Raw genomic sequence first — 262,630 nt, forward strand, 5'->3', positions numbered from 1 at the left:
CCCTGACCGGTGTGTTCCTGCTTCTTTGCCCCAATCTCTCCTACTAGGTAGAGGGAGGAAGGGGGAATAAAACTTTGGAGAAGAAAAAGGATAAGAGAATGGGGGAAAGAAAAGAGAATGGAAGGAGAGAGAGAGGTTTGGGAGTAGGAAAAAGGACTGAAAGGAGAGGAAGAAAATGGAGATATGAGAGTAAAGACCTAGGATGGAGGATGGATAATGGAGGGGAATAGAGACCTGGGAATTGTGAGCAAGAGATGAGTGGAGGATCTGGGTGAAGAGAAGTCTGGGGTGGGTGACAAGGAGGAGAGAGATTCTAGGATGGTGGGCAGACTAAAGGTAGATAGGAGAGGGCCAGGGATGGGGCACAAAAGGAAGAATAAAGTTCCATGATGGGGGGGGGGGGGGGCAGTGAAGAGGGCCAGAGCAGTCCAAGGAAATGTGACAGAGAAAGGGAGGAGAGAGGACCAGGAGTGGGAATAGAGAAGGGGAGAATGGGAGAGGAGATATCTGGGAGAGGGAAGAAGGGATAAAAGATTGCTGCATGAGAGGAAAGGGAGGAGGTTAAACTGGGAGATACTGGAAGGAGGAAATACTGTAGAACAGATAGGGAAGAAGCCTGGGATGAAGGGAGAAAAAATAGAGCAATAGAGGCAGGTAAGAGAAAAGTCACCTTTTGGAGGAAAAAAGGCTGTAGCATGAGAAGATGTGAGAAGAGAAATAAAGACAGAATAATGGGGAAAGAAAGGAATGAAAAGTCAAAGACTGAAATGGCAAAAGGAATGAATGAAAATCCAAAAAGTAAACATAAAACAACCAGACATAAGAAATGATGCAAACTACTTTAGTTCTATTATTTCTTATTTCTTTAAGTGATGCAAATACTATGCTAATTTATGCAAATATGTGGCACAATTTTGTGGAAATTGTGAAGGAAGTGGATCCTTGGACCAAGGTGAGGTTGGTCTACCTGCAGGGAGGAGCTCTCACCATCAGCAGTTGGAGTTGGCTAGAGCAGAAGCCCAACAGGAATTTGCTAATACCAACCCTCGTTGCCCTTAGGTTGAGCCCTCAAGTACCGGGGCTGACTGGACTTAGGTGTGGGCCTCTGTGAAGAGATAAATCAATTGCAGAAGATGTTATTGGCCAGCGGGAATACAATGAATTCAGTTTAAGCAATGGTTGGTGCAGGCAGCAGACAGCAGAGATGAGAGCAGGCCGAGGTCAGGAGCAGGTGGAGTTCAGCAAGACGAGAAGCAAGCAGTGGTCACAAGGCAGACAGAAGTCAAACGTGGTTGAGAGGCAATCTGAAGTCAAGCCAGGAATCCAAATGAAGACAAAGCTGGAGATCTGAACCAAGATCAAGCTGGAAAGTCAATCCAGGGGGAAGGAGTCAATGTGGAACAGCAGGAAGTCACTGAAGATGGTCGAGGAATCACATATCAGGAACACAGAAACTCCGAAGATGCAAGAAAGAACCAGGAATACGAAGACTAGGCATGTGCAGCAGGGACGGATTCGTCCCATTCGGTATTCAGATTCGTCGTGACCCAAATCCGTTGCATCCGTTTTTGGGGGACTCCGATCCGTTCATTAGTTACATATGTATTTGTTTCCCAAAAAAACCCCCATCCCAACCCTTTAAATTTAATTTACTACAAACCACCACCCTCCTGACCCCCCCAAGACTTGCCAAAGGTCTCTGGTGGTCCAGTGGGGGTCCTGGAGCGATCTCCTGCACTCGGGCTGTCGGCTGCCAGTATTCAAAATGGCGCCAATAGCCTTTGCCCTTACTATGTCACAGGGGTTACCGGTGTCATTGGTCGGCCCCTGTCACATGGTAGGAGCAATGGACGGCCGGCATGAAGGGGCTGCTGAGCTGCTCCAGCTCAGGGTGTGGTACCTCAGGCTGGTACCATGGTATGCTGGCTTGAGTTTGTGCTGCATCAATGGCTCCCAGTCGAGGCTGGGTTCCTCCATGAAGCCAGAGATGCTGAGGGACACGCTGAGTGAACCCAGGGGTTGAAGCATCTGCAATGCCTCCTGAGGCAGTTGCTGCTGCTGCTTCTCCTCCTCACTTACCTGGATCTGGGCATCCATAATGAATGCCCTCTGCAAAAGGGCTGCTGCGCTACTCGTCCCTGGGGCTTGCTGGCTGGGACTGGCAGCTTTGTGGGCAAGAACTATGGAAACAAAACATATGACATAAGTAGCAATGGAGCAAGTATCCATTTTGCATTTGGCATCAGAGGCGCACATTTCCTCTTAAGCACTGTGAGTATCTTATGCTAAATGATGCGTCCACCTGTTGCAGCCTGGCCATTTATAGGTGAGGTAAACTTACCAGTTGAGGTTTGAGTGAGTGTCCAGCCGCTCAGTCAAGCCCTTGAAGACATCCAGTCCCAGATTTTCAGCGAGGCACTCCTCCATGGGCTTGAGGATGATGGGACAAGGGGCTCTTCCTCCAGTTCAGTGTATGTATTTATTTCTGCTTGCCACCTTTGCCTTCAACTGCGCCTTGATGTCCCGGTACCTGTGGACCACCTGCTCCCTGCTGCGTTAGATTCCACTGAGCCTGGAAATGGACTGGGCTATGTTGTGCCAGATCTGGCCCTTGGATGCCTTTGAGGTCTTGGTCACACGATTTTTGAACAGCAAGGCATAATGCTCCAGGACCCTTGTAATCACCATCTTGTTGTCCTGCACACTGAAATTGACAGCCCTGCGATGAGGGCATCCTGCTGCCTGGCTGCGAGAAGGGGGTGCCATTTCTGCTTCCTAAGAGGTATCCTCCCTTTCCTCACTCTCCTCCCACCCCTCTCCCCTCCCTTCCTCCCCCCTCCTTCCTCTGCCCTGCTAGCTCCCTTCCCCTCTGCCCTCTCTCTCTATTCCTGGCCTGTCATTCTCCTCCCTCCGTCCTCGCCTGCCTATTTCCTCCCCCCCCCCCCTGTCTCCTCTTATCCCTTCTCTCCTGCCTATCTCTGCTCCTGTCCCTACTCCTACTCCTCTTCCTAGCACTCCTGCCTTTGTCCTCTCACCTCTTCTCATGCCTCTCCTCTCTCTTCATGCCTCTCATGCTCAATCCTCCTCCTCACCACAACCACCACTCTACCCCACTCCTCCACTCCATCACCATTACTCCTCCACGCCTCCTCACTCCTCCACTCTTCCACCACCACTTCTCCACACCAAAAGACATATTTCCTTGTAAAATGTTTGGTTTCTTTTGCTACTCAGAAATATTTCTTTGAACCTTCGTAACTGTTTCTTTTTAGATTCTCGGGCTTTAGGTAGAGGAGAAATTTTTTCTTCTCTCTCATAATGTTGGGATGGTATGGTGTTTACTAGTAAAATGAGCTTATAGTCCTCTCGAAAGAATTTGTTTTTTTACATTTTTCATCAACATGCACACCCTTCTTTTTCTAATTCCCCCTTCCATAATGTTGGTCTATATTAACAAGGACATCTTTTTGTTTTTCTTATCCTATTTGATCTATTTGCATTCTTTTTTTCTCTTATGTATTATGCTTAATTTCTTTTACAAGTAGTGATCGTATATCACTATGAAAAACAAAACAAAACATAAATTGTAAGTAAGGGTCTGTGCGCTAATATCCATGGGTAAAAAGGCATGGTCAGTGGCATTTTGGGGTAGGGCCAATATATACACATGTAAATTGCTATTTTAAAAGAGAGTTACACATGTAGTTTGGCAACTTACATGAGTAATTTAACGCCAGCTAATTATTTTGTGTAAATGATAACAAATGTTTTGTGCCATATTATTGGCTGGGAGAACTGAAGGGAGTTCAGGCTGAAGAACCAGAAGAGTAGATTATCTGGAGATGAACTGGATGAGCTGGTGGAGGAATTGGAAAACAAGTCAATTTCCTTTGCGCATGAGTAGTCTATGGGCACACTACCACTCAAAATTGACATCAGCCAATCAGTATTCACTTCTGGTCTAAGCCCCACCCACTCTACCCCAAACTTGGTCCACACCCCCCACCCGCCCATTCCCATCCTAAACTCTACCCATGCCCTTTCTAAACCCTGCTCTTCCCACCCCAAACCCCACCTCCTGCTGGCCCTGGCCACCCCCCACATCTCCCCAAACTCTTCCCCAAATCCCAGCCATGCCCCACCCACCCCATAAAATTGAATGGAGTGGCCCCTCCCATGCCCTGCCGCAAAACGCACATCCCTATGATATCACTGGTATAACATCACCAGAAGTCCAACCCTCAACCCCAAAAGATATGCTGCCCCCCAGAGTGTCATTTGAAATGGCCCTGTTGCTTTTAAATGTTGACAGAATTAATGGACTCTGTTTGCTTTTTGATGACTTCATCAGAAGTCCAACCCAACCACAGCCTTCCAAAAAATACACTCCCTAGAACATCATCAGATATGTCCCTGATATTTTTAGTGATGACAGAGCCAGAAACTGGTTTTTCTAACCACTATGTTTTAAAAGTTACTAGCTGTGACATAGCAGAAAGATCTCTCTCATTCTGTGTATTGTGACAGGGAGAATGTCCCCCTTCCCTCCTCCCCTCACTGTAGATATGCATACCCAATGACCCTGCCAGGCAGATATGCAAAGTGAAATGTGAACAGAGCCTTTTGTAGTTAACTAAAAGGATAATTAATAGCAGGGTGTTAGTTGTTGGGGGTTGTGGGGACTGTAAAATGAATTAAATACATGTATTTTAAATACAGATCTCTGTGTTTATGGCCAAACAAAACAACCATGAACAAGCAGCTATTAAATAAAATGTATTATGACCCAGGTGCAGTAGGAAGTTTTGGTGGATTAAATCCTCTTTTTCAGGCTGCTAAAGCATATATTGAAACAGTGACCAGAAAACAAGTAACTGAAAGGCTTACAGATCAAGATTCTTATTTGTTACACAGACCTGCTAGTAGTCAATCTCTATCCTACACACCTCTGTGATTCCTCCTCAATTGTCACACAGCAGCTGATATGGTCTTCTAGCAGGCTGCAAGTAGATGACATCTTTTTTAAACTGTCAGACCTAAAAACGTTTTTTTTTATTGAGCACCTTTTAAGTAGAGTGAGGACACAAGTAAGGGGCCCTAAGTCATCTATTGTATGGTGATTAATGTCACTTCACCTAACACCACACAAGAATTACATACCTACTCTCTGGGCCTGACACCTGCAGCTGCATTTTTGCTCTCTAGAAATGAACAAGACCTAGTGCTTTATGTACTTTTCTAGTAGGCTAATGACTAAAGACTTATGTGATGATAGCATTCAGCGTAGATCTGGATAGAAGATACATTGTTTGGTCAGAGGTGATATATTTTCACAATGGAAGAGGCCAATGGTTTGTTATAACTGCACTATGACATTAGCATAGCAATACAAACTATTGGTCACCAACAGAGTGAAGACATTGTATATTACCTCTAGCCATGCATTTCTACATCTAATCCACCAGACAGCATATGGAGGTAAACATTAGCTAGATAGTGGCCATTTCACATGCATGCCCATATACCCAAGGGTTAGCTAAAAGTATGCTCTCTGGAGAAGGCAACATGAGCCACTTGTGAAGCTCCAAAGTAAGGAGTTTCCATTTGTGCTCTTGCTTTCAACCTTGGGAGCATACAATAAGCTTTCTGTTTTATGGTCTAGGCCATATGGTCTTGCATGTGAGATATGTACCTAGTTGAAATACATTTCCCACAAGCAAGATAATATGGGGCCTAAACCTTTTGACCTAGTGAATGCTTAAGACAAAAAACACACAATGAAAAGACATAACCAGAAAGTGAAGTTTCAAAGTATGTGACCACTTTATTATATAACATGTGTGGTCACCAGAATCAAAGCAAATCAACATCTTTGGTAATCACATTCTGCAAGGACAAGATATCGAATAGCACATGACATTGTAACCGAAATGACCAACAAATTTAGTGGAGATGTGTATATGCATTGTTACAATAGGCAACATGAGGTATACAGTATTACAATCTCCTTTTGCAAAATCATGATTACTGTAAAGAACATAGAAAGTGGAAGTGGCACCCAGTAGCTAGAGTACAGCTCAAATGTTAGAGCTGATGCCAGCAGAACTATGTGATGGCACATGAAGGTCTAGACGGTTCATGTTGAAAGAGTATACTCAAGGGGGACAACCTAAGGACCACAGCAGCAGAGTTCAATAAGAAGGCCCAGACAATCCATGTTGAAAGCATGCACTCAAGGGATACAACTTAAGAGCAACAGGAGCAGATTTTAAGAAGAAGGCCCAGAAGTCCATGTTGAAAGAGTGCACTCAAGGGGACAGCCTAAGGGCCATGTCAGCAGAGTTCAAGATGAAGGCAGACAGTCCATGTTGAAAGACAGCACTCAAGGGTGATAGCCTAAGGGCCACAGCAGTAGAGTTCAAGTAGCAGGCAGTAGGACTACGACCGGAGAACTCAGCATGGAGGCAGCAGGACTAGGATTGGAGAGTGCAGCATGGAGCCAGGAGCCCCAGGAGAAGACACAGTAGCATGGAGGCAGCAGCAGGATGAGATGGCCGCTGTCGAGTCATTTGTCTTGAATCTAAGACCTTGGAGATATAAAAGAATTTTCAACTACCATAAGGAATATTTGATGGGCATAAATAAACAATTATAGACACTTTCAGCACCGGTTGGTGCATTTTCAAAAAATCCCTCTCGGGCTGCAAATGATTGAAAAGACTGGACGGTTTAACTCATTACTAACCACGTCATCTAAGGCTTGCTGATGCGGTTCCATTTCATATAATATTTATGATTTGTTGGTGAAGAGCATTTTTGGATGTTGATTAGGCGATACATTTTGTTCTATATTGGACTGGATGATAGTGCGCCAGATCTGGTCCTTGGCTGCCCTGGATGTCTTGGCTGCCTGGTTCCTGAACAGCATGCAGTAGTTCTTAAGGACCCTGGCAATGATCATGTTGTTGTCTTTGATGCTGACCTTTAAAACATGAAGACAAGTCTGCCCTGCTGCCTGGCAGCCAGATGAATGGGGTGCCACTTCCACTTCCGGAGAGGTGTCACTTTCTTTGCTCTCGCTCCCAAACCCCTCTCCCATCCCTCTCCCCCCTCCCCCCCCCCACTGCACCTGCCCTGCCAACAACCCCCCTCTGCCCTTTCTGTCTATCCATATCCTGCCATCCACTTCCTGCCACACTTGCCTGCCTAGCCCTTTCCTCCTCCCTACCTCTACTCCTGTCCATGTCCCTACACCTCCTCCTATCACTCCTGCCCTACTCCTTCCTCTTCCTCTCCTCCCTCCCCTCCTCCCCTCCTCTTCTCTCTCCCCATACCTCTCATGCTTCATCCTCTCCAGATCTTCACTCCTCACCATCCTCACCACTACCACTCCTCCACGCCATCACCACTCCTCCGTTACCACCATTCCTCCTCCTCCTCACTACCACTCCTCCACACCACCACCACTCCTCCTCATCACTACCACCACGCCTTTCCACCACCACTCCTCCACTATCACATAAAGACAAACAGACAAACTGGAAAAACTTACAAAAACTTCCACACACAGATAAGAGACAAAGATAAAAGTAAACAGATGATTACAGAAAACAACAGAACAATGCACTCAGAAAACACTAAACTCCTGCTCCAACCACTAAACTCCAACAACTCACCTCCTCTTTCTCTCTCTCATGCCTGAAACACCTTCAAAGAAACTGGTATATAATATATATACCAGGAAGCTGGTATATATAAACAAAGAAAATAACACGCTAGACGTAAAATGACGTGTGATGCACTAGTTCATTGTGCATTACGATAAGGCGTCACGCTATGTGATAACATATCACAAGCTGAGCAATTTAATTACGTGATGTGGTATATCAGAAATTTTGCTAACCATGCCCCTTTTTTATCGCAGATGCTAATGCACCATATTCCTGCTCTATTTATAGCAATTTGATGAGCTAGGATAGGAAAAAACCTACAGAACCTGAATATCGTCTGCTCTGAAGTGCTGAAAAACAGAATATAAATCAAATAAATAAAAATAAAAGAAATATAATTAAATTGTTGGAAGAATGACTGAGGTTGATGCCTTTAACTAGCCATTCTCTAAAACATAGGCCTGGATTGATCATTCTTCACAGAATGATGACATTCAAAGTGAGACATACGAACAGAACAGTGCTCCCTTTTGAAGATTTGATGACCTTCGAAGTGAGGAAGCTCACACAAAGATGAGATTTGTGCAATGTTCTCTCAACCTAGCTTGGTGGACTCTCTAACTGGGTAACATCAAGCTAGGTTGAGAGAACACTGCACAAATCTCATCTTTGGCTGAGTTTCTTCACTCCGAAGGTCATCAAATCTTTACAAGAGAGCACTGTTCTGTTCCTATGTCTCACTTTGAATGTGAAAGTGGCCCCTAACCCCTACACTAATACCTAAACCTCACCTCGAGTGACTAGGTGGGCCTCATATAGAGGTATAAATACTTACCTAGTATGAGGGCATCATGTCCTGAACAGGATCAACTGAGGAAGTCCTTTGGGCTAAGAGTTGATTCCAAGTCTGGGAGATCCAATGGGACACCTACCCCATTATCAGCTACAAAGGTTTCTCCTCAGTTATAACAGTGTCCCTGAGTACACTGACAAAATGCTCAATGGCTCCCACCATCATCAAGGATTCAGCTGCTGGATACATATGAAATTTAAATACTACCCTTAAGTTTCAGCATAGCAAAAAAGGCAAATAGATTCAGTAGATGGGAGCCAAGTCAGCATATATCTATCATCTTGCTTCACTCCAGACTTCAGAGTGATTTTGGTCTGTTGTCAGTTTGTGGTCCTTGTAATGGACAAGATGTTCATATATCCCAACTGTGTCATTGTTTGTAAAATATCCTTTCTTATCCAGGAGAGATTTTGCCCTCTTTCTCATTATGCTTCATCATCTTGGACAGATAAGTATACAAATTCTCCACTCAGTTCACACACATCTTCCCTGTCTCCACATGTCTAACCACAATGTTTTCTTCTAAAGGATTATTCTTGTTTTGTGTATATGAGAAAAATGCTTAATACATAGGCCTCATAGTGTGCTTCATTATAGTGCACATCTTGTTTGCAGTATGAAAATCTAAAATGAAATAATAAAAATAATTTATGTCAAATCTCAGGCTTCTTTTGCCAGAGGGGTTTCAGGCATTCTGCTAAATAGATGTCAGGAAAACTGCATTAATTGAGCACTGTCTTGTCACATCTATTTGGATGCTATTCATAACAGAGAAACTAGGTCAAATAAGTTTATTATTATCCATCTGGGCTTGCAAACATTGTAGCCTATTTAAAACTTAGATCTGCATAACAGAAAAAAAGTATTAGTGATAAGCTATTGGATTTAGCACAAATCAGGGATAAAATGGTGGAGTGGTGCAGAGCTCAGCAAACTAGGGAGGATAATTTTTAATCAACTGTGCACAAGCCCTTATTCACGTGCATATGGACTCATGTGCACAAGTGTGAATTTTATATCATATGTATCCAATTGCGCGCAGATATAAAATATGCATAACCTTTGCATGCATGTTGCATATGGATGTTACTCATACATTTGTGCATGGTCTTTTGTTCACACAAATTTGTGCGTGTATTGTACTCATGTATGCTATCACAACGTGCAACTTTTGGTTCTTCTGAATTGGGTTAATTCCATGATGCCACCACCTGCACAGCAGCCAGCTTTCACTACCAAAGATGGTGCCACCTGACGACCCTGATGGTGGAGCATGAGAGGATACTATTCCCCATCCCAGCAGTGAAGAAAAACTTGAAGGAGAACAAGTAGGGCCTGGAAAGGCCTGCAGAAACAGTTTAATCATGGAACATCATACCCATGTGGAGAAGTAGATTGTGGCTAGTAGGGATCGGGGCTGGTTAGGGTGTGTGGGAAGGTCAGTAGGGGTGGTTTTAGGAGTGGGGGGATGGAAGTGGGGGCTGTTTAAAATGTGCATGGAAGGTCACTAAAAGGGGTATAGGGAATGGGAGCAGGGCTGGTTAGGGTGTTTGGGGGGCACTAGGGGGCACAAATGTGACCTACAGGTAGGGCAAGATATGTAAGAATATAGAAACAGTTGTGCATTCCATTAATAGCATTATCAATGTACTTGTGTTGCCATTGTAATATAATGCAAGAGTGAAATCGTAGGCAAGGATAACAAGGGATGATTTAAACCAGTAATAATCACAAGTATAGTAAAAGTGCAATTACAAGCTATAACTTCTTCTGGGACATGTAATAGATTTAATGGTGGCCTCAATAGCAGAGTAAACCAATATCCTTTTCTCAGAAGGGAGGGATTTGGCCAGGAGTGTAGCATCCATAGTGCACAGACACCTCCAACTTTAAAATGGGGTGTGTCATGCACCACCAACTTTTGAAGCTATCGCATCTTCTCTGGCTCTCCCCCCAGAACCATCAGTGCTGCTGCCCAGCACTAATGTTCCCTCTCCCGCCGCCGCCTGGCCAAAATCTCTTGTCCTGTATGTTTGTCTTATTAGAATGTAAGCTCTTCTGAACAGGGAATGTCTTTTTGTATGTTTGTACAGGGCTGGAGTGGATATGTCATATAGTGCTATAGAAATGTTAAGTAGTAGCACTAGTAGTAGTAGATGGAATAAATGACTGCTTCATGGAGCAATTGGTTCAAGAACAATCAAAAGAGGGAGCTATTTTAGATCTAATTCTTAGTGGAATGCAGGATTTAGTGAGAGAGGTAATGGTGGTGAGGCCATTTGGCAAAAGTGATCATAACATGATCCAATTTGAATTAATGACTGGAAGGGGGATAATAAGTAAACCTACAGCTCTAGCAGGGATGGTGGGAATGCAGAGTGCCCATGCCTCCCTAATGCCATCAATGTTTTAAGAACATAAGAACATGCCATACTGGGTCAGACCAAGGGCCCATCAAGCCCAGCATCCTGCCTCCAACAGTGGCCAATCCAGGCCAGAAGAACCTGGCAAGTACCCAAAAACTAAGTCTATTCCATGTTACCGTTGCTAGTAATAGCAATGGCTATTTTCTAAGTCAACTTAATTAATAGCAGGTAATGGACTTCTCTTCCAAGAACTTATCCAATCCTTTTTTAAACACAGCTATACTAACTGCACTAACCACATCCTCTGGCAACAAATTCCAGAGTTTAATTGTGCGTTGAGTAAAAAAGAACTTTCTCCAATTAGTTTTAAATGTGCCACACACTAACTTCATGGAATGCCTCCTAGTCTTTCTATTATCCGAAAGAGTAAATAACCGATTCACATCTACCCGCTCTAGACCTCTCATGATTTTAAACACCTCTATCATATCCCCCCTCAGCCGTCTCTTCTCCAAGCTGAAAAGTCCTAACCTCTTTAGCCTTTCCTCATAGGGGAGCTGTTCCATTCCCCTTATCATTTTGGTAGCCCTTCTCTGTACCTTCTCCATCGCAATTATATCTTTTTTGAGATGTGGCAACCAGAATTGTACACAGTATTCAAGGTGCAGTCTCACCATGGAGCGATACAGAGGCATTATGACATTTTCCGTTTTATTCACCATTCCCTTTCTAATAATTCCCAACATTCTGTTTGCTTTTTTGACTGCCGCAGCACACTGAACCAACAATTTCAATGTGCTATCCACTATGACGCCTAGATCTCTTTCTTGGGTTGTAGCACCTAATATGGAACCTAATAAATGGGTTGGTGGAGTGAGTGCCAACATGTTGGGGGGGGGAGGGGCTGAGGCATGCCAGTACTCCTATTAGAGGTTCCCTTTTTCAATACAGTGGTTTAGTTTCCATCTTCTCTGTAGAACATATCCTGAAAACTCAACATAGAAGCTGTCACACTAGGCTCCATCATTTGATGCTTACTCTGCCATATGTATTTGCTGGCAGGTTTGGCCTACAAATATTCTGCCATATGTAGCACCAAATATTTGGCATGCATGCAAAGAAGTCGTGGCACGCTTCTATTGATTTTAGGGGACATGTTTTGCTGCATCACTTGTCCATTAACCAACCTTTGAATTATGCACCTCTGTCTACTTGCTGGCTGCTGGAACACCATGTCGGTTGCTGTGTGACAACTGAAGAGGAGTCAGGAAGGTGTGGAGTATCAAGATGGCCCAACTGGCCAGGAGTAAAGCAGTGATGAGGCCTGCTGTAGCTTGAGACCATGGTATGCTGGATGTTGGTCGTGCTGGCTCGACTCCCTCCCTCTGCATGGTGGGGTTTTCTATGAAGCCAGAAATGTTCAGGCTTAGGTTGAGAGGACTTGCTGAGCCAAGGGGTGCCAGCATCTGCAGCTGCTCATGTAGCCCAAGGGTTAAAAATGAAATAAGAAGGGGTATATTTTATTTTTATTTAAATAATAAGACCGACCTGGGCTCTTGGGAGTTGTAATGGATTCAGATTAAACAGGAAACAATATTATCTGAGGAGTTAGGATAATCATAATAATAGGCAACAAAAATAGTAGCATGGTTCCGTAGCTCGTGAATAGGTTGTTTGTCTATTGTGAGTCTGAAGGATCCGAGAAGGCTTGTTGGAACAGGCATGGTTCCAGCCTGAGGTCTGCGGGGAGGCTATTCCAGATGTTTGGACCTGCAAAAGAAAAAGCTCGGACCCTAGTCGAGACAAGGCGAATAGCTTTGGTTGGAGGGGATTGTAGCGTTCCTTTATGGATTTCTCTAATTGGTCTGATGGAAGTATGGAGTTTGAGAGGGAATTCAAGGTCAAGATGAAAATAGTTATGGATGGACTTATGTATCAGGGTGAGAGATTTGTGAAGGATTCTGTGGTAGATTGGTAACCAGTGTAGGTTTCGGAGAGTGGGAGTAATATGTTCTCTTCGGTTGGTGTTGGTTAAAATTCTGGCCGCAGCATTTTGAATCATTTGAAGTGGTTTGATGGATGAGTTGGGAAGGCCAGTGAGAAGAGCACTGCAGTAATCTATTTTTGCAAATATTAAGGATTGGAGAACAGTCCTAAAGTCGTGTAAATAAAGGAGGGGTTTGAGTCTTTTCAACACCTGTAGTCTGTGGAAGCAATCTTTGGTAGTCGTATTGATCATGGTCTTTAAGTTAAGGCGGTTGTCAAGGATTACTCCCAGATCTCTTACTTGAGTGAGGGTGAGATGATAACTGTGGTGTGTTTGTGGAGGGTGGTTGTCTGGGTTGGAGGAGATAAATAGTAGTTCAGTCTTAGCGGAGTTGAGGACCAGATTTAGGTTGTTGAGGAGATTGTTGATAGATTGAAGACAATTTTTCCAAAGCGAGAGAGTTTTGGTGATGGATTCTGTTATGGGAATCAGAATCTGAACATCGTCAGCGTAGATGTAATGAATGAGGTTGAGACTTGTTAACAGATGGCAAAGGGGAAGGAGGTAGATATTGAAAAGGGTGGGAGAAAGGGAGGATCCTTGGGGGACGCCAAGAGAAGAATTTGTCAATGGCGATTCTTTGTTATTGATCCTGACCCTGAAGTTTCTGTTATCAAGGAAGGACTTGAACCAGCTGTAGACTAATCCGGTTATGCCAATGTCTGACAAGCGATCTAGGAGGATGGAGTGGTTGACCGTGTCGAAGGCTGCTGAGATGTCTAGAAGGATTAGAAGAAATGAGTGTCCTTTGTCCAGTCCCATAATAATATGGTCTGTTAGTGAGATGAGCAGGGTTTCTGTGTTGCAGCATTGTATGTCGCTTTGCCGAAGCTGGCTGCCAGTCAGCATGGTGTCCTCGACTTCTGCGGGTGAACATGAGGGATCCTTGGGTAGATCTGGAAGTACGTCTATTGGGAAACCATGGCATATACAGCAGAGCAGCATTATCTCCACTACTCTGGATGGGGCATAAATTAAAACACCCCTCGTTTTGTCCAAATGGCAAAATCTACTTTTGAGAACTCCAAACACAGCAGGTAGAATATAAGGTTAGGACTCTTCAGCTTGGAGAAGAGATGGCTGAGGGGAGATATGATAGAGGTCTATAAAATAATGCGTGGAATGGAATCAGTTATTTACTCTTTTGAAAAAATACAAAGACCAGGGGACACACAATGAAGTTACTGGGTAATACATTTAAATCTAATAAGAGAAAATATGTTTTTACTCAACGCATAATTAAGCTCTGGAATTGATTGCCAGAGGATGTGGTGAAAGCTATTAGCATAGCTGCATTTAAAAAAGGTTTGGACAAGTTCCTGGAGGAAAAGTCCATTAGCCATTATTAAGACAGAGTTGCAGAAATCCACTGCTTATTCTTGGAATAAGCAGCTTGGAATCTATCTACCCCTTGGGATCCTGCCAGTACTTGTGATCTGGCTTGGCCACTGTTGGAAACAGGATACTGGGCTTGATGAACCCTTGGTCTGACCCAGTAAGGCATATCTTATGTTCTTATGTTCTAATATTATAGCACTTTCTTATGCTGTGTCATCTTCTTGAATGGGAAACTGCATCTGGGCTTCCTACCAAAAGTGTGCATGTCACTCACAACCAAGTTATCGCTATCCGTTTCCAGCATCCCTCTAATACTGAAACAGTACATCACAGCTGCCACATGTCATAGCAGAAAAGCATCAACCTCGTGGTTTGATTGTGCAAGTCCCTGGCTGTTCTGCAGTATGTCTGTGTCTCTGCTGCAAATGCTGAAGGGCATGCAGGCTGTTGTAGTCTATGTTGTACTAGCCTATGCTGAAAAGGTCCTGGGAGTGGTCAGGGCTGCATAGTGCAGAGAGACAGGAGAAAAGCAGCACTATTTTTTTTTTGTATGTTTACCCTGAGAAATAGCATTATCTAACAGCAGGGTGCTGCAGATAAAGGAAGAGAGAGGGAGGATTTCCTACCCTGAGGCTGGAAATCAAAGGCAGCTAGCAGCTTATCTGAGTTGGATCGGAAAAGAATCAAGCAGCCTGTGTGTCCTGGAGGAATGCATGAGGGGGGGGGGGGAGGGGGACTTTGACCAGGATCCTTGCAGCTAAAGAAAAATATGCCCTGTCAGTACAGCAGTGGCAAGCTTTAAGAAGCTGCTACTGATGAAGGGAGGCTAAAATAAGTGTTGGGGACTCGTGGAAATGTCCCTGATGTTGCTGTAGTCCTGGAAGTGACCCTCTAGGGCACTTCGTGTTTCAGTAGAAATGGGGTAAATTTGAAAAGTATATTGTAGTACAACAATAATCAATGGAGTCATCAAGGTTACCCAAGCAATAATATATCAATCAAAAAATGGGAACACAAAAATCGATTATTCAAATAGCCTCAATGAAGGTGTCAGCAAGCCTGTCGTTGTATTTCTATCGAAACCAACCGGTCTTCTCAATCATTCACCTTCAATAACATTTTATTCTATATGCTTTTTTGGATTTTTTTCTATAGAATTTTTGTAAAAAAAAATGTTTAACCACAGTCCAGGAATTTTTCAAGCGCCCAACGTTTGAAACATTTGAAAAATTGTTATTGAAGGTTGTTATTGAAGGTGAATGATTGAGAAGACCGGTTGGTTTCGATAGAAATACAACGACAGGCTTGCTGACACCGTCATTGAGACTATTTGAATAATCAATTTTTGTGTTCCCATTTTTTGATTGGCAAATTTGAAAAGCCCATAAAATAAAAACTAAATGTGAAATTAAATAAGAAATAGTGGAGGTCAAGTGATGCAGTGAGCCGGGCGGATCATACTCTGCTCTGCTCCGGGTACCGCTCCCCCTATAATCAGGCCTCCCTGCTCCCAAACCGCGAACTCTACGGCTCCAACAGCGGCAAAAGACCTCCAAACTGAGGTGGAGCAATTCAGGCGCGATGCCAAGGCCGGTGATGTCTGGCGAAGCGGTGCGAAAAGAAAAAACAAAAACCACTGAAGCAGATCACAAAATGGCGGACGCGCGGGGAGGCCCGGAGGGCTCGACGAACAAACGATAACCCGCCTCACCACAGCGGTCGTCGCCGGGCTGGAACCGAAATTCGCTGGGATCAATGAAAACCTGCAAGCCCTTAGAGAATCGATGGGGGAGGTGGGCCATCGGCTAGAAATTGCAGAGGGGAAGCTTTCCACTGCAGAGGAAGAAAATGGAGCGCTGGCTGCATGTGTCTCTATGATTGAGAAGGTGATCGCAGCAGCAGAAAATAAGCTGGAGGACCTCGAAAATCTCGCACATACGAATAATTTAAAGTTCTTGAGGATACCTGAATTTATTCCTGATGGCGAACTTAAAACCACTCTGGAGGAATGGCTCCCGCGAGCCCTGCACTTACCAGCTCTGGATGGAAAGCTGATCGTGGAGAGGGCCCATAGATTAGGCCCCCAGGCGGGATTCGAATAACAGACCGTGCCTGGTGATCGCCAGATTTCTGGATTGGGCACATAAAACACAGATCCTGACTGCATTTCGAAAGCTGAAGGAACTTTTATACAAGGATGCCAAGGTAATCATATTTCAAGATTTCTCTGCGGCGGTGGCAGCTAAAAGAAAATTATTTGCTTCTACATGCAACATGCTCTTCGCAAAGAACATTCGCTTCGCGATCCAATTCCCACTAAACGTTTGGAGAGATGGGAAGATCCTACAATTTGAGGCTCCGGAGAAGGCAGGAACCTAGCTGAAAAGTTTGGAAAGCTGACTTGGACCGGACTCACTGCAGATCCAGATAATGGTCATAGAAGATCTGCTGATGTGTAAGCGGCTTGAAAGAAATAGTCAATGGTCTGGATGCTGTCAGCCCTACACTAGGGCTCCAGAGGACTACCTTCTAAAGTTCAAGGTTTTCTCTCCACGCATTATCTGCTAAGTACCTGATAAATATTATGTGGTTCGCTGTGTAGGTACTCTCCTAAAGCAGGGGGGGGGGGTGGTACCCGAACACATATATCATTGACCTCATGCCCCTTATCTTTCAGAGTGGGGCTGTTTTTTCTAATAGGGGGAGGGTGGGCAAGGGGGAGTGAGGGGAAGGGATGATCTAGGGAGGGAAGGGATGGGACAAGGGGGAGGGGTGGGAAAGAGGAGGCTAAGGGTTTGTTGTGGGACATGGGGCGACTTATGACGGGATGGGTTTCAAGAGCTACATGAATGTTGGTAGGGAAGAAAGCACGCTGAAGGCCTAGGCTGGGGGGTGTTCCAGCAGAAACACAATCTTTGGTTCGGAAACACAGAGTAGCTAAAGGAGTAGGATAGGCCAACTGCATATAGGTACTTGGAATGTGGGAGGATTGGGAAGTCCTGTCAAGAGGCAAAAAATTCTGAGTGCCCTACACCGAAACAAAGCTGAGATAGCAGCAATTCAGGAAACCCACCTCACTATTGAAGAAAGCGAAAAACTAAAGAGAGGGTGGGTAGGTCAATATTTATTTGTACCGGCGCTAGGGTGGAAGACAGGAACAGCATTATTGATCCATAACAATACACGTTTTGAACTTATACAACAAACAAATGATACTGAGGGAAGAATTCTCATAGTTTCTGGAAGGCTACAAGGCCGGGAGGTTACTATTTGCTCTGTCTATGCACCCAACAATTATTCCCATTCTTTTTATCAAGATCTGGTTGGCAGGATTCTGCCAATGTTGAAAGGGCCACTCATACTACTGGGGGATTTCAACTGCGTGCATGATCCACAGTTAGACAGGTCCCAAGCCACTGGAATAGGAGGACAGCCCAGAGGGATCACATGCGGTATATAAAAATAATAAATAAATAAATAAAATAAATAAATATGCCAAGAACTCCAGGCACTAGACATATGGCGATCACTACACTCCACGGAACGTGACTACACTCATGTGTCCAGGGCGCATGCGACCATGTCAAGGATAGACTATATTCTAATCTCAGATTATCTGTTCCCAAGGGTGGCTGACGCTCAGATAGGGATTCTAGAAGTCTCTGACCATACACCGGTCTGGCTGGACTTGCAGGATAATAATCCAGTCGGGGAAAAAATATGGTGCTTCCCAGGAAATCTAGCAGAGGAAAAAGACTTTCAAACCTTTTTGCAAGAGTGGTAAACAGAATACAACAGACATAACAAAGCACACCTCAGCACTCCGGGGCTCTATTGGGAAGCTAGTAAAGCAATCATGCGGGGGGAGATTACTTCCTACATGATAGCTAAATCCAAGGCGTTACATAAAGCGATACTGGCTTAGGAACACCAACTAGGGTTGGCAAAACAAAGATTAGCCCAAAAGAATGACAGCACAACTCGTACAGAATACTATGATACGCTGAGTACCTTAAATACCCTCTTACGTACTAGAGCCCAAAAGATGTTACAAAATGGCGCCCACAAACTTTTCAGGTTCGGAAATAAAGCAGGCAGACTCCTGGCAAATATGGTCCGCATACACAGTGGTAAAACCTACATCGATACATTGCGGGATGAGGCAGGCCGGCCACTTACATCTGGTAAAGATATTTGTGCCCACTTCTGGGAATTCTACGAAAATTTGTACCAGGAGGATAGAGAAGGGGACTCCCCGGAAGAAGTGGAATTTTTTAAGGAACTGCAGATTCCATGTATATCAGGAGAACAGCTTGAACGTTAAATACCCCTATCAGGCTGGAGGAATTAACTTCCGTTATAAAAGACAGTAAGAGAAATAAAGCCCCAGGCCCGGATGGCCTGACGGCTGAATATTACAAGATCCTACTTCCACAGGCAGGAGAGGCCCTACTGAATTTCTATAAAGAGCACAAGTAAACCATAGATTCCCAGAGGGGGTGACACGGGCGTTTATAACGGTATTGGAAAAGCTGGGTAAAGATCTAGGTGTCATATAGGCCCATATCCTTACTAAATTTTGAGGCCAAAGTTTTTGCAAAAATCCTGGCAGATCACCTGTGTATTGTTTTCCCCCAAATAATCACGACACAACAAGCAGGCTTTGTTAAAGGTCGAACCATAAGTGCCAATTTAACATCCCTTATCTCCATGGAGGAATATAAAAAACAAGGGATTTGGGCCATGGTGGTCGGATTTGACTCCAAAAAGGCATTCGATCATGGCCCTATCTATTCTCGGTATTGGAAAGATATGGCATAACGGGGGAGATAGCCCAGGGCATTCAAATGTTGTATCGAAATCCCAAGTCAGCAATCCTGGCCAACGGGCACCTTTCAGAAGATTTTCAATTATTTTGAGGTACTAAACAAGGGTGTCCGTTGTCACCATTACTATATATATTGTCAATTGACCCACTTTTACCTAAAATTGTGGTGGACCCCCAGATTACTGGCCTCGTGATAGGTTCACATGAGTTTAAAATTTCTGCATTCGCAAATGATGTCATGGTATTCTTGACAAACCCTCAGACCTCCTTAGCTAAGGTGTTGTCACTCCAATGTAGTTTTGGGGCCTTTGTGGGACTAAAGATGAACACTGACAAATCAGAAGCTATGGCCTTATCTACATCTATCCAGCGGGAGTGGCTTGGTTCATTTCCCCTGAAATGGGTGGAAAATGAGATGCGCTACCTGGTCATATGTCTCCCAAAAGATATCGAGGGCTTACATAGAGCAAATATAGACCCCCTACTTCAAAATATGGAAAAAAAACTGCGGACCTGGACTAGATTACCCTTCTCGCTTTCAGGCAGAATCTTCCTCATAAAAATGATGGAATTGCCTAGATGGCTGTATGTGTTGCAACAAATCCCACTATGGCTCAAAAACGTGAGATAGTCCGCATACACCGAATGATCAGAACGTTTCTATGGGGAGGCCATAAGGCTCGTTGCCTCCTTCATACTTTAATGTTACCCATGGAACAATGCGGCTTGGCGTGCCCCGACTGGAGGGAATACACTTAGCTTGCATTTTACGCCACATTTATGACTGGGTTCACGAGACCAACTATTTCTTAGTGCATGGCTGTATCTGTTTCGGCCCATAAATTTTATCCAAACTCCATGCCATTTTATCCCCAACAGATATAGGAATTGCCTACTTATACACTCAGATTGACAGGTGTGGAGGCTGTTATGCAAGCAAAATGTGGTATGAATACTGTGGTCACACCATTCCTTACGCTTCTGGGGAACCCGACAATTCCAGGGGGGATAGATTCCATGGTGTTTCTCAGATGGGCTGAGCGGAAATTGACGTGTGTACCAGTTCCTAGACTCGGGGCAGGAAGGGGTCAAGAGTTTCCAAGATCTGAAGAAGCTTTATGGGCTAGACAATAAAGAATTCTTTGGTTACTTACAAGCTAGACACTACATTAATTCCTTGCAGTTCACCTCACCAGACGTACAGAAATTTGGGGACTTGTGGAGTGTCTTTGCAATGAGAGGCCGTAAATATAACTCCTGTGTTACCTTCTGAAGGACACTTCGCGGCTTCCAAGATCATTCAGCCCTGAAATCCATACAGGACAAATGGCAAAAACAAGCGAACATAGATTTAACCATGGAAGAGATTGTTAGGGTTTTGAAAGGTTGCTATACACCGTCTGAAAATGGGAATTTGAGGGAAGTGGGTTTTAAGATTTTACACTGTATGTATATGTCATGCACGGGAATGTTCACTGCAAAGTTATGGGATTCTGCGATGTGTCTTAAATGTGGGGCAGATACAGGATCTCTTTATCACTGTCTATGGACATGCGCTACGATAAGTGAGTACTGGATAAAAATATTATTGGGTCATAGGACAGGCTTTGGAAACCACAATTCAGAAGGACCCACAGATATGCTTGTTTCGGCTTTATGAAGAGCCATTAGAGTCCTTAACTGAGTCGGAGAAACTGTTTCTGAGCAAAGCTCTCGTGACTGGCCTACAAGTCATAATGGCACGCCAGACCACAGCAAGCCCATTGGAGGAACAGAATGGACATTTTACTGCAATACGAATGTATGATGGCTAGCAAGTTAACCCAATGCATACAACACAAATGCGAAGAAATTTGGCGGGGTTATTATGCACTCCTACCACAGTCCAAGAAGGATTTACTTAAGCACCTGTGTCTTAAAGCATATACAGCGTCTTCCCGAAACTCACAGTCAACTACTTCAACATGAGGACAAGTAGCTCATTCTAAACGGGGGAGGGTAGGGGGTGGGTTTGAGACTCAATAATGTTCACTGATAGTAGTTCTAAATAAGTGTTTTGATGTATGTTGGATGTAAAACTTTCATATACTTTTTTCTTTCTTTTATTGAGAAACCACCAATAAAGAAATCATACAAAAAAAAAAAAAAGAAATAGTGATTCTGGGTGGGGTGGGGGGGGGGGGGGGGGACCTTGCTTTCACCTAATTTTCAAAGCTCCAAGTGGGAAGGGGGGTGTCACCTGATCTGTGTTTTTTTTTTTGTGGGGGGGAAGGCCCAGAACTCCTTTTAAAGTTAAAATGGTGACAAAATAAGCACTGGGGCCATGTTGGGGGCACATCTCCTGGCAACCAAAGGTGGTCTGGCATCCCAAGGGACTTCCTATTTTTTTTTTATTTTCTAAAAATTTGGTAGAAAAGGCTTGAATTTTATTGAGTGGACATATAAAGTATTTTACTTTAAAATGAGAATGTATGACATAGGAAAAAAATGAAAACCACTTCCAAATCCTCTCCGCACCATTTAGAGGAAAAAAAAATTGGATTCCAAAGCAAATTTTCTCAGAAAATCAGACTCCATTTCATGACAGGATTTCTGTGAAAGTGTGTATGTGTCTATGCAAATGAACCAGCCCTGGGAAAGTGCTGTGAAGGGGCAAGTGAACTTAGACATATTAGTTTCTCACTGATAGAAAAATTAATTCATTTTTACAGTATAAATAATAGCTGTAAAATTTCTAAACATCCATTTCTACAACTTCATGCAAAGATGGGGGTGATCATAGGGTAAAAGTATATTCAAACTGGTACTAAAATGCCTCCCAGAACTATTTTTTGCTGAGGTCATCAACGAAGCACTGATCTCCCTGAAGGTGGTAGTTGAAGATTGCAGTTAGTCCTGGTTTGACTAAGTGACTGAGCAGACGGCACCTGGCCAGTTCTCTTTAGAAACTGCTCTGATATCTCAGAAATACACAAGCTTACTGGTGTGAGACAGAAATAGTGTGAATATGTGTGTTTTAGTGACCATGTGATTCAGTGTGGACCTCAACAGTAAGGTTTAGTAATTCAGGATTGTTTAATTTTTAAATGTTGGTTGGTGCGTAGAATTAGAAGCCAACTTTAAAGTATAAATTCTGAATGAGAGAGAGACTGGGATTTACAAGTGTCGTTCCCATAATTTCATTCGCATCCAGGAAAGCTATGTCCCTGATAACTGATTTCTAAAGCAGTGATGAGGGAGAAATTAAAACATTCCCTCACAGTGTAACCAAAACCGAGGGAACTATTAACCGAGGAGAGTATCTCTGTAATTGAGAGATTATTGCCCCTCCACTAATATGTTGGAGAATTAAAATAAATCCTCATATTGGAAAAAAAAAAACCAACCCAAACAAACTGAGAACTGCTGGTGTTGAAAACAAAAACAGGAAGCAAGATAAGTAATTCAGGGATAGGAATCCCTGTGTAAGGTAACCTGTGTAACCTGACTTTAAAGCAAATTTAATTTAGGGAAGCTTGGCATACATGCCTAGGCAAAAGTGACATCAGCCAGAGAGTCACTATCAGTGAAATATAGCTGCTGAAGCCAGGTTACTCAATAAAAAGCTCGCCTTCAGAGGAAGGGAATATTGGCAGCACGGCACAGCGCCAGTCTATGCTGTCAGAACTCTGGGAGCTTTATTTATGAAAGAAAGCTGATGACAGAATTCTACTGTCACTGGAACCTCTGTGAATAGCAGACACTACATAAGTCGCTGTTTGCTTGGTGAGAACTGTATAATAAAATTGAGAAAACAGTGTGACAACAGTATGAAAGACTGAATGGATTTGTGAGTGAGATTTTTTTTTTTCTTTACTCACGTGATTACAACTGATTCCTCTGTGCTAGATACAATAGGGAATCGTAATTATTGGGGGTTTTTTTTCACAATCAGCTAGCCCAGTTCCTATTAGATTTCCTGAATAAACACTGAGGGAACACTTCTAGCACTTTCCGGAAGATAACCCGATTAATGTAAAGGAGGAATACGTGATTTTTGTTATTTAAAGAGTGTAGAGAGGGTATTTCTGGATCTGGAGGCAGCGCGCCCTGTCAAGACCAGCTATTGAGACGACACCTGAGTACCTCTGGCCACTCAAACTACGGCGCTGACAGTGATCCAGCAAGCCACACCCGCTAGCCACGGCAGAGGGAACGGAGTATACAGACTGGATTCAGTTAAGTGAACGTATACAACAAAGTCTAGCTAGACTGTAACATTAACAACGTCACAGTGAAAGAGGCAAGAAAAAAAAGGGACATACAAGGACAGACAAAAGTAACTGAGTTAAATCAGTAAAATAAAACAGAAGCACCAGGAAAATTCAGGTCTTGCAGGGACTGGGAAAACACACAGAAAAAGATCAGTTATAGATCAGAAAAGAAGAACAGAAACATACAGAGATAGACAGAAACTTCTCTCGCTTCCCCGGGAGACTTGCTGGGTGGGTTCTGGACCCCTATTCTTAATAATGGGAGACCTGGTAAGAAGAAGTCCATTTCTATTCTCCCCCCTCCGGGCATTTACACCTAGTGACTCCTCTCATACCACCTGAAACCTCTTATCTGTACAACACTACCTCAGCCACCGCAACGGGAGGGTCACCCTACGATTAACCTTGGAGAGGTAGGGGCTTAGACTCAAGCGGCTGGTGCTGCTTCTGCTCCTCTTACTCGCTGACCTGTGTCTGGGCATCTAACTGTAAGGGGTGATGGGAAAAGTGGTCTACACCGCTGATCTCTGGGGTTCGCTGACCAGCAGAGTCCTGGGAAAGAGCTGTGGAAACCAAGATGAAGACATAAATACCAATGCCAAGAAGTACACATGTATATTATTTGGCATCAAGATGCACACTTTGCATCAATCGATGTGAGCATCTTATGCTAAATGTTGTGGAAATCTGTAGCAGCCTTTACCTTTACAGTTAAGGTGAACTTGCCAGCTCTGGCTCGTGTGGTGTCCAATCGCTCATCCATCCTCTTGAAGACATCCGGTCCCAGCCATTCAATGAGGTGCTCCTCCATTGGTGTCATGACGATGGGACAAAGGTCTCCTCCTCCGGTCTGCTGTAGATATTTGCTGCGGCTAGCCACCTTGTTTTTCAGTTGGGCATTGATGTCCTGGTACCTGTGGGCTACCTGCTCCGCACTTCTTTTCACTCCACTCTGCTTGGATATGGTCTGGGCAATCGTGCACCAGATCTGGCCCTTGGATGCCCTCGATGTCTTGGCTGCACGTTTGCTGAAGAGCACTGCATAGTTCTCGAGGATCCCTGCTATTATCTTGTCATTGTCTTCAACACTGAGCTTCAAAGCCCTCTGACGACCCTGCCCTGCTTCCTGGCTGCCAGAACAGGGTGCCACTTCTGCTTCTAGAGAGGTGTCATCCCTCTCCTCATTCTTGCTCCCACTCCCCTCTTCTCTCCCTTCCTCTCCCTGCATCTGCCCTACCTTCTCCTATGCCCTCTGTCTATCCCTAGCCTGCTGTCCTCCCTCCATACTCACCTGCCTTTCCCTACCCCCTCCCACCTCTTCCTTCCCTCCTGCATTTCTCTACTCCTGTCATTGTCCTATTCCTACTCATCCTAGCACTTCTGCCCTTATCCTCCCCCTCCTATCCTCTCTCTTCCCCCACCTCTCCTGAAGCCTGTCCACTCCTCTCTCCCCACGCCTCTCACACTCCATCCTCTCCACACCAGCACTCCCCCTCCTCCACACAATCATTCCTCCTCCTGACACAAGCACAAATGGGACAAACTGACACAAACTTTTCTTAGCATTCAGATAGGTTAAACATACCAGCAGGTTATGCACCTCTATCAGCAAATGGAGACGGAGCAAAGCTGACTTCACAGTATATATACCCCTGCATTGACATTAGCCTGTCAGTATTCTTTGTCTCTAGCAGATAGTGGATGTGCATTTCCCTACAGGGGATTTCTTGTAAAAAAAAAAAAAAAAAAAAAAGGAGATTAATTACGCTCCTCTTCTATTGAGGGGATATCTTATGGTCCCTCCCTCAGTCAAATTGACCTGAGGTGATATCGTATGATCCCTCCCTTAGTCGAGTGCCTTCGTCCGGTAGTCAGTTTTCTGGCATGGATTTAGCTGCCAGGAGAGAGTGGCTAAAAGGCTAGCGGGTGCAGGAAGCCGAGCATGGCAGTGAAGGCATTAGCCCTCTTACCCCCAGCCAGAGATCAATGCTTTACTCGGTCGGGACGGGCTAAGTTCAGGAAAGATTTCAAATAAATAAATAAATAAATACAAAAACTGAGGAGAAGAAGGAAATGAGAGGGAGAATGTTAGGGATTCCTCTCACCCTCTCCTACTCTGGTTTCCGAGCCTCGGCGTGTTGATCTGACGTTCGCCTCCGCCTCTGCCTCTGTGGAGGGATAAGGAGTTGCAGCAGTTTTGGCGGGTTGAGCAGCCTTTTGGGCTAGGCCCCACTGTCAGGCTTTCTGAGTTGCTGTGTGGTAGACCATAGTGGCGTTCTTTTTTAAAATCTACCTCTTACCGGTTTGAGTTCACTTGTCATGTGCATGTGAGATTGTGCCCAAATTAGGATACCCAGTGCCAATCTTGCATGCTAAGTCATTTTGATTTTACTCCTTCCAACTTCAAGGGCTTACCGCTTTACTCCTGCTTTAAAGCACTTTTCTGCGTTAGTGCAGATTTTTCAGTTTAACTCCAATTTTAGTGCGCATTTTTCATTTAGTGTGCTTTTTCAATTCCTGTTTGATTTGCATATCATTAGCTTACTGCATCCCGCAGGGACCCCTGTTTTTAATGTGCACGCTAACAGGTGATTTTTAAAAGCCCAGTGTGGGCATCAATTAGGAGATATATGCATATGTCGGGCCGGCACATGCCAAGTGGGTTTTAAAAGCCGCCCGTGTATGCGTGTACATGCCGCTATGCGAAAAAGTAAAGTTTTCAAAAAGGGGCAAGGCGTGGGCAGGGAATGAGCGTGTCAGAGCCTGGCCAAGAGATGTGCGCGTAAATACTTACATGCACTGGTGCACGCCAAAGTCCCCTGCCGTGTAACTTTACTTTTGCTATGGATGATGTGTAAGTCATAAAATAAAAAATCTAGGCAAGTCAGCGGGGTTTTAAGGGCTGGGGCTAACAGGGTGGAAGGGAGGGGATTAAACAAGGGGGGATTGGAAGTCCTATCCCTTAACTGGGTGAACTGGGAACAAACTGTGAAAACTAGCAATGGCATCAGTGCGCAACCCTTGTAAAATTTCCCCCGTTATGCGGAAGAAGTGGGATTTGAGCGCACATGTGTGCGTCCATTTAAAACTGAGTGCACATGTAAGTGCATCGAGTCTATTTTATAACATGCGCGCATATACACGCGTACGTTATAAAATGAATGCATCTCTGGGCGTGGGCCGACGAACACGCTCACACGTACGCCCATGCACCACTTACCATCTAAGCATAACCTAGGCTAAAATGTAACTCCAATTTTAGCACAGGTTTTATTACATTGGCCCCTAAGTGATGTTGCCCCCAGCCTGCATCAACTCTCTTCAAAAAATGTATTGCCCTCCAAGAAAACTACATTCTGACATCAATGTTTAGTTGATGTTCCTAGTTACTGAACTATCAGGCTTGCAGAGTTCAGAGGTACGTTGCTCTCTGTTACAAGTCCAATATGTTGGAATAACTTACCCCTTGATTTATGGAAAGAAACCTGTTGTAAAATGTTCAAGAAAAAACTAAATGATCATTTATTTAGGCAAGATTTTTAAACACTATAATGGCTGATTCTTTTTTTTTTGTTTTAAAACCTATTGTTAGTGTTGCTGTCTTTATTGTAAGCATTGCTTACAGGCCCTGATTTACCAATAGGTAATGGAATGTGTTGCCTCCAGGGCCAAAATTTCATAGCTGCCGTGCCTGCAGTCTCGTTGATGTCATTTGGACCCAGTCCCCCTCCTGCTCCAGTCCCAGCATGTTGGTGGGGAAAAAATGCCAGTGCACTGTTGTCATTGTTCCCGGGCAGCCTATAAAAAAAAACGTGCAACAGCAGCAGGGCTGAGAACGCATGGGACGCACCCATAAACAGACGCTGCTTTCCATGGCCCGTCTCTTTCATTTGATCACTTCAGTGGTTGCGAGGAATCCATCGGTGTGCTGCAGCATCATAAGGAGGAGACTGTGGAGTTTGGCCAACAGCTGCTGCCAGCTGGCAAAACTGATGCTGAGCTGATAAAGAAGGGGGTTGGGCTGGGCAGGAGTTGAGGGGAGAGAGAGTGAGCGAGTGAGTGAAATGGGAAGGATGTGATGTTGGGGGAGCCCGGGAGGGAAGAAAAAGAGAAAATAGTTGCTGGACACCGGGAGGGTGGCAGGATGAGGGAGGAGAAAAGAGTGCTGGCCATGTAGTTTTAAAACACAATGCAGATGCAGCCAGCACCCCTTTCTCACTCCCTCTGAAAAAAAAAGGGGCGCTGACTGCATGTTTTGTTTTTAACATGTGTGTTTGGGTGGAGGGGAAGAAGAATGGGGTGCTTGCCGTATGATGTTTTAAAGGGTGGGGTCTCCATCTTCCCTACACACATTAAAACATCTTGCGGCAAGCACCCCCTTTCCTTCCTCTAAGTTTCTGCTGGCTCTTTTCACCTCTGCATTGAAGGGCTGTAATGTAATTTTTTTTTTCTTTGAAACTGCCAGTCTGTTCATTTCAAGCAGGGTTTCATATTTCCTGGTCATGATTTGATTCATATATTTAACTTAGTGTTTCAAATTTAGCATTCCCCTTTGAATCCGCAGTTGCCCCGCTCACTCACTGCCACTCACTCCCTCCCCAAGGCTCCAAAAATGCCTGATTGTTCACCAATGTTTCTAGATTTATTTTTTTTTTTTGCATTTTGACCATTACTTGGCTTTTTGTCTTATGTCTCGAGGTTTTTTTTTAATTAAGCATATTTTATTATAAGCCACTTAGGACTTCGGATGATGCAGTTTAATTTTTTTTAAATAAATAGAGTACACACTTTCTGCCTCATAACAAGGCAATGGAAACCTGAGACCCACTCTCTTCTGCTTACTATCTTTTTAAGTGCTTTTTTTTTTTTTAGCAGCATTTCATTATTACTGCCTCTCTTTTAAGAGTGGTTAAAATCTTTTTATGTTTAATTGGTATATGGATGCCAACAACGTTGCACGATGTAACCCAAGAAGCCCTTACCATTTAATTTATCATGTCTCATGGGCATCAAGGATTTTTATAGCTAAAGTAAAACAGTATAAATATCACCTCCCAACCTAAATAGTGACACAAATTTGCCTTATTTGTGGTATCTTCAAATGTTTAATTATAGAACTAGCGTGAAGACACACAACTTTTTTTTCATTTGAGCTTCCCAGCCCCACCTAAATCACACATTCACACACTCCCACTCCTTCAAACATACATTAAAAAACACACACACACAGTGTTCATTCACCCATATCTTCAATGTGTCCTGCTACACAGGCTTGGGATCTGATGGCAAATTACACAATGTTAAGCTCTCCATTAAAAGCTCTAAGCTTTCACTTCAGGCAATCTTCAGAGGGAACCCAAATTGTTCTGCCTTGAGCTTTCCAGATGTGAACACTTTCTATTGGACTGTGCCCACTACATGGGAAGGAAGAGTTCTATTATGTGTCCAATATATATACAGTACATGTAAAGAAAAACAGAGGTGTAATACAGTCCTTTAACAATGATATTAAACACTTTTTTACCAATACATACAAATGATGAACAGAGTTTCAAAAATATCTGGTAATAGTCCGTATGGGTATCTGATGTCTCTTGCCAAGCAATGGGCTTCAGGCATTCTCAAAATCAGCACACAATGTTATCATTTACCCGTTCATGAGTTGAATCCTAACTCCATTGTTTATTATTTATTATTCAAACTCACTATATCCCATAAAAAAAAACAAGAAACGAATAATTCCCAAAACAAACCAAAATGTCTACTCATCCAGTCGACACTCAATGAATCTTTTACAAACTGTCATCACAGCTTTTGGTCAAGCGCTAATGGAAATCCTTAACTTTCTCTCTCTCCCAAACACACATACTATGGGGCTGATGCAAAAAAAAAAAAAAAAATACGCTGAACGCAGGTGCTGAGTGTTCAGCGCCCGCTTTCCAAATGCGCCCCCAGGCACCTCTCCTTAATATTGCCACGCTATTAAGTCGGAGGATGTACAGAAAAGCATTATTTTCTGCTTTTCTGTACAACTTTTTGGGGTTGTGTATTGGATGCACATTTCTTTACTGCATGTGGAGTGAATAACTAATAGCCTCATCAATATGCTTTTGCATGAGATGAGCAGTATTAGTTTCCCGGCGCTTTGGACGGTGCATTGTGGAGGTGCTAATCCCCGTATAGCATAAGGGGCTGCAGGTAAACAGTGTGCTCGGCTGATTTGTACTGCTGGCTCTGCTCTGCTTCATCAGGTCCTAGAAAAAACATGGTCAAAAACGGTTCTGGATCATTCTTCCACAATTTTAAACCCTGGATTAACAGACAGAAAAAGGGATTGAATTAGCACAAAGTTTAAAACTTGTGAACAGCAGGCCAAACATAAAAGCCAGGGTTGAAGCCTTAATGCTTGGTTCTACTGCTCATAAGTTTCAAACTTGTGCTAATTCAGATCATTTTTGTATTTGTTTGCTCTGCAGTGCCTGCTTCAGGATCACCATTCCCCCTCCCTTTCCTGCAGAACAGGAGGAGGGGAGGGGCTGGATTAGGGAGCAGAGTGACTGTTCTCTGCTCTGTCTGCTCCAGGCCCATCCCCCCCACTTTTTCCTTACAGTCTGATAGGAAGTGACAGAACTCAGTTCCAGGCTGTTCCCCCCTACAAATGAAGCCCTGCTTATATTGTAAACTTATACTTCTACTCCATTTGTGTCTTACAGCAATGCTCCTCCAACCTCTCTTTCCCTGGTGATGCTCTTTAGGGTTATGCAAGGGAAACATTTTATTCTGTTCGTTATGTTTCATTTTTCCCTTTTACTTCTAGTTTTTGTTGCATTTTTCATTTTATTTTGTTTTGTTACTTTACACGCATAAAGTTGTGTTTATCGAAAGGGTAGGGCTTGGCATCATCATTGGGATGGAGTAGGTGGGGCTTGTTGACAGTAACTGGGAAGGAGAGGACTAGTCTTATTGGAGAAGGATTGCATCAGCCACTTCCTCCACTCTTCTCCCAACTACTGTACCTGTGGCTGATGCAGCCAACTCTTTCAGTAAGCACACAATTGCTGCTACAATACACTTCCATGCTTGTTTAATGCATATTGTGCTGATGGACAAATGGACACAGGCAACTCATTATAAATTCTAGTGTGGCTTCAGAGCCTTAAAAAGAAGAAAATATGTACCTTTTGTGTTAATACCTTTTGGAAACTTCCCCTGACTTGCCCGTACTGCTTCCTTTTTCATTGTTAAGCAATAGAAATGCAAATTATTATTGAATGCCATGCTTGTTATTTGTAAGAAACCAAAAAAACCCAAAAAAGCACGATCTTTACTGAGGGATATAAATCATAAATGTCCAAAACCAGATATCACCTCAACGTAATTTTCAAGAAATATTTCTAATGTTTTATAATGATGAGAAAAAAATCTCTAAGGTGATTATAATGAACTCAATACAATGTTTTATATCCACCATAACAGTGGAAAAACATTTTTGGGAAAGATGAGGAAGGTTTCATACAACTTTATGACATTGCATCCAGCAATGTGTATTGTTTTTAATCATAAACCGACCTCCTCCAACCCGTGATCATTTTTATGTGTTTTTAGCGTGATTAATTTAATGAAACAAAAAAACTTAAAAATATTTCTTCCAGATCTAGTTGCAAGTCCTTTACCCCTTACGGGGTTGGTGTTCCACAAGTCCCAGCACAATTCAGAATGAACGCCGACAAAGAGTTTTTCAATTAAATTGGGAAATACCCAGTTGCTCTTTTACATCCAAAAATTTTCATTGATCAAAAAATAATTCTTGATTGTTGATGAACGGCGAACAGACATTTATATAATTTTATAGAACTACCCAGCTCAACGCATTCTTGTCTGGAACTTTTTATAGACAATTTATTTCATAAGTGCGATATCATTCACCTCACATTTTTCAATAATGCACAATTCTCAATAAACGCCGGTACTGAATCTTTAAGATCTTATGAGGGGAACATCCCCATTACTTATCTGTACACGATCAGACTTTTGGCTCCATGTCCCTATCCCGACAAGGCCTTGTTTCGAATCATGGATTCTTCATCAGGGGACATTACTTTTCAATCCTCTGTTTGAAGGCTTCACGGCGTTTTCACCAATTTCCACGCGCCAAGTACATGGTCGCTATTGTTGAATCTAAAACCACAGGTAGAGTCTCTCTTTTTATTCACCCCAAGCTTCTTCAAATTCGACCAATCACTGAAGATCCCTATTATGACGTCATCACGTCGATGATACGGAAGAACCTGATCTTACAACAAAGTGTTCCATTCCAATTCTTCATTTAATCCATTCGGGGATTGCGTACAAAATGTGAAAATCCAGTAAGCTTCTCTTAAATCTAACAAGTATTTGCGTCACTGCCGCGAGGAGAAATAGTTACATGATCAACAATAGTCCATTTTATTTGAGAAAATGAATGATTATACTGTACACAATGGAAAACTATATGCGCGGTCAACACTTGCATCTGTACTCGAGATTTATGCTCGTTCAATCTGGTTTTTATATTATGAGTTGTCCTTCCAATATATACTTTGGGGCAACTGCAGATTAAAGCATATACTATATAACTGGAATTGCAATTGGTCTGGGTTCTTCTCTTAATCTTGTAACCGGACACTGGATCTTGCCATTCTTGCCCCTCTATGCATGTGTCACAATGGCTACAATGTTTACATTTGAAGTGACCAATAATGTCATAGCTCAATGGTGTAGTTGACTGAGCATGTACTAAATAATCCTTGATGTTATTGCCCCTGGAAGTGACAATCAATGGTGGTTCTTGAAATACATCGTGGATCCTCAAAATGTGCCAGTGTGCAAATACTTGTTAGATTTAAGAGAAGCTTACTGGATTTTCACGTTGGGTACGCAATCCCCGAAGGGATTTAATGAAGAATTGGAATGGAACACTTTGTTGTAAGATCAGGTTCTTCCGTATCATCGACGTGATGACATCGTAATAGGGATCTTCAGTGATTGGTCGAATTTGAAGAAGCTTGGGGTGAATAAAAAGAGAGACGCTACTTGTGGTTTTAGATTCAACAATGGTGACCATGTACTTGGCGCGTGGAAATTGGTGAAAACGCCGTGAAGCATTCAAACAGAGGATTGAAAAGTACAGTCCCCTGATGAAGAATCCACGATTCGAAACGTTCATCAAGAATCAAGAATTATTTTTTGATCAATGAAAATTTTTGGATGTAAAAGAGCAACTGGGTATTTCCCAATTTAATTGAAAAACTCTTTGTCGGCGTTCATTCTGAATTGTGCTGGGACTTGTGGAACACCAACCCCGTAAGGGGTAAAGGACTTGCAACTAGATCTGGAAGAAATATTTTTAAGTTTTTTTGTTTCATTAAATTAATCATGCTAAAAACACATAAAAATGATCACGGGTTGGAGGAGGTTGGTTTATGATTAAAAACATTACACATTGCTGGATGCAATGTCATAAAGTTGTATGAAACCTTCCTCATCTTTCCCAAAAAATTTTTCCACTGTTATGGTGGATATAAAACATTGTATTGAGTTCATTATAATCACCTTAGAGATTTTTTTCTCATCGTTATAAAACATTAGAAATATTTCTTGAAAATTACGTTGAGGTGATATCTGGTTTTGGACATTTATGCTTGTTATTTGGGCACGATTTATATAGAAACAGTGTGCAGACTAGGATAGTTATGCATAGAGGGGTAGATTTTAAAAAAATGCGCGTTCGCGTACTTTTGTTGGCGCACCAGTCGCAAACAAAAGTACGCTGGATTTTAGGAGATACGCGCGTAGCCGCGCGTATCTCCTAAAATCCAGGATCGGCGCGCGCAAGGCTGCCGATTTTGGGCAGCCGGCGCGCGCCGAGCCGCGCAGCCTGCCTCCGTTCCCTCCGAGGCCGCTCCGAAATCGGAGCGGCCTCGGAGGGAACTCTCTTTCGCCCTCCCCTCACCTTCCCCTCCCTTCCTCTACCTAACCCACCCCCCCGGCCCTATCTAAACCCCCCCCCTACCTTTGTCCACGGATTTACGCCTCCCGGAGGGAGAAATAAATCCACGTGCGCCAGCAGGCCGCTGGCGCACCGAGACGCAACCCGGGGGCAGTTCCAGAGGGCACGGCCATGCCCCCGGACCGCCCCGGGCCGAAACTACGCCCCCGGGCCCGCCCCCGAAACGCCGCATCCCTCCCCAAAAAGCCGTGTCGATCGGCCCCGCCCCCGACACGCCCCGACACGCCCCCAACAAAAAACCCCGGGACTTACGCGAGTTCCGGGGCTCTGCGCGCGCCGGCAGGCCTATGGAAAATAGGCGCGCAAGGCCCTGCTCGCGTAAATCCGCCCGGATTTACGCGAGCAGGGCTTTTAAAATCCGCCCCTGAATGTATAAGACCAATTTGAATAGTATTTTTATTTTTTAGAAGTCAGATGCTATATAAAAATAAATTACATATTTATTTTTATCATACATGAAATACTCTACCAGTGAAGAAAAGTAATTTAGAGACAGTATACAGTAATAGTGGTAGAAGTGATATTTCAACTTAAGTTTTAAGGCACCACAATTTCTGCTCATCATTAGACTAAACTACTAGTTCTACTATTTAACTGTGAGCTACTGATCAGGTGATGGAACAAGTAAACTGGTGAAGCATTGGTGACCTTGATCATTTAGCATTTTGCTAGATTTACCTTATTATTATTATCATGATTGCATAGTGCATTTTAGATATATGCAGTGCTGTACAGAGACATATTCTGGACAGTCCCGACTCCTTGGAGCCTACAATCTAGTGACGACAAGCAGACAAAACATACAGACAAAAAAACAAGCGGCTTCTAACTAAGACAGAAAGGCCATGTCAAATAAGAATTAAATTAGGTGATTACAGATGTGATTAATTGTGGAAAGGGTATGTTTAATTGAGTAAAGCTGTAAGGAAAGAGGCCTCTTAAGAGTCTGCATAAGAAATAGGTAATGGGCACATTAAAAAAGGTTAATAGGTGGTGTTTAACTGAAGACGGGAACCAAGTTAATTAAATGGTGAATCAGTAAGAAATTAAATCTATATAAGAAAAATTGAGAAGTAGATGGGTGAGGGGCAGACACTTCTCAGACACTTACCCTCAACGCACCTTCATTTAATCATTTTAAAAGAGGTGCATAAGGTAGTTATACCCGTAACATTTGCTATTTGCCTTCATTGGTGAGGCCTACCTAGAGCACTGTGTATCTCAAAAAAGATAGGGCTAGGACAGAAGTGTTCCAGAGAGAGACAACCAACATGGTACAGGATCTGCACTAAAAGACATACGAGATGAGATTTGAGGAGTTAAATATATATACCCGAGTAGTGGTGAGGATATGGTACAGATTTTGAAATTCCTGAAGGGTATCAATAATGCACAAGAATCAAACCTTTTCTGATAGAAAGAAAGCTGTAGGACTAAGGGTCATGATATGAAGAACCAAGGGAGTAGACTCAGAAACAAAATAATGAAATCATGGATTTTTTCATGGAAAGAGTAGTGAATACATAGAACTTCTATATATATAAACAGCAAGAGAACAGAATAAGATTTCAAAAACTTTATAATAGCATCAAAAGTGGGGTTTCAGCTTCAGTACTTATACCAAAGACATCCATTTATTATCATTCGCCAGTCCACAAAATACATTTTTTTAATTTTACCAATTGCTTCTTTCAAAATTCCAAAATTACTTCGTTTATTATAGAAATACTTCAGTTATACTGTATATGATCAAATGTATAAGTCAAATTATGAACCATCAGTCAATCTAAAAAAATCCAGATCAAGCCTTTTATCAAAAACGTTAATTTCTTTTTTCAAAACAAAGCAGAGACTACTTAGCTTTCGATGTACAGGCACAAACTTCTGCAATACAACAAGCTTCGACATCTATGGGAGAAAATGTTAAGGAGGCCCTATGTGGATGGGAACAGAATGGGAACTGTTTCCTGCGAGACTTGGGGCCACCAGTTGGGAAGGGGTAATTTGTCCTGTGTGTTGCTGAAGGTGTTGGTAGTGATGGCTGTAGGCCCCCTGCAGCCAGCAGAGCAGCTGCGTCAGCAGGAGGGGCCAGGTCCTCTTTTTCTTCTTCCTCCTGTTTCTCTTCCTTATTGGATGAAGAGTCAGTGTCTTCATTGAAAAGAGAAAAAGTGTGTGGCAAGTCGTCACCTGGTGTGCACGGGGTGTGATATGCATCATAAAAAACAAACAAACAAAAAACTGGAGTGCCTTCCATTTATGGGAGGGGTGAAGGCCATGGGATGTGATGCTAACAGTTGGACACCTACCTGTCCTAAAGGATTGAAAGACCATATATAGGATCTAACAGAAACAGGCTTCTGTACAGCTGTAGTTTACAGCATGGTTCCTACTTAGTGACAATGGTTCTGAGGTTGACACAGTGGCAGGGGTGGTAAATTTTGGAGTACACCTTGGATTCATGATGTAGTCATGATAGGCAAATCAAACCTATTGGAAGGGAGGCATAGAAATTCACTGGTAAGCATATTTACAGTTGATATGAACAACCTACTTACTTATATAGTTGGCCTGTGAAGACTCCTAAAAGTAGTACCTAATGTCATGGCTGGTCATAACCCAGAGGTTGTGCTTTGGCCACCATTCTGCTAGATGGATGCCTATGGGTTGCTGGTGGGACTCCCATGCTACTCTTCTCCCCTCCTTCCTTGGCCCTGCTCAATGCGACGGTGACACGGCTGGACAAGGGGGAGGGGGGAACAACAGTCGCAGGCTGATGACATAGCGGCCTGTTTAAAGGGCCATGACCGAGGCATTTCCAGCCTCTTTGTTCTCGACCAGCTTTCCTACCCACCCACCCTAGTCACTTTGTTAAGCAGGAAATTTCAGCTTGTTAAATGCTAGATGTTTTTTATGTTAGTCAACTGTATAGCTATAAGAATATTTGGTTAATGTGTATGTTACTGCTTGTCCATGTGATAGCTAGCACCCATTACTGCTGCTTCGGCTCTGCCTGGCTCTTATCAATGGTCAGACCCGCCTCCGGTGGGTCTTCTTGGCTGCCCTGATCCTGGCAATGATAACTCCTGTGCCATGATCTTAAGCCTCGCCCATTGCTGACATTATCTTTGGATGCAGGGCTTTTGTAGCGAGGTGCTGACGCCAGGACCACCATTACAGTGACCATCGCTTTTGCTTCGACTCTGCCTGGCCCCCATCAACGGCCAGACCCGCCTCTGGCTGCCGCCTGTCATCCTGGCCACCCAGATCCTGGCAACGAAGACTCCTGCACCTCACTGTTACACCCCGTCCACTGCTGATATCATCGATGTGCTCAGGGCTTTCTAAGCGAGGTGCCAATGCTGGAGGCGCTTGCGCCAGAGAACGAATGCCTCTGTCATGTTCACGAAGGAGCGGACAAAGGAGCTTGCCCCTTTGTGCATGCTACATTCACATCTACCAACAAATTATCATGGCGATGATGGACAACTGTGAGTTCACTATGTCTTCCAACCCTGCTCTTTTCTACATCCAAGTCATCACAGGCCAAGGATGCTATGGTGCTGGCAGTGTCTGTCGGCATTTCCATCATCCACATGCTAGAAATGTCACTAACATTACTTTAAACACCATGACTCAAATTATTGTATCTACTGCCCTGATTTTTGTACTTATCAATGCACAATCTATATCAAAAAGTCAGCTGTTATTTATAACCTTCTTGCTTTAGGAAAATATGATTGTTTATGTATTACTGAAACTTGGCTGAAAGACCATGACATTCTGATACTTAATCGCTGCTGCCCACCAAACTTCTCATACCTTTATAAATCAAGCTAGTGATGGAGAGGAGGATTAGCTGTATTCTTTGTTGTATGTTTGTTTATCAATTTTTTACAATAATTTCAAGTATTATAAACTTGAACAGAAATACCTGCTTAGTCGCTCTTAGTAATACAATATCACAAATATGACAATTTAATTCTTCTCTAGGATTTAAAAATTTTTTAATCACCAACACATTTCTGTGATGAGTAAATAAACCATTCCACAAGCTTCTAAGCACATCTCAAGCCCACTAAATGGGTCCAAAATTAACTCAACCTTAAAGGCATTTTTCAAATTCATGGTATTTTGGGATACAATATTCTTTATGATAGACAAGTTACATCTATTGAAGTTAACAATTAGTCACTAGGGAAGAGAAACAGGAACAGGAACATTCTTCCTACTTGAAATAAACGAAATTAGTTGTGATGGTTGGAAAAATAGGAATTAATTTTAGTAGGAATAAACAACCCAGCTGCAAAACTTGAGGTTTCAAAATAAAAAATTGTTCCCTACGCTTCTGGGTTGCCCGCGAGAGATCAGGAAAAATCTGAACCTTGTGGCCAATGAAAGTTTCTGTTCTATGAGAGAAATATTTTTTAAAAACCCACTCTCTATCAGATTTTAACAAAAATGCTACAATTAATGCCACAGAAACCGCTGTAGTTTCATCAAGGACTGCAGATATGTCCAATACTGATGTTTCCCTTGGGGTTAAGATTTGAAAATCATCCGTGCCAGTCTGTATTCTCTTCTTCAATGGTATATAGTAAGCTTTTGATATAATAGGTAATGTTTCTTCTGGGATTTTTAAAATCTCCATCATGTGTCTCCTCCAGCTCTCTTTTGGGGTACTATATGCCAACTTAGGGAAATTTATACATCGAAGGTTTCTTGCTCTAGTTTGATTATCTAGATTTTCATATTTTTGTTGTAAAATTTGGTTCTCTTTCAGCATTTCATGTTGTAAATTTTTTACACTTTCAACATTAACCTCCAAGGCTTGCAATTTTTGTTGATTCCCATCTTGTTCCTTTTCAATTTTGGTCGATCGGTCTTCTAATTTTTCCACTTTTTTATCAATTTGTAGAATTTGTAGAGAGATATTTCTATTGGTTTCTTTAATAGCTTCCCAAATTGTTTCCAGCGAAAAAAACTGGGGCCTTACCAGCACAGAAATTTGTCCAAAAGTCCTGAGTCCTCCAGAAGCTTGCTCCGATGTTTCCACTCCCTGTGGCTAGCTGTATTCTTTAAATCCCACTTCAAATTTTCTATGGTTGATGTCTATTCCCTCTCCATATGAGTTATGTCTGAAATCTCAACATATCAATCTCTGTTTGACCTACTGCCCACCAGGGATACTTGCCTATAAGCCCTCCCCACTCTGTGAAGTGATCCTAAGTCTCAATTTAAATTCTGCTACGACCATAATTTTAGATGACTTTAACCTTCGCCTTCTGACCTCCTCTCTCTCATTCCCTACTCAAACCTTACTTGATACCCTTCTATCTTGTGGCTGGAACCAAATCATTTCCTTTCCCACTCACAGGAAAGGCAATTGCTTAGATATGATATTTATTAATCCCTCAGGCTTTCATATAAATGAAACTAATATCTCCATAACTGAAATACCTTGGAGAGACCATTTCCTAGTCTCCTTTTTGCTCATCCACAAATCCCTGAAGCAAATTTCTCAAAGAAATAACACCACTATCATTAAACAAGGGCATTTAGATCCTAAGACCTTGGCATCTAACTTTATACCTATACTAGACTGTAATTTCTGTAATTTGCCTGAAGAATTTTTAGCGTTCTGGAACACCTCCTTAACATCTCCCTCGATAAACTTGTTCCTCTAAAATCTTTCTCAACCAAGAGAACAAACTCAGTCCCATGGTTCAATAATACACTTCAAACCAAAAAATGTGAGCTGCAGAGATATAAGAGAAAGTGGCGTAAAGACTCCACCCAGGCAAACAAAATACTATGTGATTATAAACTTGCAACCTATCAAAATGCCATTAGCTCTGCTAAGAAAACATATGTTTACATGAAGCTGGCATCTATGCTAAGCAGCTCAAGAGAACTATATTCGTCTGTTAAGAAAATTATTAACCTACGTTCAGTCCCCTCTACCCTACTGTCCACGCTCCCTGGGATGAATATCGCTGAGACATTTGGCAACCGTAAACAATACCTTTAATAATTCCCCTACTGATAATGCCGATGACTTGATCACTGATGGTCCAATCTGGGAACGTTTTAATATTGTGTCGACATCTGATACTACTGAGATCATCAATAAGATGAAACCTTCATTTAATCCCCTTAACCTATGTTGTACAACTTTACTTAAACTGATTGAATTTGACATTGCTCCTTTTATTACTAACTTCATTAATTCTTAAGTGGAATCATTCCTGACCTACTAAAACAAGCTTCAGTCTGAACCACAATCAAAAAACCATCAGCTGACCCAACTCTTATTTCCAGCTACCGCCCAATCTCTTCTCTTTCATTCATGGCAAAAAGCATAAAAACAGCAGTTCTTCACCAATTGTGCAACTTTATTGACTCTAATAATATTCTTAATCAATACCAATTTCCAGCTTTGACATGGTGAGACGGGGTTTTGACAAGGGTTCTGCTTTCCTTCTATGTCTCCTTGATATCTCCTCAGCATTTGGCACAGTAAATCATTTAATCTTACTTTCTAGATTATACTCCCTTGGTATAGCCAGATCTGTCCTTTTATGGTTCTCTTCATATTTCAACAACAGGACCCAACAAGTCCATACTGATTCCTCCACCTCTTCCATGAGTCCCTTAATATTGGGGAACCCCAAGGGTTTGCCCTCTCTGCTGCCTTATTTAACATTTAACACCACTATGCCACACCTTGGCTAGCCTTGGATCACTATAAAATCTATGCTGATGATATCCAATTCTTCTTTCTTCTGAAAGAAACATGGGCCCTTACAGAATCATTCCTTACACAGTCTCATAACCACCCAAAAATGGCTACACTGCAATAAACTTGCTCTCGATATATCTAAAATAGAAATCATTGTCCTATCATGTCATCTAATTGAAAACACCCCAACAATTTCTTATTTGACACTCACTCTATCACTGCCTCCCAAACTGTATGTAACTTGGGAGTCACCATCAATCCTCATCTCTCTCTCTCTCTCTCTCTCTGTGCAACCATATAAGAGCAATTACCAACTCATCCTTTCACAAGCTACGCCTACTCCATTACCTCAAGCCCCTTCTGGAACACTCCGATTTCCAGTCTGTCCTCCAATTTTTATTATTCTCTGATATTGACTATTGCAGTGGTTCTCAACAGGTGTGTCGGGACTCACTGGTATGTCACAAGGTCCTGAGAGGTATGTCGCAGGGCCAGCAGGAGGCTGCTGTCTCCTTATTAGCCCAGTTGGAAGTTGGTCGACTTCTCTTATATTGGGTCTGACAGGAGGCTACTGTCACTTCCTTTTCCTCTTTCTGGCCCAGTGGCAAGGTTGTTTTTCTCTTTCATTCAGGTCAGAGTGAGACATTGCCAACTCCTGCTGTTCTGGGTCCAATGGGTCACTAATTTTATCTTCCCCTTTTGAGTCTGGGAGTGATGCTGCTGATGATCTCTTCACCATGTGGAGGGTGGGGAAAAGGAAGAGCTAGATTCTGAGGGAATGTAGGGGCTGCTGAGCAGGAAGGGGTGGGAAACAAGGGTCAGGATAGCTGGGCAGGGAGGGGGATGGGATGAAGGAGGAAGGGAGAGTCAAGCAGGGAGATAGGGAGCACAGGGAATAGGATATGGGGGATCGGGAATGTTGGACAAGGATGTGAGTGTGAGCAGATGATTGAAAGGGAGTAATTAGAAGAAATGAAGAATGATGGAGGCATGGAGGGGGAGTGACAGGGAGCAAGAAACATAATATGTCAGTTTTGGGAGTATCCATTTCTTCTCTCTTTGTACTTTTGCGTAGTGTAGGAGGAAATATATTTCTGTTTCTAGTTATCCAGTTTTTCCCTGCATGCAGAATGGCTTTTTGAGATTTCCATTCCAGTTTTGTCTCCACATTTGTAAGTTGTGGTCTTTTATTTTGCATTTGGTGAAGGTCAGATATGTATGTGTGAGTGAGGTGAGGTATTTTACTAGTATGTAGGGATCTGTATCAGTCTTATTTGTTGCATTTTCTTATTCTCAATAAGACATGAACTGGTGGTGCACTGTTGTCTTTTCAAAGGTAGAGATATTGCTAAGTTCTTGGAGTTAGTATTGCTGTATGGTATGGCAGGTTTGCTCCACGTGCTGAGGTGTTTTTTTTTTCCAGACTTTGTATATTTACAATGCGCCTGGTAGTAAGGGAGTTTGTGTTTCTGTTATTGAGATAGCACCAGAATAAGAATATCTTTTTTATATGGCGAGTTGAATGGGGAAATCTCCTCTGCATCCACTGTCTGGGGACGGGGGCAAGTTCCTATGGATGCAGCATATAGGTTTACATTTAGCCCATGATGGTCAAGTGTTCAGTGTGTCATGCTTGTAAGCATTATCTGTCAGGTGTGTACCAGTAGAAAAAAGTTTGAGAACCACTGGACTATTGTAACTCTCTCCTAACAGGTCTCCCATTATTTGCTATCTGTCCTCTGCAAATTGTACAAAACTCAGCAAGACTTTTAACTGGTACCCCCCCCCCCATTCATGAACATATCACTCCTATCCTCGAGACATTGCACTGGCTCCCGACTGCAAACTTTATACAATACAAACTCACCATGATCATACACTCAACTATTCACAATTTACACTCTCCCTGGATTTTATTGATATTAAGAATCCACACCCCCTCCCGATCCCTCAGATCAGCAAAGCTAATGTTATTAGATGTCCCATCTCCAAAGGAAATAAGATGCTTCCAGGACAGAATTTTCTTCAAAAAGTCACTAAAAACTTTCCTCTTTGAAAAAGCATTCCCAAACCTAAGCACTAATGGATAATCTCAGGGGTCTTTCCCTTCAAGCGAGTTCATTAGAATTCTTTTTAGGCCCCCCAATTAGCCCTTCTATTTTTGTGGCATCATCTCCCTTGTTTTATAATATGTTGTCATACACTAAGCTATGTTCCCTAATTCAAGAATATGTAATGTGCTGTATGAGTTTGTTCTTCTTATCTATGTATGTTCATAATGTACCCTGTCCTGAACCTAGGAAGGGCAGTTAATAAATGATTTTAAATAAATAAATAGATGGATGGTGCCTTATGTACAGGAGAGATACTTCAAGTTATTGGTTGTGATAGGGTCATGTTGACTGGCAGCAGGGGCGGTTCTATAATGAGGCAAGGTGAGGCTTCCACTTCAGGTGGTGAAGTTTTGGAGTGGTAAAAAGAGCCCCTAAAATGCCTAGCAGCTGCCTCACCTTGCAGCCAAAAAAGGATGAGGCCCCATGCCTCGTCTGCGGCAGCATAGAGGGCTCGTGTGCAGCCATCGGAGCCCACCCTCTAGCAGCAGCAGGACAGGAGTCATGTGCTGCTGGTCATTGAAAAACTGGAGGCCGCTGGCAACAGAAGTTAAAAACGAGTCACGCACTACGGGAAAAGAAGGACAGGAGGAGGCGAGCGCAACAGACCAAGCACAATCCGCCGACGGCCAAAAAAACTGAAGAAGTCTCAGGTGAAGCCTAACCCGCCAGCAGGGAGACTGGGCCACACTAGCAATAGGAGACCTTGTTAGCCTGCTTGGGAGGACATCAGCTGACATGGAGGCTGGGCCCCGCTATTAAAATAAGACCTGGCAGCTTCTCTTGACATTGGGGCTGATGCAATATTATTCGCGGAAAGCGGGTGCTGACTTTTCAGTGCCCGCTTTCTTAATGCACACATGGCACCCGTAAGGGGGATGCCATGCAAACACAAATTAGGGGTCGCTCTAGCAAGGAGCATGACCTTAGCGCCTCCTTGCTAACGCGACCTCGCGGTTACCGGTGGTCTGCCAGTTATGAAAACCAATGCCGAGTTTATCGGCGTCGGTTTTCATTACTGCAGCCGGCCGGTTATGAAAACAGACGACGAGCATATCGGCGTCGGTCTTCAAAGCAGTCAGCAGAGATAGTTTTTTTCTTTTTTTCTTTTACTTAAAGAAGTACTTTTACTTAAAGAAGTACTTTTTTTCAGTGCGCTCAGCTATTAACGCCTGCTCTAGGCAGGCGTTAATAGCTGAACGATTAAATGTGCATCTGAGACGCACATTTATTTTTTTGCATTTGGAGTGAATGAGTAATAGCCTCATTCACATGCATTTACATGTGATGAGCGCTAACTCATTCTCTCCGCATCAGACGCGCGTTAAATAGGCGCTAATCCCCCTATTGCATTAGGGAGTGGATTAGCGCCTATTTAACCCGCGTCCAACAGCGGGTTAAATAGTGCGCTTGGCTGAGCGCACTGTTTTGCATCGGCCCCATTGGCTGGCAGGGACACCGGACCCCACCAGTAAAAGAAAACTCAGCGGTTCTACTGGGAGTACATCAGCTGCTGGGCAGAACAAAACCCCAACAGCCAACGAAGACCCAGAGGTGCCGAAAGTAGAAGGATGCGTGAATGGAGGAGAGAGGGGAGGGTGCAGGGATGGATTGGCCTATCGTGGGGTCAGGCATGCCCCGTGGGCTGATCGCGGAGCCGCTGCAACCAACACCAGCCGCGCAGTAGCTCTTTATTGAGAGCTGTAAACTCCACCCCCCCATGTTTGCCGTTGTTTGCGTTTCATTTTTTGCGGGAGCAAAAGCAGCATGGGACTATTTGCTTTCCACTCTCCTTCCTAATCAGCATCACGGCCGCATGGGCCTGGGTCCTGCACCCTAGTATCCTCAGGTACTCCTCCTCCTGCTTCACAGCAAACAAAGACCTTTTAAAGTACAAATGGATAACGTCACTATGGGGGGACGCCCCCGAGGTTCGCGCCCTCGCTGGTACAAAGTCTGGAGCGCGCACACGCGCGAGCCCTTACGTCATCAGGAACATGGCGGATCTGGAGCGTCAGTCCAGCCCGGGGGACCTAGGACCAAGAGGCGGAGAGAAGCTGTGGCTGCATCTGTCCAGCAGAGCCAAAAGGAGTCGCATCCCAGGTAGAGAGGGTGGAGCAAGGGGTGAGAAAAGGCACGAACGCAACAGTACCCCCCTTCAAAGGGCGATCTCCTCTTCGGGACCAGATTAAGTACCAGAGATGCACAAGGTGGTACTGATGAGCATCTCTTATCCAATAGGTCTAAGAATCCCAAAGATGGTTCTTGGGGTTAAAGCCTTTTCAGGCCAACAAAGTTCAGTCTCTGTTCAAACATCCAAGATCTCAAAGTCTTGAGTTCAAGTTCACATAACACGAATAGATGTAGTTTTGAATAATCTAGTAGACTGAATAATGACGTCAGCAGCAATGAGATGGGCTGCCGAGGACATCACTGAGGTTTCAGTGGAAGTGGTGATGTAGAAATAGTCCAATATCCACTTCTGTTATAGCTATTCCGCAGGATGCTGGAAGAGAGATGTTGATAATACCAGCAAAACAAACAGGCTGATGGATGGATAAATCTTCATCCTCGGAATCAATCAGTACTGTACCCCAGCACGACTTCCGAATGATCCAAATGAAGGTGATGAGTAGAATCTCTTCTTCTTTTCCTCGGAATCAACCAGTGCCATAGGCTAAGGGCACGACTTCCGAGTAGTCCTTAAGTAGGGTTGATGAATAGAGATATCTTCTTTATGTTCTTTGGAATCAAACAGTGCTGTACCCCAGCACGACTTCTGAGTAGGCCAATCGAAATACTGGTAGCTAGGAATGTCTTCTTACATCAGAATCAGCAGTGCTGTAAACCTCCAGCATGACCTCCGAGTGGATCATCATAAAGTTGAGAGGTAAAGATGACTTCTACTTCGGAATCAACAGTGCTGTAGTCCTACAGCATGACTTCCAAGTAGGTAGAGTATAATAGTATTCTCAATTTGTAATCCAAGAAGACATTATAGATGAAGAGCGCCACCTAGCTTATGGCGTGCATAGCAACCGCTATGACTTCCAGCAAGAACTTAAAAACTGCTGGTGATGTTGATAAGATCCTCAAAAGAAGTGGTGGTGAAAAGAATCGTCCAATACCCACTTCATAGTGTGATACAATATTGGATCTTGTGATTTACCACATGGACTCCTCAGGTATTCCACAAAACATCTGAGATGATAGTTGTATCTTGCCCCTGAGCCTTCAGGGCAGAGGTTCAAACCGTCTCTGGTTCAGGGTTCATCGAGACTGGACGAGAGAGTAGAGGAGATATTGCTGTATAGCCCAAGAACAGTCCTCCCGCAGGACTCAGGCTTGTCTGTTTTCCGGACAACTAGGGCAAACAGAAACTCATGGCCTGGCTGACCACAGTACGTGCACAGGCCATTCTTCCTTCCATATCTTCTCTCTTTAGACGTCAAGTGACCACGGCCAAATTCCTTCGGTTCTTTCTTCTCCCCAGCAGGAGGTTCTGTTCTCCTTGTTAGTGCAGGAGCACTGGTTGGTTTTAATCCAGGTAACACCTTAGGCTGAAGTTCCTTCACCTTGTCATGAAGCCGCCAGTCAATCCGAGTGGCTAAGGATATCAATTCTTCCAGTGAGTCAGGTGTCTGACGAGCAGCCAGCTCATCTTTTATGTGAGTGTCCAGGCCTCTGCAAAAGAGTGTCTTCAGACATCTGGGGTCCCAGCACAAGCTCTGCTACTAGAGTTTTAAATTCAATGGCAAATTCCGCCAGGGATCTGTTGCCTTGCTTTAAGTCCATCAAAACAAATCCAGCAACAGACATACGAGCAAGGTCATCAAAAACGGATTTAAACAAGTCCATAAATCCTATGTCCTGCAAGATAGGGTCCTTATGTTCCCACAAGGTAGAAGCTTACGACAAGGCTCTCCCATCCAAATAAGACAGAATGTAGCTGGTCTTGGAGAGACTTGTGGGAAACATTGAAGGTTGTAGAGTGACATGTAAGCTGCACTGTTTCAGGAAGCCTCGAGTCTTCTGGAGTTCTCCAGAGAATCGAACAGGCACTGCCAGTGGAACAGCTGATTTTAAAATTATCTCGATAATTGGTTTTCTTGTATAGAAGCTGTGCTTTGTGCTTTTTGTGTATGAAGCTGGTGAAAGGCTACAGTAAGTTTCTCCAGGGTTTCTTGCTGTTCTGAAAGGCATTGAGCAAGGCCCGGTATGGCCTGCAAGGCAGAAAGGTGAGCCAGTTCCATGGGCTACAAACATCCAATACCTTGAGCTGAATCCACAGGAGTACTGCTGCTCCAATGTTTCCGTTGAAGGCTGGCTTCAATTTTAGGCTTCTCCAATTCTTCTCTTGAAAGCAGAATTCACTGGAGTTAAATGTGTTCCAAATTTTCAACTGGATTCACTGGAGTTAAATATATTATTAGCCAGATCCACTGGAGTTAGATGTGTTCCATATTATTAGCCGGATTCACTGGAGTTAGCAATCTGTTGCGCTCTCCTCCTCTTGAGGGAAGGAGTTAGCAGTCTGATATGTCTTCCTCTTCCAGAGGGGAGGAGTTAGCAATCTGCTGTCGCTCACCCTGCCAAGAGGGCGGAGTTAGCAATCTTGTTCTGCTGTTCTCTTGAAAGGGGAAGGAGTAGCGATATGACATGACCTGCTCCTCCAGAGGGGAGGAGCTAGATATTAGGGATGTGAATCGTTTTTCAACGATTTAGATTATCGTCCTGATAAGGTTTAAATCGTAATTAATCGGTAAAGAGTGTGATACAATAGAAATTCCCACGATTTATCGTGAAAAATCATTTTTTTTTGTAGCGCGCACTAACAGAAAATGATACAATTTGACACTTTTTCAGGTCAGTTAAGGTCAGTTTAGGAATGAATATGTATTCCTATTGGCTGCCCTCTTATTTATTCATTTTACCAAGGTTCCCACTGACGTGATGGTTTAATATATGGGGGATGGGAAATAGAAAAGGTTGGTAGCTTGACAAAAAAAGTAATGTGATCAGTCAATGTGACTAGAACTTGTGCCTTATCCCTGATACCGGGAGTGTTGTGATCTTCCTGCATGCAGCGCCCTATCCCTGATACCGGGAGTGTTGTGATCTTCCTGCACGCAGTGCCCTTTCCCTGTTACCGGGGGTGTTGTGATCTTCCTGCACGCAGTGCCCTATCCCTGATACCGGGAGTGTTGTGATCTTCCTGTACGCAATGCCCTATCCCTGATACCGGGAGTGTTGTGATCTTCCTGCACGCAGTGCCCTATCCCTGATACCGGGAGTGTTGTGATCTTCCTGCATGCAGTGCCCTATCCCTGATATTCCTCTCTGCACTGCCCTGTGCAGGATCTCGAGAGCTGTGATCTTCTACCTTGCAATGCCCTATCCCTGATACCAGGAGTGTTGTGATCCTCCTGCATGCAGTGCCCTATCGCTGATACCGGGAGTGTTGTGATCTTCCTGCACACAGTGCCCTATCCCGGTTACTGGGGGTGTTGTGATCTTCCTGCACACAGTGCCCTAGCCCGGTTACCGGGTGTTGTGATCTTCCTGCACACAGTGCCTTATCCGGTTACCGGGGGTGTTGTGATCTTCCTGCACACAGTGCCCTATCCCTGATACCGAGATGTGTGCAGGAAGATCACAACACCCCCGGTAACCGGGATAGGGCATTGTGTGCAGGAAGATCACAACACTCCTGGTATTAGGGATAGGGCACTGCATGCAGGAAGATCACAACACTCCCGGTATCAGGGATAGGGCACTACATGCAGGAGGATCACAGCACTCCCAATATGAGGGATAGGGCATTGCAAGGTAGAAGATCACAGCTCTCGAGATCCTGCACAGGGCAATGCAGAGAGGAAGATCACATCACTCCTGGTATCAGGGATAGGGCACTGTGTGCAGGAAGATCACAACACCCCCGGTATCAGGGATAGGGTACTGAATACAGGAAGATCACAACACTCCCGGTATCAGGGATAGGGCACTGCGTGCAGGAAGATCACAACACTCCCGGTATCAGGGATAGGGCATTGCAAGTTAGAAGATCACAGCATTCGAGATCCTGCACAGGGCAGTGCAGAGAGGAAGATCACATCATTCCTGGTATCAGGGATAGGGCACTGTGTGCAGGAAGATCACAACACCCCCGGTATCAGGGATAGGGCACTGCGAGCAGGAAGATCACAACACCCCCGGTAACCAGGATAGGGCACTGCGTGCAGGAAGATCACAACACCCCCGGTATCAGGAATAGGGCACTGCGTGCAGGAAGATCACAACACTCCCGGTATCAGGGATACGGCACTGCATGCAGGAAGATCACAACACTCTTGGTATCAGGGATAGGGCACAAGTTCTAGTCAAATTGACTGATCACATTCCTTTTTTTGTCAAGCTACCAACCGTTTCCATTTCCCATCCCCCATATATTGTCAGTGGGAACCTTGGTAACATCAATAAATAAGAGGGCAGCCAATAGGAATACATATTCATTCCTAAACTGACCTTAACTGCCCTGAAAATTGTCAAATTGTATTATTTTCTGTTAGCTTCCTGTTAGCTTCCTGTTAGCTTCCTGTTAGCGCGCGCTAACTCCCGTTAGTGCACACTAATCGGAAAAAACGATTTTTAAACTATAAAATCATGCCAAACACGATTTTCTTCTCCTGCCAGACGATTTCAATCGTTAAGATGATCGGGCACACGATTCACATCCGTACTAGGTATCTGTAGATCTGTTAGCGAACTGCTGTTAGATGCTCCTATAAGGAAAGGAGGTAGTACTCTGATACCAATCTGTTAAGGAGTAGCAATCTGTTATGGATCAACTCTCCAAGGAAGAGGAGTTGGCAATCTTGTATAAAAACATTCTTCTGAAGAGAGGAGCTAACAATAGGTATATAGTACTTCGCTACTGAGACAGCAATCTATCATGCCTCCGCTACGGAGTAGCAATCTGTATATATAAGCTGCTGGCAAGTCTCAAGTAAGAGTAGTAGCTGTCTATATAATACTTCTGTGAGCGGAGTTAGTGATCTGTAGTGGTTGGCTCCCACAGGGTGACAATAGTGAAAGGAATGACCTCTTGAGGAAATGGTGAATCCCTGGGCCTATGGTAGATGACAACGCCCCCAGGAGGAGATCCTGAGAGGAACCACTGGCTAGGCTAGAATATGAGATAAATTCAATAGTTCTTTATTAGACTGGAAGCTGGACCACCAGAGGTGGCAGTAGTAAGTCGCTGTGTTCGGCAAGGCTGAAGTCCTTCTAATACTGGAATATAATCTCTGGGTCGCTGAGCTGTGGAGAGAGAATAGAAGTAGTGAGTAGACAAGGTATACTGAATACAAGATGGTACACTCACAATAGTAGATGTCTGTAATGGTCTCTATGCCACAGGAACAGGAGCCGTAGGCGAGTACTGGTTCCCACAAACAGTCTGAATTAAGAACTCACAATTGCTGTATATGAAATGGCTTCTAGAGTAGAAGAGAGTCTGTAATAGATTCTAGGAACATGGGCCCTTGTGGAGCGAGTACCGGTTCCTATCTATAATCTCTGTACCTGCGATAACGTCTTAGACGGAAGGGAGGCTTCAGGCAATAGGAATGTAGGCCCTCGTGGAGCGAGTACCAATTCCTATGTAATAGAACTCACTGTGTTCACGTCCACGATCACTTCCAGGCAATGAGGAGTCTTCCGAGTGTTCTGGCAATCTGAAATCAAGAAGAGAGAGTGGAGCCCCTGTGGAGCGGGTACTCCTGGTAAGTTTGAAAAGACCGAGCAGTGGAGAAGGCTTCCCCTTGCTGACTCGGATCGATGTTGCAAGTATCATGGACTGCCGAAGCAAGTCCTGTTGGAGTTCCTTGCTAACTCTTTAGAGGTTAGCAAACAAAGACCTTTTAAAGTACAAATGGATGACATCACTACGGGGGGACGCCCCGAGGTTCGCACCCTCACTGGTACAAAGTCTGGAGCGAGCATCGGGCACTTAGGAGAGTTGCTGTGCATTCACCACATAACAAGGGAACTGCTCGTTATGAGGACATATGTGCGGGTGCCGACCCTGAAGCAGTCTTGTGTTCTGACTGCTCCCCTCTGGTCGGCTCCCGTGTTTTATTCTTTATTGTTTATTCACAACAGTTTTTTTTCATTTTTTATTTCTTACTAAAAATGTCCACTGCCCAATTCTCTCATCAGTTTACCCGTGTAGCAGACCGACCCTGTACCTTCAGTTACTTAGAAGCTTATATACGTTTGCTGCTGAATTTTTACCGCAAGATTCGGTTGGGTTCAGGTCCGGTCTGCCAGCCCGACACGGTCCATGTTTCGGCGGTTGCCTGCTTCAGGGGCTGCGGGAACTGGAATGGAACCAAGACTACCTATGGACCTAAAGATATCACGCTTATTATATCTAAAATAAAAGAACGTGTCCGTGATAATTTAAATATGTCAGTGCCTCAATTGCGAGCTATATCCAATATATTGGATATAGCTCGCAATTGAGGCACTGACACGCTTATTATATCTAAAATAAAAGAACGTGTCCGTGATAATTTAAATATGTCAGTGCCTCAATTGCGAGCTATATCCAATATATTGGATATAGCTCGCAATTGAGGCACTGACACGCTTATTATATCTAAAATAAAAGAACGTGTCCGTGATAATTTAAATATGTCAGTGCCTCAATTGCGAGCTATATCCAATATATTGGATATAGCTCGCAATTGAGGCACTGACATATTTAAATTATCACGGACACGTTCTTTTATTTTAGATATAATAAGCGTGATATCTTTAGGTCCATAGGTAGTCTTGGTTCCATTCCAGTTCCCGCAGCCCCTGAAGCAGGCAACCGCCGAAACATGGACCGTGTCGGGCTGGCAGACCGGACCTGAACCCAACCGAATCTTGCGGTAAAAATTCAGCAGCAAACGTATATAAGCTTCTAAGTAACTGAAGATACAGGGTCGGTCTGCTACACGGGTAAACTGATGAGAGAATTGGGCAGTGGACATTTTTAGTAAGAAATAAAAAATGAAAAAAACTGTTGTGAATAAACAATAAAGAATAAAACACGGGAGCCGACCAGAGGGGAGCAGTCAGAACACAAGACTGCTTCAGGGTCGGCACCCGCACATATGTCCTCATAACGAGCAGTTCCCTTGTTATGTGGCAGGTTGCAGAGTTTGTGCACAAGGCAACGAGGTTGGTTGATATATAGTGCATTCACCACAGCCTGGCCAGAGCTCCCTTCCCCAGCAAGGCTGTTCCTGATTGGTCCTTTTCACTGATACTTGTCAGTGAAAGGACCAATCCCCTTCCAGGATAGCCATCTGAAAGGGGATTGGTCCTTTCACTGCCATGTGATAGTGAACAGACCAATTGGTATCCCCAGAACTTGGGGATGCTACTTTCTATGGTTCCTCCTACTGTATTGCCATGATAATAATAGGAGGAATCATAGAAAGAAGGATTTCTGGGGGAGGGGGGGGGGGTGGTCATGAGTCCTTGAGTGTGGCATGCTTTAAAGCCTGCTCCCAGGCCAGCATTAAATTTCATGCATTAAAATGGGTATCTTGGCCGTGTGGCAATTTTGGCTTTGCAGGGTAATAGCTAATAGCCGCATCTACATGGAATTTGCATGTGATGAGCGCTATTAGCTACATGCTCGATTGGATGCATGTTTTGGACACGATAATCCTGTATTGCATTGGGCATAAGACTAGCGCATCCAAAATGCACATCCAACTGTATGTTAAGGGGCATGCTGACCTGAGTGCCCAATATTGCATTGGCCTGCTAGTGTGTGGTTCCTCTTTAGAAGAGCATATGTCTCCTCTTTTGACTAATTTACATTGTCTCCCAGTGATCTGTCAAGTACAATTCAAGATTCTTGTGATAATTTTCAAGATTCTTATAGCTTAGTCCCTTGCTGTTTCAGTTCTATGGTACAGAACTATTGCCCTGCCCATGCTCTCCACTCCTTCTCTATTCATTTGTTTGATGTTCCCTCACTCAAGCAGATTCACCTAGGATCCAGAGTGTGGCTGTTCCCACTCTAAGGAATGGGCTTCCTGAGATGATTAAAACTGAAAAAGATGTGTTGCAGTTCAGGAAACTTGTAGATTGTAAGCCCAGTAGGGACGGAAAATGCCTACAGTATCTGAATATCATCCACTTTGAAATGCTGAAAAGTGGAATATAAATAAATAAAATATACTTTTAGGCTTTCAGTGATTGCTGTCAGATGGAACAGTTGATAGGGTCTTCTGTGAGCTGCTCTAATAGTATGTGTTTTTATCGATATATATTTATTATTGTGTGATGGTTTCTTTTGATATGATATTAGTACTATTTATTGGTTTTATATTTTCTTTGTTATTTTATATATGAAAAATATATTTATTATATACTGTTATTATTTTAATTTGCCATTTGAATTTATTTGGTTGTTTTATTATAGATATTTTAGTTGTAATTCACTATGATTTGTGGATCAGCAGAGCATAATTAAAAATAAATAGAGGACTCACTGTGTCCTCTTTTTGGAGAAGTATGCAGATGAGCCTTCCAGTTCTCTGCTATTTGAAAGAATGCAGGGTTTTTTAGAAATGAGTCCTCTACAGCAGCTGCTAAAAAAGAAAGTATACAAATGAGCCTTCTAGTTCTCTGCTGCTGGAAAGGTTACAGGAATTCTGAATGCTGAAGCCTAAATGGCTTACACTGTCCACTGGAAGCCTCTGCTGGGGCTGCTGGGAGAATATGCAAATGAGCCTTTCCATTCTCTGCTGCAGACAGCACCACTTCCTCCTAAGTGCATTATATAAATGTAGATTTTTTTCTTATGGTAGCTTACCCTACTAATGTGGAATGCAGACGTTTAGACGTTGTTCTAATCATCTGCATTCCACATTTAAAAACATAGGCGGCAATTCTGTTCTCATTTAAAAATATAGGGGGCAATTCTGTATAGGCTGTGCTATTTATAATCTAAGGAACTTTCAGCCTATGTAGATTGCAGCCAGATTTTAAAGCAAAACTGAGAACATCATTTTCCTTTGAAAATTAGCAGCTGCTAAGTACAAGCCCTTAAATCAGTCATGGGTGTTCCAAGTGTATGTATGTTATATATTAATCCACCCACCTGCGAGTGTCCTTTTTTTTTAACCTAGTTAAATATAAGTGTATTGGGGAAACTCTCATATACTTTTATCCTAGCAGAGCAGGGTCAATTTTATCTAGTCCATTTTTCTTGGATAAATAGCTCTTTACCCAGTCTTTGAAAACAGTCCCATCCCCCCACATACATTTAAGAATGCTAGAAACCAGATCAATATGAAATAATACTGAACTGCATTTCTTCCTAATGGCATGGAGAAGCTAATAGGTTGATATAATAGGAACTGACATATACACATAGGAAAGATAAGAAGTGAATTTGATATCTGAGAATATGATGCACTGAAGTGGGCAGTAAATATAATACTTTTTGAATGGATGAAACATTGAGACATTTTATTATGAATAAATGTATAAATAAAATATAGTATGCCATAAAACACAAATGATAGAGAAAAAACACAGATAAATTGACTACATAAAGAACGAAACAATCACAATAGTAAGTGAATACCGGCAAATAATATAAATTAGATTATGTGCATGCTAGGGACTGGAAAACATGTTTATTGCATGAAACAAACACAGTTGGAAAATACAAAATATTGATGGAACCCACACAAGATAGATCAAAATTTAGTGTAGGCAGAGTATGGTATCTATGGTTTAATACTAACCACATGTATGGATTGTCAAACAAAAGTAATATTAAAAAAAACCTGAGTACATAAGGATTAATAATCTATCCATGGTGCTCTACATAGAGCTGGAGCAGTGGTAGAATCATGTAATATATATATTTCTAAATGAGATACAATATTCCAACCTTTCATATTTTACTTAGCGCTCTATTCACCCAAATTCAGGGCTTAACAATTTTTGACAGAAAAATACTTGTCAGCATTAGGAATTAAAACAATCATATTCAGATTTTGAAAAAGTAGTACATTATCAGCTGCATGACTATATTGAAATATAATTTTTTGGATGACACTCCATTTGGATTCTGCTCATTTCACAACACAGAAACATTATTGTTATCAAGCTTTGACAAAATCCATTAAGGTTTCCATTTTGGCACAAAGTACTTTCTGGTACTTCTAGATATCACCTCTGCCTTCATACCCTTAATCACTCTATCTTATTGGGCCATTTGTAGTGATTTGGTAACTGCTACTGTTCTTTCTTGCTTTTAAATCATTTGTTGCTGATCATTCTTACAAGATCAATTGATGACACTAGCCAATTGATAAAGCTAGCTCCAACTTACACCCCCTTCCTATAGGTGTCCCTCAAGGTTCATCACTTTCAGTGTCTCTATTCAACATTTATTTGTCTCCATTATGTTCAGTTCTGGTGTGTCTGATGTATCATTGAAATTATATGCTGATGATATACAGTTTTTTTCCCGTTTCTTGTTACATTCGATCATGCTTTGGACAAACTGTCTATATATCGTTCTCAGATTACAAATTGTCTGCAAATAAATTGGCAATGTCCAAAAAACTGAGATCCTGTTACTATCTCATTCTGAACCTACTGATTTTCCTGTCTGTTTTTCCTTTTCTGGGAATACTATTCCTATTAGTTTGCAGACCTATGATTTGGGAGTTTTAGTTGATTCTTCTCTAGCTTTACATCTACATATTAAATCACTTGTACAAGCTTCTTTCTTTAAATTGCATTTTCTCTGCTCTGTAAAGCCACTTTTGTGCTATTCAAATTTCTATATTGTAATACAAGCCTTAATCCTATCTTTGTTGAATTATTGTAATGTTTTGTTATTGATTTCGCTCAATCATTTTTAACAGCCACACTTGGTGCACGTTTTTTGAATGCACACATATTCACCTCTCCTGGGTGTTTGATACAACAAGCACTCAATCAAAACTGATTTCTGCTGGGGGAGGGGGGGTGCAACTACAACACCATGAGTTTTCATTCACAACAACCCATGGTTAATCCCCCTTTTCACTCTCTTTCTCTCTCCCGTTTAGCTTCATCCATCATAGCAACAGAAAGCATGCACAGTGAGCCTGAACACTAGATATTACCAGTGCGCAATGAAGGGATAATAGAAAATAGATACAGATCTTGCAGCATACGCAGAAAAAGAAAATTAGGAAGTGTAGTGGGCAGAAGAGGATCTGCTTAGACTATTGGGAACAATTACAGGAGAAGCAGGAGCTGGTCTGGTGGCTCAGATATAGCACTCGTGCTGCCCCGCTAAAGACCCAGGTTCTATTTCTCCCCAGGGCCCCTGGGACTAGGGATGCTTTGGAAGCAGCATGGACTGCCTTCAGAGGAAAGGGAGTCTGAATCATTACAGCTGTACCTCCTGTTTAGTAGGGGCTGATTCTGATTCAGCTAAACAACCAAACTGAAACAGGCAGGTCAAAAATTTAAAAAAATGAAATGGTGTACTCCTGTTTTGTAGTTTAAATGTTTTACATAAATAAGGTTTAGTGGTAGAGCAGTCCGGACAGATTCATATCTAGGGAGCCTGCCTTAAAAGAATTCAAGTTATAATGATTTAATGGAGTAAAGTACTCTGAGGCCAGATTCACTAAGCTTTTTTTTCCTAAACACAGTAAAAAAAAAAAAACCCTTAGTAAATCAGGCACCTGTTATGCTAGTTAGACCTTTCCTTATATTATCAGAATCTTCTGCCTTTAGAATCTATAAAACCCTCTTCCACCATGCAACAATATTGTGGCTACCTACTATACAGGTGCACTCAATACCTTGATTTTAAAAGGCTTTCCTAGGGAATTCAGCTCTGCCATAGAAGGAAACAATCACTTTGATATGAGGAAGTGAATGGAACGTGTAAGGCCTAGAGGAAGAATTGTGAAGCAGAAAATGCAGGCTTCTGGAGAAGTGGAGAGTGGTTAAAACAATTTTATGATCCAGAGCTGCTACAGCATCTTCCCAGCAACTATGAATCCCAAAACTGTTGCCTCAGGGCAGGGACAGTGCTCTAATGAGGAAGGGTGAGGTGACAGCCTCACCCCAAAGTGGGCTTGTAGAGGATCCTTAGGGCACTGCTGGTGAGGTTTCCACACCTCACCAGCTGGAAGGGGAAGGGGCTGAGGGAGAATAAGAGCAAAGAGAAGAGAGGTCAATGAGTGGGGAGGGGAAGGAAGGAGGAGTAAGAAGAGGTGAAAAGGGGGTAAATGCGAAGAGAGAGGAGGAAAAAGGAGAGGTGGACAAGTAGAAATAGGATTAAATGAGTGGGAAGATGTTGCATTCGTGCCTCTTCTCGACCTTCACGCCATCCTCTCTACCTGGGATGTGACTCCTTTCGGCTCTGACGGACAGATGCAACTGCAGCTTCTCTCTGCCTCTTGGTCCCGGTTCCCCCGGGCTGGCCTGATGCTCCGGATCCGCTATGTTTCTGATGACGTAAAGGCGCGCATGCTCGCTCCTTCTGGGTCTGTGGGCACGTCGGACTATCATTCTTCCAGGAGACCCTGTGAGGCACACCTAAGTCCAAGCAGCCCAGGTCCCTATGGGCTCCTCCCAGGGGGACCGCGGGCTTCCAGTGGTGAAGCTCTACCTAGCATCTGTCTCCTTCAGTGCTCCACCTCCTAGGGCCAGTTACCTCCTGTTCCCTTTCAGGAGCCATTCCACTCTTGCCCCAGGTCAAGGGTCCACCCCGAGCACAACACACCGGTCCAAGTACAGATCCCTGAGGTACTCCACTGTTTAACTTTTTCCACTGAGAAAATTGACCATTTATTTCTACTCTCTGTTTCCTGTCTTTTAACCAGCTTGTAATCCATGAAAGGACATCGCCTCCTATCCCATGACTTTTTAGTTTTCTTAGAAGCCTCTCATGAGGGACTTTGTCAAACGCCTTCTGAAAATCCAAATACACTACATCTACTGGTTTGAGTTTACGGGTTCGAGTCCCGCTGTCACTCCTTGTGACCTTGGGCAAGTCACTTTACTCTCCATTGCCTCAGGTACAAACTTAGATTGTAAGCCCTCTGGGGATATGGAAATACCTACAGTACCTGAATGTAAACCGATGTGATATCTCAGATCGAATGTCGGTATATAACAATAAATAAATAAATAAATAGATAGATAGATAGATAGATGTTTATTAACCCCTTCAAAAAAATGAAGCAGACTTGTTAGGTAAGACTTTTCTTGGGTAATTCGCCCCTTGAAGGTCCAAGACTGGAATAGTGTTCAGTGAGAATCTCTTTCTGACATCCTCGACATGGAAGATCCCTTCCCTTATTCTATTTCTTATAATTTTAAGCTTCTCCTACGCCTGAAGCCCCTTCGAATTTTGAGGGGATTCTATCACAGTGGCAGGGGGAAATCCCTTTAGACATGACTGCAGCGCAATATTCTCTCTGCTTCAAGTGCATTCCAACGATAGTCTGTGGCCAGGACCTTAGGAAAACCCAGTATAAATTCTTCACCCGTTATTACTCCCCAAATACAGGCTCATCATCTTAATCTCATCCCCTCGCCTATATGTGATAAATGCCATTTATCACCAGGCACACTGGGTCATAAGTTTTGTGGTTGCCCTGGGTCCAGGCTTTTTGGCACACAGTTGACTGGGGTACAGCTGCCTTTTCAGATGCCAGCTCTTTTATTTGACCATTTGCATGGAGTAGCCTTAGGGCATAAATATAAGTGGGACAGGATTCCCCTAATTTATTTATTTATTTATTTGTGCAATTTTTATATACCGTTGCACAGAACACGAGTTTCTATCTCTACGGTTTACATAAAGTCAAATAATCTGACATACTAGAAAACTCAACTTCACCTCGTGTTTCACTGAGAAGGTGGCAGAGCACATAGATATTACCTGTAAATCTCGACCGTTTCTCTCCATCTTGGCTGCTTATGTTCAATCTCTGCCTCATAGAGCCCGCAGCTTAATACTCAATGATCTGTCATTGCCTTAGCAAGAGACAAAGACAAAAAATCAACCCACCCTACAGTAAGTCTCATCCTATGTATGTAGATATAACTATTTGTTAAAGTGGCATAACCTTTTATTCCATCTCCACTGCTCAGCAGTTACAGCTGATTGCTCATTTACATTAGAGGTTAACTGTAGTTAGAGGTTAAGGTTGGATGCTATTTACATCTGTTTCACTTCTAGCAGCTGGATCGCATCTACCATCATGTGAACTATATATTGGCATCAAATGTGAAAGTAACATACATAGTAACGATGGCAGAAAAATATCAAATGCTCCATCCAGTCTACACAGCAAAGTTTCTTATTGTAGTAACTGCCATGCCATACAGGTTCCCCCATATTTCTGTTAAGGATAGTAACTGTCGCTTTATGTTGGTTACCCTATTCTTTCTGTTAAGGGTAGTAATTGCCACTCAGTGCAGGTTATGCCTATGCCTTATGTTAAAGGTAGTAATATTTACAATCAAAATCAAGTAAATATCTAACCCATATGTTAGGATTCTGAGGTATCAGATGGTGTGCGAATCCTAGGCTGAAGTGAGAGGTGTTCCCGCCCACGGGGAGGAGCCCCGTGAGCCTCACTGTCAGGAGGCTAGGTCTCAGCTAAGGAAGGCACAGAATGAATAGAGTCTTTATTAATAGAGATAGAAGTACTACCTGTGGAGCGGGAGGTGCCAGAGAGAGATGGTCACACAGGGCCTGTGACACAGGGTCGCTGGGATAGGTAGTGCCCTGAGGGAATACCTCAGTAACACAGGCAGTAGTCCGTGAAGCGGGTACACTGGAGAGGCCTTGATAGAGCTGGTAGTGGCCTGTGGAGCGGGGTACACCAATGAAGTCCTTGGTAATAATGGTAAAAGCCCGCAGAGTAGGATCACAGTCGAGGCCCCATGGTGGAAGTGGTAAAGGCCCGCAATGCGGGGTACACTGGTGAGGGTCCTCGGTTGGTCTGGTAGCGGTCCGCAAGGTGGGAAGCACCTGTGAGGTCCTTGGTAGCGTAGTAGAGCAGGCACCTCTGACAGAGCTCACTGTAGCGATGGTAATGGCCCGCAGTGCGGGGTACACCCGTTAGGCACTTGGTAAGTAGGAAGTGATCCGCAGAATGGAGTACTCACAAAGAGCAAGTTGGTGCCAGGAAGCCCCGGGCATCGAAGCAGACGGAGTTCCAGGCGTCAGGCCCTCCGAGGAGCGGATAGCCAGGACAGGAGAGAGGCCCCAGAGGAGCGGGTACCTGAGACATCCACGTCGGAACTGGAACCTGGAATGCAGGTCCTCAGGAAGTGAGGTGGAAATATCAAGAATGAGACTCTTTGCCAAATCGTCTTCGGAGAGGGCCAGCAGGTTTAAATATCCACAGATCCTGATGTCATCTGGAGGGGACGCTCCCGAGGTTCCCACCATGACATGGATAAGACAAGCCTGGGTGCTCGCACATGCGTCCCTAGAGGGACCTGATGGCAAGATGGTGGTCGGCGGCATCCGTATTGGCCCAAGAGGCCTGGAAGCGAGAGGCAGGTCATAGGCAGCTAGCGGAGGTTGCCAATCTACCCCATGGAGTCAGGGAAGTAAAGAAAGAGGTTAGCAGAAGTGGTCGCAGCCATCTGAATGAATTCCAGAGCAGTGATAGAACCGCAGCTGACTTTTTGACATATGCAGGCTGTGACCTGGTCCACACTTCAGCCAGAGGGGTGGCTTCGGTAATAGTGGCCAGGCATAGACTATGGCTCAGGAATTGGTTGGCTGATACAATTTCAAAATCTAATCTTACAAAATTGCCCTTTAAGGGATCACTCTTGTTGGGAGTGAGTAGGAAAAAAATGGCCAATAAGTGGGGTGAGGCCTAGGTTTCTCAGTTACCAGAAGATAAGAAGCGGACACCATGCTCCTTTGGCACAAGAGATCGTGCCAGGGATTTCATATACTTTCGACCCTACATAGGAGCAGCTTCCCAGAGGATTCAGGCTTTGGGTAGGTATCAGTCCTTTCGTCCTAGCAGCCCAAAAGGAGTGCAGGCTCAGGTAGTGGGGCCCCTGAGCTCTCAATGAAGGTGTGCCAACCCACCCCTGGGAACAAGAGATTTGGGGTCGCCCCTTTCTTTTTTTTATCGGAGGTGGGCGAGATCACGTGAGACCAGTGAATTGTGGAGGTGATAAGTGATGGTTACATTCTGGAGTTTCTCAGGACCTGTTCATGCTGCCTCCCTGCAACTCTCCGCAGAAGAGACAAGCAGTGGAGTGTAAGTTATCAAGACTTTTCAGCCTGTGGGCTGTAGTTTTGGTGCCCAGGTCTCAAGAATATACAGGTCAATATTCCATTTATTTTGTTGTGCCCAAGAAGGAGAGCACCTTTCGCCCCATCCTAGAGCTCAAGGAAGTCAACCATCATTTGCGGGTGACTCGTTTTTGCATGGAAACCTTACACTCAGTGATAATGGCAGTACAGTTGGGGGAGTTTGACGTCCCTGTATTTGTCAGAGGTGTACCTTCATGTTACCATCCATCTGGAGCATCAATGGATCCTATGTTTTGCTGTTTTGGGGCAACATTATTAGTTTTGAGCACTGCCTTTTTATTTGGCCATCGGGCCCAGAATCTTTTCCAAAGTTATGGTGGTGGTTGTGGCAGTGTTGAGAAAGGTGGCATTCTGGTTCACCCATACTTAGACGATTAGCTGATTTGGGCCAAAAGTCTGGAAGAGAGCCTTCGAGTCTCACGCAAGGTGATCTCTTTGCTACAGGAACTAGGATGGGTGGTGAACTTGGCCAAGAGCAATTTACAGCCATCCCAAACACTGGAGTATCTCAGTGTTGGGTTCAGCATGAAGCAAGGTAGGGTGTTCCTGCCAGAGGGCCACATTCAGAAGCTGATGGTGCAGTTGTGACTATTGACAGAAACAATATGCACAACAGTGAGGTCTTATCTATAAGTGCTCAGTTTGATGGCGGCTACCCTAGAGGTGGTTCCGTGGGCAAGAGTGTATATGCGCCCTCTTCAGTACACTCTGCTAGCTTATTGGAGTCCACAGTCTTAAGACTATTCGATACGACTTCACCTGCCAATGGAGATCAGCATACAGATGCAGTGGTGGTTGCAAGCAGAACATCTAAGGTAGGGGTTTTCCCTAGAATCACTGGACTGGCTAGTATGACAGATATGAGCCTCCTGGGTTGGGGGGCCCACTGGCAGGAGTTGACTGTTAGGAATGTGGACCCTTGGGTTGACTGAGATGGATGGTGATGCACTGTGGGAACCCACAGTGGACGTTGCAGCTGGGAGGCGGTATTGAGGAGATGGCTCTGGAAGGCTTCACCCTTGGAAACCTTCCAGAGCCTGTGAGGACCCGAGCCGCTGGGACTTAGGCGAGGCTCCCTGGTGGGCGAAGGACCGGATACCTGTGTATGAAGAGAAGCCAGAAGCTGGAGTCCAGCCAGGGATGGAAACTGAAGCCAGAAGTCAGTGGACGAGCCAAGGTCGGAAGCCAGGAGTCAGAAGCCAAAGTCAAAGCCAAGGACGGAAGCAGAATCGGAAGTCCAGGGACGGAAGCCGGAGTCAAAAACCAGAAGTCAGAAGCTGAAGACAAGATCAGGGATCCGAAGCAGCAACTAGCAACTCTAACCAGAGTGAACCTTGTTGCAAGGCGTTGGACAGGCCTAGCTGCAGGGTTTAAATACCCTGCAGAGTCTGATGTCATCAGAGGGTTGTCTTTGACTTCTCCCATGCTGGCCCCTTTAAATCTGGAGCCCCCGTGCGCGCGCACCTAGGGGCTGGGGCCAGACGTGTCGGACTGACAGCGTCTCCTTCAAGGAGGGAGCGCCGTAGCAGGGCAAGGATTGGGCCTTGCAGCCCGGGGAGGAGGCTCAGCTGCCCGGGACGGCCTAGAGGTGAGTGGGAGGACACGGGCTCGGCCCTGGACCATAACATTGCTAGCACAAGGGTGCTGGAGTACAGAAAAGTCTCTCTGGAGCATCAATTGGCTGGAAGCCCAGGCCATCCAGTTGGCTTGCTCACGATTCATCGACAGATTGCAGGATCGAATGATCCGGGTAATGTCAGACAATGCAACAACAATGGCTTACATCAATCACCAGGGAGGAACCAAGAGCCAGCAAGTGTCACAAGAAATAGTCCAACTCATGGAATGGGAGGAAGTGCATCTTCACGAGATGTGTGAATACCTATAGTACCTGAATGTAATCTGCTCTGTTGTACACTTTGAAGTGCCGAAAAGCGGAATATAAAAATCTAAATAAATACAGTAAATAAACAAATACAATCTCTGCCTCGCACATTGCAGGAAAAGACAAGGTAAGAACAGACGTTCTCAACAGACAGCCTGGATCCAGGGGAATGGGAATTTTAAAATGAGGCATTTCAAATAATAGTGGATCGCTGGGGCCTTCTGTTTTTGGACCTACCGGAGACTGCCCACAATGCGAAAGTCCCTTGCTTCTTCAGTCACAGGAGAAATACAAAGTCTTTGGGCATTGATGCCCTCATGCTGGAGTGGTCGGAGGACAAGCTACTGTACGCCTTTCCCCCTTGGCCTACGTTGAGCAGAATGATTTAGAAGATCGAGAGTCTCAGGGGGATGGGGCTTCTGGTGGCACCAGATTGGCCCAGAAGACTGTGGTAGGCAGATTTGCTCGCTGCCCGCAGTGCAGCCCTCTCACCTCTCTACACAAGCTTCGGGCTCCAGCTCCTCATTGCTGGCGGTGGTGGGCCACCAGTCCCAACTTCTGACTTCTGCCAGCACCTCCGGCCCTGCTCCGCTTCCTGGAATCTCCATCCAGGATGCCTCCATCTGTCGGGCCTCTCCATGGGGTTCATGGAGAGATGCCGCCGGCAGCACCACACCCCTCCCTAGGCACACACGCGCGCACCAGTGAAACCTTTAAAGGGCCCGCGGCGGGAACCTGGCCGTGGATCCGGATGCTGACATCAATTCCCTCAGTGCTTAAATGCTCAGGCCTCACACTAAAGCATTGCCTTTGCAACAGGTCTCCTTGGTCACCTGTTCCAGGTTTCCTCGTACTAGTTGCTTCTCCATGAGCCTTGCTTCGTGTTCCTGTTTCTCCAAGTTCCTGGTTCCTGTTACGTGTTTGTCTTGTCTGTGTGCTGATTGACTTCCTGGTTCTGACCATCGCTATGCCTGACCTTGCCTGCCTTCTCCAAGCCTGACCACTGCTACGCCTGACCTTGCCTGCCTTCTCCGTGTCTTGACCATTGCTTTGTCCAACCACGCCTGTCTTCTCCGTGCCTTGACCATTGCTACGTCTGACCACGCCTGCCTTCTCTGTGCCTTGACCATTGCTATGAATGACTTCGCCTCAGACTTTCTTGAATCCAGAGTTCCACGTTGCTTGCTACACCTTCCAAGTGCCGCCACCTTCCATTCAAGCTTGACAGTGATGTCTCTGTCCCTATCCTCTGGACATGGACTATTAAGGCTTCGGCCTCCCTTTGCTCAGGCACCTTCAGTTCCTTTTTGTTCCTTGGTGCTTGAGTTCCTGTTCCATATCCTGCCCAGGATAAGACCATGCCATCTGCTGGCTGCTGTCTCTGGGCTGAACCATCTACTACCTGTACTTAACCTTGAGGCCCGCCTAAGTCCTGCCGGCCCTGGCACCCAAAGGCTTAACCCGAGGGGAACGTGGGCTGGTATAGGTGAAGCTCCAGTGGCCTCCAGCTTTAGCCCACTCCACCTGCTGATGGTGGGGACCCATAGGCCCTCGCCTACAGATTGCGTCAACTCCACCTCATCCCAAGGGTCCATCTCCTATGCAACAGGCTGCTGGTGAACTTCCCCTCTGGTTACTGACGCACATGGATCGGTCTTACAGTGTGGCACTTGAGAGGGCTGAGTTGCAGAAGTGTGGATATTCTTCTGCACTGATTGCCATCTTGCTGCAAGTGAGAAAGTTCTCCACTTCCTTAGTCTATGTGCGGGTTTTGGTGAGTGTTTGAAGCTTGGTGTGAGGATTGAAGTATTCTCCCTTGTTTGGTTAAGATCCCGCTCATTTTGGAATTTATGCAGGATAGGTTGCGAAAAGGGTTGGCCCTTAATTCATTGAACGTCTTGGTGGTGGCTCTTCCCTGTTTCTGAGGTCAGGTGAATGGTGGATCCTTGTCAGCTCATCCTGATATGACTTGTTTCTTAAAAGGGGTGAAGCATTTTCATCCTCCCTTGTGGATGAAAGTACCCTTGTGGAATCTTAATCTGGTTTTGGATTTCCTGGCAGGTCCCACTGTGCAACCTTTCCTTGAAGTTACTTATGTTAAAAACAGTATTTCTTGTGGCAATTTGTTCTGCGCATGGAGTCTCCGAACTGCAGGCTTTGTCTTGCTAGGAGTCATTTCTGTGAGTGACTCCAGGGGCGTTACAGCTGCATACTGTTCCGTCTTTTTTGCCAAAGGTGGTCTCGGATTTTCACTTGAATCAATCAGTTTCCCTGCCTACTTTGGACAGGGAGAGAGATGTGGAGGAATATCACCTGTTACAGTCCTTGGTTGTCAAGAGACATATCTTATCTTGAGGTATTTAGAGGTTTCTGAGCCTCTCAGGAAGATGGGTTGACTGTTTATACTCCATGGTGGGAGTAAACAGGGTGAGCCGGCATTGTGAGCTACAATAGGCTGCTGGAATAGAGGTAGTTATGGTTGCGTATGTGGATGCAGAGCCTAATCAGGTTAGGGCTCATTCCACTAGGGCTCAGGCAGTGTCATGGGTGGAGGTTACATTGTTGTCTCTCATCAACATTTGCCAAGCTGAAATTTGGTCCTCCTTACACACCTTTTCCAGGCATTATCGCCTGGATGTGCAGGCCCGGGAGGATTGGACCGCGGGCAGCCTTCCACCCTGTTTGGGAGTAGTTTTTCTACATCCAACTGGTTTTGGATTCATCTGCCTGAATGCTAAGAAAGGAGAAATTACCAATTGCCTGATAATTTCCTTACAGACAGGTGGAATCACCTTCCCACCCTTGACTGCCGAATGGTTGTGCTATGGTCCTCCTGCATGGCTGCATGTTCCAGGGAGTACTGGTAAATGTCAATCCAGTCCCTAGACTAGGGTTATTACACTCCTGGTCTGAGCTCAGTGTTTTCCTGTTGGCTAAGTGTTAGAATGGTTATCTATTAATAATCAAGTTTTGTTAGTTTGTCCACAGTTGGCTTTTGCAGAGAATACTGGCGGGCTGATGTTACTGCAGGGGTATATTTACTATGATGTCAGCTTTTTTGCTCCGTCTCCATCTGCTTAACCCATTGGTTTTTCTATTCACCTGTCTGTACTAAAGGAAAGGAAATTATCAGATAAGTATTAATTTCTCCTTTACAGCACTCATTGCTTTAATATTACACACAACTAGTACATCCAGACCTACCACCCAAATGGCAGACACACACAGTCTTACAAACAGAAAACACAAACTGACACACAAAGAATGCACAGAACTGACACAGAATAAATGAAAGTAAGAGCAGGAAAACAGATAGTAACAAATATTGACAATGATTCCACAATAAACTACTTAGTGCCATCTCCAGCACTAACACCTTTCCAATCAACAGGTTCCAAAAGGAAAATGAGGTTTAAATTCTGCAGGTTAAATAGGAAGTGTAAAGTGTGCATGCATATTTCATGTTGTATCCATGTACTCCCCTGATAAAATGCATACATGTGCTTGCCGACCCTGCCCCAGAACACCCTCAAAATGTCCTTTTCCTGTGCATACATTTATGCTTGACATCAGCAGTATGTGCATATTGCCAAACTTTTATAAAAATACACTTGGCCCACTCAAAGGTCACATATGTATGTGCTACCAAATTTTATACGCACATGTGATTCTTTGAAAATGTATGATATTGGAATCTACATTTTATGAACCATTGTTCAAAAAGGCAGAATATAACTATTTGAATTATAATTCAATTTACTGATGGTGTAAAACAGGTATGATGTAAAGCTTTTCTAGTAGAGTCACAATGTGTAGGCCTTATTTGATTTTAAGAAGTATTTGGGGCTGCCTGCTGCTATCACCTTTCTTTTAAATGCTTTTCAGCATACTTTATCATGTATTACTAGAGTGCTAAATTTGTTCTTTTATTACATTTTTCCAGAACATCTGGCTGCAATCTTGTGTAATAAAAAACTTGAACAAACACCAAAAATACATCCCAGTATTCTCATATTTTTCAGGTACAGTGCCTCTCTTTCTGTAATCCACCAGATGTCAGTCTTAATATAGGAATGGAAAAGAAATTATGGGTTAGAATGGTTGTGTCTGCCTTGGCAGATGGTGCTTACTGCACACCACAGTTCTTAGCCAGCAGTGATTAAAATTCATTGGAGCTTCATAGATGGAACATTTTACTGATAGGCAATCTCAATAATATCATTTCATGATCAATAACAATTTAACATATTTAAGATTGGTTAGATCAGTTCCAGCCAGGCAAGAGTCACTGTTACAGTTTTAGTCTATTTCATTGTACATGATTCAGTGAAAATTGATTTGCATCTAATACGTTTTATAATTTTATGCAAGGGAAAGTGACTTCTGTTTGCTCTAATTTTCTAAACTTAACTGTTGTGATGATTTATGACTGTCACTTGCAAAATCCTTGGAAACTGTATTTACCATCTATAAGCGAGTGAAAGAATGAGCTGATTGGGTGCGATGTCCTCCGGTGGTACGGTTTGGAATATTCTCCTATAGCAGAGGTTTCTGCTTTGCCCAGGGCGAGTACCTCAGACATCATCAATGGTTTTCCTCAGTTGTGGGGTTTTTTTTGCATCACACACGGACACTAATCTTCTCCTCAGTTGCAGTTTTTTCAGAAGATGTTGGTGAAGAAAGCCACGGGTTTTAAATATTGTTCCTACAGGCACATCATGTCCACAACAGATGAACACAACTATTGTTATTTATGCCTCGGTCTGGAGCATGACCAGGCTGTGTGCAGGGACTGCGGCTGCATGTCCACTTGGGCCCAGAGGCAAAGGGCCAAGAAGATTGCCAGTCTTCATGAGGAGGCGGGCTCCTTACCTTTGGGTAGCTATATGCCCTGTCCATGGCACTCAACTCAATCTTCACCAGGCCTGGTGCTTCACAAGGGCCTCCTTGGAAGCACCAACGGCTTCAGGCTTCATTCCAAGGAATGGCCGGTGCCATTTTGCGCAAAATGGCGCCGGCCATTCGGCAACATGATTCGACTGCAGGAGGTCGTTCCGGACCCCCGCTGGACTTTTGGCAAGTCTTGTGGGGGTCAGGAGGCCCCCCCAAGCTGGCCAAAAGTCCCTGGGGGTCCAGCGGGGGTCCGGGAGCGATCTCCTACGCTCCTGATGTCGGGGGACAAAAAAACAAAATGGCGCGGCCTGTCATATGACAGGTCAAAGGTAGCGCCGGCGCCATTTTGTTTCTACAATGCACGGAGGTCCAAGGTCCGAGAGTAAAAGATCACACCGGGACCCTTCCTCTGGACCCCAGGTAATTTAAGGCATTTTAGGGGGGTTTGGGAGGGTGGGGGATTTATTTTAAAGGGTCGGGGTGGGTTTTAGGGTTGTTTTAGTGTGCTGGTTTTCCCGCCCTCCCCCTTCCCCTCCCCCTTCCCCCGATTTACGATTTTTTGACGATAAATCGGGGGAATTGTTATTGTATCGCGGCTCTAACGATTTTTGACGATTTAAAATATATCGGACGATATTTTAAATCGTCAAAAAACGATTCACATCCCTACACAGAACCAGAATCCCTGAGCGTCCGTAATCTCAGAAAAGAGAATACCGCGTTTGCGGTAACTGAGGTCGATGTTCCCCTTCAAGCTGGGCCTTCCTTCCTGGTGTTGGCATCAGAATTCCTTTTCAGCCTGCTATTGCATGTGGTAGCTCTTTGCCAGCGTGGATGTTGACCTTTGGGAATGATTTTCTTGATTCCGGTTCTCGGTGCAACCATCGGTTGGAACCCTTTATCCTTTAAGATACTTGTGCTTCCTCCAGAGATCTCTCGTGGGATGTCACCCCTTCCCAGGTGAAAGTCAACCCAAAGGGGTGCAACCAGCGATATTTTACATTTTCCTTGTGGAGAAATTGTGTTATTTCTTTAAGTTCTGCTCTATTTTTCAGGGTGGCTTGGGAGAGATCGGCGTAAACCGAGGTTTCCTGGTTTTCCTATTGCCACCGGATTTGCCTCTGAGCCAAGTTAGCGATTTTCTCTTTTTGTGAATACTCATGGAAGCATATAATAATGTCACATGTATTATTAACTCCCAAAGGTCTCAATGCGCGGTGCGCTCTGTCAAACTTGAGATCCACATGTAAAGGCTGCTCCCCGTTTTCTTCTTTATCTAGTAAGAAGGTACAGAAATGTGTAATCACTTTCTCAGCATTTTCAGAGGTCTCTGAAAACCCGCGGAATCGTAGGTTTCCCCTTCTCGCTCTGTTTTCCAGATCCGCCATTTTAGCTTTCATGGTGGCATTTTCATCCTGTAGCTCACTACATACATCTTGCAGTTGTTTGCTGAGCTTGGTCTGGCCCTCTAGCCTGATATCGAGGTCGTCCACTCTGTGTCCCATCGAAGTGAGTTCCTCATGAAAATCGTCAGGCATATCATGAATCTCTTTTTTGTAACTTTTCAAATCACTTCGTAGGCTGCAGAACCAGTTCCTGAATTCTGTGCATGTCGGTGCCTCCTCCGAGACTAAATTGAATGTGCCATACATTTCAGTCTCTGGCGGCGGGCTCCAGAGATCTGCATCAGACGCGCCAACTGCTGGGCCCGTTTTGCCGGATTTTTTATAAGAAAAACATTGAAAGTCCATCGACTTTCGTTTCGCAGTCATCATCGCTCTGCTCTTGCGTCAGAGTTACACTCAAAAGGACGAAGATTAGTCTGTTAAAAGTCCTGTAAATTAGCATTTTAGAACGGGTTTTGTGGGAGCTCTCGAGTTAGGCTTCCATTAGCATGGCTGACATCACTTCCTCCGATGCTCCCCTCTATTGCCCTTCCCAGCATTATCCCTCCTTCTTCCTCCATTCATTCTCTCCCCTCTCTCTCCTTCTAACTGAGGCATTTTCTCGCTCCTTTCCCACTATCCCTCCATTCTGCCTACCCAAGCCAGGCTGTCCCGCAGCACCTCACTCAACAGCTGGCGCTCGCTCCTCCCGTCCTGGATCAAGGGTTGCTTTAACCACTTGTGGGGCTGTAGGCAAACCTTTGCGAATGGTACCCTTCTACTTTAGTTCCTGGATTAGTTTGGAATATGAGTGGGTGGTATGAGATGGGGCTGGGAGGCAGTGTTCAATCTAATGCTCCACAACCAATCGCTGATTCCCCCCCCCCCCCAAGTTCCAGCTCTCTGAATCCCTGTATTGCCCCCTCTTCCTCAAGATCAAAATTGTAGAGAATATAGAAAGACATGATTTAATGGAACACAGTCAACATGGATTTACCCAAGGGAAGTCTTGCCTAACAAACCTGCTTCATTTTTTTGAAGGGGTTAATAAACATGTGGATAAAGGTGAACCGGTAGATGTAGTGTATTTGGATTTTCAGAAGGCGTTTGACAAAGTCCCTCATGAGAGGCTTCTACGAAAACTAAAAAGTCATGGGATAGGAGGCGATGTCCTTTCGTGGATTACAAACTGGTTAAAAGACAGGAAACAGAGAGTAGGACTAAATGGTCAATTTTCTCAGTGGAAAAGGGTAAACAGTGGAGTGCCTCAGGGATCTGTACTTGGACCGGTGCTTTTCAATATATATATCAATGATCTGGAAAGGAATACGATGAGTGACGTTATCAAATTTGCAGATGATACAAAATTATTCAGAGTAGTTAAATCACAAGCAGACTGTGATACATTACAGGAGGACCTTGCAAGACTGGAAGATTGGGCATCCAAATGGCAGATGAAATTTAATGTGGACAAGTGCAAGGTGTTGCATATAGGGAAAAATAACCCTAGCTGTAGTTACACGGTTAGGTTCCATATTAGGAGCTACCACCCAAGAAAGAGATCTAGGCGTCATAGTAGATAATACATTGAAATCGTCAGCTCAGTGTGCTGCAGCAGTCAAAAAAGCAAATAAAATGTTAGGAATTATTAGGAAGGGAATGGTTAATAAAACGGAAAATGTCATAATGCCTCTATATCGCTCCATGGTGAGACCACACCTTGAATACTGTGTACAATTCTGGTCGCTGTATCTCAAAAAAGATATAGTTGCAATGGAGAAGGTACAGAGAAGGGCAACCAAAATGATAAAGGGGATGGAACAGCTCCCCTATGAGGAAAGGCTGAAGAGGTTAGGGCTGTTCAGCTTGGAGAAGAGACGGCTGAGGGGGGATATCATAGAGGTCTTTAAGATCATGAGAGGTCTTGAACGAGTAGATGTGACTCGGTTATTTACACTTTCGAATAATAGAAGGACTAGGGGGCATTCCATGAAGTTAGCAAGTAGCACATTTAAGACTAATCGGAGAAAATTCTTTTTCACTCAACGCACAATAAATCTCTGGAATTTGTTGCCAGAGGATGTGGTTAGTGCAGTTAGTGTAGCTGGGTTCAAAAAAGGTTTGGATAAGTTCTTGGAAGAGAAGTCCATTAACTGCTATTAATCAAGTTTACTTAGGGAATAGTCACTGCTATTAATTGCATCAGTAGCATGGGATCTTCTAGGTGTTTGGGTAATTGCCAGGTTCTTGTGGCCTGGTTTGGCCTCTGTTGGAAACAGGATGCTGGGCTTGATGGACCCTTGGTCTGACCCAGCATGGCAATTTCTTATGTTCTTATGTTCTTATGTTCTTACTGTTCCCCCACCCAGTCTCTCAGACCTTGCAGTCTCCTAGAATCCACTTTCTCCTCCTCCCCTTGAGCAAGAGCTTCAGGCAAACCTCTAGCTCTGCTTCTTACAAGTTAAAAAAAAAATCTCACCAAAAAGATCCCCACAAGTCTTTCACTTTTGTATGGAGATTTCTTTTAAAAAATTTAGTTCACATGATACATTTTAATTACTCTTGACATTAATATTCAAATGGTTTGTCTGGCTAACCTATGGAGATAGCTGGATGAACCCTGAGGTTTACATTTTTCCCCTGCTTCCTGGCTAAATTTTGTCTAGGTAAATTATTGCTCTGACAAAATTTACCTACACCAAAAAAGACAACACTGGTGCAATGCCTGAGACATAGTTTCACTTTGGCTCAGCAGGTACTGCTTAGACAAAATCACCCAAGTAACTCTGTTTAGGCCCAATACTGCCAGGTGTTCACACTGTGCAACTGCACAGGGCGGCACAGCCAGGGGGAGGGCATGGTGGTGTACGAAAAGGAGGCCTCTGAGGTCACTGGTGGACCCCATCCCATTGGCGGCTGAGAATAAAAGGAGGTCTGCGATCCCTAAGACCTTGCCCCACATGATGAGGCAAGATCAAGTTGGCGTCATTTTGAAACTTGGCATCAACAGACTCGGAGCTAGGGGAAGCATTGGGCCAGTGGGGGCACTGGCTATTGATGATCCATTTTAGACATTCAGGAAGGGAGATGGTTAGAGGGTGGGGTGAGGTCTGCCAGCCCCCTCCCAGATCACCAAGGTCATTTTTTGAGGGTTGGGAGTGGAGGGTACTCTAGAAACCAGGGATTGTATTTTATTTGGATTGATTGGGGTTGGGGTGGGGGAGGATGTTGAGACTAAGGGGTCTGGGGAAAGGAAGGGGCCTTTGCCACACAATTATCCTAATTAATTCTTTTTTTTTGGAGGGGGGGGGGCAGAGACCTCAGAATGAGGTGGGGAGGGTGGGGTCTCCAATGACCCCTGGGATCTTTTTTTGCTGGTTTGGAGGTGTGTGTGTTTTGGGCACCTTGGCCCTTTAATTTTCCCACAGGACCATTGGAGACCCAAGTTAGCTGCATGATGCCCTTTCTGGAAAATGCAGTAAATGCACTCAAATGCACTCAAACAATGGGGTTGACTTTTTTCAGCCACATTATTTTATTGCCATAGGATTGCCTATGCACAGTATCATCCTGACATACCAGTATTGTATAAACTTATGATGGGAACATAGAAATTCTTCTTGACACTGTTATATTAATTCATTGTTGCCCTTCCAGGGTCAAAACATACTTTACAGTAAATAATTCAACTTAGGTTTAATCTAACCTGATTCTAGAAATAAAGACTGAATTTATTGCTTCTCTGGTTTCCCGGATGAAGTCAATGTCTGGAACATTGCTACTGAAAAGTTGTACATTTCCATGCATTTACTCCTCTTCAAGTGGCATTCCAGTAAAGAAAAGCTTGGGAAAAATGTATTCATCTATATTTGAAATTTATGCAATTTAATAAAAATAAGTTGTTCTCACAGGGGTCAATATTCAGCCTTAGTGCATGCAGCAAAGCTATCTGGCTAACTTGTACTGCATACTCAGCAGCTTGGGCACACCATTGAATATACTGGGCTATCTCAAAGTTTGCTGGTTAAGTTTATCTGGTTAACTTTAGGAACTGTATTCAGGCAGTTAACTCGGCCCTGGATTTGCCCCTGGACTGCCCCTGACTTAGCCAATTTATAGCTGGCTAACTAATTATTAGCAGCTTAAGTCAGGGGTGCTAGAACCTGTAAGATCTTCAAATAGCATAGTTTGTGCAGCAAAATCTTTGGCTTAGCTGGACAAATCTTTTAAATGTTGCCCCCAGATACTTTATTGCTCAGGCATTCTGCTCACAAGCTTGGTAAGACCCTTGTCAAATCTTGGTAAGACCCTTTACTTACTTTTCTGCACAGTTAAAAAGCATGCTAGAAGTTATATTACAAGAAATCAAATAATTAAGGTTTTAGAGGTTTCACTTCTTTCCCTTACAGTGATGTTGCCAATAATGCTTCTTTCACTGGAGTATAATACTGAAAAATAGTTTAGTTCCACATATTTGCTTCAGTTACGGAGGGGGTTGGGGAAAATTGGACAAGGATCTACAGGCATGGAACAATGGAGCATCTTAATTGTACTGAAAAAAACCCCTAAGGATTGCCAAGATGTACTTGAAAAAAGTGCAAATTACATTGATTTGAAAATGTGATTGCAAAATTCACAAAATTCCTTTGGCCACTGAGTGCAAACATCTTTGCCAATAAAAGGGGCCGATTCATTCAAGGGTAAATTTTAAAAGGGGCGCACGGGCATCCATGTGCGCATGTTTCCTGGCACGCGCTCATGGGCTCACTAATTTTATAGGGGCAGATTTTAAAAACTGCGCGCGGGCGCAGATTTGTTCGTGCAACTCAGCGCGAACAAATCTATGCCCGATTTTATAACATGCGCACGCAGCCGCGCGCATGTTATAAAATCCAGGGTTGGCGCGCGCAAGGGGGTACACAATTGTGCAACTTGTGCGCGCCGAGCCACTCAGCCTGCCTCCATTTCCTTCAAGGCTGCTCTGAAATTGGAGCGGCCACGGAGGGAACTTTCCTTCCGCCCCCCTGCACCTTACCCTCCCTTCCCCTACCTAACCCCCCCCCCCCCCCAATACCTTTGTTGAAGAAGTTAAGGCAGGCGTAACTTATGCCCGCCGGCCAATGGCTGGCCCGCGATCCCGGGCACAGCGGCAAATGGCCACTGTGCCTGGAGGCTCAGGCCACGCCCCCTCCCCGCCCAGGACCACCCATGCCCCGCCCCTTTTTGCAAGCCCCGAGACATACGCGTGTCCCGGGGCTTGCGCGCGCCACCGAGCCCATGCAAGATAGGCTTGGCATGCGCAGGGGCAGCTTGGGGTAGCTTTTCAGGGGTTACGCGTGTAACCCTTTAAAAATCTACCCCATAATGTGCATGCGTCACCGCACACATGTTATAAAATACGATACCCGCGCACACATGTGCGCCCGATTTTATATTGGCGCATGCGTGTGCGGGTGGGTGCTGACTCGTGCGCACAAGGGGGGGAATTTTTTAGCAAATGCGTGCCAACACAACTAGGCCTTTCCCCGGTTCCCTCCCAATAATGGAGCAGATTGGGAGGGAACTTCCTAAACCCCCTAGCTAACCTTCCTCCCTTTTCCCCTCTTCACCCTAACCCTGAAATACCCCATACTAACCTAATTTTTTTTATTTTGGAGCTTACCTGCTCTCCTAAATGGTACTGTCTTAGCCGGCCCGCGGCCCGCCCCTTTTTTGAAACCTGGCTCTTCTGCGCGTACTTTGAAAATATGCTTGGCACGCGCACAGCTCGGTCACACACGTATCTCCCGGTATTGGCGCACACGGAGGAATTAAAATTAGGCCATAAGGCAGGGGAAAGCCCGATGCCGCCCTGATGTCATCGTGCGGCCTGGAAGCCGCCCGAAGCCTGCCTGCTGTGTCCTGGCCTTGCGCAGGCGAACACCGCTGTCCAGGGTTCTGCTCTCTGCTCCAGGCTTCCCTTAGGCGCTGGTGCGCGCCTCTTCACAACATTTAAAGGGCCAGCCACAGGAAGTGTTGCTGGCTCCTCCTGATGATGACTTCCTGCTTCAGGCCTATAAAAGAGAATCCTCTTCAGTCTCTCTTGGCCTTCGGATTGAGTATCATAGTCATCTGTGCTCCTTCACTGTCCAGGTCCTCCGTGGTCTTCTCTTACTTTGATGGCTTCGTGTTCAGTGTCTTCATGTTCTTTGTTTCCCAGTCTTGATGTCCGGCCTTCGGATCAGGTTTCACAATTGTCTGTGTCTTTTGACTGGTCCAGGTCCTCCATGGTCTCCTTCTGCTTTGACGGCTTTGTCTCCATGTCCCAGATGTTCTTCATCCAGATGTCTTCGTGTTCTCGGTACCTGATGTTTGGGCTTCATGTTGTCTTGTTCCTGATCCTGATGTCTTTAGATGTCTCTGTGTTCCTGACGTCCTTTGTCCATGCTTCCAGATGTGCTCAGTTTCCTGTTGATCTTCATCTCCTGAGGTACCTCGTCCAGGCTTCCTGATGTCCTGCTCTCTGATGTCTCACTTCCTGTCATTCCACTCTTCCTGATGTCTCCAAGGTTCTGCCCTCCTTCGTCACTCCAAATTCTCCTGGATCTGCCAGATCCTGTGGCCCTCCAGATGACACTTGCTCCATCATTGGAGTCTCCTCACAGCTGGATCCGTCTTCTGTGTTCCTGAGTCCGCCTCGCCTGCCAGCTCCTATTGGCTCTTCGGATGACACTCGCTCCGTCATCAGAGTCTCCTCGCAGCTGGATCCATTTCTTGTGTTCCCGAGTCTTCTTGATCTGCCAGTTTCTGTGGTTCTCCAGATGACACCGGCTCCGTCATTGAAGTCTCACCTCGGCTGGATTCCCTTCCTGCTCGTCCCACTCTCCGCGTGGTCTGTGACCAGCCTTCTCAGGTTGTGTAGGGCATGCAGTGGGAGAGGGTGGTCGGTGACCATCCCATTAGGTCTGCCCTGAGTAGTGGGCTATGTAGGGTGCCCTGAGAGACAGTGCCAATGTCTACCTTCCCAGCTTCTCGCCTCGTCTGCAATGTCTTCGCCTCAGTCCTAGTCCAAAGTCTTCTGTGTTCCAAGGACTCCGTCTGTCCTCATTCTCTGTCTGGCCTGCCGCCCATTGCCATACCCAGCAGCAGGTCAGAAAGGGCTTGGAACAGTCGGAGGACTGTTCATCAATCAACATTGCGTTGTTGGTTACCCAGGGAGTGCAGGTCCGGTTGAGGGTCAGACCTTGTTCCCTAGTCCTTGCTTCAGCCCTGTCCTGCTCTCGTTACCCATGCTCGCACCAGCTCACCTCCCGCGGTATGGCTTGGGGCTCCTCCCTGGGTCTTGCCGTGGCCCAAGGGCTCACTTCACCAGCTTCAGAGATGACCACGCCCCTGTGCCTGTAACCATAGCCGAAGGCCTCCCAGCCCTCAGTCCTTAACAATTGCCGGAGGACGCGCTCCTGACATGTGTTTAGATTTAGAAAAATATTTCTTATTACTGTTAATTTGTTTTATTTTGTTATCCAGTGGTTTGCGCACTAGTTGATAAGGCATGTTATAAATAAAAATGCTATGCCATGCTGTTGGGATCTAGTTAGTGGAGGTAAAGAAGAGATTGGGAAATGGGGAAAATGTAAAATATTTATATCTTTTTTTTTCCTTTAGCCCTGTCTTCTGTTTAAAATACAGAGCAAATAGTAGTGATGATACCACTGCTACTCAGGAAAGAGTAAAATCTTTTATCATTTCCTATCAGCATAAGGCACACTGGGACCTTCATATTCACACATGGATCATGATGATGGAGGAGGACTGTGAAATACAGACAGCTCAGTGTCCTCTGTGTCCTCTACATGGATTCTGTAACAACTGTGATTCATGAATCATCAATGTATAGATGAAAGTCTGTGTGTATGCTTGCAGGGCAGTGAAGAAGCCAGATGCTTACAGGATCATGGTTTAACCAGAAGAAATTTGTGTCAAACAAATCTGATAGATTTTTTTTCAATTGGGTGACTAGAAAATTAGATTAAGGGCAGGTGCTGAATATGGTCTACTTGGATTTCAGCAAAGCTTTTGATACTATCTTGCATAGGAGGCTCATGAATTTAATGAGCAGCCTGGAAGTGGGTCCCATGGTGGTGAAATGCATTAGAAATAAGTTGGGGGAGGAAGCAATATGGTGGTGTGAGCATGGCACGGATTCTTGTTTGGCTGTGATTTGGCCGTTTTTGCTTGAGCTCTGTGGTGGGGCCACTTGGCAATAGTGATTATAACATGATCAAATTTAAACTAATAACTGGAAGGGGGCAATAAGTAAATCTGCAGCTCTAACACTAAACTTTCAAAAGGGAAACTTTGATAAAATGAGGAAAATAGTTAGAAAAAAACTGAAAGGTGCAGCTAAAAAGGTTAAACGTGTTCAACAGGCATGGACATTATTTAAAAATACAATCCTAGATGTATTCCACGCATTAAGAAATGTGGAAGGAAGGTAAAATGATTGCCATCATTGTTAAAAGGTGAGGTGAAAGAGGCTATTTTAGCCAAAAAAAATCCTTCAAATATTAGAAGAAAGATCCATCTGAAAAAAAAATAGGATAAAACAGAAGCATTGTCAAGTTAAGTGTAAAACTGATTAGACAGTGTAAAATTGATAAGACAAGCGAAGAGAGAATTTGAAATGAAGTTGGCCATAGAGGCAAAAACTCATAATAAAACCTTTTTTAAATATATCCAAAGCAAGAAACCTGTGAGGGAGTTGGTTGGACCATTAGATGACCGAAGGGTTAAAGGGGCTCTTAGGGAAGATAAGACCATTGCAGAAAGAATAAACTAATTCTTTGCTTCTGTGTTTACTAATGAGGATGTTAGGTAGATACCATTTCCGGAGATGGTTTTCAAGGGTGATGAGTCAGACGAACTGAACCAAATCACTGTGAACGGGAAGATGTAGCAGGTCAGATTGACAAACTAAAGAGTATCAAATCACCTGGACCAGATGGTATGTATCCTAGGGTTGTGAAGGAACTAAAAAATGAAATTTCTGATCTATTAATTAAAATTTGTAACCTTTCATTAAAATTATCCATTGTACCTGAAGACTGGAGGGTGGCCAATGTAACCCCAATATTTAAAATGGGCTCCAGGGGGCAATCCGGGTAATTAGAGACCAGTGAGCCTGACTTCAGTGCCGAGAAAAATAGTGGAAATTATTCTAAAGATCAAAATCGTAGAGCATATCGAAAGACATGATTTAATGGAATACAGTCAATATGGATTTACCCAAGAGAAGTCTTGCGCGCGCCACCCACGTCTTTATTCCAGCATTGGCGCGAACCTCGGGGGCGTTCCCCTCTACTGACGTCATGCCCTCCGGGTATTTAGCCTGTACTTTGTTGCTAGCTCGTTGAGTTAGCAAAGGATTGGTTTCGGCTGGTCTAAGCTACTCTGCTGCTTCCATGCTGCCGCTAAAGCTCTCTCTCTGCCCTTCGGATAACTACTAACCTGGGTACCCACTCTTTGGGGGCCCTCTGCTTTATTTCAGGTGCCTTACAGGGATCAGGTACTCACTCCTCGAGGGCCTGCTCTCCCTGCCTCGGTGCCTGTACCGTCTTCTTCAACCTGGTGGAATCGCATACTTACAGCAACCATCTAGTGAGTAATCTAACTCTCAGTCTATCTCATGGAAGGAGCAATAGATGGCCCATGCCATTTTCTAAGATGGTGCCGGCCATGTGACAGGAGCCAACCAATGGCACCGGTAGCCCCGTCACATGGTAAGGACAAAGGGCCACCGGCACCATTTTGATTCCTGGCAGGCCTGATGGCCCGAGAGCGGAAGATCGCTCCCAGGACCCCCACTGGACCACCAGGGTTTTCAGTAAGTCTTGGGGGGGAACAGAAATTAAGTAAATTTGAAGGGTTGGGGTGGGTTTGCATTTATTTTTAAATAAATGTGCCGCTCTCCCTCGCGCTAACCCAAAAAACAATTTTCCCTGAAATTTCGGGGAAAGCCCAATCATTTTTCGGGTCCTCCGAAAATGCCGAATTGGAGTTGAAATTTTACAATTCGGCAAAAACGAGTGCACATCTCTAGTAGAGACTGCATCAGACTAGGTTGAGAGTACACTGTACAAATCTCATCTTTGTGTACATTTCCTCACTCCAAATCACATCAGATCTTCACTGATGGGTACTGCGTTGTTCGTACCTCTGACTGTGCATGTAAAACTGCCCCCCAAAACTTAGAACACCACCAAAACCTTACCTTTAATTACTAGTTAACCCTCCTATGGTGGTATAAATAGTTTACTTATAGGAGAGGCTTATAAAGAGGTTCTTTCTCTCTCTCTTTCTCTCTCTCTCTCTCCAGGAGCAGCCCAAAAGTGAAAATATTGTGGGTGCATTAAATATTATACACATTGTGATACCTGCACAATGCACTAAAATAGTACATGTTAGGGATGTGAATCGTTTTTTGACGATTTAAAATATCGTCCGATATATTTTAAATCGTCAAAAATCATTAGAGCCGCGATACAATAACAATTCCCCCGATTTATCGTCAAAAAATCGTAAATCGGGGGAGGACGGGAAAACCGGCACACTAAAACAACCCTAAAACCCACCCCGACCCTTTAAAATAAATCCCCCACCTTCCCGAACCCCCCCAAAATGCCTTAAATTACCTGGGGTCCAGAGGAAGGGTCCCGGTGTGACCTTTTACTCTCGGACCTCCGGTGCTTGTAGAAATGGCGCCGGCGCTACCTTTGGTTTTTCCATACGGAAAATGGCGCCGGCCACACACTGTATGGCCGGCGCCATTTTTGTACGGAAAAACGATTTGCGGCAGGAGATCGCGCCCATTCGCGCCCATTTGCGCAAAATGGCGGCGCAAAATGGTGCCGGCCGTAGACAACACGATTCGAATGCAGGAGGTTGTTCCGGACCCCCGCTAGACTTTTGGCAAGTCTTGTGGGGGTCAGGAGACCCCCTCAAGCTGGCCAAAAGTCCCTGGGGGTCCAGCGGGGGTCCAGGAGCGATCTCCTGCCGCGAATCGTTTTTCCGTACGGAAAATGGCGCCGGCCATACGCCATATGGCCGGCGCCATTTTCCGTACAGAAAAACGATTCGCATGCAGGAAGTCGTTCCCGGACCCCCGCTGGACTTTTGGCAAGTCTTGTGGGGGTCAGGAGGCCCCCCCAAGCTGGCCAAAAAAAAGCTATCGGCGCCATTTTGAATACTGGCAGCCGACGGTCCGAGTGCAGGAGGTTGCTCCCGGACCCCCGCTGGACTTTTGGCAAGTTTTGTGGGGGTCAGAAGGGTCCCCCAAGACTTACCAAAAGCCCCTGGTGGTCCAGCAGGGTCCAGGAATGACCTCCTGCACTCGGACCATTGGCTGCCAGTATTCAAAATGGCGCCGATAGCCTTTGCCCTTACTATGTCACAGGGGCTACCAGTGCCATTGGTCAGCCCCTGTCACATGGTAAGAGCACAAGATGGTGCCGGCCAGCCAGTGCTCCTACCATGTGACAGGATCCGGCCAATGGCATGGATACCCTGTCACATGGTAAGGGCAAAGGGCCATCGGCGCCATTTTGATTAGTGGCAGCCAACGGCCTGAGAGCGGGAGATCGCTCCCTGCACCCCCACTGGACCACCAGTTAATTTTAAAATGGTTTTGAGGGGGGTTTGGGAGGGTGGGGGAAGCAAAGGGGTCATTTTTAAAGGGTCGGTGGGGTTTTTTTTATCGGGCCATCGGCGCCTTTTTTATTAGTGGCAGCCAAAATGGCGCCGATGGCCCGAGAGCAGGAGATCAGTCCCGGGGCTTCCACTGGACCACCAGGTACTCGTAAAAAGTTTTGGGGGGGTTCGGGAGGGTGGGGGAAGGTAAGGGTTTAGTTTTAAAGGATCGGGGTGGGTTTAGGGGTTGTTTTGGTGTGCCGGTTTTCCCGCCCTCCCCCCAAATAACTCCCGTTAGTGGACACTAACCCATTAATGATTTTTCACGATAAATCGGGGGAATTTCTATTGTATCGCGCACTCTAACGAATTTTGACGATTTAGAAAAATATCGGACGATTTTTTTAAATCATCAAAAAACAATTCACCTCTCTAATGCTGGGCTGCATAACTTTGCGCGCGCCGGTCGGCAGCCCCGCTCCGTGTTCCGGTCCCAGGGGATGGTCCGGAGACCTCGACCATGCCCCCGGGCCGGCGCCATGCCCCCGGGCCCCCCGAAACGCCGCGGCATGCCCCCGAAATGCCACATCATTTCAGGAACGCCCCTGACACACACCCTCCCCACCCCTTTTCCAAAGCCCCGGGACTTACGCGCATCCTGGGGCTTTACACGCGCCAGCGGCCTATGCAAAATAGGCGTGCCGGTGCGCGAGGGCCCTGCGCGCATAAATCCGGAAGGATTTACGTGCGCAGGCCTTTTAAAACCCGCCCAAAAGGCTATTATTGCAGAACACTAATGAAAAAATAAAGCAACTTTTATTAAAGCATATTCAATGAGTTCAAATCAGTATACAAAAGGGAAAGGGAGAGAGACTACCCACAATACCCTACCACTAGATAAATATGTATATCTCTATGGGAGGCCCACCAAGTAACTCAAGGTGAGGTTTAGGTATTAGTGTAGGGGTTAGGGGCCACTTTGACATTCAAAGTGAGACGTATGAACAGAACAGTGCTCTCTTGTGAAGATTTGATGACCCTCGGAGTGAGGAAACTCACCCAAAGATGAGATTTGTGCAATGTTCTCTCAACCTAGCTTGATGTTACCCAGGTAGAGAGTCCATCAAGCTAGGTTGAGAGAACATTGCACAAATCTAATCTCTGAGTGAGTTTCCTCAAAGTGTGAAAAAGTTATCGCAATTTGCAGTAACTTAGCTCTTCGCATAGGTATTAGCGCAAATTGCGATAAACTGCCTATTACCATAAAACACGCCCCTTTTTCTATCGCAGGCAATATTTAGTGCATTTTGATAAATCCAGATACAAGTTTGAAAAGTATATTAATCTAACTTTATTCTGCATTTTGCCAATATAATTTGCATTCTTTCTGCTATTTATAATCTGTTCTTGTGGTGGGCAGGATTTTTGTTTTCCAATATACATTGCTGAATTCTCCTGTTCTGTTTCTGTGTGTGGCTGAATAATCTTACAAAAAAAAAAAATCTCCCAAAAATCTCCAATAGATAGTAATCTTATTTCTGCTGGTTGTTACTCTTTCTGGGGTGTTGTAATATTATTTTTCTAGTTATTATTTTTGAAATCCCTGTGCTCTCTGCTTCAATGGCAACGGAAAAGGGGAATGGGATTCTGCCAGCAACCAACGAGAGCCCCGACTTTTATGGTTTAGGGAAACAAATAAGTATGGAACTTGCTTGTGCGGCAGTTACATTTAACTAAGCTTACATAGTGTTAACGCAACTCAGTCATTGCTCTCTGCTTCAATGGCAAGGGGTAACAGGGAATTGGATTCATACAGTAACCAACGAGGGCCTTGACTTTTATGATTTGGGAAACTGATAAGCATGGAGGAAACCTGCACGGCATGGCAGATACTACCAAAAGCTTGCTGGTTAGACTGAATGGACTATTTAGTCCTTTTCTGCCATCATTTCTATGTTTCTATGAAATGAATGAAACCCATTAATTTTTAGATGTTACATTCATTTTAAACAAATGCACATCGCTAATCACTGCCTGGATGTCCCACTACCCCAACATGGCCAAGATGAATCTTGTATTCCCCCCCCAAACCCGATTCCCCTCTTCCCTCTTTTGTCTCTGTGGTTGGCATTGTTATCCTACCAGTTTCCTTGTTCTGTAACCTTTGGGTCATCTTTGATGCTTCTCTTGCCTTCTCTACTTATATCCAAAACACTACTAAAGCATGCCATTTCTTCCTCTATAATATTGCTAAAATACATCCCTTTCTTTCTCCATATACTGCCAAAATGCTCATCCACTCACATATCATGGTCTGCTTAGAGTACTGCAATTTTCTCATCATGGATCTCCCATTGAATCATCTGTTTTCACTTCAGTCTATTCTAAATTTGACTGTATGTCTTATCTTCCTTCCACATCACTATGATTATGTCACTACATTTGCTGTTTATCCACTTTCGCATATAGTCCAAACTTTTCTTATTAGCATAAAAATGCATTAATTATGCATCTCCTTATCACAACCCTACCTCATGAACTCCATCCTTCGACAAGTTGCTCTTGTCTGTGCCCTTCTCCTTCACTGCTATCTCCCGACTCTGTGCTTTCTACCTTGCTGCTTCAAATGCATAGAATAGATTTTTTTATTCAGTCCTGCTCCCTTTATGGACATATTCAAGTCTTGTCTAAAAACTCAACTTTTTGAGGCTGCTTTCAAAATGGTAATGCTTTTCTACAATAAATACACTTCCCACAGACTTGTTTGTCTTGTATGTTTGTCTTCATTAGATTGTAATTCCATGGAACTGGGACTGACTCTTTCATGTCTCCGTTCAGTGATGTGTATACTTAGTAGGACCTTAAAAATAATGGGGTAGATTTTCAAAGGGTTGCATAAGATACGCGCGCAACCCCGAAAACCTGCCCCTGCCTCCCCCTACGTGCGCCGAGCCTATCTTGCATAGACTCAGCGGGGCGCGCAAGTCCCGGGACGCACGTAAGTCCCGGGGCTTGAAAAAATGGGCATTCCGGGGGCAGGGCAATGCATGCTATAAAATTGCGCGCATGTTATAAAATCGGGCGTAGATTTGTTCTCGCCGGGTTGCGCGAACAAATCTACGCCCGTGCACATGTTATAAAATCTGGCCCAATACATCGTAGTATTAGTAGCAGTAGTCAATTTCAGTAGATAGGAGTTTGGAAAAAAGTTCTCCAATACTTACAATAGAAATGCATCGGATCTACTAGCTATAGACAGGTTTTTGATGGAGTTTGAGGGCTCTGAAGACATCAGTGTAGTTAATGAAGTGATTAATCTTATGTTAGTTGTCCCTATCACATTACATATACTGGGGCAGATTTTGAATCCTATGCATGCGGGGTACATTTGTGCATGCTACTCGGGGGCAGTCCGGGGGCGGCGCATGTTATAAAATCCTGGGTCGGCGCGCGCAAGGGGGTGCACACTTGTGCATCTTGCACGCACCGAGCCCTAGGGGAGCCCCGATGGCTTTCCCCGTTCCCTCCAAGGCCGCTCTGAAATCGGAGCGGCCTTGGAGGGAACTTTTATTTTGCTTCCCCTCCCTTCCCCTATCTAACCCACCCCCCAGCCCTACCTAAATCCCCCCCTACCTTATTTTATTTTTTTATGCCTGCCTCTTGCAGGTGTATCTTGCTCACGCCGGCCGGCTGCCGATTTGCGAGCCTCCGGCATGGCCGCTGTGCCAGAGGACTCGGGCCCGCCACGGACTGCCCCCGGATCGGTACCACGCCCACAACCCCGCCCCTTCCCGCCCCTTTTTCAAAGCCCCGGGACATACGCACGCCCCGGAGCTTGCGCGCACTGCCGAGCCTATGCAAAATAGGCTCGGCGCGTGCAGGGGCAGGTTTTCGGGGTTACGCGCGTAACCCTTTGAAAGTCTACCCAATAATCTATATGCCACGCTACTTCAAAAAGGAACCAGAGAAGCTCCCTTCATAATAACCATAACATAATCCAACATTACATTAAAAATTATATAGTATTACATAAGAAAATACAATATAAACTGCATTAAAAATACAAGTGGATAAAAAAATTATCCCTTCCTCACTCCCCTTCACAACTGGTGGGGACAACTAAACCCAGCACCATTCCCAAAACATTATGCTCCCAATCCCTCTCAGTGGCTCCTGAAGGAATCCCCAAAAGAGTAAAACCATTTGGCTTTGTCCCTTCAGGAGCGACCTGTTCTCAGAGCAGGCTGGAGCTTGTAGGCAAACTGCATTGATAGTATGGAGGTGGGGGCCAGTGGCCTCCAGCAGCATCTGAGGGCTCTGGGGCATTAGTTGGGAGCTGCCTCCAGCAGCATTTTTTATTTTGGTGGGGGGGGGGGGGGGGGGGGGGGAGGGGATACTTTGATGATCATAGTCACTTCTTTCCAAAACCCCTGCAAACACATCTCTCCATGTCTCTTCCCTCTTGAAGTGGGCTGGCTCTTGTAGGGCCAGCAGCTTTACATACCCCACTCATACAGCCTCTGGAGGAAAGCAAGGAAATGAAATCACCATAGGTCTCTAGAGAGAGAACTTCCTATGAGTCTACCCCAGGGAGAAAGGGTAGGCCAAGAGATATTCTGCGAGAGAGTCATACTTTCTTCTCAGCTACCTTTAATAGTTCATGGATATTGAGAGGAGAAATGTCTAACATTTCGATGTTCAGTTGGATTAATAAATTGAACTAATATGCAGATTTTCACTAGTCAACAGAGCTAGCAGGCTGAACACTTGACAGGTGTCATTATGAAGGCAATTTTCAAAGCTTTATCAATAAACAGCTGTTTTCCTACAGAAAAAGGCCTGCTGAAAATTACCTCCACCCACCCAGTGCAGGTAAAAGTATCCAGATTTGTCACAATACGGGTGAAAAGGGATATGCCGAAGTTAGGAAGGGAAAGTATCTGCAGGCCGTTCTCACCTTTGATGGGCATATATGCACCTTCTTCAAAGTGGGTGAAAAGCTGTGCTGATGTCTGAGCCCCATTCACACCATTGGTGCATTCCCAAATGGAAATGCCATTCAGGCTTTCTGTTTGAAAATGAGCTTGCAGACCTGTGGATGTATTGCAAGCCCCCACCCCCTCCACATGGGATGTCAAAATTGCTCCCTAGAATCATGACATACAAGAGGCTACTGTAGGTGCAACATGTCATATCTCTGATCAACATTCAAGTGGCATGAGGGAAATAGTGTGAAAATCACCAGAAATATGGTAACATAAAATGAATGGAACAAAATGTAGATTTCTTGCTTACTATCTCCTATGAGATTGGAGGTAATCAGTGGCAGGGCAGTCTTTTTATTGCCTCCTTAGTCTAGGAGGCTCAATGCCTCAGGGTCAGAAAGGTAGATTGCTGGTGGTATTTACCTGGAGATCTTCAGTCTTTTATTGTCTTGTAGTCTTTCATCAACCCTTTAGGTCTCAGCTTCCTGCCAGTGATCACTTAGAGCCTTGGATTCTAGTAGAGGTTCAAGAACGAAGGGTTACAGGATGCCCACAGGCCTATTACTTCCTCAGTTGTTCACTTTGTCTCTTGAGCTCTGATCCATCTTTCTCCATTCTTCTACTTTTTGTTTTCATAATGTGTGCCCTAATAACAGAATTTTGTTTTGCTTCATTGAAACTAGTTGGTTATCCCACAAGATGAACTTTCCGAGGTTTGAAAACCTGTTCAGTATTTTGAACTGAATTGGGTTGACTTCGTGACTTGTGCCTCAGTGTCAGTGAGTGCCCTGCTTAGTACATTATACATCTTACATGGAGTTTATGAGCTCTTCACAGAGCTGTATATTCTGTTCGTTCCTGGATGCTAGGTTTGTAGATAGAAAAGATGTTCTTGTCCTGAGCTATACCTTGTGTACAAATGATAGGCAGCCTCGGAAGCATGGTTTGAACTTGTTTGTACATTTTGCTGATGATTTGTTTGTAGCTGTAAATGTGCTTGGTAGGTTTCACAGCCAATAAATATTTGAAATATTTCAGCAACAGAGGGATGCTCTGCTTTGACAAGGAATGGAAGAGAAATAATGAAGTAATAAAATCATGGCATGACAAAAGTCCCAAACTCTCAGACCTATATACAATATGAGGTTTTACAAGAGAACACAGTGCAATTAATGAACTTATAGATGGTGACAAAAATCAAGAGATTTCTTTTTCTGTGCAGTAAAAAAAATATACAAATGTTCTTCTCCCTGCACAAAATCAAAATCAAAATTGTAACAATGTTAAAGAAGCACCCATTGAATTGAATAGGGCTGCATGCCAGCAGCAGCCCACAGTGGAAAGGTATTATTGCCTAAGGCAAGGATAGATATATTTGGGTTTAAAGGCTGCCAGAGGTAAATAAAAGACTCATATATTGGAGTGAATCAAGCCAAGATGGAAATGGCAGCATTAGTGGAGCATCTATGGTAGCCCATCCTCCTGTGTGTGCCATGAGAAAATTCTTTTAAAATCTATGATCTGCTGAATATCCCCTTTTCAATACCTGATATTCAGTTATTTCTCACTATTTGACTTCTACTGATGAAAATTATTTTGTGTAAATTTAGCCCTTGGGGCCAAAATATTATTAATACAGTTGAGCATTAAGATTAAGTTTATCATAATCAAAAACTAACAATTCACTGTAAAAGAATGCTGAACAGATTCTAAAGAAATATCATACATCATAACACAGGAAATTAAATCAAATAAAAACCAGCTGGCCCATCCAGTCTGCTCAGATTGACATGTTTTCTTTGGTTTTATACCACATGGGAAATAATAAACTTAACTTATATCCAGGTTACACATATTTTCTGTTTAATGTTTATTGTTGTTCATCAATGAGAAAACATAATGCAATTACAATTAATTCTTTGCTTTCAACACCCAAATATAAAGTAAAAAATAAAATAAAATGCTTTTCAGAATCATGCTTTGACTGCATATACAAATATATCTGTGAAATCTGGCAAAGTACAAAAAATTATGATCAGAAGTAAACCTGTATGAGGCAGAAGTGAATATCCCCCTAGCTGGCACAAACAGCATTTTTGCTGCCTGAAAAAAATTTCTACCAGTCAAATATTTCCCAGTATCTAGTTCAGGAATTCCACAGGAAATGATATTTTCTTGTTCTGTGCCCATGAAAATGATTTTTATTGAATAAATATCACAGTTTTGAAAAGGAAATACTACAGTGAGACAGAAGTAGGATTTTGTGACGGTTTAAGGAAATCTAAACAATCATAACATAACTTTCTAAGGCTTTCATTCACATCATCTGAAGAGTGTGTAAAATGTTGATTACAATAATACAAAATCATAACACAATACTTTCATAGAAAAATGTACCAAACCAATATTCAAGGGTATATATTAATAGCATGTGAATATATTTTGTAAACAGAAAAAATATAAAAAAATAAATGTGGAGGTTGTTGGTCAGAAAGCATATGGTAATTTCTCAAAGAACTTAGCAGGTCATTTTCTAACGCTTATCGCGTCTTCGCTGGCGGCGATAAGGTAAACCATGTTATCGTCGCCAGTAGCGCGCCCAACAGCACCACCTTTCACGGTGGTGCTATTGGGTGTGAAAGCCGGCAGTGATAACACCTCAGTGGTGCGATGGCTGCGGGCTTTCTCAGGCCCGCCCTCTTTCCCCCCCCACCTCCCGTTTTCGCTGGATTCACCATTCTACGATAGAATGGTGAATCCAGGCCTTAGCTTCCTATTGCCAGATTGCTAAATTTAGATGCTCAAAAAGTGGCTGGACCTGGAGGTGTTCCCAGGGATGGCAGGAAGGTGAGACTTAGCCACCTGCTGCTGATTTTCAGCATTAGACAGCTAAGTTTAGTCACCTAACCGCAGCACTTGGATGGTAGGCCTCAATCTATGTGGCCAAATTGTTCCCAGCTAGATTTAGTCCTGTCATTTACCCCTCTTCCTGCCTGTCCCTACAATCATGATCACTCAAAAAATTTGGCCAACTAGGTCAAGTTCTCAGTCTGAGCTGAAAATTCATCTTTTAATATCTAATAGATAACTGATACAAAAGAGTTTCCCAGATATGAATCAAACTAATCCATCCTTTTCAAGTTCATTCCCTTAGTCAAAACCAAAGTGTCAAAATCTTTACATGGATACAGGATCAGAAAAGGAACAAAGGATCATTATCATTCTAAACAATTATGCTTTTATGACCCAACTCATACCTTTCTGGCATAATCGTCATGCTTATTTACCTTAGAGGACAATTAGATGTGTTCAATGAGATGCTTTTTAATATTTGCAAAATCTGTGAGGCTTATTGCCGACTTGTCTGCAAGTTTTATAAAATATTTCATTCTTTTCTTTTGTTATAAATATAAAACATATTTTGTGAATGTCTCATTAGAATTAATTTGTATATAGGTTAAGGAGGAACTATATACTTTTCTTTCTGAGAAACCATATTGTATCAATTTAATCATTTATTGAATAACTCATGTCCATATGGATTATGCGTTTGCATTGTGGAATGCAAATTTAAGGCCAACTCTGGTTCCTTGAGAGCCACAAGCAGGCTTGGTTTTCAGGATACCCACATGAATATGCATAAGATACATTTGCATGTACTATGCAAATCGATCTCATGCATAGTCATTGTGGATATCCTGAAAACCTGGCTTGTTTGTGGCTCTCGAGGACCAGAGTTGGCCACCCCGGTATACAGTATATGATAAAAAAATGATAAATAAAACAAAAATATCATATAATAAAATAAGGTTATTAAGGTAGCTTAGGACTTCATTGCACTGCTTAAAAGTCCAGCCATGATTACATAAGGTATGCTGACATTTTAGTGTCCATTACCCAGGTATCAATTATGCATGGGATATATATTTAGGTAACACAATTATTATTTTTGTAGCCTTTGATCTGACATGAATGCATACTTAAATTCTTCCAATGGGAAACAAGATTTTTGTACAGTGTACAGTAATGAGCATAATAGAAGGTGAGATCCTTTTAAGAGTATATTATTTTCTTTCCTGCTATTTCCTTTTTTGTTTCTCCTCCTATTTTATTCTCATTATTTGATCATTTGATTCAGAAACAAGATCATCTTTCCTCAGGTAAAATCTTTCCAGACTTCCCTGGAAGATTCCCCAAAATGCTCTATGGAAAGGTAAACCATAATATTGAACTTTTGTGCTATAAAGATTATGGGCCTTATTTTCTAAACGATACCAAAATGGGCGGAGTTGGCCCCGAAAGAGGAGGAGTCGGGGCGTCACCGGGGCCGACTCCGCGAAGACTCCGCGGACAACGAAACACCTTCTATGGTGGCGCTATTGGGTGCGAAACCAGCAGCGATCGCACCATCACAGTGCGATCGCTGCCGGCTAGTGCAGGCCCACCCCCCGTTTCAGCCCCCCACCCCTCATTCCCTAAAGTATCGCAGGCCTGCGATACTTTAGAAAATGAGGTCCTATGCTCGCTGTTTATGTGCGATACAGCAAGTAACCACCAAATGTAGTGACAGGTGGAAACTTGGCAGGAATAGATCCAGTAGCCAACCTAAGCCAGACTTTCTGGCCATAGTTTAACTCCAGTAGCGCATCCCCAGTAATCACTCTGTCACTATACATGTTACTGTTAATATTTTCTGAATGGAAAGCAAGCTTGTCTATTCCATCAACCACTAAGTATCCAGAGACAACAGGACTGAATGACTCAATTGTATATTTAAAAACATAGACACCAAGATATGGAACATGGAACTTTCCACTTTGTGGGGCATATGAAGCTCCATAGTTGACGTATAGGTTATTAAATCTGATTGGACCAGGTGTAGTCATCCCATAAGTATGAGATACGAAGAAAGTCACCATTGGCGCATACCTGTAGGATCCTTTTGAAAAATCTGCAAATAACATTGAAAAAGAGAACAGTAAGAAAACATATTTAACCTACTTTCTTTCCTGCCATGCAGACAGTAAATCATTCTAGTGTGCTACAAAAGACCTACAATATTTGCTTCAGCACTCTGTCCAGTAGTTTTGAGCACTTAAATTAATCATTGTACAGTTCAGAATTGCACTTGAAAGTAATTTTCTCTGTTGTTAATATCAAGATTATATAGTACTATCCCATTAAAAGCTCAGGGGTCTATTTTCATAAGCCCCTGAGTGCCCAACTTAGATGGCTAGATGTTAGCCTGCCAAGTTTTAGGTATATTTCCAGCCACAACTTAGACTGGTTAGATTGTGATTGAAAAGTTACCTAAGCAAATTTACGACCTTATTTACATGGGCTTGTCTCTCACTCTGTGTCTATGTGCAAATGCTTAGTAAATAAGGCCCTTAAAATGAGTGAAAAGTTTAAATAAATAGGCCCCTTAGATAGCTGTAATCTAGCCAGCTATGCTGGGCACATAGGGGTTTTGGGGAATAGATCCCTAAGTGACTTCAGAGAATCTAGCTGCAGAACTCCTTCAATTAGGGGCTAGCTCTTTAGAAAAAGAGACCTCCCTCCTGAAGCCCTGATAGGGAGGGTTGAATGCTGTATCTCCCCAACACCCCTGACTTTGCAATCATCCTGTTTTTGGAGATTGTGAAGAGATGATTGTGGGTGTGGAGGGGGCTGAATGCTGTTTTAGGGGTGATTGTGGGTTCGGGGTGGGATTGGGGGTTGAATGCAAAGCAGCACTGGTGCTTTGGGGATGTTCATGGGTCCAGGGAGAGGTTCAATGCAGTGTCGGGCTTTGGGGCTAATTGTGGGCCATCAAGAGGCTGCCAGGATGGCAGGAAGGGTCATGTTTCAGTCTTGACTCCACATCTCCAGGGACACAGGAATGGCTGCAGCCAGGGCTAACTGGCTAACTCTCCCACTGACCCATGGAATGCCTCTGGGACTGCTCACATTTTGGGCAAATGCATCTAAACAGGCAGCTCGATTTAGCCACTCAGCTGAGGTAATTTTCAGCCAGGCCGGTCTAGCTGCCTAATTCTGTAGATGGGCAGTTGGATCCTTTTGAAACTGTGGCTCTTGGTTTTAATTTGTGTTATTCTGTGCAGTATGATTAAACAAGACATGTTTGATTGGGTTTTAAAAGCAAAGATTATAGTAACTGCAAAATTCATAAAGCACAGTTTGTTTCAGGACCAAACAAAAAGTGTTAAACCAGCTTTGTATAAAACTATTGTCCCAAGAAGGCATAATATCTTCTGAGAAATTAATTTTTAGTATAGTTAAAAATGCATGCTATAACTTTGGGTCTTTACTTTGAGCAAAACACAATGCAGCATTTCTAAAGCCCTCTTCTATCTCTGTTATTTATCGGCTACACCGTTAGATATCAAATCATAGGCACTCAGTGGGTTACTCTACATGACAAAGCAAAGAGGGGGAGCTACCACCTAGAAAATGTATTTCTACTAATTTTTTTAAGGTTTGTGAAACTCATGTTAAATTCAGAGTTGGTGAAACATAAAGCTTTGGTAGCTGACTTAAGCCTTCTAATCAGCTTCAGAAACCAATCACAGGGTGAGCTGATTTAGATTTCCAGTCACCTCCAAATACATCTGTCCCCCTTTAACTCAGAGGACATCAGAACCAATTAACCCAATTTACCCATTTCTAAGCCATAGTTAACGTCAGTCTTTGATTCTCAGTTTTGAACCAAATTATGAGCTGGATATTCATTCTATGATTAATTACTATACAGTATTTTTTTCAAAAGTGAAGTGTTGAAGGCCAGAAAACCTCAGAAGGAAGAGATCATTTTTAGTAGATCCTTCCTATTATGCTTCAACTTGATAGCTATAGCAAGAGGCAGCAGAAAACAACCAGACCAGAGGAAAATCAGATTGGGCATTTACACAAATATTGAAGAGTACAGACAGAAAGGGTACAATGTACACACAATAGGTAGCAGACAGTATAGGAAAGTAGCTAATTCAGAAATGGACAAACTATGGCCAGTAGGCGCCTTTCCTCTGGCCTTCAGCAGCCCCACGTATCCCGGCAAGCAACAGTTCCCGGTTCCTTGTACCTCCTTCTGCTCTCTGCCTCCACTTTGCGCTCTCTGTTCCTGCCGGACCCATGATCAGCTGTTGCTGAAAACAACTGATCTTAACTTTTTTTTTTTTTTTTGCTATCACTGAAGCCCAGCTTCTGGATTCGCCTTCGTCTTATAGGCAGGCAATGACAAAGTGGACTCTGTCCACAAAAGCTCATGCTTTAATAAATTAGTCTATAAGGTGCCACTCAACTCCTATCGTTCTACTAAAATCTAGTTACTAGTTTCAAGCCTACAATATGGTTCTACAGCTCTGTCACAGAGCTCATTGACTTTTTGTTATTTATGTCTTGTTTTTTGCTGTCGTATACAGTTCCATAAATATTTTGGCCTAGGGTTGCTTGTGTTATGAAAATGCTGGACAATTTGAAAATGTACATATAGAGATATAATAGGTAAACAGCGGAATCTCTTGATATGTTATGGGTCCCTATAAATTGCTTTAATCCTTCTTCTAGGATTTTCTTCCTTATTCTTTGCCATTCCTTCCTTTGCCTTCTGTCTCCCACATCAGAATTCAACAACTCTCAACACTTTCAGTTCCTCCTTTCCCTCAACCAAGATGTAATAATATATTAAAATTCAAATACTATTAACTTATAACAAAGTCACACCTTTTAAAATCATATTTATCTCACTGTATAATTTTGCTGCGTATCTATTGAAATACGGCATACTTTTGTTTGCGCCTGGTGTGCGAACAAAAATACGCATGCGCCTAGTTTTATAAAATCTGCCCCTATGTGCTGTGGCTGAAGTGCAGATGTGGTGATGATTCCAGAGGTGAGGAAGTGGAGAGAGTTAATGATGCAAAAGAAAACTGAAACCTATCTGGTTCTCAAAGGAGGTGGCTGACAAAATTAAAGCTAAAAGAACAGCATTCAAGAAATATAAAAGATCCCAAAGGGAGGAGCACAAAGAAGAATATTTGATTCAACTGAGGGAGACAAAGAAATTAATCAAGTTGGCAAAAAGTCAAGCGGAAGAAAGGATTGCCAAGGAGATAAAAAATGGTGACAAAACATTTTTCAGATACATCAGCGAAAAGAGAAAAGTCCAAAGTGGTATAGTGAAATTGAAAGGTGGAAATGATCAAAGTGTGGAGAGAGATGAAGAAATGGTAGAAATATTAAATGAATACTTCAGCTCTGTGTTCACTAAAGAAGACCCTGGAGAAGGACCATCTCTACACAACAAGAAACTGGAGGGAAGTGGAATAGATGAAAATCCTTTTACAGTAGAAAATGTATGGGAAGAGCTAAAGAATCTGAAAGTGGACAAAGCCATGGGGCCTGATGGGATTCATCCAAGGATACTGAGGGAGCTCAGAGATGTGCTGGCGGGTCCACTGTGTGACCTATTCAATAGATCCCTAGAAACGGGAGTGGTGCCGAGTGATTGGAGAAGAGCGGTGGTGGTCCCGCTTCACAAGAGTGGGAACAGAGAGGAGGCTGGTAACTACAGACCGGTTAGCCTCACTTCGGTGGTGGAAAAGTAATGGAGTCACTGTTGAAAGAGAGAATAGTGAACTATCTACAGTCCTGAGAATTGATGGACCAGAGGCAGGGGAAGATTCTGTCAGACAAATCTGATTGACTTTTTTGACTGGGTAACCAAGGAATTGGATCAAGGAAGAGCCCTCGATGTCATCTACTTGGATTTCAGCAAAGCTTTTGATACGGTTCCGCACAGGAGACTGGTGAATAAAACGAGAAGCTTAGGAGTGAGTGGTGACCTGGATTGCAAACTGATTGACGGACAGAAGACAATGTGTGATGGTAAATGGAACTTTCTCTGAAGAGAGAGTGGTTTTAAGTGGTGACCACAAGGATCGGTGTTGGGACCGGTCCTGTTCAATATCTTTGTGAGCGACATTGCGGATGGGATAGAAGGTAAGGTTTGTCTTTTTGTGGATGACACTAAGATCTGCAACAGAGTGGACACGCCGGAAGGAGTGGAGAGAATGAGACGGGATTTAAGGAAACTGGAAGAGTGGTCAAAGATATGGCAGCTGTGATTCAATGCCAAGAAGTGCAAAGTCATGCATATGGGGAGTGGAAATTCGAATGAACTGTATTCGATGGGGGGGGGAGGGGGGGAAGGCTGATGTGCACGAAGCAGGAGAGAGACCTTGGGGTGATAGTGTCTAATGATATGAAGTCTGTGAAACAATGCGACAAGGCGATAGCAAAAGCCAGAAGAATGCTGGGCTGCATAGAGAGAGGTGAGGCCTCACCTGGAGTACTGTATTCAGTTCTGGAGACCGTTTCTACAAAGAGACAAAGACAAGATGGAAGCGGTACAGAGAAGGGCGACCAGGAAGGTGGAGGGTCTTCATCGGATGACATACGAGGAGAGATTGAAGAATCTAAATATGTACTCCCTGGAGGAAAGGAGGAGCAGGGGTGATATGATTCAGACTTTCAGATACTTGAAAAACTTTAATGATCCAAAGACAACGACAAACCTTTTCCGTCAGAAAAAAATCAGCAGAACCAGAGGTCACGAGCTGAGGCTCCAGGGAGGAAGACTAAGAACCAATGTCAGGAAGTATTTCTTCACGGAAAGGGTGGCGGATGCCTGGAATGCCCTTCCGGAGGAAGTGGTGAAGTCTAAAACTGTGAAGGACTTCAAAGGGGCGTGGGATATACACTGTGAATCCATCAAGTCTAGAGGGCGTGAATAAAGAGGAGGCAGCAAAACACTGCACGAAGCGGCAGTAGCCACATAGGCATTCACGGAGAGGGATGCCAGTGGATGGTGTTCCACCTTCACGGAGCAGAAGGATGGAGGGCTGCATCTCCAAAAACAAAAAAACAAAAAACCAAACAAAAAAAAAAAAACAGGGGTGGGTAAGAGTATGGGGCAGGGGTGTGGCCTGCTTGTTGCAGTGGTTGCTACCCCTAATTGAGCTGGATGTTCACTTGGATGCAGATTCGGCACTGCTCTCTACATTGGTGGTGGGGTGGAGGGGAATTAGGGCTGGAGGGTACTGGAAGCCAATAGTAACAGATGGGAGAGAGAAAAAGGGAAAAAAAATGGATAAAGTGCGTAGCTTGCTGGGCAGACTGGATGGGCCATTTGGTCTTCTTCTGCCATCATTTCTATGTTTCTATGTTTCTATATGCCAGGAGGTGAGGGGAAGGGTGGAAGGGGAAAGTGATGGTGATGCAAGGGGTGAATGGGAAAGAGGTGGTAGGAAAGGGAACATGATGAAAGCTCTGGGGTAGGAAAGAGAGATGGGGGGAAAGGAAAGGTGATGACAGGGAGAAGGGCAGAGAGAAAAGCATGATGATAGCAGGGGAGGTGCAGAAGATAGGGAGGGAGAGAGAAGGTGATGATTCCAGGGAGAGATGAAAGAGAGATAGAGAGAAAGGAAAGCTGATAATAATGCCAGGGTTGAGGAGAAGAGATTGAGGGAGAGAAGGGAATGTGATGATGGTGGCCAGAGGTAAGGGAGCGAGGTAGAAGGAAAGGGAAGATAGTGATAATGATGATGCCAGGAGTGACATGGTGGAGAGGGAAGGGGATGATAATTCCAAGGATGGGGGAGAGGTGGAGAGAGAGGGAAGATGATCATGATAAAGAGGAAAGGTATAGTGATGATAATGTGAGGGGAGGCGATGATGATGATGATAATGATGCATGTGGAGGGGGGGGGGAGAATGAGGGCTAGAGAAAGTGATGATGATGATGCCAGGGGATGCAAGAGAAGGAAGGGAAGAAAATAATGCTGGGGAGAGGGTGGAGTATTATGATAGAGAAAGAAAGAGAAGATGCTTAGGATGCCAATGAGATGGGAAGTGAGAGAAGAGAAGAGAAAGTGGTTGGTGTGCTGTAACAAAGTGACCCCTGTTTTAGGTGTGTTATGAAACAAAAAAGATTGGGAAGCACTAAGAGTATGAGAGTTATAAAACCTGTAATTTAGATAGTTTGCCATATCATCTGAAGTGTTGTGCTGGCAAAAGAATGCAAAGGAGCCTTCCCATTTTCTGCATTTAGAAATAGTGTGGGGACTGTGGAAGATAAAGCATAGAGAGCACATGGTGTCCTCTGGAATCATCTGCGAGAGCTGCTGGGAGAAGTATGCAAATGAGTTTTCAGGAGCTCTGGTGCTAAAATGAGTGTGGGGGCTCACTTTCTGATGGCGCTGCTGAGAAAAGTATGCAAATGAGCCTTTCAGTTTACTGCTGCTAGATCAGTGGGGGAGTTATAGAAGCTGATCCTAGACATCTTGCTATGGATTTTGGAGGTCTCTGCAGGGTAAAGTATTAAAATGAGTCATTAAATATTTATAACAGGAAACATTGCAGGGGGGGGGGGGGGGGGGGACCCATAGAAGATGAAGTCTAGACAAATCACACTGCCCTCTGAAAGTATGCAAACTAAACTTCAGGTCCTCTGGAATCAGAAAAAGTACAGGACTTGCAAAAGCTGAAATTTAGATAGTTTACACAGAACTCTGAAAAATTGTGAAGTACAATGCTAGCTAAAGAACACAAAGGGGCAGATTTTCAAAGCCCTACGCACGTAAATCCAGGAGGATTCTCGCGCGTAGAGGGGTTATGCGTGCCGGGCCTATTTTCAAAAGGCTTGGTGGCGTGCGTAAAGCTCTGGGATGCGTTTAAGTCCTGGGGCTTGAAAAAAATGGGCGGTCCGGGAAGCAGGGTGGGGTGGGGCGGTCTGGGGGCAGCGCGAGGGCATGGCCAGAGGACTCTGCAAGGCTGCCTGGCTGGGGGATCACGCGCCAGCAGTTGGCCGGCATGCGCAAGTTATGCCTGCCTCTGGAAGGTGTAACTTGTGAAATAAAGGTACGGGGGGGGGGGGGGGGGGCAGAACAGGTAAGGGAAGGGAGGGGAGGGAACGGGGAAAGCCAGCTGGTCTCCCCAAGGGCTCGGCACGCGCAAGGTGCACACCCTTGCGCACGCCAACCCCTGATTTTATAACATGCGTGCAGCTGCACGCTCATGTTATTAAATCGAGCATACATTTGTGTGTGCTGGGTAGCACACACAAATGTACAACACATGCATAACTTTTAAAATCTGCTCCAAAGAAAAGAACCAATGTGAGGGCTGTGGAAGGTAGAGCCCAGACAGTTCACAGTGTCCTCTAGAATTATGTGCTAGGGCTGTTGGAATAAGAATACAAATCAGCCTTCTAGTTCCTTGGCGCTAAAAAGGAGTGTGGGGGCTGGGAAAGCTGAAACCTAGAAGGCTCACTGTGTTCTCTTTCTGATAGGGCTGCTGGGAAAAGTAAGCAAATTAGCCTTTCATTTTATTGCTGCAGGATACATTGTGGGACAGTGGCATATCCAGAGCTGAGTTTTTGGGCAGGCCCAAGGTTAACAAAGGCAGTAAGCATACAGATCTGGACCCTACTAGTTGTACTCTTATTGATAAATAATGCCTTGCCATGCATTTACAATGGGTTCCAAAGTAGCCTACAACAGCCCTTATGCATCATGGGGCGGATTTTAAGAGCCCTGCTCGTGTAAATCCGCCTGGATTTACGCGAGCAGGGCCCTACGCGCCAGTGCGCCTATGTTCAATAGGCCTACTGGCGCGCGCAGAGCCCTGGGACTCGCGTAAGTCCCGGGGTTTTTCGAGGGGGCGTGTCGGGGGCGTGTCGGGGCGGGGCCAATCGGTGCGGCATTTTGGGGGGTGGGGCGCGGTGTTTAGGGGGCGGACCCGGGGGCGTGGTTTCGGCCCAGGGCGGTCCGGGGCGTGGCCACGCCCTCTGGAACCGCCCCAGGTCGCGTCCCAGCGCGCTAGCGGCCCGCTGGTGCGCGGGGATTTACTTCTCCCTCCGGGAGGCGTAAATCCCCCAACAAAGGTAGGGGGGGTCTAGATAGGGCCGGGGGGGTGGGTTAGATAGAGGAAGGGAGGGGAAGGTGAGGGGAGGGCGAAAGGGAATTCCCTCCGAGGCCGCTCCGATTTCGGAGCGGCCTCGGAGGGAACGGAAATAGGCTGCGCGGCTCGGCACGCGCCGGCTATACGAAAATCGGCAGCCTTGCGCGCGCCGATCCAGGATTTTAGTGGATATGCGCGTATCTACTAAAATCCCGCGTACTTTTGTTTGCCCCTGGAGCGCCAACAAAAGTACGCCAACACGCCGTTTTTGAAAATCTACCCCCATGGGTGAAACATTTTAGTATGTTATAACTCTAATATTTCAAGCACTTACCAACATTAAAAATTCCTTATTAATCTGTATTTTTTAATATTTATTGCAATTAATTAAATAAACAAGAATATCAGGTAAAAAGCAGAGAATGCATAAACATCAGATTCAATCAATTATGTCATAAAACAAATATCAGTGTATTCTTCCTTAAATTCTTTTTCCAGAATGGCAAAAATCAATATATCTACAATAAAATATCAGTAATGAGAATGGGTGCAGAGCAAAACTACGACAATTCACATTACAACGGAACCTGAAAAAAAAAGCTATATTCAAATTTTGGAGTCACATCAGCAAAAAAAAAAGAAAGTCTCCTCTACAGCAAACATTTTGTGAAATAACACAAACCCCTGCAAAAAAAACAAAGGCACCTAGAACCTTGCCATACCATATCATAACAGCACTGACTCTCAGGATTTAAATAACAGCAAACTTATGAAAAAGATGCAATGCAAATACTACACTAGGCCCTGGCCTAGAACATTAACACACCACCTACTGAGATAACAGAATAATCCAGACTGCTATAAATCCCTGTAGAGAAACTACATGCTAGCTGCAATACTGCCCCTTAGTCACACACAGGCAGAACATAGAGCAACCCTTACCTAATATAGAAATAAGGGATTTCGATTTAGAAATAGAAACATGGAAACAAAACCAAACTAGAAAGGCTGAGAAACCACTCTGAACAGTGCTAAAGAGCAAAATATAAATTATAAGAAATGCACATACCCAAAGATAGCAAAATGAGGCAGGAGGTATTTACAACTAGAAACATCGTAGAGGCATGTAGAAAATGAAGCCTACACAGATCATAATGACCTCTGAATTCCTTTTCTGGGAAAAAATATACAAACTAATCTCCAGATCTTCTGGTGTTAGAAAAAGTAAAGCATCTACAAAAGATGAAATGTTGGCTTACAAGGCTTTCTGGAGAACTCTGTTGGGTAAAATATGCAAAGGAACCTTCTTGCTTTCTGATGCCAGGACCAGTGCAGGGGATCTTTAAGACAAAGCCTAGATAGTTTACAAAGTTTTCAGGACTACTCTGCTCAGACAGCTTGGAAAAGCAAGTGAACAAGCCTCAAATCCTCTAAATCCCTATCAGGCCTATACAGTACAGTGCGCTCCGACAGAGCGCACTGTTAGCCTAGTCTTAGACGCGCGTTTTCCCTTACCCCTTATTCGGTAAGGGGAGGAAAACGCGCGTCCAACCCGCGACTCCTAATAGCGCCCTATTAGGTATGCGCGCGGGATACAGAAAGTAAAATGAGCAGCCAAGCCGCACATTTTACTTTCAGAAATTAGTGCCGACCTTCTTCCGGCACTGGGAAAGTGCACAGAAAAGCACTTTTTACTGCTTTTCTGTGCACCCTCCGACTTAATATCATGGTGATATTAAGTCAGAGGGCCCGAAGAGTAAAAAAAGGTAAAAAAAAAAAAATTGAATTCGGCCAGCGACTGTTGGGCCGAAAACCAGATGCTCAATTTTTCCGGCGTCCAGTTTCCAAGCCCGTGGCTGTCAGCGGGCTCGAAAACCGACGCCGACAAAATTGAGTGTCGGCTGTCAAACCCGCTGACAGCCGCCGCTCCTGTCAACAAGGAGGCGCCAGGGACGCGCTAGTGTCCCTAGCACCTCCTTTTGCCCAGATCTACCACCGGACCTAATTTAAATACTGCATCGTGCGTACCGGCGAGTGGCCGGCACGCGCGTTGGGAGAGCAGGCGCTTGCCCGCTCTCCCACAGACTTTACTGTATCGGCCTGTATATCAGCACAGTAACCCTATAAAGTGTTGTAACTGGAAACAGTGTGGGGGCTGTGGAAAGTAAATCCTAGACAGCTCATGTTGTTCTCTGGAGTTATCTGCTAGGGCTGCTGAGGGAAGTATATAAATGAGTCTTCAGCTTCTCTGGTGTGAAAAGAAGTGCAGGGGCTGTGAAAGTTGAAACACAGAAGGCTCACTGTGTTCTTTTTCTGATGGGCTGCTGGGAAAAGTATGCAAATGAATCTTTTAGCTTGCTGCTGCTGGATACAGTGCGGGAGCAGTAAAAACTGATCCTAGACATCTTGGTATGTTCTCTAGAGTGCTCTGATGGGAAAATTATGCAAATGAGACAAATATCTACAGCTGGAAACCAGTGGCGTAGCCAGAATTGATTTTTTGGGTGGGCACAAGGTTAACATGGGTGGGCTGTAGGCATGCAGGTCTACTAGTTGTTTTTTTACTGATAAATAATGCCAAATTATGCAGCATAGCATTCACATCTACGCCTAAGTATGAGGTTTACTTAATGATACAAACATAATTCACGGTGATTTGTGGTACTTTAGCCTTCTTATTATTACGATTTTATTCACGGCTCCTACCTGTCCATAAATTTTGAGAGAGCGGTTGTGATGCTTCTATTTAAATTGCTAACATCTCAAAATATAGATATATATTTTTACCTTTGTTGTCTGATCTTTGTATTTTTCTAATCAGTTGGTCCTGGTCTCTTTTTCCCATTTTTTCCCTTATAGCTCATTTCCTAATTCCTTTTCAGTGTCTTTCTTCTATTACTGTCTTCTTCCCTTACACACACACACACACACACATACACACATACACATACACGCTTTCTCTCACAGACTCCCTCTCACACACTCAAGCTCTCACTCTCATATGCTCTCCCCCCCCCCCCAAGCTCACATTCAAGTTCTCACTTTCTCACCCCTCCCCAGGCTTATATTCTTATGCACACACAGACGCACATCCAGGCACCCATTCTCACCCACCCACAAACCCATGCTCCCAGTCTCACCCACACATATTCAAGCTCCCATTCTCATCCATACATATACACATTTAAGGTACTATTCTCACCCACACATACACACATTCAAGCACCCATTCTTATCCACATATTCAAGCTTCCATTCTCACCCACCCACACAAACCCAGGCTCTCATTCTCACCCATATATACACACATTTGAGCTCCCATTCACCCACCCACAAACCCAGGCTCCCATTCTCAACCACACATTCACACATTCGAGCTCCCATTCACCCACATATTCAAGCTTCCATTCTCACCCACATACACACCCAGGCTCCAGTTTTCACCCACACACACTCCCATTCTCATCCACACATACACATTCAAGCACGTGCACAGCTTCCGCTTTCTCCCCCAGAGCAGGAAGATCAGCTGCCTCTCCTGCTGCCACCGGACTCCTGCTATCTTCGGGCGTCGGGCCGTATGGTCCGCCGAACTTCCTGTCGGGGGGGGGGGGGGGAGCGGAAGCGCAGCGCACACCGACCGCTTCCTCCCTCCCCCAAGCAGGAAGATCGGACCATACGGCCCGACGCCCGAAGATAGCAGGAGGCCGGTGGCAGCAGGAGAGGCAGCTGATCTTCCTGCATTGGGGGAGGAAGCGGAAGCTGCCCGCGGCGCTTCCGCTCCCCCCCTCAACAGGAAGACCGGTTGGCCTTACGGCCGCAGCTGCGCTTCCCCACGTGTGCCGTGATGGCGCGCGAGGCGTGGGTTCTCTTGTTCGCTGTCGCGGGGATGGGATCCCGCGACAGCCTTGCAGTTCCGGTGCCGGTTGGGTGGGCCTGGGTCTAAGTTGGGTGGGCACCTGCTCACCCAGGCCCACCCGTGGCTACGCCACTGCTGGAAACACTGTGGGGGAACATGGAAAATGATGCCTAGACAGATCACTGTATCCTCTGAAATCCTCTTCTGGGAAAAATATGCAAAGTAATCTTTAGGGTTGCAGATGTTAGAAAGAGTACAGGGTCTACAAAAGCTGAAACTTAGATAGCTCACAGGGCCCTCTGCAGAACTCTGTTGTGAAAAATACACACACAAGGCTTCTGGCTTTCTAAAGCTAGAAACAGTGCAGGGACTGCTGAAAATGAATCCTAGACAGCTTACAGTGCTCCCTAGCATACTCTACTTAGATTGTTTGGAAAAACACATAGATAAATCAAGTGCTCTGCTGCTAGAGAGAGTAAAGAGGCTGTAAAACCTATAACCTAACTGACTCATAGGATTGTCTGCAGTCCTCTGCTAGCAAAAAGATACAAAGGAGCCTTCCTGATAGCTCTGAACTGGAAACAGTGTGGGTGTGCTGTGGAAGGTAAAGCTTAGACAGCTTATGGTGTTCTTTAGAGTCATCTGCTAGGGCTGCTGGGAGAAGTATACAAGCAATTTTTCAGCTTCTGTGGAGCTGGTGGATAGAGTATGAAGACTATAAAAAGCTGTAACCTAAGCTGGCTTGCAGTATCTTCTGAAATCCTGTGTGGGTCATAGAATGTAAAGGAGCCTTCCAGATTTCTGCATCTTGAAACAGTTCATAAAGTTATTTAAAGTCTGCTACTGGGAAAAATATGCAAATGAGCCATTGGGTCCTCTGAGTTAGAAAGACAGCAGGGGCTGTGAAACTGAAACCTAATTGGTTAGCATTATTTTTTGTGATCCTCTGATGGGGCTGCTGGGAAAAGTATGCTAATGAGCTTTCTAGTTCTTTACTCTTGGAAACAGTATGGGGCTGTCAAAGATGAAATCAAGACAGCTTGTGGTATCTTCTGAAGTCCCATTCTGGTAAAAATATGCAAACTAATCTTCAGGTCCTCTGCTGTTAGAAAGAGTACTGGGTCTGCAAAAGCTGAAACTAAGATGGATCTTAGTACCCTCTGGATAACTTTGTTGAGTAAAATATACAAATGAGTCTTTTAGCTTTTTGAAACTGGAAACAATTGAAAATGAAGCCTAGACAGCTCTGAAGTACTATATTCTAACTGCTTGCAAAAGAATGTAAAAGAGACTTTAGGTTCTTTACTACTAGATAGAGTATAAGGGTTGTAAAAAGCTGTAGCTTAGATGGCTTGTAGTCCTTTTTTTATGTATATTTTATTTCTGTTTCAAAATAAACATGAAGCACCCCCCCCCCCCCCATCTGATCCAGATCATTCTCTGTAATATCAAAACAAATCTCTAAATATTCTCTCAAAAATAACTTAGATCCATGGGAGCACCATGTAACCAATAACTACACTAAAAACTAAAGAAAACCAAACATTCAACCATTATAAACAGTCAAAATCTCCACTGCCCACTACTCTGTCTCCTCCATTATCTACTGAGCCTGACCTATTATGGTATTTTTTACCTTTTCTATAGAGCCGCCAGCATTCCGTTTCCAAACCGCGTAGATTTCTTTCCATGCTTTCTTAGTTGCCTCGAGTACCAGGTAATTTTCCACCAGCCTTCCTCACCACTTGGTAAGTTGTCTCTCCATCCAGCAACGCTTTCTTCCATTGAAGAGCATTTCTTGCTCTCCACAGAGCATCTTTAACACAGTTCATCAGGATCCAAATTCTGCCACATGTTCCTGCAGATGTGAAAAGCCCATGCATCACAGCATTTTCTGTGACTTGGACATCTGGGCTTAATGCCTTCATCCACAAGTCTGCTTTCTTCCAGACCTCTTTTGCAAACTGGCATCTCCAGAGTATATATAGAGCTGTTTCCTCTTCTGTGCACCCTTCTCAGACATACACCGAGCAGAAGCAGAAAGCCCCCTTCGATAAAAGAAGCTTCTAGTAGGCAAACACTGGTGGATTGCACTCCAAGCCAGATCCTTCTGGCTATTCTGCAACATCTTACTGGTTAATCACTTCCAGATTGCTCAACAGGCCTGTTCTGGAAATTTCCCAATCAGGAACACTGCAGATTTGCCTCTCCTACAGGCCTCTTAATAACTGGAGGAGACAGCAACTCCATGAGCACTTTATATAATTCCCTTTTCTGAACCCATTCCTTTACCATTCCATAAATAACTGGTGCCCCCTCAGTATGTGGTCCCATTTGCAGGAAACATAGAAACCTATATAAAAGTTTGCAAAATATTGCCATAACTTCATATCATCCACCTTTTCCTGTGTTGCATTAGGTACCCTATACAAATATTGACTCATTATCTTGGTACTAATTTCTGGAATTCCCTTCCCTCCCAGGCGTTCTGGCCTAGTCAAATAGACCCGCTGAAGTCTCTCCATCTTCCTGCCTCCCCAAAAAGAAAAACTAGTTTGTGTGTTTGTCTAGCATGAGATCTGGTAATCATAAAAATCCAACCTATACAGGATATTATTGAATTTGATATCAGCAGACTCTTAACTAAAACCTTCCCAGACTGGGTCAGATCCCATAACTTCCACAGATCGATTTTGATATTTAAATGTTGAACTCCTTCATCCCAATTATAAACCAACATATGAGCCCCAAAATACAGATCCAGTATCTTCAGCACCCCCTGTACTTTCTGTAGTCCCAAACTTAGCTCTGACTCATGCCAATCAAAATACAAAATATTGCTTTTTCATTTATTTACTTTTGTTGTCACCACTTTCGAAAAATCTTTGCATATGGCCATTGTAGTTTGAATGGACATATTGTCCCAACAAAACATGATGACATTATCCATGTATAAAGCCAATAGCGCATCTTTGCCCACACTCCCTGGGATTGTCACTCCCCTAATTCTTCGATCCCTTCGCAAAGTTTCTGCTAGTGACTCTATTCCAATCACATACAGAAGAGGCAAAAAGGGACACCCTTGCTGCACTCCTGACTTTACCTCAGATCTTTTGGACAAGTCTCCATTGACAACAACTCAACTCTGCTGCCCTCTAAACATGGTTTGAATTTACCCCACAAATCTTCAGTCAAATCCCATACCCTTCATCTCTTTGAACAAAAAGGTCCAACACATGTTGTCATAGGCCTTTTCTTGGTCCAGACAAAGGACTGCCAGAGGAAGCCTATGTTCTTCACAGAAAGCCACCACATCCCTCACAAGTGCCTAGCTATCCATCATTTTACACCCTGGAATACCACAAGTTTGGTCCAGGCCTACAACCCATGAAATCACCTTCTGAAGTAAAAAGAAAAAAGCACTTTTGCAATAATCTTGTAATCAACATTTAGAAGGGTTATTGGCTGCCAATTCCCCAATTCTCTTTTATCACCCTAGCACTTTTGCAATAATCTTATAATTGACATTTAGAAGGGTTATTGGTTGCCAATTCCCTAATTCTCCCTCAGGGATTGTGGCAACAGGCCCTTATCCAACACTTCCTGCACCATCTCCAAAAATCAGTTTTCAGAAATTGTCAACATACCTTATAAAATTCTATTGGCAGCCCATCATCTCCTGGAGTTTTCCCGTCGGCTAACGAGTTTACCACTTGATCTAACTCTGCTAGCCTAATGTTCTCATTCAAACATAAGTTTTCAGGACTATGAAGCATTTGAAAATAGCAATACTCTCCCACCTCATCATTAATTTTAGCACTGTACAGCTCTTGACAATACTGATCCATGCGCTGCATTATGCCCTCTTTCTGCTTTACTTCCTCCCCCTCTCATTAAACAGGGCATTCATAGTCACAACTTTCCCTTGAGTCTTCCTAAAAAAGACTCTTGAACAGGTTTCAGTTTCCTCTATTTGTTGTACTTTTGCACGGATTCATACGTTCATTGCCTTGCCTTTGTACTACTCCATAATTTGTGCTTTCAAATCATGAATCTCTTTGCTAACCTCAAATCCAACATCAACTAAAGTATATAATATTGCAGTCATTTTCCCACAATCTTACTTGGAATTTTCTCCTCCTAGCTCTTTGGATTCCCACCCTCTGAAAAAATACCTTAGTTTTTCTTTTAATCTCCTTCCACCAATCTTATCTGGTATCATAAAACTCTTTCAGGGTCTGCCATCCTTTATATGCCTCCTGGTATTCTTTAAACACCGTTGGATCCTTTATTAGCCTGGTATTATACTTCTATCACCCCTTCCCTTGCTTAATGACACCGGATAACCCTACTTCTATATATAATAACATATGATCTGAAAAGGGGACAGGGATGAATTTCCCACTTTGCACCATAATTGATGAGGCTACTAACATGTAGTCTATTCTTGAACTAATTGTATGCCCCTCACTGTATGAAGTAAATCCTGGATATTTAGGGTTCAAGCTCTTAAATGCATCTATAAGACTGAAATCATCAATTAGCGTCTTAACCTGGTAAGACTGTCTATCTCTACTATGCTGGCAACTGTCAATCTTCTTGTTATTATACTATTAAAATCCCCACCCACCACCAGAAAGGGTTCCAACATGTCAAATAATTCTAGATACTCTTGTAGTCCCACTGGCCCAATGATACAAGATTATTGCAAAAGTGCTTTTTTTTTTACTTCAGAAGGTGATTTCATGGGTTGTAGGCCTGGTCCAAACTTTCACCAGGCATACCAATACACCTTCACCAGGCATAATTCCTTTCCCCCTTCCCATTCCATATCTACACATAATAAACGCCCTTTCATAATGTTCCATTTGTTCAGTAGTTTAACTTCAAAATTACAGGACAAAATTCCCACTCCTGCATTTCGGTTGCTGTTGTCACCTGACCAAATAGCCCAACCCTCCCCCAACTTTGGGTGAGTTCTTTGTCCATAGTATCATCAGGAATTCTACATTTCTGTAGGAACACAAAGTCTTCCCCCATGTCTTTCAACTTTTGGAATACATGTTCGCATTTTACCTTCTCTTTCATACATCTAACATTAACTGATAGACAGATCAACATTAGACCTAGGAAAAGCCAGCACCCCCACTTTAATGCAATGTACATTGTCACTGTTCTTTTATTTTTATTTTTATGAGACCCTCCTCTACTTGTCTCTTCCATACCCATGGTTGAAGACAACAATTTCACCATGTCAGACTCCAAATATGCCTCCAGCCCCATGCTCTCTTCACTAAGTGCCTCTGATGCAGTATCCAAATCCTCCTCCTTGCATTTCCTGTAAGCCGATAAATCCATTTGTTCCCCTTCCTCCAACTCTTTTATTTCCTCTGCTTCCTCTGACCCTGGATCTGTAGACAATCTAGCAGAATGTTCCAATGCAACTTGCACATCTTCTGAGACTTTGTTATCCATTAAAAGTGACCAGTCGGCATGCTGCCTCGCGATATCCTCCTCTTTCGCTGTCAGTTCCTCCACATTCCCTCTTCCCTGAGAAGAGTCATCACATAATTTTTGAAGAGTTCCAATGTCTATGGCCACCACATCTACAGCTTCTCCCTTGCTTGCCACTGGCACATCAGAAGTCCCTTTCTCTTTATCCATTACTCTTTGCCCTGCCTCTCCTTCATCACATGGTGCTTCCACTGATTTTACTGGCTCCTCCTTTTCCTTAAGTCTTGTCCTATTTGTGTATGACATAGGGCAACTGTGAAACACATGCCCCTTCTGGCCAGAAAGATTGCATTTCTTATCTTGCGGACAGTCAAATGTGACATGCCCTTCTTCTGCACAGTTACTACAAACTTGTATTTCATAGTCTCTTGCGAGGTGGCCACTAACACCACATTTCCTGCACACCTTGGGTTGACCAATATAAAATGCTGATCCTTGAAGTGTCCCAAACTGGACTCTGTTTGGTATATGATACCAATCTTCAACTGTTGTGTCATATCTTAGTAGAACATCAAACTTCCGGGAACAGTTTTGACACCATCTTCATCCTTCACGTCATATCCTTGCACCGCAAGGCAAAATTGTGACAACCATGTAAATATATCTTCAAATCTTACCACTTCATTGTACATAATCATGGTTACAACTCGCCTCTCTTGTCTGGTCAATGGAGTCAAGTGAAGTTCTTCAAAGGCACTGTATCCTTAAATTCTTCGATACATAGAAGACAGGTCTCAAATGTCTGGAATGTTGAAAATACTTTAAATTTTTTTCTACCTTGCACAGCAAAAATATAGTCCAAATGCCATCTTCAGCACTCCTTACACAATCTTTTGAGTAAACATCAATACTCAATCTGGAAATCTCCACAGGCTTCAAAACAAATAACATTTCTGTTTATCCCTCTGGCGTGGCTACCATATTCAGGAATCACCAACACCAGGCTTACCTGGGATTAGGCTAAAGCCAGCATTCCTCCCTCTAGGAGTCACATAATCACAGCCAAAAGCCCAAGAAGCTTGTAATCCTATACCTATCACAAATATCACAAATGGAAAAGGAGCCTTTCATATTTCTGCAACTGGAAACAGTATGAGGGCTGTGGAAGATAAAGCCTAGACAGCTCATGGTGTCCTCTAGAATAATCTGCTAAGGCTGTTGGAAGAAGAATGCAAACGAGTCTTCAAGTTTTTTGGTGCTAAAGAAGTGTGGGGGCTGTGAAAGCTGAAACCCAGAGGCTCACTGTGTCTCTTTCTGATGGGGCTGCTAGGAAAAGCATGCAACTTAACCTTTCCGTTTTCTGCTGCTGGATTCAGTGTGGGAGCTGTAGAAGCTGATCATAGACATCTTGCTATATTCTCTAGAGTCCTTTGCTGGGAAAAGTATGCAAATGAGCTATTAGATATTCATAGCTGGAAACACTGCAGGGGGCTGTGGAAGATGAAGCCTAGACACAGTTTTCTGCAAAAGCTGAAACTTAGCACACATCCCTCTGCAGAATGCTATTGGTAAAAATATGAAATAAGCCCTTATAACTTTCTAAAGCTAGAACCAGGGTAGGGGCTGTTGAGGGAAAACTAATATGCAAATAAGTGTAACCTCATTCCCTGATGCAGATTGCACTCCAATGGGGCCATGAAAGAATTTATAAGTTCTTTGGGGCAGGAAATCTCGCTAGCTCAACAACCTTCCATTCTTCCAAAGAAGAAGGTTGTTTCGACTGGAGGAAGAAACAGTCCTCTCAGGTCCTAGTGTGGGGTGACTAATTCTCTTCTCCTGACTTTCCTGGGTAAGGGAATAATTAATAGGGATGTGAATCGTTTTTTGATCTCTAATAATTAACACTCCTTGTATATGCTGGAAGTACCAACATAGTCAATGGAGTCACTTTGTTAGTGTCCAAACAAATCTTTACTGTTGAAAATGTATGAAAATGGCAGAACACTGATTCCCAGCACCACTGTGCACTGTGTATGTTCTGTTACAGGACTCTCCTCAATCTGTGCAGGAATATTGGCTGCCAGAGCCAGGGGAACTTCTACCCTCCAGGGATTTGGAAAAATAGAGTCCCCCAGGTGGTGCAAGATGCCCTTTGGCTGGGCAAAATACCACTTCCAACTGGCAAAAATATTATGTTACATTCTCTGCACAGAGAGATAACCTCTGTCTCTCCCCTGTTTTAGAAACATCATGTGGCTTTCTACTCACAGATCATTGGTTTCAATATTTCTTTGTTTCTGATGCAGTCCTTGTTCTTTTCTGTTGTGATCCCTGATGGGAGGGATCACTTGAAGCAGGACTCTCTGAACTCCAGACAGGAAGGACATGAAGTCAGAACTTTTTTCTGGATCTTGAAAACCAAATCTTTCAAAAACTGAAGATAATACTGGTGAGTATACTTATAGCAGATCACTGGCTACCATACCTGAAAACTTTTGACTTCCGGTCACCCTGAGATTACCATGGATTAGCGGGGAGGGCAACTGTACAGTAGGACTGGATACTCACAAATTTGCTCTCATAATCACTCTTACATGTTCACACTTACTTTCACTGCTCATTCTCTCACATTCTCACGTCCATTTACACCTTTACTTCTGCCATTCTCCCACCAACACACACACACTCACTCACTCACATCTCTCCCTCTTCCATACACACATGCCCACTCACTTTCATACCCATGCTCACTTGCACTCAACTCTCTCCTACTCACCTACATACATTCTCAGATCTCTTCTTCCTACACAAATACACACTCACTCACTCTCACAGACATGCTCATTCATACTCACCCCCCCCCCTTTCAAAACACACTAACTTGGTCTCTTGGAGCAGCAGCAGCCTCTTCCTTCTCCTCCTGTGCTGCGGAAGTGGACCCTGCCTGTTTCTTACTCCTCGTTTGATGCATGGGCAGGAAATCACAATGTCGATTGGCAAAGGCAAACAGGATGGGGCAGGCAAGTGGCTGGATACACGAAAAAGGGTGTGCAGGAGCAGGTGGTGTCACAAGTAAGTGAAGTTAAGAGTTGAAAAGGTCTGGAGATGGTAGAAATCACTGTTGAGTTCCTCCTTTTTCAGCCAATGATGTTTTTCAGCTAATGATGTTTTCAGCAAGACAAATGATGTTCCTTTCTTCTTTCCGGGTCCAAGCAGATTGGTTTTGCTGCAGCACCCGGAGATTTCTGGTTTTGGCCCGGAGACTCGGTAATTCTTTTAGAATTCCCGAGTCTCCGGGCCAAATCCGGAGAGTTCCCAGGTATCCTGGCACCCCCTCTCTAACCTGCCCAGGCCCAAACCCAGAGCCAGGGTTCACTGTTCCCTGGGCCCAGGAGTAAGGCTCCTACCACTTAAAAGGTAAAATTCCAAAAAATGTACCCAAAGGGGAAAATTTAGACCAGTGAGTGGACTGGTCAGGAAAATACCCTGCCAACCCTGGTCAGGACCACCAAACAAGGGTTGCTTGGCTCCTCTAACTGGGCCTGCAAAAATAACAAAAGATAAACTCACGTCTACTTCTTAACACTTGTGCAAACCAAAAAGACTGTCTCCCAAATTGTAGCAAGAGAGCTGCTAAACAAGCTCCCCAGGGGCACAGCCATTCCAGACCCCACAGAAGGAGAAGCTGTATCTGAATGGATCCTCCCCCACTGTTGTGATGATGTTCATCTAACCTTTTTCTTTTTTTTTTACGATTACTGTAAACCGTTCTGATGACAAAACCGAATGACGGTATACAAAACACATTAAATAAATGAATAAATAAATAAAAATAAAATAAACCATCCTACACTAACCTGCTAACACTGAGAACCTAGGGCTTACTGATACCATGACCGTGGGTCCGCTACATGAGACTTTCAGTTTATTGCTATTAGGAACACTATGAGAGCTGTAGAAACTGATGTTGCTATATCATCTAGAGTCCTCTGCTAGAAAGAGTATACAAATGAGCCATTAAATATTTATAGTAGGAAGTATTGTGGGGGGACTGCTGAAGATAAAGCATAGACAGCTTGCAGTGTCTTCTGGCATACTCTGCTAAGGCGACCCGAAAAAACATACAAATGAGCTTGCAAATCCTTTGTTACTAGATAGCATGCTGAGACTATAACAGCTGTAATCTAGATAGTTCTTAATATCCTCAGAAGTCCTATAATGTCAAAACAATGCAAAGAAACCTTCCAGATTTCTACAACTGAAAACAGTGTGGGGGCTGTGGAAGATAAAGCCTAGAGAGCTCATGGTGTCTTCTAGAGTCATCTGCTGGAGCTGCTGGGAGAAGTGTGCAAATGCACTTCAGGTTCTCTGATGCTAAAAGGAGTGAGGGGGCTGTGAAAGCTGAAACCTAGAAGGCTCACTGTGTTCACTTCCTGATGGGGGGGGGGTATGCAAATTAGCCTTTCAGTTTACTGCTACTGGGAACAGTGTGAGAGCTTTAGAAGTTGATCCTAGACTTATCAGTAGTCCTCTGCTGTGGAAGATGAAGCCTAGACAGATCACAGTGAAGTCCCCTTCTGGGAACAATATGCAAACTAAACTTCAGGTCGACTGGTATTAGAAAGAGTACAGGGTCTGCAAAAGCTGAAACTTAGAGAGCTCACAATGGAGAACTCTGTTGGGAAAAATATACTAACGAGCCATCTAGTTTTCTGAACCTGGAAACAGTGCAGAGCCAGAGACTATTGAAGGTAGTTTATAGCGTTTACTGGAGTACTCTGCTTAGACTGCTTGGAAAAGTATGTAAAACAGCTTTTAGGTTCTCTGCTACCAATTGGCTGCTAGGGGATACATCCAAATGAGTTTTCAGGTTCTCAGGTGCTGAAACCTAAAAGGTTCACTGTGTTCGTTTTCTGATGAGGGCTGCTGGGAAAAGTATGCACATGAGACTTTCAGTTTACTGCTGTTAGGAACAGTGTGACAGCTGTAGAAGTTGATCTTGCTATGAAATTTGGAGTCCTCTGCAGGGAAAATTATGCAAATGAGCCATTAAATATTTACAGCTGGAAACACTGTGGGGAGCTGGTGAAGATGAAGCATAGCAATTTGGGGAAAATTGTACAAACTAAACATCAGGTTATTTGGTGTTAGAAAGAGTACAGGTCTACAGAAGCTGAAACTTAGGTGTTTCAGAGCGCCCTCTGGAGAACTCTGCTGGGGAAAATATGCAAATGAGCCTTCCACAGAAGCTCCATTATATGCAAATTTACCTCATGCATATTCATTAGGGATATCCTGAAAACTCAACTGGTTGTGGGATCCCTAGGAAAGGTTTAGGAAGCCCTATCCTATAGTCTCATCTCATATAATTCTGGTGAAGACTCTGTACTATTGGTAGTCTTTCTTTGGCCAACCTTCATCCAGTCTACATCCTTTTCAAACAGGCCAATTAAAAAAAAACTCGCAGGAGAGCCGGTGCTCCGTGTTGAGCGCCCGCTCTCCTGATGTGCACCCAGGCACCTCTCCTGGGCGTGTGATTCAGTATTTAAATTAGGGCTGGTGCTAATAAGGAGGCGCTAGGAACACTAGCGCATCCCTAGCACCTCCTTATTAGTGGAAGCGGCAGCTGTCAGCTTAATTTTACTGGCATTGGTTTTCGAACCCGCTGACAGCCATGGGTTCGGAAAACGGACGCCAGCAAAATTGAGCGTCCGTTTTCGAACCTGCCGACCAGCGGGCAGATTTTTTTTTTAAGAAGTTTCAGTTTTTTTTTAATTTTGGGGGCCTCCAACTTAATATCGCTATGATATTAAGTCGGAGGGTGTACAGAAAAGCAGTTTTTTCTGCTTTTTTGTACACTTACCCAGTGTCGCACATTTTACTTTCTGTATTTCGGGTGACTAACAAATAGGCTCATCAACATGTATTTGTATGTGATGAGCACTATTAGTTTTTGGGGGTTGGTCGCATTTTCCACGCGCTATAAGGGGTAATAATAGTGTGTCTAAAATGTGCGGCCAAATGGGGACTAAACGGTGCGCTCGACCGAGCACACCATTCTGTATCTGCCTGAAAGGTAGGACTTCCAGAACTGGATACAATATTCCAGGTGAGGTTTCACCAATGACCTACACAAAGACATTATTGCATTCTTTTTCTGCTAATTAAGCCTCTGCATCATCTCTCTGGCTCTGGCCAGCACCTTATCACACTGATTCATTATCTTGTAATGTTTTTGGTCTATTGTAAACCACTTCGAATTTAATTTGTTTAAGGAAGGTGATAATCTAAGGTTTCTTTCTTGCTTGGTGTAAATCACAGCCTTTATTACACTGCTTGCTGAAATGTCTGCACCCCAACTTTATTATTCCACTTTTGCTTTATATTGACTCTTAACTACCAAATACTGAACCAAATCTTAAGCTTTCTTAAATCAATTCTTCCTCTCTTTACTCCCTCAGGAATGTCAATTCTGTTGAAAAGCTTAGTATCATCTATAAAAAGGCAAATCTTTCCTTCTAACCCTTCTACAATATTGTTCACAAACATATTCAACAAAAACCAGCCACAGGCCAAGCCATAAGGCACTAATCCACTATTCACCCTTTTTCTCTCAGACGGGTGGATTTTAAATGTCCTGTAGCGCGAGTAGCGGATTTTGTAACATGCTCGTGTCAACTTGTAAGTTATAAAATTGATGTGTCCATATGTGTATGCTGGCAACCATGCCCACATAAACATCCATGCGCATGTCTGAAAATCTAGCTTTTCATGAGCTTCTTATGCAGCACAGTATCAGAAGTTTTGTTGAAATCCAAGAATACTGCATCTTGTGCTTGCCTATCCCTTGTCTAATTCTTTGATTACCCAATTAAGGAAATTGAACAGATTTGTCTAACGCTGTCTCCCTTTGATAAAACAATGCTTCCTTTGGTTTTGCTTCCCATTGGATTCAAGATATCTAATTATTCTTTAGTAGAATCTCCACAGAATTTGTCCATCACTGAGGTGAGGCTAATTGACCTATAATTTCCTAAAAGAGGAAGACAGCAAAGCCGACTTTTACAAAGTGGTAGCATGATTGTGTTAAGCTTCCAGCGGGAAGAGGTAAAGTAGAGTATAACAGTGGGAAGGCAGCAGGTTGCTTAGCATGGTGGAAGGATTGCTTAGCTACTCTTCCCAGCAAGAAAGGATAAGCACTGGCCTCTTGCACGCAGTCAAGCTTGTACAATTGTCAGCTGGCAGATCTCCTTAGCACAAAGTGGCAGTAACGGCAAGGATGGATCATGACTAAAACTAGTAGAGTAATGTAGATTAGAACTGGAATAGTATAAGCAGGTTCAACTGATCAGCCTTATTGCGTGACATTGTCTTTATCTGCAATCTTCTTCTAATGTTACTGTTTTAACAATGCTACTAGGCTTGAGATTTCTCAGCCTGTCCCTTAAAAATGTCTCTGATTGAAACCTCTCCTGTCCCTATAGAGCATGGAGAGTGCTTGTGTTATACTGTGGTGCTAGCAAAACTGAAGAGTTGTCAAGGTCAATCAAAATGCTAAGGCTGGCTCTGTGTTAAATATATTTCAAACTTGTGCTGTTTCAACTATTTTTCTATGTAACTTACTCCTAAATTATGGTATGAAAGAAAAACATATATCACAAAAGGAAAAAGTTGATTCAAAAATATCGTGTCACCTATTACTTGGGGGAATCATTATAATATAAAAAACTCATCTTCTAAATTCAATAATCAATTAATGAGAACAACTTATTAAAATGTATCACAAAAATTGAATAGCAAATGTACAATGAAATTAAAGTTAATACATATATTGTCATCTGACACAAACATCTGAGAACTAACTCTATTATAAAAATCATTCACACACATGCATTCTTACTTACAAACACAGCTACACAGTACAATTTGAGAATTACACCATACTGTGAAAACATATGAATATTGAACAAACAGCAAAAAGCTCAGAGTTGAACTTCTATTTGAGAAGAAAGAACAATTGTATCACGTCAATTAAATATAACAAAATGTTTCATTAGAAAATAATTTGATTAAACATCAAAAAATAAACAATGTAACAAATTGTAAAATGTTTAAAAATTATTACCTATTTTGCAATGTTACAAAAACTCAATGCTGTTTACATGTAAAGTGTCCCCTGAGTTCAAAGGTTACTGGAAGTACAGGATGGTGAAAAACCGTAATATTCATAGTATGAGAGCATATTATGCAGTCTCCATAGGGAAACTGGCCGGTAGAATGCATCTTGTGGGACTAAAATGTGGTCAAGTCTGAAAAAATAAGATTGTTTCTTAAAGATTTCCTCTCATATTATGAATATTACAGTTTTTCACCATCCTGTACTTCCAGTAACCTATGTACTCAGGGGTCACTTTACATGTAAAACAGCTCAGGAGATATATGCCATTGTCTGTCCATGCAAATTAATATACATTGGGCAAACACTGTGGGCACCCGTATTAAAGAACATCTAAGCTGCATACGTACCAATAAAGAACAAGCTCCTTTTGTAGAACATTGGACCACTAAGCAACATTGCGAGTCTGACTTAAAATTCTTTGTGATTCGACAAATAGTCAGTACTCTAATACAGGTCAAGTAGAGATTTATTTTCCAATGGAATACTCTTTCCCCTTTTGGATTCAATCATGAGATAGAATGGCTATCAATAAATTGAACTTTCATCGATGATTTTCCTCCTGTAGTTCTCTCCTTCTGGTCACTTAATATCATTATTCATTTTATATAGTACAGAGTATTTTTATGCTCTTTGATATAGTGCACTGCTATAGAGTGGAGTGCTTAGTACACGGTCATTTTTTGTACATTGTTTTTGGATCTGGTTTTTCAATTTTTATTAATTTACAGCAGTCATCTGTTTTTTTCAATTTGTTGGTATTTATTTTATTGGTTTTAATTATAACGGCAGTCAATTTCCTGTTTTGCCACATTTGTTATTTATCTTTTATTATTTTTTCTATGGTCTTTGGTTTTGTTTTTCTATTATTCAAGCAGTTACTCTTAAACTTCAGTATTTGGTTAGTATGACACAGTGTTCTTTGTGGTTCCGATTGGCTGTCGGGTGTATAATGTTGCGATCCCGGGTCGCCCCCGGGACCGGCACTTACCCGCGGCACGACCCCGACGCGATCCCGACGTCCCCGGGCCTACACAGCCCTCCCACGCCACGCTTCTGCTCCGGAGGAGCAGCCGGCGTCCTCCCGCGGCTGGCGCCACCCCCTAGGCGCACGCGCGTGCAGGCTCTTCAGCCTTAAAGGGGCCAGCGCGGGAAAACCTTGACTTTGCCCCGGATGACATCAGACGCTGCAGGGCTACTTAAGCCCTGCAGCTGCAGCATATCCCTGCCTTGCAACGAGGTTCCCAGGTGTTCCTGTCTTCAGTTGCTGCGTTCCTGTATCGTCTTGGTCTCCGCTTGGCTTTTGACTTCGGACTGGCTCGTAGTACTCCTCTGGCTCCTGATCCCGGACTGGCTTACGGTGACTCTCTGGCTTTTGACCTCGGACTGGCTTACGGTGATCCCTTGGCTCCTGACTCTGGACTGGCAAGCGACGATTCTCTGGTACATGACTCTGGACTGGTGAGCGACGACCCTCTGGCACTCGACCTTGGACTCCGTCTGACTCGGCCCCCGCGGGCCCTCCTAAGTCCCAGCGGCCGGGTTCCTACGGGCTCCTCCTGGGGGGACTCCGGCTTCCAGGGTGAATCTCCTAAGTCCCAGCGGCCAGACTCCTACGAGCTCCTCTCGGGGGAGGATCGGCTTCCAGGGCGAAGATCTTCACACCACTGCGCCAGTTCCACCGTCCCTTCATCCTCGCCAAAGCCCTTGGTCGCATAGGGCTCATCGTGGTACCTTCCGCCAGCCATCCTCGGGCTTGCATCTGCCGCCTCCCGGTCGGAACCACCGCTGCGAACCCTGACTGCAGCTCTTCCATCGGTTCCAATCGGCCCAAGGGTCCACGTAGCCAACATATAAATTCAGCCTTGTCTCAACGCGCAGCCGTGGCATTTTTTAGAAGCACCATGTTCTGGCAGAATTGGTGAGTACCAGTCTCGACATTTCCCCTGGAGCATTCTTTTATATTTGTTTAATAAATTTTCTTGAAAGTATTTGTAAAATTTAATTATTTTCTTTTTTGTTTAGCCATTAGATCTTCTAAGTACTTTGAAATTCTAAATGTTTCATACTATGTTGTAATCAGACACAACATTTAAAACTGCATTGACGTTTTGTACAACACCGCGTTACATCCTCTATTCTAAACAATCCATAAACTAGAGGTAAAATTTGATACCCATATTTTATTATTTTACAGTTCGTACATAATGTGAATCAGTACATTAATCATGAACTTTATATTTCAGATAGTTAGGTAGAGATCGTGTTCACTCGCAAATATTTTTTTAATATGTTATGACCATAAAAGACACACAAGACAATAGGTAACATTTTTATATTTGATTTATTTATTTTTCATTATTTTTTTGCAGTTAATCATTAGTGTATATCTATATTCCATTTATAGAAGTCAGATGTGCTGGGAAATTCTTCCCTCAGTTTTGCCTTAATTTGATATTGCTTGACAATTGTACCATAATCCAAGCCTGGTTGATAAATATCCCCTGAGGAAGCCCATGTGGTGAAACAAAGAGAATTCTATCTTTGTTGGGATGTCATACATCAGTTTGTAACAGTGGGCAGTAATTCATCAGCTCAAAACACTGAGACGTGGGATGCAATTTATCAGCTGCAAACATGAAGATATGATTTACCGACTTAGGACATCTATTTTCAATCTGTACATCTGATATTAAATTTTTGTGATACATTTTAAAAAATTTGTTTTCATTAATTGATTATTGAATTTAGAAGATGTTTTTTTTTTATATTGTAATGATTCCCTCAAGAACATAAGAACATAAGAAAATGCCATACTGGGTCAGACCAAGGGTCCATCAAGCCCAGCATCCTGTTTCCAACAGTGGCCAATCCAGGCCATAAGAACCTGGCAAGTACCCAAAAACTAAGTCTATTCCATGTAACCATTGCTAATGGCAGTGGCTATTCTCTAAGTGAACCTAATAGCAGGTAATGGACTTCTCCTCCAAGAACTTATCCAATCCTTTTTTAAACACAGCTATACTACCTGCACGAACCACATTCTCTGGCAACAAATTCCAGAGTTTAATTGTGCGTTGAGTAAAAAAGAACTTTCTCCGATTAGTTTTAAATGTGCCCCATGCTAACTTCATGGAGTGTCCCCTAGTCCTTCTACTATCTGAAAGAGTAAATAACCGATTCACATCTACCCGTTCTAGACCTCTCATGATTTTAAACACCTCTATCATATCCCCCCTCAGTCGTCTCTTCTCCAAGCTGAAAAGTCCTAATCTCTTTAGTCTTTCCTCATAGGGGAGTTGTTCCATTCCCCTTATCATTTTGGTAGCCCTTCTCTGTACCTTCTCCATCGCAATTATATCTTTTTTGAGATGCGGCGACCAGAATTGTACACAGTATTCAAGGTGCGGTCTCACCATGGAGCGATACAGAGGCATTATGACATTTTCCGTTTTATTCATCATTCCTTTTCTAATAATTCCCAACATTCTGTTTGCTTTTTGACTGCCGCAGCACACTGAACCGACGATTTCAATGTGTTATCCACTATGACACCTAGATCTCTTTCTTGGGTTGTAGCACCTAATATGGAACCCAACATCGTGTAATTATAGCATGGGTTATTTTTCCCTATATGCATCACCTTGCACTTTTCCACATTAAATTTCATCTGCCATTTGGATGCCCAATTTTCCAGTCTCACAAGGTCTTCCTGCAATTTATCACAATCTGCTTGTGATTTAACTACTCTGCACAATTTTGTGTCATCTGCAAATTTGATTATCTCACTCGTCGTATTTCTTTCCAGATCATTTATAAATATATTGAACAGTAAGGGTCCCAATACAGATCCCTGAGGCACTCCACTGTCCACTCCCTTCCACTGAGAAAATTGCCCATTTAATCCTACTCTCTGTTTCCTGTCTTTTAGCCAGTTTGCAATCCACGAAAGGACATCGCCACCTATCCCATGACTTTTTACTTTTCCTAGAAGCCTCTCATGAGGAACTTTGTCAAACGCCTTCTGAAAATCCAAGTATACTATATCTACCGGTTCACCTTTATCCACATGTTTATTAACTCCTTCAAAAAAGTGAAGCAGATTTGTGAGGCAAGACTTGCCCTGGGTAAAGCCATGCTGACTTTGTTCCATTAAACCATGTCTTTCTATATGTTCTGTGATTTTGATGTTTAGAACACTTTCCACTATTTTTCCTGGCACTGAAGTCAGGCTAACCGGTCTGTAGTTTCCCGGATCGCCCCTGGAGCCCTTTTTAAATATTGGGGTTACATTTGCTATCCTCCAGTCTTCAGGTACAATGGATGATTTTAATGATAAGTTACAAATTTTTACTAATAGGTCTGAAATTTCATTTTTTAGTTCCTTCAGAACTCTGGGGTGTATACCATCCGGTCCAGGTGATTTACTACTCTTCAGTTTGTCAATCAGGCCTACCACATCTTCTAGGTTCACCGTGATTTGATTCAGTCCATCTGAATCATTACCCATGAAAACCTTCTCCATTACGGGTACCTCCCCAACATCCTCTTCAGTAAACACCGAAGCAAAGAAATATGATAGATGATAGATGAAAGAAAAACTTACCTGGTGCCAGACTATTTTCATCTTCCATCTTGACACTACAATTGGCTCCACCAAATGGATGTCGACAAGCACACACAAAACTCTTTCTGTCATTGATGCATGTTCCACCATTGTTGCATGGGGAACTACTGCAGCCCAAATATTCATCTGTGTTGAAATAAAGGTAGACAAAACATTTAATTGACAGGCATATTATTTAGATAACATAGTAACATAGTAATGATGGCAGAAAAAGACCAAAATGGTCCATCTAGTCTGCCTAGCAAGCTTCCCAAGGTAGTAACAGCTGCTCCGTGCAGGTTACCCCCATGTTTCTCTTAAGGGTAGTAACTGCTGTTCCGTGCAGGTTCCCCATATGTTTCTCTTAAGGGTAGTAACTGCCGCTCCATGCAGGTTACCCCCATGTTTCTCTTAAGGGTAGTAACCGTGCCAGTTAAGCTTTTTTATTTATTCCCATCCTCTAGCCTTTTAGGGATCCACAGTATTTATCCCATGCCCCTTTGAAATCCTTTACAGTTTTAGTCTTCCCCACTTCCTCCGGAAGGGCATTCCAGGCATCCACCACCCTTCTCAGTGTATAAATATTTCCTGACATTGGTTCTAAGTCTTCCTCCCTGGAGTTTCAAATCATGACCCCCAGTTCTACTAAATTGTTTCCAATGGAAAAGGTTTGTTGACGACCATGGACAATTAAAACCTTTCAAGTATCTGAAGGTCTGTATCATATCACCCCTGCTCCTCCTCTCTTCCAGGGTATACATATTCAGGTTCTTCAACCTCTCCTCATAAGTCATTCAATGGAGACCATCCATCATTTTGGTCACCCTTCTCTGGACTGCCTCCATCCTGTCTCTTCTCCTTTGAGATACAGTCTCCAGAACTGAACACAGTTCTCCTTTGAGATACGGTCTCCAGACCTGAACATAGTCATGTGGACTTCAGGTTGTATAATTTTATTTGAAGGGGTTGGGGGGAGGGACAGCAGTATCTTCCTGCTCCTTTGGGCTTCCAGCTCATCAGAACCAGAGCTGAAATCTTGTTCCATGAGCCTTTATTCAAAACTACCCCAGTTTTGTATCTCCTCTCAATGCACCTAGCCCAGTCCTTGACAGGCACCATACACTTGGCCTCCTTCTTGAACCCTGCAATCAAGTACCCTAAATCAGGATTCTAGGTGCCGAGCCGAGCAGCCTGTCTCCGTTCCCTCCGAGGCCGCTCCGAAATCGGAGCGGCCTCGGAGGGAACTCTCTTTCGCCCTCCCCTCACCTTCCCCTCCCTTCCTCTACCTAACCCACCCCCCCGGCCCTATCTAAACCCCCCCTTACCTTTGTCCATAGATTTACGCCTGCGAGAAGCAGATGTAAATCTACGGGCGCCAGCGGACTGCTGGCGCGCCGTGCTCCGACCCGGGGGCTGGTCCGAAGGCCTGGACCATGCCCCCGGGCCGGTGCCATGCCCCCGGTCCCGCCCCCAAAATGCCACGACCCGCCCCCGAAACGCCGCGTCATCGGGTCCCGCCCCCACGACACGCCCCCGACACGCCCCCTTCCGAAAACCCCGGGACCTACGCGCGTCCCGGGGTTCTGCGCGCGCTGGCGGCCTATGGAAAATAGGCGCGCCGGCACGCAAGGCCCTGCTCGCATAAATCCGGGCAGATTTACGCGAGCAGGGCTTTGAAAATCCGCCCATTAGTGTATTCACTGCAGGAAAGGTAGTCAAGGGAAGCAAGTGGGGCATCTGACTAATGCTGGTATGGAACATCATCTAGAGAAGCAGCATATACTGTCATTGGGATCAGGGGAAGGGGGCAGTACTAACCTGGGGATCCCTTCTGCCACTCCAAGTAAAAGCCAGAGGAAAGGGGTTGAAAAATGGGAAAACCTTTCCCCAAGTTGATCCAACAGCTCCTTCCAGCAGTAAGGTGTCAGGCCAGCTGTCCCCATTCATGCAATCAAAGTGGTAACCCCACAAAATGGGGTGATGTTCCATAACACTATCCCAGGGAAAGAAACAGGCATCTAAAATAGTAATTAGGAGCATCAGGGAAATGATTGCCCTTGATGACCAGTCTCTGCAGGTAGTGAAGAATGTGGACTTTAAGCATCTGCTGCATGTGTTAGCTCCCAATTGCAAAGTGCTTTAAACTCTGATAGTCTGCTGTAATATCAAATGCACAGCAGTGAGAAATAATGACTTTAATGAATCAACTTCAGCATTTATTGAGCCCCTAAAGATGATGCTGAAACATGGCCATTGTTGGGCACATGGAGTTGTGCTGAATAGTTCATTAAGATTTGGTTTGTACTATGATGTTGGACACTGCTCTTTTAAAAAGGACATTACATTATGTAGCTACTGATACTGTAATTTATGAACTCAGGGCAAGAAGATAAGATCATAAGAGCATAAGAATTGCCATACTGGGTCAGAGAGAGGATCCATCAACACCATATTGGCCAATCCAGGTGGCCAATCTAACAGTGGCCAATTCAGGTCACAAGTACCTGACAAGATCCCAAACAGTAAAAGATGACTACTATCGCACAATGATATGATGGTATGATAAGACCTATTGGATAGTATGTGTCTTGGGTTTATTTTGTTGGTTTTATATATGTAAGCTTATTTGTATTTTTATTTTATGAATGGATTTCATATAAGCTGCTTAGGACCTAGGATAGTGCAACAAAAATGGTTTTGAATAAAATAATCAGGAACAGCAACCTGTCAGCTACTATTTCTTCACCATCTTAATATGCCAAAGCCAAGTTGCTCGCAAGGAACCAGATAAAGCAGCTGGCAAGAGAGACCATCACCCCATCCCAACGTAGGAAACCCCAGCACAAATTTCTGTGACTCGCTATCTCGCAGAGCCCAGCAAAGGACATGGATACAGATATACTGGTATATTGGAGACATAAGTCAGCAGTCTGGCCAGATCTGTCTTGGCTGAGAACTATCCTGCCTACCAACCAGCATGCCCACGAATGTGTTTTCTCAATGACAGGGGACATCGTGAGCCTTCATCACTCAAGGCTGGTGCCAGAGTTGATAGAAAAGCTTGTCTTTTTGAAAATCAATCTGACTTTGCTTGGGTTTCTGGAATGTTTATGTAAGTGGCAAAATGACTGAAAGCACATTGAAGGTCTTGTTGCTGTTCTGCCTACCTGCCATGTCCCAGGACTTCAACATTAGACATCTTGCTGCTACCATTCTGCCTAACTGCTATTCCCCTGATATACCATTTTAGGGGCCTTGCTGCCACATGCCTATCTGTCATGTCCCAGATGTACCACTTTGGGATCTTGCTGCTACCACTCTATCTACCTGCCATGCCCTTTATGCACCACCTTAGGGGTCTTGATACTGCTCTGAATACCTGTTTTATATACCACGTTAGGGCTCTTGCTGCTACTGCTCTGCCTATCTGCCATGCCTCAGATGTACCACTTTGGGAGTCATGCTGTTGATATGCATACCTGCCATGCCAATTATGTATCAACATTGGAGTTCTGGTGTCTCTGTGTTGTTTGCTGTTTGGATTTCAACCTAGTTCACCAATCCTGTTTGTTTGTTTTTTGGTTGGTTATACTGGGATGATTTGTTATCAGAAAATTGTTGTAAAGGTTTCAGTAGATAGAACTAATGCAACACTGGATAATCAGCAAAGGAAAGAAACTGTGTTCAACTACAGAATACAGGAAAAACTTTCTTAAATATAGCAAACTTCACAAATCACCAGGATAGCCCCACCAAAGAGATACCATTTACATGTTTTGAGAGTGACAAAAGTTTAGTTGGAAAGCAAATTTCACAAGAAAACCAAAATTCCACCCAGCAGCAGGAACAATTTCAAGTAAGGAATGTAATAAAAGCTTATGTCACAAAAGTGATACCAATGACAGATCATTCTCTTGTACTAAATCTAACAAGTGGTAAGTGTTTCAACAGGAAAACATATTAGAGATGTGAATCGTGTGCCAGATCGTCTTAACGATCAGATTCGGCTGGGGGGGGGGGGGAAATCTGATCGTTAAGATATGTGAATTGGAATCGTTTCCGATTCCAATTCACATCGCTAATTTTTTTTTGCACCGCTAAAAAAAAAACCCACCCGACCCTTTAAATTGACCCCACTCTCCCGACCCCCCCAAAACCTTTTAAAATTTACCTGGTGGTCCAGGGGGGCCTCGGGGGGCCTCGGGGAGAGATCCAGGGGGGCCTCGGGGAGAGGAGAGATCCAGGGGGGCCTCAGGGAGAGATTTCCCGTTCCCAGGCATCACCTGTTCTAAAAAAAAATGGCGCCGATGTCCCTTTGCCCTTACCATGTGACAGGGTATCCGTGCCATTGGCCGGTCCCTGTCACATGGTAGGAGCACTGGATGGCCGGCACCATCTTTAAAGATGGCGCCGGCCATCTTTACTCATTAGCCCCTATTATACTATACTGAGGCAGCCACTGGAATGTGGCGAAACTTGGCCTGAGTCGGGCATTTTTAATGAACACATCTCCACCCAATAAAGATTTGGCAAAGATTTCCTTGGGCATCTATTTCTTTGTTGTTTCCTCATGGCTTTGTTAGATCGCCTGCCTTGCTGTTTTTTGTGCTTCCCTCATGGACTTTAATGGTAAACAAATTAATTAATTAAACAAACCAATGCTTTTTTTTGTTTGAAACTAATGAACCAAATGGAGGTGCCCTATGAAACAAATGAATGAACCAAAAGAAACGTTTTTCTTATGCACACCCCTAGACATTAGCTACTACAGAACATATCAGAGAAACTGCACCAAGAAGGTATAGGCCCTTAACAACAGCAAGAACTAAGAGCAAGAACCCAAAATGCCTTCCCAAATTTCAGTCTCCATACTAGGGATGTGAATCATTTTTCTGAAGATTGAAAATATCGGACGATATTTCCAAACTCGTCAAATATCGGGGGGTTCCCAAAAGCGATATCCATTGCTCCTACCATGTGACAGGGGCCAGCCAATGGCACAGATAGCCCCTTCACATGGTAAGGGCAAAGGGCCATTGGCGCCATTTTGTTTACTGGCAGCCAACGGCCCAAGAGCGGGAGATCGCTCCCGGGACCCCACTGGACCAACAGGTAGTTTAAAAAAATTGGTGGGGGGGGGGGGGGTCAGGAGGGTGGTGGATTTGAAATAATTAAATTTAAAGAGTCGGGGTGGGTTTGCTTTTTTTCGGCATGAGACAGCTGAAAAAAAAATGCTAAGAACTGTGGTTTTTCCCCAAACCAGATTCCGAAAATGAGTCGATACCGATTCACATCCTTACTCCATACCACTTCATTTTCTTAATCTATGAAACACTTCTTTGCCCCAGTTTAGAATTGAATGGGGAAAGCCCTAGAACTCATGAATACTTTAAATACTTTGTATTACAGTCAGAAAACAAACTGCCAATTCCTTTGCAATCTACAGTGCATGAGGAACTGCTGACAAACAAGACCAGCATGTTTCTAAACATAACCCTCCCCCTAGTCCCATCTATACAATCACTTTTTCTTTGCATCTTGATCTACTCTCATCAGATTGTATTATTAGACTTTATGTAGGTATTGTTGACATCATTACCACATTGTAATAAGTGAAATTTTCCTGTTTCAACTACAAATTGCATCCTGATGCTCAGGATACAGGAAGTAAAAGAACAGTAGAAGCCCTCCATACCAAACAGGAAGCAGGTGGACAAGCAACATGCCAGAGAACTCTTACGTTCCTGTGGCAGAGCCAGAGAAGAAAAACAATTGTTATACTTTCTTGTGTCAAGTATGATCTGTTGATTTCTATAGACTTCATAGTTACACATGTGTAAATAAATCCATGAATTTTAAAGTGGGATAGTTGATATTGTTCAGGATGGTTGACAGAGTATAATGCAATTAATAATGTTTCTGAGCTTGAAATGAATGTTATAGTACAACCTATGGCCCTAGCATATTCCATCCTGAGAGTCTTCTTTGTAATTTTTATATTGAATTACAGTACTGTATGAGCCTGATTTTCAAAAGCATTTACACACGTAAAACTGGGTTTTACATGCATAAATGTACTTTACTCATGTAAGTGGGCTTTTGAAAATTGCTACAATAGTATGTTACATTTACTCCTGAAATTCCTTTTAAAATTACCTTATAATTATATTTGATGAAGAAGACAAAACCACCCTATTTTGACAGTGGTGAGTCTCTGGGAATAGGAACTAGGGGTGACATTTACATCCCATCAATGTTTGCAGCACTTCAAAAGGATCCGTTCCCTGACCAATAATATAACTCTGTAGGAAATGCAATATACATTTCTTATGCGCTTTTATTTTTCTCAAAAAACAGCTTTTGTGGTGAAGATTTGTACTATGGATAAATGTGTTAAATGTACACTTGCAATTGGAACAATGGGACACCAATTTTGGGACTGTCCCAAGGTAAGCACTTTTGGCAGAAAGTGATTGACTACAAAACCTATTTAACTGGTATGTCTTACTCTTTGACGTTAAAGTACTTCTCTTTGATAATTTGCAGGATATTGAATTTGATGATACATACATTAAGTTGTGGGTACGTAAAGCTCTTCTTCAAGCGAAGAAAACCATATTACATTGCTGGCTTGCTGAAGATCTCCCCAACAGTGGATGAATCAATTACATCAGATGTGTGTTTATGAGCAATACGTGGACAAATAGACATCTTCAGAAAGAAAAAAAGAATTTCATTTCTGCATATCTGGGATCTTTATTTGCAATCCTGGTCACACAGACCAAGAAGTATGATCCTAAACAGTTTCTCATAACTGATGTGAATGATGGACTTAGTTTGACTATCATGTGGTTGTTTCCTTGCAAAGAACTGGTTATAAAGGCATTGGGAGGGTGGGTGGGGAGGCTATAGGGGAAGTTGTCTCTGTGGAATTAAGTGTTCTATTAGAGTTAAGCAGGGCACTCGAAGAGTTCATCAGTTGCTCAGCATTTTGTGATATTGTTTCTGCTGTATAATGATATCAAAAGAGTTGAAAATATTAGCTAAAGGGTTTATATTGTAAACATCCCGATACCAGTGTGACCAATAGTCAGTTTTGGTCACCAATAGAGATGTGAATCGGAACCGGAATCGGTTCGGATTCCAGTTCTGATTCACATGTGGTTTTTTTTCAATCGGGCCCGATCGCGGTTTTGTTTATCGGCTGCGCCGCAGCCGATAAACAAAAAACCCGCCCCGACCCTTTAAAACTAACCCCTTTGCTTGCCCCACCCTCCCAACCCCATCTTTAAAGATGGCGCCGGCCATCCAGTGCTCCCTCCATGTGACAGGGGCCAGCCAATGGCACGGATACCCTGTCACATGGTAAGGGCAAAGGCCATCGGCGCCATTTTTATTAGTGGCAGCCGACGGCCCGAGAGTGGGAGATCACTCCCGGGACCCCCACTGGACCACCAGGTACCTGTAAAATGTTTTTTTGGGGGTCGGGAGGGTGGGGGAAGCAAAGGGGTTAGTTTTAAAGGGTCAGGGTGGGTTTAGGTTATTTTTGTGTGCTGTTTTTCCCACCCTCCCCCAAAACGATAAGAGAACCCCCAGGATCAATTTCGTGGGGTTTTCCTATCGTTTTGGGGGGAGTCCCCGATTTCTGACGATTTTGAAAATATCGTCCGAAGCCAATTCACATCCCTAGTCACCAATGTGCCCTGAATGAGCCCTGTTTGTTACTTAGAGCAGTGTAGGTCTGTAAGGGGGAGGATGCCATTCAAATGCAACCCCTCGCTTTGAGGGATATAGGATGGATGCCCCCTGAGAAGATTTTTAAGCAGGGGGAATCTGGGAGGGGGATGGGCCTTTATGGGTTTTGTGAAGTTAGGAGGTAGTTCAAGAGCTTAGCCTTTGTGTTTTTTTCAAGCCCAGTCAAGGAAAGCAGGTTAACCCAGGCTGTGGAAGCTAACCAGAATCAGGAGAGTTTCCGTCCAGCCTACTCACTAGTTAGTTGGGATATCCCTCTGGGTATATTTGCAGGGGTTTTTACATTTTCTTGGTAGGAGGCCTGGTGAGACCATATGTACCACCTGGCCTCAGGAATTGGGGGAACCCTGTTCTTGCAGCTGCCCAGGTTAGGGAAGACCTGACCCTCTATACCTCAGTGACGACGGAGGAGGTGGTGACCAATGCCAGGACCCTCTGTTGTTAAAACAAATTTTTTCCCTTGAAAAACAATTTAAGATTCAGGAGGAAGTGTTTGGCTGCCCCTTCCTACTTGAAGGGAACATCAGAGACTGCTGTTCCATCTGGATTCCTCCCATAAGGGATCCAAGCACCAAGAGAACAATGACCTATGAGTAATAAATAAACTGAGAACACTGAGTACACCACACAAGAGTCTTCACCCTGGGAAAGAGAGAGAATTTGCCACTCTCTGTGCCAAGCCTGTTTTGTATATTTGTATCCAGAATTGGAGGGGAATCCCTGCCACATTATCAAAAGTAGGTACCATTTCCACCCAGTCCCTCATTCTGGGTCCCTATGAGGGACACTTCTGCACAGATTGAGAGAAAAAACTGTAAGTGCACAGATTAATTGTGGAGCTGAGACTGAATAAACTGAGCCCATTTTTCACTGCTTATCTGCAAGTAAACTTTATTTTTGGATACCACCTTGAAGTCTGGAGTGTTTTGGTTTTTTTTTTTTTTTTTGCATAATGCTCCTCTCCAGGGGCACACAACCATTCCAGAGACACCCTTAGCATTCAGGGCCTTGGAAGATAACTTCACCCCCATTCAATAAAGGATCCACACCCTAGGGGAAAAAGATGATGTCTACTGCTAGCTAGGGTTCCTGCTCCAAAGAGACTATAAATAAGTTTATTGCCTCACCCATCCAGGACAGACACATCAGGGTGAAGTCACACCAGATTTGCGGTTGCATTATGCTAGTTGTTCGTGCTGCACTATCATGCACTCATTCTGGATTTATGATTTTTGAGATGTACCAGCTATCTGGACCCCATATTATATTTGTGGTTTCAATGTAATTTACCCCTGCTGCAGGCACTATTGCTGAAACAGATGAGAGGGGGAACCATTTTATACTCAATTTTTAGTGGAAAGCAGAATTTGGTGTGAGAGGCAATGGTGGTGGGGCCTCTTGGCAACAGTGATCATTGTGTTATCAAATTGCACTTAATGATGGGAGGGAGGACAGGAAAGATAGCTTTCAGACAGTTGTTTGTGCTTCCATATGAAAATCTACTCTTGTTTTTAATAACAAATGCATATATCTAGTTTGTAAAATACATGTAAATGTACCCTGCAACATGTGTGTACATGTAAAAAGTGCATGAATACATAATGCACTTACCTGGACAAGTTCTGATTTATTTTGCCGAGTTTGCCCCTACATACCCAGATAAATCTTAAATACTGCTATTTATCTGGATAAGTAGTTCTATGTGAGAGGTATCCATCTATCTCACTATAAGTGAGATAAGTAAGATAGACAGATAAGTCTCACATACAACTACTTATCCAGATAAGTAAGATAAACAGATGTCTCAAATAAAGTTACTTATCTACATAAGAAGCACTATTTGAAACTTATCTGACTAAATAGCAGCTTAAATCATAACCTGTATGGATAAATGCCACTTTTAAGCTATTTAAGATCACTTTCTCCAGATATAGGGCAGGTGTAAATATACACGAATAAGTGGCCAAATTTAAATGTGTAAATTGCTTTTAAAATAGCAATTTACTTGTATAAATGTTAGCCCTGTCCAGGGATGCCCCTGGTTCACCCCTTTTTTACATGTGCAAATTTACTTGTGAACACATAAAATAAATGCATGTATATGCTATTTCACGAGTGTGTATGCTGATTTTTATGCTTGCAACCTTTGAAAATTCAACTTTAAGTAAATCTACAACTGAAGCCTTAAACTTTCCAAAGGGAGTCTTTTCTAAAATGAGGAAAATAGAATAAAATCTGAAAGATGCAACTACAAGGAAGCTTATATCAGGCATGATCATTTTTTAAAAATACCATCTTGAAGATCCAAGAAGGCGATTGAGTATTAGCACCGTGAGCGTGGTGCTCTTTCCTTGCGATTATTCTTGAAAGTTTCCTTGCTAAGATGCACCATTCAGCTAGAAAAAGTGTGCCCTCAAGAAAGACTTCCCTGGGGCTCCCCCTGAGACGCCAAGATTCGGCCCAATGGACGCCCATGTTCTTCGAGGAGCAGCTACATCGGGAGAGGAGACGCGAGAGCAGGGAACAGAGAGAGAGGACCTGAGTTCCCTGCCAGACTCCGAGACCACGCTGTCCCCGATGCAGAGGGAGGTGCCAAGGAATCCAGTGTTGCTGCGAGACCCGGATGGGGACCCGGAAGCCCTGCAGGCTGAAAGTGCTAGTGGGGAGAGCCGGTCAGGGAGACTACCCTCGGGAGAAAGCGGTATGGAAGAACTGCCCGGACGGCATGAAGCACTCCTTGGCAGTCCAGACAGAGGCGAAAAAAAGCTGAGTTTATTGGGAAGCACATCCATGCCTCAGCAGATAAGTTGAAGGATTTCCTTTTACTGTCCACAAAGGACGGGACAAATAACTTTAGAATCATTATGGGAATCTATGGTCGAGCTTGGTAACTTAATGATAAAACAGACTGAGCCACTTATATTTAAAACTGATAACTCAAATTAAATCATTGGAAAATTCGGTGAAAGCAATTCATAGTCAAGAGACTGAGAGGAAAATTTCATATGATTCTTTGAAAAGTAAGCAAGAACTTATGGTTAAAGATAATTTGGCTTTGCTAAATAAAATTGAAAATATGGAGAACTTGTTAAAAAATAAGAATCTTCGAATAATTAATTTCCCTAAGGTCTCTCAAATAATACCAAGAGATATGTTTAGCAATATTTACAGGAAATCCTGAAAGTACCTTCAGATCAAATTCCACCACTCACTCGAGTATTTTATATCCCTTTGAGAGATGATTTAAGAAAAGCTTCTGGCGGGACTCTTGGTCCTGTGAAGGAACCAGGCAAGGAAAAAAATGGAGCTGTGGGTCTGAATCTTACGGACTTTCTGAAGTTATCAGACCAAGCTCATGCTGAACGAGCTACCTTGATAGTTAACTTTGCATTGGCAATGGAGATGGACAAGGAATGGATTTTTTATATTTTATACATCGTCTTGAAAAATTTATGGGGATGCAAGTGAGGATATTTCCAGACGTGTCTAAGTACATGCAGAAAAAGAGAAAGCAATAGGGATGTGCAGAGCAAAAGTTTAAGTTCATATGTCCATATGTCCAAAGGGGGTCCCATTTGCGGTCAATATGGACATAAACAGAATTCAATGAGTTGAGTATATGTCCATATGTACAAATAAAAATTTAAACCCCTCACCCTCCTTAATCCCCCCCCCCCAAGACTTACCACAACTCCCTGGTGGTCCAGCGGGGTCAGGACGCCATTTCTGACCAACTTTGCAAGGAGCACGTGACGTCGGCGTCACATCGGAGTGACGCGGCGTCACGTGATTCCCCGCGGGTTCGCACCAGAACGCTCGTTCGGCCCAAAAGGAACTTTTGGCCAGCTTGGGGGGGCCTCCTGACACCCCCCAGCTGGCCAAAAGTTCCTTTTGGGCCGAACGAGGGTGCCGGAGGGAACTCGCGGGGAATCACGTGACGCCGCATCACTGCGACGTGGCGCTGACGTCACGTGATTCCCCGCGGGGTCGCTTCCGGGATCCTCGTTCGGCCCAAAAGGAACTTTTGGCCAGCTTGGGGGGGCCTCCTGACCCCCCCAAGCTGGCCAAAAGTTTCTTTTGGGCCGAACGAGCGTTCCGGCGCGAACCCGCGGGGAATCACGTGACGCCACATCACTCCGACGTGGCGCCGACGTCACTTGCTCCTCGGAAAGGCTTTCAGAAATGGCGTCCTCACTCCTCGCTGGATCACCAGGGAGTTGTGGTAAGTCTTTGGGGGGGGATTAAGGAAGGTGAGGGGTTTAAATTTTTATTTTGGATCAACAATCGCGATTTCCAACTTATTCAACATAGCTATGTTGAATAAGTTGGAAATCCGATCGTTTATGTCTTATCACTTTTTTAAGTTAAAAAAAAAAAAAAGTAGCATTTTACATTTATGTTCAATACGAATGCACACCCCTAGAAAGCAATTCTTGATATTAAGGCCCCAGGTCTTACAGCTGGAGGCATCGTTCATGTTAAGATTTCCCTGTAGATGTCTAGTAAAGTTTAGAGATAAATCTTTTCTCTTTTTCCTGCCATCCCAACTAACACAGTTTTTGTGTGATAAGTCTGAAATACAGCGTGTTTGAGCACTCATAACCTGGCTCCAATGCCTTGATAATGTCTGAATTTGTTCCACCTCATATAATATAGATAACTCCTGCCGATGCTAAGTTTAGATTTATATATGATGATGTGTAAATAGGATCACTTGGATCTCATATAGTGGACTTGAAATGTATACATAGGTTAATGTATTTTCTTATTTTTTAATTGCATGAGAATTTATGTACGTATGCATTTGATTTATTATCAAGACGATTATCTTGATATAATGTTTAAAAAATTAATAAAGATTAAAAAATACCATCTTGGAATCCCAGTTTAGATGTAGTCTATGCATTAAAGAAGCAGAATGCAGGCCAAACAGCTACTGGCATGGTTAAAAGGCGAGGTGAAAGTGGCTATTTTAGCCAAAAAAAACTCTTTCAAAAATTGGAAATCAGGATCTATCTTAAGAAAATAGGAAAAAGCATACGCATTGGCAAGATAGATGTAAAACATTGATAAGATAGGATAAAAGAGAATTTGAAAAGAATCTTGCCATAGAGGGAAAAACTCATAATGAAAACTTTTAGAAATATATTCGAAGCAGGAAACCTGTGAAGGAGTTGATTGGACTGTTAGATGACTGAGGGGCTAAAGGGGCATTTATGGAAGATAAGGCCATTGCAGAAAGATACATTCTTTGCTTTGGTGTTTATTGAAGAGGATATTGGGAAGATACTAATGACAGAAACTGTATTCAATGGTGATGATTCAAAAGAATTGAAGCAAATCATGGTGAGGCTGGAAGATGTAATTGATCAGAATATCAAACTAAAGAGTAGCAAATCACCCAGACCTGATGGTATAAACCCCCGAGTTCTGAAAGAACTAAAAAATAAAATTGCATATCTATTACTAATATATTGTAACCTATCATTAAAATTGTCCATTGTACCTGAAGACTGGAAGGTTGCCAATGTAACCCCAATTTTTAAAAGGCATCCAGGGGTGATCCAGAACACTATAGACCAATGAGTCTTACTTCAGTGCTGGGAAAAATTGAGGAAACTATTCTATAGAGCAAAATCACAGAACATATAAAAAGACATGGTTTAATGGGACACAGCCAACATAGATTTACACAAGTGAAATCTCACCTCACCAATCTGCTACTTTTTTATGAAGGGGTTAATAAACAAGTGGATAATGGCAAGCCATTGGATATAGTGTATTTGGATTTTCATAAGGTGTTTGACTAAGAACCCCATGACAGATTGCCCAGTCGCAAGTCAGTAGCAGCATGGTGACGTCCCCACCCACGACTAATCAACTCAGCCCTTGCCGATGTGTTCACAATGCCGCTATACCGCTCCCGACTCAGGCCTACTTAGGCACACATGCGCAGCACATCACACCTTAAAGACCCTGCAGCAGGAAACCTCTCTACTGGTGCCTCCTGATGGCATCATGTGGCTAGGGATTTAAACCCCAGCCGCAATCCTAACAGTGCCTCTGCAACAGGTTCTCCTGCGAGCTTTGCCTGCAGTGTGTGTTGCTTTTCTCCATCTTCCCATTGCTCCTGTCTGTGCCTTCTGTGTTTCTGCCTGTGCTTCCCATGATTCCTGCCTTCTTCCAGTTGTTCTGATCCTTATCCCTCTTTCCTGGTCTGTGTTCCTTGCTGCGTCTTGTCTGTCCTCGACTTGTCTTCCTGGTTCTGACCACTGCTTTCGATCTTGACTCTTCCTGATTGCCACCTGCAGGGCTGGTGCTAGTTCTTTTGCTGCCCTGTGAGAAAAATTACTGTGCTGCCCCCCCCCCCCCCTCGATTCATTCAGTGCCTGTCCTGGGCCCATCAAATAAAGCCCAGCTCCATCCTGCAATCTATAGTTTTAAAAACTAATAAGCTTTCCCCCCCTAGAACCGATGGATAAGGAAGGGCATTAGGTAACCTAGGTAAACCTTACGGCCTTGCACACACGCCCCCCCCCCCCCCACACACACACACTCCAACACCCTTTACAGACACACACAATTAAATTATGCATTTATAACACATTTTACATGAAAAAGAAAATTCAATTGTATAGTCTTCTCAGGCAAAAATATCACTTAGAACAAGCATATTATATTTACATGCACTCCTGTAGTGCCAAATAGAAAAATCTGCAGAAAAGACACTTGGAACTCCTAATTAGACTTTTTGGGGCTGATGCAATAAAGGCACGTAGAAAGCAGGCACTGAACAGTCAGCGCCCGCTCTCATAACGTGCGCATGGCGCTCCAAAGAGGGGCGCCATGCAATATTTAAATTAGGAGGTCGCGTTAGCAAGGTGTCGAAGGCCTCGGTATTTCCTGGAGACGAGGCCGCTTGGCGATCGATTTCTCTGGGGATAGCAGAGATTCCGGGATCGATGGATGGCGATGTCGATGCCGATGTTTTGGTCGATGTTCCGCCGCTGACTTGGTCGATGCCACGGATGGGATCGGTGATAGATGGTCCCCTGAACCTTCCAGACGAAGTTTTTTAAGGATCAGTCGTTTTGAAACTCCGGGCGGAGATGACTGAGTGGACGTCGATGGAGATGGCAAAGGTTGAAGATGGAACAGTGTTCCATCTTTTCTTGACATGCCTTCCGACCCTTAGCGGTCATCTCAGCACATTTTGGGCAAGATGTGACATCGTGCGATTGGCTCAAGCAAAGTACACACTCGAGGTGTGGGTCTGTAATGGACATTGTCCGATTACAATTGGGACATTTTTAAAATCCCGTGGCCATGTTATTGTCGACAGACGTTGATGAAAATGTGAAGAAAATTTGTGTACTTGAACGAGTCGAAATGAGAAATCTTTTTACTCACCGGCCGGTGGTAAATTATCAGTTTTAGATCTGATTTTATTCAGAGGTGGCCAAGTCTGATCTTTGAGAGCCACAAACAGGCCAGATTTTCAGGATATCCACAATGAATAAAGGTGAACCGGTAGATATAGTATACTTGGATTTTCAGAAGGCGTTTGACAAAGTTCCTCATGAGAGACTTCTAGGAAAAGTAAAAAGTCATGGGATAGGTGGTGATGTCCTTTTGTGGATTGCAAACTGGCTAAAAGACAGGAAACAGAGAGTAGGATTAAATAGACAATTTTCTCAGTGGAAGGGAGTGGGCAGTGGAGTGCCTCAGGGATCTGTATTGGGACCCTTACTTTTCAATATATTTATAAATGATCTGGAAAGAAATACGACGAGTGAGATAATCAAATTTGCAGATGATACAAAATTGTTCAGAGTAGTTAAATCAATAGCAGATTGTGATAAATTGCAGGAAGACCTTGTGAGGCTGGAAAATTGGGCATCAAAATGGCAGATGAAATTTAATGTGGATAAGTGCAAGGTGATGAATATAGGGAAAAATAACCCATGCTATAGTTACACAATGTTAGGTTCCATATTAAGTGCTACAACCCAAGAAAGAGATCTAGGCGTCATAGTGTGGATAACACATTGAAATTGTCAGTTCAGTGTCCTGCGGCAGTCAAAAAAGCAAACAGAATGTTGGGAATTATTAGAAAGGGAATGGTGAATAAAACGGAAAATGTCATAATGCCTCTGTATCGCTCCATGGTGAGACCACACCTTGAATACTGTGTACAATTCTGGTCGCCGCATCTCAAAAAGATATAATTGCGATGGAGAAGGTACAAAGAAGGGCGACCAAAATGATAAGGGGAATGGAACAGCTCCCTATGAGGAAAGACTAAAGAGGTTAGGAGAAGAGACGGCTGAGGGGGGATATGATAGAGGTGTTTAAAATCATGAGAGGTCTAGAACGGGTAGATGTGAATCGATTATTTACTCTTTCGGATAACAGAAAGACTAGGGGGCACTCTATGAAGTTAGCATGTGGCACATTTAAAACTAATCAGAGAAAGTTCTTTTTTACTCAATGCACAATTAAACTCTGGAATTTGTTGCCAGAGGATGTGGTTAGTGCAGTTAGTATAGCTGTGTTTAAAAAAGGATTGGATAAGTTCTTGGAGGAGAAGTCCATTACCTGCTATTAATTAAGTTGACTTAGAAAATAACCACTGCTATTGCTAGCAATGGGAACATGGAATAGACTTAGTTTTTGGGTACTTGCCAGGTTCTTATGGCCTGGATTGGCCACTGTTGGAAACAGGATGCTGGGCTTGATGGACCCTTGGTCTGACCCAGTATGGCATGTTCTTATGTAATATGCATGAGATAGTTTTGCATGCATTGCCTCCATTCTATGAAAATCTAATCATATTAATTGTGGATATCCTGAAAACCTGGTCTGTTTATGGCTGTCGAGGGCTGAAGTTGGCCACCCCTGTAATAATGTTATGAACTTGATGGACATTTGATATGCTGTTGCCACAGTACTACTGACATCTGGGAGAAAAACTTGTAAAAGAAATAGATTATGCATAATGGGCTAGATTTTAAAAGCCCTGCGTGCCGGCGCTCGCAAAGCCCCGGGACGCGCATAAGTCCCAGGGCTTCATAAAAGGGGTGGGAGGGGCATGTCCGGGGGCGGTCCAGGGTGGGTCCGGGGGCATGGCGACAGTTCGGGGGCGGGCCAGGAGGGTGGTCCCGAGTCCCCCGGCACTGCGGCCTGTGCCGGGGGATGCGAGGCGGCACACGCAAGTTACACCTGCTTCAAGGAGGCGTAACTTGCCCACCAAAGGTGTGGGGGGGGGGGGGATTTAGGTAGGGCCAGGGGGGGGGTTAGGGAGGGGAAGGGAGGGGAAGGTGGGGGGACGCGGAAGGAAAGTTCCCTCCGAGGCCGCTCCTATTTCGGAGCGGCCTCGGAGGGAACGGAGGCAGGCTGTGCGGCTTGACACGCGCAGGCTGCCGATTTTGTGCAGCCTTGCGCGCGCCGACCCCGGATTTTATAAGATATGCGTGACTACGCGCGTATCTTATAAAATCCGGCGTACTTTTTAAAGATCTACCTCCAACTGTAAGGTCTAAGGAAAGAATTTGAACATCAAGAAAATGAAAATTATGAAAATCAGCAAAAATAACCATGCTGATTTACTGATAGTACAAAACTGGAACAAGTTAAAGAATCTAAACATCTAGGTAACTGGAATTCAGCTACTGGATCACAGAAGATAGAAAATGTCTAACAGAAGCTGAATAAAGAAGAATGTGCAGTGCACAAAATGACTTTTGGGACTATAAGGGTTTTCTCAGTAGGAACTTAGGAAAGATAATTTTCTAACATTGTGAGTAAATCATGAGGCTGCTATGCACATAAGTTTCACCAATTTACAAAGTGAACAGATACACGGAAACTGACCTTGAAAATTATCCCTAACAATGTGCACAAACTCAACTGCATCAACTTACACCTTCTCTTTGCAACACGTAACTATGCATGCAATGTACATGAATCCTTTTACAAATCAAAAGTATGGGAGTAAATCCAAACGCCACCTCTCCCAGGATGCCTCTTTTTTTCTTCATATAAAAGTATGTGCACAAACTCCAGGCAGATGTATAACAAGCAGACAGAGGAGGGGCGTAACCAAGATGGCCGACTAAGAGGTAGCAGCTCCCGGACGCTCTGATCGTTTCTGAGTTACTTTGGTTATTATTGCCGCATTTCTTGAAAAATGCCCCACAAAAGGAAAGGTAAGGTGAGGGTATACCCATCCGAACCCTCCCTACCTTCTGACCAGAGGCTAATCCGGGAGTACGCGACATCAGTGGCGCAGGCGGCGGCTCCCGCGGGTGGAGGGGTTAGAGGAGAGCCCATTTCACCGGGAGAGATATCTCTAAGCCTGCCGAACCCGAAACATGCGCAGCAAGCTTCCTCCCCAGAATCCCCTGAAGCTACTGGAGAACCCCGAGGAAACTCGGTCGGAGGAGACCAGTCGGTGGGAGCCGAAGGAGTTGGCTCTGGGGTAGCGACGACATCAACTCCCATAAAGCTGAATGGAGCAGTTGGAGAAGGTGGAAGAATGGCGGAGGCAGCTGAGAGAGTGGATTCGACTTCTAGAGCTAATGGGGTGAGTCAGAACACTTACCGGATTGAAAAACCTGCAATTGTGACTTTAGACTCCCTATGGGAGCTTATGGCTGGAATGGACATTAAGATACAGGAGCAATCTCATAAGTTACAAGGGGTTTCTGCCAAATTGGATATTGTAGCCCACGATCATCAGCAAATATTACAGGAACAAGGATCCGTTATCCAAAGGATTGAATCGGAGGTCAAAGATTTAAAAGAAGTCTCAGCAGCATTCTCTAGGGAAAGGCTTGCCACATTACGTAAAATGGAGTTTCTTGAAAACTCTTTCAGACACTTGAACCTTCGTTTATTAAATTTCCCGGTGATTAAGGATGAACAATGCCTAGTAACAATTAAGAAATACCTGGGAGAATTTTTAAAAATCCCCCAGGAGAAAATTCCTGTGATAAAAAAGATATTACATCTTTCTCAGAGGCAAAGTACACCTAGAATAAGTGTTTTGGATAACATGGACAATCTGACACAGTATTTAGAGGCATCAGAAATAGAGGTCGCCAGAAGAGAGACTCTTTTAGTGACTTTCATTTCAGAAGAAGATATTAATTTGATTATGCGTAATTATTATAAAAATTTACGGGTACCTTTCTGTGGGGACTTGGTAAGGATATTTCCTGACCTTGCCAAAGCCACCCAGGTGAGGCGGAAAGCATTTCTTCAAATGAAACCCAATGTATTATCTTTGGGAGCGAGTTTCATTGTGAAATACCCGTGTAAGTGTGTTATAGGCTGGCGTGGGTCTACTTACATTTTCTTTGATATACCACAGTTGAGAGAATTCCTGAGTTCTAAATGCCCAATGACAGTTGAAACAACTATGGAGGGTTAGTAATTAAGAAAGTCTACTCTTGGTTGGCTATTGATTGAATTAGAATTTCCCTATAGATTACTCCTCTGTATTTCCGTACGCCCCCCGAAATATTGTCCTCTATAATGTGATAGTGCAAAACTAAGAGTTAAAATGTTACCTCTAATGGAAATGACAAAATTTTGTTTTCTTTCGTATTTCATTGTAAAAGCACTCAAATTTCTGTATGACAAAGAAGTATTTGTTATTATAATTTGAAAAATTTAATAAAGAATAAATTAAGATGTATAACAAGCTACTTCCGTGCAAAGACCTGTGTTTTATGTTGCAGAAATGATTTTGAAAATTCACCCCTTAAAGCTAAAGAAATAGCTTCTGAGTGCATCCATCATCTTAGTGCTAAGAAACTGAAATATAGTACAGAGATCATGAAGATAATCCCTGTATTTGAAATGAGGTGTTATAAAAGATTCTAGGGGCATGATCTCAGATGAAAGAGTATGTGAAATGCTGGGAGCTGGGAAAGCTTAGTAGAAGACCTAGTCAAAGGGAAAATTAGGTTTGCTTGCATGATAGATGGCAAAAGAGATGGAAGAAAGCAGAGAGCAGTCTTGGGTGCTGATAGTATAAACATGGGCAAAACAAGGAGGAAAGCCGTGGAAACATAAAAATAAATAAAATGAAAGGAAAGCAGAGTTCAAAGTGAATTGGAGCAGCATATTTGGCAACTTTTGTATCAAAGGTGGCATTTGTTGGTGATAATGAAAGTTCTACTTTCAGAAGTCAAAAAAGATATTGAGTGAACTGAGCCATTGTCCTCACCATTTTTTCTGTCTCCCAGTTCTCTGCTATTACATTTTCTTTATATATTTCTTACACTGTCTTTGCCTTCATCTTCTTTCTTCAATTTTCTTTATATTTTTCATTTTCATTCTGAACCAGAGTAGACAGTTCCAATCCTGCAGTGCCACAGATCTGATTTTCAGGCCATCCACAATGAATATGTATGATATCTATTTTTATGCAATGTAGGCAAGTGCATGCAAATATACCTCATACATATTCATTGTAGATATCCTGAAAACCAGACCCGGTTATAGCATTCCAAGACCAGCATTGTCTACCCGTGTTCTAAATCATATTCAACTTTTTCTTTCTTTTCCTTTTTCTAATTCTATTTCTGGTATGAGCTTCAGTTTCTCTACATTTTTCTCTTTTTCTATGCATTTTGTCTTTTTCTTTTTTCAATTTTTTAGTAGCTGTCACTCCGTGTTTTGTTCACTCACTCTCAACTCTTTTTACCTGTTTCCCTATATTTTATTCCACTATTTATTTATTTATTGATTGTCTCCTTCATTCGATTTATATACCATTCAATTCATAAAAGACTCTAGGCAGGTTTACAGAATATAAAACAAGGCTTTTTGCATCTACTATAAATATTTGCTTCCATTATTCGTGGCTTTTTTCTCAGAGGTAGATTTTCAAAGGGTTACACACGTAAGATACGCGCGTAACTCCCGAAAACCTACCCCCGCGCACGCCGAGCCTATTTTGCATAGGCTCGGCGGTGTGTGCAAGCCCCGGGACGCACGTATGTCCCAGGGCTTTGAAAAATGGGCGGTCCGGGAGCGGGGCCGGGGGTGGGGCAGCGGTCCAGGGGCATGGCCGAGTGCCCTGACACAGCAGCCTGTGTCGGGGCCTGGCCAGCCGGCACGCGCAAGTTACGCCTGCCAGAGGCAGGCATAACTCCATCGAAGAAGGTGGGGGGGGGCATTTAGGTAGGGCCGGGGGGTGGGTTAGATAGGGGAAGGGAGGGGAAGCCGGGGGTGGGGGGACAGGGAAAGCCATCGGGGCTCCCCTCGGGCTCGGGGCGCGCAAGGTGCACGTGTGCAACCCCTTGTGTGCGCCGACCCTGGATTTTAGAACATGCGCACCAGGTTGCGAGAACAAATCTACACCTGCACATATGTTTAAGATCTGCCCCTCGGTGCTTAACCATTTTTACTCCATATTGTTTTGCCTCTTGGGTCTGACTCTTTGATTAACCTGTATCTCTTTCCTTTCCTCTTGTCAAGATGGTGACGTGGATTGCAAACTGGCTGGCAGGTAGAAGGCAGAGTGCAATGGTGAATGGAACCTACTCTGAAAAGAGAGAGGTTTTAAGTGGTGTGCTGCAAGGAGCGGTGTTGGGACCAGTGGTGTTCAATATCTTTGTGAGCGATATAGCGGAGCGGATAAAGGGTAAAGTCTGTCTGTTTGCGGATGATACTAAGATCTGCAACAGGGTGGACACCCCAGAAGGAGTGGAGAGAATGAGATGTGATTTAAGAAATCTCGAGGAGTGGTCCAAAACCTGGTAGCTGAGATTCAATGCTAAGAAGTGCAGAGTCATGCATCAAAATGGGGTGCGGCAATGCAAAGTAACTGTATGTGCTGGCGGGTGAAGTGCTGATGTGTACGGAGCAAGAGAGGGACCTTAGGGTCATAGTATCTAGCAATCTGAAGATGGGAAAGCAGTGTGACAAGGCTATAGCTAAAGCCAGATGAATGCTGGGCTGCATAGAAAAATGAATATCTAGCAAGAAAAAAGGTGATAATTCTCTTGTACAAGTCCTTGGTGAGGCCCAACCTGGAGTACTGTGTTCAGTTCTGGAGTCCATATCTCAAGGGAGACAGAGATAGGATGGAGGCAGTTTAGAGAAGGGAGACCAGAATGATGGAAGGTCTCCATCATATAACCTATGAGAACAGGCTGAAGGCACTAAATATGTATACCCTGGAAGAGAGGAGACACAGAGGGGACATGATACAGACCTTCAGATACAGGAAAGATATAAACGATGCACAACTGAAAACTAACCTCTTCTAATTGAAAGCTATAAGGAGAACGAGGGGTCAAAATATGAAACACCAGATAGGAAAACTCAAATTGAATGTCAGGAAATATTTCTTCACGGAGTGGGTTGCGGACACCTGAAATACCCTTCTGGAGGAGATGGTGAAGAATAAGACAGTGAGGAACTTCAAGAGGGCATGGGATAAACTCTGCAGATCCCTAAGGAGCTAAATCTAAGAGCCATGGGGGTTAATAATAACAATTGGGAGCTAAAGTTTAAATTTTGATTATTTAGCATACTATTTAGTTTGCTGTGTTAATATTATGAAATAATGTATTTACTTCTTTCTTCTTGGAAATGCAAATAATTTTAAATATTAATTGCTAACTACTGTAAACCGATTTGATATGCTCGCATGAAAAGTCAGTATATAAAAATTATTAAATAAATAATTAAATATTTAAATAAATCCAAAAGTCATTGGGGTTTACAGAACAATTAGATGACACTGGGTGAGAATGTACAGTCTGATAAATATAAAATATGAAACAATTATATAATATACAACATCCTAGCAATACTACCTGTGTTGTGGCGCCTGGCTGGTCCCCCCTACCTCTTTCACTGCCCATCACTGCTGCAGCCCGACGTGGTGCGGCCCGTTCTGCGGCAGGCCGATCACGGCCCTCCACGCGGCCGCCAATGCCGTCTTCCTCCAGCCAGCAGGGCCCCTCCTAGGCTTGCGCGGGAGGCTCCGCCATTTAAAGGGGCTGCAGCAGGAAACCTCGGCCTGGCTCCGGGAGATGACGTCATGCTACCAGGGTATTTAAACCCCACAGCAGTCTCCAGCTCCTTGCCTTTGCAACAGGTCGTCTCCTCGGAGTGCTAGTTGCTGTTCCAGACGTCTCTTCGTCTTGTTCCTGCTTTGATCATGAAAGGTCTTGAACGAGAAGATGTGACTCTGTTATTTATACTTTCAAATAATAATAGAAGGACTAGGAGGCATTCCATGAAGTTAGCAAGTAGCACATTTAAGACTAATCAGAGAAATTCTTTTTCACTCAACGCACAATAAAGCTTTGGAATTTGTTGCCAGAAGATGTGGTTAGTGCAGTTAGTGTAGCTGGGTTCAAAAAAGGTTTGGATAAGTTCTTGGAGGAGAAGTCCAGTAACGGCTATTAATCAAGTTTACTTAGGGAATAGCCACTGCTATTAATTGCATCAGTAGCATGGGATCTTCTTAGTGTTTGGGTAATTGGCAGGTTCTTGTGGCCTGGTTTGGCCTCTGTTGGAAACAGAGGCCAAACCCTCTACCCTTGGTCTGATCCAGCATGGCAATTTCTTATGTTCTTATGTTCTTATGAACCTGTTCTTGGTTTCATTCTTGCTCCTGTTCCAGTCCGCGTGATCCTGTATCCAGTCTTGTGTTCCAATTCCTGCCTTCCTGCCTTCCTGACCGTGCCTTTGTTCCTGTCTCTGGCCTCCTCCTTGATCCTCAGTTCCTGTGTCCCAGTCCTTGGCTTGATCTCCTGGTTTGACCTCAGCTTGTCCTCTTGTCTCCGCTTGTCTGCTGGCCGTCTCGACCCTTGGCCTGGTACTTCGTTCTTGCTTGACTGCTGCATGCCCTGGACCTTCGGATAGGACTCCGTTCCACACATTCGCTGCCAGCCCTGACCTAGATCTCCGACACTGTATTCGTCTTCAGCTTCATCATTTTCATCGAGGCACCTGCACCTAAGTTCTGCCGGGCCCGGCACCCAAGGGCTCAACCTCCTGGGAAGGAGGCTGATATAGGTGAAGGTCCTGCCGGGTTGTCCTCGCCAGCTCCACCTAACGGAGACGAGAACTACTGGGGGCAATCCCTCAGTGGTCACACATCACTTGTCCCTGCCCAAGGGTCCACAACCCCAACGATCTGCTTCAACAGAACGGGTGGGGGGGAGGGGGACTGGAACTCTAGTGACAAAAAAAATGGGCACGGACTAAAGGTCTGTGGATCCAATATAAAATAAGATTGCTGGGCTGACTGGAAGGGCTTTTTGGTCTTTTTCTGCCATCAACCTATGTTTCTCTTTTCTAAATATTTTTCAATCATTTTTCTTTCAGTCTCTCTTACACACACACACACACTTTGCCTCCCTGTTTTTCTCAGGCCCCTGATCTGTATTTTGCCTCTAAGCTCCATTTCCCCCGCTTGTTCTCATCCTTCTATCTCCCTTACATATATCCACATCACCTTTTTCCTGTACAGCTCAGTCACTTCCTCCCTTCTGTTTTGTAACCTCTAGTCTACCCCTTCCTCCATCTACCCCTTCTCCTCCCCATTGTTATAGACTTACCCACTGCTGCGCGTTAGTCCTTCACCTAACAGCAGGTCCTTTCCCATCAATTAGAGTCTCTGCTCCCTCAGTAGTGACTGGCCTCTGGCCTACTACTTCTTGGTATAAAGCACAAATTTGAAAGCCCTTGTTCTGTTTAATCAGTTAAGGTTTTAAAATGTCAAGTCACATGGATCAGACAGCATTGGTAAGAGCAGCTGTACAAATGAGGTGACTGAAAGAAATCACAGAGCAGGTCCAGATATATGTGTTTGTTTGTCATTGGGTATTTTGTAGGACTGGTGACAGATCCATTGTTAAGGCAGAGTTATGTTCTTGTTAAAAGGACAAGAAGCCAAACTCCATCTGTGAGGTATTGTCTGCCAGTTGCTGAACAAACAACCCTTTAAACAAGTAATAAAATACCATTGAGGTCTACTGGGAAACTGTTTAGGAACAAATCAGATATTCAGTCACTCAGATGAAACAGTTGATACACAGCCTGCCAACAGCTGAGTCGGGGTACAACTATTGCATCTGGGAACTATGCAGAGTCGATTATGCTCAGGATTAGTATCTAACGATTTTAAATCTGTATTAAATAAAAACAGTACGTGAAAGCAATAGTTCTACCGATCAGGTATATCCAGGGATGATTGTACTTGAAAAGGGCAATTAACCTCTGCAACTTCATTTTTTTTCTGGTAATTATTTGATTTTAAAATACTAGTGCAGTTTGGTCAATACTGTATAACTATTCACCGTGAAACATATTTCCTGCTGTCTCATGCTATTGATCTGTCAGAGCATTTGTCCTTGCAGATTGAATGAGAACATTTTGAAGAAAAATTGAGATGGTCTATAAGTCCAAAATGGAATGGTGTGTCACTCCTAATCAGGAAAGGAGATCGTTCATTGTGCACATTAACTTACTATAAATTACCAATAAAGAAACACTTTCTTCCAAGGGTTCTCTCTACAATATTCTCAGAACCTGATATTCAGGGCCACTGAGCCAGATAAGTAGGGACTTTTCAGGAAAAATGGCAGCATTTCAAGACTGGGCCATGTTCAGCAACTGCCACATAGCTGGATAACTATTTATTCAGCTAAATATCTGGCTAATTGGTAGGCAGGACAGGGTATTCCAGGGAGGAGCTACTTATCCGGTTAACCCCTAGATTCATCAAGCCACAGGAAGGGATCCCGCTATCGCAGGGGGTGTTGTCACGATAGTGGGGCCACTCCCCTGAAAAAGCAGCGTGGCTACACGGCACGTTCCTTTGTGTTGCAGCCAAATACTGTGACACAATGGAACTCAGCAAGCAGCCCTTTAACATGACTGCCATTGCCTTAAAAGGTTGCTGGCCCCCTCAAAAAAACCCATGGCCAACAGAGAGGTTGAGCAGAGGTCAGCGTTGGCAAGTCTTGGGGGGGACTCCTGACCTCCCCAAGACTTGCCAAAAGTACCTGTTGGTCCAGCGGGGGTCCTGGAGCGATCTCCTGCACTTGGCGCCATCTTGTGCTCCTACCATGTGACAGGGGCCGACTAATGGCACCGGTAGCCCCTGTGACATAGAAAGGGCAAAGGCTATCAGCGCCATTTTGAATACTGGCAGCCGACAGCCCGAGTGCAGGAGATCGCTCCAGGACCCCCGCTGGACCACCAGGGACTTTTGGCAAGTCTTGAAGGGGGTCAGGAGGGTGAGGAGTTGTAGTTAATTAAATGTAAAGGGTTGGGATGGGGTTTTTTTTGGGAAACAAATACATATGTAACTAATGAATGGATCGGGGTCCCCGAGAATGAATGCAATGGATTTGAGTCCCGACGAATCCGAATACCGAATGGGACGAATCCGTCCCTGCTGCACATCCCTACTATCCACCATAGTTATTTCGCTGCAACAAACATGAGAATTCCCCCAATCTTCCCCCCCTCCACTCAATGTACACCGAACCTTCTCATATTATTCATACCCATCCTTGTTCAGCCATCAAGCAATCATCATATTAACTTGTAATATATAACAATTACACCTTGACCATTTGCTTAACCATCGATCTTTCAGCCTTAAGCGGTTACAACGCTCATTGTTACAAACTAAAGGACGTACTGGACCATCAGCCAATGATACATTTTCACTTGTAACAGATAAGAACTGTACCCTAACCATTGATTTAACTTGTTTCTTTTAACTTTTATAAATGCTCGATGTATTTGACAAAAGGGATCATCTGGCTCCCTGCCCTACTTAGCTATTCGTTAATCGTTGTGACAAGTGACACTTAGTTTAATTTAGTTTACTTCAACTTTATCGTTTAACTGTTTTATACGTTCCATGTATTTGACATAAGGAAACACCTTGTTTCCTGCTCCCTTCAGTTGTCTGTAAACCGTTGTGATATGCAAAATCGAACATCGATATATAAAAATAAATAAATGATCACCTACCCAAAATGGTAGAGAACACAAGAGGATGTCAGCTGGGCAGACTGGGTGAGCCAATTGCTCCTTGTCTGCTATCATCTGCTGAGTCACCATGTATGATATGAACCATTCACCTAGGACCTTGGATAGATTCAGGCTATCACTACTGTAAAGTGTTTCATCTTTTCATGTATAGCCCCAGTACCTAAGAAATCCAAAGCCCTCTACTTTTTGCCAGTTGTTTAGCCATGAATTGAAGTTACTAGTGCAACATAGCCTGTCCTCCCTCTTGACATATACAGGAAATAATTTAGAAAACACCAATGTCTTTGACAGTTTCCTACGTTCCCCCTTTCTAATAAACTCTTCTTGTACTACACTGACTTTTATTGCCAGCCAGGTCATTTGTCCAAATTGTGGCACTAGTCTCACCTTCCCTTTTTCTCTTCTCCGGCAAAACTATGAATGTGGTTTATATCCCAGCTAGCCAAGGATCATGACTGGTATTCATGTTTCTTACCACTCCCTAATTCTCCCCCTAAATCTGTTCTTCTGATTATAAGATCCCCGCCACCAGAAGGAGTCTTAGCTTCTGATTTTCCACCTGAAAATGATATAATCTGCTTTGAGTTGTTTTCATGGGAGGCTACCTATCAAATTTGACACAAATGTAAATTAAAGCAAATTGTGCACTATGGTGAGCCTCCACCTTCTACTCTGTCCCCACATAAGATGTCTCTGTGACTTTCATTTATTGCCAGTGCTGTAAATGAGTTTTTAGAGACACTGTTTTGGACATATCTCTGATTCACAAATTTATGTTAAATCACTATAATTCATCTGCTCCCTGTTTTTGAATCCCTTGTGGAAGTGGGAGCAGACTTCATATACCTTGGGCATTTCGTCCCGAGCTCAGTCATCTTCATTCTTTCTTCAGAGAGCTGGATAGAGATAGCACAACATCAAAGCCTTCAAAAAGTCTCGCTAAAGCTTGCTGCCCTTTGGTTATTACACTGTACAGCTCTCATCATTTTTACTCCTTTAAAATATGTTTCCATAAACATGAATCTAGTGCTCTTCAATATATATTTCCTAATTGTCTCTTATAATCACTGAAATATATATTGTTTAAATAAACAGATTTGAGTCCTGGAATCATTTTGCCTTAAGATTTCAGAAAGTGCCTTCCCCATTCACTGAGACGAGTCCCTCTATCTATGTAGAAACTGGAAGTAGGGTTGGTGGGTGAGTGTAAGAAAGGGAAAATGCAGGAACAAGAGGTGATTTTGAAAAATATTTTTGTGCTTAAAATCATGAATATATTTTATTTGACAGTTGCTATTGGATACAAATATACTATTTCCCACTATCGAACATCTACAGGCCAAAAAGGAGTTTAGCGAATCAAGGCCTGACTAATTAATTGAAATAAGTATCAAGACCTTATTGGAATCTCCACTAGATGGCCCTAGTGTAGGACATTAGGTTAGGGGTTAGGAGAGGAGCGTACCATTTCCTAAGAGCACCTTCAGTGAGATTGCTGGCATGGTGAGCTCCAGGCTGCACAAAAGCAGACATAGTGGAAGTTCAGTGTGGCATTTTTAGTTTAACTTAGAAGGAGAAGCATTGTAATTTTCTTTGGTTCGTTATCTCTGGTAGGCCAGGCGAAATGACCTAGCATTCCCAGAATAGGAAGGAGGCAGTATACCTTCTCAGTCCAGAAGCTGGCTAGTGAGGTTGCCCCATTTTGTTGTTGGTGTTGTTTTTTTCAATTTGAGAACTTTTGAATTTTACTTTTTGGTCTGGATTACCTTAGTCCTTGCTCAAGGAGTGATAATCTTTCTCCCTCTGGGAAGAATTCAGATGAGAGAAACTCTTTTGTTCCATCTCACACTCGGGGACTCTGTTTTATTAATTATTTTTGATGGAGATTTTCTTTTTGTTTATTATTTACTTATTTGCTTATTAAATAATTATTCTGCAATTCTAATATACATTGTGGATTATTTCATACACACATAATAAAATACAAACAAACACACATCAACAAATAAATTGGGAGGAAGTTTGCTGCCATGCTTCCTGTCCAAGGGTGGGGAAAGGAGAAGAGTTATTTTTCGCTGCTGCACAGACCTTTCATCCGAAAGATCCCCTATTTACCATGTGAAGAGAAGAACTGTGAGAAAGAATTTTTGTTTGTCTGGAGACAGCTATTGTAGTCTTTGCCCCAGAAGAAGAGAGGAGATTTGGGAGTCTGGAGAATTTGGAATACATCAGGACCATAGGTATTGTCTAAGTAGGGATTCCACTTCATCTGGAAGACTCCTGCCCAATTGGGAGACTTGCCTTTCCATGCCCTGGAAGGTAAGACTGTTTCAAGACCTTAATACCAAGAGACACTTTCACAGACAGAGGAGCAGTTTGAAAATAACTTTGGGGCAAGGATGCGGCCATGTTCAATTGTGTGTGGTGCAAGTTGATTACTTTAGAAGATCAGCCTTAAAGGTTAAGTTGGAACACCCAGTCAGAGAGTCCTGTCTATTTATTTTGGTATCTATAACCTGTTAGTAATATGCACCCAGTGGAGAGTTCTCCTTCTCCCCACACCTTGTGCTCTGGAAGTCTATCCTCCCCCCTTTTGGAAAGTTCATGTCCTGGGGTTGCTGGACTGCACATGAACTTAGCCCTGGGAAAAATGTATGACCCCTACCTTCCCAGAAAATACCAAAAGAGGAGCAAGATAAGCTTCTTTCACCATTCTTGATTGCTGTGTCAGTAAACGTCTCACATGAATCAATAAATCAGCCAATTATAATGAATTGCAAAACAAAATATATTTTTTAGCAGTTTCTGTCCTTTAGATATATTACCTGGATCAAAATTACTATCTGTGTTCCTCTGACTTCGGCCTTGCAGAGCTGTGGTGATATTCATGGGCGACATTTTTGGCAAAGCTGGTTTCCTGACCGTCGCTTTCATCTGTCTCTGCAGCTTTGCAATGTTACTTATAATATCAGAGAGAGATTTATCCATATACAGGGTGAAATTTGACAAAAGAGTCTCTGTTCTTGTTTCAGTAACAGACACTATAAATTCCTTTAATCCATTCTGCAGAGTTGTGGCATTAGGCTGGGCAGCTTTTATTTGCTGAGGCACACTAGCATTCACTTTCTGAATGGCCACATAGACATTCTGGCATAACCCTTGAGTTCCATGAACTGTCTTATTTAAAAGGGGCATGGTATTTGCTAATTTGATTGATCTTGCTTCCAGTGCCTTTATTCTAGAATTCAGTGCTTGAATCTTAAGGGATATAGCCTGTTCTTTTTCTCCTGCATTTTTGCAATCAACTTTTGTCTTTGCTAGAAAGGAGGGGTTTGCCATTATCTGGCTTAATTGAGTTTCAATGTTGTACAAGCGAAAATCATAGTTCTTTTCATTCTGTGAAGAATTAATTTGCTTGTCTTCTAGAAGGCTGATAGTTTGATGATACTGATTGACTTTGGAGATTATTTCATTCAGAACTTGATAAGCAGATGCCCCAGTCTTCTGCAAGTTGTTCTCAGGTTCACCATATGAAATATTGGAAAGGACCTCAATAGTTTTCAGCACGTTTTGATTTCTCATAGTTTTACTGATCAGCATCTGGAAGGACTCATTCAACTGAATTAACTGAGGAATCAAAGCTAACACCATGTCTAACTTCTTAACTGTATCATTATGAAGCTCAGAGTTGTCTTTTATGTTATAAATCGTCTCTTTCAGTACATAGTTATCCTGAATGAAATCCACTGCATTGTTGATAACTGTCAAGGTACTATTTAAGCCATCCTCAGTCTCCATGAGGCATTCATTAATGCGTCTTTCAAATTTTTGGTCATGGGACTGAACTTCATCTCTTAGCACCTCTTGTTCCTTAGTGAGTTCTTTGACATTAGAACTTAGACTATTAATTATAGCGGTAAGGTTTTCAAGCTGCTGGTTGACTCTAGCTACTTCATTTTGATGTTCAGAATCTGCTGTGCCACTAAATGGTGCTCCCTGCTCAATGAAAGGTTGGAGTATCTCCATGTCATAACATAAATCATTTATTTGATCATTCATTTTATCTATTTTATCATCCATTGGAAATACAACATCAGAGAGAGTTTTGTTGAAGACACGCATGTTTTCTTGTGTACATTTGAGCTGTTTCTCAAAGTCATTCTTACATAGTAAAAACTTGTCTTCACATGCCTTTTGGTTAGAGTCTTTCTGAAGTTCTAAAGTCATTGTGAGGTTGTTGATCTTGCAGTCCTGGGCACTGACTTCCTCATACAACTGTAACATCAATAGACTCTGCTTCCTTATCTTATCTTGCAGGGCAATGATATGTTCAGTGACATTCTCATTCTCTGACTTTTCTGTTGCAACCCCCTTTTCTTCTTGCATGTTTTCACCAGATAATAGCTGCTCATGAAGCTCCCTCATTTTAGAAAGAGTCTTATTAAGGGATTCATAGTAGATGCTGCTTCTTGACCGCTCATGTTCCAAATCATTTTCTAATGATTTATGATTTTCCTGTAGCTCTTTTAAAGAACTATCATAGGCCCTGGTGATTTCCTTTCTCATTTCTTCAATGTGGTTCTTAAGATCCAGAATATCGGTCACCGTTGGCCTACTTTCCTCTTCAATGGCAGATTTCTTTGTGTTTTCTGTGATTAAAGACACTGTCTCATTTAACTGTTTTGTTTCTTCTTTTGTGCTCTCAAGCTCAACAGATAAACTGGACACAGTCTTAAAAAGCTGGGCTACGGTCTCTTGCATGTCACTTTGGAGCTCTTGAACCTGCTCTTTTACGATGTCCTTGATTAGCTCATTGATACTTTTAGACTTGAGGCCTAAAAAATATACAAAAATAGAAAGTAAGTCAGCACCGTACACACCAGTGATATTTGATGAAAAATATACCTTTCTTTTTTAGACCCAGCTGTTTCCTTCTGCATCTTTGGTCTTCCAGATCAATTCTGGAAATCCCAGGGTACCTTCACCTGAAGGTATCCTGGGATTTTTTTTCCATTTGTTGCCCTCTACCTTTCACATCAAGTCCAGCCATCACAATGACAGGAATCATAGATTGGCTAGTAATGACAGATAGACAATGGTTTTCGCCAGCGACAAGTATGCATATCCCTGGAGCCTAGTCAATAGATTCACTTTTTTGCAATGACGAACTCCCTCCTTCTTAAGATCTGCAAACATTTCTTAGGCAACATTTCTAGACCCCTGTAAGCCTAAGAAATTGAAGCCAGGCTCAGGAATTGAATATGGATTTTCCACATGGCAGCATATAGCACTGCTACTAAGCAATTGAACAAACCCCAACATGATATTACTTTTGAATGTTAAATATTATGAACAATTAGATAATGAAAGAAGTCAATGCAATCATACTTGCTGTGTTGCCTGTTGTGCTTGATTGATATCATTCTCTGAAATGCTGCTTTTGTATAATATAATTTATTGTAAAGCCATGGCTGATATAGTGATATTCTGTAATATTTATTTGCAAACACCTTAAAGAAGATCTGGACAGAACAATGGTATTTGGTAGGGATGTGAATCGTTTTCCATATCGTCTTAACGATAGAAATTGTGTGGCAGGGCAAGAAAATCGTCTTAGGCACGATTTTTTAGTTAAAAAATCGTTAAAAATCGTTTTTTCCGATTAGTGCGCACTAACTCCGAGTTAGTGCGCACTAACGGGAGTTAGTGCGCACTAACAGGGAGTTAGTGCGCACTAACTGAAAATGATACAATTTGACACTTTTCAGGTCAGTTAAGGTCAGTTTAGGAATGAATATGTATTCCTATTGGCTGCCCTCTTATTTATTCATGTTACCAAGTTTCCTACTGACAGTATATGGGGGATGGGAAATGGAAACAGTTGGTAGCTTGACAAAACAAGTAATGTGATCAGTCAATGTGACTAGAACTTGTGCCCTAACCCTGATACCAGGGGTATTGTGATCTTCCTGCACACAGTGCCCTATCCCTATTAATACCAGGAGTGTTGTGATCTTCCTGCACACAGTGCCCTATCCCTAATACCAGGGGTGTTGTGATCTTCCTGCACACAGTGCCCTATTCCTGATACTGGGGGTGTTGTGATCTTCCTGCACACAGTGCCCTATTCCTGATACCGGGGGTGTTGTGATCTTCTTGCACACATCCCGATATCAGGGATAGGGCACTGCATGCAGGAAGATCACAACACTCCTGGTATTAATAGGGATAGGGCACTGCATGCAGGAAGATCACAACACTCCTGGTATTAATAGGGATAGGGCACTGCATGCAGGAAGATCACAACACCCCTGGTATCAGGGATAGGGCACTGTGTGCAGGAAGATCACAATACCCCGGAGGAGTGAGGGTCAGGCAGCTCCCCCCTGTCTGTGAAGCCAGCCTCTCACTAGTAATGCAGGGAGGGAGCTGTCTCAGACTTCACCATCCTTCCCCCCCCCCTCACCCACACACCATTCACTAGCTGGGACATGGGGGAAGTCAGGAGTGAGGGTCAGGCAGCTCCCCCCTGTCTGTGAAGCCAGCCTCTCACTAGTAATGCAGGGAGGGAGCTGTCTCAGACTTCACCATCCACCCCCCCCCCCCTTACCCACACACCATTCACTAGCTGGGACATGGGGGAAGTCAGGAGTGAGGGTCAGGCAGCTCCCCCCTGTCTGTGAAGCCAGCCTCTCACTAGTAATGCAGGGAGGGAGCTGTCTCAGACTTCACCATCCACCCCCCCCCCTCACCCACACACCATTCACTAGCTAGGACATGGGGGAAGTCAGGAGTGAGGGACAGGCAGCTCCCCCCTGTCTGTGAAGCCAGCCTCTCACTAGTAATGCAGGGAGGGAGCTGTCTCAGACTTCACCATCCTCCCCCCCCCTCACCCACACACCATTCACTAGCTGGGACATGGGGGAAGTCAGGAGTGAGGGTCAGGCAGCTCCCCCCTGTCTGTGAAGCCAGCCTCTCACTAGTAATGCAGGGAGGGAGCTGTCTCAGACTTCACCATCCTCCCCCCCCCCTCACCCACACACCATTCACTAGCTGGGACATGAGGGAAGGCAGGAGTGAGGGTCAGGCAGCTCCCCCCTGTCTGCGAAGCCAGCCTCTCACTAGTAATGCAGGGAGGGAGCTGTCTCAGACTTCACCATCCTCCCCCCCCCCTCACCCACACACCATTCACTAGCTGGGACATGGGGGAAGTCAGGAGTGAGGGTCAGGCAGCTCCCCCCTGTCTGTGAAGCCAGCCTCTCACTAGTAATGCAGGGAGGGAGCTGTCTCAGACTTTACCATCCTCCCCCCCCCCCCCCTCACCCACACACCATTCACTAGCTGGGACATGGGGGAAGTCAGGAGTGAGGGTCAGGCAGCTCCCCCCTGTCTGCGAAGCCAGCCTCTCACTAGTAATGCAGGGAGGGAGCTGTCTCAGACTTCACCATCCTCCCCCCCCCTCACCCACACACCATTCACTAGCTGGGACATGGGGGAAGTCAGGAGTGAGGGTCAGGCAGCTCCCCCCTGTCTGTGAAGCCAGCCTCTCACTAGTAATGCAGGGAGGGAGCTGTCTCAGACTTCACCATCCTCCCCCCCCCCCTCACCCACACACCATTCACTAGCTGGGACATGGGGGAAGTCAGGAGTGAGGGTCAGGCAGCTCCCCCCTGTCTGTGAAGCCAGCCTCTCACTAGTAATGCAGGGAGGGAGCTGTCTCAGACTTCACCATCCTCCCCCCCCCCCTCACCCACACACCATTCACTAGCTGGGACATGGGGGAAGTCAGGAGTGAGGGTCAGGCAGCTCCCCCCTGTCTGTGAAGCCAGCCTCTCACTAGTAATGCAGGGAGGGAGCTGTCTCAGACTTCACCATCCTCCCCCCCCCCCCTCACCCACACACCATTCACTAGCTGGGACATGGGGGAAGTCAGGAGTGAGGGTCAGGCAGCTCCCCCCTGTCTGTGAAGCCAGCCTCTCACTAGTAATGCAGGGAGGGAGCTGTCTCAGACTTCACCATCCTCCCCCCCCCCCCCTCACCCACACACCATTCACTAGCTGGGACATGGGGGAAGTCAGGAGTGAGGGTCAGGCAGCTCCCCCCTGTCTGTGAAGCCAGCCTCTCACTAGTAATGCAGGGAGGGAGCTGTCTCAGACTTCACCATCCTCCCCCCCCCCTCACCCACACACCATTCACTAGCTGGGACATGGGGGAAGTCAGGAGTGAGGGTCAGGCAGCTCCCCCCTGTCTGTGAAGCCAGCCTCTCACTAGTAATGCAGGGAGGGAGCTGTCTCAGACTTCACCATCCTCCCCCCCCCCCCCCTCACCCACACACCATTCACTAGCTGGGACATGGGGGAAGTCAGGAGTGAGGGTCAGGCAGCTCCCCCCTGTCTGTGAAGCCAGCCTCTCACTAGTAATGCAGGGAGGGAGCTGTCTCAGACTTCACCATCCTCCCCCCCCCCCCTCACCCACACACCATTCACTAGCTGGGACATGGGGGAAGTCAGGAGTGAGGGTCAGGCAGCTCCCCCCTGTCTGCGAAGCCAGCCTCTCACTAGTAATGCAGGGAGGGAGCTGTCTCAGACTTCACCATCCTCCCCCCCCCCTCACCCACACACCATTCACTAGCTGGGACATGGGGGAAGTCAGGAGTGAGGGTCAGGCAGCTCCCCCCTGTCTGTGAAGCCAGCCTCTCACTAGTAATGCAGGGAGGGAGCTGTCTCAGACTTCACCATCCTCCCCCCCCCCCCCTCACCCACACACCATTCACTAGCTGGGACATGGGGGAAGTCAGGAGTGAGGGTCAGGCAGCTCCCCCCTGTCTGTGAAGCCAGCCACTCACTAGTAATGCAGGGAGGGAGCTGTCTCAGACTGGTATCAGGGTTAGGGCACTGTGTGCAGGAAGATCACAACACTCCTGGTATTAATAGGGATAGGGCACTGTAAGAGATGACTGTAGTAGATTGAATAAAGATCTGATGTTTCTGCTCTCCTCACACCAAACAAAAACAACACACAAGCAGAGAAGCCCTTCTTACAAAGCTGAGCTAGTGAGTTAAGTAGGAGGAAAATTAAACATACTGGTGCCAGTGTGGCTACTTAAAAAATACACTTACCAACAATCAATTACATATATTTGAACTTTGTACAGTTCCAGCCAGGACCACCTTTCTAAAATGCACAGTGATTGGCAAATTCAACATGCACTAGCATTTCAGGTGCCTGCTAACAAAAATAATAAACAAACAAGTTCTAGTCACGTGAGTGCTGATCATTACATTACTTTTTTTGTCAAGCTTCCAACTGTTTCCATTTCACATCCCCCCAACCATATTGGTAACATCAATAGATAAGAGCACAGCCAGCCAATAGGAATACATACATACATATTCATTCCTAAGTGACCTTTACTGACCTGGGAAGTGTGAACACTTTGTTTCATTTTCTGTTGGTGTTCGTTAGTTTCCAGTTCCATTTCCCATCCCCCAACCATCACCTCAGTGGTAACCTTGGTAATATCAATAGATAAGAGGGCAGCCAGCCAATAGGAAACACATATTCATTCCTAACTGACCTTCAGTGACCTGGAAAGTGTTTATTTGTATCATTTTCAGTTAGTGCGCACTAAATCGAGTTAGTGCGCACTAACGGGGAGTTAGTGCGCACTAACTCGAGTTAGTGCGCACTAACACGATTTAACGATTTTTAACGATAAATCGTTAGAATTTCTATTGTATCGTGTTCTATAACGATTTAAGACGATATAAACATTATCGGACGATAATTTTAATCGTTGAAAAACGATTCACATCCCTAGTATTTGGTATAGCTGTGGCAAGAGAGACATACCTTCCATTCTTCCCATATATGTGTAGAAGAAGAACTGGGTAAGAAATGGATTTTGGGTGGAGGGAGGTTCCAGGAATACCTTGGGGCGAGGAGGCTCTTTGCCACCAGTGAGGTAAATTGTCTGGGTGGGGGAAGGAAGAAGCTTTTCAGACTGATGGACTTCTGCATAGGAGTGAGGAAGGATTACAGCACGGGGGGGGGGGGGGGGGTTAGAGGACTTTTGTTTGGATGTGTGGTGGGAGGGGTGAGATCACGGAATTGGCAGGGGAGGAATCTTAATTGGTTGAATTTCTGAAAGGGGGGATCAGAAGGACATAATAACATAAGAAACATAAATGCCAAGCTGGATCAAACCAAGGTTCATTGAACCCAGCATCCTGTCTCCAACAAAGGTCTGTCCAGGTCGCATGTACCCAGCAGATTCTATAAAGTAGATTATAGATTTACTCTATCTTTAAGGATGGTGCATATACAGTATGAGGTCAATATTCAAAGCTGGCTGTTTAAGTAACTAGCTGGATATAACTTATCTGGCTAAGGCCAGAATTCATCATTCTTCACAGAATGATGAATCCTGTGAAAATGGGGGGCGGGCCTGTGAAAGCCCGCAGCCTTTGCACCATGGCGGTGTGCCAGCTGCTGGCTTTTGCTAAGAATAGCGCCACCGTGAAAGGTGGTGCTATTCGGCGGGCTATTTCTGACGATAAAGTTATTAACATTATCGCCGGCAGCAAAGACACCGCCGACTCTGCCCCTCCCCGACTCCTCCCCTCCTCCTAATTTGCATTATATCACATGCGAAAAGGCCCTTTTCGCATGCGATATGGCCTTATCACGTGCGTTAGGGCCCTAACGCTCACGATAACGCTTTAGAAAATAACCCCCTAAGTTATGATATACATTTATCAGCACAATAAAGCCACTGAATATATGTTTATATATGTACGCACTTCACCAGATAAGTCTACCCGGCTAAGCTTGGATGTGTTCTGTGGGGCATACACTTATATGCCTAACACTGAATATTAGTAGTTAGGCATATAAATTATACGTCTAACTTGCTCTGCCCCTGATTCACCCAATGCACACCCACTTTTTTTTGTGCATATAACTTTCAGACATATAAGGGACTTGTATGGCTAAGCACCAGCCGCCGAACACGGGCACATATTCAATGCTGCCTCTTAACCGCATAAGTCCTGCTTCTCTGGCTAAATAGCACTGAACACACTTTGAATATTGACTTCAATATGTATGTAAACTATGTGCACACATTTTGAAAATGAAATGTAAGTACATAGTTATCTCCTCACACCTCACACCTCCCCCTACCCCAGAACACCTCCTTTTTAAAGTGGCACTATTTAGTTGCTGTGCCAGAAACAATTTTCCCACTTAAATCTCTTTGAAAAATGTCCATGCTGGATCAGACCAATGGCCTCAGTTATGCTCTCCTTGTTTTGTTCTCCATTCCTCCCCATGACCTTTTGCAAGCAATGTAGCTCATAAAGATTTTCCATAAGTTGCCTTAATTTTTTCCATGTTACCAGTAACACAGAATTTGGCACTTAACATACATTATTGTACCTTAGCAAAAAGGGATATAAGTAATATTTTAGTGTGCTCATACAATTTTACTGTAAAACATGCTTAAAACATGTTTTAATTGTGAATTTTAGTGCATATATCCAAAACTCTTCCATGAAATTCCATTTGCAATGTTTTGTTTTTTTCTGGTTCACCAGCATCCTTGATGAATCAATAAAATCAATTTAGGTGTTTTACCTTTAAAGAATGACTGGAATTCTTCCTCCTTATTATCATCATCACTGATTTTGCCCTCCAGAGAAGAAAGAGTGTTCCAGACATCAGTCATGGCAGAAGAAATGTTGCTGAGCTTCTTCTGTAGGACAGTGAGTTTTACCTCTTGATTGTAGATCTGCTCATTCAATTTTTGTGTCAGTGCTTTGTAAAGTACAATGGAGATTAAATTTTACAAATTAATTAAAAAAAATAAAGAAAATACATCTATGAAATAAAGACCAAAAGTTAAGAAATTGCTATATAATTCTACTTTACTGACCATCTTTGCTTTAATGATCATCTTGGACTAAAAAAAAAACCCTCAAATATTGTACCACTGTTTCTTTTTACATAGTCTTAGAGATGAAAGTAGAATTTGCTCAAAGTGATTATAACAGGATTGCACTGTAACACAATTCTAGCGTACACATAATACAAGGCATTTCTTCAGATGCACTACAACTTTTTTTTGTTGGTCTGTTAAAAGCTATTACAATCTATAAAATTTCCAGAATTGTGTTGTATAATGTACAGTCATTACGCAAGCATGAGAAACATTTGCAGCCAACTTATTCTTTGTCAGTAGCTATCAATCTGGGTGATATATAGTGTGCTAGTCTTCTTCCTACTCTCTTCAGCATGTTCCTCTTTAAAATGTTTTTACATCACTTATATTTTCTCAACATTTTGGGGGATTTATTTAAAAAAATAGAGGAAATCATCAGAATAAGATGGCATTACATTCAAATAGACTATAATATATGGTAAAATGACTAGGCTCATCTTTCCTTTGATAAAGGAAAGAAGAACCTAATAAATATTGTTTTCTAATAATAACTTTAAAGCAATCTACCGACAATCTACGAAATGTTTGAATAATGATGGTGTTTTACAGCATTGAATGTTGGGTTTGAACTTGTGACAATATGTGATAAGTTGATGAGAGATTTAACCTCCCAGAATATATCCTGTATATGAAGATTTTGATCACGTGATTTGTAAATTAAAACGAAGAAACTATTCTTTACCTGTGTCATTTTGCATGTATTGATGAAGTATGAAGATTTGAGAAAGATCTAAGACAAGGATTACACTTTGACTGGTTCCTTCAATCTTTATAGAAAGTGATATAGATGAATGAAATGTGTATTCCATCTTGAGAATCTTCATCTGAAACTTTTCATAGAGTATATTGGGATATTACCTGAGGATTACAAATGGCATTCCCCTGAAGAAGCTTTATCAAGCGAAACATGTTAGGGTAAAAGTAATTTTATCTGAATATGTATGATTGATGGTAGTTTGTTTGTGATGTAGGGTTTGTTATGAATGTTTTTGGATGAATGATCATGGGTGTATCTTACAAGGGAAGAGTGGTTATTGAATTTTACAATTGTATTTGATATGCTATTGAATGATACATTGCTTGTTTATTTTGTTAAATAAAAGGTCTTAAGCTACCGCACTGTTTGACACCTCTCCTGCCATTTTTACAACTGTAAAGTGGAAGTGTTTGACAAGTCTTTTGCCTTACAGCTGAATGAGTTTGAAAAGCTAGAACAAAGCTAAACACCTTTATATGGTGCAATTCATGGTAGTGGTATGTACATTCTGTTCACTGGTAAATGATTTGAACTAGTGATAGATGTGGTCTATAAAGGGACTCACTAGAATGATATAGTGAGCATCTCTGTTCTTTGACTAAAAAAGCACTCCATATGATACCAACATAAAAATAAATAAATGAATAAATAAATAAGAAAATGCTTCACCATTGAATTAAAATCTAAATTTTGATACCTCATCCTTGTGTGTCATTTCATATTAGGATGTCTTAGACCTGTCTTTTGCTCTTTTTTATGATCGCAGCCTCTACCTTGATCAGGTTCAAATTTTCTGTGTCAACATGGATCTAACAAATTGACTTAGTAAAGATATGAAAATGAGTCGTCTCATTTAAATTGGAAGCAACTTAGGTTTTCAATGTGAGCAGAATGTGATTTATCAAACTCACCAGAGGTGGAGAGAAGCCAGGAAAATGTCCTTGCGCAATCTTACATGACTTATGGCCTACTGAACTGGCTAGCTGATTCTAGAAATTATAGACTCATCAGTGAGGGCTTGGAATTTAGGAAATCAAATAAAACTGAACTGAATTTGTTTTTATATAAATTGGGACAGATCTGACTGTAGCATGCAAAATAAATTCAAAGGTCACCAAATTCATTTTGTTCAATGGTGGCTAAAATTAAATCTGAACTGGTTTGCTATATTTCCATTTTCAGTGAAAGGCAGATTTTCTTTTCATAGAGAACTTGAAACTATACATCCACAGATGTAATTGGGTGAAACTAAGACTTGTTCAGTCTGAGTTCTTAGGACATAGAGCCATTTGGTAGTTCTGTTAAAAGAAACAAGTAAAGTACGCAGAGACATGGTTTCAGGAATGCTTTCAGCTATAAATTTTCTAGAAGGGGAGTATGTGTATGTGGGTTGTGTGTGCACATGGTTTTGTGGTGGAGGTGTGTTTGAGGGGCAGAAGTTTAGATGGTGTGTGTAGGCAGAGTATTATATGGCGGAGTAGATGGAGGTTTATCTGTATAGTGTGTGTGTGTCTGTGTGTGTGTATGTGTGCGTGCGCACATGCATGGTTGTGTGCATGATGGTTGTAGGTTTATGTGAAGATTGTGTGTGTAGAGTGATATAAGTAAGTAGGTGTGATGGATGTGTGTGGAGAGTAAGAGGAACAGGTGAATGGAGGTATATAGGAGTAAGCATGGGTAGCGTGTATGGTTGTGTGTGTTTTAGTGACAGATGAGTGAGTGATGTATAGGGAGTTAGAGTGGATGTGTGGGTATGAATGTGAAGGAATGTGTGGCTGTGTCTGTGTGAGGAGTATAGGTGGAGTAAAAGTGTGTATGGGGTAGGTGTAGAAGTGTGGATTGTGGGTTTGCATGAGGTATGATTATGTGTTTGGTTAGTGAGTGGTTTGTGGAGTATATATGTGTGGTGTGTATGGGGCCCTACAATCTCATTTGGACCAGGCAAGGCAACGAGTGGAAGACCGCGTTCAATACGCGAGAAGGGCATTACGAATACCTGGTCATGCCCTTTGGCTTATGCAGTGTTCCCGCTGTATTCCAAGGCATGATGAACGAGATCTTCAGGGTTCTCCTATATGGATGCATGGTGATTTTTGTAGATGATATTCCCATCTTCTCCAAAGACCTCCCTTCCTATTGTTGCGACATCCGTCAGGTTCTCCAAAGACTATGGGTCCATAAAGTATATGCCAAGCTGGAGAAATACACTTTTGAAAAGGAGAGCTTACCCTTCCTGGGGTACATAATTTCCAGCAGCGTTTTCTACATGGATCCTGAGAAAGTTAAATGTATTCTGAATTGGCTGCAACCCTTCAGTCTTCATCCCTTACAGAGATTTTTGGGATTTGCAAATTTCTTCCGATACTTTATTCCCAACTGCTATCAGATTATGGCGCCCCTTACTGTGCTCACCAAGAAAGGGGCAAACATCAAGGACTGGCCTCCAGACAGTCACTGCTTTTGTTAAACTAAAGCGGGCCTTCCTCCAGGAACGATGTCTCTGCCACCCTGAGCCAACACATGCCTCCTCTGTGCGGGTAGACACTGTTTTGAGCCAACTCTCTGACAAGAGAGTCCTCCGTCCTTGCTCCTTCTTCTCTCAGAAGTTATCCCTGGCTGAATGAAATTATGGCATCAGAGACAAGGAATTACTAGCCATAAAGATGGCCCTAGAGGAGTGGCGACAGTGATTGGAGGGAGTGCAAAAATGCATCATGGTATATACTGACCACAAAAACTTGGAACATCTTTGCCAAGCTCAACGCTTAAATGCTCATCAAGCCCAATGGTCCCTGTGGTTCGTTCGCTTTGACTTCGAGGTAAGATACAGGCCGGTCACCAAGAACGTTCGAGCAGATGCCCTCTCCCAGTCATTCGAAGTTGAAGATATCCCTGAACCACGGGGCCACATCATTGATCTAGCACAGATTTTCCTGTCTGCTTCCATGACTGTTCCTCCAGGAAAGATGGTCATCCCATGTCGTCTCCGTCAGAAAGTTTTGGAATTGTCCCATGATTCTCATATCGCAGGACATCCTGGTTGGGCCAAGACTCTTGCACTACTCCAACAGTATTACTGTTGGCCACAGATGCAGAGAATCGTCAAGGTCTATGTGAACTCTTGTCCTACCTGCGCCCAACAAAAGCCTATGGTGGGAAGACCTTGGGAGCTGTTACTGTCATTGCCAGCCCCCAAGAAACCCTGGACCCATCTGTCCACCGACTTTGTGATGGACCTCCTCCTCTCTAATGGTTGCCATGTTATTTGGATCGTTACCGACCATTTCTCTAAAATGGCCCACTTCGTGGCTCTCCTTGGCCTTCCCTCTGCACCAGAGCTGGCAAGATTGTTTACCACCCATATTTTCCATCTACATGGGCTACCTCGGCACAATGTCTCAGATCGGGCATCCAGTTCACAGGTAAATATTGGTGCTCTCTGGCGAAGATTCAATATCACATTGGACTTTTCCATAGCTTACCACCCCCAAGCTAATGGTCAGGTGGAACGCTCAAACCACACACTTAAACCTTCCTGAGATCATTCATCAACAAGCATCAAGACAACTGGGTCACTCTTTTACTGTGGGTTGAATTCTCCCACAACTCTCAAACCAATGCCGCCACCGGGGCCTCTCCATTCCTGATTGCTATGGATGGCAACTGGCCCCTCCACTACCTGTTCCACTATCAGTTGCTTCCTCAGCAACTCAACTGACCATGCATGAAAAAGAGTTATGGATATGGACCAAAGCTATGATACAGAAGGCTGCCCTTAAAGCAAAAAAAAACAACAGATGTGTACCGGCACGTAACCCCACAGTTCAGGCCTGGAGACAAGGTCTGGTTAAGTACCCACCATATCCAGCTTAGGGTACACCTTGCTACTGTTGCGACCGTCGCTGCTCGGCGTCCTCACTCCGCCTTCTTTACCTCTGTGGCGACTCCCTCCGGGTCTGATGGACGGCTGGCTGCCGCGGCATCTCCATGCCATCTCCCTCCGGCGTCCCCGGACTGGCTCAACGTTGCAGAACCGCCATGTTGCCTGAAGACCTAGGGCGCGTGCACTCTGATTGAAGTACCAGCAAGAGCGCGAACCTCAGGGGCGTCCCCCTGAGATGACGTCATCCGCTTCCAATATTTAAAGGTCTCTATTTCACTATCAAACTGACTTAGCAAGGGGATTGCTTTGGCTACACTTCCCAAGTTACTCTACCTCCTCGGACTTACCAGAGGTACCCGCTCCTCAGGGGCCTCACGCTTTTTCTTTACTTTCAGATTACAGATAGGAAACGGTACTCGCTCCTCGAGGGCCCATGTTCCTGGACACTCTGAAGATTCTCTACTGCTTGGAAGCTATCACTGCTACAAACATTTGTGAGTTACCATCGCTCTCTCAGAGCCTTCCCTGGAACCAGGTACTCGCTCCTCGAGGGCCTAAACCTTTCCAGCTCCTGAGCTTCCTTGAGACCTTATGTGAGTTTTGTCATCTAGTTCTGTTCATGAACTCTGCCTACTCTGCCTACTCACTTTCTACAGTTTCTCAACAGCTCAGCCATCCTGGATCGCTGTTCCAGTACCTGAGGGACTACAGCCCTGCCAGGCATATCAGCTCACTACTGCCACCTCTGGTGGTTTCAAAAACCTGTTTAATAAAAGAACTAATGTGTGTCTATCTCCATACTCAAGCCTAGCCGGTGGTCCCTCTCGGGATATCCTCCTGGGGGCATGGTCATCTGCCACCGGCCCAGGGATTCACCCACAACTATATCAGATTCATTACAGATTGCTACTCCTTAGCAAGACAATATCTGAGACACTACAAGATTGCTGACTCCTCTTTCATTAGGAGCCATTAATAACAGATTGCTACTCTGCAGTCTAACTAACAGCAGATTTCCTACAGCTACATCAGATAGGGAAGGTCACCTATCAATTACGCCTACCGGCTTCCCTGAAGATCCATAACGTATTCCACATTTCTCTTCTCAAACCTCTAGTGCTGTCTTGGCCTACCCGAAGGATTCCGGAACCCTCAGAGATTTCTTCCAAGGAAGACCAATTATACCAAGTGAGAGAGGTTCTGGATTTTCGCTGGTGAAACAAGAAATGGGAATATTTGATGTCCTAGGAGGGATATGGTCCAGAGGAAAATACCTGGGAACCTGCCTCCAACATCCTAGACAATAAATTGTTCAAACAGTTCCACGCCTCTCATCCCAAGAAACCTAAGCCCTCGGGAGAGGGGTTTAGAGGAGAAGGTACTGTTGTGCTCTCTAGCTGCGGAGCTCCACGGCCGGCCTCACTCACCTGTCACCACATTGCCACGGCTGGACCAGCCCCAGGCTCTCTCTCAGTAGTAGGGACCCACCACTGACATCGCACCTCCTCTTCGTGGCCTGGAGCAGTCAACCACACCGCCAACTTCCGGTCCCTGATGGCATTCCCTTAGGCACGCGCGTGCACCTCTCTTCTTTATTTAAAGGGCCCTCAGCGGGAAACTCCCCGCGGCCCTCACCAATGACATCATTGCTCAGGGACTACTTAAGGCTGGTCCCTGCCTTCAGTCCTTGCCTCAGCAACAGTTTGAATTCCTAAAGAGTAACTGGTTGCCTGACTCCTTCTTCCTGACTCTATGTTCCTTTCTCCATGCTCCTGTCTCCTGGCCTTTGGATTGCTTCTTGGCCTTGTCCTTGGACTTTACTTGATTGCCACCCTTCTTGACCTTTGGTAGTTTCCTGGACTTTGCTTGATTGCTACCTGCCTCGACCCTTGGTATGTCTTTTAGACTCTGCTGTTGGCTGCCTGCCCTGACCCATGGAACATCTTAACTCTTTTTCCACCTGCTGTCCATCGTGGGATTCCTCATCATTGGAGACCTGCGCCTGTCCAGCTGGCCCTGGCACCCAAAGGCTCAACCTGCGGGGAACGAGGGCTGTTATTGGTGAAGGTTCTGTTGGGTCTCTGCGCTGGCCAGTTCTGCCTGCCGATGACGAGGATCTGCAGGTGGTGTCAACCTCGTCTCGGTCCAAAGGTCCACCGTTACAACAGTATAGAGTTTGTATGTTGTGTGGGTGAATGCAAGAGTATGCGGGTTGTGGGTTTGGGAGTCGTGTGTGGGTGAGAGATTGGGGATGGGGCTAAGGCATTTGGTGGTAAGGGGTGTGTTTGTGTGATCTATGTGGGGGTGTATGTGGGGGGTAAGTTGAATGGGGTATCTGGGGAGTTGGGATGGGTGTTTGGATGTGTTTATATGTGGGTTGTGACTGAGTATGTGTGTGTGTTGGGGATAATTGTGGAGCATCTGGGTGTGGGAGTGTTGGAATGCATGAAGGGGTATGAATGTGCATGTGTGTGGTGGTGTTTGTGTATATATAACTTTGGACTTACTTACTTACTTACTTACTTATTTATTTATTTATGTATTTATTTGTTGAGTTTTATATACTGTCATTCGGTAGAGCCATCACAACGGTTTACAAAAGTGTACATTATGGGGGAGATGGCTTTGAAAGCACCTTTTGGTTCCATCCATAGCTAACTGCTTCAATTATTTTTCCGTTTCTCTCTCTCTCTTTTTTTCTGCCTGTATTGCTCTATATTAAAGTGCTAGAAGAGTGAAGAGAAACTATTGGAATGAAGACGAGGTCAACAATCTAACAGTTTTAACATAGAACACATGCTGGCAGATAAAGACCATACAGCTGTCCAATTTTCACATTCACATCTCCTACTCAGCTTTTTAATCCCTGTCTTTTCGAGATTATCTTTGCTTGTCCCTTATTCTCTTAAATTCCAGTTCTGTCCGATGCAGTTTCCCATAGAAAGCAATGTGGATTATTTTTGTAGGCTCAAGTTGTCCAAAAATATTCACTTTATGATTCTGATTTTCAAACCTGTTCCTTTTTTGGTGAGTTACTGTGCATATGGACAGACAGATGGACATCGATCCCTTTTATATAACATAACTGAATAACTTTATGACTGCCGAAGAGAAGTCCTAAAGTTAGCCAGATAAACTAACTTGGCTATCTTTGACACAGATGGGTATATTCAGCAGTGTGGGCATACCACTGAATATCCCAGCAAAGTTTGCCAGACAAGTTTATCCAGCTGACAATCAGCTCGATACAGTATCGTCCGGTCGAAGATTGCCCGTCTGTAACGTGCTGGGAGCGCACAATACAGACGAGTAAGGCCATCCAGCGATACAGTCTCTAGTTTCACGCGTCCTTAGCGCTTTGTAAAATAGACACATTACCCTTTCCGCACCCAGCATGTAAATGAACGAAAAAGCTGTATAATGAAGGAATTAGCTATTCCCCTCCGATACTGTAACGGGCGCTGATATTATCTCCTTAGGAACCCGCTGTTTTGCCGCGGCCTTAACGTGCTAGTTTACCGCCTCCCCCTAGTAGGAGTTAGGACTGTGAAACAAATCCATCGACACCGCTTAAGATACTCAAACACAATAAAACAATAAGCCTGGCACCCTCCTTGATGTAGTACGTCCCGGATGCCCCCCCCCCCTCCCCAGCGCGCCCGCCACTACCCCTTTCATCAGCTGCATCCACCCATTATGCCCCTCACGGGCATGTCCCGCTTCACAGAGCGCTCCCACTCAAATCCGTTCATGGGTATATACCCTTTCGCCCCCCTCACAGCGCCATGCTACCACTGCGACCCGGCAGTCCCGTGAGGCCTACAAAAAAAAAAAATCCCCGGCTGCCGCGCCCCCACACTGGCCCGCCGACTCTACCCCCCTCCTCCCGATCGGGCGGGTAGGCGGCGGCGAAAAGCAAAAAAAACCAAAATCAATTTTTTTTTTTTCCAAAAAGCGACATCACACAATGCATAAAATAATTTCTCCAGCCTTAAAGTGACAATTTTGGTTTTTTCCAAAAGCGACTTACTTTTGGGATCTGTCAAGATCCCAAAAGTAAGTCGCAAAAGTAACTTACTTTTCTGAAGCCATCAGGAACACGATCTTAGCTCCTCCGGACGAAGACGAAGATGGCCGCCTGCACGGGGAAAGCGTGCAATTGGCCGCTGAAGACGTGACGTCACGACGTTTGGCGTCACGAGATGTGACGTCACGTCTTCAGCGGCCAATTGCACGCTTTCCCCCGTGCAGGCGGCCATCTTCGTCTTGAGCTACGATCGTGATGGCTTCAGAAAAGTAAGTTACTTTTGCGACTTACTTGACAGATCCCAAAAGTAAGTCGCTTTAAGGCTGGAGAAATTATTTTATGCATTGTGTGATGTCGCTTTTTGAAAAAAAAAAATTGCTTTGGTTTTCGCCGCCGCCTACCCGCCCAATCGGGAGGAGGGGTAGAGTCGGCGGGCCAGTGCGGGGGCCGCGGGAGCGGGGGATTTTTTTTTTTTTGTAGGCCTCACGGGACTGCCGGGTCGCAGTGGATGCAGCTGATGAAAGGGGTAGTGGCGGGCGCGCTGGGGAGGGGGGGGCATCCGGGACGTACTACATCAAGAAGGGTGCCAGGCTTACTGAACCGCTGCTATTGCCTCTGCTCGCAGGTCTATTTCGCCGGCTTGCTGCACGCTTTCGCTTTGCTCGCACGCTTTCGCTTTGCTCGGCTCTGCTCGGCTCTGCTTTTTCTCCTCTCCCGTCTGTCTTCGCCGCTGTGCCTCACCTCCTCCCGGAGCAAGGCTGCTTTCGCGCCCTGCTCCGGGAGGAGGAGAGACACAGCGACGAAGCAACAAAGACTTTTCGTGTTTTTTACACTTCCTGGTGCCTGTCATTCCAAATGTCATTTGAAATGACATTTGAAATGACAGGTACCAGCGCACCCAGGTTACTGTATAGGCGCTGTATTAAGCGCCTATACAGGAAAATGGGTTACGCGGGCATAACCTTTCCCTAACGCTTTAAAGCCGCGGCATGCATTTGCATGCAATTAGAAGAGAGTATCGGGGAGTTAGTGAAGAGAACTGTGCGTGCGGGGAGGAAGGGTGCGCCTGACACTGCCGCACTGTTTCTACCGCGGCCTTACTGTATCGACCTGTATGTTAGCTGGCTGGCATCTGAATATGGACTGCTCTATCTGGTAATTTGAATTAGATGTGGATAAAACCAAGTTTGATTTAAGGGCAGGAATGAGGTATGGATATAATCTAATCTTGTCCATCCACCCTCAGTTTCTATGACTGAAATAGAGTTATTGTTTTTCTTTTCTGTCTGCTTTCTTCTTTCCTTTATTTTTAAATTTACAAGGTTTGTAAAAGAAAATGTTCAAAACACATTATTGCTAGGACTAAATATACAGCAAGTGAATGATGACATTTAGAACAAGAATACTGACAAAAATAAGGAAATAATTTTGAAAGAAGATATTGATAGAAACCTGATGCAAAGAAACCTGTTTTATAATCAAAATTTAATTTAACAATGTGATACACGGATTTATTATAAATAAAATTTGTCAGAGTCTAATGTGGAATAAAGGAGCTCCGGGTGGCTGACAGTAGTTTTAGAGTCATTAGTAAGGAGTACAAACATTAATTGTGTTACAATTAGCACTCACTACTGACCTGGATCTGCAGTTCTTGGCTGCTGCTGTCTTGCTGTGCCCCCATTGTCTACAACACTGCTCTCAGCCTGACTGCCTGGCATCTGCCACTGGTGCGTTAGGGCTAAAACAAAACAGGAATAGTATTCAAGTGAGTCAGAGGACCTTATACGCTTTCAGCCTTGTGTAATGTAATCCAAGTGTTATTGATGCTGAATACCAGAATAACTGCATGTTTGAAAGCAGTATTTGTACAGGAGTGATTAGAGAATTGTATGATTGCATATTAGTGCAGAAATGGAAGTCAAATCTCATCTTAAAAAATGCTGCCTCCTCTACCTGCACCAAGGAGATAAGCCCAAGGTGGATGGGATGCATTAAATGTCAACACTTTTCTTTTTCTTTCTTTTCCATTTTTCATTTATTCATTCTTTAGTTCACTCATTCCATTGTAACACCATCCTAGGGCACATAAAATGATGGGAGGGTTTTCCTTACTGGAGTAAAGTTCCATTTTACAAATTAATTTAATGGGTTCAAATTTATGAAGGTCCAATCCTTCCTTCTGATCCTACTCGACCTTTCGTCTGCATTTGACACGGTCAATCACTCTCTTCTCATCAACCAACTAACAGCCATAGGTATCTCTGGCACTGCCCTATCTTGGTTTAGAACCTTCCTCAGCAACAGGGGATATAAGGTTAAGATTCATAATAAAGAATCCTCTCTTCACCCCGCGTCAGTAGGAGTCCCTCAGGGCTCACCCCTGTCTCCTACCTTGTTTAACATTTATCTGTTACCCTTATGTGAACTCCTCACTAACCTCAATCTCAAACACTTCCTCTACGCCGACGATATTCAGGTCCTGATCCCCATCAAGGAGTCACTCGCAAAAACACTGTCTCACTGGGAAACCTGCCTCCAAAATATCAAACAGCTTCTCACAAGTCTCAACCTGATACTAAATTCATCAAAAATGGAACTTCTAATCATCACACCAGAAAACAGCTCCCTCACACACACTCATCCAACCTTACCAAACACTACACAAGTGAGAGACCTAGGAGTTCTAATTGACAATCACCTAAACCTGAAAGCGAACATCAACAAAACCACCAGAGACTGCTTTTATAAGCTCCAAGTGCTGAAAAGAATACGACCTCTCTTCCACACTCATGACTTTAGAACGATTCTACAATCAATCATTTTCGCAAAGCTGGACTATTGTAACACCATCATGCTTGGTCTCCCTTCATCACACACCAAACCATTGCAAATGGTCCAAAATGCCTCCGCCCGTATACTCACTAACACCAGGAGAAGAGAACACATAACACCTATCCTGATGGGCCTCCACTGGCTGCCTATCCACTTCAGAATAACCTACAAGGCCATTCTCACCATTTTCAAAAACATCCATCAATTAGCCCCAATCGATCTCCATATCCCCCTCCGATTACACTACTCAACAAGACCGACAAGAGATGTTTACAAAGGATCACTTCAAGTACCTCCAGCCAAAACTACCAGACACATCACGCTTAGAGATCGGGCCTTCTCCACAGCTGGTCCAACTTTATGGAACTCCATTCCCCCGGATCTTAGAATGGAACCCAGCATCTCAACATTCAAGAAAAGACTCAAGACGTGGCTGTTCACGCAGGCCTTTGCTAACTCCAACATTACTTAACTCCCTTCAATCAACATACTTCGCTAGTAATATCATTAATAGCCACCCCTTATAATGTTATTATATATATTTATAATTATCTGATCTTCATTTTCCTTCTTACTCCAAGTTATTGATTCCCTGTTACATGTAACTGCTTTTCTGCACTATTGTTCAAATTGTAAAGTTTATTTTAATTGCACCCCTGCTTCTTGTGAACCAGCATGATGGGACTATCGTCTTGAATGTTGGTATATAAAAAAACTTAAATAAATAAAAATAAATAAATTATGAGTATTGCAGATCGCAAAGTGGATCCTAATGGAGACAGCAGGGGTAACTTACAATCTCTAGATTGGACAGGGAGAACCACCACCATCCTCCCCTCCATGAACCCTGGCCCCTAATGCCAATCCTGTAGTGCTGGCAATAATAGGGCATTAAGTGGAGTGGATATACACAAACCTTTACATTTATTTCTGGTTGTAATCCAGCTACTATGTACAAGAATAAAATATGATAGACATATAAATACTAAATACTCAGATTTCATGGGATAAGGCTATTCTCTAAATAAATTTGATTAATAGCCGTTAATGGTGTTATGACTTGTAGGTGTGTGAACCCTGGGCTGAGGTGAGAGATGGTATCACCCACAAGGAGGAGCTCTGTGAGCCTCACTGTCGGGAGGCACGGTCTCAGCAGTTGTCAGACACAGCTGTGGAATAGAGTCTTTATTAGGAAAAAGGGAAAGGCACAGCCCGCGGAGCGGGAGGTGCAGTAAAGCAAAGTTCTGAGCAGAGGGGTATACCCGGAGGGAATACCTCAGACGTGTAGATCCGGTAGTGATCCGCAGAGTGGGGTATGCCGAAGAAGTCTCTCTGTAGTGGTGATGCAGTAGTGGCCTGCAGCGCAGGGTACACCGAGGGAATCCTCACCCAAGGATGGTATGGTGGTAGTCCGAGGTACAGGAACATGGGAGAGGGTCCCTTAGTGATGGTGCAGTAACTCCCATTAGTGCGCACTAACAAAAAACCCGATTTTTCACGATAAATCGGTGGAATTCCTATTGTATCGAGTCCCTTACCGATTAATGACGATTTTAAAATTATCGGACGATTATTTTAAATCGTTAAAAAATGATTCACATCCCTACTATCTACATGCTTGGAAGTACAGCATATTTGATGGGATTTATTTTGGCAACGGGCAGACACATTTAGCTGATTATAAGGGTTCAAGGGGGTTGCTTTCATATCTCTAAAAAGAAAACAAATTCTAACTCTCTAGGCTCTTGGAGAACAGATCCCATATGGCAAATTCTATACTTTGGACCAGTCTATCCATAGCCACATTCTTTTATAAACCATAGTATATGTAAGACTTTAATATCTCTCCCTGGAATTAAAAGTTACTGTGAGAAAGAAAATATTTAGGGGTAGAGGAGTAGCAAAGTAGTTAGAACAGCAGGCAGAGAACCAGGCAAATCAGGGTTTAAATCTTGCTTCTCCAGCAAATACTACTTGGGCACATCACCTCACCCTCTATTGCCTCATGTACAAGACTGTAAATCCTCTCAGGCAAGGAAATAGCTACAGTACCTAAATTACAACTCACTTAGAGCTTGGATTTTGAAAAGATGAGTAATTAAACCTAAATCTAGGCTACCCTTGCATCATTCATTTTGAAGATCCTTTACATAGCATAATGTAAAATACTGTAAGGCAGCCAACACATGAAATTTATGCTAAGGATTTTACTGAGATTTCTTTGCACCAGAAAAATTTGAACCAGCCAATCATATTGGCAAATGCATGCGTGAAATGCGCTGGCTACATATTCAATATCCATTTCTCCAAATTAATGAATTGCCAAAAATGTTTCATGACAAAACCCCACCCTTAGTACACTGGTTAACATGACAGCAACGAACCTGTGAATTGACATTGATCTCCATGGAATCCAGGACAGCACTTCCACTCCAATGATGTCACTATTTTATGTTTCATTCTATAGGCTGGGCGTGTCACCAGTTGATATCTAAAGAATAAGAATGATTAGCACATTTAATATTTCTTTATTACTTCAGATGACTAGCTATGACATATAGGAAAGCAGGCTTTTTTTCCCACTAGGTCACAATATTGGTCAAATAGAAATATAATATTTTACAAGAGGTTAAAAAGAAAAATAACATATTAGCATTAGCATTATCTATAGAATAAAAGATGGGTGTATATTATCGGGTCAGAAGTTCATCTACAAGATATGCTCAGATATCAGGAATGGAAGGCTAACTTAGATTTCACTTAGTCTCCTCCATGCTGACTGGAATCTGGTTCTGCTTAGATTGTACAAAACACAAGGGCCTCTGTCCCTGTAAAAGTTCAATTAAATCCAAAACTATTTTGCAAACATATAGCAAGCTTTGGCAAGTTCGAACAATGTTATTCTGATAGATCAAATGTGACCTTCCCCCCCCCCCTCCCCAACTTGGATTGATTGAAAATAGGGATTACATTTGCTTCTATCGAATTATATGATTTTTTTATTATATTAAACTAATTAGATTCTAGAGCTCCTTAATCTCAAATCATACTCCCTCCAATACTAGGCACATTGTGATGCACTAGAAAACCCTACCAAAAACACACTCCAGAAACTTTATAGCAAGGCCACCATACTGTATAACTGTACTGACACCCAGGACTCAGATAGCTCCCGTTAACTAAAGTCCTTTGCATAACAGGTTCCTCTCTGCACACATATTTCTGACCCACTTTCTAAACTCTTCACTGCTTAGTCTCTCACTAGATTTCTCTGTTTGCTACAAGTTGAACATATTGTCAGCTGTATACTTCTCCTTCACAACTGATTAGTTTTCTAAACCAATCTTTTTTCTTTTTACGATGAAGATTGGCACTTACTCACTTCTGATGACACTGCCAGGCCCCATTACATTTCCAGTGCACGGTGTTTATATGTAATCCGAAACAGCAAACCCTCCCTCCAACCCTTTTCTCCACCCAGTCACCTCCCTGAAAACACCATGAAAAAAAATATCCCCCAAAACAATTAAACAGAGTCTCCCAGCTCATGGTGTGGTGTGTGTATAGGGTAGGGTGAGGGCATACTTTTTCAGTTGGCCATAGGTGCCAAATTGCCTGGCCTTGGCTCTGGTTCTAAGACAACTTTACTTTTGAAATAGTTCAAACATGAAATATATGGCACTTGGTGCTAGCCTCTTTCAGTTACTTTCCATAAAGAAATTCCAAATAGCGAATCTGTGGTTCTGTGATCCTTTGATCTATCCCTCTGGATCCCTTCCTTATGCTTGACTAGAATTTGAAGTCATCCTGGGAAACCAGTGAAAAATGTAGTTCTCTTTTCAAATACCTGGGATCCAAACGCTTGATCTTGAATTACCCAGCTTCTCGCCTCACTGTTGTACTGTATAGATACCTCCTTCACTGTCTTCCACATGCTGGCTAGGCATTTCCTTAACTTCTCTGTATACCGAGTGGATATCTGTGGTGGTTAAACCCTGTACGAGTACCGCTTCTTATCCTCTCCCCTTACTGCCTCTCCATTTGGTAGGTACTGTAAGGGTATCCTTTCTCCTTCTTCATTCATGTTTGCTGGATGGATAAGGGAATCACTTGGACTAAGTAATACCAGGGTGACCAAGAAAACTTCGTCTTACTCCTCTTTGGCTGGGCAGGAATAAAACTTCCTCCTGAACAAAAATCCACTTAAGAACTAAACTACTCAAAAATTTCTTAGAATTAATTTATCAGCCTCTGATTAATTTATCAGCTTCTTGGTATGAGTTGTAAATTATTCTCTTTACTTTCTAAGACTCCTCAGCCAATTCTTTGGGCCTTTGCTCTGAACAATTAAGAGAACTGAAAGAAAGTCAAACTAGGGGTTACTAGGGGTTTTATGCAAGCAGGAACAACCAGTACAGCAGCTTTTAGTGGGGTGCTGTGGCACTGCATAAGGTTTGACTTGTTGTGGTTTCCAATTCAGGTTTTTCTCTACACATTTATAGTTCTATTTTACGGTCTCTTTATTCTATATTTGGTGAGGGTCTGTCTGTTTCTGTTCTGCATATGCGACTGAGGTGAAGTATTCTGCTCGCTTGTAGTTTCTATGTAGGGATCTAAAGCAGCCTGACTTCTTGGGTTTTCCTAATAGGAGGTGAATTGATGTTTTAGGGCCTGGTGTCATATTTGCTTGTTTGTTTTTCATAGAGAAGGTTTGTTACAATTTGAGTCTGGTAGTTAGCATGGCAGGTTTGCTATGTTCTGCTTAGGGTTATTATTTTTCTATGATGAGTGGTAAGAGGAAATGCCCTCCTTTTCCTCTTCACCTATGTTGGTGGAGTTTCTTTGAAAGCAGGGTGTAGAGTTCATCTTAGGATTCTGTGCAATGCTGTACAGCCCCCAGGCTCCACTCCCATATAGAAGTTTTATTGATTTATGCTCTTGAATAATTTTAGGGACTTTTACTAGATGGTTGAAACTGGCCAGGTATTTGTTTGTTGCTTAGAAGGTCCTTCTGTCTAGACACAGCACTGACATGCATGCCCAGACCTTGTGACAATGATACAAAATGTTTGAAGCAGTGCGAACTAGGGGTGTGCATTCGGATTGACCGCATTAGTAAAACGCAACTCATATTTTTTTTTTACTTAAAAAATTGATTCGACATAAACGATCGGATTTCCCACATATCGAACATAGATATGTTCGATATGTGGGAAATCGCGATTGTTGAGCCAAAATAAAAATATAAACCCCCTCACCCTCCTTAATCCCCCCCCCCCCGACTTACCACAACTCCCTGGTGATGGAGCGAGGAGTGAGGACGCCATTTCTGCAATCCTTGGTGAGAAGCATGTGACGTTGGCGGCACGTCGAGTGACGCCGGCGTCACGTGATTCCCGGCTCGTTCGCGCCGGACGGCTCGTTCGGCCCAAAAAGAACTTTTGGCCAGCTTGAGGGGGGTCAGGAGGCCCCCCCAAGCTGGCCAAAAGTTCTTTTTGGGCCGAACGAGCCGTCCGGCGCGAACTTGCCGGGAATCACGTGACGTCGCGTCTGAGTGACGCGGCGCCACGTGATTCCCGGCGAGTTCGCCCCGGACGGCTCGTTCGGCCCAAAAAGAACTTTTGGCCAGCTTGGGGGGGTCAGGAGGCCCCCCCAAGCTGGCCAAAAGTTCTTTTTGGGCCGAACGAGCCGTCCGGTGCGAACGAGCCGGGAATCACGTGACGCCGCGTCACTCGACGTGCCACCGACGTCACATGCTTCTCGCCAAGGATTGCAGAAATGACGTCCTCACTCCTCGCTCGATCACCAGGGAGTTGTGGTAAGTCTGGGGGGGGGGATTAAGGAGGGTGAGGGGGTTTAAATTTTTTTTTTGCACATATGTACATATACCCAACTCATTGGATTTTTTTTATGTCCATATTGGCCGCAAGTGGGACCCCCTTTCGGACATAAAAAATATGAACATAAAATTTTGCTCTGCACATCCCTAGTGCGAACTGCTTTATGAGTGGGGGTTCCTGTCTCTGCATGGATGAATATGGTAAAGGTGGGTGTGGAGAGGTCCATTGGACCCCTGCCAGGATCGAAATAACATGGTGGTTTCCCAGAACAGGACACATAACATGACTCCCTGATGACAGTTTCATGGGAACATAGAACAGAGATCATTTGTGTGATGTCCAATTATGTATTTTTATAGGATTGTTCGTGGGTGGTTGGTTGGGAGGAGGGGAAACTGCTGATCATGATTGAGTTAATTATCAAAATCTCGGGGGGGGGGGGGGTGGATGAGAAGGGCTTATGGGCCTATGCCCTGGATCTTTTAGGTGCCTAGCAACGCCTCTGCTAGTCTTTGTCATAATACTTGAATTGTGTAGAGAGCTTCCTTCTGAGCTTCATAGAGTATAATATGTATAGGTAACAAATCAAAGTAAATGGGCTTGTCTTCTTTAAATCAAGCTGGTGGTACTCAATACAACTGGGACTATTTCTATATCTTTCTGCCAATTTTTTTGATCTCTGAATACATCTCTTGATGTTTGCTGAAATTCTCACCATATGAAGTATAGATTCACCATACTTAATATAGAATAGTCGCTTGGAGCTGACATTTCTGCAATGCTGTTCTTGCATTGTTCTCCTTCATCACTATGTCTGCTTTTCTAGCAGAAAGCTTTTAATTGGTTGAAATAAGAATGTTCCAAATGATCACAATCTCTTCATTCTCTACTATTGTGTCAGGTTCATGATCCCAGTGTTTTTCTGCTACAGCAATGTTATTGTGTTTACACAATTTCCAGTTCATGAGCCATTCTACTTTATTGTGCCTTTCAATATTCAGGCCTTCTAAATTCAGCATGTGACATGCTGGAGCAAGATGTGTAATATTTCTAGTTCTGAGCTACATCTGCATTTACCCGGTTTACTCTCTTGTGAAAATCAGACTGAGTCTACTTAATATTAGGTTACACAAATTTCAAGTATACCGGGATAGTAAAAATATCTACATATAGAAAATAAAAGTGTTGATTCTATCTTTTACTGTAGTATAGTTCACGCTAAATAATTAAATCTGGCCTATGATCTGCAAATAAAGAAAACAAATGGTCTGGTAGTGATCAGAATAATAGACTAGAAACCAGGGGGTAGATATTAAAATATATTCAGTTAAGTAAGTTAACTAGATAAGACTTATCCAGCAAACTTACAAGGGATATTCAGCAGCACAGCTATGTTGCTGGATTTCCCTATAAAAATTGCTAATAAACCAGATGAGTCTTATTTGGCTAATTTTTAGGCATGTGCTTTGTTTTATTTTATTGGATTGTGTTTCGGTTCAGGTCCCCCGCAGAAAATATCAGTTTCCCCATGGTTCTTTTTTTTTTTTTTTTCGTGTTTCTGTTCCTTCGGTGTTAGTGCGCACTAACAGGATTTTAGTGTACACTAATTCCATGTTAGTGCGCACTAACCAGTTTTCAAACTTTGGAGTTAGTGTGCCCTACGGGGCTTAGAGCGCACTAACTCTATGTTAGTGTGCGCTACCTAGTTTTCTAATTCCAGAGTTAGTGTGCACTAATAGGACACTAACTGGTTGTTAGCACGCACTAACTAAAGTTAGTGCACACTAACAAAAAATGTTACCAATAAGTTAAAAAGTGTCAATTGGGGGGCAGTTCGTTAGCTAGAGGTATGGTTCTGCATTCCCATTGGCTGTTTCCTTCTAAAGAGATAGTAAGGAGACAGCCAATGGGAATGCAGAACCATACCTCTAGCTAACAGTCTAATTGAAACATTTTGTAACTTATTGGCAAAATTTTTTGTTAGTGTGCACTAACTTTAGTTAGTGCGTGCTAACAACCAGTTAGTGCTACCTAAGTCCTATTAAGGCGCACTAACTCCAGAGTTAGAAAACTAGGTAGTATGCACTAACGGGAGTTAATGTGCACTAACATGTAATTAGTTTGTCCTAAGCCCCATTAGGGCGCACTAAATCTGTAACTTAGGTAATGCGCACTAATATGAATTAGTACACACTAACTACATGTTAGTGCGCATTAACTCCCGTTAGTGCGCACTAACATAAAAAACAAATTTTTCCGAATCATCGGAAAAATTTCCTTCGTTTATCGGTTCTCCCAATCCATGACGAATTAGACAATTTTGTTGAAATTGTCTAATTTGTTTAAAACTAATGCACATCTCTACTAATTTTAGACCTGCTATTGAGCATGTCTAATTTATCCGGTTATCTTATCTGGTTAGGTTCTTATCCAGCTAAGGGGGTCATTTTCTAAGCCTATCACACGCGAAAAGTCCCTTTTCGCGTGTGATAGCTTGCCGGGAGCGGAGTCAGGGTGGCGAGGGGAGGAGTCAGGGCAGCGAGGAGGGGGGCGTGGCATTATCTTTGCTGGCAGCGAAAAGGTAAGGACCATTATCTTCGCCAGTAGTACGCCCAATAGCACTACCTTTCACGGTGGCGCTATTGGGTGCGAAAGCCGGCAGCGATAATACCGCGGTGGTGCGATTGCTGCGGGCTTTCACAGGCCTGCCCCCTTTCACCTCTCCCACCCCCCATTCCCACTGGATTCACCATTCTCTGCAAGAATGGAAAATCCAGGCCTAAGTTAGCCCGATAATTAGCTCCTTCCTGGAATTCCCATATCCAACCCATCACTTCTCTGGTTATCTACTTAGGCAGATAAAGTATTTATTTGGCTAAGTGACAGGCATTGAATGGGGCTGAATAGCTGTAGCCAGTTACTTATCTGGATAAGTAGCATAAAATATCAGCCTCCAAAATACCTGAGTTTAAATCCATTTTCTACCACAGACTCTTGAAGTGAGATTGGGTAGGTCATATATCTTCCATACCTCAGCTACTGTCTGGGGCAGTGATTCATTGTCCTTGTATATATCTTGTTGTATAGAGCCCTTAATTAAGTTGATAAAATAAACACTGAAATAATAATAAAGGAGAATGAGGACAATTAAAATCTCCAATTCACATAACTCAATATGTCTTCCTTTTTGGCAAGCTAGAGGCATTACAGGTATTGGAAATATACTAGATCATAGTGTTGAAGGGATCTTGCGATTTCAGCAACAAAAAATTGGATATACCTGAAAAACCTTTTGTGCACTTTTCCAAACAAGGCTTTTAAACTCAAATTAGGAAGGATTATGCAAAACTACTCAAATTGTATCTGTTTTGCAAACTGCTTCAGAATAATGAATCAGATGACATGTGCCTTCAATTAGCCAGTAGATGGCAGTGCAATATCACTGAAACTGTCAATGAAGCAGTGATCAATCAGGTGGTTGCTCTTACCTTCATATATAGTGAGAATGATTTTATGTTAAAAATGTTTTGTCTCTGTGGAGGATGTTATGTTTACCATTACTGGTATTCAGCTTTCCCTAGCCCTTCATTATGTTTGTTGGGTTATTGGGTAACAGGTTCATTTAGACTAGTTTCCTTCTAGTATTATCATTCTTGTCCCAAGTCTTGGTTTCATGTTGGTTTGTCTGATGTTGGATTGTTACATTTTTTTTCTATTTTACTGCAGTATATATGTTAATTAATTGTAATCCCCCAAGTGCAACTTTTTTCAGATTGGCAGAATGTAATATCACCAAATAACTGGAAAAATGTATGGACCATATACTACATGCAAGTAAGTATATAAGCACTTATTTCTGGAAGTTTAAACCTACAAGAGAATTCTGTCAAAGTACCATGCAGAGATCAAAAGACTCATTTTTGTAGTCACGAAGTATAGTCAAATATGGGCTCTTTTCTGGGCTTGACATTATAGTATGACAAATGTTATTTACTATTCTACTGCATGTTATATTTTCTGTATATGAATATTTCTGATTGGTAAAACTGTACTATAAAATTTCAACCTTTTAATTTTGTTGTATTCTGTGGTGTTTGTTAAAGAGATAAATAAAAGTAATATCTTCAGTGATACTCTTTGAAATGCAATATAAATTATATGCAATGGATATAAGAACATAAGAACATGCCATACTGGGTCAGACCAAGGGTCCATCAAGCCCAGCATCCTGTTTCCAACAGTGGCCAATCCAGGCCGTAAGAACCTGGCAAGTACCCAAAAACTAAGTCTATTCCATGTTACCGTTGCTAGTAATAGCAGTGGCTATTTTCTAAGTCAACTTAATTAATAGCAGGTAATGGACTTCTCCTCCAAGAACTTATCCAATTCTTTTTTTAAACACAGCTACACTAACTGCAGTAACCACATCCTCTGGCAACAAATTCCAGAGTTTAATTGTGCGTTGAGTGAAAAAGAACTTTCTCTGATTAGTTTTAAATGTGCCACATGCTAACTTCATGGAGTGCCCCCTAGTCTTTCTACTATCCGAAAGAGTAAACAACCGATTCACATCTACCCATTTTAGACCTCTCATGATTTTAAACACCTCTATCATATCCTCCCTTAGCCGTCTCTTCTCCAAGCTGAAAAGTCCTAACCTCTTTAGTCTTTCCTCATAGGGGAGCTGTTCCAGTCCCCTTATCATTTTGGTAGCCCTTCTCTGTACCTTCTCCATCGCAATTATATCTTTTTTGAGATGTGGTGACCAGAATTGTACACAGTATTCAAGGTGCAGTCTCACCATGGAGTGATACAGAGGCATTATGACAATTTCCGTTTTATTCACCATTCCCTTTCTAATAATTCCCAACATTCTGTTTGCTTTTTTGACTGCTGGAGCACACTGAACCGACGATTTCAATCTGTTATCCACTATGACGCCTAGATCTCTTTCTTGGGTTGTAGCACCTAATATGGAACCTAACATTGTGTAACTATAGCATGGGTTATTTTTCCCTATATGCATCACTTTGCACTTATCCACATTAAATTTCATCTGCCATTTTGATGCCCAATTTTCCAGTCTCACAAGGTCCTCCTGCAATTTATCATACTCTGCTTGTGATTTAACTATTCTGAACAATTTTGTATCATCTCCAAATTTGATTATCTCACTTGTCGTATTTCTTTCCAGATCATTTATAAATATATTGAAAAGTAAGGGTCCCAATACAGATCCCTGAGGCACTCCTCTGCCTTATCTTGGGCATCACCTCTCTGGGAGCAAGCTGACCCAATCCTCCGCAACCTTCCAGGGTTCCTGGCCCTGTTTTAGTCCATCTTTGAAGACCCGGGTCGACGAGCCGTCTCCAGGTCATCTCTCCTTCATCTCCAACAAGGCTCTCGGTCTCTAATGGACTATGTGATTGAATGAACTCTTGCCTCAGAATTACACTGGGACTCCGACTGTCTGCGTTCCATCTTCCTTGAAGGCTTGAGTCCTTGGATTAAAGACGAGCTGGCGGGTCATGAATTGCCTTCATCTCTGGACTCTTTATTTGACCTCACAGGGTATATCGACCGTCGACTACAAGAATGTGCTCTTGAGTCCAGAGCAACCCGGAAGTCTGCACCTGGCCCGTCCCGAGTCTGGCGTTCTTCCTCTCTGCAAGTCAGCACCCCACAGAAACCATCAGAGGAGGAACCCATGCAGATGGGAAGGAGTAGACTTTGTCCTACGGAACAACAGTGTCGACAGCAATCCGGCCTCATGCCCAGTCTGTCCGGGAAACTCCTGGGCCTAGGTTTTGCTGGAGGACTCCTCCTAGGCCACCCTCTCCTCACTGACTGTTCCCGTGTCCATCAAAATGGACAACCAGGAGTTTCACACCTTGTCTCTGGTAGACTCCGGGAAGAAAGATGGCTCCCTCCATCTTTGCATCGACTACCGTGGCCTAAACAAAATTATTCTCAAGGATCACTACCCACTGCCACTCATCTCAGAGCTTCTCGACAGGCTTCAAGGAGCTAAGATCTTTTCAAAACTAGACCTTCGTGGAGCCTATAATTTGGTCCGGATTCGTGAGGGAGACAAGTGGAAGACCGCATTTAACACATGCAGCGGTCACTTTGAATACCTTGTGATGCCGTTCGGGCTTTGCAACGCGCCCGCGGTATTTCAAAACCTGATGAACGAGGTTTTCAGAAATATGCTTTACCAGTGTGAGGTTGTGTACCTCGACAATATTCTTGACTTCTCTCAAGACCTGCCTAGTCACCGCCAGGACGTCTCTCATTTCCTCCAGCGGCTGCAAAATAATCAACTTTTCGCTAAGTTTGAAAAATGCTCCTTTGAACAAGAATCCATTCCTTTCCTCGGTTATGTGGTGTCCAGTCAGGAGTTTTGAATGAATCCTCAAAAACGAAAGAGCATCAACTCACAGGCCTCAAGGCCCTCCAGAGATTCCTTGGCTTCGCCAATTACTATCATTCTTTTATCCATCATTATTCCACACTGACTGCACCACTCACGGCCATAACTCGTAAGGGGGACAACCCTCCCAGTGGTCGCCCGAAGCTATGACCGCCTTTCAGGACCTCAAGTCTGCCTTCTTGGAGGAACCTTGTCTCTGCCATCTGGATCCTATGCGCCCGTTTGTGGTTGAGGTCAACGCCTCCGATGTTGGAGTAGGAGCTGTACTGAGTCAATACTCCCCTATTCATACCCTGCACCCCTGTTCTTTTTTCTCCTGATGCATCTCACAGGCAGAACGTAACTACAGTATCGGGGATAAAGAATTGTTGGCCATCAAGCTGGCCTTCAAGGAATGCGACCCTGGCTCGAAGGCGCACAACACCAGATTACCGTATACACCAGGGGTGGGCAATTCCAGTCCTCGAGGGCCACAAACCTGTCGAGGTTTTAGGATATCCTAATGAATATGCATGACATAGATTTGCATACAACTGAGGCAGAGTGCATGCAAATCTCTCTCATGCATATTCATTAGGGATATCCTGAAAACCAGACTGGTTTGTGGCCCTCGAGGACCAGAACTGCCCACCCCTGGTATACACTGATCATAAAAATCTCGAGAATCTACATCATGCCCAGCATTTGAACCATCGCCAGGCCCGCTGGTCCCTCTTCTTTACTCGATTCAATTTTATATTGCGTTATTGCCCAGCCAACAAGAATACTCAAGCTGACGCCCTCTCCAGATCATTCATCGCCGTGGATGTTCTTAATCCCCCTCGGCATATAATAGACCCTGCTAAGGTCATTCTGTCTGTCACCTTCCCAGTACTTCTGGAAAAAACTGTGATCCCTCGCCCACTAAGACAAAAGGTTTTGCAAAGGGCTCACAACTCTTTGATATCTGGACATCCGGGTCAGTCCAGGACTCTTTCCACTTTGCAGCGCTACTACTGGTGGCCTACCATTCAGAAGGAAACCCAAGAGTTCGTCGAATCCTGCCCCACATGTGCCTGTCAGAAGGCTCCTGCAGGAAAACCTTGGGGGCTCTTATAGCCACTTCCCATTCCGAGTGAACCATGGACCCATATTACATAAGAACATAAGAAAATGCCATACTGGGTCAGACCAAGGGTCCATCAAGCCCAGCATCCTGTTTCCAACAGTGGCCAATCCAGGCCATAAGAACCTGGCAAGTACCCAAAAACTAAGTCTATTCCATGTTACCATTCCTAAGGGCATGGCTATTCTCTAAGTGAACTTAATGGCAGGTAATGGACTTCTCCTCCAAGAACTTATCCAATCCTTTTTTAAACACAGCTATACTAACTGCACTAACCACATCCTCTGGCAACAAATTCCAGAGTTTAATTGTGCGTTGAGTAAAAAAGAACTTTCTCAGATTAGTTTTAAATGTGCCCTATGCTAACTTCATGGAGTGCCCCCTAGTCTTTCTACTATCCGAAAGAGTAAATAACCGATTCACATCTACCTGTTCTAGACCTCTCATGATTTTAAACACCTCTATCATATCCCCCTCAGTCGTCTCTTCTCCAAGCTGAAAAGTCCTAACCTCTTTAGTCTTTCCTCATAGGGGAGTTGTTCCATTCCCCTTATCATTTTGGTAGCCCTTCTCTGTACCTTCTCCATCGCAATTATATCTTTTTTGAGATGCGGCGACCAGAATTGTACACAGTATTCAAGGTGCAGTCTCACCATGGAGTGATACAGAGGCATTATGACATTTTCCGTTTTATTCACCATTCCCTTTCTAATAATTCCCAACATTCTGTTTGCTTTTTTGACTGCCGCAGCACACTGAACAGACGATTTCAATGTGTTATCCACTATGACACCTAGATCTCTTTCTTGGGTTGTAGCACCTAATATGGAACCCAACATTGTGTAATTATAGCATGGGTTATTTTTACCTATATGCATCACCTTGCACTTATCCACATTAAATTTCATCTGCTATTTGGATGCCCAATTTTCCAGTCTCACAAGGTCTTCCTGCAATTTATCACAATCTGCTTGTGATTTAACTACTCTGAACAATTTTGTGTCATCTGCAAATTTGATTATCTCACTCGTCATATTTCTTTCCAGATCATTTATAAATATATTGAAAATAAGGGTCCTAATACAGATCCCTGAGCCACTCCACTGTCCACTCCTTTCCACATATTGCTAAAGACTTTATTGTGGATTTGCCTGTTTCCAAAGGGAATAACACCATATGGGTCACAGTCGATCGCTTCTCTAAGATGGCACATTGTGTGGCTCTGCCTGGTCTCCCTACAGCACCCCAGCTGGCTAAATTATTAGAACTTAAGAAATTGCCATGCTGGGTCAGACCAAGGGTCCATCAAGCCCAGCATCCTGGGCTTGATGGACCAAAGGCCAAACCAGGCCACAAGAACCTGGCAATTACCCAAACACTAAGAAGATCCCATGCTACTGATGCAATTAATAGCAGTGGCTATCCCCTAAGTAAACTTGATTAATAGCAGTTAATGGACTTCTCCTCCAAGAACTTATCCAAACCTTTTTTGAACCCAGCTACACTAACTGCACTAACCATATCCTCTGGCAACAAATTCCAGAGTTTTATTGTGCATTGACTGAAAAAGAATTTTCTCCGATTAGTCTTAAATGTGCTACTTGCTAACTTCATGGAATGCCCCCTAGTCCTTCTATTATTATTTGAAAGTATAAATAACAGAGTCACATCTTCTCGTTCAAGTGTAAATAACCTATTCACATCTACTCATTCAAGACCTCTCATGATCTTAAAGACCTCTATCATATCTCCCCTCAGCCATCTCTTCTCCAAGCTAAACAGCCCTAACCTCTTCAGCCTTTCCTCATAGGGAACTGCTCCATCCCCTTTATCATTTTGGTTGCCCTTCTCTGTACCTTCTCCATCGGCATGTGTTCCGTCTCCACGGTCTTCCCAAGCATATTCTTTTGGACCGTGGGGTTCAATTTACCGCACGTTTCTGGAAATCTCTTTGCAAGAAGTTTAATATTTCCTTAGACTTCACCTCGGCTTACCACCCTCAAGCCAATGGCCAAACTGAAAGGACCAATAGAACTCTAAAGCAATTCTTGCGGGCCTATGTGAATTTGTGGCAGGACGATTGGGCCGACCTCCTTCCTTGGGTGGAGTTCGCCTTAAACTCCCTTTCACTGAGTTGTCATCCTTTCAGGTGGTCTATGGGCGCCAACCTTTGCCTCCACTTCCCCTCCCGCTCTCCATGGCCTCCCCAACAACGCAAGCCACTGCCCAAGAACTCTGGGCAGAGCCAAATGTATTTGGCTCAAGCTGCCTTCCACCCGCTTTGCTCCTAGGTACATTGGCCCCTTTCTGGCGCTCCGCTCTCTGTGTCCTGTTACCTACCGACTACAGCTGCCTTCCTTGCTCAAGATTCACAATGCCTTTCATGTTTCTCTACTCAAGCCTCTGATTCTCTCCAGATTTTCTAAGAAACCACCAGATCCATTACCACTTTCTTCTGAAGCAGATGTCACCTATCAGGTCTGAGATGTCTTAGACATTAGGAAATGTGGAAGAATACCAAATGGGAATACCTCCTTGCATGGGAGGGCTTTGGACCTGAGGATAAAAGCTGGGAACCCATGCCCAATATCCTGGACAAGGATCTTCTTCGGCAGTTTCACGCTAAGCATCCTCGCAAACCCAAACCACCGGGGAGGGGCCTTAAGAGGGGGGGTACTCTTATGCCCGTTGGTCGCAGACGGCTGCGAATGTGCTTACTTACATCCTGCACCATTCTCCAGCCCTCCCTACTCGCGGCACAGGCCTATCTCTACCACCGCATTCCCCATGGCTCCTTGTAGCGTCCGAGACGCCGCCGCCAGCTATGTCATCTCAAGGCCTTCCTAGGTGCGCACGTGCGTGTGTCACCGGGCCTTCTTTGAAGCCTCTTTGGTGGGAACCTCGGGGGCGTCCCTACTTGATGATGTCATCAGATCAAGGTACTTAAGCTCCACCTTCGCCCTCAGCTAGCCGACTTGGCAACAAGTTCCATATGTCTCTACTAGCTCCAGTTCCGTGTTCCAGTGGCTACGCTGTTGGACTCCATTGGACATTGGACTCTGTCTGGTACCCGCTCCTCGGGCGCCAGTAGCGCTCTCACAAGGACTTTGTCCCCGGCCCCCTCCGCTCCTCAGGCTGGCCCTGCGCTTCCTGAAGTCCTACTCTGCAAGGCTCCCTGCTCTTCGGGGCAGCCCACTGGAACACCCTTACCACTTGGGAGATATTCTAGTGTTTCCCCGCTCCTTGGGATTGTGCCTACATGCTGTGTGGCATGTCAGCGCTTCCCCGCTTCTCGAGGGCTGCGTCTCTCTACTGCTGAAGAGACTCTCAGCACTGACCCGCTCCTCGGGACAGTGTCCTTGTGCTTACTATGACTGTCCATGCCTCCATGCTCCTCGGGTTCACACCTACATGCTGTTGAAACTTTAAACATCAGCTTCAAGGTGCTGCCCCAAGAACATACACAGAGGTCCAAATTTAGTACAGACAAATTTAAGTTTATTATTTAATATTGAAAGCCAATCACATAAGACCTCTGGAAGACCCAGAGTGAGAGCCTCATGTTTTTAAAGCTCTCCCTGCATGTCTTAGCATTTGTCAGTGAGTGCTGACTTTTTATAGGTAAAACATACCATTATCCCTAATAGGACTTCATAGAGTATCAGGTACCATGTGTCCTGTGTCCAAATCAGACAACCTATGTCTAAGATTCCCTGGTCCTGCCTCCCATATTGAGATCCAATTAGGCCTAGCGGAAACCCACATGTCTGATGATTTCTTTCAGTCGTTCTTTGTTCTGTCAGTCTTTCCAGTCTTTTGATCAGACTCTTAATCTCATGGGGATCTCCAGTTACACTGGGCCTCTCAAGTCGAGACAGTATTCTGTGAGAACATGGACTGGTCCATGTGTTCATTGTGACCTCATGACCCTCCATCATATCTGAATAGGTCTGAATTCATTCCAGATGTCTCCCAGAAGCCATTCAAGCTCGGGTCAGTCTGAGTTCCTTGTATGCCAGAATTTTCAGTTAGGCCAGAGTCAGAAAAAGATTCTGGATAAGCTGAGTGAACCAAAGTCTGAGCTAAAGTCTTCATGTTAGGCTTCCCATATCTCAGTGCTACGAGACTACCTGCACTTCCCCGCTCCTTGGGGCTGTGCTTCGCTATCTACAGAGACTGCCGGTGCTCTGTACTCCTTGGGGTCTATCTACGTCATCATCGGAGACCTGACTCGGGCTTCCCTGCTCTATGGGTTAGCCTGCGTCACTACAGCCGCATCTCCCTCGCTCCACAGCTCCGCCCCTCGGGGGCTGTCTCCACTTTTCCTCCTGCACGCCAATCTCAAGCCTCCCACTCTACGGCCTGCCTGGCACCTTCCCCTCCGGGAGGTCTCAGTTAAGGTATTCACAGCAGCCCAATTGTCTACTGGGGAATCCCTCCTGACTCCTCGGGACCCCTCCACAGTCTTACCCAAAACTCCCTGCCGTGCCTGACCTGGCTTCCTGTCGGTGTGGGCCTGTGGGGCTCCTCCCCACAGGTTGTAACAACTCATACCACGGGCCAAGGGTCCACCAACCCACAAACCATAACACCTATAGGGGCTGATACAATACAGTGCACTCAGTCGAGTGCACTGTTTAACCCGCAGTTGGATGTGGGCTGTGTAGGAACACCCTAATCCCCTTATGCAATAAGGGGATTAGTGCCTCCACAGCAGGCTTTCATTTCTGAACACTCCCAAAAGTTGTAATGAAAAGCAGAAAATACTGCTTTTCTGTATATCTTCCAACTTAATACCCTAGCGATATTACGTGGGAGGAATGAAAAAAATTTTTTAAAGTTTTTTAAAAAGTGCCTGCGGTCAGGTTTGGGAAATGGATGCTCAATTTACCAGCATCCATTTTCCGAACCCGTGGCTGTGTGCTGGTTATGAAAACAAATGCCGATAAATTCCATTTTCTTTACTAGCAGACAGCCACAGACAGCCGGCTTCTCCCGGGTGCATGCTGTCAAGGGGATGCTAGGGGCACGCAATCGACCCTAGCTCCACCTTGACAGTATGACCCTTAATTAGAATATAGCACGGCGCCCCCAGGAGAGGTACCTGGGGGCACAGTAGGAAAACGGACACCGAATACTCAGCACCCGCTTTCTGCACATTATAATTGCATTGGCCCCATAGTGATATAAATAGTTGAATACTGTGAAGGCCTCCCCAGAGGCTCTCTCTCTCTCTCTCTCTACTCCACTCCATTCTCTCTCCCCACTTCATCTCTCCCAAGCCCAAAATTGTCCAAAATGCAATTTGCAATCTTTATCGCAAATTGCGTTAACAGGCATTTCGCACAGATTAACACCAGGAAAAATGGTGCAGTTATTTCTGGAGGTAAAAGCGTGCGATAGATTGCATTACACTATTGCACAGTGCAAAAATGCCCTTCATTTTCATTAATCCCACCCAAAACCCTACCCAATCCCGCCCCTTTGAAAAATTTTTATTTGTGCCACACGCTACCTTACTATCCCGTACGTTATGGCGTTAATGCATGTATTATGGCATTATCGCAGGCATTAACGCCATAACGCATTTTGATGAATGACCCTGATATTGTTTGAAGGTCAAAATAAAAAAACAAATCTGGGACCTTTTCTGTCTTGGGATATCCTCCACTTAATCTTAGATTGGATAGATAAAGGGGTAGATTTTCAAACCACTGCACGGGCATACATGTGCGCGCACTACCCATGTAGTACCCATGTATGCCTGATTTTATAACATGCGCGCGCAGGCGCGCGCATGTTAGAAAATCGGAGGTTGGCGTGCACACGCCGACGCCCACGCGATTCCCCCGTTCCCCCAAGCTAACCTTCCCACCCCTTCCCTTAACCTTTCCCCCCCTAGCCCTACTCTAACCCTCCCCAAAAATTTGTCAAACCTTTTGTGCCTGCCTGGAGGCAGGCGCAGGTTGTGTGAGACAGCAGCCTGCCAGCATGCGATCCTCTGACATAGCGACAAATGTCCTCTGTGTCGGAGGCCTCAGGCCCCGCCCCCACCCCTTTAATAAAGCCCCGGGACTTAGACGCGTCCCGGGGCTTTACGTGCGTCGCCGGGCCTTTCTAAAATAGCACATAAATCCTCTGGATTTACACGCATATGCCTTTGAAAATTTGGCCCAAAGAACTTTAGAGGCAATTTTTCTACAGTCACAAAATAGGAAAAGCCCTTAGGTAATCTAGTTAGAAGATGCCAGGTAAGGTTTCCCCAATACTTGCTATACACTCTAATTTATAACATTTCAATTAAATATATCAAGAAAACTTGAAATAATATCACAGTGATACATTAGAGAAAATGGAAAACAAAACAAATTTAACAAAGAAGCAAGCATTTCACTGTATGAAGTACTATATATGGGGAGAAAAAAAACAAAGAAAACATATTTCAAAAGAAAACACAGATCTATGAAAAGAGGCCACCTAAATTATTCCCATTTCTACCCAGCATCAGAAGATTTATCAATCAAAAATCTTTTCAAATAAATAGGATCCTAGAAGATGGAATTAGATCCTTGCCAATTTACACAGCATTTGCAAGGAAACCACAGCTGGAAAGCAGCTCCAAGGTTTAGAGTCCTCTGCTTTAATAATAAAGTTCTTCCTATGAACGTGGGTCTCTTTTACATCAGGAAAAATGGAAATGTTCTGCCCCAAGAAGGGAGATTCTCTTGATCAAAAAAATAATTTCAAAGTTAATTGTGTTACGCGTGCTGCCCGCAGCAGCCCCGCGGCGCAGCCCTCTCACCTCTTCAGATGGACTCCAGCTGCTGGCTCCTCTTCGCTGGTGGCAGTGGGCCACCAGCTCCGACCTCAGGTTCCCTCCGGTGCCTCAGGCCCTGCCATGTTGCCCAGTGTTGCTGACCAGGATGTCCCTGCTCGTCGGGCCTCTCCACGTGCCCACGGAGAGATGCCGCCACCAGCATTGCGCCCTTTCCTAGGAGCGTGCTCGCATCAGTGATTTCTTTAAAGCGCCCGCGGAGGGATCCTGACCGTGGATCCGGATGCTGATGTCAGACTCTTCAGCATATAAAAGTTCAGGCCTCACTCCATAGCGTTGCCTTTGCAACAGGTCTCCTTGTACTCCTCATACTCATTGCTATTCCTTGGATCGTCTCATCGTTGTGTTCCTGTCTTCCCATGGTTTCCGGTTCCTGTTCTCCTAGTTCCTGTTTATCTATGTGTTGAACTGATTCCCTGGATTTGACCTTCGCTACGCCTGACTACTCTTCAGCTTCTCTCTAGCTCCGGACCTCCGCTATGCCTAACTACTCTTCAGCTTCTCTCCAGCCCTGGACCTCTGCTATGCTTGACTACTCTTCCACTTCTCTCCAGCCCCGGACCTCTGCACTGCCTGACTATGCCTGCCTTCTCCACGACCTGACCTCTGTATTGCCTGACCACACCTGCCTTTTCTGCACCCTGACCACTGCCTTGCCTGACCACATTTGCCTGCTCCATATCATAACTATTGCTTGGACTGACTATACCTGCCTTCTCAGTGCCCTAACCCTCGCTTTGCACGACTACGCTACAGACTCTTCTTCATCCAGAGTTCTTCGTTGCTTGCCACAACTGCTATTCACAGCCGGCTCAGAATCCAGCCTGTCAGTGATGCCTCTCCTCGCCTATACTCTGGACATGGACTCTCAAGGCTTAGACCTTCCTTTGCTCAGATGCCTTCAGTTCCCTATTGTTCCTTTGGCACCTGAGCCCTCGTACTGAATCCAGTTCAGGATAGAACTACGCCATTTACTGACTGCAGTCTCTGGGCTGTACATCTACTCACCTCTTGTTAGCCTCAAGGCCCATCTAAGTCCTGCCAGCCCCAGTACCCAAAGGCTCAACCCGAGAGGAACGAGGGCTGGTATAGGTGAAGCTCAAGTGGCCTCTAACTTCAGCCCACTCCACCTGCTGATGGTGGGGACCCGTAGGCCCTCGTCTATGAGTTGCATGAACCCCAACTCAGCCCAAGGGTCCATCTCCAATGCAACAGGTTGCAAAGGCCATGGACTTGGTGGAGCCGCGTGCCTTCCAGGCCATAAAGGACCTGGCATCTAAGATACAAGAACAGCAGCAGTTCCTTGAAGCATTGGCTGCTTCCATTGCATGCCTTCATACCTGGCTTAATGATCGTCCCGCTGAGCCAGTCTCTGCTCCTGCTCTTCCTCCTCCACAGCCACCTCCATCGATGCCTCGAGCCTTGTTGGCACTTCCAGCACCTCCACACTACAATGGCGACCTCAGACTCTGCAGAGGGTTCATAAACCAATGCAACAAGCAGTTTTCTCTGCAGTCTTCTGTCTTCCAGGACGAGTTGACTAAAGATATGTTTATCCTGTCCCGCCTTGAAGGGAAAGCACTGGCCTGGGCTTCTCCCCTGTGGGAACGCTCGGATTCCCTGTTAAAGGAACTGGCTCAGTTTGTGGCTGTCTTTAAATGGACATTTGATGATCCTGGGTAACATGCCGTGGCAAGCACCAATTTACTAAATCTTCGTCAAGGACAACGAAGTCTATTTGATTATACTATTGAGTTTCGGACTTTGGCTACAGAGCTCACCTGGCAGGAAGATTGCCTCCAAGATATCTACCTGGACAGACTCTCTCCACAGCTAAAAGATGAGTTGTCTGCACGGGAGCTCCCTTGCTTCTTGGAGGACCTTATAGCCTTGCCAGGCTGAATTGACCACCATCTTCAAGAGTGTCAATGGGAGAGTCGGATGCCCAAGAAGCTTTCGCAGGTTCGCTCCCGCTCACCACCGATTACCAACCCTGCACCCTGCAGTGATGTTTGAGTGGTCAAAGCGGAAGAACCTATGCAGTTGGGTTGCGGGTGGCTGACACTGGAAGAGCGCCTCTGGCAGAGACAAACTGGCCTATGTCTGTATCGCGGAGCACCTGGCCACCATCTACAGACCTGCCCTATCCATCCGAAAAACTCCTTAGCCTGAGTTCAGTAGGGGACCTGAACTTGGGTGTAACCTCTCCGGCCCCTCAACTATCAGTACCAGTCACATTAATTTGGGACTCCTGGGCCTACCTGGTTCTTCCTCTGGTAGATTCCGGAGCAGGAGGTAATTTTATCCTTAAAGACCTTGTATAGCTTTTAGGTATAAAGACTCATTCACTAGATATGTCTTTGTGCATCACTTCTATCTATGGAATGCCGCTACCCGGCCACATCTCCTTGACCATGGAACCTGTCCAGTTATGCACTGGGGCTTTACATCTTGAGGAACTTGAATTACTAATATTGAATAAGTCCATCCACCCTATAGTACTTGGGATCCCCTGGCTACAGAAGCATTCTCCCCAATTCAACTGGGCCTTTTTGCAACTAGTAGAGTGGGGCCCCACTTGCCACCAGTCCTCGCTCCAAAAGGTGACACATTCTGTGGTGGTTCCCCTGGCTACTACATCCTCTGGTGTACCCGCTCCAAAGGCTGCATATGAGGACGTGTTCTCTAAGCAGAAGGCTGACCTCCTTCCGCCTCTCCGAAAGTTTGACTGTCTAATTGATCTCCTTCCTGGAACCACGCCTCCTCGTGGACGCACCTATCCTTTGTCATTACCCTAGACAAAGGCAATGATTGAGTATATTCAGGAGAATTTTGCGAAAGGATTTATTCGAGCATCATCATCTCCCACTGGGGCGGGGTTCTTTTTCATGACCAAGAAAGATGGGTCACTTAGGGTGTGTATTGACTACCGTGGCCTAAACGCCATCACTCGTAAAGATAAAAATCCATTACCGCTTATTTCTGAATTGTTCGACTGTCTCCAAGGTGCCTCCATCTTCACGAAGCTGGATTTACGCGGGGCATATGACCTGGTGCAGATTCGCCCCGATGATATATGGAAAACTGCTTTTAACACCAGGGATGGTCACTACGAATACTGTTACGCGTGCCACCCGCAGCAGCCCCACGGCGCAGCACTCTCACCTCTTCAGATGGACTCCAGCTGCTGGCTCCTCTTCGCTGGTGGCGGTGGGCCACCAGCTTCAACATCAGGTTTCCTCCGGTGCCTCCGGCCCTGCCACGTTGCCCAGTGTTGCTGACCAGGATGTCCCTACTCATCAGGCCTCTCCGCATGGCCTGCGGAGAGATGCCACCACCAGCGCCATGCCCCTTCCTAGGTGCGCACGCATCAGTGATTGCTTTAAAGGGCTTGCGGCAGGAACCTGGCCACGGACCCGGATGCTGACGTCACACTCTTCAGTGTATAAAAGCTCAGGCCTCGCTCCATAGCACTGCCTTTGCAACAGGACTCCTCGTACTCCAAGTACTCGTTGCTATTCCTTGGATTGTCTCATCCTGTGTTCCCGTGGTTCCCGGTTCCTGTTCTCCTAGTTCCTGTTCGTCTATGTGTTGGACTGATTCCCTGGACTTGATCTTCGCTATGCCTGACTATTCTTCAGCTTCTCTCCAGCCCCGGACCTCTGCTACGCCAAACTACTCTTCAGCTTCTCTCCAGCCCCAGACCTTCGCTACGCCTGACTACTCTTCAGCTTCTCTCCAGCCCTGAACCTCTGCTACGCCTGACTACTCTTCAGCTTCTCTCAAACCCTGGACCTCCGCTACACCTGACTATTCTTCCACTTCTCTACAGCCCCGAACCTCTGCATTGCCTGACCACGCCTGCCTTCTCCGCGCCCTGACCTCTGCATTGCCTGACCATGCTTGCCTGCTCCATATCATGACTATTGCTTGGACTGACTATACCTGCCTTTTCAGTGCCCTGACCCTCGCTTTGCACGACTACGCTACAGACTCTTCTTCGTCCAGAGTTTTTCATTGCTTGCCACAACTACCATTCACAGCCAGCTCAGAATCCAGCCTGTCAGTGATGCCTCTCCTCACCTATACCCTGGATGTGGACTCTCAAGGCTTAGGCCTTCCTTTGCTCGGGTCAGTTCCCTATTGTTCCTTTGGCACCTGAGCACTCGTACTGAATCCAGTCTAGGATAGAACTACGCCATCTACTGACTACTGTCTCTGGGCTGTACAGCTACTCACCTCTTGCTAACCTCGAGGCCCACCTAAGTCCTGCCGGCCCCGGCACCCAAAGGCTCAACGCAAGGGGAATGAGGGCTGGTATAGGTGAAGCTCCAGCAGCCTCTAGCTTCAGCCCACTCCACCTGCTGACAGTCGGGACCCAAAGGCCCTTGCCTGTGGGTTGCATCAACCCAACCTCAGCCCAAGGGTCCTCCTCTGACGCAACAAATTGTACATCACTTTCACGAGCATAGACAACCAACAGGGTTGCTCTACTAGAAACAAGGATATCAGATTTTTCCAAGAAACCTGTCAAGTGCAAAGAATCTTGAACATTATTCGTAGACACATGAGCATGACTAATAGAAAAATAATAAGCTTTGACAATATCTGGTATCACCTACCTGGATACCCTGAGAAAGTTCACATAGAACTTCCGCAGCAACTCCAAGGGAAAAATCAGGAAACGTAAGTTAAAACATGGCAAGTAATTGCCAACATTTTCCATTTTTCTAACAAGAAAGTATTCTCTTGAATTAAAGAAGCACTTATATCATATAAAGTAGAGCTTGAGATTTTAAAAATTCCAACTGATTGCTATGCTCTAAAAGTTAAACAGAATGCTCCTTAACCTGTGCAGAATTATTATCCACAGTTCCCAAAGCAGAGTCTATTCTCATAGATTATGCTGACTCTAAATTGGAAATTGCAGTCCACAAGGAATCCAAAGTGATAGAAGGTTTAATTGAGGAAACATTCCTAGGGGTAGATAATAATAAAGAATTCACCTCACAAGATCTACCCTCCTAGAAAGGGGAGAAAGAACCCTCCAAAAGGACAAAACTCCGCTTCCAGATCTCACCACAATACCACTGGGTGCTAAGGGAGGTATAGGGCCTTCTGGACTCAGGGAGACAAAGGCCTCCTGCTGAACAAAGCTCACAGCTCCAAGTTCCTCTGGGTCATCAACCAGGCTTGAAAAATAAAAGGCATCCAAAGTCAATTGGGTGGAGGGAGAAAGAATTACCTGAGATGTGGAGGGCAAGGATTTCAGGACGTCTTTCCTATTCTTACCCATTTTGAAATATGGCCTCAAATCTGGAGAAGAGCATGATGAAAAAAAGGTGCTGCAACTTTATACTCCCCAAGCATCGAGCACTGTCAGGGGGGGAGGCTTCTCCAGGGAGCTTCCTCTCTAAGAGTGCCAGTATCAAGACTCCTCACAGGTCTTCCCCAATACCAGCTATAAAAATTCACATTCAGTGGACTGCTAACCAAGATATTAGGAGTGTGTAGGGAAAAAAAAATTGTTTTCATTTTTTGGTTCATTTTGGGAAGGTATTTTCCCACAAATTTTGGTTCGTGGAATGTTTGATTCATTTCATTCATGTGAAAAACATGAATCAAACATGAAAGGCCAAAATAACCCCAAACCCTGGGCCTCCCAAGGCCTCCTGTCCCTCCCTAACACCCACCCAGAAAAATGCTGGGGATCCGCCAGAGAGGCCTAGGCTTAGGCCAAAGCCTTGGCCTTACATAGGCTGAGGATGCAATAGGTCACTGTGACCTCAGTCTCAGCCTATACAAGGCTGACACCTCAGCCTAGGTTGTGGCCTGGACCCAGGCCTGACATACAGCCTGGCCTGGGGGCACCATCCTGACTTTGAAGCCTGGGTCTGTCCCCAGGGCTGACTCCTGGTCCTCGCCTGGACAATGAGTCCCAATGCCAGGGCCCAGCTCAGAGGATGGGTGCCGAAGCCTGGGCCTCAGCCTAGGCCAGAGCCTGGACCCAGGCCTGATGCCATGGCCTGGCCCAGAAGCCATATCCCAATGTTGGGGCCTCGACCCAGACTCAGACCCGATGCCAGGGCCTGACCTGAAGGTCAGGTCTCGAAACCTGGGCCTTGGCCTAGGGTCAGGGTCAAGCACACAGCCCAGGCCGCGGAGCAGTTCTAATGATGCCCTGTTCTTTCTTCTTCAACTGATGCCATCCGTGGACAGCGCCATTTAGATATATGGCTACACCACAATAAATTATCTCTGAATTCAGCCAAAACTAAATTTTTATTGATTAATCGAACAACTTCTACTAACCCTCAAGACTCTATTTCCTTTGAGAATTTCTCATTTTCAATTTCTGACCCAATTAAAAGTCTCGGAGTCTGGATTGATCCTCATCTTTCTTTCTGTACTCAAATTAAAGCTACCTTCAAAACACTGTTTTATAAACTTCGAGTGCTTCCAGGACTTATGCACTTGCTGTTTCAGCATGATTTCCGCACTATTGTGCAGGCTTCTATTTTTCCTGTACTTGACTATTGTAATAGTCTTTGTTTAGGTATACCACATATCTCTCTGCATCCTTTACAATTCTTGTTAAAGGATACTGCATGATGATTAATATCTAGGATAAAATGTCAACATATCACCTCTATGCTCACAGACCTAAAATGGCTTCCCATACATCTGCAAGTTGCCTATAAAGTCAGCATGACAATATTTAAACTGTTAAATTTAAATACCTGTCCTTGGGCTAATGCTTTTCTTAAGATCTACCAATCTTCTCACCAGCTGAGATCATCCCAATGTGGCATGCTTGACATACCCTCTGTTAGATCTGCTTGGCTTACAACCATAAGAGAATGTGCTTTTTTTGTAGCAGCTCCTACCTATTGGAACACCTTACCAATTGAATTAAGACTTTGTTAGTGCATTAAGTTTTTTAGGCAATCTATAAAAAGATTCCCACTGAAGCAGGCCTTTGGCTAAGTTATCTGGACAGTGGCTTTCAATCTGTAGAGTAGTCTTTCTATTGAGCCCCTGATGCATAAAATATTGTTCACCCTCTGAGCATTTTTGTATAATGTGAGTTGATGTAGACTATGGTTGTTTATTTATATTGGCCAGTTTTTTTTTGTTTTTGTATACTGCATATTCTTTTATATGAGTGTATCATTGTATATTGTTTAGACTTCTAATGTTAAGTGATTAATACATTTTAATTAAAGAAATGAAAAATGAAATTTATTTTTAAGGATCAGCAGTTTCCCATTACTCCTTTGTACTTCCAGCTTTATCAGAACCAGCCAACACAGGATATGAAACCATGGGACTTTATTCTCAAGTACTCAAATATTCACCCAATTTTTAAGCTCCTGCTTAGTAAAGTCATCTCAGTGACCATACTATGGTGACCCCAGAATGTGAATCTCTATAACTTGGTATGAATGCACCTTGAATTTAGCCAGTAGAGTTCACTGTTGAGCAATGATCAGGATTTGCATTGCTGTATCCCCACCCTCTTGCTAATTTTGCGGATGCTAGGCCCAGGAATTCAACCCAAATCCACCACATGGAAGTCTGCAGTACTCTCGTTGTGCTGACCCCCAAGGTAAAATAATTTTGAGGTTATCTTTCTTATAAAAGCTTACAACATATATTAGAGCACAAGAAAGCTATGTGACATGCTTAAAGTGAATGATACACAGAAAAATCAGATTTTGGTTTGCAATCCATATCTATGTATGCTGATATTTTACACAGCCATTCCTAATTAATCATATAAAAATTAGGCCTTTCCAATTGAATGCGTCTATTATCCTAAGCACTTTAAAGATGATGTATAACGTTTTGTTATTGATGATGAATAGATCAGTCATTAAGCAAAAATCTATGAGACTAAAATGAAGAATGCATCTGTTAAATGCCATAGGGATACTAGAACATTGTCAACTATCAATTCATAAACTTGTACGCTACATATAATTCTGAAAGAAGAATTCTGAGATCATCAATCATTCTCATACATCTTTAATTATCAGAATTTTATTTATTTTCACTTTTTCAGGAAAGCATTGCAGAAAATCAGATAGTAAGTAGTACTTGTATCCTTTCATCATGATTTAAAGAGCTTTGAAGGTAATTTTCAAAAGCATTTCTGCGAGTAAAACAGTGCCTTACCCACAGAAATGGCCTGTTATAAAATTGCTCATCTGATATGCGAGTAAACTTATGCTGGAATGCCCTGCATGTGTATAAATGTATCCAGACTGAGAGGAGGTGCTCCAGGGGAGGAGTCGGGGAGGGTGTGCAGTCACCTGCTTACATTTATATTTTCAAAAACGTATGCTTAAAGTATCAAGAACATTTTTGGTGAACACAATGGAAAGCGTAATTGTCTGTGGGTGGTTTTTGTGGGATAATTTTCAAGGTGAACTTATGTTAATAAAATAATTTTGAAAATTGATGTAATTTATATTCATTTCTGTGGTCAAATTTTTGTGGGCTGTTACAAAATTATGCTCAATATTTCCTCAGTGACAAAGTAAAACATATACGTGAGGTTAAAAATGATGTTAGAAAGTATAATCTATAACATGCCAGTAGAATATATTGCTGTGATTGAAGGATCTCTTGGGCAAAAAAAAAAAGAAAAAAATATTTGTACTTTAGTTTTGAATTTGAGAATAGGTACATTTGCACTTATTTGCATTAATTGGACTAATAGGTAGTTGAAACTCCAGATCATTGTGAGGTTTTTTGGTATTTTTGAAACCTGTGACTTAGACTGACATCCTTCCACTACAAAAATAGTTCCTAATGGAAATAAAATAGTCTTCCCCACAAGCAATAAGCTGGCTGGGTCTTTCCAAAACCAAGAAAGTAATTTTAATTGTACAAAAAGTATATATATATATATTTAAAATATCTTTTTATTGAGTAAACAGAATTCAGAGTTCACAAACATACTGTACAGTCAAGACTGATGGGGCCAGTTGCACCCTACCTCATCTTTTTCCTCCATATTTTAACTGTACTAACTCATTTTATGCTGTTATCTATAAGCAAAACAATGAAAACCAAATGTTTGCTGTCAAAGATCATTGAAATATTCAATAAAAAGATTCAATGCTAGTGACAGAGGAGTTCCTATTGTTTTACACTGGATACATTGAAATGCATATTTGAATTCTCATGCAAAATACTTGTGATAGATCCCCTAAATTGGGCCTGTGGCACCAGAGTCTTCCTAAAAGGAGAGTTTGAATAGAGAGTTCAATTAAACTCTACCTGAATAGTTGTACATGGTTTAACAGTGTTGGGGTGTTGTGAGGGATTGCTGATGGGGTGAGTTAATTGAATTGCTACTAGATAGCATCAAGTATGGTAAAATTACGCAATGCATGTGACATTGAGAGTCTATGGAAGAGTGATAGTGGTGGGTGATTCTAGAAAATGTGTCTCCTCTAAGATAGTTGGGCAAGATGTTTCTCTAGAGGGAGTTTTGTCAGACTAAAATCCTGAGTTTGAAGTTTGGTGGGAGGAGTTGAGGAGATTGCAGGGACCCACCAAGGAGAGGACTCTGCAGAAGCCTCCTTTCTTTTCTCCCTGATCAGCAACAGCTCCCACTTCCTCTCTCCCCTGACATTTTCCCAGCAACAAACCCTCTCTCTCTCCTACGCCTGCCCAGAAACAGTCCCCCTTGCTCACTCTCCCCATTTCCTACCCAGCAATAATACCCCTTCTCTCTCTGTCCCCCAACTAGAAATAGCCACCTGTTTCCCCCCACCCAGAAACAGCCTCCTCTCGCTTTCCCCTCCTACCCAGCCCTTGCTGATCCAGTATCTTCATGGTCTACCACGGATAGGCTTTGCAGGCTGTTGCCTCAGCAGCAGCAGCAACAGGAAAACAGGAAAAATAAGTATGGGGCCTGTTAGCCCTGCACCCACCACCACCACTTCCAGCATAGGCCTCCTGTTACCAAGGAAACCATGCAAGACTCGGGGATACTGCAGGGCCTGTGAGAGCCTGCAGCCTTACACAGCCATGTTGTTGCTGCTGCTTTTGCTGTCCTTTATAACATCATTGCCCGAGGTAGGTGCACTGCTTACTTTCCTCCCCTCCTAGTCCCAATACTAGGCTCAATGGTCCTTGGTCTTAGCCAGCATGGCACTTCTTATGCTCTTATTTTCTTATGCTCTTATTTGTCAGTATAATTATTGCAATTAGATTAAAATAATACAGTTGAAACAAAATGGACCGTGTTTCCTGCAAAGATATTTATCCAAGGTAGATAGATATTTGGTCTGTTTCAGGGGAGGAAGGTTGAGAGAAAAGAAAAATAGAAGTGCCTAAGTTAACAGATGCTATTATATTGTGAACAGACATCAAAAGTGAGAACAGCATTATTAATATAGTCTAGTCAACCTTTTGGGATTGCTGGTTACCTTTAAAATATCATTCATAATGGAATGAGTATGGTAAAAAGTTGGTCTGGTATGGGTTGCATTAAAAATGGAAGAGCAGGCTCTCAATTGCACACCATCCATTCTAGCTGGGCCTCAGTAATATTGCAAAGATGTCAATAATTTAGATGTTACCCTAACAATGGGGCAGATGTACTAAGCATTTTTCCTATAGATAAAGAATGGGGAAAAACCTTAGCATATAGTCCTCATTAAGTGGCAGTGGAGATTAGTTAATATGGAAATATTTCATCTTTATAACCAACTTGTGTGCTTGCTTGTAGACTTTAATGCAGGTAAAAAATAGGAGGATTGGAGTTACAAAGCTGCAGTCCTTCACAGCTTATCTTCTTAGGCTGTTTCTGTTTACTGTGCTTCAGAAAGACAAACAATGTTAGATGCACTACATTATTCATTCTGCCAATTTACCTTTGCTTCTCCTTCTCAGTCAATTGAACTTTCATAGCTAAATACATTTTCATTATGATAAATGTGGGCTGGGTGTGAATATCACTTCCAAAATGTACTATGCTATACCGTGTGGTAAACCTTGCAGAGGTCTGAGAGTGTTAATTGGAAATATAACTGAAAAATAACTCAAATTCAGAGATAGAACTAGACAGAGTAAATTATGCTGAGAGGTGAAAACCTTTCAATAAAGTATAAACAAGTTATTAACTTGTTGGAAGGTATCAGAATGATTTGGGTCACTGTGATAAAAGCTTTTTCATTCCTAAAGTTTAGATTGTTCATGTATGTTCCAAAACTAAGGTTGCTGTAGTTGTGAGTTTGCGTGATAAGATAACTGCCATTTTGTTATAAAACATGAGCAAGGTAAAATGGAGGAAGCTGTTCTATTTTATAGGAAGCTTGGTTATTAGCCAAATAAGTTAGACATCTAATTAGGCTATATAGGCATCATTATAGGAAACTGCGCAAGATGGAGAAACTGTGGAGAGTGGAAATGGAGGAAGAAAGATAGAAGAAATCCTGATAATGAGAAGACAGGTAGACCTGGGAGGCACTGTATTATGTGAAGCAATTAGAGAGCAGGTTCTCTATCCGTACTTGTATTGTATCTACTGCAATGTTACTGGATATTGGTCAGACCAGCATACAAATAAATATATTCCAAACATAGCAGAGTAACCATCAGTATTCACTACCTACTATGCACCATTCAAGCCAACATTCTGCTTAGCAACCCAAGTGGTGTCCCTGATTAGACCCTGGGAGCTACAGATAGGAAGAGCTGCAGGAAAAGACAGTTTAAAGGACCAATAACTTTCAAATCAACGTGCAGGCGCACATTTGCACATGTGCATCGGCCTGTGCCCAGGGACACAGCCATTTTGTAACTTGCAGGCGTATATGTGCACATGTTCTAAAATAGGCTGGCCGCGTTCACACGTGAGCTGATTTTTTACTGGTCGCACGCCTATGCACATAAATCCTGATTCTACCATGTAAATTGGAGATTTTAAAAGAGGCACATGCCCACATCATTTCCAGTTTACCAGTTCTTCTACCAGTTCCCCCAGTTAACAGCTAGGTCTTCCAAACCCCCCCCCCCCCCCACCCATTTGATAGCCTACACTCCCCCCTAAACCCCTTAGAAATGTCTCAATCCTTTTATTTTATGACTTACACATCATCCATAGCAGAAGTAAAGTTATGCAGCAGGGGACCTCAGCGTGCACATCTCTTGGCCAGGCCACGAAATGCTGATGCCCCACCTAGACCATGCTCACACCCTGCCCATTTTTGGACACTTTTTGCTGCGGTATTTATGTGCCTATTTGGGCGCACTTGAGCCCGACTTCTTCGTGCCTCCCCTAATTGAGGCGTCCGACGGGCTTTTAAAATTCACCTGTTAGAGGGCACTACATCTGACTGTATTAGCACATACCTCACCGAACAAGCTCCGGCAGTCCACATGCAAGGCCTCGTTCCAGACACAGTGTCCATGTTCTCCATAGCCACTGTGGGTAAGAGTCTGGTATGGACATAGGCACACCAATTTCTGTGATAGAAATGGAAAAAAAAATTTAATTTGGTCTGTTCTTTTCCTCTGATTTCTAAGATAATATTGATAAATACATATAAGAACACATGCTTTATAATTTAATCACTAAAGCAATTGTTACTAAAAACAATTCTTGCTGAGTTTTATCACCTAACATCACCATACTAGACCATGTGATATGAATTGTTATATCATCATCTAAAATGACTTAAAAATAAACATTAACAAAATGATATAAAATTATGTTTGTCACTATATAGCTGATTATGTTGCAAATATCTTGAACACAAAATGCATTTATTTAGGAGCATTATGACGAAGATGATGATGATTACCATGATTTGTATAGTGCATGCCAGATGTATGGAGCCCTGTACAGAGACATATAAAGGTGAATTTTAAAAGAGTAGCGGGCATAAAATTGAGCACATGCATGCACAAATAGCACATATTCGCATAACTGCTATTTATAAACATCAAATATACATGCACAGGTAATGGTGTGCGAATAAATTTCATGTATAAAAAAGGGTGGGGCTAGGGATGGGTTAGAGCCATTCTGGGGAAGGGGCCAACATCTACATGTATAAGGTGATAATGTAAAACCTGCAAATGTGACGTGTGTATGGCTGTTACCTGCACATATTTATGTCTGCTAATTATCAGGTGTAAGTTAGAATATAATACTTTTTAGGCAAATTCTGACGGGGTGAAGGGTCTAGGTAAACTGGGGGGCAGTTCAGGCTGAAGAAACAAATGGGTTCCTGATGACCTAGAGATAGACTGGGCAAGCTGGTGGACCAATTGGTTTAACTGGTAGACTAATTGGTTTAACTGGTAAATTCTTTCATGCATGTATGCTATAAAATTTGATAATTTGCACTCATAAAAGCTGACAAGTGAAAAGAAAAATGTGTGAATTAAATTTCCTTATGTAAATGATTAAAATTAGGTGCACAAGTACGCATGAATAGCAGATGTCCACCACTTATCTGGATAATCAACATAGTATATGGTAACTTAAATATTCCTTACATTATATTTTAAATGAAAGATGGGGGGAACAGTATATCATGCAAGGTATTTTTATTTTACAGTATAACAACATAGTACATGGTAACTTAGAATAAATTATCATTAGATAGTGATATAACTTGTAATTGTACATAAATTAGAATGAGCTATAACATGAGATTATATAGTAGGGCAGAGTCAACATTGTTTTCATTGACTAGTATGGAGTAACATAGGGAAACAGCAATTTTGTCATCGCATTGAACAGTTACTATAGATTGCTATAGTGAAATTTGTAAAGATTAATAAGTTCATGAGATGATATAGCGGACATTCAGGTGGGGAGGGGTAGGATAATGCTTTGTATATGAGTTGTTGAGGGGGTCAGGGAGTCTGGTATGGTGCTGTGGGTAAGATGAGGGTGGTAGGTAGGGTGGGGTGGTTGGTGGGTCTGCAGGAGAGGGGTGTTCTTCTAGTTCAGTTGACAGATGGGCATTAGATAGTTGACGGGAAGGCTTTTTGGAAGAGACATGTTTTGAGGTTTTTTTTGAAGGATTGAGTCATAGGGTCCATTCTTAGCTGCACTGGGAAGTTTTTACAGAGCGAGTGACTGGCCATGGATAGGGCACATTCTTGTGTTGTGGTCAGGTGGGTGGATGTTGGTGAGGGTATCGGTATGAGTCCAGTGTTAGTGGAGCGGAGGTTCCTTTGTGAGTTGTAAAAATGGATCATCGCAGTCAGCCATTTAAACATCATTGTAGAGTGTTTTATGGATGAGGGTTAGGACTTTATATTGTATTCTGAGAGGAATGGGAAGCCAATGTAAGTTTTTGAGGATCAGTGTGATGTGCTCCGATCTTTTGCTATTTGTGAGTAATCTCGCTGCTGCATTCTGCAGGAGCTGCAGCAGTCTGATGGAGGTTGTTGGGAGACCAAGAAGAAGTGCGTTGCAGTAATCAAGTTTGGAGAATAATAATGCTTGAAGGACTGTTCTGGAGTCATGTGTGTAGAGAAGTGGTTTGATTCTTTTTAGGATTTGCAGTTTGAAGAATCCATCTTTTATTATTGTATTGATGTGTTTTTTAAGGCTTAGTTCTTCACCTAGGATGATGCCTAGGTCTTTGGCTGTGGGAACTATTTGATGCTCCATCATGGATGTTGGGAGGTTTTGGGTGAGGGTTGTGGTGGTTTTGTTTTTTATGTATAGAATTATGTATGCAATGCACCTGGCAGTAGAGGGAGTTTGTGATTCTGTTATTAAGATGAGACCAGACTCAGAATATCGTTTTTGTAATGGTGAGTTATACAGGGAAATGTCTTAGTTCTGTTCTGTACCCGTTGTTAGGAAGCGGGGAACTCCTGTGGATGCAGAGTAAATGTTTATAGTAAGTCCCATAATGGTCATGTGTTCAGTGTGTCACGCATGTGAGCATCATCTCTCAGGTGTGTCCTGATAGAAAAAAGTTGAAACCCAGTGGCAAGTATTTTTTACATTGCTTTGTATCCATTGCAGGAAGGTGGTTAAAATATGAAAATAGCCTGTATTCACGTACATGCTATTTCATAAACATCAAAAACATGGGCATATTTTTTGTTTCACACACATTTACTTGCACAAAAAAGGGGTGATCTAGGGACATTCTGGGGCAGGACCAAGAGGTATGCACCTAAGTTGCTATTTTATAATAGATTTATGCAAATATATTAGGGAAATTATTCACACAGTTTTACACCTGCTAATTAACTAGCGCAATTGATATCAGACATCTCTTGTCTGCTATTTTTGCAATGGAGATCTGGGTGAACTGGGGGGAGCTCAGGGTGAAGAAGTAGGAGGGTCTTACAGAACTGGAGATGGATTGGGTGAATTGGAGGAGGTATTGGCAAACTGGTAACTTCCTGCCTCTACATATAAATCAGAGTTTTATGCATAAAAGTTATGGTTTTTTTACTAATGATCGAATATTTATAAACACCAGGAAAAAAAAAGATGTAGTTATTTCCAGTGTTAAAACTGTGCAATAGCATGTCCCTCATTTTAATAATTCCCACCCAAACTCCTCCCTTATCCTGCCGTGTGATAGCATTATTATTGCGTGTGTTAACGCATAACGCATTTTGATGAATGACTCTATTAATCATGTATGATCATTTTTGTAAAACACTTAGACCTACCTAATAGGGTCATACATTATTTTGCGATGTTCCGGTATCGTGTGAGGTAGGGCCTTATTGCACACAATAAGGCCCTACCACACGTGATACCGGCTGCATCGCAGCAGTATTATTTAAATTAGGGGAAGGGGAGGAGTGTGGGCGGAGTATGGGCGGAGTTATCTCCTGGCAGAATTTGCGGGCGATTGATAATGTTTTTCACATTATTGCCGGCAGCACTGTGGAAAATAACTACACTTTTTTCCGTGGCACTATGGGGGCGACAGTGTGTGGTGCGGCTGCACCGCAGCGGGGGAAACTGCACCACCGTGATGTGGCCGGATGCCCACTATCGCCCCTGCCCCTTTTTTTTTCACGACTCATCATTCTGCAGAATGATTAATCTAGGGGTATAATTGGATAGACAATATACAAAAGGTCAAAAATAAATAAATAACTTGATTATGCGATTTTACACCTGCTAATTAACTAGTGCAATTGATATCAGACTTGTCTATTATCTGCAGTTTATGGGTGGGATGTCTGCATGAACTGGTGGCAGTTCAGGATGAAGTGCTAGAGGATCTAGACTGGGTGAACTGGCAATTGGCAAACTGATAATTTCATAATATGTGCAAGAAAGTATTTATATGTGCGTACGATATAAAATACCTCATTTTACATGTATGTTTTATTTTCTTACACACCTAAAATATAGGAGTGTATGTTAATAAAATAGATAGGAAAAGTAAGCGCTTTCACTGCAGTGGAAATATTCGCGCATTCTGAAACATACATGCATACTTTCAGAGCATAAGCACTCAGTATTTTATAAACTGTGCAGGTCAGTAATGCAAATGGGTTTGAAAGTTACCCTTCCTCTGTTTAGAGAAGCACAAACAAAAAAGTTACTGAAAGTGAAATCAAAACTAACATCAGAACAACAAGCTTGATCCTTTTCTACCGAATACCTTGCAGAAATTCATTATACTTTAAGCATTGCCATACTTAAGGCCGGATTTTAAAACCCCAGCGCTCGTAAAACCCGGGGTTTACGCGCGTTGGACCAATTTTCAAACGGGCCCGGCCACGCGCGTAAACCCCAGGACGCGAGTAAGTGCCGGGGCCTTAAAAAGGGCGGTCCTGGGGCGGATCGGGGAGGGCTGGGACAGCGCCATTCCTCGCTGTCCCGGAGCCTTGAGCACCGGCCGGCTGCCGGTGTGCGCAAGTTATGTCAGGTCGGGCCCTGAATTAACTTGCAAAATAAAAGGTAACTAAATTTAAAAAAGGGTTTTAGAGGGTGGGGAGGAGAGGTGAAAGGAAAGGGAAGTTAGGCTAGGGGGTAGGAAAGTTCCCTCCCAGTCCGCTCCTAAATTGGAGCAGACTGGGAGGGAACTGGGGAAGGCCCCGCTGCGTCGCTGTGCGAATTCGTGAAATTCTAACCCCCCCTTGCGCACGCCGCCTGGGATTTTATAACATGCGCACGCCAGCACAATATAAAATCGCACGTCCATGTGTGCTCACTGGGTAGCGAGTGCACATGGTCGCGCGCGTGTGTTCTTTTTTAAAACCTATCCTTTAGGTTTTATTCCCATATAAACTGATGTCTGAAAAGAAAATGAAGCAAAGTACAAAAAAAGATGCAATTAATTTCTGGGAACTAAGCTCCCAAAAGGTTTTTGCTTAGAGATGAGTCAAAAACACCTTTGCTAATTTGTTATTAAAAAAAAAAAAAAAATCACAGTTGGGAGTCAAACTGGATTGCCAGTCTAGGTGGCGATCCTGGCAGAACTAGGTCTTTTCAAGTGGGAGGGAGGAAGAGAGAGTGAGAGAGAGAGAGGGGGGCACATCCCTAGAGGGAGTACTTAATAGGACTGCCTCTAAAGCATTTTGTGCCAATTTGGGAGGCTGCAACTCTGAAGGTTTGCAAATTTGCAATAAGTAAGGAAAATGGGCAGACCAGATAAATCTTGTGATCTGCTGTCAGTTTCCATATTTCTGTGTAACTTTCTTCTGACCTCTCATGAACCAATGTAGCAATGCAATTTATACACTGCAACCCTGCCGGTTAAACGCATCAGGCAAGGAGCCAAACCTTAAAAAACAACCTCCTTACTTATACCAATTGTATCAATTAGGAGTCAGAAAATGCTTCAAATGTATAAAAAGCAAAAATGAAACATGGCAAGAAAACAAGTGTTCGATTAACCCTGAGAAAAAAAATAATAATTGGCTCATCTTTGTTAATTGTACTAATTAAAAAACAATGGGAAGATTACATGAATGAATAAGAAAATGTGTTGCTCAGCTGGGATAAATGTCCAAAATATATGTTCTCGTTAAATGTTTTTGGCATCCTGCATTAAATTGCTGAACTGGACTAACAAGTATTTGGGTGGGAATTTAAAAAGACATTCTTTCCAGGCCAAACACCATAAAGAAGACAATGTAAGGATTGTGCTTTTTCACAGCACAGATGATCCTGTTCTCGAAGAATTTTTATAATAAACGATTGTTTGCTGTGATTTCAGCCTGTGCTCCATCAGATGGCAGCCTCTCTCTTAATATGCATAACTGAGGAAGCATTAAATGCAGAAGCATTTTTTTTCCATACCTCAAAAATAACAGTTTTGCATCGTTTTGTCTCTTCCACTTCTCACATTTAATTAGTGAGAATTCTGGGTACTAGGCGATTCCGACTCTTTGGCAGGCCCCAGGAAAGTTAATGATGCTGCCTGCAGGCATCCCCAGCTCACCCCTGGGAATCTTCAGCTCTCAGCACAGTTCTTCAAATGTCTGCAGTTTGCCAGAACCACCTGTATCAGTGCCAGTTATCTATATCCATATCTTTCTATCTATGTAGATCCACGGCTTGCTCTCTTTAATGCTGTTTCAGTTTTCCTTTTACAAAAGCCTAATCCTCTCGTACAAAATGGTCTTTTAAAGAGTGATAATTAATTATCGTTTTTGTTTAAAACAATGTGGTACTTTTGCCTTCATCTTTCTCTATGTTGTCTTTACTGCACAATAGCTAGAACTCACTGTTATTCATTGCTATTCATGGCTGCTGGGTATCAGAAGGCCTAGATACCTCAAAGCCTACCCCCAACATACTGTGTGCTACTCAGACATAGGGACCTACTTACTAAAAGGCAATAAGGAGGGTCATTTTCAAAGCCATTTCTCCCAATAAAACCACTTAGAGAATTACCCTTCCTCGTGTGCGGGTGGCAGCTGTGTCTGTAGTGCTCCTACACCCGGTACTTTACTCAGTGTGAGAAGAGGTGCTCCTGAGAGGTGGAGTGGGGTTGATGAGGAGCTTGCACTTACAGGCCTAAGTTTGAATTTTCAAAAGCATGAGTGCTTTTCTATTCTCGGAAAAACTACCTGTTCAATTTAGCAGTGCTGGCAGTTTGGCTGGGATAATTCTCAAACTGAAAGCAGGTGCATATTTTCACTTTGAAAACTGTTGCAAACTCTGCAAGTACGTTACCCGTACACTATGCCTGAATGAAGGCAGTTAAAAGTATGCAGAAGGTGGGCTACAAGACATTGTGGTCACATTAACCTTACTAGTTAGGGCCTTGATGCTCCTCTATTGTTTTCTCCCTTCCAATGCAGTTGCACTACTGTACTACTTCCAAATATGTTCAAGCAATGTTTCGGTTTTTGGACTTGGAAAAATTTCAATTCATATGAGGGAAAATAATTCAAATGCCTATATTAGTGCAAATACTGCAGATTAAATATTAACTCTGGAATTTGCATCAATAATCAGAGCAAAACTATGTTGTTTTGCTCACACTAGCTGACCACATGTGGAAATTTCCCAAAGGCCCCTATGAATTACCCGCTCTCTCCAGCCTCAGCACAGCATACCTTCCTGCTCTGATCCCATCACAGCCTGCCCTCATCTCCTCCCAGCCCCTGGAGCAGCACAGCCTGCCTCCTGCCCCCTGCCCCAGCTCAGACTACTCCTCCCTCCCCAGCTGCAGCACACCAACACATAGATATTCCCCAGAAGCTCCTTTATATTAATCTCCTAACTCCAGTCCCAAAATAGCCTGCCCAGCCCCCATCAGCCTGCCCTTCCTCCTCTAGCTCCAGCACAGCCTGTCCCCGCAGCCCCAGCTCCAGCACAGCCTGCACTCCCTCAGCCCCACCTTCCCCCAGCCTGAGCCCCCCCATCCCCCCCCCCCCCCCCCCCCCCCCCCCCGGCCAGCCACAGTGTAGCCTGTTCCCCAACCAGCCTGAGCCACAGCCACTCTATTCTCCAGATATTGGACTTATTTTCTGAGGGCAAGGAGCAGTTTGCTTTGAGTGCACACATACAACCTCTCACCAATTGGTAGATAATCATATACCGGTATGTGGCGCTTGATGCAAAAGACTGGATATCCCCCTCTCACTGAAGGACACTGTACCAGCAGCAGCCAACTGGAAGGCTTGTTTGCATATTTTTCTAGGAGAAGATATCAGACGATACCGTGAACTATTTAGGTTTCAGCTTTCACAGCACCACAATGAGGCCGATGCAATATTGTGTGCTCAGGCCAGTGCACGGCGCTTAATGTGTGGTTGGACGCGTATTTTGGAGCGGTAGGCTAATGCCCGATGCAATACGGGGAATACCATGTCCAAAACGAGCATCCAAACAAGCACGTAGCTAATAGCACTCATCACATGTAAACTCCATGTAGATGAGACTATTATTTATTTATTTATTTATTTATTTGAATATTTTTTATATACCGAACATATTGTGTACACTTCAAGTCGGTTTACAATAAAACAATGGACTGTCTTTAACGACTTGTCCTAAAAACAAATAAAATATTGTAAAATAAACTGAAATAAAATAAAACCCTGTGAATAATATAACATAAAATTATACAATTAGCTATTATACCTAGTATAATATACCTATTATACTATTAGCTATTACCCCATGATGCAAAACATTCCCGCTTGCCGAACGCACCCATGTTTAACGCCGCAAATTTAATGCCAGTCTGGGAGCTGGCTTTAAGCCTTACGGCGCATATCTGCCTGAACGAAAATACAAAAAATTGTGCTTTCTGCGGTTCCTCTTACTTAGTATCATTGTGATACCAAGTAGGAGGAACCACAGAAAGCATCAGCGTGCAAAAATAAAAATGCTTGCCTGAAAAAATAAAAATTGCTGCTGGTCAATTAGTTGTCATGGGATAAAATGGACGCTCGTATAAAGCGCCCATTTTCCTAACCCACACACTGCTATGTCTCCTGGGCACCAAATGCCAAGGATGCGCTAGGGACACACAATTTCCCCTAGTGCGCCCTTTTTAATGCAACAGTTCATTAGCATTTTGCACTGCATGCCCAGGAGAGGTAGATGGGCACTCGTTAGGAAAACGAGCACTGAATACAAGCACTCATTTTTAGCACATGTATATTGCATCGGCCTCAATGTTTTTAATAGCAGGGAACTAGAAAGTTTATTTGCCTGCTTTTTCCAGCAGATAATACTAGAGGACATTGTAAGTCATCAAGGTTTCAACTTTCACATCCCCTGTACTCTTTCTAACAGAAAAACCTGAAGGCTCACTTTCATATTTCATCCAATAACCACACCATAGAACTACTGAGAATGCTATGAGCTGTCAAGGTTTCAATTTTCACAAACCCCATACTGGTCCCAGTAGCTGAGAACTGGAAGGCTCATTTGCATACTTTTCCTAGTAGTTCCAGCAGAGGACTCCAGGGGACACTGTGAGCTATCTAAGTTAAATTCTAACTGGCTAATAAGTTAGCCAGCTAGAATTTAGTCGGCTAAGTTAATGGCATTCTGGGGGCATAACTGAGAGGAGTTGAGTAAACCGGCTGTTATTCAGCTAATTCCGATATTCAAAATTAGTCCACTAGCTTAACTGGCTATGTCTGGTCGGGCCAAAAAGCTGTTCTAAAGTTAGCCAGACAAAGTTAGCCAGCTAATTTTAAGATAGCCGGCTATATTCAGTAATGCGGCTGCACGATTGACTCTGCCTCCAAAGTTAGCCAGAAAAGCTTATCCGTCTAACTTAGCTATCCGGACAGTGACTGAATAGGGACCTCTGTAGGTATATGAAGCAAAAACTGGTACCCCACTTGGTTTCTGTTTTTAGATTATGTTAGGGAAGGGACCTTTATCTTATAGTTCAAAATTAGCACTTATTACAGTATTACAAAAGAAAGAAAGGGATCCTCAACCACGCTCTCCAAATCACCCAGTTTCACTCATTAATCTAGTGGCAAACTATTAGTGAAAGCAGAAAGAATGAAAACTATAATTTCCAAATTAATCTATTCTGATCAGGTAGCTTTTGTTGCAGGCAGGCAAGCAAATAGTAATTTTAATAGAGTAGTAACTGCACCACATTAGTTTCCCTCATGTGGTTCAGAGGCCTTGATGATTGGCACAGAGGCTGAAAAGGCCTTTGAGAAAGTGGGATGGGAATACTTATGCTGGGTAGCACACAAATTTGGCTTCAAGGTGAATTTGTAGAGTATATAAGCGAGGATGTTAATTAATAGAGAAGTCACTGAGGAGTTTAAACTTCTTCGAGGCACCAGACGAGAATGTCTTTTATTTATTTTACTATCTGTTTTAGCACTCGAACCATTGGTTATTAACCTAAGGGAAATTACAACTTTTAAAGGCATCAAGGTTGGAGGTTTGTCACTAATGCAGCAAATACTATTCCAGTAATACTAAATATATCTAGTTCATTTAGTGCTTTTTCTGGACTGGAGATAAACTTCCAAAAATCTGAGGCCTTAGCTATTAATTCTTCTGTCTAAAAACTTTGGAAGGGAACATTCCCATTGAAATGGGCTGAAAAGGCCATACAGTATTTATGAATTAGGATTCTATTTATAGTGCAAGATTTATATAAATTAAATGCAGCTATGATGCTGGAGAAAATATATAATCAATTAGAACATAAGAACATAAGAAATTGCCATGCTGGGACAGACCAAGGGTCCATCAAGCCCAGCATCCTGTTTCCAACAGAGGCCAAAAACCAGGCCACAAGAACCTGGCAATTACCCAAACACTAACAAGAACCCATGCTACTGATGCAATTAATAGCAGTGGCTATTCCCTAAGTATAATTGATTAATAGCCATTAATGGACTTCTCCTCCAAGAACTTATCCAAACCTTTTTTGAACCCAGCTACACTAACTGCACTAACTACCTTCTCTGGCAACAAATTCCAGAGCTTTATTGTGCGTTGAATGAAAAAGAATTTTCTCCGATTAGTCTTAAATGTGTTACTTGCTAACTTGGCAACATTCACCTTCAACTATGATGGGTAGAAGTGCCTTAATTAAAATGGTTCCTTTTCCTAAAAATTGTCTATGTTTTACAATTATTACTATACTACTTGTGAAGGAGTGTAATTCAACAAATAATCTTAGCAGTTTATTTTTGTGGAAAGAAAATCCCTTGTTTAGCACTTAAAAATTGTTTAGGAGAAAACAGCTGCAGGGGATAAATCTTCCAGATTTGTGACTTTCTAATGGAGCTTGGCAACTGCAAGTGATATCTGAAAGGCTATTGCAAGTAAATACATATGCTAATTTTGATAGTAAAAAGATTATGATGGAGTCATATTGGACAATTAATGTGGTTCATGGGATGGGTAGTTCCCTGCCTAGGGAAATCAAAATGCACCCACTGATTAAACCAGCTAGATTTGTTTGAAATTAATGTGGCAAAATAGTCTTTGTTTGCCCAATATTCACCTTTGATGACTTTAGTGGGGAATTCAATTTTGGAACCTGGTAGAGAAAACATTTTCAAAATATGATATATATCAGATATGAAGGCAGGTAAGCATCTGTTATCATTTGCTGAGCTGAAAGGAAAATTTGATCTGCATAATACTCAATTATCTGATTAGTTGCAAGCACGAAATTTAAAATATATATATATATTTATATATATAGTATGAAATATACTCTAATGCAAATTCTGAGAGACAGAATTCTTACTACATTTCCCTAAATGTTGCAAACATAAGAATACTGTCACAGTGTGATATACCTTAGGAGAAGCAGCATCAATGAAACTGTCTTAGAACCACAAAGTAATCATTGGAGGATAACCTGTGTCTTGAAATGGTGGTAAAGGATATTATGTAGAGTTTCATTGGCTATGCATATTAGAGAAATGCAGTTGAAGATCTTCTGCTCTGCCTATATTGACAAAAGTAGGTTTTATTTGATGGGATTTATGAATCTGGATTTATGCGAGTAAATGACTGATATAAAATTGACATATAACCTGAAAAAACGTGTTCTGTGGAGTGGACTAAGTTAAGTTAGCACCGACATGCATGAAAGCGTAATTATGTAAGTTCGGCCGATCACCTGAGTATTATCAAAGCAAATTATGCACATTAGTTTGTTTTGAAAATATATTCTAAATTAGGCTTCAGTGTGCACTCAGACTTTACCACTTTGATAATTGCCTTGTAAGAACCAATCTTTCAAAATTATTCGTGGTATACAATTTACATGCATAACTAGGCCCACACATTCTTTCTAACAGCAAAGACCTGGAGGCTCATTTACATACTTCTCCCAGCAACCTTAGCAGAAGACATTACACACTGTCTAGTTTTCATCTGTCATGCTCCCCCCCCCACACACACACACACTGTTTCCAGCAGAGACCTGGAAGGCTAATTTGCATTTTTCTCCCAGTAATCCAGGCAAATGTATCCAAAGAACACTTTGAGCCATCTAAGTTCCAGCTTTCACAGCCACTGTCTTCAGGCAAAAGGTCTGAATTCTTATTTGTATACTTCTTTTAAGTCTAACAGAGCTAGCAGTGGCTACTGTATGCTCTCTCTGCTTCAGCTTCCATACTGTTTCAGGTAGTCAAGAACTAAAAGGCTTATTTGTAAACTTCTTCTAGCAGCCCCAGTATAGAATACTTCTGAACCATCTTGATTTGAGCTTTCATAACCTCTTCACTCTTTTAAGCAGTAGAAAACCAGAAGACTTATCTGCATATTTTTCCCAGCAGCCCCATGAGCCATTTAGGCTTCAACTCTCCTCCCCCTTCTTTCCAGCAGCTGGGGATATGAAGTCATAAAAATTGCTTCCTATATATTTTCAATAACAGATTTCAATTTCAATTTTCAATTATTATTTATTTGATACAATAATAGGGTAGCTGAAGAGAATCAGTAGGTATTGTTTGGGGAAATTTTAGAATTTAAAAGTTGTGGGGAAAAGTATAAATTATTGGGATTATATTGCTTAGTGTGTTTGTGTGTCTGCATTAAATAGCTAGTCAGAAGGCAGGCAAAAAAACTAGGAGTTTGTGTGTTTGTCTTTCCCTCCCTCCCACCCACCCTTAGCTTATCCTTTCACATAAAAAAAAATAATCAGCCTTTTAAATTAAACTCAGGATTGCCCCAGGCCTTATCAAGAGTTTAATTATTGTATTGTTGTATTTGTGCACCTGGTGCAAAGAGCTCCTGTCTCTCAAAGAACGAGTCTGATCTCTGGAGGCTAGAGTGGCAGACCTGGAGGAGCTGAAACAGACAGAGAATTATATAGATGAGATCTTCAGGGATATACTAGCCAAGTCCCAACTCCAGCGTGGCAGCCCTGGTGCTGCCTTGGAGGACGAAGGTCTCCTGGTTGGACAGCATCAACCTGGTACAGCAAGAAATGATCCTGTAGCAAGGACCTGCTCTCCAACTGATGGACTGTCCTCTCGCACTGAGGATGTATCTCTCGGGGCTATTGCCCAGGAGGGAAGGGTTAGGTTGACCATCATATTTCGTGATTTGATTATTAGGAATGTAGTCAGCTGGGTGGCTGGTGGGCATGAAGATTGCCTGGTAACTTGTCTACTTGGTTCAAAGGTGGCAGACCTCACGCGTCACCTAGAAAGGATTTTAGACAGTGCTGGGGAGGAACCAGGTGTCGTGCTACATGTGGGTACCAATATAGGAAATTGTGAGAGAGAGATTCTGGAAGTCAAATTTAGGATCTTAGGTAGAAAACTGAAATTTAGAACCTTCAGAAATGCTCCCTGTTCCATGCGCGCAGGTCACCAGAGGCAGGCAGAACTTCAGAGTCTCAAAGCATGGATGAGATTCAGTTTTGTAAGGAACTGGGTATCCTTTTGGGGAAGGGGGAGTCTTTTCCGAAGGGATGGGCATTTTTCAAAAGCAGGCAGTTTTTGGAAAATATATATTTATAATAATCCTTCTCTGATGGACTGAGCTATTACTCCTTAAAAAAGTTAAAAATTGGACTGGTTCATTTTAAGAAAAGAAAAAAAAAATATCAAAATTTTTTTTTCAAAATAAAGTTAAAGAAGGTGAATGATTGAAAAGACCAGTTGGTTTCTATTTGCACAACGTCTGCTTGCTGACACCTTCTTGTAGGCTACTACATTTATATATATGTTGAGTTCCCTTTTTGTTTTTTGATAAGATTTCAATTACCCCAATATTGTCTGGTTAAATATAACATCAGGATATGCTAAAGAGATAAAGTTCCTGGATGGAATAAATTACAGTTTTATAGAGCAATTGGTTCAGGAATTGATGAGAGAGGGAACAATTTTAGATATAATTCTCAGTGGAGTGCAAGATTTGGTGAGAGAGGTAACAGTGGTGGGGCTGCTTGGCAATAGTGATCTTAATATGATCAAATCTGAATTAATGACTGGAAGGGGGAGAGTAAGTAAATCCATGGCTCTAGCACTAAACTTTCAAAGAGGAAGCTGATAAAATGAGAACAATAATTTAAAAAATTGAAAAGTGCAGCTACAAAGGTTAACAATGTGCAATAGGCATGGACATTGTTGATAAATACTATCTTAGCAGCACAGTCCAGATGTATTCCACACATTAAGAAATGTGGAAGGAAGATCAAACGATTACTGTCATGGTTAAAAAATGAGGTGAAAGAGCCAAAAGATATTCATTCAAAAATTGGAGGAAGGATCCATCAGAAGAAAATAGGATAAAGCATAAGCATTGGCAAGTGAAATGTAAGACATTGATAAGCCAGGCTAAGGCCTGGATTTATCAAAATGCACTAAATATTGCATGTGATAGGAAAAGGAGCATGTTTTCTGGTAAAAGGCTGTTTATCACAAAGTACACTATCTTAGCACTTCACAGTGGGGCAGATTTTCAAAGACGTATGCGCGTAACCCACGAAAACCTACCCCAAGCTCCCCCTGCGTGCGCCGAGCCTATCCTGCATAGGCTCGGTGGCACGTACAAGCCCCAGGATGCTTGTACATCCTGGGGCTTCGAATAAGGGGCTGGCCGGGGGTGTGTCTGGGGGGCGTAGTGGCAGCACGGGGGTGTGTTGTGGGGCATGGCGGCGGTCTGTGGGTGGCCTGTGGGCGGGGCCGGAGGCATGATGGCAGGCTGGGGGCGGGGCCGAGTGCTCTGGCACAGCGGCCTGTGCGGGGGCAGGGAGCCGGATGCACATGCAAGTTATGCCTGCCAGAGGCAGTTACGCCTGCCAGAGCAGACGTCACTCCACGAAATAAGGTAGGGGGGATTTAGTTAGGGCTGAAAGGTGGGTTAGATAGGGGAAGGGAGGGAAAGGTGGAGGGAGGGAAAGGTGGAGGGGACCAAAAAAAAGTTCTCTCCAAGGGAACGGAGGCAGGCTGCTCGGCTCGGCATGCACAGGTTGCACAATTGTGCACCCCCCCTGCACGTGCCGACCCTGGATTTTATAACATGTGCGTGGCAGCACACGCATGCTATAAAATCAGGTGTAGATTTGTTCGGGTTGTGCAAACAAATCTGCGCCCTCATAAGAACATGAGAACATAAGAAAATGCCATACTGGGTCAGACCAAGGGTCCATCAAGCCCAGCATCCTGTTTCCAACAGTGGCCAATCCAGGCCACAAGAACCTGGCAACTACCCAAAAACTAAGTCTATTCCATGTTACCATTACTAATGGCAGTGGCTATTCTCTAAGTGAACTTAATAGCAGGTAATGGACTTTTCCAAGAACTTATCCAATCCTTTTTTAAACACAGCTATACTAACTGCACTAACCACATCCTCTGGCAACAAATTCCAGAGTTTAATTGTGCGTTGAGTAAAAAAGAACTTTCTCCGATTAGTTTTAAATGTGCCACATGCTAACTTCATGGAGTGCCCCCTAGTCTTTCTACTATCCGAAAGAGTAAATAACCGATTCACATCTACCCGTTCTAGACCTCTCATGATTTTAAACATCTCTGTCATATCCCCCCCAGCCGTCTCTTCTCCAAGCTGAAAAGTCCTAACCTCTTTAGTCTTTCCTCATAGGGGAGCTGTTCCATTCCCCTTATCATTTTGGTAGCCCTTCTCTGTACCTTCTCCATCGCAATTATATTTTTTTGAGATGCGGCAACCAGAATTGTACACAGTATTCAAGGTGCGGTCTCATCATGGAGCGATACAGAGGCATTATGACATTTTCCGTTTTATTCACCATTCCCTTTCTAATAATTCCCAACATTCTGTTTGCTTTTATGACTGCCGCAGCACACTGAACCGACGATTTCAATGTGTTATCCACTATGACGCCTAGATCTCTTTCTTGGGTTGTAGCACCTAATATGGAACCCAACATTGTGTAATTATAGCATGGGTTATTTTTCCCTATATGGATCACCTTGAACTTATCCACATTAAATTTCATCTGCCATTTCGATGCCCAGTCCTCCAGTCTCACAAGGTCCTCCTGCAATTTATCACAATCTGCTTGTGATTTAACTACTCTGAACAATTTTGAGTCATCTGCAAATTTGATTATCTCACTCGTCGTATTTCTTTCCAGATCATTTATAAATATATTGAAAAGTAAGTGTCCCAATACAGATCCCTGAGGCACTCCACTGTCCCTTCCACTAAGAAAATTGTCCATTTAATCCTACTCTCTGTTTCCTGTCTTTTAGCCAGTTTGCAATCCACGAAAGGACATCGCCACCTATCTCATGACTTTTTACTTTTCCTAGAAGCCTCTCATGAGGAACTTTGTCAAACGCCTTCTGAAAATCCAAGTATACTACATCTACCGGTTCACCTTTATCCACATGTTTATTAACTCCTTCAAAAAAGTGAAGCAGATTTGTGAGGCAAAACTTGCCCTGGGTAAAGCCATGCTGACTTTGTTCCATTAAACCATGTCTTTCTATATGTTCTGTGATTTTGATGTTTAGAACACTTTCCACTATTTTTCCTGGCACTGAAGTCAGGCTAACCTGTCTGTAGTTTCCCAGATCACCCCTGGAGCCCTTTTTAAATATTGGGGTTACATTTGCTATCCTCCAGTCTTCAGGTACAATGGATGATTTTAATGATAGGTTACAAATTTTTACTAATAGGTTTGAAATTTCATTTTTTAGTACCTTCAGAACTCTGGGGTGTATACCATCCGGTCCAGGTGATTTACTACTCTTCAGTTTGTCAATCAGGTCTACCACATCTTCTAGGTTCACCGTGATTTGATTCAGTCCATCTGAATCATTACCCATGAAAACCTTCTCCATTACAGGTACCTCCCCAACATCCTCTTCAGTAAACACCGACGCAAAGTGTTTACTGACGTTTAAAGTTTTGCCCCATAGGTATTACCACAAATTGCAATAACTTTTTCACACTTTGCAGTAAGTGCCAGAATTGTTGTAATTCCTATCTACAACCACTGGGGGTGGGGGGGGGGGGGGAGGAGAGAGAGAGAGAGAGAGAGAGAGAGAGAGAGAGAGAGACTACCTATTAGGCCCCCATACCAGGTAGGTATTTATACCTCTATATGAGGCCCACCTAGCTACTCAAGGTGAGGTTTAGGTATTAGTGTAGGGGTTAGGGGCCACTTTGACGTTCAGAGTGTGTGACGTATGAACAGAACAGTGCACTCTTGTGAAGATTTGATGTCCTTCGGAGTGAGGAAACTCACCCAAAGATGAGATTTGTGCAATGTTCTCTCAACCTAGCTTGATGGTACCCAGGTAGACCATCAAGCTAGGTTGAGAGAACATTGCACAGATCTCAACTTTGGGTGAGTTTCCTCACTCCAAGGATGGTGCCAGCCATCCATTGCTCCTACCATGTGACAGGGGCCGACCAATGGCACCTGTAGCCCTTTCACATGGTAAGGGCAAAGGGCCACCGGCGCCATTTTGATTCCTGGCAGGCCCGTTGGCCCGAGAGTGGAAGATTGCTCCCGGGTCCCCCGCTGGACCACCAAGGCTTTCAATAAGTCTTAGGGGGGTGGATCGGGATGGTGGTGGGGGGTTGTAATTAAGTAAATTTGAAGGGTTGGGTTGGGTTTGTTTGTTTTTTTTTTAAATAAAATGTGCCCCTCCCCCCCTCCCCCCCCCCCCCCCCCGCACTAACCCGAAAAATGAATTTTTCCCGAATTTCGGGAAAAATCCGTTTCGGGGTTTGGCCATCCCGAACCAGGATGAATTAGGCAATTTTGTTGAAATTGCCTAATTCGTACTAACCAAATGCACATCCCTAGCAAATATAACCTCGATATTTAAAAAGGGCTCCAGAAATGATTTGGGAAACTATAGACCGGTGAGCCTGACTTCAGTACTGGGAAGAATCGTGGAAACTGTTATCTATATAAATAAAAATGTAAATGTTCGTTTGTTCAAAATCTTAAATCTCTGAAAGTTCTTCACCGATTGCTTTGAAATTTTGAAACAACGTTGCATTCAAATACGCACGTGTTTTTATATACCTATGTTATATAGATGTCACACCTGTGACAGGTAAAAACATGCTTTTTGGGAAAAGCAGCGCCATCTGTTGGACGTTAAAGCAACACAAGCTATCTACAATATAAATGGGCTCTGACCAATGGACTGCAAATGCGCAGTAGAGAGCAGCTCTACCACGCATGGGCGGACCATAGAGCTCTGCAGTATGTGCTGGGTGTCACAGAGGGGAGGAGAAAAGGGCAGATGAGTCGCCACTCCGAGAAATGGCTCAGCCCATTCCTCCACCGCTGGGGAAGGGGGAGGGAGTAGGGACTGCCAGACAGTTACACGCAGGAGGAGGAAAGGGTAAAAGAGTCACCGAGCCAGTCCGTCCACCACCGGGGAAGGGGATGAGGGAGTTGGGACGGCCGGAGTAGAGCTAATGCGCATTGTGAAATTAAACCAGACTGAGCCACGGCAACGTGCTCTGAGAAACAGAGGATGTGGTTATGGCAGTTAGTGTAAGTGGGTTTAAGGTTTGAACAAGTTCCTAGAGGGGAAGTCTATAAACTATTAATTAAAAAGGAACAGTAGCTTGGGATCTATTTAATATTTGGGTATTTGCATGTACTTGTGACTTGGAGTGGCCTCTGTTGGACACAGGATGCTGGACTTGATGGACCCTTGGTCTGACCCAATATGACATATCTTATGCTCTTATGTTGTAGTTAAAAACAAGGGTCAATAAGGTGTGCATCTAAATAGTTATAAGTAGATCAATTGTATTCTTTGGAGGATCACTGCTAAATATAAAATAAACCAATCAATTAAAAGTACTTTAGATTATTTTGAACATCCCTTCTCATTTAGAAACTTTAAATCGGTAGGAACTGAACAAAATTAAGATGCAGACGGCAGTTCATCAGTGAGAGAAGGTATTTGTAGTCTTTTGCACAGTGTTTTGGTGAGAGGCTGTATGTGCGCGCGCATGTTATAAAATCATGTTATAAAATTAGGAGTCGGCGCACGCAAGGGAGTGCACGATTGTGCACCTTGCGCGCGCCAAGCTGTGCTGCCTTCCCCTGTTCCCTCCCAGGCTGCTCTGAAATCGGAATGGCCTGTGAGAGAACTTCCCTTCCCCCTAGCCTGACCTTCCCACCCCTTCCCCTCACCTTTCCCCCCTAGCCCTACTCTAACCCCCCTCTGACTTTCATCTTACCTTTTGTGCCTGACTCCGGGCAGCCTGCCGGCATGCGATCCTCCGACACAGCGGCAATGGCTGCTGTGGTCGGTGTCCTCTGGCCCTGCCCCCGGACTGCCTCTGGATTTATGCGCGTAGGTCTTTTAAAATCCAGCCCTCAGTGCAAAAAAAATGAATAAGATAGCTGGAGGCTGAAGTGGCTGGGGCTCAGGCTGGTAAGGGAGGAGCAGGTTGTGCTGTTGGTGGGGGAAGGGGCTCAGCCTGGGGGAGTGCAGGCTCTCCTCAGGCTGCTGGGGCTGTGGGTGAAGGCTGAGCTGAGGCTGGAGAGGGACAGGCAGGCTGCAGGGCCTAGACAGATTGTACTAGGGCTGGAGGGGGAAGGACAATAACTGGGAGTCTCCATGGAATTTCCATGGGTGTCTGACTGCAGCTGAGGCTGTGATGGGGTAAGGCTGAGTTAGGGCTGGGCAGGGGAAGATTTGCTACTCCTGGGGTTGTGATGGGGCTGCATATACTTAAATAATATGCTGCATGGAGCACTATGGAGATATTTGGTAGCCCATTGTTAAGTTATTTGATGAAAATTAAGAGTGTCGCACTGGGTAGAACAGTACGGCAAGAGTCCATTGTGAAAAAATAGATAGGTAGCTCTTTCTCTTTCAATAAGTGTTTCAGCTATATTTTTACCACATTCTGCTTATTGATGGTTCTCTTTCAGGCCTCTGTTATATACAGCTTCAATGTACGCAAAGAATTTTATGCACAGGAGTAAAATTGATTTCAGAACAGTTACATAGGATCCAAACTGGTCCATGTATCTTTTTCTTTTTCCTGCAGCATGAAAAAAAAAAAGAAAGTTGCAGTTCAAAAAGCTCCAGAAAATCAGCTAGGCATTATTCATCGGATGCTGCTTATATTTGTGTGAGAATGAAAATAAAGAAGGAAAACGTTTGAGGATACTGAAGTTGGTGCCTGATAGACAAGTAAATAAGCAGAACTACTTTTCTTAATGAAAAGAAAACCAAAATGTGGAGATGTAATTCAGAGTCTGCAGTGTGACACCATGCTACAGTGAAATTTCCCTAAGCTCTACCTTTATTATCAATGATGATTTACCAGCACACTCTGCCCTGCAGGAGAATATTGTAATAATTATCTAGCTGATCAGCCTTTCCAAATTTGTGAACCTGATTCTGAACCATCTTTCATCTTTCCGCCAGTAACATATACATAAACTTGTGAAGAAAACAGATACGGTGCATACAAAGATTTTTTTTAATTTAATCTTTTATGACACAGTTTAGGGATATGCATTCATTTAAAACAAATGGATAAAATGTGATGAATGAGACTGTTTTTGGTTTGGTTTGTTATTTCCAAAATGGATGAGCAGGTCCTCCAAAAATGCTAACAAATTTAATTTCAGAATATATTATAGTCTATGAGGCAATGAAAACTGCATTTCAGTCTGACCCAGTATAGCAATTCTTATGTTCTTATGCATGGAGTGTGCAGCTGATACAAGAACATACAGCACTCCAAACTACTGAGTGATTTGTTGAAATATATTTCTATATGTTCTTCTGTGTTACAGGGTCAGTTATCAAATTGCTGATAAATAACTTATCCTGAGATATGTATGCAAATTTTAAAAATTTAGCCAAGTGGGACAAGTTTATGAAAATGAAAGGTGCTTAATTTTAATGTTGCATTCGATAAGGTAATGCATGCTATCATGGGATTTAACTACACCTTTTTTCCTGGTGTTATGGCCAAATTGGGATTTGCAATAATTATTGTTTGAGGGAGGGAAAGAGAGAGAGAGAGAGAGAGACTCTTTATAAGGCTTTCATATTCGTAAACTATTTATACCACTGCAAAAGGGCAACTAGTAACTCTGGGTGAGGTTTTGGTGGTGGCCTAGGTTTTGGGGGGCAGTGTTACATGCACAGTCAGAGGTACAAACAGCACAGTAGACATCAGTGAATATTTTATGTGATTTGGAGTGATGAAAGGTACACAAAGATGAGATTTGTACACTGTACTCTCAGCCTAGCTTGATGCACTCTCTACCTAGCTGCTATCAAGCTGAGAATTCCTCAAGTAATCCTATACATTAGGGATGTGAAATCGTGTGCCCGATTGTCTTAACGATCGGGTTTGGCTAGAGGGGGAAAAAAATCTGATCGGTGGTGATGTGAATCGGAATCGGTTCCAATCCATATCGTTATTTTTTTTTTTAGTGAGGCCCGACCCTTTAAAATTGACCCCTTACCTTCCCCCACCCTCCCGAACCCCCCCAAAACGTTTTACGATTACCTGGTGGTCCAGTGGGGGCGCGGTGACCGATCTCCCGCTCTCGGGCTATCGGCGCCATTTTGGCTGCCACTCAAAAATGGCACCGATGGCCCAATAAAAAAAAACCCCACTCGACCCTTTAAAAACGACCCCTTAGCTTCCCCCACCCTCCCGAGCCCCCCAAAACATTTTAAAATTACCTGGTGGTCTAGTGGTGGACCTGGGAGCGATCTCCCGTTCTCGGGCCGTCGGCTGCCACTCATAAAGATGGCGCCGATGGCCCTTTGCCCTTACCATGTGACAGGGTATCCGTGCCATTGGCCGGCTCATGTCACATGATAGGAGCACTGGATGGCCGGCGCCATCTTTAAAGATGGCGCCGGCCATCTTTACGACGGCGGCGGCCATCTTTACGACGACGGTGGCCATCTTTAAAGATGGCACCGGCCAGCCAGTGCTCTTACCATGTGACAGGGGCCGGCCAATGGCATGGATACCCTCTCATATGGTAAGGGCAAAGGGCCATCGGTGCCATCTTTATGAGTGGCAGCCGACGGCCCGAGAACGGGAGATCACTCCCAGGACCACCACTAGACCACCAGATAATTTTAAAATGATTTGGGGGGATCTGGAGGGTGGGGGAAGCTAAGGGGTCGTTTTTAAAGGGTTGGGTGGTTTTTTTTTTTATCAGGCCATCGGCGCCATTTTTGAGTGGCAGCCAAAATGGTGCCGATGGACCGAGAGCGGGAGATCGGTCCCCGCGCCCCCACTGGACCACCAGGTACTCGTAAAAAGTTTTTGCGGGGTTCGGGAGGGTGGGGGAAGGTAGAGGATTAGTTTTATAGGGTTGGGGTGGGTTTAGGGGTTGTTTTGGTGTGCCAGTTTTCCCCGCCCTCCCCCGATTTACGATTTTTCACGATAAATCAGGGGAATTTCTAATTGTATCATGACTCTTAACAATTTTTAACGATTTAAAAAATATCTGACGATTTTTTTAAATCGGCAAAAAACGATTCACATCCCTACTATATATATTCTCTCATAGTAAACTTGCTTATAGACTAAAACTCTCTAGCTATCTATTTGCATTTATTAATAGCTCTCTATACTACCTTGTTTGGTATATGCTTTGCTAACTGAAATTATTCATTTTTTCTAGCTGTTAAAAGCTTATTTTTTGGCTAGTTTTCATTTTACATTCCCTGTATTTTAAAGGGAGAAATTAAGGAGCTGCAACAGAAAATGAAGTGGTGCCTGGAAGGGAAGAAGACACTCAATGCAACCAAAACCCCTTTTACATATCAAACCTCATAAAAGGAAACTCTTTCTGCTGGGAGACTCAGTCATTAGAGAAACTAATTTGGGAACTCCTTTTAATGGAAACACAAGAGTTAAATGCCTGCCAGGATCCTCAGCTGGTAGAAACTCAAACCAGGTAGTCAATTAAATTAAAGAAGAAAGAAAAGACTCTAATATCAACGTTATCATCCATCAAGGGACCTATGACCTCATTAGAAACAGTATCTAAGCAGTACAGAAAGATTTCTAGTGTCTTGGGAAGAAGATTAAACATATGCAGACATTAGGAGAAAAGCACAGAACTGCTTCTACGGCCAAGTCCAAAAGCAAAGCGTGTTAAAAAAGCAGCATTGAATGAATTATTAGGAAGGCTGCGCTCCTTGTAGAATTGTTGCTAGCAGTAACTTTGTTATGCATTTGACAGTTGGCTTTGGATCTGGTTTTAATTTTTAATATTATTACCCTTAACAAAAGTGGTAACCAGCACATAGTGGCAGGTACTACATGGAGGTAACCTGCACGGAGCGGGACTTACTATCATAAGAAGCTTGCTGGGAAGACTGGATGGACCATTTGGTCTTTTTCTACCATCATTACTAAGTTACTATTTGTAAATGGTAAAGAATATCACCTTTTCTAAAATATTACCTATTCACGGAAAGGAAAAGGGAAGGATAAGCAAGACAGAAAATTTTAATACATGACTCAAAACATGGTGTAAAGAAAGTGGATTTGGATACACTAGAGACAAGGGCCATGTATGGAGCAGTAAAAGACTATACGCAAACGGGTAGATTTTAAAAGTCCTATATGCGCCAAAGCCAGGAGATATGCGCAGATGTCGGGCCGGCGCACACTACGCAGACGTTAAAAAGCACGCGCATACATGTGTGTATCCCAGTACACGCACATAAAAATTATTTGAAAAAGGGACTGAGAATGGGTGAGTGGGGCATAGGAGTTCCAGGATTTTTTTTTAATGAAACCAGTGCATAAATACTCATTTATTATTTTTATTTTATTTATTGGTTTTTGTATACCGACATTCATGTGTACATATCATATCAGTTTACAGTAATGGACAAATGTCAATTAAAACATTTGCAATACAAAATTTAAAAGGAAATTATAAATACATAATATCAAAGTATTATAAAATTAGCTAAAACTAACAAATAAAATATAATATTAAAACTTATATTAAAATTATTAAGACAGAAAGACTAAAAAGAAATAAGAATAAGTTATTGGAAGGCTTGATAAAACAGCTATGTTTTTACTTATGCGCACAAGTACACGCTGGGGTCCTCTACTGCGTAACTTAACTTCTGCTATGGACGGCGTGTAAGTAATAAAAACTAAAAAAAAACTAGGCTAGTCATTGAGGTTTTAAGGGTTGGTGCTAACAGGATAAAAGGGAGGCTATTTAAGTAAGGGGATAGGAAGTCTTATCCTTTACCTGGGTGACCTGAGAACAAACTGGGGAAATTGGTAATTGCATCTGTGCACGTGTCTACTAAAATTCTCCCACTTAAATGGTAGATGTGGCATTTGCACGTACATGTGCGTGTTCTTATAAAATTGTGCACATATGTACGTGCGGTCAGCTGCAGCTAAGGGTGCGAGCTGACATACGCACGTACATGTGCGCCCATGTGGCTGTTTAAAGTTACCTTCTAAGAATGGCCTATATTTGACAGTGGCAGGAAATCAGACATCATCAGGCATTTAAATTAGAGGTTGAGATAGCTTTGGGTAGCTAATGAAATTGGAATGCCACTCCCAAGCAATACTGGAAGTGAGAGGAGAAAATAATAAAATCAATCAGCTCATCATTCCATGATTAAGCAAAAGAGTAGAAAAAGTGACTATGAAGAGCAACAAACCAACAGGGTCATTCATCAAAATGTGATAGGGCCTGAAAACGCGTTAATTAGGTCTAACACATGCAAATTAGCATGCAAATTTTAAATTAGTTATGCAATTTGGAGGAGTTAATGTAGATTGGGATCTTCTACCACAGAATTTGGTAGATTAACACAAACTAACATGGGATTTAATGTCTGAAATAACTAAACCTTTTTTTTTGTGCGGTAGAGGGAAAAACTGTTTTTATTGCACATGCAATTGCAGGAGAGGAGGAAGAGAGGGAAAGTGAAAAAAGAGAGATAGAGAGAGAGAGAGAGAGAACTTTTATAGGACTCTCTATATATCTAGCACTGTAGATGGGCATATTCAACTGAGCATGGATTTGGGGGTGGAGTTACATACACAGTCAGAGTAATTAACTGTAAATTTGCAATTACTGAAGAATTTCTATTATTTGAATCAATGAAAGGTACAAGGTACAAGAGGAGTTGATTTGTACAATGCATCCCCTCCAAACCTGGAGGCCTGGATTGGCCACTGTTGGAAACAGTGGCCTGGATTGGCCTGGATTGGCCACTGTTGGAAACAGGATGCTGGGCTTGATGGACCCTTGGTCTGACCCAGTATGGCATTTTCTTATCTTATCTAACCCACCCTGAGTTGAATGTGCCCATCTACAGTGCTAGATATATAGAGTAGGGATGTGAATCGTTTTTTGATGATTTAAAATATCGTCCGATATATTTTAAATCGCCAAAATCGTTAGGGCCATGATCCAATACCAATTCCCCCGATTTATCATCAAAAAATCGTAAATCGGGGGAAGGGGGAAGGGGGAGGGCAGGAAAACCGGCACACTAAAACACCCCTAAAACCCACCCCCGACCCTTTAAATTAAATCCCTCACCCTCCCGAAACCCCCCCAAATGCCTTAAATTACCTGGGGGTCCAGCGGCGGTCCGGAACGGTCTCCTGCAATTGAATCGTGTTGTCTTCAGCCGGCGCCATTCTGCGCCGCCATTTTGCTGAACGACCTCCTGCAGTCGGAACGGTCTCCTGCAATTGAATCGTGTTGTCTTCAGCCGGCGCCATTCTGCGCCGCCATTTTGCTGAACGACCTCCTGCAGTCGATCTCCTGCCGGCTCCATTTTCTGTACGGAAAACGATTCGCGGCAGGAAATCGCTCCCGGACCCCCGCTGGACCCCCAGGGACTTTTGGCCAGCTTGGGGGGCCTCCTGACCCCCACAAGACTTGCCAAAAGTCCAGCAGGGGTCCGGAATGACCTGCAGTCGAATCGTGTTGGTCTATGGCCGCCGCCATTTTGCGCCGCCATTTTGCAAAATGGCGGCGCAGAATGGCGCCGGCTGAAGACAACACGATTCAATTGCAGGAGACCGTTCCGGACCACCGCTGGACCCCCAGGTAATTTAAGGCATTTGGGGGGAGGGTGAGGGATTTAATTTAAAGGGTCGGGGTGGGTTTTAGGGTGTTTTAGTGTGCCGGTTTTCCTGCCCTCCCCCTTCCCCCGATTTAGCTACGGACTGCCGCTGGACCCCCAGGTAATTTAAGGCATTTGAGAGGGGGGGTTCAGGAGGGTGGGGGATTTAATTTAAAGGGTCGGGGGTGGGTTTTAGGGTGTTTTAGTGTGCCGGTTTTCCTGCCCTCCCCCTTCCCCCGATTTAGCTACGGACCGCCGCTGGACCCCCAGGTAATTTAAGGCATTTGGGGGGGGGGGGTTCGGGAGGGTGGGGGGATTTAATTTAAAGGGTCGGGGGTGGGTTTTAGGGGGTTTTAGTGTGCCGGTTCACGATTTTAACGATTTTCACGATACTCTAAACACCCAAATGGCGACGATACGATTCCCTCCCCCTCCCAGCCGAAATCGATCGTTAAGACGATCGAGGACATGATTCACATCTCTAATATAGAGAGCCCTATTCACCTTATTAAAGTTCTCTCTCTTTATCCCTCCCTCCTTTCTCCCTCCCCCAAAGAGGCACCTGGTATATACTAGGGATGTGAATCGTTTTTTGACGATTTAAAACAATCGTCAGATATATTTTAAATCGTCAAAAATCGTTAAGAGTCGCGATACAATAGAAATTCCCCCGATTTATCATGAAAAATCGTAAATCGGGGGAGGGCGGGGAAAACCAGCACACCAAAAAAACCCCTAAACACACCCCGACCCTATAAAATGAATCCCTTACCTTCCCCCACCCTCCAGAACCCTCCAAAACCTTTTACGAGTACCTGGTGGTCCAGTGGGGGCGTGAGGACCGATCTCCCGCTCTCGGTCCATCGGCACCATTTTGGCTGCCACTCAAAAATGGTGCCGATGGCCCGATAAAAAAAACCCCCACCCGACCCTTTAAAAACGACCCCTTAGCTTCCCCCACCCTCCCGATCCCCCCAAAAGCCAGTGAGGATGACTTTCCCCAAAGAAACAGGGTGAAATATAGTCCCTTCTAAAACAGGATTCCTCTAGCCTTCACTCTCTCTTGCAGCAGGATCCATCACGGGTGCTTGCCTACCTAGGGTTTAGAGAAGGCTCACAGGTCTTTGGTTCCCTGGTAAGAGCCCTTTTGCCCCTAAAGGGTATCAGGCTTAAAAGTCTATCTCTCTGTAACTTAAAGTAAGAAGGACCTTTGGCAAGGAGTGCACCGTGAGGTATCTCTTCTAAAAGAAAACTCCTTAGGGCAATGCTGGGAGGCCCTACCAGTGTGTAGGAAAATACATCCTTATTCTCTGATACTTTCTCAAACTGAACCCAGAGTGTATTAACATGGCTGGGTTAAACAGCAGTGAATTATTCAGTCCAGAGCCTCCAGGTGAGAGGGACTGAGGCAGGGCTTCCCAAACCTGTCCTGGGGACCCACAGCCAGTCGGGTTTTCAGGATATCCACAATGAATATATTTGCATACCTGCTGTGGGGTGCCCAGGGCAGGTTTGGGAAGCCCTGGACTGAGGGGTAAGGATGGCTTCTTACAAAGTGTGTTCTTCTAATGCAGGGACAGTGACATCTGGTGGACAAACCCTGTAGGGATGCCCGATATAAACCAGTCATACCACTGAGGAAAGCATACTAATAAAGAGCATATTTCAAAACAGAGGACAAACAGAACACCTAATAATTAAGAAGAATAAGGATAAGGAAAACTTTAAACATTTCCCCAAAATCAATCAAATATTTCAAAACAGCAGACATATCAAACACCTAATAATGAAAACTCATAAGGATAAAAAAAATTCCCCCCCTCTTGATACCTGGATGTATTTCATTTCCAGGCAGGCTGAGATTGTAAACTTGAATTAGTAGGTGTTATGTTTTGGTATGGATGTGAACCCTGGGCCGAGGTGAGAAATGACTCCACCCACAGGGCTCCTCCCTGTGGGTCTCACCATCGATAGGCGTGGTCTCAGTATCAGGAGACAGCTGTAAGTCAGACTTTATTTATGAAGGAGAGAGAAAGGAAGCAGAACCCGTGGAGCGGGAAATGCTGTCAAAGTACAGTTCTTGAGCTGAGGGTTATACCTAGAGTAGTACCCACAGAGCGGGGTATGCCAGATAGTCTACTCAGTAAAATAGAAAATACCTCAAGTATGCAGATCCGGTAGTGGCCCGCAGTGTGGGGTACACCGAAGATGACTTGCACGGTGATGATGATGTTCTGGTAGTCTGGGATTCTGGAGCTCAGATGGTGTTTGAGAATGATGAACCAATATCCTGCAGTGCAGGGTAGAATGTAGCGAAGCCTGCTGGTGAAGATGAGGTAGTGGCCTGAGGTCCGGGGTATGCCGCAGGGAATCCCAGCAAGGCTTGAAGAGAGAAGTAGAAGTATTCACAAGGGTTGGTTCCAAGAGTTCAGGCAGGAAGGCCCTCCGAGGAGCGGATAGCCTATGAATGTGGAAGAGCCCCCAAGGAGTGGGTACTCAGAGCGTTCACCCAGCAAGACAGGAAGCAGGAACCAGAACTCCAAGGAGAAGCGGATTCAGCAACGAGAAGAACTCCTTGCTAACTCGTCTGAGTAAAGGGCCAGTCAGCTTAAATACATCAAGGTGGTGATTTCATGCGGAGGGGACGCCCCCGAGGTTCCCGCCATGACGTATACTAAAGACAGCCCATGCACGTGCGCACGATAGGTGACTCCAGGAAAATGATGGCAGTCGGCATCGCCTACACCCTCCCAGGGACGCCAGGGAGGTCAGCATTCGCTGGCGAGGCCGCCACTCTTACGAGAATTGATGAAGTAGGAAGAAAAGAGGTGAGCATGAGAGGTCACGGCTGTCTGCGACCAACGAGCACAACAGTAGTGGGAAGGAGAAGAGGGTACACACAAACTTCCTCCTTTCCTTCTCAAATATACACATACATTCATTCACACATACACACTCATGCACCCGCTTCTTCTCACTCTCCTCTTCTACTTCCACCCTCCCTTTTTCCTTCCCTCTCATTTACCTTCAGTCATTCACCCTTCTTCCCTCTCAGTCACTCAACCCCCTCACCCTCTTCCCTTTCGTACCTTGGAGATGGCTGACATCAGGGGAGGCAGGGTGAGCCCTGGTTCCCACAGCTCCAGACTCCCAGGTGGTGGCATTTGGGGGGGGGGCGGGGGGAGGGGAGTGAGAGGGGAGGCCCTGGGTAGTGATGGCTGGGCTGGGCAGTTTGCCACTGCTAATGCTGCTCCTACTACTTCTCTACAGCCACTGCCCTGTTATGGGTGAATTTTAAAACACATGTGCACGCAAATACTGGAGGATACGCGCGTCACCAGGCCCTAAGCGCCGAGTGCATTTTCGAAAGGGCCCAGCCACGTAAATATCTCTTGATACAGCAGAAGTGCCTGGCCAGCCAAAAGGGGCAGGCCGGGGCGTGGTCTGGGCAGGCAGGGGCTGGGCAGGTGCCAGTCAGGACAGTGGCCATCAGGCCCTGTCCCAGGGAAGAGCGTGCCGGTAGCTGGCCAGCGTGCATAACTTACTTCTGCTCCGAAGGAGCAGGTAAGTTAAAAAAACAAAAACAAAAAACAATAGGGTAGCTAGGTAGAGGTTAGGGGTCAGGCTAGAGAGGGGAAAAGATAGGAAAGTTAGGTAGGGGGTAGGGAAGTTCCCTCCCAGTCCGCTTCTTAATTGGAGCAAACTGGGAGGGAATTGGGAAAGGTCTACCTGCGTCGCCAGTGTATTTTTTAAAAAATCCCCCTCCCCCCCCCTTGCACGCGTTAGAAGACACCCACCCGCTCACGCGAGCACAGATTATAAAATCAGGCACGTATGTGTGCACAGATATCGTACTTTATAACATGTGCGCGGCAATGCAGGCATATTATAAAATTGGCGCATCCATGTGCGCACGCCGGGAACCGCGTGCACATGGACGTGCACACACGGGTCTTAAAATTGACCCCTTAGCCTAGCACTTTATATCTTCCCTTGCTGTCTCATAGGACAACTTTTCCAGTCGCCATCCTTCTCCTCCTTCCCAGGCCTCTATTTCTCTACCTCACAAATCTGCTGTGCCTCCATCTTGCCTCCCTCGTGCAACTGCCACTCTTCCAAACTTTTCCCACCTTGCAGCCCCCTTGTTCATACTGTAACGTTATTCATAAAGGCAGCCATACCTTCAGAACTATAAACTATGCAACACTTGTGGTGAGCACTTGTGTTTCTTGGTTTTCCTTTTAAAGAATGGGGATATTGAAACAGGTTTAAAGTTTAGTACCACTCACAAGTGGCTGTCTGTCTTAATCTACAATTACTTTAACAATAACTGGCAAGTTCCTGTGCTATAATATACAACTGCTTAACAATATATCCTCCTTAAAGCTTGCTGGGGAATGGGAAGATATCATTATGACTAGATGGATGATATTTTTAATTTTATGGATGGAATAAAAAAGGTCAACATGAAATATTCAATAATCCTATGCAGTGCCAGAGACAACTGAACCACTGTTTTGATTGCATCTGCCTTACTCATTTCTGACATTCAACTCATTTTTATTTAATCAAAATTACAAAGTTTCACGTGGTCAGATTTGAAAGCACATTGATATTTTTGGAAGCTGAAACACATGCACTTGTATTCTATGTTTTATTAAGAAAAATGGCATGTTTTTAAAAGACAATTACTTTCACCCTCTGCTCTTTGAAAGTTTATATTAACTGTACTAGAAGTAAAAGAAAATCGACCCAAATCAAGTTAAGTCTCTGCACATCACTCAAGCGTGTCCACATAGATTATAAGCTGTGTAATATAGACATGCTCTTCTGTACTGGTTTGATTTAGTTTCCAACACATTTGACAAAACTATGTGAACAGCAGAATTTGTTACAAGTAGAGAGCAGGCTATACTTTATTCAAAGATGGACTTCCCAATAGGCTGAGTACACGTGACTAAAGGCAGCCAAGGGGATAAATCTGCTGCTGGATATATCACAACTACTTGTGGTTTAAAGAGGCTTCAATGCTCAGTCCTTTGTGAAGAGATACTAACTGATAAGGCAGACATGCAGTGCCTGTATGAATCGTCAGTTGTTGCATCTCTGCCTTGATAGATTTCTGTTTATCTTTTATGTCATCATCAGTGCATTCTAAAACTATAAAAGTAATGTTTAATGTTTGCATGCGATACTTATTAGTGTCACCAGGAAATGGGAAATCTACAGACTTCAATTCTGCTCCCCCTGCCTTTGCCGCATGGTAGCTTGTGAAAAGCAGAGACTCCAAAAGGGTCACCTGGAAGAAAGTATCACCAAAGAGGTCAAGGGAAGTGACAAAATATTTTTCAGATATATCAGAGGAAGGAGGAAGGCCAGAGGTGGCATTATAAAATGGAAGGGAGACAAGGAGGAATGGGCGGAGAAAGATGAGGAAAACCAGAAATGTTAAATAAATACTTCAGTTCGGTGTTCACTAAAGAAAAGCCCGGAGAAGAACCAATGCTGGCTGACAAGAGCATGAAGGGGAGTGGGGTAGAAAGATGCAATCTCATTTACCGAAAGGAATATATGGGAAGAACTAGGATAAACTGAAAGTGGACAGGGCCATCGGGCCAGATAAGGTATATCCCAGATTATTGAGCGAACTCAAAGATGTACTGGCAGGACCGCTGAAAGAGCAGTTCAATTGATCTCTGGAAATGGGAGTGGTGCCACCAGATTGGAGAAGAGCAGTAGTGGTCCAATTTCACAAAAGTGGCAACAGATAGGAGGCTGGAAACTACAGGCCACTTAGCCTTTCCTTGGTGGTGGAAATATTAATGGAGATTATGTTGAAGGAAAGGATAGTGGACTTTCTACAAACTGGTGGGTTGCTGGTCCCAAGGCAACATGGTTTTACCACAGGAAGGTCCTTTCTTTTTTATTTTTAAGTTCAGATAGTTTTTATTGAATATCGATATACATTCCAACATAAACAAAAGCAAGACATCAGAATACAATATTGAAGAAAAAATAACGATAAGAAAAACAAATCAGTTGAGAGAACAGCTTACAAGCTCTGCGTTATATATCAATTAACTGCTGCTAGCAGATAACGAAGAGTGAGTTAAAAAATAATCATCCAGAGGTTTCCACGCCATAGTCCAAGAGGCCAGATAGCAAATTTAACAGCAACTACCTTTTCATATTATTTACAATACATACAAACTGTATTCCACCAATCCTGTTCAATCAGTAAATCACAGTTCTTCCAGAAGGATAAAATCATCTTTATCAAAACAGCTAACAAAAAATCCAAAAGCTTCTTGTGTGGATTAGAAATAAAGAAAGGAAGAGCTGTTGCTCAAAATATCACTATGTAATATATAAGCGGACACTCAAATTATAATATCTGAAAAATAGTGTCCCAAATGTTAGCACAAAATTGGTGAACAAATGGACAAAAAAAACATGTGAGACAGAATGGCCTTAGGGGATAAACATGACCAATAACAGTGATTAATGGATAAAGCAGCATGAAACAATTTCCATGGAGTCCACACAGCTTTGTGTAATATAAAAAAAGAAGATAGTATCAAACTGGATGACAGTGAAATACATAGGGAAATATTCCAGAAGTGTGACCAGTCCACATCGTCATCCACACAATTAATATCAGTAAGCCACATCTTCTGTAAACTTTTTAAAACAGGAAACGTCTTTGTTTTAATAGTTTAATAAATCCTAGAGGCCAAATGGCCCAAAGTCCCATAATCACGATAAAAAAAACAGTAGTCTAGGAAGCCTCTGCAAAACATACTTAGAAGAAATATCAGAACCACGATAGGATCACAATTGAAGCCAAAAATGAAACTGAGGTTTAGGTAAGATGAAGCAGTTAAGCAAAGTATCAAAAGGCAATTAAGACATGATCTTGTAGTGTGGCAGGCAAAAAAACAAATTCTGCGGTCTTGTCACACCTTCCATTTCAAAAATTTGCCTGTCAATTTAATGTGGGAATGAAACCAAGGGGAAGCTAAGTTTGAAAATTTCTATTTGGGGATGAAAAGGGCAACAATTGATCAAATTCAGAATATGCTGTATGAGTAGAGCCCAGAATGGGATTATCCTGAAAAATGGGAGGAAGGAACATCCCAGGTAAAGCCTCAAATGGAAAAGGAGAGACACGCCATCATTCAATGTTTACCCATCAGGTGGTATCAGAAATATTCAAAAGTCTGCCATCCACTGATACCCCTGTTGTAAAATATAAGCCTGATGGTAACCATAAAAATAAAAATAAAAAAATAACCCCGCCATTGCTTTTAGCCGCCTTTAATTTGGAAAGAGCAATTTTGGGAGCTTTATGATGCCACAAGAAGTCAAGCAAAATTCTATCCACTTGTTTGTAAATATCATTGGAAAAAAGATAGAGATGATGGAAAAAATGAAAAAAATAATTGCAATGGGTGGGCCAGTACCATTTTTATCTAATCACCCCAATATATGAGATACAAAGGAAACTAATGATACAACGAGTCCTTAAGCATAAGCAAAGAAGATGATTCACAATGTTTGACTATGGCAGAAAGAGTATAAAAAAACCCAAATACCCAAGTACTTAAGGACCTCTCTCACTTTTTGGAAGGGATATTTAGAGATATAAATGTGCCAACCCAACAAGTTCAAGGGTAACAATTCAGACAATTTATCTTATAACCTGAGAAAACCAAATAACTCTTCATAAGAGAAACAATATGGGGATGAGAGATATCAGGGTTTTTAATATACAGTAAGACATCATCCGCATAAGCAGAAAGCTTGTGTGTATCATCAACAATATCCATACCTTGTATATCAGGATGTTGCTAGATTGCTAATAAAAGGGGTTCCAAAGCCAATGATTTGATTATTATAAAACCTGCTGACAAAGGGGGAGGTATTGTCATTCTCAATCACGACTCTTATGTCTCTGAAGTTCAACACCAGCTCTCTAATCATCTTTAATATACACCGCTTTCAACAAACCACACCCCCTCTCTCCAGTCCTGCATTTCTACAGTAGTTTCACAAGCACTTGATGTTTAAGTTCTCACTAATCATGAAGCGTTATTTTTGACAGAAAACCATCCACGTGTTCCTGCATTTTATATTCTTTCCAAAATCCATAACTTGCTGATTAATCCTCCTGGAAGACCCATCGTTTCTGGTATTGGTTCCCTTCTGGAACCATTATCATGATTCATGGATTATTTTTTGAAACCCATTGTCTCTGAAGCATCATCGTATATTCATGATTCTAGTCATTTTACAACTATCCTCAAACAGATCACCCTTCCCACCCCTGATTGTATCTTGGTGACTTTAGATATTGAATCTCTCTATACCAATATTCTACAACATGAAGCTATCTCTTTGATCCCTTCTATTTTATCTCACCACCCCGAGATTCCATCTGCTTTAGTTCCTTTTATGATTGAATTTACTTGGATTGCCTTGACAAAATTTATTTTTTACTTTTAATAATCAATTTTTTTCAACAAATTATGGGCACGGCTAAGTGTTCCACCATGATACCTGACATTGCGTGCCTGTCCATATCTGATTTTGAGGCTATATACTTGTATTCATCTAATTTTTGGTCCCAGTGCATTGTCTGGTGTTGATACATCGAATATGTTTTCCTCATCTGGCATGGTTCTGAAATTCAGTTTTTCATGTCTATAGATTGATTAAATTCTTGCAGTACTCATTTACAGTTTTCATTTACTGTACATCGTTCTCAGATTTCTTTTTTGGACATGACTATTACTAAATCTCATTTCACCTTTTCCACCATGATTTTCTGTAAATCTACTGATAGAAACAATTTGTTATGTTACTCTAGCTGCCACCCTCAGAGTCTCCATGACAATATTCCTACTGGGCAGTCTCTTCATCTGCAATGCCTATGCTCTACTAAAGATGAATTCTTACAACAAGCCCCAGTGATGTTCAATAATTTTTTACAACTTGGTTATCTATTTAAAATGATTAAACTTGCCCTGAAATGTGTTCCACATGTTAACTGAGATTTACTATTCATTAAACCTTCTCAATCTTCAGATGACACATTTACATGCATTCTTCTCTACACTCCAGCTAGTCGCCATATTTGTTCTATCATTTGGAAATATTGGCACAATTTACTCTCCACCTCTTTTTCAATAAACAGCTATGGTTTGCTTTCCACCGAAGTTGAAACCTATGTGACATGCTTACTTCCTCTGAGTATTGTTCTTCTTCTGACCCTTTGCGACCACCCACTGGCCACACCCCCTGTGGCCATTATAAAGCCTATTAGTTTCCTTTGTCCACACAGATGTCATTAACCCATCCTCAGGTGTATCTTATCCCTTACGTTTTTCATCAGATTGCTCTACCCAAGGTGTAGTTTATGCTATTGTTTGTCCCTGCCCTTTGGTCTATGTAGGCAAAATCTCTCACCACATATGCACACGTATTTATGAGTACTGTTCCTGTACTTGTTCTGCTCGAGAAAATTCTCCCCTTGCATCCCATTGGTCAGAATTTCATCATTCTCTAAAAGAACTTTGTTTTTGTATTTTGGAAATAGTTGCTCAGCCTGCCCGGGGTGGGGATTTCTCCCACTTCTTAGTTCAAATTGACCAAGGGTGGATAAATATTCTTGATACAGTATCCCCTCATGGTTTAAATATTACTATTGAATGGTCTTCCTTTTTTAAAACATTTTTCCCACTTTTTTCAGTAAGTTTATTTCAGTGTGTTCAGTTTTTTAGTATTTTTTCTATATAAACCTTTGGTTTCATTTTGTAGCCGCCTATTTCTGCAGCCCACCCTGAAAAGTATCTTTCCCTTTCTGAATATGTATCCTCCTTTCCTTATTTTACATTTTATAAGCTAGCTGTGTTCATGATGTTTATAGGTAATTTTGGTCGTTGGAGGTACAGTGCAAGATTTGCCTTTTAAATAATTGCATTGCCTCTCTAACAAACTCCTGCACATAACTTTGTCTTTCCTTTTGTTATTAATTTAAAAAATGTTCTTGGTTTGAAAACAATTATTTTTTGAATATGCACTTTTTTATATGTTTCTGTTTATTTTAAGTTTTGTTTTTGCTTCACACACCTATGTTTTTTATGTATATGCATTTATATTAATTTCTGTCATACTGGTTACTGTTTCTTCTGATATTTGATATGCGATAGTTTTGCTTATATTTGCATTTTTGATGTGCCTTCTGTACATTTAATCCTTGGTGCCTAAACTTCCACCGCTGATATACCATTCAGTGCTATTGAAGCCATCATGGCTTGGGTGAGTGTATTTGCTCTCTTGCTGTATCAGGTTTTTGCTTCTTGTTATTGTGCATAATGGGATCCACTTATAATTTTAAGTTTTTCTATGTTTCTCTATAGCCTATGGTCCATCCCGATGCAGTTTGTCGAAACACGGCTCCATGTCAGGGGACCGAGTAAGATTTGTTTGTTTAAAAACTGCAGTGCCATCTTCAAAAACTGCTGACTAAAACTCTGCTTTCTTTCATCATTTGAACGTTCTTGTGGACTTTTATCATTTGTGAACCATTCTCTTATTTTTTGGAAGAAACTATAGCCTAACAAGAACCAGCTCTCGATGTGTCTTTAGATGTCACCTGGAGCAATAATGTGGGGTAATAAGCACAGAGCACAAATAATCATAACTTATTGAATAACAAGGCTTTCGTTTGCATGTAGGAAATGAGAATAATGTGAGCTAACAAACTCCAAACCAACAATGCATCTGGTCAAAAAAAGAAAACCAGTCTTATCTGAGGTCCATTCATGTAATCATAGCTTGAACAGCCTTTTCATCTACAATATGAGTGGTTGCGTGGCGTGACCTCCTATATGGAAAATTGTGTACAATGGTTCTTGCAAGCTTTCGAATGAGAATTGGTTTGAAGTAAAATCAAGAGCCTTTCAAGACTTCAAGATAAGTTTTGGTTTTTCAAAAAATGTTTGAGCTATTTTGAACCATTTGAGCCAAAAATTGTGAAATTATCAGAAAGTATTGCATGATTCCAGAGGTGTAAACTTTATGAAAATAGAGATCTCAATTGGATATCACAAGAAGAATTTAACAGTGATTTTTAACAAAAAAGAAGAAATATTGAAATAAAAATTAAATATAGCATTAAAGGCACTTGGGGAGGTTTTTCTAAGAGACCAATGATTGACCTACCCATAAATGTGTATAAGTTTTGTATAAAACTTACAGAGAGAGAGAGAGAGAGAGACTAGCCATAATGCCCTCACACTAGTGTGAGAGCATTATATCTAGTCTCTCTCTCACTCTCTTGCTCTCTCTCTCTCCCCAGCTAGGCTGGCACTCCAGGAGCTTAAACCTACTAAACATGGTCCCCCCAGTGGTTGTATATAGGAAATACATCAATTCTGGCACTTATCACAAAGTGTGAAAAAGTTATCGCACTTTGTGCTAAGATAGCACTTCACATAGGTATTAATGCAAATTGTGATACACTGCCTATTACCATAAAACACATCCCTTTTCCTATCGCATGCGATATTTAGTGCATTTTGATAAATTCAGGCCTAAGATAGCACACTTTGCAATAAATAAGCTATTATCATAAAACACACCCCTCTTCTTATCACATGCAATAGATTGATGAATCCTAGCCTAAATGTGCTATATACAGGATTAGAAGCCCTATTTATAATCATAGATACCAGCATTTCTATCATGTAGTTATTTGTAGAAAATGTGCATGTTACTTATTTTTTTTAAATTGACGATATATAAAATGTGTTGAAGAATTGGATGAGGAATTTTTGAAAAGTCTTATTTATTCATATGTAGGAACCTTAGTTTTTAGTTTTGTTTTAATATGCTGGGAATTTCAATGTTAGAAAAAGAAATCAGTGGAAAAATGACTGATCTTTCTCGTGTGTGTTATTGCAAAGACATTTTCCCACTGACATCTTTTGTTATAACATTGAAATTCCCAGGTACAAAAAAATAAAAGCTGAAAATGAAGGTTCCTATTTAAATGAAAGTGAACGCAACAATAATTAAATAATGTACTGGTATATTAAATATAAGTAAACATAGTCAAAAGAAATTAACTTACTTTCCCCTGGTGGTTTCAAAGCTGGACTTTTTAGAGTCAGTCTTCTGAGTGCTACTTGAACTCTGGTAAGTTTTCGTGGGAGCTTTGTTCACCGCTGCTGCCTGCAGCGTTTTAAGGATGCCATTTTGGAGGAGACCATTTTTAGGAATGCTATTTGACAGCTTTCCTGGGCTGCTGATCATTACTCCCTGCTCACCATCAGCACTGCTTTTTGTTCTGTTTCTAGCAGTTACAGGAACTGATGTTGCCTGCGGGATCAATGGATGAGTTTCCAGAGCTCGAATATTTTGTGCAACTGGTAGAGTTTGTGTAGCTTGAATGGACTCTTTCAAAGTACTTGTGCCAGCTTTTGGAGAATCAGAGGCTGCCAGTGTTGTGGTACCCTGGTATTGCAGTTCACTGATGCCATCCGTAGCAAAGGCAATGTTTCTTGTTTCAGAATCTCTAGGTGTTGTCCATGATTTTAAAGTAGTGCTAGCACTTGTTCTGCCAGTCCATTGTTGCAAAAGAAATACTAGTATAATTATCGTTTTCATCCTTGAGGTGAGTTTGCTGTTTTCTATGAGTTTTGCAACCTGTTCATGTTCTGCATTCAACATATCTGGATATTCTGATCTTCTTTGTGCTACTTTTCACTGTGAACCTGACTGGGGATGGTTTCCAAGTTTTAGGTTTGTAGGAAAGGAAACAGGTTGAGGAAACTCAACTTCCTGTTTCTGTGGGTTCCTCTTTAACCTATGCCCATTTGGAACATTAAATCCTAGAAGCCGATAGGAAAGGGAAAGAGGAGTATCTGTAGAACCTGCAGGACAAAATATAGTGACATAGTGAAAAAGTGGAAAATATGGTTATTGAAATCACATTGAAAGGAAAAAGAAAAATATTAGTCAACTTCCTTTTTAAATTGTCATTCAACTATCAAATGCAAAACAGAGTTGTTAATTTTTATAGTGCTGATGAATAATGAAATGAGTACCATAAAATACAAGGCTTAAAAGTTTGGTTTCTTTATATGCACTGAACTCAAACAAAAGAAAACAGTGCTGCTCCAAAATGCAATGGGGCCTATTATTAAAAGAAAAGTTCACAAAGTCGGGCGTAGTTATGTGCTTTTTACTAGTTGCACTATTTTTCTTAGTTCAAACAGGCATGTGGTCAGAGAGACAGTACAATGCTCACTTATGAGTTAATTTTCAAAGGAGTTGCATGAATAATATTAGCATATACATGCATAAGTAGCTTGTACTGCATACATGCTATTTTAGAAACATCTAAAGTAAGTGTGTATTTTCGATTTCACATGCACATTTACCTTTGCAAGAAAGGGGCATCTCCAGGATGGGACTAGAGGTAACACTCATAAGTTGCTATTTTATAAGACATTTATGCGAATAAGTTAGGCAATTTATTTGCACAATTTTACATCTGCTAATTATCTAGGGCAATTGATATCTGACTCATCTGTTGCCTGCTATTGTTGAGTGAGAGGTCTAGGTGAACTGGGGGGGGGGGGAGTTTCAGGGTGAACTACTAAGAGGGTCTCAATGAACTAGAGATGGACTGGATGAACTGGAGGTTTCATCAAATTGGTGACTTCAAGCATGCACACATTTCTAAATATATGCCTACTTCCATTCCATGTATAAATCAGGGTTTTACACCAAGTTATGTTTTTTATTCATAAAATATATGAACTTATGTTTATAAAATAGGTAGAAAAGGTTTTCACTTTCAATGCATTGCTGATACTTGCATGTACTGAAACATATAATGTATGTTGGGGTGGAAAATACATAATGATTATTTTATAGTCTGTGCAGATCAGATTTGTGCAGGTTATAAAATACTATAGATCTCCACTTGCCCATATACACGCGTATATTGGGCCATTCAAGGTTCTTTGAAAGTCACCCTCTTATTGTCAAAATTCATATACCTGGCTTAGAAACCTTTGGGATAGACTGTAAAAGGTGCGTGCATGTGTCCATGTGCATATGGTTCCCGGTGCGCAATTGGGCGCAATCATTTTATAACGTGTGCATCGGTGCGTTCATGTTCTAAAATGCAATGTCCACGCTCACATGCGTGCCGGATTTTAACATCCATGCGGGCATGAGTGGGCGGCCCACGACTCGCGTGAGTGGGGGGGGTATTTTACAACCTAAGCATGGCGACGCGATCGGCCGCTTCCCAGTTCCCTCCCAGTCCGCTCCAATTAAGGAGTGGACTGGGAGGGCCTTCCCTAACCCTTACCCTTTCCTTCCTCCCTCTTCTCTTCTCCTCCCCGACCCCTAATCTAACCCTACCTAGCTCCCAATTTTTTTTCTATATTATCTCTTTATTCATTTTAAACTTATTACAACAAAAAATACACTCTTTGTTACTGGAAATATAAAGTGCTTATACAAGGAAAATAATCAACATTGATCATAAATTCTTCATCAAGAAATAAAACAAAATACTAAAATTTAGCACTTTTTCATCATAGAGGAAAAAGACTGGGGGCGTACGGAAACATTGAGGAACAAATCTATATTTATTAATAACTTCACTATTGAATGGCTAACTGAAGGTTACTACCATTATCATTAATTTAACTCACTATTACTTAAATTAATGATAAGAGTTGGCCATCTAGCATTCAGGAAGTCCTGCAATTGCGGTATATCAAAGAAAATATAAGTATTGCCATGCAATCCCACCACACATTTACAGGGGTATTTCACAATGAAACTTGCACTCAGAGAGATAACTTCTGACTTCATCTGTAGGAATGCCTTGCGTCTAAGTTGGGTAGACTTGGCAAGGTCAGGTTATATTCTTACCAGTTCACCACAAAAAGATGTTGTTAAATTCTTATAATAGGAATGCATGGTTAAATTCAAATCTTCCTCTGTATGAAAAGTCGCAAGCAGTCTCTCTCTACCGATGATCTCCAATCCAGATTCCTCTAGGTATTGCGTCAGATTTGCAATATTTTCCATCAAATTAACTCTAGTTGGGTTTTGCCTTTGAGAAAGGTTCAAGATCTTCTTTATCACAGGAATATTTTCATGGGGGGTTTTCAAAATATCTCCCATATATTTTTTAAGAGTTAACAGTTATTTTGGGGAAATTTAGGATTCGAAGGTTTAAATGTTTGATCGAGTTTTCAAGAAACTCCATCTTTCTTAATGTTGCCAGCCTTTCTCGGGAAAATGTTGCAGTAATATCTCTCAAACTTTTAACTTCATCTTCTAATTTTTGAAGACCTGTCCCTTGGTCTTGTAATATTTGCTGGTGGTCATGTTCAACCAGGTCAAGCTTAGTGGAAACAGCATGCAACGTTTAGGACTGCTCCTGAAGATTGACAGCCAGTCCTGCCATAAGATCCCATAGGATCGCATAGGTTTTTTTTATCCCAAGTGCGACTTGACTCACCCCACTGGCTCCAGCTATAGTATCAATCCCCTCTGCTGCCTCCAGCAGAGTGTCTCCACCTTCCTCTCTTAATCCTTCGGAGACTTCACAATACCAGTTCGGGGTTGATGTCGTCACTTGCTCAGAAATAACTCCTCTGTCTCCATCCGATGGAATACACTGACTGGATTACCTCCAGGTGCTCCAGTAGCTTCGGTGTCTCCTGAGGGGGAAGCTGGTAGCAGTTGCTGCGGGTTCGGAGGGCTTAGAGATATTTCTCCCAGCAAAAGTAAGCCTCCTGTAGCTAATCCGCCAGCGGGAGGTAATGCCCTCAGATCTGTTGTAGCTACTGCATATTCCCGAATCAATCTTTGGTCCGAAGGAAGGTGGGTTCAGATGGAAACACCCTCACCCTTCCTTTTCTTTTGTGAGGCATTATTTCAAGAAACAAAAAGGAAAATTCAGAAGCCGGGCTCAGAGCGATCGGGAGCAGCAACCCTTCAGGCTGCCATCTTGGTTATGCCCCCAAATATTTTATTTTAATACTTACTGCTCCTCTGGAGCAGAAGTATCTTCCTTGCACCACCGGTTGCCAGCTTGCTCTTCCCCAGGAAAGCATCTAATGGCGCCCCTGGCCCGCCCCTTTTACTTGGCCTGGCATTTCTGCATGTAACGAGGGTTACACACTTGGCCAGGCCCTTTCCGAAACATGCGCGTCATGCACAAAGCTTGGGCAAATGCGTAACCTCTGATTTTTACAAACGCAGAGCTCTTAAAATGTGGACATTTCTGAATAATGAGCAAAAGCAGAACATTGTCATCATCAACATTTTCCTCTTTACTCATCAGAAGAAAGGCAAATAGAAAAGTAAAACATACTACGCCTAACTTTTTAAGCCCTAAAGTACATTGAGAACATTTTCTCATAAATCTAGCTGTAAATGAGTAATTTACTTGTTAGTCAGAGCTGACAAAGATGTATATGCTTTCTGAAATAAAAACCTTTTATATGTGTTATGCATTACAGAATTTTTTATTGACAAGAGATAGCACAGATGTGACGTGAGGATTAACTTTCAAAGCCATTGATGCGTTTAAAACCGTTATTTGCACAGAAATGGCTCTTACAAAAGAAACAAAGGCTCTGTGCATGTAAAATGCACATGTAACCCAGTGAAACCCAGTTATGTGCATACTATATATATTTTTTTTTTATTTTAAGATTTTTTTTATTTAAAGAGAAACACATCAGTACAATTTAACACAAAAAGACTTGCAGCAAGCATTACTATTATATTCAAGTAACAAAGCTGGAATGAAGCAATAGCAAAACAATCACTTGCTGTAGAACATAAATGACCATGCCTATCTCACAACTGGGAAAACAATGGATACAGCTATTACCAGCCCAAGAGTATAACACAGGAATATACTTGTAGTCTGGAAAGAGAAGAAAGACATCCACTGTCTCTTGCCTTTAACCCTATTAAATGTGACAGCCAGCGAATCCTGAAATCCACCCTTTTGTATCCATTGTAGCCATCCTTCCAAAAATCAGAAAAGGGTCCCAGATATTTAAATTGTTCTGGTAATGTTACTTTGTTAAACTCTGTTAAACATCGAAACTTTGTAAACCGTTGTGATGGTGAAACCGAATGACAGTATATAAAACTCGATAAATAAATAAATAAAAATAAAAATAATGGCCCCTCACATAAAAGGTCACTAGTTCCATTGAAAGGACATTCCACACTGATTGTATTCACATTGTAAGAGATGGTGTCTGTGGTAATTCCTATGCTATTCTAGAGTCCTTCTGGCAGCCACCAGTAAATGGACCACCAGGGGTATCCCATCCCTGCGAGAGGAAGTGATTTCCTGGCTCAATATGCCCAGCAAAATTGTTACTAGATCCTGAGGAAGAGAGATTCCTGTAATTGCATAGACCCAGGACATCAGTTCTGTTAAGGGGGGGAGGTATATCTCCTAGTCTTGAACCAGGGTCTGCAGTTGGTGCCTTGTGCACAGAACCATGGTAGGACTCAGAGAAAGCCAACTTCACTCTAAAGATAACTTGCTTTAGTCCTGCCTCCAAGGAACCAGATTGATCCTCAGGGGACTCAAGAGGTGTGCTGGGATACCTCTCAGGTATTCTCAACATTTAGATCAGGAATGGTGAACTCCAGTCCTCGAGGGCCTCAAACAGGCTGGGTTTTCAGGATATCCACAATGAATATGCATGAGAAAGATCTGCATGCACTGCCTCCACTGGATGCAAATTTTTCTCATGCGTGCTCATTGTGGATATCCTGAAAACCTGGCCTGTTTGCGGTCCTTGAGGACTGGAGTTCGCCATCCCTGATTTAGATGATGTGAAGGCCAAAGAGAGGTGTGGGATCCTGGAGGAGACCTGTGATTTATTGCTACAGTTATATATTAATGTTATATTGTGCTGTCGAGTTGTGGAAGTCTTGCACCATGTCTACGAGTTGAAGTCTTGTTTCCTATCATGTGTGTGCATTTAATGAACAGAATCTACTATGCAAAGACTTGGACTGATTACCTGGACTGGAAATAAGCCTTATCATACCTGTGGTTTACCTTTTAAGTTATGTGCAATGCATAAGCCAGAAAGAGTTTTGTTGTTTGCATCTGTAATAAAATCGCTATTGCAACATAAATCCTGTGGGCATGTGCTGTTAGGAATTGTGGACCCTTGGGCCGGCCAGTGGAGGAAGAAGGATGGAAGATCTCCACAGTAGAAGAGTGGCCAGGAGGCGGAGGATGCTGGGAGACCAGTAGTTGGCTTCACCCTTGCAAGCACGAGGTTCCCCCGGTAGGATCCCGGGAGAACCCGAGCCGCTGGGACTTAGGTGAAGTCTCCCGGGGACGAGTCCAGATGTCGCATGAAGAAGGTGCAGGTCGGTGGGACAGTCCAAGGATCAGGGCCAGAGACAGGCAGAGAATGACCAGAAGATGAACCAGAGCAGTACCAGGAAGACAGACCAATGGGTCAGGAACTGAGGCTGGAACTGGAACGGAAGCAGAATCAGGATCAAGGCTGGAGCAGGAACGGAAGCTGGAACAAGGCTGGAGCAGGAACGGAAGCAGGATCAAGGCTTGAGCAGGAAAGGAAGCAGGATCAAGGCTGGAGCAGGAACGGAACAGCAACTAGATACTCACACCGGAGTGAACCTCATTACAAGGTAATACTCTGGAGCAGGGCCAGGGTTTAAATACCCTGCCAGAGTCTGATGTCACTCCGGGGGCCGGCTGAAGTTTCCCGCGCCTGCAGCTTTAAGAGCTGCCTCCTTGCACGCGTGCATATCCAATGGGTGGAGCCAGGCCGGAGGACACGACGCGTCTCCCTCGTGGAGACACCATAGTGGGGAAAGGCCTGTGCAGGCCTGTATCGGCATTGGGGAGGCAAGCTGGACTTCGGGGTCGTCAGCGGAGGTAAGAATCGCAGCATGTGCAGCAGAGTCTTCAGCCTGTCAACTTCCTTCCAACAGATCTTGATCAGGGGGCCATGTCCACCACATATGAAACATGGAACCCACCCCTCCACAACCTCTCCAATACTTATCAGTCACTAAGTCCCATCCTATGCAGCCTTGCAGGAGTATAATACCAACTTAATAAAATTTTGTTACCATTCTCCTTGATAGTCATGCATAGAGAATTACCTTGAGATAACCTCCAAATTATATGGTCTCATTCTTCGTCGTTCAGATCCCTTCCTAGAGATCCCTTTTAATGGGATCAGGCATCTTGTCTAACAAAATTTGGTAGATTTTGGAAATTAAACCTTTATTGGTTCCTTTTCTGAGATGTAAGCTTTCAAACGGTTCACACAAACTGCAGCGAGGGAGAGGCATTCTGTAATGTTGGAATTGGGGCTGAGTTAATACTTACGTGCATATGTTTTGATTTTAAAAAGTATCCTGTGTGTAAATTTATATATAGAAATTATGCTCTCCGACGAGAAACAGTGTGACTTTACCCATGTTCATCTATGCTTGTACTGGACCAAATACCCAGCATTTTCAATGCAAACGTATGCCCATAAATTAACTTTGAAAATGCTGGCTAAAGTATGTAAATTCAAGTTACACACAGACTTTACTTACACTGTTATAAAATGACCCTCCCTAAAATACAATCTAGTGAAGGTGTGCATTTAAGTGAAGTCATTAAACCTGTTTAAATAACTATTCTAACCTTGCATCCTTTTCATTATATAACTGCATAATTAAGAAAAAATTATTTTTGGGATTACAAAAGGGAATTGTTATAATGAAGATTATTTGGGATTTAAGGAAGATGAAAGATACGACACAATGATGAACAAGAGAGAGATCATATAACATCGAGGAAAGTCTACACTACATTAAAATTAATTGAATATTTATTAGAAAATATAGCTCAGGCATCATGGTCTCATGTGTCATGCATGAGTTGAAATATGAATTTTTATTGGTAGGGTTGTTAAATTATTCTGCTCTAACATTTAATCACTGACAAAAATCTATCAAAGAATAAATGTTGTGCATGTACCTAGTGATTAACCACATTAACTTTTGTTATTACATAAAGACCCAGAAATTTGTGAGTTGACTATAATTTGCTTTCTTTTATTCACAAATACTTTATGAAAATTACCAATATATTATGCAAAGAGAGTACATTCAGGGCCATTAGAAGGGGTGGGCATGATGGGTGACTGCCAGGGACAACAGGGCAGGGGATGCTAGCATGACATGCCACCGTCCCTATAGTGGCAGGAGTAAATTCCAGTGTATCTGCTGCTGTGCAGATATCATCAGAGGGAGACCTTCCCCACCAGCTGGCTGCCAGCTGTAGCATTGGAGAGGTACCATCCCCCACCCTGACTCCTCAGGGTGCCATCTGGGCAGGCAATGGTCTTGAGTAAAGTTTTCAGAGTGATTTCTCCTTCACTGCAACTAAAGTATATGCAAGCATTAACAAAGAGGCATTCCTGGAGGGGTGTTTAGTTCTAAGGAGTAAATGGTGTTTTACCCCTGAATGACCACTCACATGAAAAGCTGAAGCAAATGTACATGGGCGATTATATCATGCTTACCTTATAGGCTATCTTTAAAGGAAAACTACATTGGTAGATTCTCTTTGAAAATTCACTACGAGCTAAACACATACAAAGTGCCCGCACACCTGCAACACCAAGGCCTATCCAAAGATGTCCGCCATAATTTATGGGCAGACCTATGTATTAACCCATATTAAAATCATCAAAATCATGCATGTTAACTGCTTTCTTTAATGCAGGTGTTAATGAAATAAAGAGACACATTAAATGATAACATGCACATATTATTGCTGTGTTAGGAGGTAGACATTATTACCACATGCATCCTTTAACATGCAATGCCTAACTCATTTCTGCATAATTTAGAGCAGATTTGTGTTGCTTAATGTTTGCATGTGCATTGTTTAATGTGCACATTTTTTAGAGCAAACATCATTTCCTTTCCATCCCTTTCCGAGAGCTATAAAAGCCTCTGAGCAGAAGGAAGGAGAGTGGCAAATAGGAGGAACAGGCAGGCAGAGATGGACCTCAGCATCTTATCCAGATGAAAGTGGCGGGATCCAGCCCAGCATCACAGGAGCTCATGCCATGCCCATTTACTGCGGAAGAGAAAAAGATGATCCCCAACTGGATGATTGCAAACCTGTACAGAAGGGAGCCCCTGAAGAAAACCAAGGCTGCCAGGAATAAAATCTGGAAGTCCGTTGTAACAAAGGTTTGTGGTCTGGGCTTCATTAGAAAGCCAGATAAACAAGTAAAGGCCCAGATACAGGGACATCAAACAGAAGCTGAAGCTCAAGGTCCCAGAGATCCAGCAGCACCACAAAATCACCTGCAGAAGGAGACAATATTCCCTCTAAATTGTGCAGATGCATGGCCATGTACAATTTTAATTCCACCCATCCACAGCATCTATTTTTCTGTATGTAGAGATTTGTCTGCCACTTTTGGGTTACCTTCACCCAGTCATCTGAGTCTAAATGAATCCTCAAACATACCTCCCTCCTTGCAGGCCTATTGCATAAGCATAGCGTAAGGTGGGGGGTGGGGGGGGGGGATAGAGCAAAGGTGGAGCTTGTTCTCATTCCCCTGTCTTCTAGTTTTGCTCCTGCCTGCAGCCAATCATCTGAGTCCTTCATCCTGTGGCCTGCTTGTAGGTTTTATGGAGGAAGGGAAGGTAGGCACAAATCTTGCTTTCATTGAGATGGTCAGACTGTCTTCTAGTTCTTCCTACCCCTGCCTGCACTGCAGCCAATCAATGGTCCTCACTGTTTTGCATTACCTGGGGGAGGGGAGGTGTGGTTGAAGCTTGTTATTATTTGACTTTGATCTCAAAGGTGCTGCCAACACTTATGGAAGAGGGGATGGAGGGAGTAGAGCATCACTTGTAGAAAATAAAGGAGAGTGGGTGTTAGAGAACCATCTCTCAGGATGGTTGCTTAGCCCTTCTGTTCTGTCTTCTCTCAGAATTCAAATATTTTTTTTATGTAGTCAATTACTGTATATATGAGACCATATAATATGTGCATCAATGGGAAGAACATGAGTAAGCGTTGTCAGGAAAGACGCTGACTCCAAGAACTAAAGAGGCCATGAATGTACATGTACCATCGCCATGTGGCATTCAGAGGCCTGCACCCATTGTCCCCAGCAGCAATCAGTGCTTTCTTATTCTGTTGCCGAGGAAGGGGTTGAACATTGGCGGTGGCAATGTACTCACTGACTTGCTTGGCGAATCCAAACTGTCCTGCTGATGAAAAACAAGGGCGTGTGACAAGAATAAATTGGCTAGCACTGAATCAGGCCTGAAAATAATTCCAGATCAGCTTTTTGTGTCATTTTTTCCCCTTTTTCTCCCTGCCGCTCTTGTACTTATTCGGATAACCATTGCACTCTAAGTCAAAGCAACACAGGTAGCTAACTTTGGGGCCGATGCAATAAAGTTGCGTAGAAAGCGGGTGCTGAACAGTCAGCCCCTGCTCTCTTAGCATGCGCATGGCGCCCCTAAGGGGGGCACCATGCAATATTAAAATTAGGGGGTCGAGTTAGCAAGGAGGTGCTAGGGTATGCTCGGCGTTGGTTTTCATAACCGGCCAGCTGCAGTATTGAAAACCAATGCTGATAAACTCGGCATCGGTTTTCATAACCGGCTGACTGGTTATGAAAACCTTGCGCCTTGCGGGCGCCAGGCGTGCGTTAAGAAAGTGGGCACTGAAAAGTCAATGCCCGCTTTCTGCGAATAACATTGCAACGGCCCCTATATATGTCTTCTCTTGCTTTTTCTTTCCAATGTTTTTTTCTTCCTTCCATTTCTTAAGCTTCCTTTTTGTGCTGCTTCAGTCTTCTTCATCTCTGTGTTCATGACTGTCTCTCCCCAGCCCAGCTTGTCTTTACCCCTAATTCTTCCTTCCCCAGGCCATTTTGCTTTCTGCCTCCTTCAACCCCTCACTCTATTTTCTTTCTTCTTTTAAAAGACTTATATCCCAAAGGATCCAAAGTACCTGGCAGGTTACAATAAACATACATGATAAGAACACAATATACATACATGCACAATAAACATGCTTAATACAAATGCAATAAAGTAAAAGAAATGGAATAAAAAACTTTAATTAAAATAAACCTTAAAAAGAACATACTTAACAGAACACCATCTTAATCAGGAGACATTACACAAGTTATCAACCTAAGGGGGTTATTTTCTAAAGATTTATCGTGTGAGTTAGGGCCCTAACACACGCAATAAGGCCATATCACAAGCAAAAAGGGCCTTTTCACTTGCGATATAATGCAAATTAGGGGGAGGGGAGGAGTCGGGGCAGGGAGGGGCAGAGTCGGCGCTGTCTTCGCTGCCAGCGATAATGTTACTAACATTATCATTGGCAGTAGCGCGCCGAATAGCATCACCTTTCACGGGGACGCTATTCGGTGCGAAACCGGCAGCCGGCGCACCGCAGCCGCCAAAATCGCACCGCCGTGATGAGAAGGCTGCGGGCTTTCGCAGGCCCCCCGTTTTCGCAGGATTCATCATTCTGCGAAGAATGATGAATCCAGGCCTAAGATGTTACAATACTAAAAGCTGGTGAAGAAAAAAATGCTTATAGTTGTTTCCTGAAGGTAGAGTAACATGGAGTTAGCTGTAATTCTTCCAGTAGATTATTCCAGAGAATTGGCTCTGCCACATAAAATGTCCTCTCTCTTGTTTCACCCAAGCATACAAAGTGGGCTGAAGGAACATCTAATAAATTGTGTCCTGCAGATCTTAGATGCTCTTTCTTTCCTTCCTGCTTCCTCCAATACTAGGTGAGAGTTAAGACAGCCTGGAAATCTCCTGGTACATTTCAGAGGCCTGGGCTAATCTCTATAAGATATCTTTAGCACAAGATTACCCTTGATGTTTTAGGAACTATTAACTGGGCATTCATTAATAAGGAGTGATCCCCCAAATGATTAGACTTGCATTATTGTGTCAGTAAGTGAAAGTTATTATGTTTTATCTCCTCCCTGAAGAGCATCATAAAGATCGACATGATGTCTCAATGGTTTAGAACAAACAAGGGATTTAATTAATGAGTACAGAATTAGAAAGCCTCTGACTTTTCAGTGAGAAAAAAGCTTTAAAGTTGTAAATTGCAATTATGTTTGAAGCCTGTGGCTCTCTTCTACAAATGTGCCTTTTCTCATTCTGACTGTTCAGTCATTCATTGTTCTTTATTGCTCTCCAGTTATTTAGCTGGAAAGCTCTTTCTGTGCAGACTTGATTGTCAGGAGAATATCTGGAGAGGATGATACATTTTCATTATTAGAGGAAATAAAAAGAAATACAAACCAAAAATAACTTGCCAACAGAAGACAATTTTCAAGAATGTGATGGAATCATGTTTCTTCTTTGATTAAAAGCCTAATTATAAAAAACAACTATGCAGAAACATGTTTATGTAATGATAATTGCACCCAAGATTCTTATGTTGCAAAAGATGGCTAATTTAGTTCAGTCAATAGGTATGTGTAGACTCAAGATTTTAGTTTAGGTTTGCTTTCTCCTTTTGTGGGTGGGCGGGAGGGAGGAGAGGTTCATTTTATGCTTTGTTTATTTTATTTTATTTTTTTTTTGTTTGGTTCATTTGCCAAACTGAAAAGGTAACATTAAAAACCAAAAACAAAAAATTAGAACAAACCTTCTAGATTCCCTTTCACCTACCTTCCACTCTAACAGAATCCTTAGGAGCTGGGCTAGAACCTCCCTGGTTAGAGGGGCTTCCCTGGGCCTCTCTAACCAATCCCCCTGAGCAAAATAGCTCGAGACCTCTTCTTCCCCTTCCTTAAATAACTGAGGTTGGGGGCCAGAATCTCCCTGGCTCACACAAATGACTTTGGAGGTCCAGTCATTTGTAAAGGGCGAGATCAATGCCTACTTGCTCTGTCCTATCTAGGTCTCTTTATAAATGGCACTGCTGGCAGTAATGAGTGGCATCAAAGTGACATTTATTTATTTATTTATTTTTAATTTTTATATACCGGAATTGCTGTATACAATACAAATCAATCCGGTTTACAATAAACAATAAGTTACCCTGGTTGGGGCGGTCCGACCTGGGCTTATTACAAGGAACATTGAAAAGTAACAATAACATTTAACATTTAACATTTGACATTATTCGTGTTTTGAAACAGTACGTGTGTTCAACTTTTTACAAGGAACTTTAGTAGCAACAACCGAGCCACCATACAGTATACAAGTATACAGTTATATAGTATATGATTAATGACTGTTAAATACAAATTGCGAATAAGAAAGTATATAAATTAAGTGTCTTTGGTGTTAGTGACACGCTGAAATGAATGGATCTGAAAGTCAGGAGGAGGTGCCTAGTTACACTCTGGGAATTGGAAAGCTTGCCTGAAGAGCCAGGTTTTTAACTTTTTTTTGAACTCTGGTAGACTGGGTTCGAGGCGTAGGTCTGGTGGAAGAGCATTCCATTGGTGTGGCCTGCAGTTGAGAGTGCTCTTTTTCTTAGTGTTGATTTAGCTGGAGCTGCGACTAATGTGCCTTTGTAGGCGCTTCTGATGGGTCTGGAGGATAAGTGTGGACGAAGTTGAGTTTGTAGTGATATAGGTGCGACGTTATGAATTGCTTTATGAATAATGGTTAAGGTTTTATATAGGATTCTCTGTTTGATGGGTAGCCAGTGGAGGTTGCTCAAGATGGGGGTGATATGGTCTCTTCTATTAGTGTTAGTTAGAATTCTGGCTGCGGCGTTTTGTACCATCTGTAGGGGTTTGATGCTGTTGGAGGGGAGGCCAAGTAGGATTGAGTTGCAGTAATCGAGTTTAGAAAAAATAATGGATTGTAGAACGAGGCGAAAGTCATTGAAGTGAAGGAGTGGTTTTAGCTTTTTTAGGACTTGTAGTTTAAAGAAGCAGTCCTTGGTGGTTGTGTTTATGAATTTTTTTTAGGTTAAGTTGGTTGTCAAGCCATGCTCCTAGATTCCTGACGTCTGCAGAGACATCCATGTTTAAAGATGTGGATTGTGCAAGGCTAGGGGGGTGGGTGTTTGGGTTGTGTGAAATAAGTAGCATCTCTGTTTTGCTGGAGTTTAGAATCAGGTTCAGGTTGGAAAGTAGTTGTTTAATTGGTTGAAGACAATTCTCCCAGAAGGCGAAGGTTTTTTGAATTGATTCTGTGATGGGGATGAGGATCTGGATGTCATCTGCATAGAGGTAATGAGTAAGCTTGAGTTGTGATAGCAGATGGCAGAGGGGGAGGAGGTAAATGTTGAACAGGGTGGGAGACAGGGATGAACCTTGTGGTACGCCTTGGTCTGATAGGATGGGGTCAGATTCCTTGTTGTTAATTCTGACCTTGTAAAACCTGTTTGATAGGAACGATTTGAACCAACTGAGAGCTGTGCCTTTGATTCCTATGTTTGATAGTTGGTCTAGGAGTTGTGAGTGATTTACCGTGTCGAACGCTGAGGATAAATCTAACAGAACCAGTATGAATGACTGTTTTTTCTCCAGATTCAAAAGTAATGTATCCGTGAGAGAAAGCAAAAGGGACTCTGTGCTTAGTGATTTACGAAAACCGTATTGTGCAGGGGAAAGAATGTTGTGCTCCTCGAGATATTCAGAAAGTTGTTTATTTACAGCTTTTTCCATCAGTTTGGAGATCAGGGGCAGGTTTGCAATGGGTCTGAAGTTGGCTGGGTCCGTGGGTGAAGCAATTGGTTTTTTCAGTAGTGGTTTGAGGATTGCTAGTTTTAGCTGATTAGGAACTGTGCCTAGGGCTAAGGAGGTATTAATGATTTCCGCAATGGGTTTTGCGACGGTGCTTGGGATGGCGGTGAGCAAATTAGTAGGAAGTGGGTCTGAGGGATGTGCAGATGGTTTAATTTTTTTAAGTAAGTTTTCAATCTCCATGGCGGATGTGGGCTCGAATGACTCTAGTCTAGCATTCTGAGTGAGTTGGTATGTGCTCGGAGGTGTTGGTAGAGTGTGGCAGGTTGTAAGGGGGCGAGTAAGGTTGGAAATTTTTGTCTTAAAGTAGGTGGCTAATTTGTTGGCCTTGCTGAGCGCTTGTTGGTCTGGAATGGATGGGGGCATTGGTTTGGTGAGAGATGAAACATAAGAGAATAAAGCTTTAGAGTCGAAGATGAAATTATGAATTCTTTTTGCATAGAAGTCCTTTTTTGTTTTGTGAATAGCGTTTCTGTAGGTGTTGAGGGTGGCTTTGTAGTCCAGTCTAGATGTGGGTGAAGGGTTGTTTCTCCAGCTTTGTTGCTATGCAAGCAGACCGACACCAGACTGAGACAGGGCAGAAATGAATGGGCATCCTTTCTGCACTTTACATCCACCAGGGAAGTCCCTGGCCCCTGGTTTTGACAATTTTTTGCAAGCAGAGGGAGGGGTTGTAGGGGGATGCAGTGAGGCCCTGGCTGGGCCTGACGAGGCCCCCGCTGGTTAGGGGAAGTATCAGAAGGGCCCGGGGAGGACCAAGTTGTACTCAGCCCAGGTCCTAAGGCTTCTGTTGGGGTGGTAGGGGGATCATAGGGCCTCTAGGGCTTTTTTTTTTTTTTTTTTTACTTTTTCTCCACTACACAAATATAAAAATACCACAGAATTTGGGGGTAGTTTCATGAGAGGCCATTTTTGCCTCATTCCATTCTGAATAAACTGAAAATGCCCTCATTCATTCCTGTTATGCTCGGTGAAGTGGACCCTTAGTCCAACGATGGCTGATTAGGCCACCGTCGGTAGGCGAGGCCGATCCTCGGAGTTGCAGGTAGAAATGATGAAGATCTGGATGCAGGCGCCTCCTGCTGGTCGTGTAATCCAGATGCTGGCGCCTCCAGCAGGTCGAGGAGCAAACCCCGAGGATCTCTTAAGGAAGTTCAGTCCAATAGTTGAGAGCCAGAAGTGTCCGCAGCCAGTCCAGGGGTCAAGGAGCCAGAGATGTCCGCAGCCAGTCCAAGGGTCAAGAGCCAGAGATGTCCGCAACCAGTCCAAGGATCAAGAGCCAGAGGTGTCCGTAGCCAGTCCAAGGGTCAAGGAGCCAGAGATGTCCGCAGCCAGTCCAAGGGTCAAGAGCCAGAGAGGGTACGTTGCCAAGCCAGGAATCGAGGAACCAGGAGAGACGTCAGCCGGACCAGGAATCACCACAGAAGGACGACCAGGAACCAGGAACCAAACAAACTCAGGAGCCAAGAAGTCAAGGCAAGGTCTGAGGGCACAGACCTTGCTTAAATAGTCCCAGCCAATCAGGAAGCCGCAGGAAGACGCTAACTCACATCCTGTGAGTATCCCTTTAAGGCAGAGCCAGAGCCGCCCGCGCGGCCCTAGCAGCAAGTCAGGGGGCGGAGCTAAGCCGCACGGAGAAGACGCCGCGGCCATGTTGGGGAAGCTGCTGCTGACGAGCCCCGTCAGCGTCGATGCTCCGTTCGGCCCCTGGGGACAGTGGTAGGTCCCGGTCGCGGCGTGCCGCGACCGGTATTCGTAACAATTCCATTTTCAGCATTCATTTTCAAACATATGTACATCCCTATCAGCCAGTACCAGAAAAATTACACACCTTAGAAAATTCATAATTAAATATATTTGCTGTATCTTAGCATACCATGTTTTTTTTCATTGCCAGTACTCATATTAAATGCCTGAATATGGTTAGCACTGAAAAATCCATGTTAAAATCAGGGTTAAAACCCACAGTAGGCTTCACACCATTTATTACATCAGCATCATGATTTGCTGTACTGAATTTTTATTATAGAATGATTTGCGAAGAACTTTGCAAAAGTGTTTTCTTATGCTTCAAACAACCTCCATAACAATGATTTCTAATATTTTTCCTTTTAGCATTCATCCAAGAACTGATGCAAAAACACAGGGACTGACCCAAAACCTGATGCCAGTTAACATAAGAACATAAGAACATGCCATACTGGGTCAGACCAAGGGTCCATCAAGCCCAGCATCCTGTTTCCAACAGTGGCCAATCCAGGCCACAAGAACCTGGCAAGTACCCAAAAACTAAGTCTATTCTATGTAACCATTGCTAATGGCAGTGGCTATTCTCTAAGTGAACTTAATAGCAGGTAATGGACTTCTCCTCCAAGAACTTATCCAATCCTTTTTTAAACACTGCTATACTAACTGCACGAACCACATTCTCTGGCAACAAATTCCAGAGTTTAATTGTGCGTTGAGTAAAAAAGAACTTTCTCCGATTAGTTTTAAATGTGCCCCATGCTAACTTCATGGAGTGCCCCCTAGTCTTTCTACTATCCGAAAGAGTAAATAACCGATTCACATCTACCCGTTCTAGACCTCTCATGATTTTAAACACCTCTATCATATCCCCCCTCAGTCGTCTCTTCTCCAAGCTGAAAAGTCCTAACCTCTTTAGTCTTTCCTCATAGGGGAGTTGTTCCATTCCCTTTATCATTTTGGTAGCCCTTCTCTGTACCTTCTCCATCGCAATTATATCTTTTTTGAGATGCGGCGACCAGAATTGTACACAGTATTCAAGGTGCGGTTACAAAATATTCAACTGTACTTTCCTTCTAGAGTTGTCTAGCGCAAATACTGTAAAATGCAACTCACTCAGTAGTAGACATTGCTTTTAAGTTAAATTTAATTTGATTAATTTACAAGAGATAGCAAAGTATGCTGTTGGAGTCACTCACTGATACTGTGCCTAGCTGTGGTTTGGGGTACAAACTAGTAAGAGGAGAAAGTCTGTAATCTCTAGGGATGTATAAACCCAATCATTTCATGTCAGTTTAGGGGAACATTTTTTTTTATTTATTTAATGTTTTATTTTATTCAATTAATTTCCTAAACAAAAAATAAATAAATACAAAACCCATAGCCATGATCTTTCTCCAGGAACAGCAAAAAGTCAAGTAAGCCTTGATTTGTCAGTGGACACACTAGGCCTGTGCCTAGCATGGCAAAAATCTGGAAGCAATAGGCTGGTTGAAAATTTGCTTTTCTTGCTGTGCTGAATCTCACTCAGCAGAAAACAGCCCTCTGCTTCCTGATCCAGCCCCTCCCTTCCTAGGCAGCCTACAGAGAACAGGAGAGGAAAGGTGAGCTTGGAGCAGGTATAGCTAAAGGCAGATACAAGTTTCTATAATACCTTTTGTGGCAAAACTGCTGGAGAATGTGTTTTCTAATCAGTTGACTGATTACTTGGTGAATAATGAAATAATGTCACTAAGAAGGTTTTAGAAAAGTTTATAGTACTGAAACTCTAATGATATCACTAACTTGAGAAAAAATTTCCACAGCTGGATAAGGGGGATATTACCTTGCTGGTTCTTATAGATCTAATTAGTGCTTTTGGACTAATTCTGCCCTGTTATGTCACTGTGAACATATGGGTGTGAAAGGGCAAATTAAGAAATGGTTGACAAACTTTCTTCAAAATTGAGAGCAGATTGTGGGTTGTGGAAAATGTCTTGCCCGAAAGAGGTGAAATTGGGAGTCCCCCAAGGCTCCTCTCTGTAGCCTTTGCTTTTTAATGTGTTTTTATCCCCATTAGGGAAGTTAGTTCACTTGATTTTAGTCCATTTATTTATGCAGATGATTTTCAGATTGTGCTCCATTAGGAAAGAACTCTGATGAGGGTATTTTACAATTAACTTTTACTGGTTATGTAATAAGTTGGTTATTAATGTTGCAAAATCTGAATGTTAGGTTCTAGCTGCTTCCCCATGCTAAGCCCCTCATTTCTGTTTCAAAGCAACTCCGACGTAGCGTCTGGCAGCATGCTGTTCCAAGGACCCAGGATAGAACTTCCTGTAAACCTGGATGGCCTTTATAGGTCCCCTAGCCAGGACTTCCTGTAGTGGTGGTTGATTATGTCACATCCTCCAGGGGTATATAAGGAAGTCTCTTGCAACCAGCTGGCACCTCGGCAACAGATCTCCTGAGTGGCTTGCTCCTCAGTGTATGCTGTTAGTTTGTGTCTTCTCCCTCTGTCTTCCTGGCCCTGTCGCTGTGTTCCAGTCCTTGTGCTTGTGCCTCATCCTGCTCCTGGCTTTCTGCCCTTTTTCAGTCAGTTCCTCTTGGTTGTCTTCCTGGTTTTGATTTCAGTTCTGTAGCCAAATTCTGCTTGCTTACTGCTTGTCTTGAACGTGAACTGTCTTCTGGATTCTGCTTGCTTGCCGCCTGCCACAACCTTGGACTACCTTCTGGACCCTGCTGCTTGTCGCCTGCCTTGACCTGCACTTGGATCTGGACTTTCTCTTTTGCCAGGTGCTGAGAACCGCCTAAGGCCTGGATTCACTAACACTGCCAGGCTCTCTGAATTCCGTGGTAACAGGGGGGGAGGGGGGGAGGTCCTGCGATCACTGCCGGTGTCACGCCAAATAACTACACCTTTTATGGTGTAGTTATTTGGCGTGAAAATGACAGCGCCGAATAACTGAGAAGTCTTTGCAGAGTCAGCCTCAGTGCTGCCCCGACTCCGCCCAGAGCTAGCTATGGCACGTGTGTGCTAGCTTTAGAAAATAACTCCCTGTCAACCATCCACACCAAGGGCTCAACCTGCGGGAACGATGGCCGGTACAGGTGAAGTGGTCATTGGTTTCTTCCAGGCATTTCAGCCCGTGATCAGGCCACACGAGTTTGCCCATGCAGCACATTCTGCTATCTCTCCACATAAGAGTCTACATTGCCAATAGAGGTCTGAAAGGGCTCCTGGAGTAGCTGGAGGGCTGACTCCCTAACATTGAACTGTTAAAATTGGAACGGGATATAGAAATTGAATTGTTACCAAAAGATCAAGTGAAATCTTTGGGAGTGGTGTTGGATTTTCAACTGATGTAGCAAAAGCAGATTTTGAAGGCAATTCGCAATACATACTATAAATCAAAATTGGTGAAACAACTGAAGCTTTATTTGGAGATCTCGGCATTAAAATCTGTAACCTGTGCATTGATGTTGTCCCAGCTAGATTATTGCAATGCAATTTATTTAGATATACACGGGAAAAAAATGTGTAAGTTACAGATGATCAAAAATACGGGTGCTTATATGGTATTGGGTAAATCTTGAAGATCATCTGCCAAACCATTATTATAATAGGTTCATTGGTTGCCTACTGTAGATCGATTTAAAAATTTGGTTTTGGCTTTCAAGACACTCAAAGGTCATTGTTCTCCTTCTTTTAATTGTAGCCTAAAATGGTATGATGCAGCTAGAAGAAATCTGAGATCTATTGGGATGTGGTGGCTAAAATTGACTCCTGTTAGATGATATTAGGGGTGTGCATTCGTTTGCAATGTATTGGCAATCCGAACGTATATGCCATATTCGTTGTATTCGTGGGGGTCACAAAACGTATAGCAATCCCCCACGAATACAACATATCACTAACGAATAAACGCCCACCCTCTTGACCCCCCCCCCAAGACTTGTCAAAAGTCCCTGGTGGTCCAGCGGGGGTCCTGGAGCGATCTCCTGCACTCGGGCCGTCGGCTGCCGGTATTCAAAATGGCGCCGATAGCCTTTGTCCTTACTATGTCACAGGGGCTACCGATGCCATTGGTCAGCCCCTGTAACATGGTAGGAGCAAGGGATGGCCGGCTCCATCTTGTGCTCCTACCCTGTGACAGGGTCCGACCAATGGCACCGGTAGCCCCTGTGACATAGTAAGGACAAAGGCTATCGGCACCATTTTGAATACCGGCAGCTGACGGCCCGAGTGCAGGAGATCACTCCAGGACCCCCGCTGGACCTCCAGGGACTTTTGGCAAGTCTTGGGGGGTCAGGAGGGTGGGGGGTTGTAGTAAATTAAATTTAAAGGGTTGGGATGGGGGTTTTTTTTGGGAAACGAATACATATGTAATAATGAACGGATCGGGGTCCCCCGAGAACGGATGCAACAGATTTGGGTCCCGACGAATACGAATACCTAATGGGACGAATCCCTCCCTGCTGCACATCCCTAGTTGATATTATCATTTCGTCATTATATTAGTTCGTTTTCTACAGTTTTGCCAGGTTTGTAGAATAG

At 43.4% G+C, this 262,630-nt stretch overlaps 1 protein-coding gene across 1 annotated transcript; it reads right to left on the reverse strand.

Moving 5' to 3' along the window:
• Positions 1-89,912: 89,912 nt before the first annotated feature.
• Positions 89,913-242,266, reverse strand: MMRN1 (multimerin 1). Its single transcript, XM_029597725.1, has 8 exons — positions 241,644-242,266; positions 203,399-203,512; positions 173,198-173,304; positions 169,618-169,719; positions 158,948-159,127; positions 150,136-152,145; positions 120,515-120,661; positions 89,913-90,410 (listed from the first exon to the last, which is right to left on the reverse strand). Exons 1-8 carry the CDS (start codon positions 242,240-242,242, stop codon positions 89,989-89,991), a joined length of 3,681 nt encoding a protein of 1,226 aa, XP_029453585.1. The 5' UTR covers positions 242,243-242,266; the 3' UTR covers positions 89,913-89,988.
• Positions 242,267-262,630: the final 20,364 nt, after the last annotated feature.

The sequence above is a fragment of the Rhinatrema bivittatum genome, chromosome 1, assembly GCF_901001135.1.
Source record: "Rhinatrema bivittatum chromosome 1, aRhiBiv1.1, whole genome shotgun sequence".
Lineage (NCBI taxonomy): Eukaryota > Metazoa > Chordata > Amphibia > Gymnophiona > Rhinatrematidae > Rhinatrema > Rhinatrema bivittatum.

Coding starts and splice junctions, on each gene's coding strand:
- MMRN1 (XM_029597725.1), bottom strand. CDS start 242,242: ATGTTGAATGCAGAACATGAACAGGTTGCAAAACTCATAGAAAACAGC. Junction 159,128..169,617: donor GCCAAGAACTGCAGATCCAG/GTCAGTAGTGAG, acceptor TACTTTACAAAG/CACTGACACAAAAATTGAAT. Junction 90,411..120,514: donor TGAAAATAGTCTGGCACCAG/GTAAGTTTTTCT, acceptor TGTTATTTGCAG/ATTTTTCAAAAGGATCCTAC.